The 204,943-nt window shown below is 47.3% G+C and overlaps 7 protein-coding genes across 7 annotated transcripts; 3 read left to right on the plus strand and 4 right to left on the minus strand.

The window, feature by feature from the left end:
* Window positions 1-13,031: 13,031 nt before the first annotated feature.
* LOC137312347 (immunoglobulin gamma-1 heavy chain-like) lies at window positions 13,032-34,206 on the minus strand. The gene is made up of 9 exons (XM_067978918.1): window positions 34,085-34,206; window positions 33,660-33,961; window positions 31,568-31,619; window positions 22,826-23,152; window positions 21,681-21,986; window positions 18,297-18,599; window positions 17,888-18,205; window positions 16,577-16,897; window positions 13,032-13,773 (listed from the first exon to the last, which is right to left on the minus strand). Exons 1-9 carry the CDS (start codon window positions 34,128-34,130, stop codon window positions 13,388-13,390), a joined length of 2,361 nt encoding a protein of 786 aa, XP_067835019.1. The 5' UTR covers window positions 34,131-34,206; the 3' UTR covers window positions 13,032-13,387.
* Window positions 34,207-38,827: 4,621 nt separating this feature from the next.
* On the minus strand, window positions 38,828-146,120 carry LOC137312351 (uncharacterized). The gene is made up of 5 exons (XM_067978923.1): window positions 145,838-146,120; window positions 123,005-123,127; window positions 45,790-45,912; window positions 40,368-40,505; window positions 38,828-38,913 (listed from the first exon to the last, which is right to left on the minus strand). Exons 1-5 carry the CDS (start codon window positions 146,118-146,120, stop codon window positions 38,828-38,830), a joined length of 753 nt encoding a protein of 250 aa, XP_067835024.1.
* On the plus strand, window positions 54,715-68,259 carry LOC137312349 (probable G-protein coupled receptor 139). The gene is made up of 2 exons (XM_067978921.1): window positions 54,715-54,766; window positions 67,125-68,259. The coding sequence occupies exons 1-2, from the start codon at window positions 54,715-54,717 to the stop codon at window positions 68,021-68,023; spliced, it is 951 nt and encodes a 316-aa protein (XP_067835022.1). The 3' UTR covers window positions 68,024-68,259.
* LOC137312346 (immunoglobulin gamma-1 heavy chain-like) lies at window positions 83,779-104,235 on the minus strand. Its single transcript, XM_067978917.1, has 9 exons — window positions 104,121-104,235; window positions 103,696-103,997; window positions 101,604-101,655; window positions 92,544-92,870; window positions 91,399-91,704; window positions 88,055-88,357; window positions 87,647-87,964; window positions 86,336-86,656; window positions 83,779-84,521 (listed from the first exon to the last, which is right to left on the minus strand). Exons 1-9 carry the CDS (start codon window positions 104,176-104,178, stop codon window positions 84,136-84,138), a joined length of 2,373 nt encoding a protein of 790 aa, XP_067835018.1. The 5' UTR covers window positions 104,179-104,235; the 3' UTR covers window positions 83,779-84,135.
* On the plus strand, window positions 139,161-141,877 carry LOC137312350 (probable G-protein coupled receptor 139). Its single transcript, XM_067978922.1, has 2 exons — window positions 139,161-139,212; window positions 140,743-141,877. The coding sequence occupies exons 1-2, from the start codon at window positions 139,161-139,163 to the stop codon at window positions 141,639-141,641; spliced, it is 951 nt and encodes a 316-aa protein (XP_067835023.1). The 3' UTR covers window positions 141,642-141,877.
* A 10,112-nt stretch (window positions 146,121-156,232) lies between the features above and the next one.
* Window positions 156,233-175,600, minus strand: LOC137312348 (immunoglobulin gamma-1 heavy chain-like). The gene is made up of 9 exons (XM_067978919.1): window positions 175,477-175,600; window positions 175,052-175,353; window positions 172,964-173,015; window positions 164,692-165,018; window positions 163,547-163,852; window positions 160,163-160,465; window positions 159,755-160,072; window positions 158,445-158,765; window positions 156,233-156,974 (listed from the first exon to the last, which is right to left on the minus strand). Exons 1-9 carry the CDS (start codon window positions 175,520-175,522, stop codon window positions 156,589-156,591), a joined length of 2,361 nt encoding a protein of 786 aa, XP_067835020.1. The 5' UTR covers window positions 175,523-175,600; the 3' UTR covers window positions 156,233-156,588.
* A 9,161-nt stretch (window positions 175,601-184,761) lies between these two features.
* LOC137312352 (probable G-protein coupled receptor 139) lies at window positions 184,762-202,038 on the plus strand. Its single transcript, XM_067978924.1, has 2 exons — window positions 184,762-184,906; window positions 201,070-202,038. The coding sequence occupies exons 1-2, from the start codon at window positions 184,762-184,764 to the stop codon at window positions 201,966-201,968; spliced, it is 1,044 nt and encodes a 347-aa protein (XP_067835025.1). The 3' UTR covers window positions 201,969-202,038.
* Window positions 202,039-204,943: the final 2,905 nt, after the last annotated feature.

The following is a 204,943-nucleotide window of genomic DNA, read 5'->3' on the forward strand; positions in this document are numbered from 1 at the left end:
TGGCGGTCCTCCGACATACCCCGCCCCGCTGATTGGCTGGAGGAACAGGCCAAACGGTGTGATTGACTGGAGGACCAGGAGGTCCTCCGGGCTACCCCTCGCCCTAATTGGCTGGTGGACCAGGCCCCACTCTCCCACACGCAGCCTGATTGGCTGGACGACCAGGCGCCACCCCATGATTGGTTGGAGGATCAGGCAGTACTCCAGTCCCCTCCGCCCCCTGATTGGCTGGAGGACCAGGCGATATTCTGGACCACCCCGCCTCCTGATTGGTTGGAGGACCAGGCGGTCCTCCGGGCCACCCCACCCTCTGATTGGCTGGAGGACCAGACCCCTCCCTCCGTGATTGATTGGAGGACCGGACGGTCCTCCGGCCAACCCCGCCACCTGATTGGTTGGAGAACCATGCGGTCATCCGGCCTACCCCGCCCCCCTGATTGGCTGGAGGACCAGGCCACACCGTGTGATTGGCTGGAGGACCAGTCCCCGCTGCCCTACACACACCCTGATTGCCTGGAGGACCAGGCCCCTCCCTCCGTGATTGGTTGGAGGTCCAGCCGGTCTTCCGGCCAACCCCACCACCTGATTGGTTGGAGGACCAGGCGGTCCTCCGGCCTACCCCGCCCCCCTGATTGGCTGGAGGACAAGGCAACACCGTCTGATTGGCTGGAGGACCAGGCGGTCCTCCGGCCCCCCCCTTCGCGCTTGCGATTGGCCGGCTGCCACGTCAATTAGGGCGGGGCCTCAGGTTAAAGTTCGAGCGAGAAAAAAAAATCCCGCTCAGTGAAAAGGGAGGAAATTAATCATCAATTGAATAAAACAGCGAAAAAAAAAACAACTGAATTCCAGGTTCCCCGGGAGACGGAGCTGAGGAGAAAAGGGTGCGGGTTCGGTTTGGAATCTTTGGTAAAAAAAATTCTTAAAAAGTGGGCGGGGTTTGAGGCCGCCCCGGAACTGTCGGTGTGTCCGCCCTGCGACTTCCGTTGATTTGCCGCTTGTCATTAACCCGCGATTTTATTCTTCGCCGATCAGCGCGCCGCTCTTTACATTAAAAACCGGATAATCCTTGGGGGGGTTTAATTTTTTTATTTTTTGTTATGGAGGCGGGTCTCGTTACCCAGGCGACGCTGCGCCCCCGAATGTGCCCTGGAGCTGCATGTGGCGGGTCGCATGCGCTCGACATCTTCGTAAAGGTGGACGTCTTGCGCATTAAGACGCATGCGCACGCCATCTTTGTAGAGGATTGGGACCTATTGAGGTACAAGGCGCATGCGCATGCCATCTTGGTAGAGTTGGGGCGGTTCAGCAACAAGACGCATGCGCTCGCCATCTTGGTACAGGTGAGGCACGTTTCGAAACAAGACGCATCCGCTCGCCATCTTCGTACAGGTGCAGTGCATTGAGCGACGAAGCGCATGCGCCCGCCATCTTCGTATAGGAGTGTGGCCCATTGAGCAATAAGGCGCATGCGCTAGCCATCTTTGTAGACATGATGTGGAGATGCCGGTGATGGACTGGGGTTGACAATTGTAAACAATTTTACAACACCAAGTTATAGTCCAGCAATTTTATTTTAAATTCCACAAGCTTTCGGAGGCTTCCTCCTTCCTCAGGTGAACGGTGAACCTGCGAAGGATTCGAAAATTTCATTTCCACACCGTTCACCTGAGGAAGGAGGAAGCCTCCGAAAGCTTGTGGAATTTAAAATAAAATTGTTGGACTGTAACTTGGTGTTGTAAAATTGTTTACAATCATCTTTGCAGAGGAGTGGGACCTATTGAGGTACAGGGCGCATGCGCATGCCATCTTGGTACAGTTGGGGCGCTTCAGCAACAAGGCGCATGCGCTCGCCATCTTGGTACAGGTGCAGTGCATTGAGCGACGACGCGCATGCGCCCGCCATCTTCGTAGAGGTGTGTGTCCCATTGATCAATAAGGCGCATGGGCATGCCATTTTCGTAGAGGATTGTGGCCCATTGAGCAATAAGGCGCATGCGCCCGCCATCTTCGTAGAGGAGTGTGGCCCATTGAGCAAAAGGGCGCATGCGCCATCTTCGCAGAGGAGTGTCGCACGTTGAGCAATAAGGCGCATGCGCATGCGCCCGCAATCCTTCGTAGAGGTGTTGCCCCTCGACCGACGAGGCGCATGCGCACGACATCTTTGTAAAGGTGGCCCCTTGGGCAACAAGACGCATGCGCACGCCATCCTTGTCGAGGAGCTGGACCCGTTGAACCACGAAGCGCATGCGCTCGCCATCTTGGTAGAGGGTGGGGCACTTTGAGCAATAAGGCGCATGCGCTCGCCATCTTAGTAAAGTTGAGTCACGTTTAGGAAGACGCATGCGCCCGCCATCTTGGTACAGGTGGAGGGTATTGCAACGAGGCTCATGCGCCCGCCATCTTGGTAGAGGTAAAGCACCGCTTCGGCACAAGGCGCGTGAGCCGGCCATCTTGGTAAAGGAGTGGGCGGCATTTGTCCATCTGGGCGCCGCCTCTCCAAAATGGGGTTTGGGTCAGGGAATCCGCCATTGGATCCGACATCCGTGGCTCGATCCTAATCAACGGGTGGGAACCGGCCTCAGGCGGGGCCGTCCCCTCTCCGCGGCCTCGCTCGTGCGTCGGGTCGAACCGTCGGGAAGGTCGGGGGTTATCGGGGGGTCGGGGGGGGGGGGTGACGGTGACGACCCCGGGCAGCGCGATGCTCTCGGGTTCAGGCCTCCCTGTACGTGGGCGACGTCACCGCCTTCTGCTTCGATCAGCGGCCGGTCCGCGCACCGATGGACATCAGCGACCGTCCCGAGCTGGCCACGGCGCCCAGAGTGACCCCGAGGGAGAGTGGGGCCGTGTTCCTTTGGCGGGTGGGAGTCCCAATCGCTGATGCCCTTCGCTATCCGGTCCGACTACCCCGAAGGTGCTGGGGGTCTGGTTCGGGGTCGGGGGGAGGTGGGGGTCACCAGGACTGCACCAAGAATTGAGAGGAGCGGGTCGCCAAGGCCAAACAGAAGCTCGGTATGTGGGTTGGGGGTGAGACCTCTCCTTAACCGGCCATAAGACGTGAGGCACTCGCGGGGTTGCTCCACGCGGCCAGGGTCTGGTCTGTTCCCCGCCCCCCCTCCGTCGTCACAGTCACCCGAGCTACCTTCCACTTTGGAGGTCCGAGGTGGAACGCGTCCGCGGGGCCACCATGTACGAGCCCCCAGGCGAAGCGGGGAGGAGCGTTCCCAATGCCGTTCTGATCCCGATGGCCACCTTTGCGTGTGGCTGCCTCAGGATGTGTGTAGAGACCCAGTACGCAAACATCAAAGTGTTGAGTTTCTACCTGTCAACCGCACCGAGAAGGCTGGCCAAGCAGACGCAGGACGTCCCGCCCATCTGGACTGTCCTCCCCCCCACAACCTGTCCCAGGTGGAGAAGTTCCTGAAGAGGAACCCCTTCGACCACAAGGCAGTCAGACAGAGGTCAGCACGGAACGTTCTCAGGATCCTGCAGGGAAAGGACAGGATGGATCCAATCAGGCAGTTTCCTGACCAGACGGGCGATTCCATTTGGCAGAACGTCTCATCGCCAGAACTGACCAACAGACACCAGGATGGAGCCTGGATGGTGGTGAGAAGGACCCTCCCAGTGCGGTCCTTCCAACACGCACAGAATCTCAGCACCACCCCGAGCTCCCTCGAGGCTCCGGCGGGGAGGAGACCGTCGTCCACCTCCTGATGGACTGCCCCTTCGCACAGAGGGTGTGGGAGAGATGTGTTGGTATCTGTCCCGGTTCATCCCCAACAGTTCGGGAACACAGGACGCCGTGCTCTACGGGCTGTTCCCAGGACGCACACCGAGACAGATATCACCTGCGGCTGGAAGACCATTAACTGGGTGAAGGAGGCCCTTTGGCCCGTCCGAGACCTGCTGGTCTTCCAGCTGAAGGAGCTGTCCACGACCGAGTGTTGCCGACTGGCACACTCCAAGGTCCAGGAGTACGTGCTGCGAGACGCACTGAGGCGAGGTGCGGCCGACGCAAAGGCTGCATGGAGAGAGGTCACCGTGTGAGGCCACCCCACCCTGTATCGTACAGAATGTATTCGGAGATATGCTCTGTGTTTTAAATTGTGTCCGATCTGTGTTATATTGTTTGAATTGTAATTGTGTATCTACATTGAACTGTGGGTATCATTAAATTTTATGAATTGAAGTATATTTTGAGATAAAAAAAACAAACCTCATTCAATCTACACCTTGAGGACTGGGTCCAGTTCTGGTCAGACTGCAAATTTAGGGCTGGAGAGACAGCGGGGCAGTGGGATTGGTGTGAGATTGATACAGGACTATGCGGAGAGAGTGGGGCAGTGGGATTAGTTTGAGATTGATACAGGATTGTGGGGAGAGAGTGGGGCAGTGGGATTAGTGTGAGATTGATACAGGACTATGCGGAGAGAGTGGGGCAGTGGGATTAGTTTGAGATTGATACAGGATTGTGGGGAGAGAGTGGGGCAGTGGGATTAGTGTGAGATTGATACAGGACTATGGGGAGAGAGTGGGGCAGTGGGATTAGTGTGAGATTGATACAGGACTATGGGGAGAGAGTGGGGCAGTGGGATTAGTGTGAGATTGATACAGGACTATGGGAAGAGAGTGGGGCAGTGGGATTAGTTTGAGATTGATACAGGACTTTGGGGCGAGAGAGTGGGGCAGTGGGATTAGTGTGAGATTGATACAGGACTATGGGGAGAGAGTGGGGCAGTGGGTTTTGTGTGAGATTGATACAGGACAATGGGGAGAGAGAGTTCAGCAGAAGCTGGTTCCTTGTGATAATAACCGTGGGCCACTGGGTGTCGGTGTAACAGCACCAGATGTCGAGGGGCTGCTGGGGGTGTCAGTGAAATGACAGCACAGGAGGAGCCCACTGGGACAGAGGGGCCTGAGCCAGTGGGAGCTCTTCAACTGGGTCTGTCTGCCTCAAAAAGGGACGGACAGAGAAAGGGCAGGGAATGGGTGAAACAGTTAGTAACTCATTGACAGTGAGGAGCTTTCTGACATCGAGAGGATGTGAAGGGGATTTTATAAATGTCTGACTGTCTCTCTCTCTGTCTCTCTCGCTCTCTCTGTCTGTTTCTGGTTAGACTGCACCTTGAGGACCAGGTCCAGTTCTGGTCAGACTCCAAATGTGTTCATGCACAGTTCCCTCACTCTGTGATAGAAGGAGAGACACCGACAGAGGGAGATTGATAAAGGTGAGACTGTGCACAGTGATTGAGAGAGAGAGAGAGACACCAACAGAGGGAGATTGATAAAGGTGAGACTGAGTGCAGAGAGAGAGAGAGAGAGACACCAACAGAGGGAGATTGATAAAGGTGAGACTGAGTACAGTGACAGAGAGAGAGAGACACCAACAGAGGGAGATTGATAAAGGTGAGACTGAGTACAGTGACAGAGAGAGAGAGACACCAACAGAGGGAGATTGATAAAGGTGAGACTCAGGACAGTGAAAGAGACAGAGAGACACCAACAGAGGGAGATTGATAAAGGTGAGACTGGGTACAGTGATAGAGAGAGAGAGAGACACCAACAGAGGGAGATTGATAAAGGTGAGACTGTGCACAGTGATAGAGAGAGAGAGAGAGAGACACCAACAGAGGGAGATTGACAAAGGTGAGACTGGGTACAGTGATAGAGAGAGAGAGAAACCAACAGAGGGAGACTGATAAAGCTGAGACTGAGTGCAGTGAAAGAGAGAGAGAGAAACACCAACAGAGGGAGATTGATAAAGGTGAGACGAAATACAGTGATAGAGAGAGAGAGACACCAACAGAGGGAGATTGATAAAGGTGAGACTGAATACAGTGATAGAGAGAGAGAGAGAGAGAGACACCAACAGAGGGAGATTGATAAAGGTGAGACTGAGTACAGTGAGAGAGAGAGAGACACCAACAGAGGGAGATTGATAAAGGTGAGACTGAGTACAGTGAGAGAGAGAGAGACACCAACAGAGGGAGATTGATAAAGGTGAGACGAAATACAGTGATAGAGAGAGAGACCAACAGAGGGAGACTGATAAAGGTGAGACTGAGTGCAGTGACAGAGAGAGAGAGAGACACCAACAGAGGGAGATTGATAAAGGTGAGACTGAGTACAGTGATAGAGAGAGAGAGAGACACCAACAGAGGGAGATTGATAAAGGTGAGACTGAGTACAGTGATAGAGGGAGAGAGAGACACCAACAGAGGGAGATTGATAAAGGTGAGACTGAGTACAGTTACAGAGAGAGAGAGAGGGAGACACCAACAGAGGGAGATTGATAAAGGTGAGACTGTGCACAGTGACAGAGAGAGAGACACTCCAACAGAGGGAGATTGATAAAGGTGAGACTGGGTACAGTGATAGAGAGAGAGAGACACCAACAGAGGGAGATTGATAAAGGTGAGACTGAGTACAGTGACAGAGAGAGAGAGACACCAACAGAGGGAGATTGATAAAGGTGAGACTGAGTACAGTGACAGAGAGAGAGAGACACCAACAGAGGGAGATTGATAAAGGTGAGACTCAGGACAGTGAAAGAGACAGAGAGACACCAACAGAGGGAGATTGATAAAGGTGAGACTGGGTACAGTGATAGAGAGAGAGAGAGACACCAACAGAGGGAGATTGATAAAGGTGAGACTGTGCACAGTGATAGAGAGAGAGAGAGAGACACCAACAGAGGGAGATTGACAAAGGTGAGACTGGGTACAGTGATAGAGAGAGAGAGAAACCAACAGAGGGAGACTGATAAAGCTGAGACTGAGTGCAGTGAAAGAGAGAGAGAGAAACACCAACAGAGGGAGATTGATAAAGGTGAGACTGAACACAGTGATAGAGAGAGAGAGAGAGACACCAACAGAGGGAGATTGATAAAGGTGAGACGAAATACAGTGATAGAGAGAGAGACCAACAGAGGGAGATTGATGAAGGTGAGACTGAATACAGTGATAGAGAGAGAGAGAGAGACACCAACAGAGGGAGATTGATAAAGGTGAGACTGTGCACAGTGATAGAGAGAGAGAGACACCAACAGAGGGAGATTGATAAAGGTGAGACTGAATACAGTGATAGAGAGAGAGAGAGAGAGAGACACCAACAGAGGGAGATTGATAAAGGTGAGACTGAGTACAGTGAGAGAGAGAGAGAGAGACACCAACAGAGGGAGATTGATAAAGGTGAGACGAAATACAGTGATAGAGAGAGAGACCAACAGAGGGAGACTGATAAAGGTGAGACTGAGTACAGTGACAGAGAGAGAGACACCAACAGAGGGAGATTGATAAAGGTGAGACTGAGTACAGTGATAGAGAGAGAGAGAGACACCAACAGAGGGAGATTGATAAAGGTGAGACTGTGCACAGTGACAGAGAGAGAGAGACACCAACAGAGGGAGATTGATAAAGGCGAGACTGGGTACAGTGATAGAGAGAGAGAGACACCAACAGAGGGAGATTGATAAAGCTGAGACTGAGTGCAGTGAAAGAGAGAGAGAGAAACACCAACAGAGGGAGATTGATAAAGGTGAGACGAAATACAGTGATAGAGAGAGAGACCAACAGAGGGAGATTGATGAAGGTGAGACTGAATACAGTGATAGAGAGAGAGAGAGAGACACCAACAGAGGGAGATTGATAAAGGTGAGACTGTGCACAGTGATAGAGAGAGAGAGACACCAACAGAGGGAGATTGATAAAGGTGAGACTGAATACAGTGATAGAGAGAGAGAGAGAGAGAGAGAGAGACACCAACAGAGGGAGATTGATAAAGGTGAGACTGAGTACAGTGATAGAGAGAGAGACCAACAGAGGGAGATTGATAAAGGTGAGACTGAGTACAGTGACAGAGAGAGAGAGAGACACCAACAGAGGGAGATTGATAAAGGTGAGACTGAGCACAGTGACAGAGAGAGAGAGAGACACCAACAGAGGGAGATTGATAAAGGTGAGACTGAGCACAGTGGCAGAGAGAGAGAGAGACACCAACAGAGGGAGATTGATAAAGGTGAGACTCAGTACAGTGAAAGAGACAGAGAGACACCAACAGAGGGAGATTGATAAAGGTGAGACTGAGTACAGTGATAGAGAGAGAGAGAGACCAACAGAGGGAGATTGATAAAGGTGAGACTGGGTACAGTGATAGAGAGAGAGAGAGAGAGAGACACCAACAGAGGGAGATTGATAAAGGTGAGACTGAGTCCAGTGATGCAAAGAGAGACACCAACAGAGGGAGATTGATAAAGGTGAGACTGAGTACAGTGATAGAGAGAGAGAGAGACACCAACAGAGGGAGATTGATAAAGGTGAGACTGAGTACAGTGATAGAGAGAGAGAGAGAGAGAGAGAGAGACACCAACAGAGGGAGACTGATAAAGGTGAGACTGTGCACAGTGATGGAGAGAGAGAGACACCAACAGAGGTAGATTGATGAAGGTGAGACTGAGTACAGTGATAGAGAGAGACACCAACAGAGGGAGATTGATAAAGGTGAGACTGAGTACAGTGATAGAGAGAGAGAGAGAGAGAGACACCAACAGAGGGAGATTGATAAAGGTGAGACTGAATACAGTGATTGAGAGAGAGAGACACCAACAGAGGGAGATTGATAAAGGTGAGACTGAGTCCAGTGATACAGAGAGAGACACACCAACAGAGGGAGATTGATAAAGGTGAGACTAAATTCAGTGATAGAGAGACACCGTCAGAGGGAGATTGATAAAGGTGAGACTGAGCACAGTGCTGGAGAGAGGGAGACACCAACAGAGGGAGATTGATAAAGGTGAGACTGGGTACGGCCATGTCGATGCTCAGTTGGAATAGTGTGTCCAGTTCTGTTCCCCTCACATGGTCCTGGGGTTTATTCCCCAATGACTGTACTGGGGGGATTCCCTCATACACGGGACTGGGAATCTCCCCAATATCAGGTCCTGGGGTTTATTCCCCAATGACTGCACTGGGAGGATTCCCTCATACACGGGACTGGGATTCTCCCCAATATCAGGTCCTGGGGTTTATTCCCCAATGACTGTACTGGGGTGATTCCCGATTGGCCTGTCCCTATTGCTGTAGATTGGGTGTAATTCTCTCCAGTGATGCCAGGGAGTTCCTCACACGGGGAATGGACTCTCCCAGATAAGTTCTGCAGGCGAAGCCCCTGCTGTAGGGAGAGAACTAAGATGGGCCGAACGACCTCCCCCATCCTTCTCCATCCCTTCACACCTCCACTTATCTCATTTCAACTCTGAGCTTTTTTATTGAACTGATTTCAAACCAAAACTTTTACACCAGTGGAAAACGTGAAGAAAAGTGAGAGGCAGTAATTGGAACCACGTTTCTTGTTACAATATTTTCAATCACAAGATCCCGAGAAACGGCCCTCCCCTCCCCCTCCCCTCCCCCCACTCCTCCCTCTACCCTCTCAACCTTCCCCCGGTCCATTGAAAGGTTTATCTCCCGGAATGAGCAGTTGCAGTGCAGTAGCCGAGCATTCCCCAGTGTGCGATGGGGAGGCTCCATTCCCAAATATCGGCCGCCTCACGGGGACATTTCTGGACAATTGGCATCTCGGACTGGTCTGAATGTGAGGCACAGGAATCTGCTGGTCACTGCTGGACCTGGAATACAGACAGCAGAGTCATTTGCTTGTGTGTGTCAAGGTGTAACAGGTAGTGTCACCCTAAAGGACAGGCGGTCTGTCCTTACTCTCGGAGATTGACCCTAAAGGACAGGCGGTCTGTCCTTATTCTAGGAGATTGTCCCTAAAGGACAGGCGGTCTGTCCTTATTCTAGGAGATTGTCCCTAAAGGACAGGCGGTCTGTCCTTATTCTAGGAGATTGTCCCGAAAGGACAGGCGGTCTGTCCTTATTCTAGGAGATTGACCCTAAAGGACAGGCGGTCTGTCCTTACTCTAGGAGATTGACCCTAAAGGACAGGCGGTCTGTCCTTATTCTAGGAGATTGACCCCAAAGGCCAGGCGGTCTGTCCTTATTCTCGGAGATTGACCCGAAAGGACAGGCGGTCTGTCCTTACTCTCGGAGATTGAACCTAAAGGACAGGCGGTCTGTCCTTATTCTAGGAGATTGACCCAAAAGTGCAGGCGGCCTGTCCTTACTCTCGGAGATTGAACCTAAAGGACAGGCGGCCTGTCCTTATTCTCGGAGATTGACCCAAAAGGACAGGCGGTCTGTCCTTACTCTCGGAGATTGACCCTAAAGGACAGGCGGTCTGTCCTTATTCTAGGAGATTGACCGAAAAGGACAGGCGGTCTGTCCTTATTCTCGGAGATTGACCCTAAAGGTCAGGCGGTCTGTCCTTCCTCTCGGAGATTGACCCTAAAGGACAGGCGGTCTGTCCTTATTCTCGGAGATTGACCCTAAAGGACAGGCGGTCTGTCCTTACTCTCGGAGATGGGGGCCTACAGAATAAGCCCTCAGTTGGGCTCAGGCCCATGGGTACAGAGCCCAGTGTTGGTCAGGGTCACGGCTGGTGACCTGAGTCTATCTGAACCCTCTTTGATTTCCCCGTCCCAGCCCAGGAGCGTTGACCCAAATTCCCATCACCCCCAGTCACCAGCGCTGCTGAATCGAGGCCCTGGGGACAGGAGAAAAGGGGAAAGGTTCAAGGTGCCAGAGGTGGTGAAGGGTTCCACACTGCACTGTTAGTCTGGCCCTCGGGTGATGGCTGGAATCTCAGAGTCACATCATAAGATGGGGGGAGAAATTGAAGGTCAAACCGTGGGCATTATGGGATGTCTGTGCTGCTGCTCATTTGATCATCAAAGGCTGGTTACCTTGATAACGGTGACGAAGGTGCTGTAGAGGAAACTTAGAATGAAGAGGATGGCGAAGGCAGCGACTGTTAACACATTGTCGTCTCCATCCCAATCTCCTGCTTCTTCCTTCCCTTCCTCTCCTGCCTCGTCTGGAGGGAATTCTGAAAGGAATGAGAAAGGGGCTGTTAGAGTTTCCTGTGGATGTTTCATAACCATCGACAATATCTCAATAGTTTGGAGATAACACAGTGAGGGGGGAGTGGCACTGGGAGCAGAGAATCATTAGAGAGTCTCCCTCTCTCTCCCTCTCTCTCTCTCTCTCGCTCTCTGTCTCTCTCGCTCTCTCTGTCTCTTTCTCTACCTCTCTTTCTCTTTCTCACTCTCACTCTGTCTCTCTCTCTCTGTCTCTCTCCCTCTCTCTGTCTCTGTGTCTCTTTCTCTCTCTCCCTCTCTGTCTTTCTCTCTCTCACTCTTTATTTTTCTCTTTCTCTTCCTCTCTCTCTCTCTGTCTCACTCTCTCTCGCTTTGTCTCTCTCTCTGTGTTTCAGTGTGTCTGTCTGTGTCCCTTTCTCTGTCTCTCTCCCTCTCTGTCTTCTCTCTTTGTCTCCCTCTCTCTCTCTCTCTGTCTCTCTCTTTGTCTCTCTGTATCTCTCTCTCTGTCTCTCTCTCTCTCTCCCTCTGGTTCTCTCCCTGTCTCTCTCCCTCTGTCTCTCTCTTTCTCTGTCTCTCCCTCTCTCGATCTTTGTCTCTCCCTCTCTCTCTCTCTGTATCTCTCGATCACACTGCGCCTTTCAAGAGCTCAGGACATCCCAAGGTGCTTTACAGCCAATGAAGTACTTTCGAAGTGTAGTCACTGTTGTAATGTAGGAAACATGGCAGCCATTTTGTGCACAGCAAGATCCCACAAACAGCAATGTGATAATGAGCAGATAATCTGTTTTTTGGTTGAGGGATAAATATTGGCCCAGGACACCGGGGAGAACTTCCCTGCTCTTCTTCAAAATAGTGACCGTGGGATCTTTTCGGTCCACCTGAGAGGGGCAGACGGGGGCCTCGGTTTAACATCTCATGCAAAAGACGGCACCTCCGACAGTGCGGCACTCCCTCAGTACTGCACTGGAGTGTCAGCGGAACTTGTAAATCGGAAGGAGTCACCAGGTTCAGCATTGAGCAGCTCCGCTCAATGAGACAATCTCTTGTGATTGGTGATGTGAGGGAGTGAGGGGCTGAATGGGATGGGAAAGCCTGTGATTCACGGCTCACTGGGATGGAATAAGGGGGAAGTGATCCAGTGAGGGTCAGTGGGCAAATGTGAAGGGGTCTTCCAGCCTCATTGATCCAGGGCCCTCTGTCATTGTGAGACCATTAACTCTACTTTCCCACAGGATCGTTTCATTCTCAAGAGTTACGGCCCAGCTGAGATTTACTTTGGGTGCTGACAGACAGACGTTTAACTGGACCATTGGTCCAGAAAAGTCACCAATGCCCAGACACGCCTCTCCTGTTATTCAGCCTCACACATCCACACCTGGTCGAGCAGCACTGGGGTGCCTGAGCACGGGGACCCCTCAAACAGGGACCCCCACCCCACCACCTAACACGGGTGCCAGCTGTGGCTCAGTGGGTAGCACGCTCGTCTCTGAGTCCGAAGGTTGGGGGTTCCAGTCCCACTCCAGGGACTTGAGTCCATAATCCAGGCCGACACTCCCCGGTGCCAGTACCGAGGGAGTGCTGCACTGTCGGAGGTGCCGTCTTTGGGGTGAGACGTTAAACGGAGGCCCCTCAGGTGGATGTAAAATATCCCACGGCCACTATTGGAAGAAGAGCGGGGGAGTTCTCCCCGGTGTCCTGAGCCAATATTTATCCCTCAACCAACATCACTAAAATACAGATGATCTGGTCATTATCACATTGCTGTTTGTGGGAACTCGCTGGGTGCAAATTGGGATTGGTGGACCGAGAAAGACCAAGGGCCGTCTGGTTCCCCTTCTCCCACCCTGGTCGCCGTGTGATACGATGATAATGGAGTTGTTGACTAATCAGAGCAATCGATCTCCATCAATTAGTCTCCAACAGACCCAGACATGAGGTGAGGAAAACCCCCAGTGGTGGAGAGCTTTGGGGAGCCATTGGTCCAAAGTCACCTGTTCCTCCCGAGCCCTGTTCCACTTCCCGCACCTCATGTCCCCAAATTACTCGGAGACTCTCTCCCCAAACAACACCCACAATGAAGACCCGGAAATCCAAACCTTTTCCCATCTCCTTTATTGATATTGGATTGGTACATTGACATTTTACAACAGGCATTTAACCCTTCGTGAGGGTCTCACACAGGTTTCAAACTCAGTCAAACGAGGCACAAAAAAGGTTTTCAGGAGGGAGTCCAGACCTTGTGAGATTTGGAGCCAATAATGTTTGTGTCCTGATTCGATCATTTCGATATTTTTCTCAATTACTGAACAAGGTCTGATTTTGATGACGTTTTAAGTGTTCTGTTACCAAAAGGGAGATTTGATAGTGAGCACAAGACCCCCCGGGTGGGGTTAACGGTACATTTACAGGGATTATTTTCGATCTGAAGGTCACTCATTGAATCATTCGATGTTAGAAACAGGATTTCAAGCTATCGGCTAGAACAAGTGAGATGTTCACCAGGGTGGGTTTGCTGTGAGATTTATTGATGCTTCTGAACAGATTGGTTGTGAGCGACTCGTGTCCCACCACACAGGAGAAAGTGGTGCTGCTGTTCCACTCCTCTGCGGGGACCGTCAACCGGCTGCCCGCCGAGTTCCAGCCCCTTCCGCTGTCCTCGGTCACCGGCTGGTTCACGAAGCCCGACTTCAGAAGGGTGTCGTTGGCCATCCAGGCCACGTAGATCTCTGCGGGGGAGAATCGGGTGACCAGACACACCAGGGTCGCCGTCTGATCCGTCTCCATCTCGTCCGGTGAAGGGGGGAGGATGTAGACTTGAGGGCGAGTCTGCGCGTCCACTGGAAACAGAGACAACCTTGGTTAGACTGAGTCTTTCACCCATCCTGGATTTACCTGAGACGTTCTACTCTTACACAAACCCTGGGCACCTTTTACATCCCCAGAGACCCCCGTCTATCTCGGAAACTAAAGGCATTTCTCCGTTTGTTTATTGTTGGGGGGAGGGAGAGGAGGAATCTTCAATCTTGCTGATTTTATAACCTCCAGTGAGGTTAGTGTGTCCCGTTTAAACATATGGAGCCAGTGAACAACTGGAACTCTGCAGAAAGAGAGTCCGACTGGTTAAGGGGACGGGCTGCTCTTCCAATGATAGATTTAATAGCGGGGTTCGAAATCATGGGGGGTTTTGAGAGAGTAAATCAGGAGAAACTGTTTCCAGTGACAGGAGGGTCGGGAACCAGAGGACACAGATTGAAGAGAATTGGTGAAAGAACCAGAGGGGGAGATGAGGAGAATTTTTGACGCAGTGAGTTGTTCCAATCTGGAATTCACTGCCTGAAAGGGCGGTGGGAGGAGATTCAATAATAACTTTCAAAAGGGAATTGGATCAATATTTAAAAAGGAGAAAATTTGCAGGGCTCTGGGGAAAGAGCGGGGGAGTGGGATTAATTGGATAGTTCTTTCAAAGAGCTGGCACAGGCATGATGGGCCGAGTGGCCTCCTTCTGTGCCGTATGATTCTACGAGAAACACCAGACATAAATCCATTTCCCACCGTCAGACGGTAATAAATCACTCCTCTGTACGAGACAGCTTCCCCCAAGACAGTAATAAATCACTCCCCTGTACTAGACAGCTTCCCCCTAGACAGTAATAAATCACTCCCCTGTACTAGACAGATTCCCCCCAGACAGTAATAAATCACTCCCCTGTACTAGACAGCTTCCCCCTCGACAGTAATAAATCACTCCCCTGTACTGGACAGCTTCCCTCGAGACAGTAATAAATCACTCCCCTGTACTAGACAGCTTCCCTCGAGACAGTAATAAATCACTCCCCTGTACTAGACAGCTTCCCTCGAGACAGTAATAAATCACTCCCCTGTACTAGACAGCTTCCCCCTCGACAGTAATAAATCACTCCCCTGTACTGGACAGCTTCCCTCGAGACAGTAATAAATCACTCCCCTGTACTAGACAGCTTCCCTCGAGACAGTAATAAATCACTCCCCTGTACTAGACAGCTTCCCTCGAGACAGTAATAAATCACTCCCCTGTACTAGACAGCTTCCCTCGAGACAGTAATAAATCACTCCCCTGTACTAGACAGCTTCCCCCGAGACAGTAATAAATCACTCCCCTGTACTAGACAGCTTCCCCCGAGACAGTAATAAATCACTCCTCTGTACGAGACAGCTTCCCCCAAGACAGTAATAAATCACTCCCCTGTACTAGACAGCTTCCCCCTAGACAGTAATAAATCACTCCCCTGTACTCGACAGATTCCCCCCAGACAGTAATAAATCACTCCCCTGTACTAGACAGCTTCCCCCTCGACAGTAATAAATCACTCCCCTGTACTGGACAGCTTCCCTCGAGACAGTAATAAATCACTCCCCTGTACTAGACAGCTTCCCCCGAGACAGTAATAAATCACTCCCCTGTACTGGACAGCTTCCCTCGAGACAGCAATAAATCACTCCCCTGTACTAGACAGCTTCCCCCGAGACAGTAATAAATCACTCCCCTGTACTAGACAGCTTCCCCCCAGACAGCAATAAATCACTCCCCTGTACTAGACAGCTTCCCCCGAGACAGCAATAAATCACTCCCCTGTACTAGACAGCTTCCCCCGAGACAGTAATAAATCACTCCCCTGTACTAGACAGCTTCCCCCCAGACAGTAATAAATCACTCCCCTGTACTAGACAGCTTCCCCCTCGACAGTAATAAATCACTCCCCTGTACTAGACAGCTTCCCCCTCGACAGTAATAAATCACTCCCCTGTACGAGACAGCTTCCCCCCAGACAGTAATAAATCACTCCCCTGTACTAGACAGCTTCCCTCGAGACAGTAATAAATCACTCCCCTGTACTAGACAGCTTCCCCCTCGACAGTAATAAATCACTCCCCTGTACTAGACAGCTTCCCCCTAGACAGTAATAAATCACTCCCCTGTACTCGACAGCTTCCCCCTAGACAGTAATAAATCACTCCCCTGTACTAGACAGCTTCCCTCGAGACAGTAATAAATCACTCCCCTGTATTGGACAGCTTCCCCCTGGACAGTAATAAATCACTCCCCTGTACTAGACAGCTTCCCCCTAGACAGTAATAAATCACTCCCCTGTACTCGACAGCTTCCCCCTGGACAGTAATAAATCACTCCCCTGTACTAGACAGCTTCCCTCGAGACAGTAATAAATCACTCCTCTGTACTCGACAGCTTCCCCCTAGACAGTAATAAATCACTCCCCTGTACTCGACAGCTTCCCCCTAGACAGTAATAAATCACTCCCCTGTACTCGACAGCTTCCCCCTAGACAGTAATAAATCACTCCCCTGTACTCGACAGCTTCCCCCTAGACAGTAATAAATCACTCCCCTGTACTCGACAGCTTCCCCCTAGACAGTAATAAATCACTCCCCTGTACTAGACAGCTTCCCTCGAGACAGTAATAAATCACTCCCCTGTATTGGACAGCTTCCCCCTGGACAGTAATAAATCACTCCCCTGTACTAGACAGCTTCCCCCTCGACAGTAATAAATCACTCCCCTGTACTGGACAGCTTCCCCCCAGACGGTAATAAATCCCTTCATTTGCTAAGATCAGACTCACACCGAGCTCTGTCCACACCTACCTTGCATCTTCTTGATCGCCCTCTTCTCCGGCGTTGGCAAACTCTCGTCCTCCACCAAACACAAATACTCGACCCCACTCTCCCACTCTGCGGCGGGGACCGTCAGTCTGCTGGAGATCCTTTCTTTATCTCCATTCCTCTCGGGCCCCTGAGTCTTCACCCCATCTTCTCGCTCCTTTCCGTCCACCTGCCAGGTTACCCTCACCCCCTCTAAATCACCGTGAAGCACCTCACAAATAATGGTTGCCGTCCTGTTCCTCCAGATCTCTTCGAAGGAAGGTTTGCTTAAGGTGACTGAGATGCCGGTGTCCAAACATTGATCTGGGAGAAATATTATCATTATTATTTCATGATTCCCTCATGGGATGTGGGCGTCGCTGGCAAGGCCGCCATGTCTTGCTCATCTCCAGAGATACAACTGAGTGGCTTGCTGGGCCCCTTCAGAGGGCAATTCAGAGTCGACCACTTTGGTGTGAGACGGGAGTCACGTGTAGGCCAGACAGGGGAAGGACGGCAGGTTTCCTTCCCCAAAGGGACGTTAACGAACCAGTTGGGTTTTTCCTGGTTCACGCTCACTTTTACTGAGACCAACTTTTCATTTCCAGTTTTCACTTTTCAAACTGATTTCAAATTCTCCAACTGCCCTGGTGGGATTTGAACTCAGTTCTGTGGATTATTAACTGTAAGTGTCAGCCTTGGCTCAGTGGGTCGGACCCTCGCCTCTGTGGTCAGAAGGTTGTGGGCCCAGAGCCCCACTCCAGAGACTTGAGCCCATAACCCAGGCCGACAATCCCCGGTGCCAGTACTGAGGGAGTGCTGCACTGTCGGAGGTGCCGTCTCTCGGCTGAGACATTAAACCCAGGCCCCGTCCGCCCCTCTCAGGTGGATCGAAAAGATCCCATGGCACTATTTCGAAGAAGAGCTGGGGAGCTCTCCCTGGTGTTCTGGGGCCAATATTTATCCCTCAACCAACAGCACTAAAACAGATGATCTGGTCATTATCACGTTGCTGTTTGTGGGATCTTGCTGTGCGCAAATTGGCTCCCGCGTTCCCTGCATTACAACAGTGACTAAAAGAAAGGACTTCATTGGCTGCAAAGCGCTTTGGGACGTCCTGAGGTTGTGAAAGGCGCTACATAAATGCAAGTGTTTCTTTCTTTCTTCGCCCAGGCCTCTGGATTACTGGTCCCGTCACATTAACCACTCCGTTCCCATATCTATGGCGTCAGTGTTGAACTTGTCTGGCCCAAGTAGAGTTTATAGCAGTGGGGACAAAGGATGTCAATATTGGAGTCAGGCCCAGGACCTTACCTTGAACGTCCTTCACCTCCTGGCTGGTGGTGGAGTTGGTGGGTGGATGAGACACTGTACAGGTGAAGACTGAGCCTTTCTTCCACTCCTCTGTACTCACGGTCAGGTAGTGCCTGGCGCTGAAAGTCCTCGCCTGTTCCAGGGCGGTGGGTGCAGCGCTGGTGTTGGAGGAGATCGGGGAGCCGTCTTTCTCCCAGGAGACGTGTATGAGGTCCGGGTAGAATCCCGTGATCATACACTCGAGTGTGGCCGTGTTCTTACTCTTGGTCTCTTGGGCTGGTGGAGGCAGCAGTCTGACCGTGGGACTCTTGGGCTCGACTGGAACAGACGGGCAAACAAAGAAAGTGTTAAACTCCTTTCCCCTCAAGGTTATCAAAGGCAGGCCTTTAATTTCTGATCTCTTGCCCACCTTTTGCACTTCTTGTCCGTTTGGACACGGGCGAGGATGAGGAAGGACCTTGGGCAGAGCACACGTACTCTACCCCACTGGCCCACTCCATCGCGCTGGTTCGGAGTCGGCTGACGACCGTGCGTTGGGACCCTTCCTCTCTCGGCCCCTGGGTCACAATCCCTTCACTTCTCTCCTTCCCGTTCACCTCCCAGGAGATCTGGACCTGGCTCGGATCGGCACAGACCACCTCGCACACCAGGGTAGCAGTGTTGTTGATCCAAACCTCTTCAATAGAAGGATTTCGGATAAAGACAGACATTCCTGGGAATGAGAAAGGGGAAACCTTCAGAAGAATGGACAATATCTGGTGTCAAGGGGCTTCAGAATTTTAGGAGAGCCTTTTCTATTGGTGATCAGTGATGGAAGGTCAAGACAGAAGTGACTGTAAACAGTTTTAACCTGAGTCCTTTTTAACCTGTAATATCTTGGGCTGTTATTGGATCAAACTGTACTGGAGCTAAATTTGCAGCAAATCGAACATTAGCAAATCCCAGGGTTGTTTAAAATATATCTTGCATTTCTTGGTTTGCATGTTTTGACCGAGAAAACAGAATCAAAGCATCAAGAACTGTCGGGATGCGATTTTAATGCGTTTCCCGTAACCGTGCCCACTGGATCCACAATGGGGACTGCGATTGAGTTGCGGGGCTGAGCGACATTTAGTTCCAGTGATGTTAATAAAATGCAATCTCAGGTTTGTGGGATGGAGCGAGAGAGAGATGCAGACTGGTTAGCAAAAGAAACAATTGGATAAAAGCTTGTTTGCTCAGACACCTGGTGTGAGCTGTGGATTGATTTGTGACACTGAGCACACTGAGTCAATGAGGACCCCTCTTCTCCACTCGGAGTGAGCCCCGGGATTGCCTCGATTTTAAAATTCTTTCCTCCTGTTCCAATCCCCCCTCCATGGCCTCGCCCCCCGCCTCCCGATCTCTGTGACCTTCTCCAGCCCTACAACCCTCCGAGATCTCTGCCTTCCTCCAACTCTGGGCTTTTGGACATGGCCCACTCCCTCCGCCCCACTATTGGCGGCCGTGCCTTCAGCCGTCTAGGCCCCAATCTCTGGAATTCCCTCCCTGAACCTCAACGATTTGCCTCCTCTCTCTCGTCCTTTAAGACCCTCCTTAAAACCTGCCCCTTTGACCTGTCCTAATATCTCCTTCTTTGGCTCAATGTCAATTTCTGTCTGATTACGCTCCTGTGAAGCCCCTTGGGACGTTTTGCTCCATTAAAGGCGCTATATAAATGCAGGGTGTTGTTGTTCATGACTCCCTGTCAAGGAAGAACGTTAGTTTGTAACGGCAGAGCAACCCATGAATCAGAGGAGGTGACAGAAGGTCCCCCCTCTTGCTACTGGTTGGGGATCTTTTCTCCATAACCTGTACTTCCTCCCCGTTTCATGTCCCTGAGTCATTGGACGAGGAAGAGGAGGATTTATCGAATTCTTCACCCATTATCTCCATTGCCACTCGTCTCCCAAAGGACCAACCTCACGTCAGAGATCCCACAGCTCTCCGTGTGTTCAGTGCACGATTAACACACACACTCACTGTGCAAATCACAACTAAGCTGTCTGCTTTGGTCCACAGCAGCTGTTCTACCGTGATATAATGTGAAGTTAACACTTGGGGAGGGACGACGATCTTTGTGTCAGGATCAAAACCTTTAATGAACAACTCGAATCAATTGCTCCGTCTGCAGTTGGAGCCGATGTTCAGCAGACCGTGTCTGCCTGAGAGGACCGTGCCTTTTATTAAATTAAGATGTTATCTCCCCCTTCTGTTTGAACAAAATGGTCAGCAACTTCCTTCCAAAATTTGGGATTGGTCACATTAAAGCTTCTCACCGTATCTAGTCAATGATTTGTAAACTTAGGTTTAATATACACCGTTTATAGTCAATGATTTGTAAACTTAGGTTTAATATACACCGTTTATAGTCAATGATTTGTAAACTTAGGTTTAATATACACCGTTTATAGTCAATGATTTGTAAACTTAGGTTTAATATACACCGTTTATAGTCAATGATTTGTAAACTTAGGTTTAATATACACCGTTTATAGTCAATGATTTGTAAACTTAGGTTTAATATACACCGTTTATAGTCATTGATTTGTGAACTTTGGTTTAATATACACTGTTTATAGTCAATGATTTGTAAACTTAGGTTTAATATACACCGTTTATAGTCAATGATTTGTAAACTTAGTTTTAATATACACCGTTTATCGTCAATGATTTGTAAATTTACATTTAATCTACACTCTGCTGACATTAATTATTGCAGTTTTTGTAAGGTGCTCAGCCCAGCCCTACATTGGTGACCGAGTCTCGAGGTTTAACAGTCCCTGGTGATGGGTGGTCTCCCATCATAAAACCTCACAGGGTCGGGTGAATTCCCCTTATTATTGTAAAATGCTGATATTGAGTGACAGGAGGTTAATTCTGTTTACCCCGTGCCGGGGGGGGGGAATTAAAAAGAAACACTTTCCCCCCTCTCTCTGCATCTCCGACAAAGATGCTGGCTCTCCGATACACTTTCATCCCCACGGACACCCTGGGCAGGATTTGAACCCCCCAAACGGGTTTGTAATGAAATCCAACGGCCAATTCAATTCACAACCAATCATTTTATTGTGCACATTTGATGGCGACATTGATATTCGCGCTCGGTCCCATCGGCGAGCATCATATTAAGCTGAGTCTGTTGGATGAATCTCGGCATACACCCAGAACAAGAACAAGTGGAGTTCCCACCTGGAAATGGAAGAGTTGCAGATTTAAGTGTTAAACATTCTCATCTCCCCCTCCCCTGTGCTGGGAAAGTGGGAGCTCCACACGGGCCCCTGAACTCTGCTCCGTCCTGAGTTTTTCGGCTGCGAAAGTCTCTCGATCATGGAGACCACCACAAGCTGTTTCACCGTGTCCAGAACAGGAGAACCAGAGGACACGGCCTGCGCTCGAAGTGGGGGGAGCGGGAGGGCACGGGGAGGGTCAATTGGGAACCAATATTTCAGTGAGTGAGTGGTCAATCTATGGAACAGGCTCCCGAGGGAGACGGTGGGAGCGGAGAGTAAAATCGGGCAAGTGGGTAAATCGGGGAGAGGGGGGGGTCGACCCAATCCAGGCAGTTTCCCCGCCCCGTGCGTCAGGTTAAATTTACCCCCTTTTAAATGTGGGTTCAATATCAAAACACACAAGACTGAAAATCTCGCCTCTCCCAACGAGGTGGATATTAGGGCCAGTGGTTAACAGATTGAAGGCCAGGGGTCAGCGCATTCAGTTAATATAAGGTGGAATTCCCCACAGGACGTCCTTTTCCCCCTCAGACACCACTTACCCCCTCGATACCACATGCTGATCCTCCCATTGAAGTTCGAAGGTGCGTGGGTCACTTCACAAGTGTAGACATCCCTTTCGGTCCATTCCACCGTCGGCACCGTCAGGAAAGTGACCGTTTCGAAGTCACCGTCTTTTCTCGTGTTTGAAGGGAGAACAACAGCCTCTTGCTGCACTCCGGCTTTCCTCCAGGAAACCTTCACAGCGTCGGGATAGAATTCCGATATTACACAGCCCAGGACAGCAGTGGTTTGATTGTAGACAACCTCCAGGGATGGAACAAGGGAGATGAGCTTTGGAGCTTGAGCTGGAAGACATTGGAATATTTCAGATGAGGAGATTGTTTTGGCCACAGTGAAGGTGGACTCCATTCCCCAAGTTGGAACCCCGTCATCCTCTCCCCTCGATACTCAGTCCCATTGACTTTAATGGAACTGATTATCGGGCGTGTCGTATAACGGGCGGCAAATGCGATCCCGCCGATTTTGCGTTCCCCGCCCGTGTCCAATCTCACGTGATTTCTCGTTGTCCTTTATTTCATTCCCATCAGCACCGCTGGCCGACAGGGATAGAATATATGGGCACGAGAATTCAGGCAGGTTCTATTGTGCAACGACCTGTGACATTGGTTGGGGGGAAATTACGTGGAGAGACCGGAGAAACTGGGGTTGTTCTCCTTGGAGCAGAGAAGGTCAAGGGGAGATTTGAGAGAGGTGTTCAAAATCATGAAGGGTTCGGATAAAGTAAATAAAGAGAAAACTGTTCCCATCGGCGGGAGGGTCGGTAACCAGAGGACGCAGATTTAAGGTGATCGGCAAAAGAACCAAAGGGGACGTGGGGAAAATCTTTTTGAGGCAGCGAGTGGTTCTGATCTGGAATGCGCTGCCTGACGGAGAAGGTGGATTTAATCGTGGCTTTCAAAAAGGAATTGGATAAATACTTGAAGGGAAAAAATTAGCAGGGCTCCGGGGAAAGAGCGGGGGAGAGTGGGACTAACTGGATCGCTCTTACAAAGAGCTGGCACGGGCTCGACGGGCCGAATGGCCTCCTTCTGTGATGTAACCGATCTGTGATTCGAAGTTTCCTTGTCCAATTTCACCCCGACACCAGTGCAGTTTTAAATGGTAAATAATATCTTGTACTCACGTTTCGGTTCAGGTTTTTTGGGGATGATCTGAGCTTCCACCATCTCGTCCGACTTGAATCCCGCCTTGCAAGCGTAGAAGCTTTTGGTTTTCCAATCTGAGGCAGAGACTTTGAGCACAACGCTCATTGTGTACTTCATGTTTTGCCCCAAGGCTGCCGGATATTTCTTGATTCCGGTGGAGATGTCTCCACTGTCAGTGGACCATATCTGACTGATGCTCTCGGGCCGAAAGTCCTTGACCAGACACAGGAGGCTGATCTCATCTTGGTCGGAGCTCGTGCCGCAGTAAGGGTTGGCGATGTAGACGGAGGGTGCGGACTGGACATCTGAAAGGTAAATAGGTGCAGACGGATAAGTCCAGTCAACAAATACATTACAGGCGTCCGCAGCAGGAGGGATTTTGTTCTGTATAAAACCAGCCATTTCCGAAAACGATTACACTGCTACGCAAGGGGCTTATGTTTTGAAGTCTTGAGCGCATAATCTAGGCCGACACTCCATTCCACTGCTGAGGGAGTGCTGCACTGTCGGAGGTGCCGTCTTTCGGGTGAGACGTTAAACCGAGGCCCTGTCTGCCCTCCCGAAACCAATTAATGTTTCCCATATAACTGTTAGCACCAGATGACAGGAGTTTACAGAAATGGAAGGATTTGGCACCAAGTTATTCCAATAACGGAGACTTGTTTTGGGGTGACATTGATCGGGAGATTGAAATCCCAGAGAGTCTCACACAAGTGACAGGCATAACCTGGTGGGAATGGTAATCTGGGTAAGAGGGCAAATAGGACCCGTAGAGATACATTGTGGAAGAGGTTACGAGTTCAAATCCCACCACGGCAAGTTGGGAAATCGAGGCCATTAAATCTGGTGATTTCTGGGCTGGCACCAGATAAAATGACCTGGTCAAAAAAACCCAACTGGTTCATTAAAGTTCTTGAGGGAAGGGAATCTGCCGCCCCTCCCTGGTCTGGGCCTACACGTGACTCCAGTCCCACACACCACATGGCTGACTCTTAATCCCCCCTCAGGGCAACTAGAGGTGGGAAATAAATGGCGGCCACACTGGCCGAAGGAATTAGAAAGAAAATGTGAGCTGAGGTGGTGGAGGTGCAACGAGATGAGGTCAAGGACAGGAAAGCAAGAAGGCAATTAATGGCTGTTGTTACTGAACTCAGACACAAGGCGAAGATTGGAAGGGCAATAGTTTGACCGGACAGAGAGATGTGAACAATGACACAATGTTCATCACAGAACGTTCAATTCCCCAGATTTTGACCGGGGATCTTGCTGGAAAACTAAGGAGCAAGTGTGGAGATTGGGCAGGATAGAGATGGCGCGAGAGTAACAGAGGGAGACAGGGAGAGATAGAGATGGAGAGAGAGACAGGGAGAGATAAAGATGGAGAGAGAGTAACAGAGAGAGAAAGGGAGAGATAGAGATGGAGAGAGAGTAACATAGAGAGAAAGGGAGAGATAAAGATGGAGAGAGAGTAAGAGAGAGACCGGGAGAGATAGAGAGGGAGAGAGAGTAACAGAGAGAGATGGGGAGAGATAGAGATGGAGTGAGGGAACAGAGAGAGAAAGGGAGAAATAAAGATGGAGGGAGAGTAACAGAGAGAGAAAGGGAGAGATAGAGATGGAGAGAGAGTAAGAGAGAGAGACAGGGAGAGATAGAGATGGAGAGAGAGTGACAGGGAGAGATAGACATGGAGAGAGAGTAACAGAGAGAGAAAGGGAGAGATAGAGATGGAGAGAGAGTAACATAGAGAGAAAGGGAGAGATAAAGATGGAGAGAGAGTAAGAGAGAGACCGGGAGAGATAGAGAGGGAGAGAGAGTAACAGAGAGAGATGGGGAGAGATAGAGATGGAGTGAGGGAACAGAGAGAGAAAGGGAGAAATAAAGATGGAGGGAGAGTAACAGAGAGAGAAAGGGAGAGATAGAGATGGAGAGAGAGTAAGAGAGAGAGACAGGGAGAGATAGAGATGGAGAGAGAGTGACAGGGAGAGATAGACATGGAGAGAGAGTAACAGAGAGAGATGGGGAGAGATATAGATGGAGAGAGAGTAACAGAGAGAGATGGAGAGAGATGGAGATGGAGAGAGAGTAACAGAGAGAGAAAGGGAGAGATAGAGATGGAGGGAGCGTAAGAGAGAGATGGGGAGAGATAGAGATAGAGATGGAGAGAGAGCAACAGAGAGAGACAGGGAGAGATAGAAATGGAGTGAGAGTAACAGAGAGAGAAAGGGAGAGATGGAGAGGGAGAGATAGAGATGGAGAGAGAGTAAGAGAGAGAGACAGGGAGAGATAGAGATGGAGAGAGAGACAGGGAGAGATAAAGATGGAGAGAGAGTAACAGAGAAAGATGGGGAGAGATAGAGATGGAGTGAGGTAACAGAGAGAGAAAGGGAGAGATAAAGATGGAGGGAGAGTAACAGAGAGAGAAAGGGAGTGATGGAGATGGAGAGAGAGTAAGAGAGGGAGACAGGGAGAGATAGAGATGGAGAGAGAGTGACAGGGAGAGATAAAGATGGAGAGAGAGTAACAGAGAGAGATGGGGAGAGATGGAGATGGAGAGAGAGTAACAGAGAGAGATGGGGAGAGATGGAGATGGAGAGAGTAACAGAGAGAGAAAGGGAGAGATAGAGATGGAGGGAGAGTAAGAGAGAGATGGGGAGAGATAGAGATAGAGATGGAGAGAGAGCAACAGAGAGAGACAGGGAGAGATTGAGATGGAGAGAGAGTAACAGAGAGAGACAGGGAGAGATAGAGATGGAGTGAGAGTAACAGAGAGAGACAGGGAGAGATAGGGATGGAGAGAGATTTACAAGTTGTGCAGGATTGTTCAAATCTTGTTTTTCGGGATAAAACTGGAAAATACAGAAAGCTGCAAATAACAATGTGTAAAAAAAGTGACTATTTCCAGTTGCATTTTTTAGAATCCGTTTTCTCAGTGACCAATGTTCATCGTTCCATAAAAAAACTGCACTATTGGGTTAATGCGCGTGATTGACAGGGATAGAAAGGAGGGCGGGAGAGAGGAATTCTCTCTTTCTCTCTCCTTATTCTTTTCGATTACACAGGCTAAAACTGACGGTGTCGGAGCAGTAAATCACTCATCTAATTCTGGCCCTTGGCGATACAGCTTCTGTTAATCAGACACACAAACCAATCCGTACTTTAGGGAAAGTGTCACAGAACAGAAATCATAAGATACGGTGCCTGATACACAATCTGGAAACACCCAGTATCCACTGACGGCTTCTCAGGGTTTGAAGTGACTCATGAAGGGGAGATCCAGTCGGCGGTCTTGGGAATCTTGCTATTTGTCATTGATATGAGCGGCTTAGGGACATGGGAATTGGTGGACCGAGAAAGACCAAGGGCCGTCTGGTTCCCCTTCTCCCACCCTGGTCGCCGTGTGATACGATGATAATGGAGTTGTTGACTAATCAGAGCAATCGATCTCCATCAATTAGTCTCCAACAGACCCAGACATGAGGTGAGGAAAACCCCCAGTGGTGGAGAGCTTTGGGGAGCCATTGGTCCAAAGTCACCTGTTCCTCCCGAGCCCTGTTCCACTTCCCGCACCTCATGTCCCCAAATTACTCGGAGACTCTCTCCCCAAATGTTATTTTCTGGAAAAGGTTCTCCTGAGAATTCCCCTCAAGTTTGCCTGTTGTACAGGAAAAGGAGGCAGTGGAAATGGGGAAAAATATAGCTGGATACAGGAAGACTGGGAGCCTGGAAGCTATTAATGAGCTCGTTATTTTTACCAGTGGGGTATTAATGAGCTCCCCCACTGGTATCAAATCACTTTGTTCACTAATTAATGGGTTACTGCATCCACTGAAATAGGGGACAGGGAACGGTGAGGGAGTGCTGCATTGTCGGAGGTGCCGTCTTTCGGATGAGACGTTAAACCGAGGCCCCGTCTGCCCCTCTCAGGTGGATGTGAAAGGTCTCACTGCACTATTGGAAGAGGAGCAGGGGAGTTCTCCTCGGTGTCCCGCCCAATATTTATCCTTCAACCAACATCACTAAAGCACAGATTATCTGGTCATTATCACATTGCTGTTTGTGGGACCTTGCTGTGCACAAATTAGCTGCAGCGTTCCCTACATTCTAACAGTGACTGCACTTCAACAAGTCCTTCACAGGCTGTAAAGCACCCTGGGACGTCCTGAGGTCATGAAAGGCGCTATATAAATGCAAGACCTTTCTCTCACAACCACTTTTAATGCACGACAACCAATCCTGGTTAATATAATAACAAAGGAGATTTGAAATCTTAGCCAGTGGGACAATAAAGGACGACATGGAATTGGTCCCGCACTTCCTTGTCTGTTGAACTAAGAACGAGCAGCTCATTAGGAAAGTAAAGCTCGAGAACACATCAGGAACGGAAAGTAATTTGGCTCAGAATCGAAACCCGGACCAGTCACTGACTTCAAAATGAAGGAAACATTTATTCAGTCGCTGAGCGTCACCGAATATTTAAATTCAGCAAAGCTTGTATTTCTTTCAGAGATAATAACTGACGAGCAGACTCCCACAATTAGGACCCCAGACAACGCTCTTGGTTAAACTGTCGATTTGTTTTGTGTTTCTGTTTTCGAATCAAACTGCAGCAATTTGCTTTAACATCGAAAGAACGACATGTGTTCAAAGTAACTGAGCTGGGAGTGTTTGATGGGAGAGTGTAGAGGGAGCTTTACTCTGTATCTAACCCGTGCTTTACCTGCCCTGGGAGTGTTTGATGGGAGAGTGTAGAGGGAGCTTTACTCTGTATCTAACCCTGTACCTGCCCTGGGAGTGTTTGATGGGACAGTGTAGAGGGAGCTTTACTCTGTATCTAACTCGTGCTTTACCTGCCCTGGGAGCGTTTGATGGGAGAGTGTAGAGGGAGCTTTACTCTGTATCTAACCCGTGCTGTACCTGCCCTGGGAGTGTTTGATGGGACAGTGCAGAGGGAGCTTTACTCTGTATCTGACCCGTGCTGGACCTGCCCTGGGAGTGTTTGACGGGACAGTGTAGAGGGAGCTTTACTCTGTATCTAACCCGTGCTGTACCTGCCCTGGGAGTGTTTGATGGGCCATTTTACAAAACCGCCCAAAACCAATTCCCCCCCCTCCCTTACCGAATGTGTGAAATTCTCTTCTGCTTTTAATTTGCTCCCCGATACCCGACACCTGTCTTGTCAAATTCCATTTCGAATTTTAAAAACATCTTCCCCCCAAAAAAAAAACCTGAAACTTCCTTAATCCCACTAATTAATGGCGAGATATTTTAAATATCCATTCAATGCTGACCGAGGCTGGGCATTACACTGGGATGGGCCTCATACAGTACATTACAGTCCAGTACAGGCATCCTGCTCTACCCCTCTGTTAATGGAGCCCAGGACACAACCTCACACTGAACTGGTTCTTTCAACATCTCTCCAGAACTCTTCAATCTTTACCCTGATTGATAGGTTGTAGGACTGATCGATCAAACTTGTATGATTGAGAGAGGGAGAGAGAGAGAGACGGAGAGAGAGAGAGAGAGAGCGAGAGAGAGAGAGAGAGACGGAGAGAGAGAGACGGAGAGAGAGATAGAGAGAGAGAGACGGAGAGAGAGATGGAGAGACAGGGACAGAGAGAGAGAGAGAGAGAGATGCAGCGAGAGAGAGAGAGAGACGGAGAGTGAGAGAGACGGAGAGTGTGAGAGAGAGAGAGAGAAACTGAGAGACACAGAGAGGAGAGAGAGAGAGAGGGAGAGAGAGATCGAGAGAGAAACTGAGAGAGAGACAGAGAGAGAGAGAGGGAGAGACGGGGAGAGAGAGAGAGAGAGAGACGGGGAGAGAGAGAGAGACGGGGAGAGAGAGAGAGACGGAGAGAGAGAGAGAGAGAGACGGAGAGAGGGAGGGAGACGGAGAGAAGGAGATTGAGAGATGGAGGCAGAGAGAGACGGAGAGAGAGACGGCAAGAGAGAGATAGATGGAGAGAAAGAGAGAGAGACGGAATTAGAGAGAGAGACAGAGAGAGAGAGAGAGAAAGACATAGAGAGAGAGAAAGACATGGAGAGAGAGAAAGACATGGAGAGAGAGAAACGGTAAGACAGAGAGACGGGAAGAGAGAGAGACGGTGAGAGAAAGAGAGAGAAATGCAGAGAGATAGAGAGAGAGAGAGAGATGGAGAGAGGGAGAGAGACGGACTGAGGGAGGGAGACCGAGAGAGGGAGATTGAGAGATGGAGACAGAGAGAGACGGAGAGAGAGACGCCAAGAGAGAGATGGATGGAGAGAAAGAGAGAGAGATGGAATTAGAGAGAGAGACAGAGAGAGAGAAAGACATAGAGAGAGAGAAAGACATGGAGAGAGAGACAGAGAAAGAGAGACGGAAAGAGAGAGAGACGGTGAGAGAGAGAAACGCAGAGAGAGAGAGAGAAATGCAGAGAGAGAGAGAGATGGAGAGAGAGATGGAGAGAGAGAGACAGACGGAGAGAGAGAGAGAAAACAGCAAGAAAGAAAGAGAGCATGAGAGAGAGAGAGGGAGAAAGAAAAGAAATGAAAGAAGGGAAGGTAAGAAAGAGGGAAGAAAGAAAGGAGGCCACAAAGACAAGACGAAAAGAAAGGAAGAAAGAAAGAAATGAAGAAAGGAGGGAGAACCCAATCCGTGAGCAAATTCAGACAAGATACTTTACAATAACCACCGCGATAAACGAGTCTCAATCACCCGGGCACACGACATATTTGGGTGTCCAATTTTCAAAGTCTTTCTCACAAAGAAGGATGTGAATTGGAAGCTCACAGACTGAGGTGTTTCACTCCAGTTAAATTAACTTCTTGGAAGTGTTTGTGCTCTGTGATGTGTGATGTTCCCCACTGCACAGTCCGTGTTAGAACCAAACACTCCGAGTCCAGACAGATACACGAGGTGGAATCAAACTCCAATGTGTGCTATTTGTAAAGTGTTTGTCGATTTGGGTGCAATTCCTCTGGATGACATATTGAAGCCATCATTGACCTCCTTACAAAGACCGTACAACACAGAAACAGGCCATTCGGCCCAACAGGTCCATGCTGGTGTTGATGGTCCACACGGGCGTCCTCCCTCCCGACTTCATCTCACCCTATCAGCATGTCCTTCTATTCCTTTCTCCCTCATGTGTTTATCGAGCTTCCCCTTAAATCCATCTACACTATTCACCTCAACTACTCCTTGTGGGAGCGAGTTCCACATTCTCACCACTCTCTGGGGAAAGAGGTTTCTCCTGAATTCCCCGATTGGATTTATTAGTGACTATCTTATATTTATGGCCCCAAGTTCTGATCTCCCCCACAAGTGGGAAACATCTTCTCCACGTCTACCCTATCAAACCCTTTCATAATCTTAAAGACTTCGATCAGGTCACCCCTCAGCCTTCTCTTTTCTCGAGAAAAAAGCCCAAGCCCATTCAGCCTTTCCTGACAGGTAAAACCTCTCAGTTCTGGTATCATCCGAGTGAATCTTTTTTGCACCCTCACTGGTGCCTCTGCATCCTTTTTATAATGTGGAGACCAGAACTGCTCACAGTGCTCCAAATGTGGTCTAACCAAGGTTCGATACAAGTTTAACATAACTTCTCTGCTTTTCAATTCTATCCCTCGAGAAATGAACCCCAGTGTTAAACCTTGATCCACTAACACTGCAATAAGGGATCTTACTCCCACCCATTGGACTCGCACTCATGGGGAGATTTCACCATCAACCAGTTCATTCATTTGGATGGAATTGGCTCGTCCAATGTTTTAATCCAATTATTAAAACAGTGAACAGAAAAATCAGATGGCAGTAAGTTGACAATTAACAGGTCCATCGCCGTTATTGCGAGGACCAGTTTAAACTGCACAGAAACCCTTACAGTCCTCAACCCTTGAATGTGGCTTCAGTTCAAGCTGAGATTTCAGAGGGGAGATGAACTAAACACTCTGTTGGAAGTTTGTGATCATTAAACAGCTATTGTCAAGGCACAATAAAATCCTTTGTGAACAAGATCTAAGCTTATTACACATGCAATCTGTTTCCTGTTTGGATCAACAGGTGGCTGGTTTATTGCTGCGAGCTTGTTGGGCCGAGGAGTTTTTAATAAACACAATTCCCCGTTTCTCACTCTCTACAAACTACTTGCTTTCCATCAGCACTCATTTATCAAGTGAAACATGGAACTTATTTTTCAACATCTAGAAGCCGTCCCATCAATGTTTTTAACTGCAAAACATCCAACTGGAAACAAGTGTCTGTGACACCAAGTGTTAAATCACAACGCAGTTGGAGAATGTGTTTTAACTCAGATTAGAACAAAATCCGAAACCGCCTGCAATCTCCGAAACTCCAAATGACCAAAACCCAAACCAACATCGTAAGTGTCCTGAAAATTATACTCTGGATCGAGATCGTATTAAACATATCCTGGACTCCAACTAACTCCTAATTTCATAGATCTCTGCGGTAACGATTGCAAATGTGTTCGAGATCAGTGGGGTTAAATCTTAACCCTTTAGAGTCCATCCAGTTATCAGATTTCAGCTCCAGTCACTGGGGGGGGATTCTCGACTCGAAAGAAATCCTTCCGTCTCGGAGAGATTCATGAGATTGTTGTAAATATCTCACTGATTTCAGGGGAATCACACACTGCACTTCAATTATCGAATTCACTAATAATAACGCAAATTCAGAAAATAAATCTCAGATAAGGAAGGAATTGAGAAGTTTGTCTTACCTGAAGTCACTGTCAGCAAGGTTCCTTTCCCCCAGTAGTCAAGATAGTCACACTGTGCTCCCTCTCCTCATTCACCCAATGCAGTAACTTAACTTGCCCACGATATGTAATAATCTCAGGGTGGGGTCAAAATAAACCTTCTTTTAACCTGGGAGCAGCTGCTTCCTCGATTTTGATCTCAAATTCCATCCTGAACCTCTCCCAAGTGTATTAATAAATGAGGTATTTTTGGACTTTTCCTGTCTGCAGATACCAACTCCTGCACGTTCCAGATGGACAGAATCCACCCCTTTTTGCCTTCTATTTTCCCAGGAATCGACATTTTCCTCCCACAGTCCGAGTCAGTGTTTCGATATTTGACTCTGGGATGCACGAGTGGGGAATCGATGGGCACAGGCTCTGATACACACGGTCACTTGTCCCGGGGGGAGTTTCTGTCACACTCTATACTACTGTGGTCCCAGTATATCACAGTGCTTCACTCCATGTCATAAACCACCCTCATAAGATCCAGCCCCAAACAAAATGGACCAAACAACCGGCCAGTAGGTTCATTAACTCCTCCTCAGTCTGTATCCGTGTGTCCCCCACACATCCAGGTGGCAAACTCGGGGGGTTTCAGGACTTTAAAGGGAGATGATAAAATCCACAAGGAGCTTTCACTGTCCTTTGTCGCACTGCGATCTCTCAGTAACATCTTCAAAGAAAATTGCTTTGCCCTCCCAGATTATTTAATCAGGAGCTGATTTATATCCACGGGACACGAGGTGAAGGCCGGTGATTTGTCCCCAAGAGTCCAATTTAAACAGTTGTGGTGAGGCAGGTTTGTGAATGGAGAGAGTCCCCGTTCCTCACACTGTGCCACCCACTGTATAGACACTGTGATACACACCCGTACACTAACCTCCACCCCTTTCACTCTCACTGAGCCCAGTCACTTCACATTTAAACCACACTGCACTGCTCCAAGTGAACTAACCTGCTCTCTGATTCACACTGGCGATGGGTTGGGGGGCGGTGGTTTCGTGGATCTGTCACTGGACCAGTGATCCGGAGGCCTGGGTTTCATCATCTGGAAAGAAAGAGCTGGGATCAGGAAAAGTGACCCTCAAACTGTCGGATTGTCCTCAAAACCCCAACTGGTTCACTCATGTCCTTTAGGGAAGGAAACCTGGTCTGGCCTATAGGTGACTCCAGTCTCACACAGGGTTCCCATCCCTCCCGGAATGACTGGGAGTTTCCCGGAATCGGGGATACCTCCCCCTGAGCGCTGAGTCCAGCAGCCCCGTGTGATCAGCGATTTAAATTGCCCGTTGCAGTGCCCCTCCCACCACCCTTCCCCCTCCATCCCCTCCCCTTACCCCCTCACCCTCTCCCCCCTCCTCTCTCCCCTCCCTCCTCCTCTTTTTCCACCCCCTCCCCTCCATTTCGATCATTCGATGAAAACTTTCCTTTATCGAGTCCGAGCTCAGGGAGTGGTTTTGGAAATGTTGGTGCTGAGCTGAGTTTAGGCCAATGGGGCCCAGTGAGAATTGGCCCCAAACACTGAGCCCACTGCCCTATGGGCGATCTCTCGGTTTGGGTCAGCTCGGTCTGCGCCGCCCGGTTTCGAGGTGTGAATCGTCCGAGCACAGATCGGCTCTGACTGAGGTTCCCAGTTCAGGCTTTGTCAACTTCACCCGGAACTGGTGTCCAAGGAGATCGGGAGAGAGACGGGGCCGATTAAAAGTGACATCGAGCGGGGAGCCCGACCGGACCTTGTGCAGTGAGGGGGGGGATTCTGGCTCTGGTTTCAGGGGGAATATCAGTGGGTTATAGGATTACTCACAGTTACAGGTAGGTTATCATTACACCGATTACTCCCAGTGATATATAGACTAGCAGTGAGTTATTGTATTACTGTTGGTGATGAGGGGAATCAGAGTCTCACCTCTCCCATTTCCGGGGGCCACAGGTCTCTACACAGCGAGGAGGAGGATCCAGCTGTGGTGATAACTGAGGACAAGTGATCGATCCTCCCCTTTCACTGATTCCCCTGAGTGCAGAGACTCTCGCTGAGTTCTTGCAGCAGCCCAGCCCTGGTTCCTCTCACTGTGTCTCTCGCACAGTAATAGATGGCGGTGTCCTCAGCTCTCAGATTGGTCATTTGTAGATACACAGTGTTGCTGTCCTTGGAAACGGTGAATCGGTTTTCGAATCCAGGCGCGTAATACTTGCTACCTCCAGCCCATATGGCTGCGACCCACTCCAGCCCCTTCCCGGGGACCTGTTTAACCCAGTGCATGCTGTAGCTGCTGAGACTGAACCCACTCACTGCACAGGAGAGTTTGTGAGACTCCCCGGGCTTTTTCACCACTGACTCGGGCTGGGTCAGCACGATGTCGGACCGGACGCCTGTTAATAAAGAGAGAAATAAAAGAGAGCGCACTTTAATAAACCAATTGATCAAACCGCGGGTCAAAGAGACTGGGAATAATCAGCCGCACTGAGTGGGAATAAGGCGACGGGGACACTCACATGTTAGACAGGCCAGAAGGACACAGAGATAAGAAACAATCTCCATCGCCCTGTGTATTCACCGAGACTCAGACACTCCGCAAAACAGCAGCAATCGGCTGCTTCAGGGCTTTGTTTGGAGCTGAACTCAGTGCTGTTTAAATAGGGAAGTGGAGGGAGGGAGGGAGTGAGTGAGTGAGTGAGGGAGTGAGGGGCCCACGGATTGAACAGTGGCCCCACCCACAGAAACCAGGGGCACAGCTTCCTGTCCCCGCCCCCAGCAGCGAATTCAATTCTCTTAAAGGGATTTATTTATAGATCAGGCGGCAGATTGGCGGCAAAAATAAGATCTGGATTAAAGATCGAGGAATACAAAGATAATCCCCGGCTTCTCGTCCCCACCACAGACCGTCTCCTTAAAACCCCTCTCCCCTGCCCCCTCCACCCTCACCTCCAACGACAAGTCCGAGGGGCTCATGGACGACTTTGTCACTAAGATTGAGACCGTCCGTTCAGCTGCCTCTGTCACTTCCCTCCCTTCCCCTCGCCCACCGAGACAAACTTCCCCTCAGGCTCCCCCCTGCCCAAACCCTGAACTCACATCTTTCTCTAGTTTCTCTACGAACTGGTCGAGATCTGGTATTTCTAATCCTGACAGTATTACTGGTCTAGATCTGGTATTTCTAATCCTGACAGTATTGCTGGTCCAGATCTGGTATTTCTAATCCTGGCAGTGTTGCTGGTCTAGATCTGGTATTTCTAATCCTGACAGTGTTACTGGTCTAGATCTGGTATTTCTAATCCTGACAGTATTACTGGTCTAGATCTGGTATTTCTAATCCTGACAGTATTACTGGTCGAGATCTGGTATTTCTAATCCTGACAGTGTTACTGGTCTAGATCTGGTATTTCTAATCCTGACAGTGTTACTGGTCCAGATCTGGTATTTATAATCCTGACAGTATTACTGGTCGAGATCTGGTATTTCTAATCCTGACAGTGTTACTGGTCTAGATCTGGTATTTCTAATCCTGACAGTATTACTGGTCTAGATCTGGTATTTCTAATCCTGACAGTATTACTGGTCTAGATCTGGTATTTCTAATCCTGACAGTATTACTGGTCTAGATCTGGTATTTCTAATCCTGGCAGTATTACTGGTCCAGATCTGGTATTTCTAATCCTGACAGTATTACTGGTCTAGATCTGGTATTTCTAATCCTGACAGTATTACTGGTCTAGATCTGGTATTTCTAATCCTGACAGTATTACTGGTCCAGATCTGGTATTTCTAATCCTGACACTGTTACTGGTCTAGATCTGGTATTTCTAATCCTGACAGTATTACTGGTCCAGATCTGGTATTTCTAATCCTGACAGTATTACTGGTCCAGATCTGGTATTTCTAATCCTGACAGTATTACTGGTCCAGATCTGGTATTTCTAATCCTGACAGTGTTACTGGTCTAGATCTGGTATTTCTAATCCTGACAGTATTACTGGTCTAGATCTGGTATTTCTAATCCTGACAGTATTACTGGTCCAGATCTGGTATTTCTAATCCTGACAGTATTACTGGTCTAGATCTGGTATTTCTAATCCTGACAGTATTACTGGTCCAGATCTGGTATTTCTAATCCTGACAGTATTACTGGTCTTGATCTGGTATTTCTAATCCTGACAGTGTTACTGGTCTAGATCTGGTATTTCTAATCCTGACAGTATTACTGGTCTAGATCTGGTATTTCTAATCCTGACAGTATTACTGGTCCAGATCTGGTATTTCTAATCCTGACAGTATTACTGGTCTAGATCTGGTATTTCCAATCCTGACAGTATTACTGGTCCAGATCTGGTATTTCTAATCCTGACAGTGTTACTGGTCCAGATCTGGTATTTCTAATCCTGACAGTGTTACTGGTCTAGATCTGGTATTTCTAATCCTGACAGTATTACTGGTCCAGATCTGGTATTTCTAATCCTGACAGTATTACTGGTCCAGATCTGGTATTTCTAATCCTGACAGTATTACTGGTCTGGATCTGGTATTTCTAATCCTGACAGTATTACTGGTCTGGATCTGGTATTTCTAATCCTGACAGTATTACTGGTCTAGATCTGGTATTTCTAATCCTGACAGTGTTACTGGTCTGGATCTGGTATTTCTAATCCTGACAGTGTTACTGGTCTCGATCTGGTATTTCTAATCCTGACAGTGTCACTGGTCGAGATCTGGTATTTCTAATCCTGACAGTGTTACTGGTCTAGATCTGGTATCAATTCTGTGAACAGCGAGATATCTGTACACTGACTGGTGTCTCTCAGTCCCTCTCTCTCAGGGTGATATCTGTACACTGACTGGTGTCTCTCAGTCCCTCTCTCTCAGGGTGATATCTGTACACTGACTGGTGTCTCTCAGTCCCTCCCTCAGGGTGATATCTGTACACTGACTGGTGTCTCTCAGTCCCTCTCTCTCAGGGTGATATCTGTACACTGACTGGTGTCTCTCAGTCCCTCTCCCTCAGGGTGATATCTGTACACTGACTGGTGTCTCTCAGTCCCTCTCTCTCAGGGTGATATCTGTACACTGACTGGTGTCTCTCAGTCCCTCTCTCTCAGGGTGATATCTGTACACTGACTGGTGTCTCTCAGTCCCTCTCTCTCAGGGTGATATCTGGACACTGACTGGTGTCTCTCAGTCCCTCTCTCTCAGGGTGATATCTGTGCACTGACTGGTGTCTCTCAGTCCCTCTCTCTCAGGGTGATATCTGTACACTGACTGGTGTCTCTCAGTCCCTCTCTCTCAGGATGATATCTGTGCACTGACTGGTGTCTCTCAGTCCCTTCTTTGCATGGTGTTACTAATGCGGCCAACACAATGGCTGTATGGGGAGAGTCCACCGTGTGAGGCCACCCCACCCTGTATCGTACAGAATGTATTCGGAGATATGCTCTGTGTTTTAAATTGTAATATTTGGAATCGTATTGTTTACGATCCGTGTTGTATTGTTTTGAAATGTGTGGCCTTGGAATTGTGGTGTCTTTAAATTTGATGAAATAAAGTATATTTTGAAATATTAAAATAAATTCCGACATCTGATGGTGTTCCTGACGGTGTTTCACTCCTACACTAGATGCCATTATTGGGACATGTCGTCCTGCCAATGGAAACAGTCTATTGACGGTGACCTTGCCTGTTCATTTGATCATTTTGAACACCTCGATCACATATCCTGGGTTCCAATTCGAGTCTGACATCGATCCCATCTCAGGTTCAGGGTCTCCACTCCCGTTAAGCAGTCTGGGAATCTTAATATTAAGGCAGTTGATTCCCGCTGCCCTGGATCGACTCGTCCCACAGTGAGACCCGGGGATGGAACAGTGATCTCCCCCTTGTGATCCCCACCCCACACTCTTGTCTTTTCCACCTGGGCCTCTCAGCCTGGGCTCAGTGGGGATCACTCTCACCTCTGAGTCACAAGGTCGTGGGTTCAAGGCCCACTCCAGAGACTTGAGGCCCGAATCTAGGCTGACACTTCGGTGCAGTGCTGAGGGAGTGCTGCACTGCCGGAGGTGCCATCTTTCGGATGGGACGTTAAACCGAGGCCCTGTCTGCCCCTCTCCGGTGGATAGAAAAGATCCCACGGCCACTATTGGAAGAAGAGCAGGGGAGTTCTCCCCGGTGTCCTGGGCCAATATTTATCCCTGAACCAATATCATTAAAATAGATTATCTGACCATTTTATCTCATTGCTGATTGTGGGATCTTGCTGTGCACAAATTGGCGGCCGCGATTCCTACATTACAACAGTGATTACACTTCAAAAATTAATTAATTGTCTGTAAATCACTTTGTTCCTGAGGTTGTGAAAGGCATTGTATGAATGGAAGTTACTGCCAGTTACAGGAAGAGGAGGGGAACTTGGGATCGATTTGTAAACTCACGGGGAAAGGGCGGGGGAATGGGACTGACTGGATTGGTCTTACAAAGAGCCAGCACGGGCTCGATGGGCAGAATGGCCTCCTTCTGTGCTGTAACCATTCGATGATTCTATGAGGGGAGTCAGAGAGACGGTGAGGGGGATCGGAGACACTGTGAGGCGAATCAGAGAGACCGTGAGGGGAATAAGAGAGACTGTGAGGGGAATCAGAGAGACCGCGAGGGGAATCAGAGAACCCGTGAGGGGAAACGGAGAGACCGCGAGGGGAATCGGAGAGACCGTGAGGGGAATCGGAGAGACCGTGAGGGGAATCAGAAAGACCGTGAGGGGAATCAGAGAGACCGCGAAGGGAATCAGAGACACCGTGAGGGGAATCAGAGAGACCGTGAGCGGAAACAGCTTTGTTCTTGTTTTTATTTTCACACCAGGCAGCATCTTAATGAATGTTTGCTGCACCGTCTCGATTGCCTCAACACAGTGTGGATCCCCACACTGCACACAGTGCTCCGACTGTGGTCTTACTGTCGGTTTATAAAGATTCACCATTTACCCCTCGACCTTGAGATTCCAGCTCGGGACGGACAAACCAAGGAGGAGGGGCAAACTCCCAGCCCTGCCTGAGGGCTCAGAGTGAGGGAGAGCTGAATTTAAAAAGGCTCCATATTCAGAGAGGGTGTGTTCAGATCCCCAGGGGGTAACAGGGGGTTTGGGCCCTGAGGCCTGCCCCCAAAAGCATGCAGGAGGAACCAGCTTTATGTGTCTTACCTGCTCAAGGGAGAGGAGACATGGGAGCCCACATGGTGCACAGACAGACGGGGACATGTTATGTCATTCCATGGGTGCGGTTCCCTGGTCTAGACGGCCGAGGGACAGGTGGAGACGACCCCGATGGGAGAACCCGGAATAAATCTGGAAATAAAAAGTTAGGATCAGGAAAAGTGACCGTGGAGCTGTCGGATTATCGTAAAGACCCAACTGCTTCAGGAACTACCTGTGGGGAACCTGCCGTCCTTCCCCAGTCCGGCCTATACGTGACTCCAGTCCCACACCAACCTGGTTGACCCTTAGCTGCCCTCTGAAGTGGACGAGCAAGATATTCATTTGTATGAAACCACGACCAGCGGTTCAAGATGAAGGCCCACCCCCACCTTCTCAGGGCAACTCGAGACGGGCAATAAATGCCGGCCTTGCCCAGCGGTGCCCCACACCCCAAGAATTAATCAAAGAAACAGAGACTCCTCGACGGCCGGTGGGTAATTTGCTGATCGGGAGTTGTCTCTCCCAGAGACCTGACAATAAGTGTTTCATTTGTCTGGGTTTTGGGAAAGACGCCTCTCCCCACATTGTGATCGAAAACCCTTTGATCTCTGTCAGTCTGCGAGAGGGGGGTCTTTTAACACAGAGCTTTTAGGAGCGGGACGCAGACACCAAGAGAGGCAGTCAGGCTTTTGGAAACAGAAGGCTGCCCAGTCAGGCGGGCAGCCGAGTGCTGCTCGAAGGTTCAGTGAAGACGGGGAACTGCAGAGAGAGAGGTTCTGCAGAGGAGTTATTCTGTTTGGATCAAGATTCCCCTCCCAGGTGGTGGGAGGACAGTGTATTCTCGAGACCCTTTCATCACTCGAATGTGAGCTGGACTGATTGAATGAAGTGACTCTGATTGTCCCTGTTGTTCTGAACATCTCACCCGGCTTTGGAATAAAGCAGCAAACAAATCGAACCAAAGTTCACCTCCTCTCACAGTCACTCCCAGGAACTTTCCTTCATACAGAGCCTTTCACAAACCTCAGGACCTCCCAAAGAGCTTTACAGACAATTCAGGATTTTCTGAAGTGCAGTCACTGATGTAATGTAGGAAAGGCGAGAGCCAATTTGCGCACAGCAAGATCCCACAAACAGCAATGAGATAAAATGACCAGATAATTTGTCATTCAATGATGTTGGTTGAGGGATAAATATTGGCCCTGGACACCGGGGAGAACTTCCCAGCTCTTCTTCGAAATAGTCCCATGGGATCTTTTCCACCCACCTGAGAGGGCAGGCGGGGCCTCGGTTTAACGTCTCACCCGAAGGACGGCACCTCCGACAGTGCAGCTCTCCCTCAGTGAGTGTCAGCTGGGATCAAGTCTCTGGAATGGGGTTTGAACCCACGACCTTTCTGACTCCGAGGCGAGAGTGATCCCCACTGAGCCCAGGCTCAGGAGATCCAGGCGCAGAAGACATGAGTGTGGGGTGGGGATCACAAGGGGGAGATCACTGTTCCATCCCCGGGTCTCACTGTGGGACGAGTCGATCCAGGGCAGCGGGAATCAACTGCCTTAATATTAAGATTCCCAGACTGCTTAACGGGAGTGGAGACCCTGAACCTGAGATGGGATCGATGTCAGACTCGAATTGGAACCCAGGATATGTGATCGAGGTGTTCAAAATGATCAAATGAACAGGCAAGGTCACCGTCAATAGACTGTTTCCATTGGCAGGACGACATGTCCCAATAATGGCATCTAGTGTAGGAGTGAAACACCGTCAGGAACACCATCTGATGTCAGAATAACACACCCGCACTAAACACCATCGAAAGTATTAGTACTATACCTGCAGCAGTAACAGCACCAGGTGTACGTGTATCACACCCACACTAGTAACACCATGTGAAGTATTAGTACTATACCTGCAGCAGTAACAGCACCAGGTGTCCGTGTATCACACCCACACCAGTAACACCATGTGAAGTATTAGTAATATACCTGCAGCAGTAACAGCACCGGGTGTACGTGTATCACACCCACACCAGTAACACCATGTGAAGTATTAGTACTATACCTGCAGCAGTAACAGCACCGGGTGTACGTGTATCACACCCACACCAGTAACACCATGTGAAGTATTAGTACTATACCTGCAGCAGTAACAGCACCAGGTGTCCGTGTATCACACCCACACCAGTAACACTGTATAAAGGAGGGGAGTTGATCTCATTCCCTGTGACGGGCTCTGATCCGAGATCCCCTCACTTGACCTGGGCCACATTCAGCGAAATGTTATTCTAATTGAAATGGATGAAGAGAAACGATGGCCGTACTTACTGAGCCTGAGATTTGATTCCCTGCTGCTGCTGCTCCCCGATACCGGGCACCTCTCGGCCTGCACCATTGCCTCAACATGTGGAGCCAATGACTTGGGCCTGAGGCCTGTCTTGGGTAAAAACCCCAGGGCCACTTGTCACCACACAACTCTGGGCCCAAACCACTGACCTGCTTCTCATCTTTTTCTCAGCTCTTTCTTTCTTTCTCAGCCTTCCTGTTTCTGCTCCTTTTTATTTAATGAGGGGGTGGGGTGGGACGGGGGAGGGGGTGAAGAGGGGCCTCTCCCCCTCAAACACCCTCTGCTTTTCCCCTCCTCCCTTTTCCTGATGGATTGAGGTGATTTTAAAAGGTGTTCAACTGCGGGGCGGAGGAGCCCGAGTGAGTGAAGGTGAGTGAAGGATGGGCTTCGCGAGCTCGGCCTTCAAACCCCAACAGGAAAAGCACGAGGGGCCCGGGGAGAGAGGGAGAGAGAGAGAGAGAGAGGGAGAGAGAGAGAGAGAGAGAGGGAGAGGGAGAGAGGGAGAGGGAGAGAGAGAGAGAGAGGGAGAGGGAGAGAGAGGGAGTGAGAGAGGGAGAGGGGGAGAGAGAGAGAGAGAGCGAGAGGGAGAGAGAGGGAGAGGGAGAGGGCGGGTAAAAAGCCAGGCTGTGATTGGGGGATTGGCGAGCACGAGCGGGGTGGGGGGAGAGAGAGAGAGAGGGAGAGAGAGAGAGGAAGAGGAAGAGACAGGGAGAGGGAGAGGAGGGGGGAGGTTTGTCCCGAACTCAACAGTGGGCGGGGGTCTTTAGCGGGGAGTGGGAAATACCTCAGAGCCCCGGGAAAGAGTGGCTTCAGAAAGTTCCAGTGATTCAAATTCATGTGTGAAGGTTTCGGGAGTGCGGCCAGAATAATGTCCAGTATTAGTCCAATCCCAGCAGCAGTCTGTCTGTCTATCTATTTATCTCTCTATCTCGATATCTATCTAACACTCTTCTGTCTATCTCCACCTCTCTCTCTCTATGTAACACCATCAGATGTCTGAATAACACACCCACACTAGTAACACCATCTATAGTATTGGTCCTATATCTCCAGCAGTCTATCTATCCCCCACTCTGTCTATCTCCATCTCTCTCTCTATATATATTGATATATATATTTATAAAATCTCTCTCTCTGTATACTTGAATCATTTTGTGGAACGTTCCCCATTCCAGTCTCACAGTTTCTCCTCCAGTCTCTGTTCCTGATTTCCAGAGCTGTACAGGGGGCTCAGAACCAGGAGGGGCTCCGTTAGATTTTACTGACCGGCCCCCGAACACAGCTCAGTGGGTTTGCTCACAGAACCGGTCTGCTGCTCCGTTTGAGATAAACAGCAGAAGAGCCTGTTTAGACCGAGGCCTTATCAGCAACACGCAGCGACACACACCCAGAACTAAACTCACCCCGTCAGCAATGATTGATGGAAACCGCACTCAGTGTTTGCTGACTGGGCCGGGTCCACATCCAGCAAATTGTTTCTGAGCTGAAAGTGTTCCCCAGCCTTGGATGCCCCTCCCCTGTGTTTCCCATCCTGTTGCCTCCTTCACTGTTTACCCCACACCTCAGTCAGGCCGTGTTGGGAAGTCTTGCCCAGAACAACCCAAGGCTGCCCCGAGCTCGACTAACCAGCGAGTGATTCATTTTGGTCGGAAGAGTGAGGAGAGGCAACATGAACGAAATGGTCCAATTTTAAAGGGGGTGCAGGAACAGAGAGACCTGGGGGGGGGTGTACACAAATCTTTGAAGGTGGCAGGACAAGTTGAGAAGGCTGTTAAAAAGACAGACGGGATCCTGGGCTTTATAACTCGAGGCATAGAGTACAAAAGCAAGGAAGTTATGCTGAACCTTTATAAAACACTGGTTAGGGCCCCAGCTGGAGTATTGTGACCAATTCTGGGCCCCACACTTTAGGAAGGATGTCAAGGCCTTGGAGAGGGTGCAGAGGAGATTTACTAGAATGGTTCCAGGGATGAGGGGCTTCAGTGATGTGGAGAGACTGGAGAAACTGGGGTTGTTCTCCTGAGAGCAGAGAAGGTTAAGGGGAGATTTGATCGAGGTGTTCAAAATCATGAAGGGTTTTAACAGAGTAAATAAGGTAACCAGAGGACACAGATTTACGGTAATCGGTAAAAGAACCAGAGGGGGAGATGAGGAAACATTTTTTTACGCAGCGAGTTGTGATGATCTGGAATTCACGGCCTGAAAGGGCGGTGGAAGCAGATTCAATAATAACTTTCAAAAGGGAATTGGATAAATACTTGAAGGGGGAAAATTTGCAGGGCTACGGGGGAAAGAGCAGGGGGAGTGGGACTGATTGGATCGCTCGTCCAAAGAGCCAGCACAGGCACGATGGTCCGAATGGCCTCTCCCAGTGCTGTATCATTCTCTGATTCTATGATGTGGTTTAAGGAGTGTGTGTGGAACAGTTCAATGACCGTCCGTTCCCAAGTGTGTTTCCCAAGGGTTCCATTCTGATCTCTCCAGTCGTAGCCAGAGAATCACCTGCAATGGCGTCTCTTCCCACCCCCACACCGTTACCTCTGGAGTCCCCCAAGGATCTACCCTTGGCCCCCTCCCATTTCTCATCTACATGCTGCCCCTCGGTGATATCATCCGAAGACATGACATCAGGTTCCACATGTAAACTGACGATACCCAGCTCGACCTCACCACCACCTCTCGACTCCTTCTATACTCTGGATCGGACCTGTGCTGTACCTGCCCTGGGAGTGTTTGATGGGACAGTGTAGAGGGAGCTTTACTCTGTATCTAACCCGTGCTGTACCTGCCCTGGGAGTGTTTGATGGGACAGTGTAGAGGGAGCTTTACTCTGGAGCAAACCCGTGCCGTACCTGCCCTGGGAGTGTTTGATGGGACAGTGTAGAGGGAGCTTTACGCTGTATCTCACCCGTGCTGTACCTGCCCTGGGAGTGTTTGATGGGACAGTGTAGAGGGAGCTTTACGCTGTATCTCACCCGTGCCGTACCTGCCCTGGGAGTGTTTGATGGGACAGTGTAGAGGGAGCTTTACTCTGTATCTAACCCGTGCTGCATCTGACCTGGGAATGTTTAATGGGGCATTGTAGATGGAGCTTTACTCTATATCTAACACGTACTGTACCTGCCCTGGGAGTGTTTTACGGGACAATGTAGAGGGAGCTTTACTCTGTATCTAACCCGTGCTGCACCTGTCCTGGGATTGTTTGATGGGACAGTGTAGAGGGAGATGTGCTCTGTTTCTAACCCGTGCTGTACCTGCCCTGGGAATGTTTGATGGGTCAGTGCAGAGGGAGCTTTACTTTATATCTAACCCGTGCTGCAACTGCCCTGGGAGTGTATGATGGGTCAGTGTACAGGGAACTTTCCTCTGTATTTAACCCATGCTGTCACTGCCCTGGGAGTGTTTGATGGGACAGTGTTGGGGGAGCTTTACTCTGTATCTCACCCTGTACCTGCCCTGGGAGTGTTTGATGGGACAGTGTAGAGGGAGCTTTACTCCGTATCTAACTCGTGCTGTACCTGCCCTGGGAGTGTTTGATGGGACAGTGTAGAGGGAGCTTTACTCTGTATCTAACCCGTGCTGTTGCTTCCCTGGGACAATTTGATGTTTGTAAACAATTTTACAACACCAAGTTACAGTCCAACAATTTTATTTTAAAATCCACAAGCTTTCGGAGGCTTCCTCCCTCCTCAGGTGAATGTGGGACTGAAATCACATTCACCTGAGGAAGGAGGAAGCCTCCGAAAGCTTGTGGATTTTAAAATAAAATTGTAGGACTGCAACTTGGTGTTGTAAAATTGTTTACAATTTTCAACCCCAGTCCATCACCGGCATCTCCACATCACAATTTGACGGGACAGAGTCGCGGGAGCTTCTCTGTATCTGACCCGTGCTGCACCTGCCCTGGGAGTGTTTGATGGGACAGTGTAGAGGGAGCTTTACTCTGTATCTAACTCGTGCTGTACCTGCCCTGAGAGTGTTTGACGGGACAGTGTAGAGGGAGCTTTACTCTGTATCTAACTCGTGCTGTACCTGCCCTGGGAGTGTTTGATGGGACAGTGTCGAGGGAGCTTTACTCTGTATCTCACCCGTGCTGCACCTGCCCTGGGAGTGTTTGATGGGACAGTGTAGAGGGAGATTTGCTCTGTATCTAACCCGTGCTGTTCCTGCCCTGGGAGTGTTTGATGGGACAGTGTAGAGGGAGCTTTACTCTGTATCTAACCCGTGCTGTTCCTGCCCTGGGAGTGTTTGATGGGACAGTGTAGAGGGAGCTTTACTCTGTATCTAATTCGTGCTGTACCTGCCCTGGGAGTGTTTGATGGGACAGTGTAGAGGGAGCTTTACTCTGTATCTCACCCGTGCTGTACCTGCCCTGGGAGTGTTTGATGGGACAGTGTAGAGGGAGCTTTACTCTGGATCTAACCCGTGCTGGACCTGCCCTGGGAGTGTTTGATGGGACAGTGTAGAGGGAGCTTTACTCTGTATCTAACCCGTGCTGTACCTGCCCTGGGAGTGTTTGATGGGACAGTGTTGAGGGAGTGGATGAAATGTGTAATATTTGCTTGATGTGTAACAGACAACTGGCAGGTTTAGGTGTTGGAATTAACCCTGAATGAAAGCTTGAGAAGCTTCTCACTCTCCAGCCCTTGGTTTACTCGAAGCACAGTGACTATTTGTTATTACCAGTTGACAGATGTTCGAAACTCAACGATAACATCAAGTCTGGTTGCTTCTCCTTCCACTTCCTCTCAGATTTCACAGCCAGGCTTATTCTGAGCAGGGGGACCTCCCACAGGGACCTTGTTGCTAAAAAGAATAAGCAGGCGGCTTTAGATATGGAAATACAGTTGTGATTTTGTCCATTGCACCAATAAACAGGTTTATATTTACTGAAAGGAGCCAGACTCTCAGAACAAAAACTTTATTGAAATTTTAAAATATACTTTATTTTATAGAATTTAAAGATACTCAGTTCAATGCAAATATCACAATTCCAAACCAGTACAATTCAAACTAATACAATACAGATCGTACACAATACGATCCCAATGTTACAATTCAAACACAGTCCATTTCTTATGATTCATGGTGTACGATACAGGGTGGGGTGGCCTCACACGGTGGCCTCTCCCCATACAGCCGTTGCGTAGGCCGCACCTCGCCTCAGTGCATCCCGCAGCACGTACTCCTGGACCTTGGAGTGTGCCAGTCGGCAACACTCGGTCGTGGACAGCTCCTTCAGCTGGAAGGCCAGCAGGTTTCGGACGGGCCAAAGGGCCTCCTTCACCGAGTTAATGGTCTTCCAGCCGCAGGTGCGGATAAGAAATTGGGTTATTGTGCAGCAAATTTTACTCTTCACAGTGTGAGGGTGTTGGTCAGTTTATCAAAATAACGGACCGGAGAATTCAACATAAACACAGTTACAGTGTGGGAATACACAGAGTGAGGGAACTGTACATAAACACAGTTACAGTGTGGGAATACACAGAGTGAGGGAACTGTACATAAACACAGTTACAGTGTGGGAATACACAGAGTGAGGGAACTGTACATTAACACAGTTACAGTGTGGGAATACACAGAGTGAGGGAATTGTACATAAACACAGTTACAGTGTGGGAATACACAGAGTGAGGGAACTGTACATAAACACAGTTACAGTGTGGGAATACACAGAGTGAGGGAACTGTACATAAACACAGTTACAGTGTGGGAATACACAGAGTGAGGGAATTGTACATAAACACAGTTACAGTGTGGGAATAAACAGAGTGAGGGAATTGTACATAAACACAGTTACAGTGTGGGAATACACAGAGTGAGGGAATTGTACATAAACACAGTTACAGTGTGGGAATAAACAGAGTGAGGGAACTGTACATAAACACAGTTACAGTGTGGGAATACACAGAGTGAGGGAATTGTACATAAACACAGTTACAGTGTGGGAATAAACAGAGTGAGGGAATTGTACATAAACACAGTTACAGTGTGGGAATACACAGAGTGAGGGAATTGTACATAAACACAGTTACAGTGTGGGAATAAACAGAGTGAGGGAACTGTACATAAACACAGTTACAGTGTGGGAATACACAGAGTGAGGGAATTGTACATAAACACAGTTACAGTGTGGGAATAAACAGAGTGAGGGAACTGTACATAAACACAGTTACAGTGTGGGAATACACAGAGTGAGGGAACTGTACATAAACACAGTTACAGTGTGGGAATACACAGAGTGAGGGAACTGTACATAAACACAGTTACAGTGTGGGAATACACAGAGTGAGGGAACTGTTCATAAACACAGTTACAGTGTGGGAATACACAGAGTGAGGGAACTGTACATAAACACAGTTACAGTGTGGGAATACACAGAGTGAGGGAACTGTTCATAAACACAGTTACAGTGTGGGAATACACAGAGTGAGGGAACTGTACATAAACACAGTTACAGTGTGGGAATACACAGAGTGAGGGAACTGTACATAAACACAGTTGCAGTGTGGGAATACACAGAGTGAGGGAACTGTTCATAAACACAGTTACAGTGTGGGACTGTACACAGAGTGAGGGAACTGTACATAAACACAGTTACAGTGTGGGAATACACAGAGTGAGGGAACTGTACATAAACACAGTTACAGTGTGGGAATACACAGAGTGAGGGAACTGTATATAAACACAGTTACAGTGTGGGACTGTAAACAGAGTGAGGGAATTTAATACAAAGTCATTTCCTGTCCCTTTCCTATCTTGTATCCCTCTCCAAGGTCTCCTCTCAGACACTTCACATCCACTCTCAAAAGCCCAAGTCTCTCCAGTCTTTCCTCATTACTCAGACCCGCCCCTGATACTGGGGAGCTGCCTCGAGACTCTTCTCTGTGCTGCCTCCAGCAGTCGATTGTCTCCCTGGTATCTCGGTGACCAGAAATTGACCCAGTCCTCAAGGTGCAGTCTGACCAGAACTGGCCCCAGTCCTCAAGGTGCAGTCTGACCAGAACTGGACCCAGTCCTCAAGGTGCAGTCTGACCAGAACTGGACCCAGTCCTCAAGGTGCAGTCTGACCAGAACTGGACCCAGTCCTCAAGGTGCAGTCTGACCAGAACTGGACCCAGTCCTCAAGTTGTAGAATGAATGAGGTTTGATTTTTTATTCTCAAATTTTACATTATTTCTGAAAATTTACGGATACAGAGAGAGAGAGAGGGAGAGAATTCGAGTGAGAGAGAGAGGCAGCAGGAGAGAGAGAGCGAGAGTGAGTGAGAGCGAGAAGCGGACAGTGAGGACGACAGAGTGAAAAAGACTAGAGAGTGAGAAAGACAGAGGGAGTGAGAGAGAGAGAGAATGAACGAGACAGAGTGAGAGAGACAGAGAGAGTGAGAGAGACAGAGGGAGTGAGAGATTTTATTTATAAAATCCCCTTCACATCCTCGAGGTGTCGGAAATCTCCTCACTGTCAATGAGCAACTAACTGTTTCACCGAATCCCGGCCCTTTCTCTGTCTGTCCCACACTAATCCCACTGCCCCACCTGCTCCCCATAGCCCCGTATCAATCCGGAGCTAATCCCACTGCCCCACCCTCTCCCCAGAGCCCTGTGTCAATCTCACACTAATCCCACTGCCCCACTCTCTCCCCATAGTCCAGTATCAATCTCACACTAATCCCACTGCCCCACTCTCTCCCCATACTCCTGTATCAATCTCACACTAATCCCACTGCCCCACTCTCTCCCCATACTCCTGTATCAATCTCACACTAATCCCACTGCCCCACCTGCTCCCCATAGCCCCGTATCAATCCGGAGCTAATCCCACTGCCCCACCCTCTCCCCAGAGCCCTGTGTCAATCTCACACTAATCCCACTGCCCCACTCTCTCCCCATAGTCCTGTATCAATCTCACACTAATCCCACTGCCCCACTCTCTCCCCAGAGCCCTGTGTCAATCTCACACTAATCCCACTGCCCCACTCTCTCCCCATACTCCTGTATCAATCTCACACTAATCCCACTGCCCCACTCTCTCCCCATAGTCCAGTATCAATCTCACACTAATCCCACTGCCCCACTCTCTCCCCATAGTCCAGTATCAATCTCACACTAATCCCACTGCCCCACCCTCTCCCCAGAGCCCTGTGTCAATCTCACACTAATCCCACTCCCCCACTCTCTCCCCATACTCCTGTATCAATCTCACACTAATCCCACTGCCCCACCCTCTCCCCAGAGCCCTCTGTCAATATCACACTAATCCCACTGCCCCACTCTCTCCCCATACTCCTGTATCAATCTCACACTAATCCCACTGCCCCACTCTCTCCCCATAGTCCTGTATCAATATCACACTAATCCCACTGCCCCACAATCTCCCCATCGTCCTGTATCAATCTCACACTAATCCCACTGCCCCATTCTCTCCCCATACTCCTGTATCAATCCCAGACTAATCCCACTGCCCCACAATCTCCCCATCGTCCCGTATCAATATCACACTAATCCCACTGCCCCACTCTCTCTCCAGTCCTCAAGTTGCAGTCTTCCCAGTGCATGGACCCAGTCCTCAAGGTGCAGTCTTCCCAGTGCATGGACCCAGTCCTCAAGATGCAGTCTGACCAGAACTGGACCCAGTCCTCAAGGTGCAGTCTGACCAGAACTGGACCCAGTCCTCAAGGTGCATTCCCACCAAAACTGGACCAGGTCCTCAAGATGTAGTCCGACCAGAAGTGGACCCAGTCCTCAAGGTGCAGTCTGACTAGAACTGGACCCAATCCTCAAGGTGCAGTCTGACCATAACTGGACCCAGTCCTCAAGGTGCACTCCGACCAGAACTGGACCCAGTCCTCAAGGTGCAGTCTGACCAGAACTGGACCCAGTCCTCAAGGTGCAGTCTGACCAGAACTGGACCCAGTCCTCAAGGTGCAGTCTGACCAGAACTGGACCCAGTCCTCAAGGTGCAGTCCGACCAGAACTGGACCCAGTCCTCAAGGTGCAGTCTGACCAGAACTGGACCCAGTCCTCAAGGTGCAGTCTGACCAGAAGTGGACCCAGTCCTCAAGGTGCAGTCTGACCAGATATGGACCCTGTCCTCAAGGTGCAGTCTGACTCGAACTGGACCCAGTCCTCAAGGTGCAGTCTGACCAGAACTGCACCCCGTCCTCAAGGTGCAGTCCGACCAGAACTGGACCCAGTCCTCAAGGTGCAGTCTGACCAGAACTGGACCCAGTCCTCAAGGTGCAGTCTGACCAGAACTGGACCCTGTCCTCAAGGTGCAGTCTGACCATAACTGGACCCAGTCCTCAAGGTGCAGTCCGACCAGAACTGGACCCAGTCCTCAAGGTGCAGTCTGACCAGAACTGGACCCAGTCCTCAAGGTGCAGTCCGACCAGAAGTGGACCCAGTCCTCAAGGTGCAGTCTGACCAGAAGTGGATCAAGTCCTCAAGGTGCAGTCTGACCAGATATGGACCCTGTCCTCAAGGTGCAGTCTGACCAGAACTGGACCCAGTCCTCAAGGTGCAGTCTGACCAGAACTGGACCCAGTCCTCAAGGTGCAGTCCGACCAGAAGTGGACCCAGTCCTCAAGGTGCAGTCCGACCAGAACTGGACCCAGTCCTCAAGGTGCAGTCTGACCAGAACTGGACCCAGTCCTCAAGGTGCAGTCCGACCAGAAGTGGACCCAGTCCTCAAGGTGCAGTCTGACCAGAACTGGACCCAGTCCTCAAGGTGCATTCCCACCAAAACTGGACCAGGTCCTCAAGATGTAGTCCGACCAGAAGTGGACCCAGTCCTCAAGGTGCAGTCTGACTAGAACTGGACCCAATCCTCAAGGTGCAGTCTGACCATAACTGGACCCAGTCCTCAAGGTGCACTCCGACCAGAACTGGACCCAGTCCTCAAGGTGCAGTCTGACCAGAACTGGACCCAGTCCTCAAGGTGCAGTCTGACCAGAACTGGACCCAGTCCTCAAGGTGCAGTCCGACCAGAACTGGACCCAGTCCTCAAGGTGCAGTCTGACCAGAACTGGACCCAGTCCTCAAGGTGCAGTCTGACCAGAAGTGGACCCAGTCCTCAAGGTGCAGTCTGACCAGATATGGACCCTGTCCTCAAGGTGCAGTCTGACTCGAACTGGACCCAGTCCTCAAGGTGCAGTCTGACCAGAACTGCACCCCGTCCTCAAGGTGCAGTCCGACCAGAACTGGACCCAGTCCTCAAGGTGCAGTCTGACCAGAACTGGACCCAGTCCTCAAGGTGCAGTCTGACCAGAACTGGACCCTGTCCTCAAGGTGCAGTCTGACCATAACTGGACCCAGTCCTCAAGGTGCAGTCCGACCAGAACTGGACCCAGTCCTCAAGGTGCAGTCTGACCAGAACTGGACCCAGTCCTCAAGGTGCAGTCCGACCAGAAGTGGACCCAGTCCTCAAGGTGCAGTCTGACCAGAAGTGGATCAAGTCCTCAAGGTGCAGTCTGACCAGATATGGACCCTGTCCTCAAGGTGCAGTCTGACCAGAACTGGACCCAGTCCTCAAGGTGCAGTCTGACCAGAACTGGACCCAGTCCTCAAGGTGCAGTCCGACCAGAAGTGGACCCAGTCCTCAAGGTGCAGTCCGACCAGAACTGGACCCAGTCCTCAAGGTGCAGTCTGACCAGAACTGGACCCAGTCCTCAAGGTGCAGTCCGACCAGAAGTGGACCCAGTCCTCAAGGTGCAGTCTGACCAGAACTGGACCCAGTCCTCAAGGTGCAGTCTGACCAGAAGTGGACCCAGTCCTCAAGGTGCAGTCTGACCAGATATGGACCCTGTCCTCAAGGTGCAGTCTGACTCGAACTGGACCCAGTCCTCAAGGTGCAGTCTGACCAGAACTGGACCCAGTCCTCAAGGTGCAGTCTGACCAGAACTGCACCCCGTCCTCAAGGTGCAGTCCGACCAGAACTGGACCCAGTCCTCAAGGCGCAGTCTGACCAGAACTGGACCCACTGCTCAAGGTGCAGTCAGACCCGAACTGGACCCAGTCCTCAAGGTGCAGTCTGACCAGAACTGGACCCAGTCCTCAAGGTGCAGTCCGACCAGAAGTGGACCCAGTCCTCAAGGTGCAGTCTGACCAGAATTGGACCCAGTCCTCAAGGTGCAGTCAGACCCGAACTGGACCCAGTCCTCAAGGTGCAGTCTGACCAGAACTGGACCCAGTCCTCAAGGTGCAGTCTGACCAGATATGGACCCTGTCCTCAAGGTGCAGTCTGACCAGAACTGGACCCAGTCCTCAAGGTGCAGTCTGACCAGAACTGGACCCAGTCCTCAAGGTGCAGTCCGACCAGAAGTGGACCCAGTCCTCAAGGTGCAGTCTGACCAGAAGTGGATCAAGTCCTCAAGGTGCAGTCTGACCAGATATGGACCCTGTCCTCAAGGTGCAGTCTGACTCGAACTGGACCCAGTCCTCAAGGTGCAGTCTGACCAGAACTGCACCCCGTCCTCAAGGTGCAGTCCGACCAGAACTGGACCCAGTCCTCAAGGTGCAGTCTGACCAGAACTGCACCCCGTCCTCAAGGTGCAGTCCGACCAGAACTGGACCCAGTCCTCAAGGTGCAGTCTGACCAGAACTGGACCCACTGCTCAAGGTGCAGTCAGACCCGAACTGGACCCAGTCCTCAAGGTGCAGTCTGACCAGAACTGGACCCAGTCCTCAAGGTGCAGTCCGACCAGAAGTGGACCCAGTCCTCAAGGTGCAGTCTGACCAGAACTGGACCCAGTCCTCAAGGTGCAGTCAGACCCGAACTGGACCCAGTCCTCAAGGTGCAGTCTGACCAGAACTGGACCCAGTCCTCAAGGTGCAGTCTGACCAGAACTGGACCCAGTCCTCAAGGTGTAGAATGAATGAGGTTGATTTTTCTCCCAAATTTTACTTTATTTCATAAATTTTTTTGGATACCCACAGACAGAGAGAGAATTTGAGTGAGAGATGCAGCAGGAGAGAGAGCGAGAGTGAGAGAGATACAGAAGCAGACAGTGAGGGGGACAGAATGAAAATGATAGAGAGAGTGAGAGAGACAGAGGGAATGAGAGAATGAGAGAGAGTGTGAGAGACGGAGAGAGACCGAGAGACAGAGAGGGTGAGAAAGAGACTAAGAGAGATTGGGAAACAGAGAGAGTGAGACAAAGATACAAAGAGAGAGTGTGAGAGATTGTGAGAGTGAGAGAGACAGAGAGAGTGAGAGAAAGAGACAAACGTCGGCAGACAGAGGGAGAGACAGTACGATATTTATAAAATCCCCTTCACATTCTCTCGATGTCGGAAAGCTCCTCACTGTCAATGAGTTACGAACTGTTTAACCCATTCCCTGGCCTTCCTCTGTCCGCCTCTTTTCGAGGCAGACAGACCCAGTTGAAGAGCTCCCACTGGCTCAGGCCCCTCTGTCGCAGGGGGCTCCTCCTGTGCTGTCATTTCACTGACACCCCCAGCAGCCCCTCGACATCTGGTGCTATTACACCGACACCCAGTGGCCCACGGTTATTATCACAAGGAACCAGCTGCCTTTAGTGTGGCTTCTGCAGTATGTAAGAATATTTACAGGGAGATCCAGAGACTGGCCCAATATTTCCAGGAGGACCCATAGACTTGCCAATATTGACCGGGGTATCCAGAGATTGCCCCAATATTCACAGGGTGGTCTCCACACTGACTTGTAAAATGGTTCAGTTTCCATCTCTGATCGTAAACCCAACCCTTGAGAAGTGGGGAGAAACTCTCTGAAATTAAAGGATTTCACTCAGAAATAATCTGTAGCGTACCTGTTATCAATAATCTGTATTGAGTGGAATGCAATGAGGCACCCTCGAGTGTCATGAACTGTAATTATGTCCAATGTCTTCATTGAACTGTACTTGATGTAACCTGTAAATTGTATGATCTGTATTGTGTACGTTTGGAATGTGATATGACAACTGTATTGTATGCATTGCAGCAAATTTTATGAATGAAGTATTTTTTTTGAACAAAAAAATCTGCAGTCTGTAAATGAAACTGTTCTCCCTTCACATCAGTGCTGTCAGACTGAGGGTCTCATAGTTTCTGCTCTTCCAAATATTTATTAAAATAATACACTGGGCTTTGGGCTTTCAATCTGTGTAATATTTGGTTAAATATATGTTGTGATATAAAAAGTGTGGGGTTTAAAGTTGTTCAAACTGAATCTGTTTGTTCAGTGACTGTAATTAATGTCAGTCTCCATGGGCCCTAATTGTGTCACTGGAGTGTTTCTCTCTGCTAGAAATAAGCGACTCCTTTCACCGTGTTATCACAGAGTGTCAGTGGGAGCATCACCTCCGGCACTAACAGGGATCAGAGAGAGGGAAAGAATAGATCGGGATCGGCAATGGATCAGAATCTGGGAAGGATAGATTGGAATGTTACAACACTGGGTCGTAATCTGGGAAGGATAGATTGTAATGTTACAACACTGGGTCGTAATCTGGGAAGGATAGATTGTAATGTTACAACACTGGGTCGTAACCTGGGAAGGATAGTTCACCGCAGTCCATTCTGGATGATTCAATATCTGTTTGAAGATTATGATTCAATACCATTAAGCAATCGGATAAGTTATGTGCTTATGGGGATACAAGTAATTTACTATCCCCTCCTCGCTGCTGTCGGTGTCACTGGTAAGCCTCAAAACCCAGTTATTAATTCTATAAAGCATATTTCAATTGATTATTATTCTTGTCATTTAAAAGTCCCACACTTGCCTCTGTTGGAGATCCTGGTAAGTCTCTATTTCCAGTTATTAATTCTAGAAAGCATATTTCAATGGATTATTATTCTTGTCATTTAAAAGTCCCACACTTGCCTCTGTTGGAGATCCTGGGAAGTCTCAATCTCCAGTTATTAATTCTATAAACCATATTTCACTGTATTATTATTCTTGTTATTTTAAGGTCCCACACTTGCCTCTATTGGAGATCCTGGGAAGTCTCCATATCCAGTTATTAATTCTATAAACCATATTTCAGTGTATTACTGCCCTGGTCATTTCCTGACCCACACTCGCTGCTGTTCGAGTTGATTGTAAGTCTCTATATTCAGCTTAAAAATTAGAGGGGATCCCCGGGATGGGAGATAAAATTATAGGGGGACCGGGGATGGTAAAAATATGTTCATGGGAATCATCAGTTTGTGAGATTTAAGATTTAGAGGAGTTCCAGAGAAGGTACTAATGTTCACAGAGAGATCTAGAGATTGTACTCATATTTAAAAGGGATCCAGAGATTGTAATAATATTTACAGGTAATCCAGAGATTGTACTAATATTTACAGGGGATCCAGAGATTGTACTAATATTTAAAGGTGATCCAGAGACTGCACTAATATTTACAGGGGATCCAGAGATTGTACTAATATTTACAGGGGATCCAGAGATTGTCCTAATATTTACAGGTGATCCAGAGACTGCACTAATATTTACAGGAGATCCAGAGATTGTACTAATATTTACAGGTGATCCAGAGACTGCACTAATATTTACAGGGGATCCAGAGATTGTACTAATATTTACAGGGGATCCAGAAATTGTACTAATATTTACAGGTGATCCAGAGATTGTACGAATAGTTACAGGGGATCCAGAGATTGTACTAATATTTACAGGGGATCCAGAGATTGTATTAATATTTACAGAGTATCGACAGAGTGTACTAATATTTACAGGGGATCCAGAGATTGTACCAATATTTACAGGGGATCCAGAGACTGTACTAATATTTACAGGAGATCCAGAGATTACACCAATATTTACAGAGGATCCAGAGATTGTACTAATATTTACAGGGGAGCCAGAGATTGCATTAATATTTACAGGGGATGCAGTGATTGTACCAATATTTACAGTGGATCCAGAGATTGTACTAATATTTACAGGGGAGCCAGAGATAGCATTAATATTTACAGGGGATGCAGTGATTGTACCAATATTTACAGTGGATCCAGAGATTGTACTAATATTAATAGGGGTTCCAGAGAATGTAGTAATATTTACAGGGGATCCAGAGATTGTACTAATATTTACAGGGGATCCAGAGATTGTACTAATATTTACAGTGGATCCAGAGATTGTACAGATATTAACCGGTGATGTTGAGATTCTTCTAACATTTACAGGGGATTCAGAAATTGTACGAATATTTATGGGGGAGCCAGAGATTGCACGAATATTTACAGGTGATCCAGAGATTGTACTAATATTGACAGGGGTTACAGAGATTGTACTAATATTTACAGGGGTTCCAGAGATTGTACTAATATTAATAGCTGATTCAGAGATTGTACTAATATTTACAGGGGATCCAGAGATTGTACGAATATTTACAGGGGATCCAGAGATTATACTAATATTTACAGGGGATCCAGAGATTGTATTAATATTTACAGGGGTTCCAGAGATTGTACTAATATTAATAGCTGATTCAGAGATTGTACTAATATTTACAGGGGTTCCAGAGATTGTACTAATATTAATAGCTGATTCAGAGATTGTACTAATATTTACAGGGGATCCAGAGATTGTACTAATATTTACAGGGGATCCAGAGATTGTACTAATATTTACAGGAGATCCAGAGATTGTACGAATATTTATAGGGGATCCAGAGATTGTACTAATATTTACAGGGGATCCAGAGATTGTACTAATATTTACAGGTGATCCAGAGATTGTACGAATAGTTGCAGGGGATCCAGAGATTGTACTAATATTTACAGGGGATCCAAAGAATGTACTAATATTTACAGGGGATCCAGAGATTACACTAATATTTACAGAGGATCCAGAGATTGTACTAATATTTACAGGGGAGCCAGAGATTGCATTAATATTTACAGGGGATGCAGTGATTGTACTAATATTAATAGGGATCCAGAGAATGTACTAATATTTACAGGGGATCCAGAGATTGTACTAATATTTACAGTGGATCCAGAGATTGTACTAATATTAATAGGGATCCAGAGAATGTACTAATATTTACAGGGGATCCAGAGATTGTACTAATATTAATAGGGATCCAGAGATTGTACTAATATTTACAGTGGATCCAGAGATTGTACTAATATTTACAGGGGATCCAGAGAATGTACTAATATTTACAGGGGATCCAGAGATTGTACAGATATTAACCGGTGATGTTGAGATTCTTCTAACATTTACAGGGGATCCAGAGATTGTACTAATATTGACAGGGGTTACAGAGATTGTACGAATAGTAATAGCTGATTCAGAGATTGTACTAATATTTACAGGGGATCCAGAGATTGCACTAATATTTAAAGGTGACCCAGAGATTGTACTAATATTGACAGGGAATCCCGAGATTGTACTAATATTTACAGGAGATCCAGAGATTGTACGAATAAATACAGGGGATCCAGAGATTGTACTAATTTTTAGAGGTGACCCAGAGATTGTACAAATATTTACAGAGAGGTCCAGTGATTGTACTGATATTTAGAGGGGATCCAGAGATTGTACTAATATTTACAGGGGAGCCAGAGATTGTACGAATATTTACAGGGGATCCAGAGATTGTACTAATATTAACAGGTGATCCAGAGATTGTATTAATATTTACAGGGGATCTAGTGATTGTACTAATATTTACAGAGAGTTCCAGAGATTGTATTAATATTTACTGGGGTTCCAGAGATTGTACTAATATTGACAGGGGATCCAGAGATTGTACGAATATTTACAGAGGATCCAGAGATTGTACTAATATTTACAGGGGATCCAGAGATTGCATTAATATTTACAGGGGATCTAGTGATTGTACTAATATTTACCGAGAGTTCCAGAGATTGTATTAATATTTACTGGGGTTCCAGAGATTGTACTAATATTGACAGGGGATCCAGAGATTGTACAAATATTTACAGAGGATGCAGAGATTGTTCTAATATTGGCAGGGGATCCAGAGATTGTACTAATATTTAGAGGGGAGCCAGAGATTGCATAAAAATTTTCAGGCGATCCAGAGATTGTACCAATATTTACAGAGGATCCAGAGATTGTACTAATATTTACAGGAGATCCAGAGATTGCACTTATAATTACAGTGGATCCAGAGATTATACTAATATTTAAAGAGGATCCAGAGATTATACTTATTTTGACAGGGGATCCAGAGATTGTACGAATATTACAGGGGATCCAGAGATTGCACTAATATTTACAGAGGATCCAGAGATTGTACTAATATTTACAGAGGATCCAGAGATTGTACTAATATTAACAGGGGATCCAGAGATTGTATTAACGTTCACAGGGGATCCAGAGATTGTACTAATATTTACAGGGGATCCAGAGATTGTACTAATATTTACAGGGGATCCAGAGATTGCATTAATATTTTCAGGGGATCCAGAGATTGTACTAATATTTACAGGGGATCCAGAGATTGTACTAATAATTACAGGGGATCCAGAGATTCTACTAATATTGACAGGGGATCCAGAGATTGTACTAATATTTACAGAGGATCTAGAGATTGTACTAATATTGACAGGGGATCCAGAGATTATACTAATATTCACAGAGGATCTAGAGATTGTACTAATTATGACAGGGGATCCAGAGATTACACTAATATTTACAGAGGATCCAGAGATTGTACCAATATTTACAGGGAAGCCAGAGATTGCAGTAATATTTTCAGGGGATCCAGAGATTGTACTAATATTTACAGAGGATCCAGAGATTGTACCAATATTTCCAGGAGATCCAGAGATTGCACTAATATTTACAGAGGATCCACAGATTATACTAATATTTACAGAGGATCCAGAGCTTATACTAATTTTGACAGGGGATCCAGACATTGTACGAATATTACAGGGGATCCAGAGATTGGACTAATATTTACAGGGGATCCAGAGATTTTACAAATATTAACAGGGGATCCAGAGATTGTGCTAATATTTACAGGGGTTCCAGAGATTGTACTGATATTTACAGAGGATCCAGAGATTGTACTAATATTAACAGGGGATCCAGAGATTGTACTAATATTTCCAGGGGATCCAGAGATTGTACTAATATTTAAGGAGGATCCAGAGATTGCATTAATATTTTAAGAGGTCCAGTGATTGTACTGATATTTAGAGGGGATCCAGAGATTGTACTAATATTTGCAGGTAATCCAGAGATTGTACTAATATTGACAGCGGATCCAGAGATTGTACTAATATTTGCAGGGGATCCAGAGATTGTGCCAATATTTACAGGGGATCCAGAGATTGTACTAATATTTACAGGGGATCCAGCGATTGTGCCAATATTTACAGGGGATCCAGAGATTGTAATAATATTTGCAGTGGATCCAGAGATTGTACCAATATTTACATGGGAGCTAGAGATTGCATTAATATTTTAAGAGGATCCAGAGATTGTACTGATATTTACAGGGGATCCAGAGATTGTAGTAATATTTGCAGGGGAGCCAGAGATTGCATTAATATTTTCTGGGGATCCCGATATTGTACTAATATTTACAGAGGATCCAGAGATTGTACTAATATTTACAGGGGATCCAGAGATTGTACCAATATTTACAGGGGATCCGGAGATTGTACCAATACTTAAAGGGGAGCCAGAGATTGCATTAATATTTTCAGGGGATCCAGAGATTGTACTAATATTTACAGAGGATCCAGAGATTATACCAATTTTGACAGGGGATCCAGAGATTGTACTAATATTTACAGAGAGTTCCAGTGATTGTCCTAATATTTACTCAAGATCCAGAGATTGCACTAATATTTACAGTGGATCCAGAGATTGTACCAATATTTACAGTGGCTCCAGAGATTTTATTGATATTTACAGGGGATCCAGAGATTGTACCAATATTTACAGTTGATCCAGAGATTGTACAAATATTAACAGGTGATCCAGAGATTGTACTAATATTTACAGTGGATCCAGAGATTTTATTGATATTTACAGGGGATCCAGAAATTGTACTAATATTTACAGGAGATCCAGAGATTGCACTAATATTTACAGGGGATCCAGAGATTACACTAATATTTACAGTGGATCCAGAGATTATACTAATTTTGACAGGGGATCCAGAGATTGTACGAATATTACAGGGGATCCAGAGTTTGTACTAAAATTTACAGAGGATCCAGAGATTGTACTAATATTTACAGGGGATCCAGAGATTGTATTAATAATTACAGCGGATCCAGAGATTGTACTAATATTTACAGGGGAGCCAGAGATTGCATTAATATTTTCAGGGGATCCAGAGATTGTACTAATATTTCCAGGAGATCCAGAGATTGCACTAATATTTACAGAGGATCCACAGATTATACTAATATTTACAGAGGATCCAGAGCTTATACTAATTTTGACAGAGGATCCAGACATTGTACGAATATGACAGGGGATCCAGAGATTGGACTAATATTTACAGGGGATCCAGAGATTTTACTAATATTAACAGGGGATCCAGAGATTGTGCTAATATTTACAGGAGATCCAGAGATTGTACTAATATTTACAGTGGATCCAGACATTGTACTAATATTTACAGGAGATCCAGAGATTGTACGAATATTTACAGTGGATCCAGAGATTGCACTAATATTTACAGAGAGTTCCAGTGATTGTACTAATATTTACAGGTGATCCAGAGATTGTACTCATCTTTACAAGTGATCCAAAGATTGTACTAATATTTACAGGGGATCCAGTGATTGTACTAATATTTACAGGGGATCCAGAGAATGTACTAATATTTACAGGAGTTCCAGAGATTGTACTAATATTTACAGTGGATCCAGAAATTGTACTAATATTTACAGGGGATCCAGAGATTGTACTAATATTCACAGGGGATCCAGAGATTGAATTAATATTTACAGGGTATCCAGTGATTCTACTAATATTCCAGGGGATCCAGAGAATGCACTAATATTTACAGGGGATCCAGAGATTGTACTAATATTAATAGGGATCCAGAGATTGTACTAATATTTACAGTGGATCCAGAGATTGTACTAATATTTACAGGGGATCCAGAGAATGTACTAATATTTACAGGGGATCCAGAGATTGTACAGATATTAACCGGTGATGTTGAGATTCTTCTAACATTTACAGGGGATCCAGAGATTGTACTAATATTGACAGGGGTTACAGAGATTGTACGAATAGTAATAGCTGATTCAGAGATTGTACTAATATTTACAGGGGATCCAGAGATTGCACTAATATTTAAAGGTGACCCAGAGATTGTACTAATATTGACAGGGAATCCCGAGATTGTACTAATATTTACAGGAGATCCAGAGATTGTACGAATAAATACAGGGGATCCAGAGATTGTACTAATTTTTAGAGGTGACCCAGAGATTGTACAAATATTTACAGAGAGGTCCAGTGATTGTACTGATATTTAGAGGGGATCCAGAGATTGTACTAATATTTACAGGGGAGCCAGAGATTGTACGAATATTTACAGGGGATCCAGAGATTGTACTAATATTAACAGGTGATCCAGAGATTGTATTAATATTTACAGGGGATCTAGTGATTGTACTAATATTTACAGAGAGTTCCAGAGATTGTATTAATATTTACTGGGGTTCCAGAGATTGTACTAATATTGACAGGGGATCCAGAGATTGTACGAATATTTACAGAGGATCCAGAGATTGTACTAATATTTACAGGGGATCCAGAGATTGCATTAATATTTACAGGGGATCTAGTGATTGTACTAATATTTACCGAGAGTTCCAGAGATTGTATTAATATTTACTGGGGTTCCAGAGATTGTACTAATATTGACAGGGGATCCAGAGATTGTACAAATATTTACAGAGGATGCAGAGATTGTTCTAATATTGGCAGGGGATCCAGAGATTGTACTAATATTTAGAGGGGAGCCAGAGATTGCATAAAAATTTTCAGGCGATCCAGAGATTGTACCAATATTTACAGAGGATCCAGAGATTGTACTAATATTTACAGGAGATCCAGAGATTGCACTTATAATTACAGTGGATCCAGAGATTATACTAATATTTAAAGAGGATCCAGAGATTATACTTATTTTGACAGGGGATCCAGAGATTGTACGAATATTACAGGGGATCCAGAGATTGCACTAATATTTACAGAGGATCCAGAGATTGTACTAATATTTACAGAGGATCCAGAGATTGTACTAATATTAACAGGGGATCCAGAGATTGTATTAACGTTCACAGGGGATCCAGAGATTGTACTAATATTTACAGGGGATCCAGAGATTGTACTAATATTTACAGGGGATCCAGAGATTGCATTAATATTTTCAGGGGATCTAGAGATTGTACTAATATTTACAGGGGATCCAGAGATTGTACTAATAATTACAGGGGATCCAGATATTCTACTAATATTGACAGGGGATCCAGAGATTGTACTAATATTTACAGAGGATCTAGAGATTGTACTAATATTGACAGGGGATCCAGAGATTATACTAATATTCACAGAGGATCTAGAGATTGTACTAATTATGACAGGGGATCCAGAGATTACACTAATATTTACAGAGGATCCAGAGATTGTACCAATATTTACAGGGAAGCCAGAGATTGCAGTAATATTTTCAGGGGATCCAGAGATTGTACTAATATTTACAGAGGATCCAGAGATTGTACCAATATTTCCAGGAGATCCAGAGATTGCACTAATATTTACAGAGGATCCACAGATTATACTAATATTTACAGAGGATCCAGAGCTTATACTAATTTTGACAGGGGATCCAGACATTGTACGAATATTACAGGGGATCCAGAGATTGGACTAATATTTACAGGGGATCCAGAGATTTTACAAATATTAACAGGGGATCCAGAGATTGTGCTAATATTTACAGGGGTTCCAGAGATTGTACTGATATTTACAGAGGATCCAGAGATTGTACTAATATTAACAGGGGATCCAGAGATTGTACTAATATTTCCAGGGGATCCAGAGATTGTACTAATATTTAAGGAGGATCCAGAGATTGCATTAATATTTTAAGAGGTCCAGTGATTGTACTGATATTTAGAGGGGATCCAGAGATTGTACTAATATTTGCAGGTAATCCAGAGATTGTACTAATATTGACAGCGGATCCAGAGATTGTACTAATATTTGCAGGGGATCCAGAGATTGTGCCAATATTTACAGGGGATCCAGAGATTGTACTAATATTTACAGGGGATCCAGCGATTGTGCCAATATTTACAGGGGATCCAGAGATTGTAATAATATTTGCAGTGGATCCAGAGATTGTACCAATATTTACATGGGAGCTAGAGATTGCATTAATATTTTAAGAGGATCCAGAGATTGTACTGATATTTACAGGGGATCCAGAGATTGTAGTAATATTTGCAGGGGAGCCAGAGATTGCATTAATATTTTCTGGGGATCCCGATATTGTACTAATATTTACAGAGGATCCAGAGATTGTACTAATATGTACAGGGGATCCAGAGATTGTACCAATATTTACAGGGGATCCGGAGATTGTACCAATACTTAAAGGGGAGCCAGAGATTGCATTAATATTTTCAGGGGATCCAGAGATTGTGCTAATATTTACAGAGGATCCAGAGATTATACCAATTTTGACAGGGGATCCAGAGATTGTACTAATATTTACAGAGAGTTCCAGTGATTGTCCTAATATTTACTCAAGATCCAGAGATTGCACTAATATTTACAGTGGATCCAGAGATTGTACCAATATTTACAGTGGCTCCAGAGATTTTATTGATATTTACAGGGGATCCAGAGATTGTACCAATATTTACAGTTGATCCAGAGATTGTACAAATATTAACAGGTGATCCAGAGATTGTACTAATATTTACAGTGGATCCAGAGATTTTATTGATATTTACAGGGGATCCAGAAATTGTACTAATATTTACAGGAGATCCAGAGATTGCACTAATATTTACAGGGGATCCAGAGATTACACTAATATTTACATAGGATCCAGAGATTATACTAATTTTGACAGGGGATCCAGAGATTGTACGAATATTACAGGGGATCCAGAGTTTGTACTAAAATTTACAGAGGATCCAGAGATTGTACTAATATTTACAGGGGATCCAGAGATTGTATTAATAATTACAGCGGATCCAGAGATTGTACTAATATTTACAGGGGAGCCAGAGATTGCATTAATATTTTCAGGGGATCCAGAGATTGTACTAATATTTCCAGGAGATCCAGAGATTGCACTAATATTTACAGAGGATCCACAGATTATACTAATATTTACAGAGGATCCAGAGCTTATACTAATTTTGACAGAGGATCCAGACATTGTACGAATATGACAGGGGATCCAGAGATTGGACTAATATTTACAGGGGATCCAGAGATTTTACTAATATTAACAGGGGATCCAGAGATTGTGCTAATATTTACAGGAGATCCAGAGATTGTACTAATATTTACAGTGGATCCAGACATTGTACTAATATTTACAGGAGATCCAGAGATTGTACGAATATTTACAGTGGATCCAGAGATTGCACTAATATTTACAGAGAGTTCCAGTGATTGTACTAATATTTACAGGTGATCCAGAGATTGTACTCATCTTTACAAGTGATCCAAAGATTGTACTAATATTTACAGGGGATCCAGTGATTGTACTAATATTTACAGGGGATCCAGAGAATGTACTAATATTTACAGGAGTTCCAGAGATTGTACTAATATTTACAGTGGATCCAGAAATTGTACTAATATTTACAGGGGATCCAGAGATTGTACTAATATTCACAGGGGATCCAGAGATTGAATTAATATTTACAGGGTATCCAGTGATTCTACTAATATTCCAGGGGATCCAGAGAATGCACTAATATTTGCAGAGAGGTCCGGTGATTGTTGTGATATTTTCAGGGGATCCAGAGATTGTACTAATGTTTACAGCGGATCCAGAGATTGTACAAATATTTACAGGGGATCCAGAGATTGTACTAATATTTACAGGGGATCCAGAGATTGTACTAATATTTCCAGGAGATCCAGAGATTGCACTAATATTTACAGAGGATCCACAGATTATACTAATATTTACAGAGGATCCAGAGCTTATACTAATTTTGACAGGGGATCCAGACATTGTACGAATATGACAGGGGATCCAGAGATTGGACTAATATTTACAGGGGATCCAGAGATTTTTCGAATATTAACAGGGGATCCAGAGATTGTGCTAATATTTACAGGGGTTCCAGAGATTGTACTAATATTTACAGAGGATCCTGAGATTGTACTAATATTAACAGGGGATCCAGAGATTGTACTAATATTTCCAGGGGATCCAGAGATTGTACTAATATTTAAGGAGGATCCAGAGATTGTACTAATGTTTACAGAGGTCCAGTGATTGTACTGATATGTAGAGGGGATCCAGAGATTGTTCTAATATTTGCAGGTAATCCAGAGATTGTACTAATATTGACAGCGGATCCAGAGATTGTACTAATATTTACAGGGGATCCAGAGATTGTGCCAATATTTACAGGGGATCCAGAGATTGTAATAATATTTACAGTGGATCCAGAGATTGTACCAATATTTACATGGGAGCCAGAGATTGCATTAATATTTTCAGAGGATCCAGAGATTGTACTAATATTTACAGGGGAGCCAGAGATTGTACTAATATTTACAGAGAGTTCCAGTGATTGTACTAATATTTACAGGGGATCCAGAGATTATAGCAATATTTACAGTTGATCCAGAGATTGTACAAATATTAACAGGTGATCCAGAGATTGACTTCATATTTACAGGGCATCCAGTGATTGTACTGATATTTACACAGGATCCAGAGATTGTATGAATATTTACAGGGGATCCAGAGATTGTACTAATAATTACAGGGGAGCCAGAGATTGTAATAATATTAACAGGGGATCCAGAGATTTTATTAATACAATAGGGGATCCAGAGATTGTACTAATATTTACAGGGGATCCAGAGATTTTATTAATACAGCAGGGGATCCAGAGATTGTACTTATATTTACAGGGGATCCAGAGATTGTACTAATATTTACAGGGGATCCAGAGATTTTATTGATACAACAGGGGATCCAGAGATTGTACTCATATTTACAGGGGATCCAGAGATTGTACTAATATTGACAGGGGATCCAGAGATTGTACGAATATTTCCTGGGGATCCAGAGATTGTACTAATGTTTACAGGAGTTCCAGAGATTGTACAAATATTTACAGGGGATCCAGCGATTTTATTAGTATAACAGGGGATCCAGAGATTGTACAAATATTTACATGGGATCCAGAGATTGTACTGATATTTACATGGGATTCAGAGATTGTACTAATATTTACAGGGGATCCAGAGATTTTATTAATACAACAGGGGATCCAGAGATTGTACGAATATTTACAGGGGATCCAGAGATTGTACTTATATTTAGAGGGGATCCAGAGATTGTACTAATATTTAAAGGGGATCCAGAGATTGTATGAATACAACAGGGGTTCCAGAGATTTTACTAATATTTACAGGGGATCCAGAGATTGTACTAATATTTGCAGGGGATCCAGAGATTGCACTAATATTTACAGGGGATCCAGAGATTGTACTAATATTTACAGGGGACCCAGTGATTGTACTAATATTTACAGAGGATCCAGAGATTGTACTAATATTTACAGGTGATCCAGTGATTGCACTAATCTTTACAGGGGATCGAGAGATTGTACTAATATTGACAGGGGATCCAGAGATTGTACTAATCTTTACAGGGGATCGAGAGATTGTACTAATATTGACAGGGGATCCAGAGATTGTACTAATATTGAGGGATGATCCAGTGATTGTACTAATATTTGCAGGTGACCCAGAGATTGTACTAATATTTACAGGGGATCCAGCCTAATGTATAATTTTCTGCTTCTTTCCTTTCCTTCCAGTGAACTTATTGACGATTGTGATCTTGTCTCGGGGAAAGTGCGGACTCTCCAAATGTGTCACTCTCTACCTGGTTGCCATGGCAGCGGGGGATCTACTGGTCGTTATCACCGATCTGATCCTCAGGCAGATTCCGATTGTGTTTTACATTTATTTCTACTTCCTCTGGTCCATCCCCGTGTGTAATATCCACGCTGTCCTACTTTTCGCAGCCACTGACTGTTCTGTCTGGTTCACCGTCTCTTTCACCTTTGATCGATTTGTGGCCATTTGTTGCCAGAAGCTGAAAACTAAATATTGCTCCGAGAGGACGGCGTCTGTGGTTCTGGGAACAGTGACTGTGCTGAGCTGTTTGAAGAGTATTCCCTGGTATTTTATGTTTACACGTTGGTATACACTAATCAATGAGCCCTGGTTCTGTGCTGTAACACCCAGTGTTATGATTTCACCGATATGGGGAGTATTCGAACTCCTCCATAATATCCTCACCCCGTGTGTCCCATTTATTCTGGTTCTGCTGCTCAATGCTTTCACCGTCAGACACATTTTCGAGGCCAACAGAGCCCGCAGGAGACTCCGGGGCCACAGCAGTGGGGAGAGCCCCAGTGACCCAGAGATGGAAAGCCGAAGGAAATCCATCATTTTACTGTTTGTTATATCAGGGAACTTTATCCTGTTATGGGCCCTGTTTATGGTGTATTCGATGTGGAATCGGATGTTGTGGTTGGGGTTTAGGTCTGTAATTCTACCTAACGTTATACAAGAAATGGGGTTCATGCTCCAGCTCTTGAGTTGCTGCACAAACACTTGTATTTATGCCGTGACACAGACTAAATTCAGAGAGCAGTTGAAGAATGTGGTGAAATATCCTTTTACTGTCATTGTGAAATTCATTAAATAATGAGAGGATCTGAAGACTTTCTAAGAGCAGAGTCAGTTCTGTGTCGTACGGTGTCTGATTCTCTCTCCACCAGGCCGCGGTGCTGGAAACACCGTCTATTCTGCAATCACTGAAACCTTTATAAACGGAGGCTATTTATCAACTCATTTTACAGAGTTTCTCAAAGTTTATATCTCATGAAAGGACAAGTTGTAAAATAATATGTGGCTCCTGATCGCACCAAAAGTTTGACCATATTGGAGAAATAAAATGTTAATAAAATAAACTAAATACAAGCAATCGGTGATCAGTGTGTTAATGGGACGGGAGGTCGAGGAGGTCCCAGGACTGTAGGTGTCGGTGATCAGTGTGTTAATGGGACGGGAGGAAGAGGAGATCCCAGGACTGTCAGTGTCGGTGATCAGTGTGTTAATGGGACGGGAGGGAGAGGAGATCCCAGGACTGTTGGTGTCGGTGATCAGTGTGTTAATGGGGCGGGAGGTAGAGGAGATCCAGACTGTTGGTGTCGGTGATCAGTGTGTTAATGGGACGGGAGGTGGAGGAGATCAGTGTGTTAATGGGGCGGGAGGGAGAGGAGATCCCAGGACTGTCTGTGTCATTGATCTCCGACCCCCCCATGGGAGAGAGAGAGAGAGAGAGACCAACAGAGTGAGATTGATAAAGGTAAGACTGAGTGCAGTGAGAGAGAGAGAGAGAAAGACACCAACAGAGGGAGATTGATAAAGGTGAGACTGAGTGTAGTGATGGAGAGAGAGAGACACCAACAGAGGGAGGTTGATCAAGGTGAGACTGAGTGCAGTGATGGAGAGAGAGAGAGACACCAACAGAGGGAGATTGATAAAGGTTAGACTGAGTGCAGAGAGAGAGAGAGACACACACACCAACAGAGGGAGATTGATCAAGGTGAGACTGAGTGCAGTGATGGAGAGAGAGACACACACCAACAGAGGGAGATTGATAAAGGTGAGACTGAGTGCAGTGATGGAGAGAGAGAGAGACACCAACAGAGGGAGATTGATAAAGGTGAGACTGAGTGCAGTGATGGAGAGAGAGACACACCAACAGAGTGAGATTGATAAAGGTAAGACTGAGTGCAGTGAGAGAGAGAGAGAGAGAAAGACACCAGCAGAGGGAGATTGATCAAGGTGAGACTGAGTGCAGTGATGGAGAGAGAGAGAGAGACACCAACAGAGGGAGATTGATAAAGGTAAGACTGAGTGCAGAGAGAGAGACACACACCAACAGAGGGAGATTGAAAAAGGTGAGACTGAGTGCAGTGATGGAGAGAGAGAGAGAGAGAGACACCAACAGAGGGAGATTGATAAAGGTAAGACTGAGTGCAGAGAGAGAGACACACACCAACAGAGGGAGATTGAAAAAGGTGAGACTGAGTGCAGTGATGGGGAGAGAGAGAGACACCAATAGAGGGAGATTGATAAAGGTGAGACTGAGAACAGTGATAGAGAGAGAGAGACACCAACAGAGGGAGATTGATCAAGGTGAGACTGAGCACAGTGATAGAGAGAGAGAGACACCAACAGAGGGAGATTGCCATCTGGGTGAATTGAAGGAAAGAGAGACTTGCATTTCTGCAGCACCTTTCAGAACATCATGACGTCCCAAAGTGCTTGACATCCAATGAAATAGTTTTGAAGTGTCGTCGCTGTTGTTGGAAACGCAACAGCCAATATGAGCACAGCAAGATCCCACAAACAGCACTGTGATGATAATGCGATTGGGCAGTTTCCTGACCAGACGGTCGAATCCATTTGGCAGAACGTCTCATCACCAGAACTGACCAACAGACACCAGGATGGAGCCTGGATGGTGGTGAGAAGGACCCTCCCAGTGCGGTCCTTCCAACACGCACAGAATCTCAGCACCACCCCGAGCTCCCTCGAGGCTCCGGCGGGGAGGAGACTGTCGTCCACCTCCTGATGGACTGCCCCTTCGCACAGAGGGTGTGGAGAGAGATGTGTTGGTATCTGTCCCGGTTCATCCCCAACAGTTCGGTAACACAGGACGCCGTGCTCTACGGGCTGTTCCCAGGACGCACACCGAGACAGATACCACCTGTGGCTGGAAGACCATTAACTCGGTGAAGGAGGCCCTTTGGCCCGTCCGAAACCTGCTGGTCTTCCAGCTGAAGGAGCTGTCCATGACCGAGTGTTGCCGACGGGCACACTCCAAGGTCCAGGAGTCCGTGCTGCGGGACGCACTGAGGCGAGGTGCGGCCGACGCAAAGGCTGCACGGGGAGAGGTCACCGTGTGAGGCCACCCCACCCTGTATCGTACAGAATGCATTCGGAAATATGCTCTGTGTTTTAAATTGTGTCCGATCTGTATTGTCTTGTTGAATTGTAATTGTGTATTTACATTGAACTGTGGGTATCATTAAATTTTATGAAATAATGTAAATTTTGAGATTAAAAAAAACAAACCTCATTCAATCTGCACCTTGAGGACTGGGTCCCTCCATCCCCGTCTCCCCCGATCTCTCTGACGCCCTATCTCTCTCTCTCTCTCTCTATCCCCCTCTCTCTATCCCCAATCTCTATCCCCCAATCTCTCTCTCTCTCTATCCCCCAATCTCTCTCTCTCTCTCTATCCCCCAATCTCTCTCTCTCCTCTCTATCCCCAATCTCTCTCTCTCTCTCTATCCCCCAATCTCTCTCTCTCTCTCTATCCCCCTATCCCTCTCTCTCTCTATCCCCCTATCCCTCTCTCTCTCTATCCCCCTATCCCTCTCTCTCTCTATCCCCCTATCCCTCTCTCTCTCTATCCCCCTATCTCTCTCTCTCTCTCTCTATCCCCCTATCTCTCTCTCTCTATCTATCCCCCTATCTCTCTCTCTCTATCTATCCCCCTATCTCTCTCTCTCTAACCCCCTATCTCTCTCTCTCTCTCTCTCTATCCCCCTATCTCTCTCTCTCTCTCTCTCTATCCCCCTATCTCTCTCTCTCTCTCTATCCCCCTATCTCTCTCTCTCTCTCTATCCCCCTATCTCTCTCTCTCTCTCTATCCCCCTATCTCTCTCTCTCTCTCTATCCCCCTATCTCTCTCTCTCTCTCTCTATCCCCCTATCTCTCTCTCTCTCTCTCTATCCCCCTATCTCTCTCTCTCTCTCTCTATCCCCCTATCTCTCTCTCTCTCTCTCTATCCCCCTATCTCTCTCTCTCTCTCTCTATCCCCCTATCTCTCTCTCTCTATCCCCCTATCTCTCTCTCTCTATCCCCCTATCTCTCTCTCTCTCTCTCTCTCTATCCCCCTATCTCTCTCTCTCTCTCTATCCCCCTATCTCTCTCTCTCTCTCTCTATCCCCCTATCTCTCTCTCTCTCTCTATCCCCCTATCTCTGTCTCTCTATCCCTCTCTCTCTCTCTCTATCCCCCTCTCTCTCTCTCTATCCCCCTCTCTCTCTCTATCCCCCTCTCTCTCTCTATCCCCCTCTCTCTCTCTCTATCCCCCTCTCTCTCTCTCTATCCCCCTCTCTCTCTCTCTATCCCCCTCTCTCTCTCTCTATCCCCCTCTCTCTCTCTCTATCCCCCTATCTCTCTCTCTCTATCCCCCTATCTCTCTCTCTCTATCCCCCTATCTCTCTCTCTCTATCCCCCTATCTCTCTCTATCCCCCTATCTCTCTCTATCCCCCTATCTCTCTCTATCCCCCTATCTCTCTCTATCCCCCTATCTCTCTCTATCCCCCTATCTCTCTCTATCCCCCTATCTCTCTCTCTCTCTCTATCCCCCTATCTCTCTCTCTCTCTATCCCCCTATCTCTCTCTCTCTATCCCTCTCTCTCTCCCCCTATCTCTCTCTCTCCCCCTATCTCTCTCTCTCCCCCTATCTCTCTCTCTCTCTATCCCCCTATCTCTCTCTCTCTCTCTATCCCCCTATCTCTCTCTCTCTCTCTATCCCCCTATCTACTCTCTCTCTATCCCCTCTCTCTCTCTCTATCCCCCTATCTCTCACTCTCTCTATCCCCCTATCCCCCTATCTCTCTCTCTATCCCCTATCTCTCTCTATCCCCCTATCTCTCTCTCTCTCTATCCCCCCTATCTCTCTCTCTCTCTCTATCCCCCTATCTCTCTCTATCCCCCTCTCTCTCTCCCCCTATCTCTCTCTCTCCCCCTATCTCTCTCTCTCTCTATCCCCCTATCTCTCTCTCTCTCTATCCCCCCTATCTCTCTCTCTCTCTCTATCCCCCTATCTCTCTCTATCCCCCTATCTCTCTCTCTCTCTCTATCCCCCTATCTCTCTCTATCCCCTATCTCTCTCTCTCTCTCTATCCCCCTATCTCTCTCTCTCTCTATCCCCCTGTCTCTCTCTCTCTATCCCTCTCTCTCTCTCCCCTATCTCTCTCTCTCTCTATCCCCCTATCTCTCTCTCTCTCTCTATCCCCCTATCTCTCTCTCTCTCTATCCCCCTATCTCTCTCTCTCTCTATCCCCCTATCTCTCTCTCTCTCTCTCTATCCCCCTATCTCTCTCTCTATCCCCCTATCTCTCTCTCTCTCTCTCTATCCCCCTATCTCTCTCTCTCTCTATCCCCCTATCTCTCTCTCTCTCTATCCCCCTATCTCTCTCTCTCTCTATCCCCCTATCTCTCTCTCTCTCTCTATCCCCCTATCTCTCTCTCTCTCTATCCCCCTATCTCTCTCTCTCTCTATCCCCCCTATCTCTCTCTCTCTCTCTCTATCCCCCTATCTCTCTCTCTCTCTCTATCCCCCCTATCTCTCTCTCTCTCTCTATCCCCCTGTCTCTCTCTCTATCCCCCTATCTCTCTCTCTCTCTATCCCCCTATCTCTCTCTCTCTCTATCCCCCTATCTCTCTCTCTCTCTCTCTATCCCCCTCTCTCTCTCTCTCTCTATCCCCTATCTCTCTCTCTATCCCCCTCTCTCTCTCTCTCTCTCCCCCTATCTCTCTCTCTCTCTCTCTTTCACACTCTCTCTATTACCGAAGTCACTCTTTATCTGTTTTTCTCTCACGGCTCCCGGCGCCACATCGCCGATCAGTTTGTCCAATCCCTGGATCCCCATCGGGCCTCGGGCCTCGGGCTCCGCCGCTCCCGCTTCTTCCAACCGATCAATTTGGCGCGCGATGGACCCCGCTCCTCCAGTCCGCCCAATCGACCCCCCCGATCGCATCGATCCCGCTCCTCCAGTCCGCCCAATCCACGCCTCGATCGCATCGATCTCACACCTCCAGTCCCGCCCAATCGACCCCACGATCGCTTCCATCCCGCTCCGTTCCCGATGCAGCGACTCTACCGATTCGATTGCGCGGGTGTAACAGCGATCAATCGCTCCCCATCGTTCAGGCACGCCGGGATACCGGCCGCCACCTTGATCAGGGAGTCGTCCCGCAGCTGAAAAAATAAACCGGTCCCGCCATCTTGGTGAAGGAGAGGGAGGCGCTTGAGCGGCGGCCATCTTGGTAAAGGAGGAACAATGGCCGCCTGTCACATTGACCTGAACTCATGTTTACAACATTTACCTGAGGAAGGAGAAAATCTCCGAAAGCTTGTGAATTTAAAATAAAATTGCTGGACTATAACTTGGTGTTGTAAATTGTTTACAATTGTCAACCCCAGTCCATCACCGGCATCTCCACATCATGAACTCATGTCAGCAATCTTCCAACACCAGGTTCCAGTCCAAGAGTTTTATTTGAAAATCACAAGCTTTCGGAGGCTTTCTCCTTCGTTGGATTCCTTGAAAATTACCGCAAATATAGTCAGAGAACAGTGCCTGGTGATTACAGATAATCTTTCCAACTGCCCGTTGTCAAGGCGATCAGACGGAGAGACATTACATACAGGACGACTGAATATACAAATGGCCAGAACCAAAGACAGAGAGAGAGAGAAACATCCGAAAGGAAGAGAAAGACAGAGAATGACCAGTTGTATTAAAAACAGATAACTCTTTTTCCCCCTCTGGTGGGGCTACGTGCAGCGCGACATGAACCCAAGATCCCGGTTGAGGCCGTCCTCATGGGTTTCAAACAGCCACCCAACCTCAAACAGACCATCGTTCGCAGCAAATTACCCAGCTCTCAGGAGAACAGCGTCCACGACACCACACAACCCTGCCACGGCAACCTCTGCAAGACATGCCAGACCATCGACACAGATACCACCATCACACGAGAGGATACCACCCACCAGGTACATGCTCCTGTTACTCGGCCAACGTTGTCTACCTCATACATTGCAGGAAAGGATGCCCTCCGCGGAGCATGGTACATCGGCGAGACCATGTAGACGCTGCGACAACGGATGAACGGACACCGCGCAACAATCGCCAGACAGGAGGGTTCCCTCCCATTCGGGGAACACTTTAGCAGTCAACGACATTCAGCCACCGATCTTCGGGGAAGCGTTCTCCAAGGCGGCCTTCGAGACACACGACAACGCAAAATCGTCGAGCAGAAATTGATAGCCAAGTTCCGCACCCATGAGGACGGCCTCAACCGGGATCTTGGGTTCATGTCACGCTACACGTAACCCCACCAGCGGGAAAAAAAGTTATCTGTTTTTAATACAACTGGACATTCTCTCTCTCTCTCTGCCCTTCGGATCTCTTTCTCTCTCTGTCTGTGTAATCTGACCCACTGTGTGTTCAGTATACTGGGATGTAATGTTTTCCGTGGCTAATCTGTCTGAACACCAACGACACCTTTGATTGCTGTGATTGTCTCCCAGCCTAATATGTGATTGTCTCCCAGCCTAATATATGATATGCGATTTTAAAACCCTTCACTCACGAACCTGACGAAGGAGGTAAGCTCCGAAAGCTTGTGATTTTCAAATAAAACTGTTGGACTATAACCGGGTGTTGTAAGATTCCTAAAATAATGAAGCAGTCCGTGCCCGCATGCAGAAGACCTGGACAACATCCAGGCTTGGGCTCAGGAAGTGGCAAGTAACATTCGCGCCAGACAAGTGCCAGGCAATGACCATCTCCAACAAGAGAGAGTCTAACCACCTCCCCTTAACATTCAAACAGCATTACCATCGCCGATCCCCCACCATCAACATCCTGGGGGTCACCATTGACCAGAAACTTAACTGGACCAGCCATATAAATACTGTGGCTACAAGAGCAGGTCCAGAGGCTGGGTATTCTGCAGCGAGTGACTCACCTCCTGACTCCCCAAAGCCTTTCCACCACCTTGTGATAATAACCGTCGGCCACTGGGTGTCGGTTGCAACAGCACCAGATGTCTGCTTCTGTATCTCTCCCACTCTCGCTCTCCCTCCTGTTGCTTCTCTCACTCTAATTCTCTCTCTGTCTGTGGGTATCGTTAAATTTTATGAAATAAAGTAAAATTTGAGATTAAAAAAAACCGAACCTCATTCATTCTGAACCTTGAGAATTGGGTCCAGTTCTGGTCAGACTGCATCTTGAGGACTGGGTCCAGTTCCTGGTCAGACTGCACCTTGAGGACTGGTCCAGTTCTGGTCAGACTGCACCTTGAGGACTGGTCCAGTCTGGTCAGACTGTGCCTTGAGGACTGGGAGAACGAGACAGTGGGATGAGTTTGGGATTGATACAGGACGATGGGGAGAGAGTGGGGCAGTGGGATTAGTGTGAGATTGATACAGGTCTATGGAAGAGAGTGGGGCAGTGGGATTAGTGTGAGATTGATACAGGACTATGGGGAGAGAGTGGGGGAGTGGGATTAGTGTGAGATTGATACAGGGACTATGGGGAGAGGGTGGGGCAGTGATTGATGCAGGACTATCGGGAGAGAGTGGGGCAGTTGGATTAGTTTGGGATTGACACAGGACTATGGGGAGTGTGGGGCAGTGGGATTAATGTGAGATTGATGCAGGACGATGGAGAGGGAATGGGGCATTGGGATGAGTTTGGGATTGATACAGGACTATGGGGAGAGAGTGGGGCAGAGGGATTCGTGTGAGATTAATACAGGGCAATGAGGAGAGAGCGTGCAGTGGGATTAGTGTGAGATTGATACAGGACTATGGGAAGAGAGTGGGCAGTGGGATTAGTGTGAGATTGATACAGGACTATGGGGAGAGAGTGGGGCAGTGGGAATAGTGTGAGATTGATACAGGACTATGCGGAGAGAGAGTTTAGCAGAAACCACACCAAAGACAGCTGGTTCCTTGTGATAATAACCGTCGGCCACTGGGTGTCGGTGTAACAGCACCAGATGTCTGCTTCTGTATCTCTCTCACTCTCGCTCTCTCTCCTGCTACCTCTCTCACTCTAATTCACTCTCTGTCTGTGGGTATCCTTAAAGTTTATGAAATAAAGTAAAATTTCAGCTAAAAAAAACAAATCTCATTCATTCTGCACCTTGAGGACTGGGTCCAGTTCTGGTCAGACTCCAAATGTGTTTATGTTGAGTTCCCTCACTCTGTGTATTCCCACACTGTAACTGTGTTTATGTACAGTTCCCTCACTCTGTGTATTCCCACACTGTAACTGTGTTTATGTACAGTTCCCTCACTCTGTGTATTCCCACACTGTAACTGTGTTCATGTACAGTTCCCTCACTCTGTGTATTCCCACACTGTAACTGTGTTTATGTACAGTTCCCTCACTCTGTGTATTCCCACACTGTAACTGTGTTTATGTACAGTTCCCTCACTCTGTGTATTCCCACACTGTAACTGTGTTTATGTACAGTTCCCTCACTCTGTGTATTCCCACACTGTAACTGTGTTTATCTACAGTTCCCTCACTCTGTGTATTCCCACACTGTAACTGTGTTTATGTACAGTTCCCTCACTCTGTGTATTCCCACACTGTAACTGTGTTTATGTACAGTTCCCTCACTCTGTGTATTCCCACACTGTAACTGTGTTTATGTACAGTTCCCTCACTCTGTGTATTCCCACACTGTAACTGTGTTTATGTACAGTTCCCTCACTCTGTGTATTCCCACACTGTAACTGTGTTCATGTCCAGTTCCCTTACTCTGTGTATTCCCACACTGTAACGGCGTTTATTTATTTTTTTCATTCATTCATGGGATGTGGGCGTTGCTGGCGAGGCCGGCATTTATTGCCCATGCCTAATTGCCCTTGAGAAGGTGGTGATGAGCCGCCTTCTTGAACCGCTACAGTCCATGTGGTGAAGGTTCTCCCACAGTGCTGTTAGGAAGGGAGTTCCAGGATTTTGACCCAGTGACGATGAAGGAACGGCCGATATATTTCCAAGTCGGGATGGTGTGTGACTTGGAGGGGAACGTGCAGGTGGTGTTGTTCCCATGTGCCTGCTGCTCTTGTCCTTCTCGGTGGTAGAGGTCGCGGGTTTGGGAGGTGCTGTCGAAGAAGCCTTGGCGAGTTGCTGCAGTGCATCCTGTGGATGGTACACACTGCAGCCACTGTGCGCCGGTGGTGAAGGGAGTGAATGTTTAGGGTGGTGGATGGGGTGCCACTCAAGCGGGCTGATTTGTCCTGGATGGTGTCGAGCTTCTTGAGTGTTGTTGGAGCTGCACTCATCCAGGCAAATGGAGAGTATTCCATCACACTCCTGACTTGTGCCTTGTAGATGGTGGAAAGGCTTTGGGGAGTCAGGAGGTGAGTCACTCGCTGCAGAATACCCAGCCTCTGACCTGCTCTTGAAGCCACAGTATTTATATGGCTGGTCCAGTTCAGTTTCTGGTCAATGGTGACCCCCAGGATGTTGATGGTGGGGGATTCGGCGATGGTAATGCCGTTGAATGTCAAGGGGAGGTGGTTAGACTCTCTCTTGTTGGAGATGGTCATTGCCTGGCACTTGTCTGGCGCGAATGTTATTTGCCACTTGTGAGCCCAAGCCTGGATATTGTCCAGGTCTTGCTGCATGCGGGCTCGGACTGCTTCATTATCTGAGGGGTTGCGAATGGAACTGAACACTGTGCATTCATCAGCGAACATCCCCATTTCTGACCTTATCATGGAGGGAAGGTCATTGATGAAAGAGCTGAAGATGGTTGGGCCGAGGACACTGCCCTGAGGAACTCCTGCAGCAGTGTCCTGGGGCTGAGATGATTGGCCTCCAACAACTACGACCATTGATAAAGGCTGGACTGAGCACAGTGATGGAGAGAGACACCAACAGAGGGCGATCGATAAAGCTGAGACTGAGTGCAGTGATGGAGAGAGAGAGAGACACCAACAGAGGGAGATTGATAAAGGTGAGACTGAGTGCAGTGATAGAGAGAGAGACACCAACAGAGGGAGATTGATAAAGGTGAGACTGGGTGCAGTGAGAGAGAGAGAGAGAGAGAGACACCAACAGAGGGAGATTGATGAAGGTGAGACTGGGTACAGTGATGGAGAGAGAGAGAGAGAGAGACACCAACAGAGGGAGATTGATAAAGGTGAGACTGAGTACAGTGATAGAGAGAGACACCAACAGAGGGAGATTGATAAAGGTGAGACTGAGCACAGTGATACAGAGAGAGAGAGACACCAACAGAGGGAGATTGATAAAGGTGAGACTGAATACAGTGATGGAGAGAGAGAGAGAGAGACACCAACAGAGGGAGATTGATAAAGGTGAGACTGAGTACAGTGATAGAGAGAGAGAGAGAGACACCAACAGAGGGAGATTGATAAAGGTGAGACTGAGTACAGTGAGAGAGAGAGAGACACCAACAGAGGGAGATTGATAAAGGTGAGACTGAGTACAGTGAGAGAGAGAGAGACACCAACAGAGGGAGATTGATCAAGGTGAGACTGAGTACAGTGAGAGAGAGAGAGAGAGAGAGAGAGAGAGACACCAACAGAGGGAGATTGATCAAGGTGAGACTGGGTCCGGCCATGTCGATACTCAGTTGGAATCGTGTGTCCAGTTTTGTTCCCCTCACATGGTTGGTGTTATTGCAGCTTTGGAAAGTGTGCAGACGAGGCCATTGGACCAATTCCATCTTAAAGCAGCTTCGTTATCAAGACAGGGTAATATTTGTGGAACTGTAGACTTTCGAGAAGCCCAGACTCGGGGGTGATCTGATCAAGGTTTATCAGATGATGAAAGGATTGGGTTCCAGTGGACAGTTTGTTCCAATTAAACAGGTTCGGGAGGACCAGGAGTGACAATTGTCAGTTGTCCGAGGCCTGATCGAGGTCAGATGTCAGGAGGTGGTTCTTTCCCAGAGAACAGTGGGCCTCTGGGACAGGCTGCCGCCTCGTACGGTGGACCCCGATTCCCAGAATTCCTTCAAGCGAGAGCTCGGCCTGTTCCTGTCTGGGGCGGAGATCACCTCGTACAAAAGGTGTGTAATGTGTAGAATTATCAGGGCCAGACCGATCTCCTGGACCAGTTCCGATCGCCAAAGGGGTCGGAGAGGAATTGCCCAGACTTTTCCCCCCCAAATTAGCCAGGGTTTTTAACTGGTTTTTCGCCTCTCCCAGGAGATCACATGGTTTTGGGTGGGGTGGGGATTGTACATATTGTGATACACTAGGGATCACAATTATGTGGGACAGGCTGGATGGACCAAAGGGTCTTTTCCTGTCCCTCATTGTTCATATACACGGGACTGGGAATCTCCCCAATATCAGGTCCTGGGGTTTATTCCCCAATGACTGTACTGGGGGGATTCCCTCAGACACGGGACTGGGAATCTCCCCAATATCAGGTCCTGGGGTTTATTCCCCAATGACTGTACTGGGGTGATTCCCTCATACATGGGACTGGGAATCTCTCCAATATCTGGTCCTGGGGTTTATTCCCCAATGACTGTACTGGGAGGATTCCCTCATACACGGGACTGGGAATCTCCCCAATATCAGGTCCTGGGGTTTATTCCCCAATGACTGTACTGGGGGGATTCCCTCATACACGGGACTGGGAATCTCCCCAATATCAGGTCCTGGGGTTTATTCCCCAATGACTGTACTGGGAGGATTCCCTCATACACGGGACTGGGAATCTCCCCAATATCAGGTCCTGGGGTTTATTCCCCAATGACTGTACTGGGGTGATTCCCGATTGGCCTGTTCCTATTGCTGTAGATTGGGTGTAATTCTCTCCAGTGATGCCAGGGAGTTCCTCACACGGGGAATGGACTCTCCCAGATAAGTCGTGCAGGCGAAGCCCCTGCTGTGGGGAGGGAACTAAGATGGGCCGAACGACCTCCCCCATCCTTCTCCATCCCTTCACACCTCCACTTATCTCATTTCAACTCTGAGCTTTTTTATTGAACTGATTTCAAACCAAAACTTTTACACCAGTGGAAAACGTGAAGAAAAGTGAGAGGCAGTAATTGGAACCACGTTTCTTGTTACAATATTTTCAATCACAAGATCCCGAGAAACGGCCCTCGCCCCCCCCTCCCCTCCCCCCACTTCTCCCTCTACCCTCTCAACCTTCCCCCGGTCAATTGAAAGGTTTATCTCCCGGAATGAGCAGTTGCAGTGCAGTAGCCGAGCATTCCCCAGTGTGCGATGGGGAGGCTCCATTCCCAAATATCGGCCGCCTCACGGGGACATTTCTGGACAATTGGCATCTCGGACTGGTCTGAATGTGAGGCACAGGAATCTGCTGGTCACTGCTGGACCTGGAATACAGACAGCAGAGTCATTTGCTTGTGTGTGTCAAGGTGTAACAGGTAGTGTCACCCTAAAGGACAGGCGGTCTGTCCTTATTCTAGGAGATTGACCCGAAAGGACAGGCGGTCTGTCCTTACTCTCGGAGATTGACCCTAAAGGACAGGCGGTCTGTCCTTACTCTCGGAGATTGACCCTAAAGGACAGGCGGTCTGTCCTTACTCTCGGAGATTGACCCAAAAGGACAGGCGGTCTGTCCTTACTCTCGGAGATTGACCCTAAAGGACAGGCGGTCTGTCCTTACTCTCGGAGATTGACCCTAAAGGACAGGCGGTCTGTCCTTACTCTCGGAGATTGACCCTAAAGGACAGGCGGTCTGTCCTTATTCTCGGATATTGACCCTAAAGGACAGGCGGTCTGTCCTTACTCTCGGAGATTGACCCTAAAGGACAGGCGGTCTGTCCTTACTCTCGGAGATTGACCCTAAAGGACAGGCAGTCTGTCCTTACTCTCGGAGATGGGGCCGACAGAATAAGCCCTCAGTTGGGCTCAGGCCCATGGGTACAGAGCCCAGTGTTGGTCAGGGTCACGGCTGGTGACCTGAGTCTATCTGAACCCTCTTTGATTTCCCCGTCCCAGCCCAGAAGCGTTGACCCAAATTCCCATCACCCCCAGTCACCAGCGGTGCTGAATCGAGGCCCTGGGGACAGGAGAAAAGGGGAAAGGTTCAAGGTGCCAGAGGTGGTGAAGGGTTCCACACTGCACTGTTAGTCTGGCCCTCGGGTGATGGCTGGAATCTCAGAGTCACATCATAAGATGTGGGGAGAAATTGAAGGTCAAACCGTGGGCATTATGGGATGTCTGTGCTGCTGCTCATTTGATAGTCAAAGGCTGGTTACCTTGATAACGGTGACGAAGGTGCTGTAGAGGAAACTTAGAATGAAGAGGATGGCGAAGGCAGCGACTGTTAACACATTGTCGTCTCCATCCCAATCTCCTGCTTCTTCCTTCCCTTCCTCTCCTGCCTCGTCTGGAGGGAATTCTGAAAGGAATGAGAAATTGGGGCTGTTAGAGTTTCCTGTGGATGTTTCATAACCATCGACAATATCTCAATAGTTTGGAGATAACACAGTGAGGGGGGAGTGGCACTGGGAGCAGAGAATCATTAGAGAGTCTCCCTCTCTCTCTCTCTCGCTCTCTGTCTCTCTCGCTCTCTCTGTCTCTTTCTCTACCTCTCTTTCTCTTTCTCACTCTCACTCTGTCTCTCTCTCTCTCTTTCTCTGTCTCTCTCTCTCTCTATCTTTCTCTCTCTTTTCCTCTCTCTCGCTCTCTCTTTCTCTGTCTCGCTCTATCTCTCTCTCTGTGTTTCAGTGTGTCTCTCTGTATCTCTCTTTGACTCTCTCTCTCTCTTTGTCTCCCTCTCTCTGTCTCGATCTCTCTGTCTCACTCTTCATCCCTCCCTCTCTCTCTGTCTCTGACTCTCTCTCTTTCTGTCTGCTTCTTTCTCTGTGTTCCAGTGTGTCTCCCTGTGTCCCTTTCTCTGTCTGTCTCTATCTCTCTCTCTTTGACTCTCCCTCTCTGTCTCTCTCTCTTTCCCTCTCTCTCTCTCTGTCTCTCTCCCTCTCTGTCTCTCTCTTTGTCTCCCTCTGTCTCTCTCCCTCTCTCTGTCTCTCTCTTTGTCTCCCTCTGTCTCTCTCTGTCTCTGTCTCTCTCTCTCTCTCTCTGTCTCTCTCTCTCTATCTTTGTCTCTCCCTCTCTCTCTCTCTGTATCTCTCGATCACACTGCGCCTTTCAAGAGCTCAGGACATCCCAAGGTGCTTTCCAGCCAATGAAGTACTTTCGAAGTGTAGTCACTGTTGTAATGTAGGAAACATGGCAGCCATTTTGTGCACTGCAAGATCCCACAAACAGCAATGTGATAATGAGCAGATAATCTGTTTTTTGGTTGAGGGATAAATATTGGCCCAGGACACCGGGGAGAACTTCCCTGCTCTTCTTCAAAATAGTGACCGTGGGATCTTTTCGGTCCACCTGAGAGGGGCAGACGGGGGCCTCGGTTTAACATCTCATGCGAAAGACGGCACCTCCGACAGTGCGGCACTCCCTCAGTACTGCACTGGAGTGTCAGCGGAACTTGTAAATCGGAAGGAGTCACCAGGTTCAGCATTGAGCAGCTCCGCTCAATGAGACAATCTCTTGTGATTGGTGATGTGAGGGAGTGAGGGGCTGAATGGGATGGGAAAGCCTGTGATTCACGGCTCACTGGGATGGAATAAGGGGGAAGTGATCCAGTGAGGGTCAGTGGGCAAATGTGAAGGGGTCTTCCAGCCTCATTGATCCAGGGCCCTCTGTCATTGTGAGCCCATTAACTCTACTTTCCCACAGGATCGTTTCATTCTCAAGAGTTACGGCCCAGCTGAGATTTACTTTGGGTGCTGACAGACAGACGTTTAACTGGACCATTGGTCCAGAAAAGTCACCAATGCCCAGACACGCCTCTCCTGTTATTCAGCCTCACACATCCACACCTGGTCGAGCAGCACTGGGGTGCCTGAGCACGGGGACCCCTCAAACAGGGACCCCCACCCCACCACCTAACACGGGTGCCAGCTGTGGCTCAGTGGGTAGCACGCTCGTCTCTGAGTCCGAAGGTTGGGGGTTCCAGTCCCACTCCAAGGACTTGAGTCCATAATCCAGGCCGACACTCCCCGGTGCCAGTACCGAGGGAGTGCTGCACTGTCGGAGGTGCCGTCTTTGGGGTGAGACGTTAAACAGAGGCCCCTCAGGTGGATGTAAAATATCCCACGGCCACTATTGGAAGAAGAGCAGGGGAGTTCTCCCCGGTGTCCTGGGCCAATATTTATCCCTCAACCAACATCACTAAAATACAGATGATCTGGTCATTATCACATTGCTGTTTGTGGGAACTCGCTGGGTGCAAATTGGAGTTGGTGGGCCGAGAAAGACCAAAGGCCGTCTGGTTCCCCTTCTCCCACCCTGGTCGCTGTGTGATACGATGATAATGGAGTTGTTGACTAATCAGAGCAATCGATCTCCATCAATTAGTCTCCAACAGACCCAGACATGAGGTGAGGAAAACCCCCAGTGGTGGAGAGCTTTGGGGAGCCATTGGTCCAAAGTCACCTGTTCCTCCCGAGCCCTGTTCCACTTCCCGCACCTCATGTCCCCAAATTACTCGGAGACTCTCTCCCCAAACAACACCCACAATGAAGACCCGGAAATCCAAACCTTTTCCCATCTCCTTTATTGATATTGGATTGGTACATTGACATTTTACAACAGGCATTTAACCCTTCGTGAGGGTCTCACACAGGTTTCAAACTCAGTCAAACGAGGCACAAAAAAGGTTTTCAGGAGGGAGTCCAGACCTTGTGAGACTTGGAGCCAATAATGTTTGTGTCCTGATTCGATCATTTCGATATTTTTCTCAATTACTGAACAAGGTCTGATTTTGATGACGTTTTAAGTGTTCTGTTACCAAAAGGGAGATTTGATAGTGAGCACAAGACCCCCCCTGGTGGGGTTAACGGTACATTTACAGGGATTATTTTCTATCTGAAGGTCACTCATTGAATCATTCGATGTTAGAAACAGGATTTCAAGCTATCGGCTAGAACAAGTGAGATGTTCACCAGGGTGGGTTTGCTGTGAGATTTATTGATGCTTCTGAACAGATTGGTTGTGAGCGACTCGTGTCCCACCACACAGGAGAAAGTGGTGCTGCTGTTCCACTCCTCTGCGGGGACCGTCAACCGGCTGCCCGCCGAGTTCCAGCCCCTTCCGCCGTCCTCGGTCACCGGCTGGTTCACGAAGCCCGACTTCAGAAGGGTGTCGTTGGCCATCCAGGCCACGTAGATCTCTGCGGGGGAGAATCGGGTGACCAGACACACCAGGGTCGCCGTCTGATCCGTCTCCATCTCGTCCGGTGAAGGGGGGAGGATGTAGACTTGAGGGCGAGTCTGCGCGTCCACTGGAAACAGAGACAACCTTGGTTAGACTGAGTCTTTCACCCATCCTGGATTTACCTGAGACGTTCTACTCTTACACAAACCCTGGGCACCTTTTACATCCCCAGAGACCCCCGTCTATCTCGGAAACTAAAGGCATTTCTCCGTTTGTTTATTGTTGGGGGGAGGGAGAGGAGGAATCTTCAATCTTGCTGATTTTATAACCTCCAGTGAGGTTAGTGTGTCCCGTTTAAACATCTGGAGCCAGTGAACAACTGGAACTCTGCAGAAAGAGAGTCCGACTGGTTAAGGGGACGGGCTGCTCTTCCAATGATAGATTTAATAGCGGGGTTCGAAATCATGGGGGGTTTTGAGAGAGTAAATCAGGAGAAACTGTTTCCAGTGACAGGAGGGTCGGGAACCAGAGGACACAGATTGAAGAGAATTGGTGAAAGAACCAGAGGAGGAGATGAGGAGAATTTTTGACGCAGTGAGTTGTTCCAATCTGGAATTCACTGCCTGAAAGGGCGGTGGGAGGAGATTCAATAATAACTTTCAAAAGGGAATTGGATCAATATTTAAAAAGGAGAAAATTTGCAGGGCTCTGGGGAAAGAGCGGGGGAGTGGGATTAATTGGATAGTTCTTTCAAAGAGCTGGCACAGGCATGATGGGCCGAGTGGCCTCCTTCTGTGCCGTATGATTCTACGAGAAACACCAGACATAAATCCATTTCCCACCGTCAGACGGTAATAAATCACTCCCCTGTACTAGACAGCTTCCCCCTAGACAGTAATAAATCACTCCCCTGTACTAGACAGCTTCCCCCCAGACAGTAATAAATCACTCCCCTGTACTAGACAGCTTCCCCCTCGACAGTAATAAATCACTCCCCTGTACTGGACAGCTTCCCTCGAGACAGTAATAAATCACTCCCCTGTACTAGACAGCTTCCCCCCAGACAGTAATAAATCACTCCCCTGTACTAGACAGCTTCCCCCTCGACAGTAATAAATCACTCCCCTGTACTAGACAGCTTCCCCCCAGACAGTAATAAATCACTCCCCTGTACTAGACAGCTTCCCCCTCGACAGTAATAAATCACTCCCCTGTACGAGACAGCTTCCCCCTAGACAGTAATAAATCACTCCCCTGTACTAGACAGCTTCCCCCCAGACAGTAATAAATCACTCCCATATACTAGACAGCTTCCCCCTAGACAGTAATAAATCACTCCCCTGTACTGGACAGCTTCCCTCGAGACAGTAATAAATCACTCCCCTGTACTAGACAGCTTCCCCCGAGACAGTAATAAATCACTCCCCTGTACTAGACAGCTTCCCCCGAGACAGTAATAAATCACTCCCCTGTACTAGACAGCTTCCCTCGAGACAGTAATAAATCACTCCCCTGTACGAGACAGCTTCCCCCCAGACAGTAATAAATCACTCCCCTGTACTAGACAGCTTCCCCCTCGACAGTAATAAATCACTCCCCTGTACTCGACAGCTTCCCTCGAGACAGTAATAAATCACTCCCCTGTATTGGACAGCTTCCCTCGAGACAGTAATAAATCACTCCCCTGTACTAGACAGCTTCCCCCGAGACAGTAATAAATCACTCCCCTGTAATAGACAGCTTCCCTCGAGACAGTAATAAATCACTCCCCTGTACGAGACAGCTTCCCCCCAGACAGTAATAAATCACTCCCCTGTACTAGACAGCTTCCCCCTCGACAGTAATAAATCACTCCCCTGTGCTAGACAGCTTCCCCCCAGACGGTAATAAATCCCTTCATTTGCTGAGATCAGACTCACACCGAGCTCTGTCCACACCTACCTTGCATCTTCTTGATCGCCCTCTTCTCCGGCGTTGGCAAACTCTCGTCCTCCACCAAACACAAATACTCGACCCCACTCTCCCACTCTGCGGCGGGGACCGTCAGTCTGCTGGAGATCCTTTCTTTATCTCCATTCCTCTCGGGCCCCTGAGTCTTCACCCCATCTTCTCGCTCCTTTCCGTCCACCTGCCAGGTTACCCTCACCCCCTCTAAATCACCGTGAAGCACCTCACAAATAATGGTTGCCGTCCTGTTCCTCCAGATCTCTTCGAAGGAAGGTTTGCTTAAGGTGACTGAGATGCCGGTGTCCAAACATTGATCTGGGAGAAATATTATCATTATTATTTCATGATTCCCTCATGGGATGTGGGCGTCGCTGGCAAGGCCGCCATGTCTTGCTCATCTCCAGAGGTACAACTGAGTGGCTTGCTGGGCCCCTTCAGAGGGCAATTAAGAGTCGACCACTTTGGTGTGAGACGGGAGTCACGTGTAGGCCAGACAGGGGAAGGACGGCAGGTTTCCTTCCCCAAAGGGACGTTAATGAACCAGTTGGGTTTTTCCTGGTTCACGCTCACTTTTACTGAGACCAACTTTTCATTTCCAGTTTTCACTTTTCAAACTGATTTCAAATTCTCCAACTGCCCTGGTGGGAATTGAACTCAGTTCTGTGGATTATTAACTGTAAGTGTCAGCCTTGGCTCAGTGGGTCGGACCCTCGCCTCTGTGGTCAGAAGGTTGTGGGCCCAGAGCCCCACTCCAGAGACTTGAGCCCATAACCCAGGCCGACAATCCCCGGTGCCAGTACTGAGGGAGTGCTGCACTGTCGGAGGTGCCGTCTCTCGGCTGAGACATTAAACCCAGGCCCCGTCCGCCCCTCTCAGGTGGATCGAAAAGATCCCATGGCACTATTTCGAAGAAGAGCTGGGGAGTTCTCCCTGGTGTTCTGGGGCCAATATTTATCCCTCAACCAACAGCACTAAAACAGATGATCTGGTCATTATCACGTTGCTGTTTGTGGGATCTTGCTGTGCGCAAATTGGCTCCCGCGTTCCCTACATTACAACAGTGACTAAAAGAAAGGACTTCATTGGCTGCAAAGCGCTTTGGGACGTCCTGAGGTTGTGAAAGGCGCTACATAAATGCAAGTGTTTCTTTCTTTCTTAGCCCAGGCCTCTGGATTACTAGTCCCGTCACATTAACCACTACGTTCCCATATCTATGGCGTCAGTGTTGAACTTGTCTGGCCCGAGTAGAGTTTATAGCAGTGGGGACAAAGGATGTCAATATTGGAGTCAGGCCCAGGACCTTACCTTGAACGTCCTTCACCTCCTGGCTGGTGGTGGAGTTGGTGGGTGGATGAGACACTGTACAGGTGAAGACTGAGCCTTTCTTCCACTCCTCTGTACTCACGGTCAGGTAGTGCCTGGCGCTGAAAGTCCTCGCCTGTTCCAGGGCGGTGGGTGCAGCGCTGGTGTTGGAGGAGATCGGGGAGCCGTCTTTCTCCCAGGAGACGTGTATGAGGTCCGGGTAGAATCCCGTGATCATACACTCGAGTGTGGCCGTGTTCTTACTCTTGGTCTCTTGGGCTGGTGGAGGCAGCAGTCTGACCGTGGGACTCTTGGGCTCGACTGGAACAGACGGGCAAACAAAGAAAGTGTTAAACTCTTTCCCCTCAAGGTTATCAAAGGCAGGCCTTTAATTTCTGATCTCTTGCCCACCTTTTGCACTTCTTGTCCGTTTGGACACGGGCGAGGATGAGGAAGGACCTTGGGCAGAGCACACGTACTCTACCCCACTGGCCCACTCCATCGCGCTGGTTCGGAGTCGGCTGACGACCGTGCGTTGGGAACCTTCCTCTCTCGGCCCCTGGGTCACAATCCCTTCACTTCTCTCCTTCCCGTTCACCTCCCAGGAGATCTGGACCTGGCTCGGATCGGCACAGACCACCTCGCACACCAGGGTAGCAGTGTTGTTGATCCAAACCTCTTCAATAGAAGGATTTCGGATAAAGACAGACATTCCTGGGAATGAGAAAGGGGAAACCTTCAGAAGAATGGACAATATCTGGTGTCAAGGGGCTTCAGAATTTTAGGAGAGCCTTTTCTATTGGTGATCAGTGATGGAAGGTCAAGACAGAAGTGACTGTAAACAGTTTTAACCTGAGTCCTTTTTAACCTGTAATATCTTGGGCTGTTATTGGATCAAACTGGACTGGAGCTAAATTTGTAGCAAATCGAACATTAGCAAATCCCAGGGTTGTTTAAAATATATCTTGCATTTCTTGGTTTGCATGTTTTGACCGAGAAAACAGAATCAAAGCATCAAGAACTGTCGGGATGCGATTTTAATGCGTTTCCCGTAACCGTGCCCACTGGATCCACAATGGGGACTGCGATTGAGTTGCGGGGCTGAGCGACATTTAGTTCCAGTGATGTTAATAAAATGCAATCTCAGGTTTGTGGGATGGAGCGAGAGAGAGATGCAGACTGGTTAGCAAAAGAAACAATTGGATAAAAGCTTGTTTGCTCAGACACCTGGTGTGAGCTGTGGATTGATTTGTGACACTGAGCACACTGAGTCAATGAGGACCCCTCTTCTCCACTCGGAGTGAGCCCCGGGATTGCCTCGATTTTAAAATTCTTTCCTCCTGTTCCAATCCCCCCTCCATGGCCTCGCCCCCCGCCTCCCGATCTCTGTGACATTCTCCAGCCCTACAACCCTCCGAGATCTCTGCCTTCCTCCAACTCTGGGCTTTTGTACATGGCCCACTCCCTCCGCCCCACTATTGGCGGCCGTGCCTTCAGCCGTCTGGGCCCTAATCTCTGGAATTCCCTCCCTAAACCTCAATGATTTGCCTCCTCTCTCTCGTCCTTTAAGACCCTCCTTAAAACCTGCCCCTTTGACCTGTCCTAATATCTCCTTCTTTGGCTCAATGTCAATTTCTGTCTGATTACGCTCCTGTGAAGCCCCTTGGGACGTTTTGCTCCATTAAAGGCGCTATATAAATGCAGGGTGTTGTTGTTCATGACTCCCTGTCAAGGAAGAACGTTAGTTTGTAACGGCAGAGCAACCCATGAATCAGAGGAGGTGACAGAAGGTCCCCCCTCTTGCTACTGGTTGGGGATCTTTTCTCCATAACCTGTACTTCCTCCCCGTTTCATGTCCCTGAGTCATTGGACGAGGAAGAGGAGGATTTATCGAATTCTTCACCCATTATCTCCATTGTCACTCGTCTCCCAAAGGACCAACCTCACGTCAGAGATCCCACAGCTCTCCGTGTGTTCAGTGCACGATTAACACACACACTCACTGTGCAAATCACAACTAAGCTGTCTGCTTTGGTCCACAGCAGCTGTTCTACCGTGATATAATGTGAAGTTAACACTTGGGGAGGGACGACTATCTTTGTGTCAGGATCAAAACCTTTAATGAACATCTCGAATCAATTGCTCCGTCTGCAGTTGGAGCCGATGTTCAGCAGACCGTGTCTGCCTGAGAGGACCGTGTCTTTTATTAAATTAAGATGTTATCTCCCCCTTCTGTTTGAACAAAATGGTCAGCAACTTCCTTCCAAAATTTGGGATTGGTCACATTAAAGCTTCTCACCGTATCCAGTCAATGATTTGTAAACTTAGGTTTAATATACACCGTTTATAGTCAATGATTTGTGAACTTTGGTTTAATATACACCGTTTATAGTCAATGATTTGTAAACTTTGGTTTAATATACACCGTTTATAGTCAATGATTTGTAAACTTTGGTTTAATATACACCGTTTATCGTCAATGATTTGTAAACTTTGGTTTAATATACACCGTTTACAGTCAATGATTTGTGAACTTTGGTTTAATATACACCGTTTACAGTCAATGATTTGTGAACTTTGGTTTAATATACACCGTTTATAGTCAATGATTTGTAAACTTTGGTTTAATATACACCGTTTACAGTCAATGATTTGTAAATTTACATTTAATCTACACTCTGCTGACATTAATTATTGCAGTTTTTGTAAGGTGCTCAGCCCAGCCCTACATTGGTGACCGAGTCTCGAGGTTTAACAGTCCCTGGTGATGGGTGGTCTCCCATCATAAAACCTCACAGGGTCGGGTGAATTCCCCTTATTATTGTAAAATGCTGATATTGAGTGACAGGAGGTTAATTCTGTTTACCCCGTGCGGGGGGGGGGGGGAATTAAAAAGAAACACTTTCCCCCCTCTCTCCGCATCTCCGACAAAGATGCTGGCTCTCCGATGCACTTTCATCCCCACGGACACCCTGGGCAGGATTTGAACCCCCCAAACGGGTTTGTAATGAAATCCAACGGCCAATTCAATTCACAACCAATCATTTTATTGTGCACATTTGATGGCGACATTGATATTCGCGCTCGGTCCCATCGGCGAGCATCATATTAAGCTGAGTCTGTTGGATGAATCTCGGCATACACCCAGAACAAGAACAAGTGGAGTTCCCACCTGGAAATGGAAGAGTTGCAGATTTAAGTGTTAAACATTCTCATCTCCCCCTCCCCTGTGCTGGGAAAGTGGGAGCTCCACACGGGCCCCTGAACTCTGCTCCGTCCTGAGTTTTTCGGCTGCGAAAGGCTCTCGATCATGGAGACCACGACAAGCTGTTTCACCGTGTCCAGAACAGGAGAACCAGAGGACACGGCCTGCGCTCGAAGTGGGGGGAGCGGGAGGGCGCGGGGAGGGTCAATTGGGAACCAATATTTCAGTGAGTGAGTGGTCAATCTATGGAACAGGCTCCCGAGGGAGACGGTGGGAGCGGAGAGTAAAATCGGGCAAGGGGGTAAATCGGGGAGAGGGGGGGGTCGACCCAATCCAGGCAGTTTCCCCGCCCCGTGCGTCAGGTTAAATTTACCCCCTTTTAAATGTGGGTTCAATATCAAAACACACAAGACTGAAAATCTCGCCTCTCCCAACGAGGTGGATATTAGGGCCAGTGGTTAACAGATTGAAGGCCAGGGGTCAGCGCATTAAGTTAATATAAGGTGGAATTCCCCACAGGACGTCCTTTTCCCCCTCAGACACCACTTACCCCCTCGATACCACATGCTGATCCTCCCATTGAAGTTCGAAGGTGCGTGGGTCACTTCACAAGTGTAGACATCCCTTTCGGTCCATTCCACCGTCGGCACCGTCAGGAAAGTGACCGTTTCGAAGTCACCGTCTTTTCTCGTGTTTGAAGGGAGAACAACAGCCTCTTGCTGCACTCCGGCTTTCCTCCAGGAAACCTTCACAGCGTCGGGATAGAATTCCGATATTACACAGCCCAGGACAGCAGTGGTTTGATTGTAGACAACCTCCAGGGATGGAACAAGGGAGATGAGCTTTGGAGCTTGAGCTGGAAGACATTGGAATATTTCAGATGAGGAGATTGTTTTGGCCACAGTGAAGGTGGACTCCATTCCCCAAGTTCGAACCCCGTCATCCTCTCCCCTCGATACTCAGTCCCATTGACTTTAATGGAACTGATTATCGGGCGTGTCGTATAACGGGCGGCAAATGCGATCCCGCCGATTTTGCGTTCCCCGCCCGTGTCCAATCTCACGTGATTTCTCGTTGTCCTTTATTTCATTCCCATCAGCACCGCTGGCCGACAGGGATAGAATATATGGGCACGAGAATTCAGGCAGGTTCTATCGTGCAACGACCTGTGACATTGGTTGGGGGGAAATTACGTGGAGAGACCGGAGAAACTGGGGTTGTTCTCCTTGGAGCAGAGAAGGTCAAGGGGAGATTTGAGAGAGGTGTTCAAAATCATGAAGGGTTCGGATAAAGTAAATAAAGAGAAAACTGTTCCCATCGGCGGGAGGGTCGGTAACCAGAGGACGCAGATTTAAGGTGATCGGCAAAAGAACCAAAGGGGACGTGGGGAAAATCTTTTTGAGGCAGCGAGTGGTTCTGATCTGGAATGCGCTGCCTGACGGAGAAGGTGGATTTAATCGTGGCTTTCAAAAAGGAACTGGATAAATACTTGAAGGGAAAAAATTAGCAGGGCTCCGGGGAAAGAGCGGGGGAGAGTGGGACTAACTGGATCGCTCTTACAAAGAGCTGGCACGGGCTCGACGGGCCGAATGGCCTCCTTCTGTGATGTAACCGATCTGTGATTCGAAGTTTCCTTGTCCAATTTCACCCCGACACCAGTGAAGTTTTAAATGGTAAATAATATCTTGTACTCACGTTTCGGTTCAGGTTTTTTGGGGATGATCTGAGCTTCCACCATCTCGTCCGACTTGAATCCCGCCTTGCAAGCGTAGAAGCTTTTGGTTTTCCAATCTGAGGCAGAGACTTTGAGCACAACGCTCATTGTGTACTTCATGTTTTGCCCCAAGGCTGCCGGATATTTCTTGATTCCGGTGGAGATGTCTCCACTGTCAGTGGACCATATCTGACTGATGCTCTCGGGCCGAAAGTCCTTGACCAGACACAGGAGGCTGATCTCATCTTGGTCGGAGCTCGTGCCGCAGTAAGGGTTGGCGATGTAGACGGAGGGTGCGGACTGGACATCTGAAAGGTAAATAGGTGCAGACGGATAAGTCCAGTCAACAAATACATTACAGGCGTCCGCAGCAGGAGGGATTTTGTTCTGTATAAAACCAGCCATTTCCGAAAACGATTACACTGCTACGCAAGGGGCTTATGTTTTGAAGTCTTGAGCGCATAATCTAGGCCGACACTCCATTCCACCGCTGAGGGAGTGCTGCACTGTCGGAGGTGCCGTCTTTCGGGTGAGACGTTAAACCGAGGCCCTGTCTGCCCTCCCGAAACCAATTCATGTTTCCCATATAACTGTTAGCACCAGATGACAGGAGTTTACAGAAATGGAAGGATTTGGCACCAAGTTATTCGAATAACGGAGACTTGTTTTGGGGTGACATTGATCGGGAGATTGAAATCCCAGAGAGTCTCACACAAGTGACAGGCATAACCTGGTGGGAATGGTAATCTGGGTAAGAGGGCAAATAGGACCCGTAGAGATACATTGTGGAAGAGGTTACGAGTTCAAATCCCACCACGGCAAGTTGGGAAATCAAGGCCATTCAATCTGGCGATTTCTGGGCTGGCACCAGATAAAATGACCTGGTCAAAAAAACCCAACTGGTTCATTAAAGTTCTTGAGGGAAGGGAATCTGCCGCCCCTCCCTGGTCTGGGCCTACACGTGACTCCAGTCCCACACACCACATGGCTGACTCTTAATCCCCCCTCAGGGCAACTAGAGGTGGGAAATAAATGGCGGCCACACTGGCCGAAGGAATTAGAAAGAAAATGTGAGCTGAGGTGGTGGAGGTGCAACGAGATGAGGTCAAGGACAGGAAAGCAAGAAGGCAATTAATGGCTGTTGTTACTGAACTCAGACACAAGGCGAAGATTGGAAGGGCAATAGTTTGACCGGACAGAGAGATGTGAACAATGACACAATGTTCATCACAGAACGTTCAATTCCCCAGATTTTGACCGGGGATCTTGCTGGAAAACTAAGGAGCAAGTGTGGAGATTGGGCAGGATAGAGATGGCGCGAGAGTAACAGAGGGAGACAGGGAGAGATAGAGATGGAGAGAGAGTAACAGAGAGAGACAGGGAGAGATAGAGATGGAGAGAGAGACAGGGAGAGATAAAGATGGAGAGAGAGTAACAGAGAGAGAAAGGGAGAGATAGAGATGGAGAGAGAGTAACATAGAGAGAAAGGGAGAGATAAAGATGGAGAGAGAGTAAGAGAGAGACCGGGAGAGATAGAGAGGGAGAGAGAGTAACAGAGAGAGATGGGGAGAGATAGAGATGGAGTGAGGGAACAGAGAGAGAAAGGGAGAAATAAAGATGGAGGGAGAGTAACAGAGAGAGAAAGGGAGAGATAGAGATGGAGAGAGAGTAAGAGAGAGAGACAGGGAGAGATAGAGATGGAGAGAGAGTGACAGGGAGAGATAGACATGGAGAGAGAGTAACAGAGAGAGATGGGGAGAGATAGAGATGGAGAGAGAGTAACAGAGAGAGATGGAGAGAGATGGAGATGGAGAGAGAGTAACAGAGAGAGAAAGGGAGAGATAGAGATGGAGGGAGCGTAAGAGAGAGATGGGGAGAGATAGAGATAGAGATGGAGAGAGAGCAACAGAGAGAGACAGGGAGAGATAGAGATGGAGTGAGAGTAACAGAGAGAGAAAGGGAGAGATGGAGAGGGAGAGATAGAGATGGAGAGAGAGTAAGAGAGAGAGACAGGGAGAGATAGAGATGGAGAGAGAGACAGGGAGAGATAGAGATGGAAAGAGAGTAACAGAGAAAGATGGGGAGAGATAGAGATGGAGTGAGGTAACAGAGAGAGAAAGGGAGAGATAAAGATGGAGGGAGAGTAACAGAGAGAGAAAGGGAGTGATGGAGATGGAGAGAGAGTAAGAGAGAGAGACAGGGAGAGATAGAGATGGAGAGAGAGTGACAGGGAGAGATAAAGATGGAGAGAGAGTAACAGAGAGAGATGGGGAGAGATGGAGATGGAGAGAGAGTAACAGAGAGAGATGGGGAGAGATAGAGATGGAGAGAGAGTAACAGAGAGAGATGGGGAGAGATGGAGATGGAGAGAGAGTAAGAGAGAGATGGGGAGAGATAGAGATAGAGATGGAGAGAGAGCAACAGAGAGAGACAGGGAGAGATTGAGATGGAGAGAGAGTAACAGAGAGAGACAGGGAGAGATCGAGATGGAGAGAGAGTAACAGAGAGAGACAGGGAGAGATAGAGATGGAGTGAGAGTAACAGAGAGAGACAGGGAGAGATCGAGAGGGAGAGATAGAGATGGAGAGAGATTTCCAAGTTGTGCAGGATTGTTGAAATCTTGTTTTTTGGGATAAAACTGGAAAATACAGAAAGCTGCAAATAATAATGTGTAAAAAAAGTGACTATTTCCAGTTGCATTTTGAAGAATCCGTTTTCTCAGTGACCAATGTTCATCGTTCCATAAAAAAACTGCACTGTTGGGTTAATGCGCGTGATTGACAGGGATAGAAAGGAGGGCGGGAGAGAGGAATTCTCTCTTTCTCTCTCCTTATTCTTTTCGATTACACAGGCTAAAACTGACGGTGTCGGAGCAGTAAATCACTCATCTAATTCTGGCCCTTGGCGATACAGCTTCTGTTAATCAGACACACAAACCAATCCGTACTTTAGGGAAAGTGTCACAGAACAGAAACCAGAAGATACGGTGCCTGATACACAATCTGGAAACACCCAGTATCCACTGACGGCTTCTCAGGGTTTGAAGTGACTCATGAAGGGGAGATCCAGTCGGCGGTCTTGGGAATCTTGCTATTTGTCATTGATATGAGCGGCTTAGGGACATGGGAATTGGTGGACCGAGAAAGACCAAGGGCCGTCTGGTTCCCCTTCTCCCACCCTGGTCGCCGTGTGATACGATGATAATGGAGTTGTTGACTAATCAGAGCAATCGATCTCCATCAATTAGTCTCCAACAGACCCAGACATGAGGTGAGGAAAACCCCCAGTGGTGGAGAGCTTTGGGGAGCCATTGGTCCAAAGTCACCTGTTCCTCCCGAGCCCTGTTCCACTTCCCGCACCTCATGTCCCCAAATTACTCGTAGACTCTCTCCCCAAATGTTATTTTCTGGAAAAGGTTCTCCTGAGAATTCCCCTCAAGTTTGCCTGTTGTACAGGAAAAGGAGGCAGTGGAAATGGGGAAAAATATAGCTGGATACGGGAAGACTGGGAGCCTGGAAGCTATTAATGAGCTCGTTATTTTTACCAGTGGGGTATTAATGAGCTCCCCCACTGGTATCAAATCACTTTGTTCACTAATTAATGGGTGACTGCATCCACTGAAATAGGGGACAGGGAACGGTGAGGGAGTGCTGCATTGTCGGAGGTGCCGTCTTTCGGATGAGACGTTAAACCGAGGCCCCATCTGCCCCTCTCAGGTGGATGTGAAAGGTCTCACTGCACTATTGGAGGAGGAGCAGGGGAGTTCTCCTCGGTGTCCCGCCCAATATTTATCCTTCAACCAACATCACTAAAGCACAGATTATCTGGTCATTATCACATTGCTGTTTGTGGGATCTTGCTGTGCACAAATTAGCTGCAGCGTTCCCTACATTCTAACAGTGACTGCACTTCAACAAGTCCTTCACAGGCTGTAAAGCACCCTGGGACGTCCTGAGGTCATGAAAGGCGCTATATAAATGCAAGACCTTTCTCTCACAACCACTTTTAATGCACGACAACCAATCCTGGTTAATATAATAACAAAGGAGATTTGAAATCTTAGCCAGTGGGACAATAAAGGACGACATGGAATTGGTCCCGCACTTCCTTGTCTGCTGAACTAAGAACGAGCAGCTCATTAGGAAAGTAAAGCTCGAGAACACATCAGGAACGGAAAGTAATTTGGCTCAGAATCGAAACCCGGACCAGTCACTGACTTCAAAATGAAGGAAACATTTATTCAGTCGCTGAGCGTCACCGAATATTTAAATTCAGCAAAGCTTGTATTTCTTTCAGAGATAATAACTGACGAGCAGACTCCCACAATTAGGACCCCAGAGAACGCTCTCTGTCGATTTGTTTTGTGTTTCTGTTTTCGAATCAAACTGCAGCAATTTGCTTTAACATCGAAAGAACGACATGTGTTCAAAGTATCTGAGCTGGGAGTGTTTGATGGGACAGTGTAGAGGGAGCTTTACTCTGTATCTAACCCTGTACCTGCCCTGGGAGTGTTTGATGGGACAGTGTCGAGGGAGCTTTACTCTGTATCTAACCCGTGCTGTATCTGCCCTGGGAGTGTTTGATGGGACAGTGTAGAGGGAGCTTTACTCTGTATCTAACTCGTGCTGTACCTGCCCTGGGAGTGTTTGATGGGACCGTGTAGAGGGAGCTTTACTCTGTATCTAACCCTGTACCTGCCCTGGGAGTGTTTGATGGGACAGTGTAGAGGGAGCTTTACTCTGTATCTAACCCATGCTGTACCTGCCCTGGGAGTGTTTGATGGGACAGTGTAGAGGGAGCTTTACTCTGTATCTAACCCATGCTGTACCTGCCCTGGGAGTGTTTGACGGGACAGTGTAGAGGGAGCTTTACTCTGTATCTAACCCGTGCTGTACCTGTCCTGGGAGTGTTTGATGGGACAGTGTAGAGGGAGCTTTACTCTGTATCTAACCCGTGCTGTACCTGTCCTGGGAGTGTTTGATGGGTCAGTGTCGAGGGAGCTTTACTCTGTATCTAACCCGTGCTGTACCTGCCCTGGGATTGTTTGATGGGACAGTGTCGAGGGAGCTTTACTCTGTATCTAACCCGTGCTGTACCTGCCCTGGGAGTGTTTGACGGGACAGTGTAGAGGGAGCTTTACTCTGTATCTAACCCGTGCTGTACCTGCCCTGGGAGTGTTTGATGGGACAGTGTAGAGGGAGCTTTACTCTGTATCTAACCCGTGCTGTCCCTGCCCTGGGAGTGTTTGATGGGCCATTTTACAAAACCGCCCAAAACCAATTCCCTCCCCTCCCTTACCGAATGTGTGAAATTCTCTTCTGCTTTTAATTTGCTCCCTGATACCCGACACCTGTTTTGTCAAATTCCATTTCGAATTTTAAAAACATCTTCCCCCCCCCGAAAAAAAAACCTGAAACTTCCTTAATCCCACCAATTAATGGCGAGATATTTTAAATATCCATTCAATGCTGACCGAGGCTGGGCATTACACCGGGATGGGCCTCATACAGTACATTACAGTCCAGTACAGGCATCCTGCTCTACCCCTCTGTTAATGGAGCCCAGGACACAACCTCACACTGAACTGGTTCTTTCAACATCTCTCCAGAACTCTTCAATCTTTACCCTGATTGATCGGTTGTAGGACTGATCGATCAAACTTGTACGATTGAGAGAGGGAGAGAGAGAGACGGAGAGAGAGAGAGATGGAGAGAGAGAGAGACGGAGATAGAGAGACGGAGAGAGAGAGACGGAGAGAGAGAGAGACGGAGAGAGAGACGGAGAGAGAGAGACGGAGAGGGAGAGAGAGAGAGAGCGAGGGAGCGAGAGAGACGGAGAGAGAGAGAGACGGAGAGAGGGAGATAGAGAGAGAGAGACGGAGAGAGAGATGGAGAGACAGGGACAGAGAGAGAGAGAGAGAGAGATGCAGCGAGAGAGAGAGAGAGAGAGACGGAGAGTGAGAGAGACAGAGAGTGTGAGAGAGAGAGAGAAACTGAGAGACACAGAGAGGAGAGAGAGAGAGAGGGAGAGATAGATCGAGAGAGAAACTGAGAGAGAGAGACAGAGAGAGAGAGAGAGACGGGGAGAGGGAGAGAGAGACGGGGAGAGAGAGAGAGAGACGGGGAGAGAGAGAGAGAGACGGGGAGAAAGAGAGAGAGAGAGACGGGGGAGAGAGAGAGACGGAGAGAGAGAGAGAGACGGAGAGAGGGAGGGAGACGGAGAGAAGGAGATTGAGAGATGGAGGCAGAGAGAGACGGAGAGAGAGACGGCAAGAGAGAGATAGATGGAGAGAAAGAGAGAGAGACGGAATTAGAGAGACAGAGAGAGAGAGAAAGACATAGAGAGAGAGAAAGACATGGAGAGAGAGAAAGACACGGAGAGAGAGAAACGGTAAGACAGAGAGACGGGAAGAGAGAGAGACGGTGAGAGAAAGAGAGAGAAATGCAGAGAGATAGAGAGGGAGAGAGAGATGGAGAGAGGGAGAGAGACGGACTGAGGGAGGGAGACCGAGAGAGGGAGATTGAGAGATGGAGACAGAGAGAGACGGAGAGAGAGACGCCAAGAGAGAGATGGATGGAGAGAAAGAGAGAGAGACGGAATGAGAGAGAGAGACAGAGAGAGAGAGAGAAAGACATAGAGAGAGAGAAAGACATGGAGAGAGAGACAGAGAAAGAGAGACAGAAAGAGAGAGAGACGGTGAGAGAGAGAAACGCAGAGAGAGAGAGAGAAACGCAGAGAGAGAGAGAGATGGAGAGAGAGATGGAGAGAGAGAGACAGACGGAGAGAGAGAGAGAAAACAGCAAGAAAGAAAGAGAGCATGAGAGAGAGAGAGGGAGAAAGAAAAGAAATGAAAGAAGGGAAGGTAAGAAAGAGGGAAGAAAGAAAGGAGGCTATAAAGACAAGAAGAAAAGAAAGGAAGAAAGAAAGAAATGAAGAAAGGAGGGAGAACCCAATCCATGAGCAAATTCAGACAAGATACTTTACAATAACCACCGCGATAAACGAGTCTCAATCACCCGGGCACACGACATATTTGGGTGTCCAATTTTCAAAGTCTTTCTCACAAAGAAGGATGTGAATTGGAAGCTCACAGACTGAGGTGTTTCACTCCAGTTAAATTAACTTCTTGGAAGTGTTTGTGCTCTGTGATGTGTGATGTTCCCCACTGCACAGTCCGTGTTAGAACCAAACACTCCGAGTCCAGACAGATACACGAGGTGGAATCAAACTCTACTGTGTGCTATTTGGAAAGTGTTTGTCTATTTGGGTGCAATTCCTCTGGGTGACATATTGAAGCCATCATTGACCTCCTTACAAAGACCGTACAACCCAGAAACAGGCCATTCGGCCCAACAGGTCCATGCTGGTGTTGATGGTCCACACGGGCGTCCTCCCTCCCGACTTCATCTCACCCTATCAGCATCTCCTTCTATTCCTTTCTCCCTCATGTGTTTATCGAGCTTACCCTCAAATCCATCTACACTATTCACCTCAACTACTCCTTGTGGGAGCGAGTTCCACATTCTCACCACTCTCTGGGGAAAGAAGTTTCTCCTGAATTCCCGATTGGATTTATTAGTGACTATCTTATATTTATGGCCCCAAGTTCTGTTCTCCCCCACAAGTGGAAATATCTTCTCCACGTCTACCCTATCAAACCCTTTCATAATCTTAAAGACCTCGATCAGGTCACCCCTCAGCCTTCTCTTTTCTCGAGAAAAAAGCCCGAGCACATTCGGCCTTTCCTGACAGGGAGAACCTCTCAGTTCTGGTATCATCCGAGTGAATCTTTTTTGCACCCTCACTGGTGCCTCTGTATCCTTTTTATAATATGGAGACCAGAACTGTTCACAGTGCTCCAAGTGTGGTCTAACCAAGGTTCGATACAAGTTTAACATAACTTCTCTGCTTTTCAATTCTATCCCTCTAGAAATGAACCCCAGTGTTAAACCTTGATACACTAACACTGCAATAAGGGATCTTACTCCCACCCATTGGACTCGCACTCATGGGGAGATTTAGCCATCAACCAGTTCATTCATTTGGATGGAATTGGCTCGTCCAATGTTTTAATCCAATTATTAAAACAGTGAACAGAAAAATCTGATGGCAGTAAGTTGACAATTAACAGGTCCATCGCTGTTATTGCCGAGGACCAGTTTAAACTGCACAGAAACCCTTACAGTCCTCAACCCTTGAATGTGGCTTCAGTTCAAGCTGAGATTTCAGAGGGGAGATGAACTAAACACTCTGTTGGAAGTTTGTGATCATTAAACAGCTATTGTCAAGGCACAATAAAATCCTTTGTGAACAAGATCTAAGCTTATTACACATGCAATCTGTTTCCTGTTTGGATCAACAGGTGGCTGGTTTATTGCTGTGAGCTTGTTGGGCCGAGGAGTTTTTAATAAACACAATTCCCCGTTTCTCACTCTCTACAAACTACTTGCTTTCCATCAGCACTCATTTATCAAGTGAAACATGGAACTTATTTTTCAACATCTAGAAGCCGTCCCATCAATGTTTTTAACTGCAAAACATCCAACTGGAAACAAGTGTCTGTGACACCAAGTGTTAAATCACAACGCAGTTTGAGAATGTGTTTTAACTCAGATTAGAACAAAATCCGAAACCGCCTGCAATCTCCGAAACTCCAAATGACCAAAACCCAAACCAACATCGCAAGTGTCCTGAAAATTATACTCTGGATCGAGATCGTATTAAACATATCCTGGACTCCAACTAACTCCTCGTTTCATAGATCTCTGCGGTGACGATTGCAAATGTGTTCGAGATCAGTGGGGTTAAATCTTAACCCTTTAGAGTCCATCCAGTTATCAGATTTCAGCTCCAGTCACTGGGGGGGGATTCTCGACTCGAAAGAAATCCTCCCGTCTCGGAGAGATTCATGAGATTGTTGTAAATATCTCACTGATTTCAGGGGAATCACACACTGCACTTCAATTATCGAATTCACTAATAATAACGCAAATTCAGAAAATAAATCTCAGATAAGGAAGGAATTGAGAAGTTTGTCTTACCTGAAGTCACTGTCAGCAAGGTTCCTTTCCCCCAGTAGTCAAGATAGTCACACTGTGCTCCCTCTCCTCATTCACCCAATGCAGTAACTTAACTTGCCCACGATATGTAATAATCTCAGGGTGGGGTCAAAATAAACCTTCTTTTAACCTGGGAGCAGCTGCTTCCTCGATTTTGATCTCAAATTCCATCCTGAACCTCTCCCAAGTGTATTAATAAATGAGGTATTTTTGGACTTTTCCTGTCTGCAGATACCAACTCCTGCACGTTCCAGATGGACAGAATCCACCCCTTTTTGCCTTCTATTTTCCCAGGAATCGACATTTTCCTCCCACAGTCCGAGTCAGTGTTTCGATATTTGACTCTGGGATGCACGAGTGGGGAATCGATGGGCACAGGCTCTGATACACACGGTCACTTGTCCCGGGGGGAGTTTCTGTCACACTCTATACTACTGTGGTCCCAGTATATCACAGTGCTTCACTCCATGTCATAAACCACCCTCATAAGATCCAGCCCCAAACAAAATGGACCAAACAACCGGCCAGTAGGTTCATTAACTCCTCCTCAGTCTGTATCCGTGTGTCCCTCACACATCCAGGTGGCAAACTCGGGGGGTTTCAGGACTTTAAAGGGAGATGATAAAATCCACAAGGAGCTTTCACTGTCCTTTGTCGCACTGCGATCTCTCAGTAACATCTTCAAAGAAAATTGCTTTGCCCTCCCAGATTATTTAATCAGGAGCTGATTTATATCCACGGGACACGAGGTGAAGGCCGGTGATTTGTCCCCAAGAGTCCAATTTAAACAGTTGTGGTGAGGCAGGTTTGTGAATGGAGAGAGTCCCCGTTCCTCACACTGTGCCACCCACTGTATAGACACTGTGATACACACCCGTACACTAACCTCCACCCCTTTCACTCTCACTGAGCCCAGTCACTTCACATTTAAACCACACTGCACTGCTCCAAGTGAACTAACCTGCTCTCTGATTCACACTGGCGATGGGTTGGGGGGCGGTGGTTTCGTGGATCTGTCACTGGACCAGTGATCCGGAGGCCTGGGTTTCATCATCTGGAAAGAAAGAGCTGGGATCAGGAAAAGTGACCCTCAAACTGTCGGATTGTCCTCAAAACCCCAACTGGTTCACTCATGTCCTTTAGGGAAGGAAACCTGGTCTGGCCTATAGGTGACTCCAGTCTCACACAGGGTTCCCATCCCTCCCGGAATGACTGGGAGTTTCCCGGAATCGGGGATACCTCCCCCCGAGCGCTGAGTCCAGCAGCCCCGGGTGATCAGCGATTTAAATTGCCCGTTGCAGTGTCCCTCCCACCACCCTTCCCCCTCCATCCCCTCCCCTTACCCCCTCACCCACTCCCACCTCCTCTCTCCCCTCCCCCCTCCTCTCCCCCCACCCCCTCCCCTCCATTTCGATCATTCGATGAAAACTTTCCTTTATCGAGTCCGAGCTCAGGGAGTGGTTTTGGAAATGTTGGTGCTGAGCTGAGTTTCGGCCAATGGGGCCCAGTGAGAATTGGCCCCAAACACTGAGCCCACTGCCCTATGGGCGATCTCTCGGTTTGGGTCAGCTCGGTCTGCGCCGCCCGGTTTCGAGGTGTGAATCGTCCGAGCACAGATCGGCTCTGACTGAGGTTCCCAGTTCAGGCTTTGTCAACTTCACCCGGAACTGGTGTCCAAGGAGATCGGGAGAGAGACGGGGCCGATTAAAAGTGACATCGAGCGGGGAGCCCGACCGGACCTTGTGCAGTGAGGGGGGGGATTCTGGCTCTGGTTTCAGGGGGAATATCAGTGGGTTATAGGATGACTCACAGTTACAGGTAGGTTATCATTACACCGATTACTCCCAGTGATATATAGACTAGCAGTGAGTTATTGTATTACTGTTGGTGATGAGGGGAATCAGAGTCTCACCTCTCCCATTTCCGGGGGCCACAGGTCTCTACACAGCGAGGAGGAGGATCCAGCTGTGGTGATAACTGAGGACAAGTGATCGATCCTCCCCTTTCACTGATTCCCCTGAGTGCAGAGACTCTCGCTGAGTTCTTGCAGCAGCCCAGCCCTGGTTCCTCTCACTGTGTCTCTCGCACAGTAATAGATGGCGGTGTCCTCAGCTCTCAGATTGGTCATTTGTAGATACGCAGTGTTGCTGTCCTTGGAAACCGTGAATCGGTTTTCGAATCCAGGCGCGTAATACTTGATACCGTCATAGTCCATTTCTGCGACCCACTCCAGCCCCTTCCCGGGGACCTGTTTAACCCAGTCCATGCCGTAGTCGCTGATATCAAACCCACTCACTGTACAGGAGAGTTTGTGAGACTCCCCGGGCTTTTTCACCACTGACTCGGGCTGGGTCAGCACGATGTCGGACTGGACGCCTGTTAATAAAGAGAGAAATAAAAGAGAGCGCACTTTAATAAACCAATTGAACAAACCGCGGGTCAAAGAGACTGGGAATAATCAGCCGCACTGAGTGGGAATAAGGCGACGGGGACACTCACATGTTAGACAGGCCAGAAGGACACAGAGATAAGAACCAATCTCCATCGCCCTGTGCATTCACCGAGACTCAGACACTCCGCAAAACAGCAGCAATCGGCTGCTTCAGGGCTTTGTTTGGAGCTGAACTCAGTGCTGTTTAAATAGGGAAGTGGAGGGAGGGAGGGAGTGAGTGAGTGAGTGAGGGAGTGAGGGGCCCACGGATTGAACAGTGGCCCCACCCACAGAAACCAGGGGCACAGCTTCCTGTCCCCGCCCCCAGCAGCGAATTCAATTCTCTTAAAGGGATTTATTTATAGATCAGGCGGCAGATTGGCGGCAAAAATAAGATCTGGATTAAAGATCGAGGAATACAAAGATAATCCCCGGCTTCTCTTCCCCACCACAAACCGTCTCCTTAAACCCCTCTCCCCTGCCCCCTCCACCCTCACCTCCAACGACAAGTCCGAGGGGCTCATGGACGACTTTGTCACTAAGATTGAGACCGTCCGTTCAGCTGCCTCTGTCACTTCCCTCCCTTCCCCTCGCCCACCGAGACAAACTTCCCCGAAGGATCCCCCCTGCCCAAACCCTGAACTCACATCTTTCTCTAGTTTCTCTCCAAACTGGTCGAGATCTGGTATTTCTAATCCTGACAGTGTTACTGGTCCAGATCTGGTATTTCTAATCCTGACAGTATTACTGGTCTAGATCTGGTATTTCTAATCCTGACAGTGTTACTGGTCTCGATCTGGTATTTCTAATCCTGACAGTATGACTGGTCTAGATCTGGTATTTCTAATCCTGACAGTATGACTGGTCTCGATCTGGTATTTCTAATCCTGACAGTATTACTGGTCCAGATCTGGTATTTCTAATCCTGACAGTATGACTGGTCTAGATCTGGTATTTCTAATCCTGACAGTGTTACTGGTCTCGATCTGGTATTTCTAATCCTGACAGTATGACTGGTCTAGATCTGGTATTTCTAATCCTGACAGTATGACTGGTCTAGATCTGGTATTTCTAATCCTGACAGTGTTACTGGTCTCGATCTGGTATTTCTAATCCTGACAGTATTACTGGTCTAGATCTGGTATTTCTAATCCTGACAGTGTTACTGATCTAGATCTGGTATTTCTAATCCTGACAGTATTACTGGTCTAGATCTGGTATTTCTAATCCTGACAGTGTTACTGGTCTAGATCTGGTATTTCTAATCCTGACAGTGTTACTGGTCCAGATCTGGTATTTCTAATCCTGACAGTGTCACTGGTCTAGATCTGGTATTTCTAATCCTGACAGTATTACTGGTCTAGATCTGGTATTTATAATCCTGACAGTGTTACTGGTCCAGATCTGGTATTTCTAATCCTGACAGTATGACTGGTCCAGATCTGGTATTTATAATCCTGACAGTGTTACTGGTCTAGATCTGGTATTTCTAATCCTGACAGTATGACTGGTCCAGATCTGGTATTTATAATCCTGACAGTGTTACTGGTCCAGATCTGGTATTTCTAATCCTGACAGTATTACTGGTCTAGATCTGGTATTTCTAATCCTGACAGTATTACTGGTCTAGATCTGGTATTTATAATCCTGACAGTGTTACTGGTCTCGATCTGGTATTTCTAATCCTGACAATATAACTGGTCTAGATCTGGTATTTCTAATCCTGACAGTATAACTGGTCCAGATCTGGTATTTCTAATCCTGACAGTATTACTGGTCTAGATCTGGTATTTCTAATCCTGACAGTGTCGCTGGTCTAGATCTGGTATTTCTAATCCTGACAGTGTTACTGGTCTCGATCTGGTATTTCTAATCCTGACAGTATTACTGGTCCAGATCTGGTATTTCTAATCCTGACAGTGTTACTGGTCTAGATCTGGCATTTCTAATCCTGACAGTATTACTGGTCTCGATCTGGTATTTCTAATCCTGACAGTATTACTGGTCTAGATCTGGTATTTCTAATCCTGACAGTGTCACTGGTCTAGATCTGGTATTTCTAATCCTGACAGTGTTACTGGTCCAGATCTGGTATTTCTAATCCTGACAGTGTTACTGGTCCAGATCTGGTATTTCTAATCCTGACAGTATTACTGGTCTAGATCTGGTATTTATAATCCTGACAGTGTTACTGGTCCAGATCTGGTATTTCTAATCCTGACAGTGTTACTGGTCTAGATCTGGTATTTCTAATCCTGACAGTATTACTGGTCTAGATCTGGTATTTATAATCCTGACAGTGTTACTGGTCCAGATCTGGTATTTCTAATCCTGACAGTATGACTGGTCCAGATCTGGTATTTATAATCCTGACAGTGTTACTGGTCTAGATCTGGTATTTCTAATCCTGACAGTATGACTGGTCCAGATCTGGTATTTATAATCCTGACAGTGTTACTGGTCCAGATCTGGTATTTCTAATCCTGACAGTATTACTGGTCCAGATCTGGTATTTCTAATCCTGACAGTATTACTGGTCTAGATCTGGTATTTATAATCCTGACAGTGTTACTGGTCTCGATCTGGTATTTCTAATCCTGACAATATAACTGGTCTAGATCTGGTATTTCTAATCCTGACAGTATAACTGGTCCAGATCTGGTATTTCTAATCCTGACAGTATTACTGGTCTAGATCTGGTATTTCTAATCCTGACAGTGTCGCTGGTCTAGATCTGGTATTTCTAATCCTGACAGTGTTACTGGTCTCGATCTGGTATTTCTAATCCTGACAGTGTTACTGGTCTAGATCTGGCATTTCTAATCCTGACAGTATTACTGGTCTCGATCTGGTATTTCTAATCCTGACAGTATTACTGGTCTAGATCTGGTATTTCTAATCCTGACAGTGTCACTGGTCTAGATCTGGTATTTCTAATCCTGACAGTGTTACTGGTCCAGATCTGGTATTTCTAATCCTGACAGTGTTACTGGTCCAGATCTGGTATTTCTAATCCTGACAGTATTACTGGTCAAGATCTGGTATTTCTAATCCTGACAGTGTTACTGGTCGAGATCTGGTATTTCTAATCCTGACAGTATTACTGGTCTAGATCTGGTTTTTCTAATCCTGACAGTATTACTGGTCTAGATCTGGTATTTCTAATCCTGACAGTATTACTGGTCTAGATCTGGTATTTCTAATCCTGACAGTATTACTGGTCCAGATCTGGTATTTCTAATCCTGACAGTATTACTGGTCCAGATCTGGTATTTATAATCCTGACAGTGTTACTGGTCCAGATCTGGTATTTCTAATCCTGACAGTATTACTGGTCTAGATCTGGTATTTCTAATCCTGACAGTATTACTGGTCTAGATCTGGTATTTATAATCCTGACAGTGTTACTGGTCCAGATCTGGTATTTCTAATCCTGACAGTATTACTGGTCTAGATCTGGTATTTATAATCCTGACAGTGTTACTGGTCTAGATCTGGTATTTCTAATCCTGACAGTATTACTGGTCCAGATCTGGTATTTCTAATCCTGACAGTATTACTGGTCGAGATCTGGTATTTCTAATCCTGACAGTATTACTGGTCCAGATCTGGTATTTCTAATCCTGACAGTATTACTGGTCTAGATCTGGTATTTCTAATCCTGACAGTGTTACTGGTCTAGATCTGGTATTTCTAATCCTGACAGTATTACTGGTCCAGATCTGGTATTTCTAATCCTGACAGTATTACTGGTCGAGATCTGGTATTTCTAATCCTGACAGTATTACTGGTCCAGATCTGGTATTTCTAATCCTGACAGTATTACTGGTCTAGATCTGGTATTTCTAATCCTGACAGTGTTACTGGTCTAGATCTGGTATTTCTAATCCTGACAGTATTACTGGTCCAGATCTGGTATTTCTAATCCTGACAGTGTTACTGGTCTCGATCTGGTATTTCTAATCCTGACAGTATTACTGGTCTAGATCTGGTATTTCTAATCCTGACAGTATTACTAGTCCAGATCTGGTATTTCTAATCCTGACAGTATTACTGGTCCAGATCTGGTATTTCTAATCCTGACAGTGTTACTGCTCCAGATCTGGTATTTCTAATCCTGACAGTATTACTGGTCTAGATCTGGTATTTATAATCCTGACAGTGTTACTGGTCCAGATCTGGTATTTCTAATCCTGACAGTATTACTGGTCTAGATCTGGTATTTCTAATCCTGACAGTGTTACTGGTCTAGATCTGGTATTTCTAATCCTGACAGTATTACTGGTCTAGATCTGGTATTTCTAATCCTGACAGTGTCACTGGTCCAGATCTGGTATTTCTAATCCTGACAGTATTACTGGTCCAGATCTGGTATTTCTAATCCTGACAGTGTCACTGGTCTAGATCTGGTATTTCTAATCCTGACAGTATTATTGGTCTGGATCTGGTATTTCTAATCCTGACAGTATTACTGGTCTAGATCTGGTATTTATAATCCTGACAGTGTTACTGGTCCAGATCTGGTATTTCTAATCCTGACAGTATGACTGGTCCAGATCTGGTATTTATAATCCTGACAGTGTTACTGGTCTAGATCTGGTATTTCTAATCCTGACAGTATTACTGGTCCAGATCTGGTATTTCTAATCCTGACAGTATTACTGGTCTAGATCTGGTATTTCTAATCCTGACAGTGTTACTGGTCCAGATCTGGTATTTCTAATCCTGACAGTGTTACTGGTCCAGATATGGTATTTCTAATCCTGACAGTATTACTGGTCCAGATCTGGTATTTCTAATCCTGACAGTGTTGCTGGTCTAGATCTGGTATTTCTAATCCTGACAGTATTACTGGTCTAGATCTGGTATTTATAATCCTGACAGTGTCACTGGTCTAGATCTGGCATTTCTAATCCTGACAGTATTACTGGTCTCGATCTGGTATTTCTAATCCTGACAGTATTACTGGTCTAGATCTGGTATTTCTAATCCTGACAGTATTACTGGTCTAGATCTGGTATTTCTAATCCTGACAGTGTCACTGGTCTAGATCTGGTATTTCTAATCCTGACAGTGTTACTGCTCCAGATCTGGTATTTCTAATCCTGACAGTATTACTGGTCTAGATCTGGTATTTCTAATCGTGACAGTATTACTGGTCAAGATCTGGTATTTCTAATCCTGACAGTGTTACTGGTCTAGATCTGGTATTTCTAATCCTGACAGTATTACTGGTCTAGATCTGGTATTTCTAATCCTGACAGTATTACTGGTCTAGATCTGGTATTTCTAATCCTGACAGTATTACTGGTCTAGATCTGGTATTTCTAATCCTGACAGTATTACTGGTCGAGATCTGGTATTTATAATCCTGACAGTGTTACTGGTCCAGATCTGGTATTTCTAATCCTGACAGTATTACTGGTCTAGATCTGGTATTTATAATCCTGACAGTGTTACTGGTCTAGATCTGGTATTTCTAATCCTGACAGTATTACTGGTCCAGATCTGGTATTTCTAATCCTGACAGTATTACTGGTCTAGATCTGGTATTTATAATCCTGACAGTGTTACTGGTCTCGATCTGGTATTTCTAATCCTGACAGTATTACTGGTCCAGATCTGGTATTTCTAATCCTGACAGTGTTACTGGTCCAGATCTGGTATTTCTAATCCTGACAGTATTACTGGTCCAGATCTGATATTTCTAATCCTGACAGTGTTACTGGTCCAGATCTGGTATTGCTAATCCTGACAGTATTACTGGTCCAGATCTGGTATTTCTAATCCTGACAGTGTTACTGGTCTCGATCTGGTATTTCTAATCCTGACAGTATTACTGGTCCAGATCTGGTATTTCTAATCCTGACAGTATTACTGGTCTAGATCTGGTATTTCTAATCCTGACAGTATTACTGGTCCAGATCTGGTATTTATAATCCTGACAGTGTTACTGGTCTCGATCTGGTATTTCTAATCCTGACAGTATTACTGGTCCAGATCTGGTATTTCTAATCCTGACAGTGTTACTGGTCTAGATCTGGTATTTATAATCCTGACAGTGTTACTGGTCGAGATCTGGTATTTCTAATCCTGACAGTATTACTGGTCTAGATCTGGTATTTCTAATCCTGACAGTATTACTGGTCTAGATCTGGTATTTCTAATCCTGACAGTATTACTGGTCTAGATCTGGTATTTATAATCCTGACAGTGTTACTGGTCCAGATCTGGTATTTCTAATCCTGACAGTATTACTGGTCTAGATCTGGTATTTATAATCCTGACAGTATTACTGGTCTGGATCTGGTATTTCTAATCCTGACAGTATTACTGGTCTAGATCTGGTATTTCTAATCCTGACAGTATTACTGGTCTAGATCTGGTATTTATAATCCTGACAGTATTACTGGTCTAGATCTGGTATTTATAATCCTGACAGTGTTACTGGTCCAGATCTGGTATTTCTAATCCTGACAGTATTACTGGTCTAGATCTGGTATTTCTAATCCTGACAGTGTTACTGGTCTAGATCTGGTATTTCTAATCCTGACAGTATTACTGGTCTAGATCTGGTATTTCTAATCCTGACAGTATTACTGGTCTAGATTTGGTATTTCTAATCCTGACAGTATTACTGGTCTAGATCTGGTATTTCTAATCCTGACAGTATTACTGGTCTAGATCTGGTATTTCTGATCCTGACAGTATTATTGTTCTAGATCTGGTATTTCTAATCCTGACAGTATTACTGGTCTGGATCTGGTATTTCTAATCCTGACAGTATTACTGGTCTAGATCTGGTATTTATAATCCTGACAGTGTTACTGGTCCAGATCTGGTATTTCTAATCCTGACAGTATTACTGGTCTAGATCTGGTATTTATAATCCTGACAGTATTACTGGTCTGGATCTGGTATTTCTAATCCTGACAGTATTACTGGTCTAGATCTGGTATTTCTAATCCTGACAGTATTACTGGTCTAGATCTGGTATTTCTAATCCTGACAGTATTACTGGTCTAGATCTGGTATTTCTAATCCTGACAGTGTTACTGGTCCAGATCTGGTATTTATAATCCTGACAGTGTTACTGGTCCAGATCTGGTATTTTTAATCCTGACAGTATTACTGGTCTAGATCTGGTATTTCTAATCCTGACAGTGTTACTGGTCTAGATCTGGTATTTCTAATCCTGACAGTATTACTGGTCTAGATCTGGTATTTCTAATCCTGACAGTATTACTGGTCTAGATTTGGTATTTCTAATCCTGACAGTGTTACTGGTCTAGATCTGGTATTTCTAATCCTGACAGTATTACTGGTCCAGATCTGGTATTTCTAATCCTGACAGTATTACTGGTCTCGATCTGGTATTTCTAATCCTGACAGTATTACTGGTCTTGATCTGGTATTTCTAATCCTGACAGTGTTACTGGTCTAGATCTGGTATTTCTAATCCTGACAGTGTTACTGGTCTAGATCTGGTATTTCTAATCCTGACAGTATTACTGGTCTAGATCTGGTATTTCTAATCCTGACAGTGTTACTGGTCTAGATCTGGTATTTCTAATCCTGACAGTGTTACTGGTCTAGATCTGGTATTTCTAATCCTGACAGTGTTACTGGTCCAGATCTGGTATTTCTAATCCTGACAGTATTACTGGTCTAGATCTGGTATTTATAATCCTGACAGTATTACTGGTCTAGATCTGGTATTTATAATCCTGACAGTGTTACTGGTCCAGATCTGGTATTTCTAATCCTGACAGTATTACTGGTCTAGATCTGGTATTTCTAATCCTGACAGTGTTACTGGTCTAGATCTGGTATTTCTAATCCTGACAGTATTACTGGTCTAGATCTGGTATTTCTAATCCTGACAGTATTACTGGTCTAGATTTGGTATTTCTAATCCTGACAGTATTACTGGTCTAGATCTGGTATTTCTAATCCTGACAGTATTACTGGTCTAGATCTGGTATTTCTGATCCTGACAGTATTATTGTTCTAGATCTGGTATTTCTAATCCTGACAGTATTACTGGTCTGGATCTGGTATTTCTAATCCTGACAGTATTACTGGTCTAGATCTGGTATTTATAATCCTGACAGTGTTACTGGTCCAGATCTGGTATTTCTAATCCTGACAGTATTACTGGTCTAGATCTGGTATTTATAATCCTGACAGTATTACTGGTCTGGATCTGGTATTTCTAATCCTGACAGTATTACTGGTCTAGATCTGGTATTTCTAATCCTGACAGTATTACTGGTCTAGATCTGGTATTTCTAATCCTGACAGTATTACTGGTCTAGATCTGGTATTTCTAATCCTGACAGTGTTACTGGTCCAGATCTGGTATTTATAATCCTGACAGTGTTACTGGTCCAGATCTGGTATTTTTAATCCTGACAGTATTACTGGTCCAGATCTGGTATTTATAATCCTGACAGTGTTACTGGTCTAGATCTGGTATTTCTAATCCTGACAGTATTACTGGTCTCGATTTGGTATTTCTAATCCTGACAGTGTTACTGGTCTAGATCTGGTATTTCTAATCCTGACAGTATTACTGGTCCAGATCTGGTATTTCTAATCCTGACAGTATTACTGGTCTCGATCTGGTATTTCTAATCCTGACAGTATTACTGGTCTAGATCTGGTATTTCTAATCCTGACAGTGTTACTGGTCTAGATCTGGTATTTCTAATCCTGACAGTGTTACTGGTCCAGATCTGGTATTTCTAATCCTGACAGTATTACTGGTCTAGATCTGGTATTTCTAATCCTGACAGTGTTACTGGTCCAGAACTGGTATTTCTAATCCTGACAGTGTTACTGGTCTAGATCTGGTATTTCTAATCCTGACAGTGTTACTGGTCCAGATCTGGTATTTCTAATCCTGACAGTATTACTGATCTAGATCTGGTATTTCTAATCCTGACAGTTTTGCTGGTCCAGATCTGGTATTTCTAATCCTGACAGTTTTACTGGTCTAGATCTAGTATTTATAATCCTGACAGTGTCACTGGTCTAGATCTGGTATTTCTAATCCTGACATTATTACTGGTCCAGATCTGGTATTTCTAATCCTGACTGTGTTACTGGTCTAGATCTGGTATCAATTCTGTGAACAGGGAGATATCTGTGCACTGACTGGTGTCTCTCAGTCCCTCTCTCTCAGGGTGATATCTGTACACTGACTGGTGTCTCTCAGTCCCTCTCTCTCATGGTGATATCTGTACACTGACTGGTGTCTCTCAGTCCCTCTCTCTCAGGGTGATATCTGTACACTGACTGCTGTCTCTCAGTCCCTCTCTCTCAGGGTGATATCTGTGCACTGACTGCTGTCTCTCAGTCCCTCTCCCTCAGGGAGATATCTGTACACTGACTGGTGTCTCTCAGTCCCTCTCTCTCAGGGTGATATCTGTACACTGACTGGTGTCTCTCAGTCCCTCTCTCTCAGGATGATATCTGTGCACTGACTGGTGTCTCTCAGTCCCTCTCCCTCAGGGAGATATCTGTACACTGACTGGTGTCTTTCAGTCCCTCTCTCTCAGGGTGATATCTGTACACTGACTGGTGTCTCTCAGTCCCCTCTCTCTCAGGGTGATATCTGTGCACTGACTGCTGTCTCTCCGTCCCTCTCTCTCAGGGTGATATCTGTACACTGACTGGTGTCTCTCAGTCCCTTCTTTGCATGGTGTTACTAATGCGGCCAACACAATGGCTGTCTGTGGAGAGGCCACCGTGTATGGCCACCAAATCCTGTATCTTACAGAATGTATTCGGAGATATGCTCTGTGTTTTTAAATTGTAATATTTGGAATCGTATTGTTTACGATCCGTGTTGTATTGTTTTGAAATGTGTGGCCTTGGAATTGTGGTGTCTTTAAATTTGATGAAATAAAGTATATTTTGAAATATTAAAATAAATTCCGACATCTGATGGTGTTCCTGACGGTGTTTCACTCCTACACTAGATGCCATTATTGGGACATGTAGTCCTGCCAATGGAAACAGTCTATTGACGGTGACCTTGCCTGTTCATTTGATCATTTTGAACACCTCGATCACATATCCTGGGTTCCAATTCGAGTCTGACATCGATCCCATCTCAGGTTCAGGGTCTCCACTCCCGTTAAGCAGTCTGGGAATCTTAATATTAAGGCAGTTGATTCCCGCTGCCCTGGATCGACTCGTCCCACAGTGAGACCCGGGGATGGAACAGTGATCTCCCCCTTGTGATCCCCACCCCACACTCATGTCTTTTCCACCTGGGCCTCTCAGCCTGGGCTCAGTGGGGATCACTCTCACCTCTGAGTCACAAGGTCGTGGGTTCAAGGCCCACTCCAGAGACTTGAGGCCCTAATCTCGGCTGACACTTCGGTGCAGTGCTGAGGGAGTGCTGCACTGCCGGAGGTGCCGTCTTTCGGATGGGACGTTAAACCGAGGCCCTGTCTGCCCCTCTCCGGTGGATAGAAAAGATCCCACGGCCACTATTGGAAGAAGAGCAGGGGAGTTCTCCCAGGTGTCCTGGGCCAATATTTATCCCTGAACCAATATCATTAAAATAGATTATCTGACCATTTTATCTCATTGCTGTTTGTGGGATCTTGCTGTGCATAACATGGCGGCCGCGTTTCCGACATTACAACAGTGATTACACTTCAAAAAATAATTAATTGTCTGTAAATCACTTGGGTCCTGAGGTTGTGAAAGGCACTGTATGAATGGAAGTTACTGCCAGTTACAGGAAGAGGAGGGGAACTTGAGATCGATTTGTAAACTCACGGGGAAAGGGCGGGGGAATGGGACCAACTGGATTGGTCTTACAAAGAGCCAGCATGGGCTGGATGGGCAGAATGGCCTCCTTCTGTGCTGTAATCATTCGATGATTCGATGAGGGGAAACAGAGAGACCGTGAGGGGAATCGGAGAGACCGTGAGGGGAATCGGAGAGACCGTGAGGGGAATCAGAGAGACCGTGAGGGGAATCCAAGGGACCATGAGGGGAGTTAGATAGACCGTGAGGGGAATCAGAGAGACCGTGAGGGGAAACGGAGAGACCGTGAGGGGAGTCAGAGGGAACGTGAGGGGAATCAGAGAGACCGTGAGGAGAATCAGAGAGACCGTGAGGGGAATCAGAGAGACCGCGAGGGGAATCAGAGAGACCGCGAGGGGGAATCAGAGAGACCGCGAGGGGAATCAGAGAGACCGTGAGGGGAATCAGAGAGACCGCGAGGGGAATCAGAGAGACCGCGAGGGGGAATCAGAGAGACCGCGAGGGGAATCAGAGAGACCGTGAGGGGAATCGGAGAGACCGCGAGGGGAATCAGAGGGAACGTGAGGGGAATCAGAGAGACCGCGAGGGGAATCGGAGAGACCGCGAGGGGAATCAGAGAGACCGCGAGGGGAATCGGAGAGACCGTGAGGGGAATCGGAGGGAACGTGAGGGGAATCGGAGAGACCGCGAGGGGAATCGGAGAGACCGCGAGGGGAATCGGAGAGACCGCGAGGGGAATCGGAGAGACCGTGAGGGGAAACAGCTTTGTTCTTATTTTTATTTTCACACCAGGCAGCATCTTAATGAATGTTTGCTGCACCGTCTCGATTGCCTCAACACAGTGTGGATCCCCACACTGCACACAGTGCTCCGACTGTGGTCTTACTGTCGGTTTATAAAGATTCACCATTTACCCCTCGACCTTGAGATTCCAGCTCGGGACGGACAAACCAAGGAGGAGGGGCAAACTCCCAGCCCCGCCTGAGGGCTCAGAGAGAGGGAGAGCTGAATTTAAAAAGGCTCCATATTCAGAGAGGGTGTGTTCAGATCCCCAGGGGGTAACAGGGGGTTTGGGCCCTGAGGCCTGCACCCAAAAGCATGCAGGAGGAACCAGCTTTATGTGTCTTACCTGATCAAGGGAGAGGAGACATGGGAGCCCACATGGTGCACAGACAGACGGGGACATGTTATGTCATTCCATGGGTGCGGTTCCCTGGTCTAGACGGCCGAGGGACAGGTGGAGACGGCCCCGATGGGAGAACCCGGAATAAATCTGGAAATAAAAAGTTGGGATCAGGAAAAGTGACCGTGGAGCTGTCGGATCATCGTGAAGACCCAACTGCTTCAGGAACTACCTGTGGGGAACCTGCCGTCCTTCCCCAGTCCGGCCTATACGTGACTCCAGTCCCACACCAACCTGGTTGACCCTTAGCTGCCCTCTGAAGTGGACGAGCAAGATATTCATTTGTATGAAACCACATCCAGCGGTTCAAGATGAAGGCCCACCCCCACCTTCTCAGGGCAACTCGAGACGGGCAATAAATGCCGGCCTTGCCCAGCGGTGCCCCGCACCCCGAGAATTAATCAAAGAAACAGAGACTCCTAGACGGCCGGTGGGTAATTTGCTGATCGGGAGTTGTCTCTCCCAGAGACCGGACAATAAGTGTTTCATTTGTCTGGGTTTTGGGAAAGACGCCTCTCCCCACATTGTGTTCGAAAACCCTTTGATCTCTGTCAGTCTGCGAGAGGGGGTTCTTTTAACACAGAGCTTTGAGGAGCGGGACGCAGACACCAAGAGAGGCAGTCAGGCTTTTGGAAACAGAAGGCTGCCCAGTCAGGCGGGCAGCCGAGTGCTGCTCGAAGGTTCAGTGAAGACGGGGAACTGCAGAGAGAGAGGTTCTGCAGAGGAGTTATTCTGTTTGGATCAAGATTCCCCTCCCAGGTGGTGGGAGGACAGTGGATTCTCGAGACCCTTTCATCACTCGAATGTGAGCTGGACTGATTGAATGAAGTGACTCTGATTGTCCCTGTTGTTCTGAACATCTCACCCGGCTTTGGAATAAAGCAGCAAACAAATCGAACCAAAGTTCACCTCCTCTCACAGTAACTCCCGGTAACTTTCCTTCATACAGAGCCTTTCACAAACCTCAGGACCTCCCAAAGAGCTTTACAGACAATTCAGGATTTTCTGAAGTGCAGTCACTGTTGTAATGTAGGAAAGGCGGGAGCCAATTTGCGCACAGCAAGATCCCACAAACAGCAATGAGATAAAATGACCAGATAATTTGTTATTTAATGATGTTGGTTGAGGGATAAATATTGGCCCTGGACACCGGGGAGAACTTCCCAGCTCTTCTTCGAAATGGTCCCATGGGATCTTTTACACCCTCCTGAGAGGGCAGGCGGGGCCTCGGTTTAACGTCTCACCCGAAGGACGGCACCTCCGACAGTGCAGCTCTCCCTCAGTGAGTGTCAGCTGGGATTATGGGCTCAAGTCTCTGGAATGGGGTTTGAACCCACGACCTTTCTGACTCAGAGGCGAGAGTGATCCCCACTGAGCCCAGGCTCAGGAGATCCAGGCGCAGAAGACATGAGTGTGGGGTGGGGATCACAAGGGGGAGATCACTGTTCCATCCCCGGGTCTCACTGTGGGACGAGTCGATCCAGGGCAGCGGGAATCAACTGCCTTAATATTAAGATTCCCAGACTGCTTAACGGGAGTGGAGACCCTGAACCTGAGATGGGATCGATGTCAGACTCGAATTGGAACCCAGGATATGTGATCGAGGTGTTCAAAATGATCAAATGAACAGGCAAGGTCACCGTCAATAGACTGTTTCCATTGGCAGGACGACATGTCCCAATAATGGCATCTAGTGTAGGAGTGAAACACCGTCAGGAACACCATCAGATGTCGGAATAACACACCCGCACTAAACACCATCGAAAGTATTAGTACTACACCTGCAGCAGTAACAGCACCAGGTGTACGTGTATCACACCCACACTAGTAACACCATGTGAAGTATTAGTACTATACCTGCAGCAGTAACAGCACCAGGTGTCCGTGTATCACACCCACACTAGTAACACCATGTGAAGTATTAGTACTATACCTGCAGCAGTAACAGCACCAGGTGTCCGTGTATCACACCCACACTGGTAACACCATGTGAAGTATTAGTACTATACCTGCAGCAGTAACAGCACCAGGTGTCCGTGTATCACACCCACACTAGTAACACCATGTGAAGTATTAGTACTATACCTGCAGCAGTAACAGCACCAGGTGTCCGTGTATCACACCCACACCAGCAACACCATGTGAAGTATTAGTACTATACCTGCAGCAGTAACAGCACCAGGTGTCCGTGTATCACACCCACACTAGTAACACCATGTGAAGTATTAGTACTATACCTGCAGCAGTAACAGCACCAGGTGTCCGTGTATCACACCCACACTAGTAACACTGTATAAAGGAGGGGAGTTGATCTCATTCCCTGTGACGGGCTCTGATCCGAGATCCCCTCACTTGACCTGGGCCACATTCAGCGAAATGTTATTCTAATCGAAATGGATGAAGAGAAACGATGGCCGTACTCACTGAGCCTGAGATTTGATTCCCTGCTGCTGCTGCTCCCCGATACCGGGCACCTCTCGGCCTGCACCATTGCCTCAACATGTGGAGCCAATGACTTGGGCCTGAGGCCTGTCTTGGGTAAAAACCCCAGGGCCACTTGTCACCACACAACTCTGGGCCCAAACCACTGACCTGCTTCTCATCTTTTTCTCAGCTCTTTCTTTCTTTCTCAGCCTTCCTGTTTCTGCTCCTTTTTATTTAATGAGGGGGTGGGGTGGGACGGGGGAGGGGGTGAAGAGGGGCCTCTCCCCCTCAAACCCCCTCTGCTTTTCCCCTCCTCCCTTTTTCTGATGGATTGAGGTGATTTTAAAGGGTGTTTAACTGCGGGGCGGAGGAGCCCGAGTGAGTGAAGGTGAGTGAAGGACGTGCTTCGCGAGCTCGGCCTTCAAACCCCAACAGGAAAAGCACGAGGGGCCCGGGGAGGGAGGGAGAGGGAGAGAGAGGGGGAGAGAGAGAGAGGGAGAGGGAGAGAGGGAGCAGGAGAGAGAGAGAGAGGGAGAGAGAGAGAGGAAGAGGGAGAGAGGGAGAGGGAGAGAGGGAGAGAGAGAGAGAGAGGGAGAGGGAGAGAGAGGGAGTGAGAGAGAGAGGGAGAGAGGAAGAGGGAGAGACAGGGAGAGGGAGAGGAGGGGGGAGGTTTGTCCCGAACTCAACAGCGGGCGGGGCTCTTTGGTGGGGAGTGGGAAACACCTCAGAGCCCCGGGAAAGAGCGGCTTCAGAAAGTTCCAATGATTCAAATTCATGTGTGAAGGTTTCGGGAGTGCGGCCAGAATAATGTCCAGTATTAGTCCAATCCCAGCAGCAGTCTGTCTGTCTATCTATTTATCTCTCTATCTCGATATCTATCTCACACTCTTCTGTCTATCTCCATCTCTTTCTCTCGATGTAACACCATCAGATGTCTGAATAACACACCCACACTAGTAACACCATCTATAGTATTGGTCCTATATCTCCAGCAGTCTATCTATCCCCCACTCTGTCTATCTCCATCTCTCTCTCTATATATATTGATATATATATTTATAAAATCTCTCTCTCCGGATACTTGAATCATTTTGTGGAACGTTCCCCATTCCAGTCTCACAGTTTCTCCTCCAGTCTCTGTTCCTGATTTCCAGAGCTGTACAGGGGGCTCAGAACCAGGAGGGGCTCCGTTAGATTTTACTGACCGGCCCCCGAACACAGCTCAGTGGGTTTGCTCACAGAACCGGTCTGCTGCTCCGTTGGAGATAAACAGCAGAAGAGCCTGTTTGGACCGAGGCCTTATCAGCAACACGCAGCGACACACACCCAGAACTAAACTCACCCCGTCAGCAATGATTGATGGAAACCGCACTCAGTGTTTGCTGACTGGGCCGGGTCCACATCCAGCAAATTGTTTCTGAGCTGAAAGTGTTCCCCAGCCTTGGATGCCCCTCCCCTGTGTTTCCCATCCTGTTGCCTCCTTCACTGTTTACCCCACACCTCAGTCAGGCCGTGTTGGGAAGTCTTGCCCAGAACAACCCAAGGCTGCCCCGAGCTCGACTGACCAGCGAGTGATTCATTTTGGTCGGAAGAGTGAGGAGAGGCAACATTAACTAAATGGTCCAATTTTAAAGGGGGTGCAGGAACAGAGAGACCTGGGGGGGGGTGTGTACACAAATCTTTGAAGGTGGCAGGACAAGTTGAGAAGGCTGTTAAAAAGACAGACGGGATCCTGGGCTTTATAACTCAAGGCATAGAGAACAAAAGCAAGGGAGTTATGCTGAACCTTTATAAAACACTGGTTAGGGCCCCAGCTGGAGTATTGTGACCAATTCTGGGCACCGCACTTTAGGAAGGATGTCAAGGCCTTGGAGAGGGTGCAGAGGAGATTTACTAGAATGGTTCCAGGGATGAGGGGCTTCAGTGATGTGGAGAGACTGGAGAAACTGGGGTTGTTCTCCTGAGAGCAGAGAAGGTTAAGGGGAGATTTGATCGAGGTGTTCAAAATCATGAAGGGTTTTAATAGAGTAAATAAGGTAACCAGAGGACACAGATTTACGGTAATCGGTAAAAGAACCAGAGGGGGAGATGAGGAAACATTTTTTTACGCAGCGAGTTGTGATGATCTGGAATTCACGGCCTGAAAGGGCGGTGGAAGCAGATTCAATAATAACTTTCAAAAGGGAATTGGATAAATACTTGAAGGGGGAAAATTTGCAGGGCTACGGGGGAAAGAGCAGGGGGAGTGGGACTGATTGGATCGCTCGTCCAAAGAGCCAGCACAGGCACGATGGTCCGAATGGCCTCTCCCAGTGCTGTATCATTCTCTGATTCTATGATGTGGTTTAAGGAGTGTGTGTGGAACAGTTCAATGACCGTCCGTTCCCAAGTGTGTTTCCCAAGGGTTCCATTCTGATCTCTCCAGTCGTAGCCAGAGAATCACCTGCAATGGCGTCTCTTCCCACCCCCACACCGTTACCTCTGGAGTCCCCCAAGGATCTACCCTTGGCCCCCTCCCATTTCTCATCTACATGCTGCCCCTCGGTGATATCATCCGAAGACATGACATCAGGTTCCACATGTACACTGACGATACCCAGCTCCACCTCACCACCACCTCTCGACTCCTTCTATACTCTGGATCGAACCTGTGCTGTACCTGCCCTGGGAGTGTTTGATGGGACAGTGTAGAGGGAGCTTTACTCTGGAGCAAACCCGTGCCGTACCTGCCCTGGGAGTGTTTGATGGGACAGTGTAGAGGGAGCTTTACGCTGTATCTCACCCGTGCTGTACCTGCCCTGGGAGTGTTTGATGGGACAGTGTAGAGGGAGCTTTACGCTGTATCTCACCCGTGCCGTACCTGCCCTGGGAGTGTTTGATGGGACAGTGTAGAGGGAGCTTTACTCTGTATCTAACCCGTGCTGCATCTGACCTGGGAATGTTTAATGGGGCATTGTAGATGGAGCTTTACTCTATATCTAACACGTACTGTACCTGCCCTGGGAGTGTTTTACGGGACAATGTAGAGGGAGCTTTACTCTGTATCTAACCCGTGCTGCACCTGTCCTGGGATTGTTTGATGGGACAGTGTAGAGGGAGATGTGCTCTGTTTCTAACCCGTGCTGTACCTGCCCTGGGAATGTTTGATGGGTCAGTGCAGAGGGAGCTTTACTTTATATCTAACCCGTGCTGCAACTGCCCTGGGAGTGTATGATGGGTCAGTGTACAGGGAACTTTCCTCTGTATTTAACCCATGCTGTCACTGCCCTGGGAGTGTTTGATGGGACAGTGTTGGGGGAGCTTTACTCTGTATCTCACCCTGTACCTGCCCTGGGAGTGTTTGATGGGACAGTGTAGAGGGAGCTTTACTCCGTATCTAACTCGTGCTGTACCTGCCCTGGGAGTGTTTGATGGGACAGTGTAGAGGGAGCTTTACTCTGTATCTAACCCGTGCTGTTGCTTCCCTGGGACAATTTGATGTTTGTAAACAATTTTACAACACCAAGTTACAGTCCAACAATTTTATTTTAAAATCCACAAGCTTTCGGAGGCTTCCTCCCTCCTCAGGTGAATGTGGGACTGAAATCACATTCACCTGAGGAAGGAGGAAGCCTCCGAAAGCTTGTGGATTTTAAAATAAAATTGTAGGACTGTAACTTGGTGTTGTAAAATTGTTTACAATTTTCAACCCCAGTCCATCACCGGCATCTCCACATCACAATTTGACGGGACAGAGTCGCGGGAGCTTCTCTGTATCTGACCCGTGCTGCACCTGCCCTGGGAGTGTTTGATGGGACAGTGTCGAGGGAGCTTTACTCTGTATCTAACTCGTGCTGTACCTGCCCTGAGAGTGTTTGACGGGACAGTGTAGAGGGAGCTTTACTCTGTATCTAACTCGTGCTGTACCTGCCCTGGGAGTGTTTGATGGGACAGTGTCGAGGGAGCTTTACTCTGTATCTCACCCGTGCTGCACCTGCCCTGGGAGTGTTTGATGGGACAGTGTAGAGGGAGATTTGCTCTGTATCTAACCCGTGCTGTTCCTGCCCTGGGAGTGTTTGATGGGACAGTGTAGAGGGAGCTTTACTCTGTATCTAACCCGTGCTGTTCCTGCCCTGGGAGTGTTTGATGGGACAGTGCAGAGGGAGCTTTACTCTGTATCTAATTCGTGCTGCACCTGCCCTGGGAGTGTTTGATGGGACAGTGTAGAGGGAGCTTTACTCTGTATCTCACCCGTGCTGTACCTGCCCTGGGAGTGTTTGATGGGACAGTGTAGAGGGAGCTTTACTCTGTATCTAACCCGTGCTGGACCTGCCCTGGGAGTGTTTGATGGGACAGTGTAGAGGGAGCTTTACTCTGTATCTAACCCGTGCTGTACCTGCCCTGGGAGTGTTTGATGGGACAGTGTTGAGGGAGTGGATGAAATGTGTAATATTTGCTTGATGTGTAACAGACAACTGGCAGGTTTAGGTGTTGGAATTAACCCTGAATGAAAGCTTGAGAAGCTTCTCACTCTCCAGCCCTTGGTTTACTCGAAGCACAGTGACTATTTGTTATTACCAGTTGACAGATGTTCGAAACTCAACGATAACATCAAGTCTGGTTGCTTCTCCTTCCACTTCCTCTCAGATTTCACAGCCAGGCTTATTCTGAGCAGGGGGACCTCCCACAGGGACCTTGTTGCTAAAAAGAATAAGCAGGCGGCTTTAGATATGGAAATACAGTTGTGATTTTGTCCATTGCACCAATAAACAGGTTTATATTTACTGAAAGGAGCCAGACTCTCAGAACAAAAACTTTATTGAAATTTTAAAATATACTTTATTTTATAGAATTTAAAGATACTCAGTTCAATGCAAATATCACAATTCCAAACCAGTACAATTCAAACTAATACAATACAGATCGTACACAATACGATCCCAATGTTACAATTCAAACACAGTCCATTTCTTATGATTCATGGTGTACGATACAGGGTGGGGTGGCCTCACACGGTGGCCTCTCCCCTTACAGCCGTTGCGTAGGCCGCACCTCGCCTCAGTGCGTCCCGCAGCACGTACTCCTGGACCTTGGAGTGTGCCAGTCGGCAACACTCGGTCGTGGACAGCTCCTTCAGCTGGAAGGCCAGCAGGTTTCGGACGGGCCAAAGGGCCTCCTTCACCGAGTTAATGGTCTTCCAGCCGCAGGTGCGGATAAGAAATTGGGTTATTGTGCAGCAAATTTTACTCTTCACAGTGTGAGGGTGTTGGTCAGTTTATCAAAATAACGGACCGGAGAATTCAACATAAACACAGTTACAGTGTGGGAATACACAGAGTGAGGGAACTGTACATAAACACAGTTACAGTGTGGGAATACACAGAGTGAGGGAACTGTACATAAACACAGTTACAGTGTGGGAATACACAGAGTGAGGGAACTGTACATTAACACAGTTACAGTGTGGGAATACACAGAGTGAGGGAATTGTACATAAACACAGTTACAGTGTGGGAATACACAGAGTGAGGGAACTGTACATAAACACAGTTACAGTGTGGGAATACACAGAGTGAGGGAACTGTACATAAACACAGTTACAGTGTGGGAATACACAGAGTGAGGGAATTGTACATAAACACAGTTACAGTGTGGGAATAAACAGAGTGAGGGAATTGTACATAAACACAGTTACAGTGTGGGAATACACAGAGTGAGGGAATTGTACATAAACACAGTTACAGTGTGGGAATAAACAGAGTGAGGGAACTGTACATAAACACAGTTACAGTGTGGGAATACACAGAGTGAGGGAATTGTACATAAACACAGTTACAGTGTGGGAATAAACAGAGTGAGGGAATTGTACATAAACACAGTTACAGTGTGGGAATACACAGAGTGAGGGAATTGTACATAAACACAGTTACAGTGTGGGAATAAACAGAGTGAGGGAACTGTACATAAACACAGTTACAGTGTGGGAATACACAGAGTGAGGGAATTGTACATAAACACAGTTACAGTGTGGGAATAAACAGAGTGAGGGAACTGTACATAAACACAGTTACAGTGTGGGAATACACAGAGTGAGGGAACTGTACATAAACACAGTTACAGTGTGGGAATACACAGAGTGAGGGAACTGTACATAAACACAGTTACAGTGTGGGAATACACAGAGTGAGGGAACTGTTCATAAACACAGTTACAGTGTGGGAATACACAGAGTGAGGGAACTGTACATAAACACAGTTACAGTGTGGGAATACACAGAGTGAGGGAACTGTTCATAAACACAGTTACAGTGTGGGAATACACAGAGTGAGGGAACTGTACATAAACACAGTTACAGTGTGGGAATACACAGAGTGAGGGAACTGTACATAAACACAGTTGCAGTGTGGGAATACACAGAGTGAGGGAACTGTTCATAAACACAGTTACAGTGTGGGACTGTACACAGAGTGAGGGAATTTAATACAAAGTCATTTCCTGTCCCTTTCCTATCTTGTATCCCTCTCCAAGGTCTCCTCTCAGACACTTCACATCCACTCTCAGAAGCCCAAGTCTCTCCAGTCTTTCCTCATTACTCAGACCCGCCCCTGATACTGGGGAGCTGCCTCGAGACTCTTCTCTGTGCTGCCTCCAGCAGTCGATTGTCTCCCTGGTATCTCGGTGACCAGAAATTGACCCAGTCCTCAAGGTGCAGTCTGACCAGAACTGGACCCAGTCCTCAAGGTGCAGTCTGACCAGAACTGGACCCAGTCCTCAAGTTGTAGAATGAATGAGGTTTGATTTTTTATTCTCAAATTTTACATTATTTCTGAAAATTTACGGATACAGAGAGAGAGAGAGGGAGAGAATTCGAGTGAGAGAGAGAGGCAGCAGGAGAGAGAGAGCGAGAGTGAGTGAGAGCGAGAAGCAGACAGTGAGGACGACAGAGTGAAAAAGACTAGAGAGTGAGAAAGACAGAGGGAGTGAGAGAGAGAGAGAATGAACGAGACAGAGTGAGAGAGACAGAGAGAGTGAGAGAGACAGAGGGAGTGAGAGATTTTATTTATAAAATCCCCTTCACATCCTCGAGGTGTCGGAAATCTCCTCACTGTCAATGAGCAACTAACTGTTTCACCGAATCCCGGCCCTTTCTCTGTCTGTCCCACACTAATCCCACTGCCCCACCTGCTCCCCATAGCCCCGTATCAATCCGGAGCTAATCCCACTGCCCCACCCTCTCCCCAGAGCCCTGTGTCAATCTCACACTAATCCCACTGCCCCACTCTCTCCCCATACTCCTGTATCAATCTCACACTAATCCCACTGCCCCACTCTCTCCCCATACTCCTGTATCAATCTCACACTAATCCCACTGCCCCACTCTCTCCCCATACTCCTGTATCAATCTCACACTAATCCCACTGCCCCACCTGCTCCCCATAGCCCCGTATCAATCCGGAGCTAATCCCACTGCCCCACCCTCTCCCCAGAGCCCTGTGTCAATCTCACACTAATCCCACTGCCCCACTCTCTCCCCATAGTCCTGTATCAATCTCACACTAATCCCACTGCCCCACTCTCTCCCCAGAGCCCTGTGTCAATCTCACACTAATCCCACTGCCCCACTCTCTCCCCATACTCCTGTATCAATCTCACACTAATCCCACTGCCCCACTCTCTCCCCATAGTCCAGTATCAATCTCACACTAATCCCACTGCCCCACTCTCTCCCCATACTCCTGTATCAATCTCACACTAATCCCACTGCCCCACTCTCTCCCCATACTCCTGTATCAATCTCACACTAATCCCACTGCCCCACTCTCTCCCCATACTCCTGTATCAATCTCACACTAATCCCACTGCCCCACCCTCTCCCCAGAGCCCTCTGTCAATATCACACTAATCCCACTGCCCCACTCTCTCCCCAGAGCCCTGTGTCAATCTCACACTAATCCCACTGCCCCACTCTCTCCCCATACTCCTGCATCAATCTCACACTAATCCCACTGCCCCACTCTCTCCCCATAGTCCAGTATCAATCTCACACTAATCCCACTGCCCCACTCTCTCCCCATACTCCTGTATCAATCTCACACTAATCCCACTGCCCCACTCTCTCCCCATAGTCCTGTATCAATATCACACTAATCCCACTGCCCCACAATCTCCCCATCGTCCTGTATCAATCTCACACTAATCCCACTGCCCCATTCTCTCCCCATACTCCTGTATCAATCCCAGACTAATCCCACTGCCCCACAATCTCCCCATCGTCCCGTATCAATATCACACTAATCCCACTGCCCCACTCTCTCTCCAGTCCTCAAGTTGCAGTCTTCCCAGTGCATGGACCCAGTCCTCAAGGTGCAGTCTTCCCAGTGCATGGACCCAGTCCTCAAGATGCAGTCTGACCAGAACTGGACCCAGTCCTCAAGGTGCAGTCTGACCAGAACTGGACCCAGTCCTCAAGGTGCATTCCCACCAAAACTGGACCAGGTCCTCAAGATGTAGTCCGACCAGAAGTGGACCCAGTCCTCAAGGTGCAGTCTGACTAGAACTGGACCCAATCCTCAAGGTGCAGTCTGACCATAACTGGACCCAGTCCTCAAGGTGCACTCCGACCAGAACTGGACCCAGTCCTCAAGGTGCAGTCTGACCAGAACTGGACCCAGTCCTCAAGGTGCAGTCTGACCAGAACTGGACCCAGTCCTCAAGGTGCAGTCCGACCAGAACTGGACCCAGTCCTCAAGGTGCAGTCTGACCAGAACTGGACCCAGTCCTCAAGGTGCAGTCTGACCAGAAGTGGACCCAGTCCTCAAGGTGCAGTCTGACCAGATATGGACCCTGTCCTCAAGGTGCAGTCTGACTCGAACTGGACCCAGTCCTCAAGGTGCAGTCTGACCAGAACTGCACCCCGTCCTCAAGGTGCAGTCCGACCAGAACTGGACCCAGTCCTCAAGGTGCAGTCTGACCAGAACTGGACCCAGTCCTCAAGGTGCAGTCTGACCAGAACTGGACCCTGTCCTCAAGGTGCAGTCTGACCATAACTGGACCCAGTCCTCAAGGTGCAGTCTGACCAGAACTGGACCCAGTCCTCAAGGTGCAGTCCGACCAGAACTGGACCCAGTCCTCAAGGTGCAGTCTGACCAGAACTGGACCCAGTCCTCAAGGTGCAGTCCGACCAGAAGTGGACCCAGTCCTCAAGGTGCAGTCTGACCAGAAGTGGATCAAGTCCTCAAGGTGCAGTCTGACCAGATATGGACCCTGTCCTCAAGGTGCAGTCTGACCAGAACTGGACCCAGTCCTCAAGGTGCAGTCTGACCAGAACTGGACCCAGTCCTCAAGGTGCAGTCCGAACAGAAGTGGACCCAGTCCTCAAGGTGCAGTCCGACCAGAACTGGACCCAGTCCTCAAGGTGCAGTCTGACCAGAACTGGACCCAGTCCTCAAGGTGCAGTCCGACCAGAAGTGGACCCAGTCCTCAAGGTGCAGTCTGACCAGAAGTGGATCAAGTCCTCAAGGTGCAGTCTGACCAGATATGGACCCTGTCCTCAAGGTGCAGTCTGACTCGAACTGGACCCAGTCCTCAAGGTGCAGTCTGACCAGAACTGCACCCCGTCCTCAAGGTGCAGTCTGACCAGAACTGGACCCAGTCCTCAAGGTGCAGTCTGACCAGAACTGCACCCCGTCCTCAAGGTGCAGTCCGACCAGAACTGGACCCAGTCCTCAAGGCGCAGTCTGACCAGAACTGGACCCACTGCTCAAGGTGCAGTCAGACCCGAACTGGACCCAGTCCTCAAGGTGCAGTCTGACCAGAATTGGACCCAGTCCTCAAGGTGCAGTCCGACCAGAAGTGGACCCAGTCCTCAAGGTGCAGTCTGACCAGAATTGGACCCAGTCCTCAAGGTGCAGTCAGACCCGAACTGGACCCAGTCCTCAAGGTGCAGTCTGACCAGAACTGGACCCAGTCCTCAAGGTGCAGTCTGACCAGATATGGACCCTGTCCTCAAGGTGCAGTCTGACCAGAACTGGACCCAGTCCTCAAGGTGCAGTCTGACCAGAACTGGACCCAGTCCTCAAGGTGCAGTCCGACCAGAAGTGGACCCAGTCCTCTAGGTGCAGTCCGACCAGAACTGGACCCAGTCCTCAAGGTGCAGTCTGACCAGAACTGGACCCAGTCCTCAAGGTGCAGTCCGACCAGAAGTGGACCCAGTCCTCAAGGTGCAGTCTGACCAGAAGTGGATCAAGTCCTCAAGGTGCAGTCTGACCAGATATGGACCCTGTCCTCAAGGTGCAGTCTGACTCGAACTGGACCCAGTCCTCAAGGTGCAGTCTGACCAGAACTGCACCCCGTCCTCAAGGTGCAGTCCGACCAGAACTGGACCCAGTCCTCAAGGTGCAGTCTGACCAGAACTGCACCCCGTCCTCAAGGTGCAGTCCGACCAGAACTGGACCCAGTCCTCAAGGTGCAGTCTGACCAGAACTGGACCCACTGCTCAAGGTGCAGTCAGACCCGAACTGGACCCAGTCCTCAAGGTGCAGTCTGACCAGAACTGGACCCAGTCCTCAAGGTGCAGTCCGACCAGAAGTGGACCCAGTCCTCAAGGTGCAGTCTGACCAGAACTGGACCCAGTCCTCAAGGTGCAGTCAGACCCGAACTGGACCCAGTCCTCAAGGTGCAGTCTGACCAGAACTGGACCCAGTCCTCAAGGTGCAGTCTGACCAGAACTGGACCCAGTCCTCAACGTGTAGAATGAATGAGGTTGATTTTTCTCCCAAATTTTACTTTATTTCATAAATTTTTTTGGATACCCACAGACAGAGAGAGAATTAGAGTGAGAGATGCAGCAGGAGAGAGAGCGAGAGTGAGAGAGATACAGAAGCAGACAGTGAGGGGGACAGAATGAAAATGATAGAGAGAGTGAGAGAGACAGAGGGAATGAGAGAATGAGAGAGAGTGTGAGAGACGGAGAGAGACCGAGAGACAGAGAGGGTGAGAAAGAGACTAAGAGAGATTGGGAAACAGAGAGAGTGAGACAAAGATACAAAGAGAGAGTGTGAGAGATTGTGAGAGTGAGAGAGACAGAGAGAGTGAGAGAAAGAGACAAACGTCGGCAGACAGAGGGAGAGACAGTACGATATTTATAAAATCCCCTTCACATTCTCTCGATGTCGGAAAGCTCCTCACTGTCAATGAGTTACAAACTGTTTAACCCATTCCCTGGCCTTCCTCTGTCCGCCTCTTTTCGAGGCAGACAGACCCAGTTGAAGAGCTCCCACTGGCTCAGGCCCCTCTGTCGCAGGGGGCTCCTCCTGTGCTGTCATTTCACTGACACCCCCAGCAGCCCCTCGACATCTGGTGCTATTACACCGACACCCAGTGGCCCACGGTTATTATCACAAGGAACCAGCTGCCTTTAGTGTGGCTTCTGCAGTATGTAAGAATATTTACAGGGAGATCCAGAGACTGGCCCAATATTTCCAGGAGGACCCATAGACTTGCCAATATTGACCGGGGTATCCAGAGATTGCCCCAATATTCACAGGGTGGTCTCCACACTGACTTGTAAAATGGTTCAGTTTCCATCTCTGATCGTAAACCCAACCCTCGAGAAACTCTCTGAAATTAAAGGATTTCACTCAGAAATAATCTGTCGCGTACCTGTTATCAATAATCTGTATTGAGTGGAATGCAATGAGGCACCCTCGAGTGTCATGAACTGTAATTATGTCCAATGTCTTCATTGAACTGTACTTGATGTAACCTGCAAATTGTATGATCTGTATTGTGTACGTTTGGAATGTGATATGACAACTGTATTGTATGTATTGCAGCAAATTTTATGAATGAAGTATTTTTTTTGAACAAAAAAATCTGCAGTCTGTAAATGAAACTGTTCTCCCTTCACATCAGTGCTGTCAGACTGAGGGTCTCATAGTTTCTGCTCTTCCAAATATTTATTAAAATAATACACTGGGCTTTGGGCTTTCAATCTGTGTAATATTTGGTTAAATATATGTTGTGATATAAAAAGTGTGGGGTTTAAAGTTGTTCAAACTGAATCTGTTTGTTCAGTGACTGTAATTAATGTCAGTCTCCATGGGCCCTAATTGTGTCACTGGAGTGTTTCTCTCTGCTAGAAATAAGCGACTCCTTTCACCGTGTTATCACAGAGTGTCAGTGGGAGCATCACCTCCGGCACTAACAGGGATCAGAGAGAGGGAAAGAATAGATCGGGATCGGCAATGGATCAGAATCTGGGAAGGATAGATTGGAATGTTACAACACTGGGTCGTAATCTGGGAAGGATAGATTGTAATGTTACAACACTGGGTCGTAATCTGGGAAGGATAGATTGTAATGTTACAACACTGGGTCGTAACCTGGGAAGGATAGTTCACCGCAGTCCATTCTGGATGATTCAATATCTGTTTGAAGATTATGATTCAATACCATTAAGCAATCGGATAAGTTATGTGCTTATGGGGATACAAGTAATTTACTATCCCCTCCTCGCTGCTGTCGGTGTCACTGGTAAGCCTCAAAACCCAGTTATTAATTCTATAAAGCATATTTCAATTGATTATTATTCTTGTCATTTAAAAGTCCCACACTTGCCTCTGTTGGAGATCCTGGTAAGTCTCTATTTCCAGTTATTAATTCTAGAAAGCATATTTCAATGGATTATTATTCTTGTCATTTAAAAGTCCCACACTTGCCTCTGTTGGAGATCCTGGGAAGTCTCAATCTCCAGTTATTAATTCTATAAACCATATTTCACTGTATTATTATTCTTGTTATTTTAAGGTCCCACACTTGCCTCTGTTGGAGATCCTGGGAAGTCTCCATATCCAGTTATTAATTCTATAAACCATATTTCAGTGTATTACTGCCCTGGTCATTTCCTGACCCACACTCGCTGCTGTTCGAGTTGATTGTAAGTCTCTATATTCAGCTTAAAAATTAGAGGGGATCCCCGGGATGGGAGATAAAATTATAGGGGGACCGGGGATGGTAAAAATATGTTCATGGGAATCATCAGTTTGTGAGATTTAAGATTTAGAGGAGTTCCAGAGAAGGTACTAATGTTCACAGAGAGATCTAGAGATTGTACTCATATTTAAAAGGGATCCAGAGATTGTAATAATATTTACAGGTAATCCAGAGATTGTACTAATATTTACAGGGGATCCAGAGATTGTACTAATATTTAAAGGTGATCCAGAGACTGCACTAATATTTACAGGGGATCCAGAGATTGTACTAATATTTACAGGGGATCCAGAGATTGTCCTAATATTTACAGGTGATCCAGAGACTGCACTAATATTTACAGGAGATCCAGAAATTGTACTAATATTTACAGGTGATCCAGAGATTGTACGAACAGTTACAGGGGATCCAGAGATTGTACTAATATTTACAGGGGATCCAGAAATTGTACTAATATTTACAGGTGATCCAGAGATTGTACGAATAGTTACAGGGGATCCAGAGATTGTACTAATATTTACAGGGGATCCAGAGATTGTATTAATATTTACAGAGTATCGACAGAGTGTACTAATATTTACAGGGGATCCAGAGAATGTACTAATATTTACAGGGGATCCAGAGATTGTACCAATATTTACAGGGGATCCAGAGACTGTACTAATATTTACAGGAGATCCAGAGATTACACCAATATTTACAGAGGATCCAGAGATTGTACTAATATTTACAGGGGAGCCAGAGATTGCATTAATATTTACAGGGGATGCAGTGATTGTACCAATATTTACAGTGGATCCAGAGATTGTACTAATATTTACAGGGGAGCCAGAGATTGCATTAATATTTACAGGGGATGCAGTGATTGTACCAATATTTACAGTGGATCCAGAGATTGTACTAATATTAATAGGGGTTCCAGAGAATGTAGTAATATTTACAGGGGATCCAGAGATTGTACTAATATTTACAGGGGATCCAGAGATTGTACTAATATTTACAGTGGATCCAGAGATTGTACAGATATTAACCGGTGATGTTGAGATTCTTCTAACATTTACAGGGGATTCAGAAATTGTACGAATATTTGTGGGGGAGCCAGAGATTGCACGAATATTTACAGGTGATCCAGAGATTGTACTAATATTGACAGGGGTTACAGAGATTGTACTAATATTTACAGGGGTTCCAGAGATTGTACTAATATTAATAGCTGATTCAGAGATTGTACTAATATTTACAGGGGATCCAGAGATTGTATTAATATTTACAGGGGTTCCAGAGATTGTACTAATATTAATAGCTGATTCAGAGATTGTACTAATATTTACAGGGGTTCCAGAGATTGTACTAATATTAATAGCTGATTCAGAGATTGTACTAATATTTACAGGGGATCCAGAGATTGTACTAATATTTACAGGGGATCCAGAGATTGTACTAATATTTACAGGAGATCCAGAGATTGTACGAATATTTATAGGGGATCCAGAGATTGTACTAATATTTACAGGGGATCCAGAGATTGTACTAATATTTACAGGTGATCCAGAGATTGTACGAATAGTTGCAGGGGATCCAGAGATTGTACTAATATTTACAGGGGATCCAAAGAATGTACTAATATTTACAGGGGATCCAGAGATTACACTAATATTTACAGAGGATCCAGAGATTGTACTAATATTTACAGGGGAGCCAGAGATTGCATTAATATTTACAGGGGATGCAGTGATTGTACTAATATTAATAGGGATCCAGAGAATGTACTAATATTTACAGGGGATCCAGAGATTGTACTAATATTTACAGTGGATCCAGAGATTGTACTAATATTAATAGGGATCCAGAGAATGTACTAATATTTACAGGGGATCCAGAGATTGTACTAATATTAATAGGGATCCAGAGATTGTACTAATATTTACAGTGGATCCAGAGATTGTACTAATATTTACAGGGGATCCAGAGAATGTACTAATATTTACAGGGGATCCAGAGATTGTACAGATATTAACCGGTGATGTTGAGATTCTTCTAACATTTACAGGGGATCCAGAGATTGTACTAACATTGACAGGGGTTACAGAGATTGTACGAATAGTAATAGCTGATTCAGAGATTGTACTAATATTGACAGGGAATCCCGAGATTGTACTAATATTTACAGGAGATCCAGAGATTGTACGAATAAATACAGGGGATCCAGAGATTGTACTAATTTTTAGAGGTGACCCAGAGATTGTACAAATATTTACAGAGAGGTCCAGTGATTGTACTGATATTTAGAGGGGATCCAGAGATTGTACTAATATTTACAGGGGAGCCAGAGATTGTACGAATATTTACAGGGGATCCAGAGATTGTACTAATATTAACAGGTGATCCAGAGATTGTATTAATATTTACAGGGGATCTAGTGATTGTACTAATATTTACAGAGAGTTCCAGAGATTGTATTAATATTTACTGGGGTTCCAGAGATTGTACTAATATTGACAGGGGATCCAGAGATTGTACGAATATTTACAGAGGATCCAGAGATTGTACTAATATTTACAGGGGATCCAGAGATTGCATTAATATTTACAGGGGATCTAGTGATTGTACTAATATTTACCGAGAGTTCCAGAGATTGTATTAATATTTACTGGGGTTCCAGAGATTGTACTAATATTGACAGGGGATCCAGAGATTGTACAAATATTTACAGAGGATGCAGAGATTGTTCTAATATTGGCAGGGGATCCAGAGATTGTACTAATATTTAGAGGGGAGCCAGAGATTGCATAAAAATTTTCAGGCGATCCAGAGATTGTACCAATATTTACAGAGGATCCAGAGATTGTACTAATATTTACAGGAGATCCAGAGATTGCACTTATAATTACAGTGGATCCAGAGATTATACTAATATTTAAAGAGGATCCAGAGATTATACTTATTTTGACAGGGGATCCAGAGATTATACTAATATTTACAGGGGATCCAGAGATTGTATTAATATTTACAGGGGTTCCAGAGATTGTACTAATATTAATAGCTGATTCAGAGATTGTACTAATATTTACAGGGGATCCAGAGATTGTACTAATATTTACAGGGGATCCAGAGATTGTACTAATATTTACAGGTGATCCAGAGATTGTACGAATAGTTGCAGGGGATCCAGAGATTGTACTAATATTTACAGGGGATCCAAAGAATGTACTAATATTTACAGGGGATCCAGAGATTACACTAATATTTACAGAGGATCCAGAGATTGTACTAATATTTACAGGGGAGCCAGAGATTGCATTAATATTTACAGGGGATGCAGTGATTGTACTAATATTAATAGGGATCCAGAGAATGTACTAATATTTACAGGGGATCCAGAGATTGTACTAATATTTACAGTGGATCCAGAGATTGTACTAATATTAATAGGGATCCAGAGAATGTACTAATATTTACAGGGGATCCAGAGATTGTACTAATATTAATAGGGATCCAGAGATTGTACTAATATTTACAGTGGATCCAGAGATTGTACTAATATTTACAGGGGATCCAGAGGATGTACTAATATTTACAGGGGATCCAGAGATTGTACAGATATTAACCGGTGATGTTGAGATTCTTCTAACATTTACAGGGGATCCAGAGATTGTACTAATATTGACAGGGGTTACAGAGATTGTACGAATAGTAATAGCTGATTCAGAGATTGTACTAATATTTACAGGGGATCCAGAGATTGCACTAATATTTAAAGGTGACCCAGAGATTGTACTAATATTGACAGGGAATCCCGAGATTGTACTAATATTTACAGGAGATCCAGAGATTGTACGAATAAATACAGGGGATCCAGAGATTGTACTAATTTTTAGAGGTGACCCAGAGATTGTACAAATATTTACAGAGAGGTCCAGTGATTGTACTGATATTTAGAGGGGATCCAGAGATTGTACTAATATTTACAGGGGAGCCAGAGATTGTACGAATATTTACAGGGGATCCAGAGATTGTACTAATATTAACAGGTGATCCAGAGATTGTATTAATATTTACAGGGGATCTAGTGATTGTACTAATATTTACAGAGAGTTCCAGAGATTGTATTAATATTTACTGGGGTTCCAGAGATTGTACTAATATTGACAGGGGATCCAGAGATTGTACGAATATTTACAGAGGATCCAGAGATTGTACTAATATTTACAGGGGATCCAGAGATTGCATTAATATTTACAGGGGATCTAGTGATTGTACTAATATTTACCGAGAGTTCCAGAGATTGTATTAATATTTACTGGGGTTCCAGAGATTGTACTAATATTGACAGGGGATCCAGAGATTGTACAAATATTTACAGAGGATGCAGAGATTGTTCTAATATTGGCAGGGGATCCAGAGATTGTACTAATATTTAGAGGGGAGCCAGAGATTGCATAAAAATTTTCAGGCGATCCAGAGATTGTACCAATATTTACAGAGGATCCAGAGATTGTACTAATATTTACAGGAGATCCAGAGATTGCACTTATAATTACAGTGGATCCAGAGATTATACTAATATTTAAAGAGGATCCAGAGATTATACTTATTTTGACAGGGGATCCAGAGATTGTACGAATATTACAGGGGATCCAGAGATTGCACTAATATTTACAGAGGATCCAGAGATTGTACTAATATTTACAGAGGATCCAGAGATTGTACTAATATTAACAGGGGATCCAGAGATTGTATTAACATTCACAGGGGATCCAGAGATTGTACTAATATTTACAGGGGATCCAGAGATTGTACTAATATTTACAGGGGATCCAGAGATTGCATTAATATTTTCAGGGGATCCAGAGATTGTACTAATATTTACAGGGGATCCAGAGATTGTACTAATAATTACAGGGGATCCAGAGATTCTACTAATATTGACAGGGGATCCAGAGATTGTACTAATATTTACAGAGGATCTAGAGATTGTACTAATATTGACAGGGGATCCAGAGATTATACTAATATTCACAGAGGATCTAGAGATTGTACTAATTATGACAGGGGATCCAGAGATTACACTAATATTTACAGAGGATCCAGAGATTGTACCAATATTTACAGGGAAGCCAGAGATTGCAGTAATATTTTCAGGGGATCCAGAGATTGTACTAATATTTACAGAGGATCCAGAGATTGTACCAATATTTCCAGGAGATCCAGAGATTGCACTAATATTTACAGAGGATCCACAGATTATACTAATATTTACAGAGGATCCAGAGCTTATACTAATTTTGACAGGGGATCCAGACATTGTACGAATATTACAGGGGATCCAGAGATTGGACTAATATTTACAGGGGATCCAGAGATTTTACAAATATTAACAGGGGATCCAGAGATTGTGCTAATATTTACAGGGGTTCCAGAGATTGTACTGATATTTACAGAGGATCCAGAGATTGTACTAATATTAACAGGGGATCCAGAGATTGTACTAATATTTCCAGGGGATCCAGAGATTGTACTAATATTTAAGGAGGATCCAGAGATTGCATTAATATTTTAAGAGGTCCAGTGATTGTACTGATATTTAGAGGGGATCCAGAGATTGTACTAATATTTGCAGGTAATCCAGAGATTGTACTAATATTGACAGCGGATCCAGAGATTGTACTAATATTTGCAGGGGATCCAGAGATTGTGCCAATATTTACAGGGGATCCAGAGATTGTACTAATAATTACAGGGGATCCAGCGATTGTGCCAATATTTACAGGGGATCCAGAGATTGTAATAATATTTGCAGTGGATCCAGAGATTGTACCAATATTTACATGGGAGCTAGAGATTGCATTAATATTTTAAGAGGATCCAGAGATTGTACTGATATTTACAGGGGATCCAGAGATTGTAGTAATATTTGCAGGGGAGCCAGAGATTGCATTAATATTTTCTGGGGATCCCGATATTGTACTAATATTTACAGAGGATCCAGAGATTGTACTAATATTTACAGGGGATCCAGAGATTGTACCAATATTTACAGGGGATCCGGAGATTGTACCAATACTTAAAGGGGAGCCAGAGATTGCATTAATATTTTCAGGGGATCCAGAGATTGTACTAATATTTACAGAGGATCCAGAGATTATATCAATTTTGACAGGGGATCCAGAGATTGTACTAATATTTACAGAGAGTTCCAGTGATTGTCCTAATATTTACTCAAGATCCAGAGATTGCACTAATATTTACAGTGGATCCAGAGATTGTACCAATATTTACAGTGGCTCCAGAGATTTTATTGATATTTACAGGGGATCCAGAGATTGTACCAATATTTACAGTTGATCCAGAGATTGTACAAATATTAACAGGTGATCCAGAGAATGTACTAATATTTACAGTGGATCCAGAGATTTTATTGATATTTACAGGGGATCCAGAAATTGTACTAATATTTACAGGAGATCCAGAGATTGCACTAATATTTACAGGGGATCCAGAGATTACACTAATATTTACATAGGATCCAGAGATTATACTAATTTTGACAGGGGATCCAGAGATTGTACGAATATTACAGGGGATCCAGAGTTTGTACTAAAATTTACAGAGGATCCAGAGATTGTACTAGTATTTACAGGGGATCCAGAGATTGTACTAATATTTACAGCGGATCCAGAGATTGTACTAATATTTACAGGGGAGCCAGAGATTGCATTAATATTTTCAGGGGATCCAGAGATTGTACTAATATTTCCAGGAGATCCAGAGAATGCACTAATATTTACAGAGGATCCACAGATTATACTAATATTTACAGAGGATCCAGAGCTTATACTAATTTTGACAGAGGATCCAGACATTGTACGAATATGACAGGGGATCCAGAGATTGGACTAATATTTACAGGGGATCCAGAGATTTTACTAATATTAACAGGGGATCCAGAGATTGTGCTAATATTTACAGGAGATCCAGAGATTGTACTAATATTTACAGTGGATCCAGACATTGTACTAATATTTACAGGAGATCCAGAGATTGTACGAATATTTACAGTGGATCCAGAGATTGCACTAATATTTACAGAGAGTTCCAGTGATTGTACTAATATTTACAGGTGATCCAGAGATTGTACTCATCTTTACAAGTGATCCAAAGATTGTACTAATATTTACAGGGGATCCAGTGATTGTACTAATATTTACAGGGGATCCAGAGAATGTACTAATATTTACAGGAGTTCCAGAGATTGTACTAATATTTACAGTGGATCCAGAAATTGTACTAATATTTACAGGGGATCCAGAGATTGTACTAATATTCACAGGGGATCCAGAGATTGAATTAATATTTACAGGGTATCCAGTGATTCTACTAATATTCCAGGGGATCCAGAGAATGCACTAATATTTGCAGAGAGGTCCGGTGATTGTTGTGATATTTTCAGGGGATCCAGAGATTGTACTAATGTTTACAGCGGATCCAGAGATTGTACAAATATTTACAGGGGATCCAGAGATTGTACTAATATTTACAGGGGATCCAGAGATTGTACTAATATTTCCAGGAGATCCAGAGATTGCACTAATATTTACAGAGGATCCACAGATTATACTAATATTTACAGAGGATCCAGAGCTTATACTAATTTTGACAGGGGATCCAGACATTGTACGAATATGACAGGGGATCCAGAGATTGGACTAATATTTACAGGGGATCCAGAGATTTTTCGAATATGAACAGGGGATCCAGAGATTGTGCTAATATTTACAGGGGTTCCAGAGATTGTACTAATATTTACAGAGGATCCTGAGATTGTACTAATATTAACAGGGGATCCAGAGATTGTACTAATATTTCCAGGGGATCCAGAGATTGTACTAATATTTAAGGAGGATCCAGAGATTGTACTAATGTTTACAGAGGTCCAGTGATTGTACTGATATGTAGAGGGGATCCAGAGATTGTTCTAATATTTGCAGGTAATCCAGAGATTGTACTAATATTGACAGCGGATCCAGAGATTGTGCTAATATTTACAGGGGATCCAGAGATTGTAATAATATTTACAGTGGATCCAGAGATTGTACCAATATTTACATGGGAGCCAGAGATTGCATTAATATTTTCAGAGGATCCAGAGATTGTACTAATATTTACAGGGGAGCCAGAGATTGTACTAATATTTACAGAGAGTTCCAGTGATTGTACTAATATTTACAGGGGATCCAGAGATTATAGCAATATTTACAGTTGATCCAGAGATTGTACAAATATTAACAGGTGATCCAGAGATTGACTTCATATTTACAGGGCATCCAGTGATTGTACTGATATTTACACAGGATCCAGAGATTGTATGAATATTTACAGGGGATCCAGAGATTGTACTAATAATTACAGGGGAGCCAGAGATTGTAATAATATTTACAGGGGATCCAGAGATTTTATTGATACAACAGGGGATCCAGAGATTGTACTCATATTTACAGGGGATCCAGAGATTGTACTAATATTGACAGGGGATCCAGAGATTGTACGAATATTTCCTGGGGATCCAGAGATTGTACTAATGTTTACAGGAGTTCCAGAGATTGTACAAATATTTACAGGGGATCCAGCGATTTTATTAGTACAACAGGGGATGCAGAGATTGTACAAATATTTACATGGGATCCAGAGATTGTACTGATATTTACATGGGATTCAGAGATTGTACTAATATTTACAGGGGATCCAGAGATTTTATTAATACAACAGGGGATCCAGAGATTGTACTAATATTTACAGGGGATCCAGAGATTGTACTTATATTTAGAGGGGATCCAGAGATTGTACTAATATTTAAAGGGGATCCAGAGATTGTATGAATACAACAGGGGTTCCAGAGATTTTACTAATATTTACAGGGGATCCAGAGATTGTACTAATATTTGCAGGGGATCCAGAGATTGCACTAATATTTACAGGGGATCCAGAGATTGTACTAATATTTACAGGGGACCCAGTGATTGTACTAATATTTACAGAGGATCCAGAGATTGTACTAATATTTACAGGTGATCCAGTGATTGCACTAATCTTTACAGGGGATCGAGAGATTGTACTAATATTGACAGGGGATCCAGAGATTGTACTAATCTTTACAGGGGATCGAGAGATTGTACTAATATTGACAGGGGATCCAGAGATTGTACTAATATTGAGGGATGATCCAGTGATTGTACTAATATTTGCAGGTGACCCAGAGATTGTACTAATATTTACAGGGGATCCAGCCTAATGTATAATTTTCTGCTTCTTTCCTTTCCTTCCAGTGAACTTATTGACGATTGTGATCTTGTCTCGGGGAAAGTGCGGACTCTCCAAATGTGTCACTCTCTACCTGGTTGCCATGGCAGCGGGGGATCTACTGGTCGTTATCACCGATCTGATCCTCAGGCAGATTCCGATTGTGTTTTACATTTATTTCTACTTCCTCTGGTCCATCCCCGTGTGTAATATCCACGCTGTCCTACTTTTCGCAGCCACTGACTGTTCTGTCTGGTTCACCGTCTCTTTCACCTTTGATCGATTTGTGGCCATTTGTTGCCAGAAGCTGAAAACTAAATATTGCTCCGAGAGGACGGCGTCTGTGGTTCTGGGAACAGTGACTGTGCTGAGCTGTTTGAAGAGTATTCCCTGGTATTTTATGTTTACACGTTGGTATACACTAATCAATGAGCCCTGGTTCTGTGCTGTAACACCCAGTGTTATGATTTCACCGATATGGGGAGTATTCGAACTCCTCCATAATATCCTCACCCCGTGTGTCCCATTTATTCTGGTTCTGCTGCTCAATGCTTTCACCGTCAGACACATTTTCGAGGCCAACAGAGCCCGCAGGAGACTCCGGGGCCACAGCAGTGGGGAGAGCCCCAGTGACCCAGAGATGGAAAGCCGAAGGAAATCCATCATTTTACTGTTTGTTATATCAGGGAACTTTATCCTGTTATGGGCCCTGTTTATGGTGTATTCGATGTGGAATCGGATGTTGTGGTTGGGGTTTAGGTCTGTAATTCTACCTAACGTTATACAAGAAATGGGGTTCATGCTCCAGCTCTTGAGTTGCTGCACAAACACTTGTATTTATGCCGTGACACAGACTAAATTCAGAGAGCAGTTGAAGAATGTGGTGAAATATCCCTTTACTGTCATTGTGAAATTCATTAAATAATGAGAGGATCTGAAGACTTTCTAAGAGCAGAGTCAGTTCTGTGTCGTACGGTGTCTGATTCTCTCTCCACCAGGCCGCGGTGCTGGAAACACCGTCTATTCTGCAATCACTGAAACCTTTATAAACGGAGGCTATTTATCAACTCATTTTACAGAGTTTCTCAAAGTTTATATCTCATGAAAGGACAAGTTGTAAAATAATATGTGGCTCCTGATCGCACCAAAAGTTTGACCATATTGGAGAAATAAAATGTTAATAAAATAAACTAAATACAAGCAATCGGTGATCAGTGTGTTAATGGGACGGGAGGTCGAGGAGATCCCAGGACTGTAGGTGTCGGTGATCAGTGTGTTAATGGGACGGGAGGTAGAGGAGATCCCAGGACTGTCAGTGTCGGTGATCAGTGTGTTAATGGGACGGGAGGAAGAGGAGATCCCAGGACTGTCAGTGTCGGTGATCAGTGTGTTAATGGGACGGGAGGAAGAGGAGATCCCAGGACTGTCAGTGTCGGTGATCAGTGTGTTAATGGGACGGGAGGAAGAGGAGATCCCAGGACTGTCAGTGTTGGTGATCAGTGTGTTAATGGGACGGGAGGAAGAGGAGATCCCAGGACTGTCAGTGTCGGTGATCAGTGTGTTAATGGGACGGGAGGTAGAGGAGATCCAGACTGTTGGTGTCGGTGATCAGTGTGTTAATGGGACGGGAGGTGGAGGAGATCCCAGGACTGCAGGTGTCGGTGATCAGTGTGTTAATGGGACGGGAGGGAGAGGAGATCCCAGGACTGTCTGTGTCACTGATCTCCGACCCCCCCATGGGAGAGAGAGAGAGAGAGAGACCAACAGAGTGAGATTGATAAAGGTAAGACTGAGTGCAGTGAGAGAGAGAGAGAGAGAAAGACACCAACAGAGGGAGATTGATGAAGGTGAGACTGAGTGTAGTGATGGAGAGAGAGAGAGACACCAACAGAGGGAGATTGATAAAGGTGAGACTGAGTGTAGTGATGGAGAGAGAGAGACACCAACAGAGGGAGGTTGATCAAGGTGAGACTGAGTGCAGTGATGGAGAGAGAGAGAGAGACACCAACAGAGGGAGATTGATAAAGGTGAGACTGAGTGCAGTGATGGAGAGAGAGAGAGACACCAACAGAGGGAGATTGATAAAGGTTAGACTGAGTGCAGAGAGAGAGAGAGACACACACACCAACAGAGGGAGATTGATCAAGGTGAGACTGAGTGCAGTGATGGAGAGAGAGACACACACCAACAGAGGGAGATTGATAAAGGTGAGACTGAGTGCAGTGATGGAGAGAGAGAGAGACACCAACAGAGGGAGATTGATAAAGGTGAGACTGAGTGCAGTGATGGAGAGAGAGAGACACCAACAGAGTGAGATTGATAAAGGTAAGACTGAGTGCAGTGAGAGAGAGACAGAGAAAGACACCAGCAGAGGGAGATTGATCAAGGTGAGACTGAGTGCAGTGATGGAGAGAGAGAGAGAGAGAGACACCAACAGAGGGAGATTGATAAAGGTAAGACTGAGTGCAGAGAGAGAGACACACACCAACAGAGGGAGATTGAAAAAGGTGAGACTGAGTGCAGTGATGGAGAGAGAGAGAGACACCAACAGAGGGAGATTGATAAAGGTGAGACTGAGAACAGTGATAGAGAGAGAGAGACACCAACAGAGGGAGATTGATCAAGGTGAGACTGAGCACAGTGATAGAGAGAGAGAGACACCAACAGAGGGAGATTGCCGTCTGGGTGAATTGAAGGAAAGAGAGACTTGCATTTCTGCAGCACCTTTCAGAACATCATGACGTCCCAAAGTGCTTGACATCCAATGAAATAGTTTTGAAGTGTCGTCGCTGTTGTTGGAAACGCAACAGCCAATATGAGCACAGCAAGATCCCACAAACAGCACTGTGATGATGATGCGATTGGGCAGTTTCCTGACCAGACGGTCGAATCCATTTGGCAGAACGTCTCATCACCAGAACTGACCAACAGACACCAGGATGGAGCCTGGATGGTGGTGAGAAGGACCCTCCCAGTGCGGTCCTTCCAACACGCACAGAATCTCAGCACCACCCCGAGCTCCCTCGAGGCTCCGGCGGGGAGGAGACTGTCGTCCACCTCCTGATGGACTGCCCCTTCGCACAGAGGGTGTGGAGAGAGATGTGTTGGTATCTGTCCCGGTTCATCCCCAACAGTTCGGTAACACAGGACGCCGTGCTCTACGGGCTGTTCCCAGGACGCACACCGAGACAGATATCACCTGTGGCTGGAAGACCATTAACTCGGTGAAGGAGGCCCTTTGGCCCGTCCGAAACCTGCTGGTCTTCCAGCTGAAGGAGCTGTCCATGACCGAGTGTTGCCGACGGGCACACTCCAAGGTCCAGGAGTCCGTGCTGCGGGACGCACTGAGGCGAGGTGCGGCCGACGCAAAGGCTGCACGGGGAGAGGTCACCGTGTGAGGCCACCCCACCCTGTATCGTACAGAATGCATTCGGAAATATGCTCTGTGTTTTAAATTGTGTCCGATCTCTATTGTCTTGTTTGAATTGTAATTGTGTATTTACATTGAACTGTGGGTATCATTAAATTTTATGAAATAATGTAAATTTTGAGATTAAAAAAAACAAACCTCATTCAATCTGCACCTTGAGGACTGGGTCCCTCCATCCCCGTCTCCCCCGATCTCTCTGACGCCCTATCTCTCTCTCTCTCTCTCTATCCCCCTCTCTCTCCATCCCCCTCTCTCTATCCCCCTCTCTCTATCCCCCAATCTCTCTCTCTCTCTCTCTCTATCCCCCAATCTCTCTCTATCCCCCAATCTCTCTCTCTCTCTATCCCCCAATCTCTCTCTCTCTCTATCCCCCAATCTCTCTCTCTATCTCTCTCTCTCTCCCCCTATCTCTCTCTCTCTCTCTCCCCCTATCCCTCTCTCTCCTCTATCCCCCTCTCTCTCTCTCTATCCCCCTATCCCTCTCTCTCTCTATCCCCCTATCCCTCTCTCTCTCTATCCCCCTATCCCTCTCTCTCTCTATCCCCCTATCCCTCTCTCTCTCTATCCCCCTATCTCTCTCTCTCTCTCTCTATCCCCCTATCTCTCTCTCTCTCTCTCTATCCCCCTATCTCTCTCTCTCTCTATCCCCCTCTCTCTCTATCCCCCTATCTCTCTCTCTCTCTCTCTATCCCCCTCTCTCTCTCTCTCTCTATCCCCCTATCTCTCTCTCTCTCTATCCCCCTCTCTCTCTCTCTCTCTATCCCCCTATCTCTCTCTCTCTCTATCCCCCTATCTCTCTCTCTCTCTATCCCCCTATCTCTCTCTCTCTCTATCCCCCTATCTCTCTCTCTCTCTATCCCCCTATCTCTCTCTCTCTCTATCCCCCTATCTCTCTCTCTCTCTATCCCCTATCTCTCTCTCTCTATCCCCCTATCTCTCTCTCTCTATCCCCCTATCTCTCTCTCTCTCTATCCCCCTATCTCTCTCTCTCTGTCCCCCTATCTCTCTCTCTCTATCCCCCTATCTCTCTCTCTCTATCCCCCTATCTCTCTCTCTCTATCCCCCTATCTCTCTCTCTCTATCCCCCTATCTCTCTCTCTCTATCCCCCTATCTCTCTCTCTCTATCCCCCTATCTCTCTCTCTCTATCCCCCTATCTCTCTCTCTCTATCCCCCTATCTCTCTCTCTCTCTCTATCCCCCTATCTCTCTCTCTCTCTCTATCCCCCTACCTCTCTCTCTCTCTATCCCCCTATCTCTCTCTATCCCCCTATCTCTCTCTCTCTCTCTATCTCTCTCTCTCTCTCTATCCCCCTATCTCTCTCTATCCCCCTATCTCTCTCTCTCTCTCTCTATCCCCCTATCTCTCTCTCTCTCTCTCTCTATCCCCCTATCTCTCTCTCTCTCTCTATCCCCCTATCTCTCTCTCTCTCTCTATCCCCCTATCTCTCTCTCTATCCCCCTATCTCTCTCTCTCTCTCTATCCCCCTATCTCTCTCTCTCTCTCTCTATCCCCCTATCTCTCTCTCTCTCTCTCTATCCCCCTATCTCTCTCTCTCTCTCTCTATCCCCCTATCTCTCTCTCTCTCTATCCCCCTATCTCTCTCTCTCTCTCTATCTCCCTATCTCTCTCTCTCTCTCTCTATCCCCCTATCTCTCTCTCTCTCTCTCTCTTTCACACTCTCTCTATTACCGAAGTCACTCTTTATCTGTTTTTCTCTCACGGCTCCCGGCGCCACATCGCCGATCAGTTTGTCCAATCCCTGGATCCCCATCGGGCCTCGGGCCTCGGGCTCCGCCGCTCCCGCTTCTTCCAACCGATCAATTTGGCGCGCGATGGACCCCGCTCCTCCAGTGCGCCCAATCGACCCCCCCGATCGCATCGATCCCGCTCCTCCAGTCCGCCCAATCCACGCCTCGATCGCATCGATCTCACACCTCCAGTCCCGCCCAATCGACCCCACGATCGCTTCCATCCCGCTCCGTTCCCGATGCAGCGACTCTACCGATTCGATTGCGCGGGTGTAACAGCGATCAATCGCTCCCCATCGTTCAGCACGCCGGGATACCGGCCGCCACCTTGATCAGGGAGTCGTCCCGCAGCTGAAAATAACCCACCACCGCCATCTTGGTGAAGGAGAGGGAGGCGCTTGAGCGGCGGCCATCTTGGTAAAGGAGGAACAATGGCCGCCTGTCACATTGACCTGAACTCATGTCAGCAATCTTCCAACACCAGGTTACAGTCCAAGAGTTTCATTTGAAAATCACAAGCTTTCGGAGGCTTTCTCCTTCGTTGGATTCCTTGAAAATTACCGCAAATATAGTCAGAGAACAGTGCCTGGTGATTACAGATAATCTTTCCAACTGCCCGTTGTCAAGGCGATCAGACGGAGAGACATTACATACAGGACGACTGAATATACAAATGGCCAGAACCAAAGACAGAGAGAGAGAGAAACATCCGACAGGAAGAGAAAGACAGAGAATGACCAGTTGTATTAAAAACAGATAACTCTTTTTCCCCCTCTGGTGGGGTTACGTGCAGCGCGACATGAACCCAAGATCCCGGTTGAGGCCGTCCTCATGGGTTTCAAACAGCCACCCAACCTCAAACAGACCATCGTTCGCAGCAAATTACCCAGCTCTCAGGAGAACAGCGTCCACGACACCACACAACCCTGCCACGGCAACCTCTGCAAGACATGCCAGACCATCGACACAGATACCACCATCACACGAGAGGATACCACCCACCAGGTACATGCTCCTGTTACTCGGCCAACGTTGTCTACCTCATACATTGCAGGAAAGGATGCCCTCCGCGGAGCATGGTACATCGGCGAGACCATGTAGACGCTGCGACAACGGATGAACGGACACCGCGCAACAATCGCCAGACAGGAGGGTTCCCTCCCATTCGGGGAACACTTTAGCAGTCAACGACATTCAGCCACCGATCTTCGGGGAAGTGTTCTCCAAGGCGGCCTTCGAGACACACGACAACGCAAAATCGTCGAGCAGAAATTGATAGCCAAGTTCCGCACCCATGAGGACGGCCTCAACCGGGATCTTGGGTTCATGTCACGCTACACGTAACCCCACCAGCGGGAAAAAAAGTTATCTGTTTTTAATACAACTGGACATTCTCTCTCTCTCTCTGCCCTTCGGATCTCTTTCTCTCTCTGTCTGTGTAATCTGACCCACTGTGTGTTCAGTATACTGGGATGTAATGTTTTCCGTGGCTAATCTGTCTGAACACCAACGACACCTTTGATTGCTGTGATTGTCTCCCAGCCTAATATATGATATGCGATTTTAAAACCCTTCACTCACGAACCTGACGAAGGAGGTAAGCTCCGAAAGCTTGTGATTTTCAAATAAAACTGTTGGACTATAACCGGGTGTTGTAAGATTCCTAAAATAATGAAGCAGTCCGTGCCCGCATGCAGCAAGACCTGGACAACATCCAGGCTTGGGCTCAGAAGTGGCAAGTAACATTCGCGCCAGACAAGTGCCAGGCAATGACCATCTCCAACAAGAGAGAGTCTAACCACCTCCCCTTAACATTCAACAGCATTACCATCGCCGAATCCCCCACCATCAACATCCTGGGGGTCACCATTGACCAGAAACTTAACTGGACCAGCCATATAAATACTGTGGCTACAAGAGCAGGTCAGAGGCTGGGTATTCTGCAGCGAGTGACTCACCTCCTGACTCCCCAAAGCCTTTCCACCATCCTTGTGATAATAACCGTCGGCCACTGGGTGTCGGTGTAACAGCACCAGATGTCTGCTTCTGTATCTCTCCCACTCTCGCTCTCCCTCCTGTTGCTTCTCTCACTCTAATTCTCTCTCTGTCTGTGGGTATCCTTAAATTTTATGAAATAAAGTAAAATTTGAGATTAAAAAAAACCGAACCTCATTCATTCTGAACCTTGAGAATTGGGTCCAGTTCTGGTCAGACTGCATCTTGAGGACTGGGTCCAGTTCTGGTCAGACTGCACCTTGAGGACTGGGTCCAGTTCTGGTCAGACTGCACCTTGAGGACTGGGTCCAGTTCTGGTCAGACTGTGCCTTGAGGACTGGGGAGAACGAGACAGTGGGATGAGTTTGGGATTGATACAGGACGATGGGGAGAGAGTGGGGCAGTGGGATTAGTGTGAGATTGATACAGGTCTATGGGAAGAGAGTGGGGCAGTGGGATTAGTGTGAGATTGATACAGGACTATGGGGAGAGAGTGGGGGAGTGGGATTAGTGTGAGATTGATACAGGACTATGGGGAGAGGGTGGGGCAGTGATTGATGCAGGACTATCGGGAGAGAGTGGGGCAGTTGGATTAGTTTGGGATTGACACAGGACTATGGGGAGTGTGGGGCAGTGGGATTAATGTGAGATTGATGCAGGACGATGGAGAGGGAATGGGGCATTGGGATGAGTTTGGGATTGATACAGGACTATGGGGAGAGAGTGGGGCAGAGGGATTCGTGTGAGATTAATACAGGGCAATGAGGAGAGAGCGTGGCAGTGGGATTAGTGTGAGATTGATACAGGACTATGGGAAGAGAGTGGGGCAGTGGGATTAGTGTGAGATTGATACAGGACTATGGGGAGAGAGTGGGGCAGTGGGAATAGTGTGAGATTGATACAGGACTATGCGGAGAGAGAGTTTAGCAGAAACCACACCAAAGACAGCTGGTTCCTTGTGATAATAACCGTCGGCCACTGGGTGTCGGTGTAACAGCACCAGATGTCTGCTTCTGTATCTCTCTCACTCTCGCTCTCTCTCCTGCTACCTCTCTCACTCTAATTCACTCTCTGTCTGTGGGTATCCTTAAAGTTTATGAAATAAAGTAAAATTTCAGCTAAAAAAAACAAATCTCATTCATTCTGCACCTTGAGGACTGGGTCCAGTTCTGGTCAGACTCCAAATGTGTTTATGTTGAGTTCCCTCACTCTGTGTATTCCCACACTGTAACTGTGTTTATGTACAGTTCCCTCACTCTGTGTATTCCCACACTGTAACTGTGTTTATGTACAGTTCCCTCACTCTGTGTATTCCCACACTGTAACTGTGTTCATGTACAGTTCCCTCACTCTGTGTATTCCCACACTGTAACTGTGTTTATGTACAGTTCCCTCACTCTGTGTATTCCCACACTGTAACTGTGTTTATGTACAGTTCCCTCACTCTGTGTATTCCCACACTGTAACTGTGTTTATGTACAGTTCCCTCACTCTGTGTATTCCCACACTGTAACTGTGTTTATCTACAGTTCCCTCACTCTGTGTATTCCCACACTGTAACTGTGTTTATGTACAGTTCCCTCACTCTGTGTATTCCCACACTGTAACTGTGTTTATCTACAGTTCCCTCACTCTGTGTATTCCCACACTGTAACTGTGTTTATGTACAGTTCCCTCACTCTGTGTATTCCCACACTGTAACTGTGTTCATGTCCAGTTCCCTTACTCTGTGTATTCCCACACTGTAACGGCGTTTATTTATTTTTTTCATTCATTCATGGGATGTGGGCGTTGCTGGCGAGGCCGGCATTTATTGCCCATGCCTAATTGCCCTTGAGAAGGTGGTGATGAGCCGCCTTCTTGAACCGCTACAGTCCATGTGGTGAAGGTTCTCCCACAGTGCTGTTAGGAAGGGAGTTCCAGGATTTTGACCCAGTGACGATGAAGGAACGGCCGATATATTTCCAAGTCGGGATGGTGTGTGACTTGGAGGGGAACGTGCAGGTGGTGTTGTTCCCATGTGCCTGCTGCTCTTGTCCTTCTCGGTGGTAGAGGTCGCGGGTTTGGGAGGTGCTGTCGAAGAAGCCTTGGCGAGTTGCTGCAGTGCATCCTGTGGATGGTACACACTGCAGCCACAGTGCGCCGGTGGTGAAGGGAGTGAATGTTTAGGGTGGTGGATGGGGTGCCACTCAAGCGGGCTGATTTGTCCTGGATGGTGTCGAGCTTCTTGAGTGTTGTTGGAGCTGCACTCATCCAGGCAAATGGAGAGTATTCCATCACACTCCTGACTTGTGCCTTGTAGATGGTGGAAAGGCTTTGGGGAGTCAGGAGGTGAGTCACTCGCTGCAGAATACCCAGCCTCTGACCTGCTCTTGAAGCCACAGTATTTATATGGCTGGTCCAGTTCAGTTTCTGGTCAATGGTGACCCCCAGGATGTTGATGGTGGGGGATTCGGCGATGGTAATGCCGTTGAATGTCAAGGGGAGGTGGTTAGACTCTCTCTTGTTGGAGATGGTCATTGCCTGGCACTTGTCTGGCGCGAATGTTATTTGCCACTTGTGAGCCCAAGCCTGGATATTGTCCAGGTCTTGCTGCATGCGGGCTCGGACTGCTTCATTATCTGAGGGGTTGCGAATGGAACTGAACACTGTGCATTCATCAGCGAACATCCCCATTTCTGACCTTATCATGGAGCGAAGGTCATTGATGAAAGAGCTGAAGATGGTTGGGCCGAGGACACTGCCCTGAGGAACTCCTGCAGCAGTGTCCTGGGGCTGAGATGATTGGCCTCCAACAACTACGACCATTGATAAAGGCTGGACTGAGCACAGTGATGGAGAGAGACACCAACAGAGGGCGATCGATAAAGCTGAGACTGAGTGCAGTGATGGAGAGAGAGAGAGACACCAACAGAGGGAGATTGATAAAGGTGAGACTGAGTGCAGTGATAGAGAGAGAGACACCAACAGAGGGAGATTGATAAAGGTGAGACTGGGTGCAGTGAGAGAGAGAGAGAGAGAGAGAGACACCAACAGAGGGAGATTGATGAAGGTGAGACTGGGTACAGTGATGGAGAGAGAGAGAGAGAGAGACACCAACAGAGGGAGATTGATAAAGGTGAGACTGAGTACAGTGATAGAGAGAGACACCAACAGAGGGAGATTGATAAAGGTGAGACTGAGCACAGTGATACAGAGAGAGAGAGACACCAACAGAGGGAGATTGATAAAGGTGAGACTGAGTACAGTGAGAGAGAGAGAGACACCAACAGAGGGAGATTGATTAAGGTGAGACTGAGTACAGTGAGAGAGAGAGAGAGAGAGAGAGAGACACCAACAGAGGGAGATTGATCAAGGTGAGACTGGGTCCGGCCATGTCGATACTCAGTTGGAATCGTGTGTCCAGTTTTGTTCCCCTCACATGGTTGGTGTTATTGCAGCTTTGGAAAGTGTGCAGACGAGGCCATTGGACCAATTCCATCTTAAAGCAGCTTCGTTATCAAGACAGGGTAATATTTGTGGAACTGTAGACTTTCGAGAAGCCCAGACTCGGGGGTGATCTGATCAAGGTTTATCAGATGATGAAAGGATTGGGTTCCAGTGGACAGTTTGTTCCAATTAAACAGGTTCGGGAGGACCAGGAGTGACAATTGTCAGTTGTCCGAGGCCTGATCGAGGTCAGATGTCAGGAGGTGGTTCTTTCCCAGAGAACAGTGGGCCTCTGGGACAGGCTGCCGCCTCGTACGGTGGACCCCGATTCCCAGAATTCCTTCAAGCGAGAGCTCGGCCTGTTCCTGTCTGGGGCGGAGATCACCTCGTACAAAAGGTGTGTAATGTGTAGAATTATCAGGGCCAGACCGATCTCCTGGACCAGTTCCGATCGCCAAAGGGGTCGGAGAGGAATTGCCCAGACTTTTCCCCCCCCAAATTAGCCAGGGTTTTTAACTGGTTTTTCGCCTCTCCCAGGAGATCACATGGTTTTGGGTGGGGTGGGGATTGTACATATTGTGATACACTAGGGATCACAATTATGTGGGACAGGCTGGATGGACCAAAGGGTCTTTTCCTGTCCCTCATTGTTCATATACACGGGACTGGGAATCTCCCCAATATCAGGTCCTGGGGTTTATTCCCCAATGACTGTACTGGGGGGATTCCCTCAGACACGGGACTGGGAATCTCCCCAATATCAGGTCCTGGGGTTTATTCCCCAATGACTGTACTGGGGTGATTCCCTCATACATGGGACTGGGAATCTCTCCAATATCTGGTCCTGGGGTTTATTCCCCAATGACTGTACTGGGAGGATTCCCTCATACACGGGACTGGGAATCTCCCCAATATCAGGTCCTGGGGTTTATTCCCCAATGACTGTACTGGGGGGATTCCCTCATACACGGGACTGGGAATCTCCCCAATATCAGGTCCTGGGGTTTATTCCCCAATGACTGTACTGGGAGGATTCCCTCATACACGGGACTGGGAATCTCCCCAATATCAGGTCCTGGGGTTTATTCCCCAATGACTGTACTGGGGTGATTCCCGATTGGCCTGTTCCTATTGCTGTAGATTGGGTGTAATTCTCTCCAGTGATGCCAGGGAGTTCCTCACACGGGGAATGGACTCTCCCAGATAAGTCGTGCAGGCGAAGCCCCTGCTGTGGGGAGGGAACTAAGATGGGCCGAACGACCTCCCCCATCCTTCTCCATCCCTTCACACCTCCACTTATCTCATTTCAACTCTGAGCTTTTTTATTGAACTGATTTCAAACCAAAACTTTTACACCAGTGGAAAACGTGAAGAAAAGTGAGAGGCAGTAATTGGAACCACGTTTCTTGTTACAATATTTTCAATCACAAGATCCCGAGAAACGGCCCTCGCCCCCCCCTCCCCTCCCCCCACTTCTCCCTCTACCCTCTCAACCTTCCCCCGGTCAATTGAAAGGTTTATCTCCCGGAATGAGCAGTTGCAGTGCAGTAGCCGAGCATTCCCCAGTGTGCGATGGGGAGGCTCCATTCCCAAATATCGGCCGCCTCACGGGGACATTTCTGGACAATTGGCATCTCGGACTGGTCTGAATGTGAGGCACAGGAATCTGCTGGTCACTGCTGGACCTGGAATACAGACAGCAGAGTCATTTGCTTGTGTGTGTCAAGGTGTAACAGGTAGTGTCACCCTAAAGGACAGGCGGTCTGTCCTTATTCTAGGAGATTGACCCGAAAGGACAGGCGGTCTGTCCTTACTCTCGGAGATTGACCCTAAAGGACAGGCGGTCTGTCCTTACTCTCGGAGATTGACCCTAAAGGACAGGCGGTCTGTCCTTACTCTCGGAGATTGACCCAAAAGGACAGGCGGTCTGTCCTTACTCTCGGAGATTGACCCTAAAGGACAGGCGGTCTGTCCTTACTCTCGGAGATTGACCCTAAAGGACAGGCGGTCTGTCCTTACTCTCGGAGATTGACCCTAAAGGACAGGCGGTCTGTCCTTATTCTCGGATATTGACCCTAAAGGACAGGCGGTCTGTCCTTACTCTCGGAGATTGACCCTAAAGGACAGGCGGTCTGTCCTTACTCTCGGAGATTGACCCTAAAGGACAGGCAGTCTGTCCTTACTCTCGGAGATGGGGCCGACAGAATAAGCCCTCAGTTGGGCTCAGGCCCATGGGTACAGAGCCCAGTGTTGGTCAGGGTCACGGCTGGTGACCTGAGTCTATCTGAACCCTCTTTGATTTCCCCGTCCCAGCCCAGAAGCGTTGACCCAAATTCCCATCACCCCCAGTCACCAGCGGTGCTGAATCGAGGCCCTGGGGACAGGAGAAAAGGGGAAAGGTTCAAGGTGCCAGAGGTGGTGAAGGGTTCCACACTGCACTGTTAGTCTGGCCCTCGGGTGATGGCTGGAATCTCAGAGTCACATCATAAGATGTGGGGAGAAATTGAAGGTCAAACCATGGGCATTATGGGATGTCTGTGCTGCTGCTCATTTGATAGTCAAAGGCTGGTTACCTTGATAACGGTGACGAAGGTGCTGTAGAGGAAACTTAGAATGAAGAGGATGGCGAAGGCAGCGACTGTTAACACATTGTCGTCTCCATCCCAATCTCCTGCTTCTTCCTTCCCTTCCTCTCCTGCCTCGTCTGGAGGGAATTCTGAAAGGAATGAGAAATTGGGGCTGTTAGAGTTTCCTGTGGATGTTTCATAACCATCGACAATATCTCAATAGTTTGGAGATAACACAGTGAGGGGGGAGTGGCACTGGGAGCAGAGAATCATTAGAGAGTCTCCCTCTCTCTCTCTCTCGCTCTCTGTCTCTCTCGCTCTCTCTGTCTCTTTCTCTACCTCTCTTTCTCTTTCTCACTCTCACTCTGTCTCTCTCTCTCTCTTTCTCTGTCTCTCTCTCTCTCTATCTTTCTCTCTCTTTTCCTCTCTCTCGCTCTCTCTTTCTCTGTCTCGCTCTATCTCTCTCTCTGTGTTTCAGTGTGTCTCTCTGTATCTCTCTTTGACTCTCTCTCTCTCTTTGTCTCCCTCTCTCTGTCTCGATCTCTCTGTCTCACTCTTCATCCCTCCCTCTCTCTCTGTCTCTGACTCTCTCTCTTTCTGTCTGCTTCTTTCTCTGTGTTCCAGTGTGTCTCCCTGTGTCCCTTTCTCTGTCTGTCTCTATCTCTCTCTCTTTGACTCTCCCTCTCTGTCTCTCTCTCTTTCCCTCTCTCTCTCTCTGTCTCTCTCCCTCTCTCTGTCTCTCTCTTTGTCTCCCTCTGTCTCTCTCCCTCTCTCTGTCTCTCTCTTTGTCTCCCTCTGTCTCTCTCTGTCTCTCTCTCTCTGTCTCTCTCTCTCTATCTTTGTCTCTCCCTCTCTCTCTCTCTGTATCTCTCGATCACACTGCGCCTTTCAAGAGCTCAGGACATCCCAAGGTGCTTTCCAGCCAATGAAGTACTTTCGAAGTGTAGTCACTGTTGTAATGTAGGAAACATGGCAGCCATTTTGTGCACAGCAAGATCCCACAAACAGCAATGTGATAATGAGCAGATAATCTGTTTTTTGGTTGAGGGATAAATATTGGCCCAGGACACCGGGGAGAACTTCCCTGCTCTTCTTCAAAATAGTGACCGTGGGATCTTTTCGGTCCACCTGAGAGGGGCAGACGGGGGCCTCGGTTTAACATCTCATGCGAAAGACGGCACCTCCGACAGTGCGGCACTCCCTCAGTACTGCACTGGAGTGTCAGCGGAACTTGTAAATCGGAAGGAGTCACCAGGTTCAGCATTGAGCAGCTCCGCTCAATGAGACAATCTCTTGTGATTGGTGATGTGAGGGAGTGAGGGGCTGAATGGGATGGGAAAGCCTGTGATTCACGGCTCACTGGGATGGAATAAGGGGGAAGTGATCCAGTGAGGGTCAGTGGGCAAATGTGAAGGGGTCTTCCAGCCTCATTGATCCAGGGCCCTCTGTCATTGTGAGCCCATTAACTCTACTTTCCCACAGGATCGTTTCATTCTCAAGAGTTACGGCCCAGCTGAGATTTACTTTGGGTGCTGACAGACAGACGTTTAACTGGACCATTGGTCCAGAAAAGTCACCAATGCCCAGACACGCCTCTCCTGTTATTCAGCCTCACACATCCACACCTGGTCGAGCAGCACTGGGGTGCCTGAGCACGGGGACCCCTCAAACAGGGACCCCCACCCCACCACCTAACACGGGTGCCAGCTGTGGCTCAGTGGGTAGCACGCTCGTCTCTGAGTCCGAAGGTTGGGGGTTCCAGTCCCACTCCAAGGACTTGAGTCCATAATCCAGGCCGACACTCCCCGGTGCCAGTACCGAGGGAGTGCTGCACTGTCGGAGGTGCCGTCTTTGGGGTGAGACGTTAAACAGAGGCCCCTCAGGTGGATGTAAAATATCCCACGGCCACTATTGGAAGAAGAGCAGGGGAGTTCTCCCCGGTGTCCTGGGCCAATATTTATCCCTCAACCAACATCACTAAAATACAGATGATCTGGTCATTATCACATTGCTGTTTGTGGGAACTCGCTGGGTGCAAATTGGGATTGGTGGACCGAGAAAGACCAAGGGCCATCTGGTTCCCCTTCTCCCACCCTGGTCGCCGTGTGATACGATGATAATGGAGTTGTTGACTAATCAGAGCAATCGATCTCCATCAATTAGTCTCCAACAGACCCAGACATGAGGTGAGGAAAACCCCCAGTGGTGGAGAGCTTTGGGGAGCCATTGGTCCAAAGTCACCTGTTCCTCCCGAGCCCTGTTCCACTTCCCGCACCTCATGTCCCCAAATTACTCGGAGACTCTCTCCCCAAACAACACCCACAATGAAGACCCGGAAATCCAAACCTTTTCCCATCTCCTTTATTGATATTGGATTGGTACATTGACATTTTACAACAGGCATTTAACCCTTCGTGAGGGTCTCACACAGGTTTCAAACTCAGTCAAACGAGGCACAAAAAAGGTTTTCAGGAGGGAGTCCAGACCTTGTGAGATTTGGAGCCAATAATGTTTGTGTCCTGATTCGATCATTTCGATATTTTTCTCAATTACTGAACAAGGTCTGATTTTGATGACGTTTTAAGTGTTCTGTTACCAAAAGGGAGATTTGATAGTGAGCACAAGACCCCCCGGGTGGGGTTAACGGTACATTTACAGGGATTATTTTCGATCTGAAGGTCACTCATTGAATCATTCGATGTTAGAAACAGGATTTCAAGCTATCGGCTAGAACAAGTGAGATGTTCACCAGGGTGGGTTTGCTGTGAGATTTATTGATGCTTCTGAACAGATTGGTTGTGAGCGACTCGTGTCCCACCACACAGGAGAAAGTGGTGCTGCTGTTCCACTCCTCTGCGGGGACCGTCAACCGGCTGCCCGCCGAGTTCCAGCCCCTTCCGCTGTCCTCGGTCACCGGCTGGTTCACGAAGCCCGACTTCAGAAGGGTGTCGTTGGCCATCCAGGCCACGTAGATCTCTGCGGGGGAGAATCGGGTGACCAGACACACCAGGGTCGCCGTCTGATCCGTCTCCATCTCGTCCGGTGAAGGGGGGAGGATGTAGACTTGAGGGCGAGTCTGCGCGTCCACTGGAAACAGAGACAACCTTGGTTAGACTGAGTCTTTCACCCATCCTGGATTTACCTGAGACGTTCTACTCTTACACAAACCCTGGGCACCTTTTACATCCCCAGAGACCCCCGTCTATCTCGGAAACTAAAGGCATTTCTCCGTTTGTTTATTGTTGGGGGGAGGGAGAGGAGGAATCTTCAATCTTGCTGATTTTATAACCTCCAGTGAGGTTAGTGTGTCCCGTTTAAACATATGGAGCCAGTGAACAACTGGAACTCTGCAGAAAGAGAGTCCGACTGGTTAAGGGGACGGGCTGCTCTTCCAATGATAGATTTAATAGCGGGGTTCGAAATCATGGGGGGTTTTGAGAGAGTAAATCAGGAGAAACTGTTTCCAGTGACAGGAGGGTCGGGAACCAGAGGACACAGATTGAAGAGAATTGGTGAAAGAACCAGAGGGGGAGATGAGGAGAATTTTTGACGCAGTGAGTTGTTCCAATCTGGAATTCACTGCCTGAAAGGGCGGTGGGAGGAGATTCAATAATAACTTTCAAAAGGGAATTGGATCAATATTTAAAAAGGAGAAAATTTGCAGGGCTCTGGGGAAAGAGCGGGGGAGTGGGATTAATTGGATAGTTCTTTCAAAGAGCTGGCACAGGCATGATGGGCCGAGTGGCCTCCTTCTGTGCCGTATGATTCTACGAGAAACACCAGACATAAATCCATTTCCCACCGTCAGACGGTAATAAATCACTCCTCTGTACGAGACAGCTTCCCCCAAGACAGTAATAAATCACTCCTCTGTACTAGACAGCTTCCCCCCAGACAGTAATAAATCACTCCCCTGTACTAGACAGCTTCCCCCTAGACAGTAATAAATCACTCCCCTGTACTAGACAGCTTCCCCCTGGACAGTAATAAATCACTCCCCTGTACGAGACAGCTTCCCCCTCGACAGTAATAAATCACTCCCCTGTACTCGACAGCTTCCCTCGAGACAGTAATAAATCACTCCCCTGTATTGGACAGCTTCCCTCGAGACAGTAATAAATCACTCCCCTGTACTAGACAGTTTCCCCCTCGACAGTAATAAATCACTCCCCTGTACTAGACAGTTTCCCCCTCGACAGTAATAAATCACTCCCCTGTACTAGACAGCTTCCCTCGAGACAGTAATAAATCACTCCCCTGTACTAGACAGTTTCCCCCTCGACAGTAATAAATCACTCCCCTGTACTAGACAGCTTCCCCCTGGACAGTAATAAATCACTCCCCTGTACTAGACAGCTTCCCCCCAGACAGTAATAAATCACTCCCCTGTACGAGACAGCTTCCCCCCAGACAGTAATAAATCACTCCCCTGTACTAGACAGCTTCCCCCTCGACAGTAATAAATCACTCCCCTGTGCTAGACAGCTTCCCCCCAGACGGTAATAAATCCCTTCATTTGCTAAGATCAGACTCACACCGAGCTCTGTCCACACCTACCTTGCATCTTCTTGATCGCCCTCTTCTCCGGCGTTGGCAAACTCTCGTCCTCCACCAAACACAAATACTCGACCCCACTCTCCCACTCTGCGGCGGGGACCGTCAGTCTGCTGGAGATCCTTTCTTTATCTCCATTCCTCTCGGGCCCCTGAGTCTTCACCCCATCTTCTCGCTCCTTTCCGTCCACCTGCCAGGTTACCCTCACCCCCTCTAAATCACCGTGAAGCACCTCACAAATAATGGTTGCCGTCCTGTTCCTCCAGATCTCTTCGAAGGAAGGTTTGCTTAAGGTGACTGAGATGCCGGTGTCCAAACATTGATCTGGGAGAAATATTATCATTATTATTTCATGATTCCCTCATGGGATGTGGGCGTCGCTGGCAAGGCCGCCATGTCTTGCTCATCTCCAGAGATACAACTGAGTGGCTTGCTGGGCCCCTTCAGAGGGCAATTAAGAGTCGACCACTTTGGTGTGAGACGGGAGTCACGTGTAGGCCAGACAGGGGAAGGACGGCAGGTTTCCTTCCCCAAAGGGACGTTAACGAACCAGTTGGGTTTTTCCTGGTTCACGCTCACTTTTACTGAGACCAACTTTTCATTTCCAGTTTTCACTTTTCAAACTGATTTCAAATTCTCCAACTGCCCTGGTGGGATTTGAACTCAGTTCTGTGGATTATTAACTGTAAGTGTCAGCCTTGGCTCAGTGGGTCGGACCCTCGCCTCTGTGGTCAGAAGGTTGTGGGCCCAAGCCCCACTCCAGAGACTTGAGCCCATAACCCAGGCCGACAATCCCCGGTGCCAGTACTGAGGGAGTGCTGCACTGTCGGAGGTGCCGTCTCTCGGCTGAGACATTAAATCCAGGCCCCGTCCGCCCCTCTCAGGTGGATCGAAAAGATCCCATGGCACTATTTCGAAGAAGAGCTGGGGAGTTCTCCCTGGTGTTCTGGGGCCAATATTTATCCCTCAACCAACAGCACTAAAACAGATGATCTGGTCATTATCACGTTGCTGTTTGTGGGATCTTGCTGTGCGCAAATTGGCTCCCGCGTTCCCTACATTACAACAGTGACTAAAAGAAAGGACTTCATTGGCTGCAAAGCGCTTTGGGACGTCCTGAGGTTGTGAAAGGCGCTACATAAATGCAAGTGTTTCTTTCTTTCTTAGCCCAGGCCTCTGGATTACTAGTCCCGTCACATTAACCACTCCGTTCCCATATCTATGGCGTCAGTGTTGAACTTGTCTGGCCCGAGTAGAGTTTATAGCAGTGGGGACAAAGGATGTCAATATTGGAGTCAGGCCCAGGACCTTACCTTGAACGTCCTTCACCTCCTGGCTGGTGGTGGAGTTGGTGGGTGGATGAGACACTGTACAGGTGAAGACTGAGCCTTTCTTCCACTCCTCTGTACTCACGGTCAGGTAGTGCCTGGCGCTGAAAGTCCTCGCCTGTTCCAGGGCGGTGGGTGCAGCGCTGGTGTTGGAGGAGATCGGGGAGCCGTCTTTCTCCCAGGAGACGTGTATGAGGTCCGGGTAGAATCCCGTGATCATACACTCGAGTGTGGCCGTGTTCTTACTCTTGGTCTCTTGGGCTGGTGGAGGCAGCAGTCTGACCGTGGGACTCTTGGGCTCGACTGGAACAGACGGGCAAACAAAGAAAGTGTTAAACTCTTTCCCCTCAAGGTTATCAAAGGCAGGCCTTTAATTTCTGATCTCTTGCCCACCTTTTGCACTTCTTGTCCGTTTGGACACGGGCGAGGATGAGGAAGGACCTTGGGCAGAGCACACGTACTCTACCCCACTGGCCCACTCCATCGCGCTGGTTCGGAGTCGGCTGACGACCGTGCGTTGGGACCCTTCCTCTCTCGGCCCCTGGGTCACAATCCCTTCACTTCTCTCCTTCCCGTTCACCTCCCAGGAGATCTGGACCTGGCTCGGATCGGCACAGACCACCTCGCACACCAGGGTAGCAGTGTTGTTGATCCAAACCTCTTCAATAGAAGGATTTCGGATAAAGACAGACATTCCTGGGAATGAGAAAGGGGAAACCTTCAGAAGAATGGACAATATCTGGTGTCAAGGGGCTTCAGAATTTTAGGAGAGCCTTTTCTATTGGTGATCAGTGATGGAAGGTCAAGACAGAAGTGACTGTAAACAGTTTTAACCTGAGTCCTTTTTAACCTGTAATATCTTGGGCTGTTATTGGATCAAACTGTACTGGAGCTAAATTTGTAGCAAATCGAACATTAGCAAATCCCAGGGTTGTTTAAAATATATCTTGCACTTCTTGGTTTGCATGTTTTGACCGAGAAAACATCATCAAAGCATCAAGAACTGTCGGGATGCGATTTTAATGCGTTTCCCGTAACCGTGCCCACTGGATCCACAATGGGGACTGCGATTGAGTTGCGGGGCTGAGCGACATTTAGTTCCAGTGATGTTAATAAAATGCAATCTCAGGTTTGTGGGATGGAGCGAGAGAGAGATGCAGACTGGTTAGCAAAAGAAACAATTGGATAAAAGCTTGTTTGCTCAGACACCTGGTGTGAGCTGTGGATTGATTTGTGACACTGAGCACACTGAGTCAATGAGGACCCCTCTTCTCCACTCGGAGTGAGCCCCGGGATTGCCTCGATTTTAAAATTCTTTCCTCCTGTTCCAATCCCCCCTCCATGGCCTCGCCCCCCGCCTCCCGATCTCTGTGACCTTCTCCAGCCCTACAACCCTCCGAGATCTCTGCCTTCCTCCAACTCTGGGCTTTTGTACATGGCCCACTCCCTCCGCCCCACTATTGGCGGCCGTGCCTTCAGCCGTCTGGGCCCTAATCTCTGGAATTCCCTCCCTAAACCTCAATGATTTGCCTCCTCTCTCTCGTCCTTTAAGACCCTCCTTAAAACCTGCCCCTTTGACCTGTCCTAATATCTCCTTCTTTGGCTCAATGTCAATTTCTGTCTGATTACGCTCCTGTGAAGCCCCTTGGGACGTTTTGCTCCATTAAAGGCGCTATATAAATGCAGGGTGTTGTTGTTCATGACTCCCTGTCAAGGAAGAACGTTAGTTTGTAACGGCAGAGAAACCCATGAATCAGAGGAGGTGACAGAAGGTCCCCCCTCTTGCTACTGGTTGGGGATCTTTTCTCCATAACCTGTACTTCCTCCCCGTTTCATGTCCCTGAGTCATTGGACGAGGAAGAGGAGGATTTATCGAATTCTTCACCCATTATCTCCATTGTCACTCGTCTCCCAAAGGACCAACCTCACGTCAGAGATCCCACAGCTCTCCGTGTGTTCAGTGCACGATTAACACACACACTCACTGTGCAAATCACAACTAAGCTGTCTGCTTTGGTCCACAGCAGCTGTTCTACCGTGATATAATGTGAAGTTAACACTTGGGGAGGGACGACTATCTTTGTGTCAGGATCAAAACCTTTAATGAACATCTCGAATCAATTGCTCCGTCTGCAGTTGGAGCCGATGTTCAGCAGACCGTGTCTGCCTGAGAGGACCGTGTCTTTTATTAAATTAAGATGTTATCTCCCCCTTCTGTTTGAACAAAATGGTCAGCAACTTCCTTCCAAAATTTGGGATTGGTCACATTAAAGCTTCTCACCGTATCCAGTCAATGATTTGTAAACTTAGGTTTAATATACACCGTTTATAGTCAATGATTTGTGAACTTTGGTTTAATATACACCGTTTATAGTCAATGATTTGTAAACTTTGGTTTAATATACACCGTTTATAGTCAATGATTTGTAAACTTTGGTTTAATATACACCGTTTATCGTCAATGATTTGTAAACTTTGGTTTAATATACACCGTTTACAGTCAATGATTTGTGAACTTTGGTTTAATATACACCGTTTATAGTCAATGATTTGTAAACTTTGGTTTAATATACACCGTTTACAGTCAATGATTTGTGAACTTTGGTTTAATATACACCGTTTATAGTCAATGATTTGTAAACTTTGGTTTAATATACACCGTTTATAGTCAATGATTTGTAAATTTACATTTAATCTACACTCTGCTGACATTAATTATTGCAGTTTTTGTAAGGTGCTCAGCCCAGCCCTACATTGGTGACCGAGTCTCGAGGTTTAACAGTCCCTGGTGAAGGGTGGTCTCCCATCATAAAACCTCACAGGGTCGGGTGAATTCCCCTTATTATTGTAAAATGCTGATATTGAGTGACAGGGGGTTAATTCTGTTTAGCCCGTGTGGGGGGGGGGAATTAAAAAGAAACACTTTCCCCCCTCTCTCCGCATCTCCGACAAAGATGCTGGCTCTCCGATGCACTTTCATCCCCACGGACACCCTGGGCAGGATTTGAACCCCCCAAACGGGTTTGTAATGAAATCCAACGGCCAATTCAATTCACAACCAATCATTTTATTGTGCACATTTGATGGCGACATTGATATTCGCGCTCGGTCCCATCGGCGAGCATCATATTAAGCTGAGTCTGTTGGATGAATCTCGGCATACACCCAGAACAAGAACAAGTGGAGTTCCCACCTGGAAATGGAAGAGTTGCAGATTTAAGTGTTAAACATTCTCATCTCCCCCCTCCCCTGTGCTGGGAAAGTGGGAGCTCCACACGGGCCCCTGAACTCTGCTCCGTCCTGAGTTTTTCGGCTGCGAAAGTCTCTCGATCATGGAGACCACGACAAGCTGTTTCACCGTGTCCAGAACAGTAGAACCAGAGGACACGGCCTGCGCTCGAAGTGGGGGGAGCGGGAGGGCACGGGGAGGGTCAATTGGGAACCAATATTTCAGTGAGTGAGTGGTCAATCTATGGAACAGGCTCCCGAGGGAGACGGGGGGAGCGGAGAGTAAAATCGGGCAAGGGGGTAAATCGGGGAGAGGGGGGGGTCGACCCAATCCAGGCAGTTTCCCCGCCCCGTGCGTCAGGTTAAATTTACCCCCTTTTAAATGTGGGTTCAATATCAAAACACACAAGACTGAAAATCTCGCCTCTCCCAACGAGGTGGATATTAGGGACAGTGGTTAACAGATTGAAGGCCAGGGGTCAGCGCATTAAGTTAATATAAGGTGGAATTCCCCACAGGACGTCCTTTTCCCCCTCAGACACCACTTACCCCCTCGATACCACATGCTGATCCTCCCATTGAAGTTCGAAGGTGCGTGGGTCACTTCACAAGTGTAGACATCCCTTTCGGTCCATTCCACCGTCGGCACCGTCAGGAAAGTGACCGTTTCGAAGTCACCGTCTTTTCTCGTGTTTGAAGGGAGAACAACAGCCTCTTGCTGCACTCCGGCTTTCCTCCAGGAAACCTTCACAGCGTCGGGATAGAATTCCGATATTACACAGCCCAGGACAGCAGTGGTTTGATTGTAGACAACCTCCAGGGATGGAACAAGGGAGATGAGCTTTGGAGCTTGAGCTGGAAGACATTGGAATATTTCAGATGAGGAGATTGTTTTGGCCACAGTGAAGGTGGACTCCATTCCCCAAGTTCGAACCCCGTCATCCTCTCCCCTCGATACTCAGTCCCATTGACTTTAATGGAACTGATTATCGGGCGTGTCGTATAACGGGCGGCAAATGCGATCCCGCCGATTTTGCGTTCCCCGCCCGTGTCCAATCTCACGTGATTTCTCGTTGTCCTTTATTTCATTCCCATCAGCACCGCTGGCCGACAGGGATAGAATATATGGGCACGAGAATTCAGGCAGGTTCTATCGTGCAACGACCTGTGACATTGGTTGGGGGGAAATTACGTGGAGAGACCGGAGAAACTGGGGTTGTTCTCCTTGGAGCAGAGAAGGTCAAGGGGAGATTTGAGAGAGGTGTTCAAAATCATGAAGGGTTCGGATAAAGTAAATAAAGAGAAAACTGTTCCCATCGGCGGGAGGGTCGGTAACCAGAGGACGCAGATTTAAGGTGATCGGCAAAAGAACCAAAGGGGACGTGGGGAAAATCTTTTTGAGGCAGCGAGTGGTTCTGATCTGGAATGCGCTGCCTGACGGAGAAGGTGGATTTAATCGTGGCTTTCAAAAAGGAACTGGATAAATACTTGAAGGGAAAAAATTAGCAGGGCTCCGGGGAAAGAGCGGGGGAGAGTGGGACTAACTGGATCGCTCTTACAAAGAGCTGGCACGGGCTCGACGGGCCGAATGGCCTCCTTCTGTGATGTAACCGATCTGTGATTCGAAGTTTCCTTGTCCAATTTCACCCCGACACCAGTGAAGTTTTAAATGGTAAATAATATCTTGTACTCACGTTTCGGTTCAGGTTTTTTGGGGATGATCTGAGCTTCCACCATCTCGTCCGACTTGAATCCCGCCTTGCAAGCGTAGAAGCTTTTGGTTTTCCAATCTGAGGCAGAGACTTTGAGCACAACGCTCATTGTGTACTTCATGTTTTGCCCCAAGGCTGCCGGATATTTCTTGATTCCGGTGGAGATGTCTCCACTGTCAGTGGACCATATCTGACTGATGCTCTCGGGCCGAAAGTCCTTGACCAGACACAGGAGGCTGATCTCATCTTGGTCGGAGCTCGTGCCGCAGTAAGGGTTGGCGATGTAGACGGAGGGTGCGGACTGGACATCTGAAAGGTAAATAGGTGCAGACGGATAAGTCCAGTCAACAAATACATTACAGGCGTCCGCAGCAGGAGGGATTTTGTTCTGTATAAAACCAGCCATTTCCGAAAACGATTACACTGCTACGCAAGGGGCTTATGTTTTGAAGTCTTGAGCGCATAATCTAGGCCGACACTCCATTCCACCGCTGAGGGAGTGCTGCACTGTCGGAGGTGCCGTCTTTCGGGTGAGACGTTAAACCGAGGCCCTGTCTGCCCTCCCGAAACCAATTCATGTTTCCCATATAACTGTTAGCACCAGATGACAGGAGTTTACAGAAATGGAAGGATTTGGCACCAAGTTATTCGAATAACGGAGACTTGTTTTGGGGTGACATTGATCGGGAGATTGAAATCCCAGAGAGTCTCACACAAGTGACAGGCATAACCTGGTGGGAATGGTAATCTGGGTAAGAGGGCAAATAGGACCCGTAGAGATACATTGTGGAAGAGGTTACGAGTTCAAATCCCACCACGGCAAGTTGGGAAATCAAGGCCATTCAATCTGGCGATTTCTGGGCTGGCACCAGATAAAATGACCTGGTCAAAAAAACCCAACTGGTTCATTAAAGTTCTTGAGGGAAGGGAATCTGCCGCCCCTCCCTGGTCTGGGCCTACACGTGACTCCAGTCCCACACACCACATGGCTGACTCTTAATCCCCCCTCAGGGCAACTAGAGGTGGGAAATAAATGGCGGCCACACTGGCCGAAGGAATTAGAAAGAAAATGTGAGCTGAGGTGGTGGAGGTGCAACGAGATGAGGTCAAGGACAGGAAAGCAAGAAGGCAATTAATGGCTGTTGTTACTGAACTCAGACACAAGGCGAAGATTGGAAGGGCAATAGTTTGACCGGACAGAGAGATGTGAACAATGACACAATGTTCATCACAGAACGTTCAATTCCCCAGATTTTGACCGGGGATCTTGCTGGAAAACTAAGGAGCAAGTGTGGAGATTGGGCAGGATAGAGATGGCGCGAGAGTAACAGAGGGAGACAGGGAGAGATAGAGATGGAGAGAGAGTAACAGAGAGAGACAGGGAGAGATAGAGATGGAGAGAGAGACAGGGAGAGATAAAGATGGAGAGAGAGTAACAGAGAGAGAAAGGGAGAGATAGAGATGGAGAGAGAGTAACATAGAGAGAAAGGGAGAGATAAAGATGAAGAGAGAGACCGGGAGAGATAGAGAGGGAGAGAGAGTAACAGAGAGAGATGGGGAGAGATAGAGATGGAGTGAGGGAACAGAGAGAGAAAGGGAGAAATAAAGATGGAGGGAGAGTAACAGAGAGAGAAAGGGAGAGATAGAGATGGAGAGAGAGTAAGAGAGAGAGACAGGGAGAGATAGAGATGGAGAGAGAGTGACAGGGAGAGATAGACATGGAGAGAGAGTAACAGAGAGAGATGGGGAGAGATAGAGATGGAGAGAGAGTAACAGAGAGAGATGGAGAGAGATGGAGATGGAGAGAGAGTAACAGAGAGAGAAAGGGAGAGATAGAGATGGAGGGAGCGTAAGAGAGAGATGGGGAGAGATAGAGATAGAGATGGAGAGAGAGCAACAGAGAGAGACAGGGAGAGATAGAGATGGAGTGAGAGTAACAGAGAGAGAAAGGGAGAGATGGAGAGGGAGAGATAGAGATGGAGAGAGAGTAAGAGAGAGAGACAGGGAGAGATAGAGATGGAGAGAGAGACAGGGAGAGATAGAGATGGAAAGAGAGTAACAGAGAAAGATGGGGAGAGATAGAGATGGAGTGAGGTAACAGAGAGAGAAAGGGAGAGATAAAGATGGAGGGAGAGTAACAGAGAGAGAAAGGGAGTGATGGAGATGGAGAGAGAGTAAGAGAGAGAGACAGGGAGAGATAGAGATGGAGAGAGAGTGACAGGGAGAGATAAAGATGGAGAGAGAGTAACAGAGAGAGATGGGGAGAGATGGAGATGGAGAGAGAGTAACAGAGAGAGATGGGGAGAGATGGAGATGGAGAGAGTAACAGAGAGAGAAAGGGAGAGATAGAGATGGAGGGAGAGTAAGAGAGAGATGGGGAGAGATAGAGATAGAGATGGAGAGAGAGCAACAGAGAGAGACAGGGAGAGATTGAGATGGAGAGAGAGTAACAGAGAGAGACAGGGAGAGATAGAGATGGAGTGAGAGTAACAGAGAGAGACAGGGAGAGATAGGGATGGAGAGAGATTTACAAGTTGTGCAGGATTGTTCAAATCTTGTTTTTCGGGATAAAACTGGAAAATACAGAAAGCTGCAAATAACAATGTGTAAAAAAAGTGACTATTTCCAGTTGCATTTTTTAGAATCCGTTTTCTCAGTGACCAATGTTCATCGTTCCATAAAAAAACTGCACTGTTGGGTTAATGCGCGTGATTGACAGGGATAGAAAGGAGGGCGGGAGAGAGGAATTCTCTCTTTCTCTCTCCTTATTCTTTTCGATTACACAGGCTAAAACTGACGGTGTCGGAGCAGTAAATCACTCATCTAATTCTGGCCCTTGGCGATACAGCTTCTGTTAATCAGACACACAAACCAATCCGTACTTTAGGGAAAGTGTCACAGAACAGAAACCAGAAGATACAGTGCCTGATACACAATCTGGAAACACCCAGTATCCACTGACGGCTTCTCAGGGTTTGAAGTGACTCATGAAGGGGAGATCCAGTCGGCGGTCTTGGGAATCTTGCTATTTGTCATTGATATGAGCGGCTTAGGGACATGGGAATTGGTGGACCGAGAAAGACCAAGGGCCGTCTGGTTCCCCTTCTCCCACCCTGGTCGCCGTGTGATACGAGGATAATGGAGTTGTTGACTAATCAGAGCAATCGATCTCCATCAATTAGTCTCCAACAGACCCAGACATGAGGTGAGGAAAACCCCCAGTGGTGGAGAGCTTTGGGGAGCCATTGGTCCAAAGTCACCTGTTCCTCCCGAGCCCTGTTCCACTTCCCGCACCTCATGTCCCCAAATTACTCGGAGACTCTCTCCCCAAATGTTATTTTCTGGAAAAGGTTCTCCTGAGAATTCCCCTCAAGTTTGCCTGTTGTACAGGAAAAGGAGGCAGTAGAAATGGGGAAAAATATAGCTGGATACAGGAAGACTGGGAGCCTGGAAGCTATTAATGAGCTCGTTATTTTTACCAGTGGGGTATTAATGAGCTCCCCCACTGGTATCAAATCACTTTGTTCACTAATTAATGGGTGACTGCATCCACTGAAATAGGGGACAGGGAACGGTGAGGGAGTGCTGCATTGTCGGAGGTGCCGTCTTTCGGATGAGACGTTAAACCGAGGCCCCGTCTGCCCCTCTCAGGTGGATGTGAAAGGTCTCACTGCACTATTGGAAGAGGAGCAGGGGAGTTCTCCTCGGTGTCCCGCCCAATATTTATCCTTCAACCAACATCACTAAAGCACAGATTATCTGGTCATTATCACATTGCTGTTTGTGGGATCTTGCTGTGCACAAATTAGCTGCAGCGTTCCCTACATTCTAACAGTGACTGCACTTCAACAAGTCCTTCACAGGCTGTAAAGCACCCTGGGACGTCCTGAGGTCATGAAAGGCGCTATATAAATGCAAGACCTTTCTCTCACAACCACTTTTAATGCACGACAACCAATCCTGGTTAATATAATAACAAAGGAGATTTGAAATCTTAGCCAGTGGGACAATAAAGGACGACATGGAATTGGTCCCGCACTTCCTTGTCTGCTGAACTAAGAACGAGCAGCTCATTTGGAAAGTAAAGCTCGAGAACACATCAGGAACGGAAAGTAATTTGGCTCAGAATCGAAACCCGGACCAGTCACTGACTTCAAAATGAAGGAAACATTTATTCAGTCGCTGAGCGTCACCGAATATTTAAATTCAGCAAAGCTTGTATTTCTTTCAGAGATAATAACTGACGAGCAGACTCCCACAATTAGGACCCCAGAGAACGTTCTTGGTTAAACTGTCTATTTGTTTTGTGTTTCTGTTTTCGAATCAAACTGCAGCAATTTGCTTTAACATCGAAAGAACGACATGTGTTCAAAGTAACTGAGCTGGGAGTGTTTGATGGGACAGTGTAGAGGGAGCTTTACTCTGTATCTAACCCGTGCTGTTCCTGCCCTGGGAGTGTTTGATGGGACAGTGTAGAGGGAGCTTTACTCTGTATCTAACCCATGCTGTACCTGTCCTGGGAGTGTTTGATGGGACAGTGTAGATGGAGCTTTACTCTGTATCTCACCCTGTACCTGCCCTGGGAGTGTTTGATGGGACAGTGTAGAGGGAGCTTTACTCTGTATCTAACCCTGTACCTGCCCTGGGAGTGTTTGATGGGACAGTGTAGAGGGAGCTTTACTCTGTATCTAACCCTGTACCTGCCCCTGGGAGTGTTTGATGGGACAGTGTAGAGGGAGCTTTACTCTGTATCTAACCCTGTACCTGCCCTGGGAGTGTTTGATGGGACAGTGTGGAGGGAGCTTTACTCTGTATCTAACCCGTGCTGTACCTGCCCTGGGAGTGTTTGATGGGCCATTTTACAAAACCGCCCAAAACCAATTCCCCCCCCTCCCTTACCGAATGTGTGAAATTCTCTTCTGCTTTTAATTTGCTCCCCGATACCCGACACCTGTTTTGTCAAATTCCATTTCGAATTTTAAAAACATCTTCCCCCCCGAAAAAAAACCCTGAAACTTCCTTAATCTCACCAATTAATGGCGAGATATTTTAAATATCCATTCAATGCTGACCGAGGCTGGGCATTACACCGGGATGGGCCTCATACAGTACATTACAGTCCAGTACAGGCATCCTGCTCTACCCCTCTGTTAATGGAGCCCAGGACACAACCTCACACTGAACTGGTTCTTTCAACATCTCTCCAGAACTCTTCAATCTTTACCCTGATTGATCGGTTGTAGGACTGATCAATCAAACTTGTATGATTGAGAGAGGGAGAGAGAGAGAGACGGAGAGAGAGAGAGACGGAGAGAGAGACGGAGAGAGAGAGACGGAGAGGGAGAGAGAGAGAGAGCGAGGGAGCGAGAGAGAGAGAGAGACGGAGAGAGAGAGACGGAGAGAGAGAGATAGAGAGAGAGAGACGGAGAGAGAGATGGAGAGACAGGGACAGAGAGAGAGAGAGAGAGAGATGCAGCGAGAGAGAGAGAGACGGAGAGTGAGAGAGATGGAGAGTGTGAGAGAGAGAGAGAGAGAAACTGAGAGACACAGAGAGGAGAGAGAGAGAGAGGGAGAGAGAGATCGAGAGAGAAACTGAGAGAGATAGAGAGAGAGAGAGAAACAGAGAGACGGGGAGAGAGAGAGAGAGAGAGAGAGAGACGGAGAGAGGGAGAGAGACGGACCGAGGGAGAGAGACAGAGAGAGGGAGATTGAGAGATGGAGACAGAGAGAGACGGAGAGAGAGACGGCAAGAGAGATAGATGGAGAGAAAGAGAGAGAGACAGAATTAGAGAGAGAGACAGAGAGAGAGAGAGAAAGACATGGAAAGAGAGACAGAGAGAGAGAGACAGAGAGAGAGACGGTAAGAGAGAGAGACGGGAAGAGAGAGAGACGGTGAGAGAGAGAGAGAAACGCAGAGAGAGAGAGAGAAACGCAGTGAGAGCGAGATGGAGAGAGAGAGAGACGGAGAGAGAGAGAGAGATGGAGAGAGAGAGAGAAATCAGCGAGAAAGAAAGAGAGCATGAGAGAGAGAGAGGGAGAAAGAAAAGAAATGAAAGAAGGGAAGGTAAGAAAGAGGGAAGAAAGAAAGGAGGCCATAAAGACAAGAAGAAAAGAAAGGAAGAAAGAAAGAAATGAAGAAAGGAGGGAGAACCCAATCCGTGAGCAAATTCAGACAAGATACTTTACAATAACCACCGCGATAAACGAGTCTCAATCACCCGGGCACACGACATATTTGGGTGTCCAATTTTCAAAGTTTTTCTCACAAAGAAGGATGTGAATTGGAAGCTCACAGACTGAGGTGTTTCACTCCAGTTAAATTAACTTCTTGGAAGTGTTTGTGCTCTGTGATGTGTGATGTTCCCCACTGCACAGTCCGTGTTAGAACCAAACACTCCGAGTCCAGACAGATACACGAGGTGGAATCAAACTCGACTGTGTGCTATTTGGAAAGTGTTTGTCTATTTGGGTGCGATTCCTCTGGGTGACATATTGAAGCCATCATTGACCTCCTTACATAGACCATACAGCACAGAAACAGGCCATTCGGCCCAACAGGTCCATGCTGGTGTTGATGGTCCACACGGGCGTCCTCCCTCCCGACTTCATCTCACCCTATCAGCATCTCCTTCTATTCCTTTCTCCCTCATGTGTTTATCGAGCTTCCCCTTAAATCCATCTACACTATTCACCTCAACTACTCCTTGTGGGAGCGAGTTCCACATTCTCACCACTCTCTGGGGAAAGAGGTTTCTCCTGAATTCCCGATTGGATTTATTAGTGACTATCTTATATTTATGGCCCCCCTGGTTCTGATCTCCCCCACAAGTGGGAAACATCTTCTCCACGTCTACCCTATCAAACCCTTTCATAATCTTAAAGACCTCGATCAGGTCACCCCTCAGCCTTCTCTTTTCTCGAGAAAAAAGCCCGAGCACATTCGGCCTTTCCTGACAGGTAGAACCTCTCAGTTCTGGTATCATCCGAGTGAATCTTTTTTGCACCCTCACTGGTGCCTCTGTATCCTTTTTATAATATGGAGACCAGAACTGTTCACAGTGCTCCAAGTGTGGTCTAACCAAGGTTCGATACAAGTTGAACATAACTTCTCTGCTTTTCAATTCTATCCCTCTAGAAATGAACCCCAGTGTTAAACCTTGATCCACTAACACTGCAATAAGGGATCTTACTCCCACCCATTGGACTCGCAATCATGGGGAGATTTTGCCATCAACCAGTTCATTCATTTGGATGGAATTGGCTCATCCAATGTTTCAATCCAATTATTTCAAATATTAAAACAGTGAACAGAAAAATCTGATGGCAGTAAGTTGACAATTAACAGGTCCATCGCTGTTATTGCCGAGGACCAGTTTAAACTGCACAGAAACCCTTACAGTCCTCAACCCTTGAATGTGGCTTCAGTTCAAGCTGAGATTTCAGAGGGGAGATGAACTAAACACTCTGTTGGAAGTTTGTGATCATTAAACAGCTATTGTCAAGGCACAATAAAATCCTTTGTGAACAAGATCTAAGCTTATTACACATGCAATCTGTTTCCTGTTTGGATCAACAGGTGGCTGGTTTATTGCTGTGAGCTTGTTGGGCCGAGGAGTTTTTAATAAACACAATTCCCCGTTTCTCACTCTCTACAAACTACTTGCTTTCCATCAGCACTAATTTATCAAGTGAAACATGGAACTTATTTTTCAATATCGAGAAGCCGTCCCATCAATGTTTTTAACTGCAAAACATCCAACTGGAAACAAGTGTCTGTGACACCAAGTGTTAAATCACAACGCAGTTGGAGAATGTGTTTTAACTCAGATTAGAACAAAATCCGAAACCGCCTGCAATCTCCGAAACTCCAAATGACCAAAACCCAAACCAACATCGCAAGTGTCCTGAAAATTATACTCTGGATCGAGATCGTATTAAACATATCCTGGACTCCAACTAACTCCTCATTCAATAGATCTCTGCGGTAACGATTGCAAATGTGTTCGAGATCAGTGGGGTTAAATCTTAACCCTTTAGAGTCCATCCAGTTATCAGATTTCAGCTACAGTCACTGGGGGGGATTCTCGACTCGAAAGAAATCCTCCCGTCTCGGAGAGATTCATGTGATTGTTGTAAATATCTCACTGATTTCAGGGGAATCACACACTGCACTTCAATTATCGAATTCACTAATAATAACGCAAATTCAGAAAATAAATCTCAGATAAGGAAGGAATTGAGAAGTTTGTCTTACCTGAAGTCACTGTCAGCAAGGTTCCTTTCCCCCAGTAGTCAAGATAGTCACACTGTGCTCCCTCTCCTCATTCACCCAATGCAGTAACTTAACTTGCCCACGATATGTAATAATCTCAGGCTGGGGTCAAAATAAACCTTCTTTTAACCTGGGAGCAGCTGCTTCCTGGATTTTGATCTCAAATTCCATCCTGAACCTCTCCCAAGTGTATTAATAAATGAGGTATTTTTGGACTTTTCCTGTCTGCAGATACCAACTCCTGCACGTTCCAGAGGGACAGAATCCACCCCTTTTTGCCTTCTATTTTCCCAGGAATCGACATTTTCCTCCCACAGTCCGAGTCAGTGTTTCGATATTTGACTCTGGGATGCACGAGTGGGGAATCGATGGGCACAGGCTCTGATACACACGGTCACTTGTCCCGGGGGGAGTTTCTGTCACACTCTATACTACTGTGGTCCCAGTATATCACAGTGCTTCACTCCATGTCATAAACCACCCTCATAAGATCCAGCCCCAAACAAAATGGACCAAACAACCGGCCAGTAGGTTCATTGACTCCTCCTCAGTCTGTATCCGTGTGTCCCCCACACATCCAGGTGGCAAACTCGGGGGGTTTCAGGACTTTAAAGGGAGATGATAAAATCCACAAGGAGCTTTCACTGTCCTTTGTCGCACTGCGATCTCTCAGTAACATCTTCAAAGAAAATTGCTTTGCCCTCCCAGATTATTTAATCAGGAGCTGATTTATATCCACGGGACACGAGGTGAAGGCCGGTGATTTGTCCCCAAGAGTCCAATTTAAACAGTTGTGGTGAGGCAGGTTTGTGAATGGAGAGAGTCCCCGTTCCTCACACTGTGCCACCCACTGTATAGACACTGTGATACACACCCGTACACTAACCTCCACCCCTTTCACTCTCACTGAGCCCAGTCACTTCACATTTAAACCACACTGCACTGCTCCAAGTGAACTAACCTGCTCTCTGATTCACACTGGCGATGGGTTGGGGGGCGGTGGTTTCGTGGATCTGTCACTGGACCAGTGATCCGGAGGCCTGGGTTTCATCATCTGGAAAGAAAGAGCTGGGATCAGGAAAAGTGACCCTCAAACAGTCGGATTGTCCTCAAAACCCCAACTGGTTCACTCATGTCCTTTAGGGAAGGAAACCTGGTCTGGCCGATAGGTGACTCCAGTCTCACACAGGGTTCCCATCCCTCCCGGAATGACTGGGAGTTTCCCGGAATCGGGGATACCTCCCCCCGAGCGCTGAGTCCAGCAGCCCCGGGTGATCAGCAATTTCAATTGCCCGCTGCAGTGCCCCCCCGTTCTCTCTGTCCCTTCCTCCCCTCCCCCTCTCCCTCTCCTCCCCCACCTCCCATCCCCCTCCCCCCCTCCTCTTCCCCTCTCCCTCTCCTCCCCCACCTCCCCCTCCCCCTCTCCCGCTCCATGACGTCACCAGCTCCTTGTGGAGAAACCTCCTGCTCGATGACGTCACCCGCCCTCCACTGGGACCGTGTGGAGCGCAGTCAGAGGGGGGGGGTGTTGGAGAGTCAGTAATCAGGGGGGCAGGGCTGGAGGGTCAGTTATTGGGGGGCTCAGGAATCGTGGGGTTCGGGAATTGAAGGGGCGGCTGGGGAATGGGGGAGAAGGGAGGGAGACTGGGGAATTGGGGCTTGGGGAGCGAGAGACTGGGGATGGGGGTTTAGGGGATGGGAGGTGGGGGCGAGAAGGGGATTAGGGGTCAGGGATTTGCGAGTCAAGCAAGGCGGGGGGTTGGGAATGGGTTGGGAGTGGGGGGAATGTTTTGGGGTTTGGGGGATGGGTTGGGGATGGGGGGATGGTGGATGGTTTGGGGAGGGGGGGTGGATTGGGGGTGGGTGTGGGGGGTCCAGCATTTCCCACAGAGTCGGGAGCAGTGACCTGGTGAGTGGGAGAGGCACTGAGGGAGGAGCAGCCAGTAAAGGGGTGAGTGAGACCTGGGGGTCTCACTGTGGGGAAATAGTGAAAGATTATTTCCACTGGTGGGCGAATGGGGAACTGGGGAGGGGGAGTTCTTGTCGCAGCCCAGCCCTGGTTCCTCTCACTGTGTCTCTCGCACAGTAATAGATGGCGGTGTCCTCAGCTCTCAGATTGGTCATTTGGAGATAAAAGGTGCTGCTGTCCTTGGAAGCTGTGAATCGGTTTTGGACTCCAGGCGCGTAATACTTGTAACTTTCTGAATAAAACGCTACTAACCACTCCAGCCCCTTCCCGGGGACCTGTTTGACCCAGTGCATGCTGTAGCTGCTGAGACTGAACCCACTCACTGCACAGGAGAGTTTGTGAGACTCCCCGGGCTTTTTCACCACTGACTCGGGCTGGGTCAGCACGATGTCAGACCGGACGCCTGTTAATAAAGAGAGAAATAAAAGAGAGCGCACTTTAATAAACCAATTGAACAAACCGCGGGTCAAAGAGACTGGGAATAATCAGCCGCACTGAGTGGGAATAAAGCGACGGGGACACTCACATGTTAGACAGGCCAGAAGGACACAGAGATAAGAAACAATCTCCATCGCCCTGTGTATTCACCGAGACTCAGACACTCCGCAAAACAGCAGCAATCGGCTGCTTCAGGGCTTTGTTTGGAGCTGAACTCAGTGCTGTTTAAATAGGGAAGTGGAGGGAGGGAGGGAGTGAGTGAGTGAGTGAGGGAGTGAGGGGCCCACGGATTGAACAGTGGCCCCACCCACAGAAACCAGGGGCACAGCTTCCTGTCCCCGCCCCCAGCAGCGAATTCAATTCTCTGAAAGGGATTTATTTATAGATCAGGCGGCAGATTGGCGGCAAAAATAAGATCTGGATTAAAGATCGAGGAATACAAAGATAATCCCCGGCTTCTCTTCCCCACCACAAACCATCTCCTTAAACCCCTCTCCCCTGCCCCCTCCACCCTCACCTCCAACGACAAGTCCGAGGGGCTCATGGACGACTTTGTCACTAAGATTGAGACCATCCGTTCAGCTGCCTCTGTCACTTCCCTCCCTTCCCCTCGCCCACCGAGACAAACTTCCCCGAAGGATCCCCCCTGCCCAAACCCTGAACTCACATCTTTCTCTAGTTTCTCTCCAAACTGGTCGAGATCTGGTATTTCTAATCCTGACATTGTTACTGGTCTAGATCTGGTATTTCTAATCCTGACAGTATTACTGGTCTAGATCTGGTATTTCCAATCCTGACAGTGTTACTGGTCCAGATCTGGTATTTCTAATCCTGACAGTATTACTGGTCGAGATCTGGTATTTCCAATCCTGACAGTATTACTGGTCCAGATCTGGTATTTCTAATCCTGACAGTGTCACTGGTCTAGATCTGGTATTTCTAATCCTGACAGTATTACTGGTCTAGATCTGGTATTTCCAATCCTGACAGTATTACTGGTCCAGATCTGGTATTTCTAATCCTGACAGTATTACTGGTCCAGATCTGGTATTTCTAATCCTGACAGTATTACTGGTCCAGATCTGGTATTTCTAATCCTGACAGTATTACTGGTCCAGATCTGGTATTTCTAATCCTGACAGTATTACTGGTCTAGATCTGGTATTTCCAATCCTGACAGTATTACTGGTCCAGATCTGGTATTTCTAATCCTGACAGTATTACTGGTCTAGATCTGGTATTTCTAATCCTGACAGTATTACTGGTCCAGATCTGGTATTTCTAATCCTGACAGTATTACTGGTCCAGATCTGGTATTTCTAATCCTGACAGTATTACTGGTCTAGATCTGGTATTTCTAATCCTGACAGTATTACTGGTCCAGATCTGGTATTTCTAATCCTGACAGTATTACTGGTCCAGATCTGGTATTTCTAATCCTGACAGTATTACTGGTCCAGATCTGGTATTTCTAATCCTGACAGTATTACTGGTCTAGATCTGGTATTTCTAATCCTGACAGTATTACTGGTCCAGATCTGGTATTTCTAATCCTGACAGTATTACTGGTCCAGATCTGGTATTTCTAATCCTGACAGTATTACTGGTCTAGATCTGGTATTTCTAATCCTGACAGTATTACTGGTCCAGATCTGGTATTTCTAATCCTGACAGTATTACTGGTCTAGATCTGGTATTTCCAATCCTGACAGTATTACTGGTCCAGATCTGGTATTTCTAATCCTGACAGTATTACTGGTCCGGATCTGGTATTTCTAATCCTGACAGTATTACTGGTCTAGATCTGGTATTTCTAATCCTGACAGTATTACTGGTCTGGATCTGGTATTTCTAATCCTGACAGTGTTACTGGTCCAGATCTGGTATTTCTAATCCTGACAGTATTACTGGTCCAGATCTGGTATTTCTAATCCTGACAGTATTACTGGTCTAGATCTGGTATTTCTAATCCTGACAGTGTTACTGGTCTAGATCTGGTATTTCTAATCCTGACAGTATTACTGGTCTAGATCTGGTATTTCCAATCCTGACAGTGTTACTGGTCTCGATCTGGTATTTCTAATCCTGACAGTGTTACTGGTCCAGATCTGGTATTTCCAATCCTGACAGTATTACTGGTCCAGATCTGGTATTTCTAATCCTGACAGTATTACTGGTCCAGATCTGGTATTTCTAATCCTGACAGTATTACTGGTCTAGATCTGGTATTTCTAATCCTGACAGTATTACTGGTCCAGATCTGGTATTTCTAATCCTGACAGTATTACTGGTCTAAATCCGGTATTTCCAATCCTGACAGTGTTACTGGTCCAGATCTGGTATTTCTAATCCTGACAGTATTACTGGTCTCGATTTGGTATTTCTAATCCTGACAGTATTACTGGTCTAGATCTGGTATTTCTAATCCTGACAGTATTACTGATCTAGATCTGGTATTTCTAATCCTGACAGTATTACTGGTCTAGATCTGGTATTTCTAATCCTGACAGTATTACTGGTCCAGATCTGGTATTTCTAATCCTGACAGTATTACTGGTCCAGATCTGGTATTTCCAATCCTGACAGTATTACTGGTCCAGATCTGGTATTTCCAATCCTGACAGTATGACTGGTCCAGATCTGGTATTTCTAATCCTTACAGTATTACTGGTCCAGATCTGGTATTTCCAATCCTGACAGTATTACTGGTCTAGATCTGGTATTTCTAATCCTGACAGTATTACTGGTCCAGAACTGGTATTTCCAATCCTGACAGTATTACTGGTCTAGATCTGGTATTTCTAATCCTGACAGTATTACTGGTCTAGATCTGGTATTTCTAATCCTGACAGTGTTCCTGGTCTAGATCTGGTATTTCTAATCCTGACAGTATTACTGGTCTAGATCTGGTATTTCTAATCCTGACAGTATTACTGGTCCAGATCTGGTATTTCTAATCCTGACAGTATTACTGGTCCAGATCTGGTATTTCTAATCCTGACAGTATTACTGGTCCAGATCTGGTATTTCCAATCCTGACCGTGTTCCTGGTCTAGATCTGGTATTTCTAATCCTGACAGTGTCACTGGTCTAGATCTGGTATTTCTAATCCTGACAGTTTTACTGGTCTAGATCTGGTATTTCTAATCCTGACAGTATTACTGGTCAAGATCTGGTATTTCCAATCCTGACCGTGTTCCTGGTCTAGATCTGGTATTTCTAATCCTGACAGTTTTACTGGTCTAGATCTGGTATTTCTAATCCTGACAGTATTACTGGTCAAGATCTGGTATTTCCAATCCTGACCGTGTTCCTGGTCTAGATCTGGTATTTCTAATCCTGACAGTATTACTGGTCAAGATCTGGTATTTCCAATCCTGACAGTGTCACTGGTCTAGATCTGGTATTTCTAATCCTGACAGTATTACTGGTCTAGATCTGGTATTTCTAATCCTGACAGTATTACTGGTCTCGATCTGGTATTTCTAATCCTGACAGTTTTACTGGTCTAGATCTGGTATTTCTAATCCTGACAGTATTACTGGTCTAGATCTGGTATTTCTAATCCTGACAGTATTACTGGTCCAGATCTGGTATTTCTGATCCAGACAGTATTACTGGTCCAGATCTGGTATTTCCAATCCTGACAGTATGACTGGTCTAGATCTGGTATTTCTAATCCTGACAGTGTCACTGGTCTAGATCTGGTATTTCTAATCCTGACAGTATTACTGGTCCAGATCTGGTATTTCCAATCCTGACCGTGTTCCTGGTCTAGATCTGGTATTTCTAATCCTGACAGTGTCACTGGTCTAGATCTGGTATTTCTAATCCTGACAGTATTACTGGTCCAGATCTGGTATTTCTAATCCTGACAGTATTACTGGTCAAGATCTGGTATTTCCAATCCTGACCGTGTTCCTGGTCTAGATCTGGTATTTCTAATCCTGACAGTATTACTGGTCTCGATCTGGTATTTCCAATCCTGACAGTATTACTGGTCCAGATCTGGTATTTCTAATCCTGACAGTATTACTGGTCTCGATCTGGTATTTCCAATCCTGACAGTATTACTGGTCTAGATCTGGTATTTCTAATCCTGACAGTATTACTGGTCCAGATCTGGTATTTCTAATCCTGACAGTGTCACTGGTCTAGATCTGGTATTTCTAATCCTGACAGTATTACTGGTCTCGATCTGGTATTTCCAATCCTGACAGTATTACTGGTCTAGATCTGGTATTTCTAATCCTGACAGTATTACTGGTCTAGATCTGGTATTTCTAATCCTGACAGTATTACTGGTCTAGATCTGGTATTTCTAATCCTGACTGTGTTACTGGTCTAGATCTGGTATTTCTAATCCTGACAGTGTCACTGGTCTAGATCTGGTATTTCTAATCCTGACAGTATTACTGGTCCAGATCTGGTATTTCTAATCCTGACAGTATTACTGGTCTAGATCTGGTATTTCTAATCCTGACAGTATTACTGGTCCAGATCTGGTATTTCTAATCCTGACAGTATTACTGGTCTAGATCTGGTATTTCTAATCCTGACAGTATTACCGGTCTAGATCTGGTATTTCTAATCCTGACAGTGTTACTGGTCTAGATCTGGTATCAATTCTGTGAACAGGGAGATATCTGTGCACTGACTGGTGTCTCTCAGTCCCTCTCTCTCAGGGTGATATCTGTACACTGACTGGTGTCTCTCAGTCCCTCTCTCTCAGGGTGATATCTGTACACTGACTGGTGTCTCTCAGTCCCTCTCTCTCAGGATGATATCTGTGCACTGACTGCTGTCTCTCAGTCCCTCTCTCTCAGGGTGATATCTGTGCACTGACTGGTGTCTCTCAGTCCCTCTCTCTCAGGGTGATATCTGTACACTGACTGCTGTCTCTCAGTCCCTCTCTCTCAGGGTGATATCTGTGCACTGACTGGTGTCTCTCAGTCCCTCTCTCTCAGGGTGATATCTGTGCACTGACTGGTGTCTCTCAGTCCCTCTCTCTCAGGATGATATCTGTACACTGACTGGTGTCTCTCAGTCCCTCTCTCTCAGGATGATATCTGTACACTGACTGGTGTCTCTCAGTCCCTTCTTTGCATGGTGTTACTAATGCGGCCAACACAATGGCTGTATGGGGAGAGTCCACCGTGTGAGGCCACCCCACCCTGTATCGTACAGAATGTATTCGGAGATGTGCTCTGTGTTTTTAAATTGTAATATTTGGAATCGTATTGTTTAGGATCCGTGTTGTATTGTTTTGAAATGTGTGGCCTTGGAATTGTGGTGTCTTTAAATTTGATGAAATAAAGTATATTTTGAAATATTAAAATAAATTCCGACATCTGATGGTGTTCCTGACGGTGTTTCACTCCTACACTAGATGCCATTATTGGGACATGTCGTCCTGCCAATGGAAACAGTCTATTGACGGTGACCTTGCCTGTTCATTTGATCATTTTGAACACCTCGATCACATATCCTGGGTTCCAATTCGAGTCTGACATCGATCCCATCTCAGGTTCAGGGTCTCCACTCCCGTTAAGCAGTCTGGGAATCTTAATATTAAGGCAGTTGATTCCCGCTGCCCTGGATCGACTCGTCCCACAGTGAGACCCGGGGATGGAACAGTGATCTCCCCCTTGTGATCCCCACCCCACACTCATGTCTTTTCCACCTGGGCCTCTCAGCCTGGGCTCAGTGGGGATCACTCTCACCTCTGAGTCACAAGGTCGTGGGTTCAAGGCCCACTCCAGAGACTTGAGGCCCTAATGTAGGCTGACACTTCGGTGCAGTGCTGAGGGAGTGCTGCACTGCCGGAGGTGCCGTCTTTCGGATGGGACGTTAAACCGAGGCCCTGTCTGCCCCTCTCCGGTGGATCGAAAAGATCCCACGGCCACTATTGGAAGAAGAGCAGGGGAGTTCTCCCCGGTGTCCTGGGCCAATATTTATCCCTGAACCAATATCATTAAAATAGATTATCTGACCATTTTATCTCATTGCTGATTGTGGGATCTTGCTGTGCACAAATTGGCGGCCGCGATTCCTACATTACAACAGTGATTACACTTCAAAAATTAATTAATTGTCTGTAAATCACTTTGGTCCTGAGGTTGTGAAAGGCACTGTATGAATGGAAGTTACTGCCAGTTACAGGAAGAGGAGGGGAACTTGGGATCGATTTGTAAACTCACGGGGAAAGGGCGGGGGAATGGGACTGACTGGATTGGTCTTACAAAGAGCCAGCACAGGCTCGATGGGCAGAATGGCCTCCTTCTGTGCTGTAACCATTCGATGATTCTATGAGGGGAGTCAGAGAGACGGTGAGGGGGAATCGGAGAGACCGTGAGGGGAATCGGAGAGACCGTGAGGGGGATCGGAGACACTGTGAGGGGAATCAGAGAGACCGTGAGGGGAATCAGAGAGACTGTGAGCGGAATCAGAGAGACCGCGAGGGGAATCAGAGAACCCGTGAGGGGAAACGGAGAGACCGCGAGGGGAATCGGAGAGACCGTGAGGGGAATCGGAGAGACCGTGAGGGGAATCAGAAAGACCGTGAGGGGAATCAGAAAGACCGTGAGGGGAATCAGAGAGACCGCGAGGGGAATCAGAGAGACCGTGAGGGGAAACAGCTTTGTTCTTGTTTTTATTTTCACACCAGGCAGCATCTTAATGAATGTTTGCTGCACCGTCTCGATTGCCTCAACACAGTGTGGATCCCCACACTGCACACAGTGCTCCGACTGTGGTCTTACTGTCGGTTTATAAAGATTCACCATTTACCCCTCGACCTTGAGATTCCAGCTCGGGACGGACAAACCAAGGAGGAGGGGCAAACTCCCAGCCCCGCCTGAGGGCTCAGAGAGAGGGAGAGCTGAATTTAAAAAGGCTCCATATTCAGAGAGGGTGTGTTCAGATCCCCAGGGGGTAACAGGGGGTTTGGGCCCTGAGGCCTGCACCCAAAAGCATGCAGGAGGAACCAGCTTTATGTGTCTTACCTGCTCAAGGGAGAGGAGACATGGGAGCCCACATGGTGCACAGACAGACGGGGACATGTTATGTCATTCCATGGGTGCGGTTCCCTGGTCTAGACGGCCGAGGGACAGGTGGAGACGGCCCCGATGGTAGAACCCGGAATAAATCTGGAAATAAAAAGTTGGGATCAGGAAAAGTGACCGTGGAGCTGTCGGATTATCGTAAAGACCCAACTGCTTCAGGAACTACCTGTGGGGAACCTGCCGTCCTTCCCCAGTCCGGCCTATACGTGACTCCAGTCCCACACCAACCTGGTTGACTCTTAGCTGCCCTCTGAAGTGGACGAGCAAGATATTCATTTGTATGAAACCACATCCAGCGGTTCAAGATGAAGGCCCACCCCCACCTTCTCAGGGCAACTCGAGACGGGCAATAAATGCCGGCCTTGCCCAGCGGTGCCCCACACCCCGAGAATTAATCAAAGAAACAGAGACTCCTAGACGGCCGGTGGGTAATTTGCTCATCGGGAGTTGTCTCTCCCAGAGACCGGACAACAAGTGTTTCATTTGTCTGGGTTTTGGGAAAGACGCCTCTCCCCACATTGTGTTTGAAAACCCTTTGATCTCTGTCAGTCTGCGAGAGGGGGGTCTTTTAACACAGAGCTTTTAGGAGCGGAACGCAGACACCAAGAGAGGCAGTCAGGCTTTTGGAAACAGAAGGCTGCCCAGTCAGGCGGGCAGCCGAGTGCTGCTCGAAGGTTCAGTGAATACGGGGAACTGCAGAGAGAGAGGTTCTGCAGAGGAGTTGTTCTGTTTGGATCAAGATTCCCCTCCCAGGTGGTGGGAGGACAGTGGATTCTCGAGACCCTTTCATCACTCGAATGTGAGCTGGACTGATTGAATGAAGTGACTCTGATTGTCCCTGTTGTTCTGAACATCTCACCCGGCTTTGGAATAAAGCAGCAAACAAATCGAACCAAAGTTCACCTCCTCTCACAGTAACTCCCGGGAACTTTCCTTCATACAGAGCCTTTCACAAACCTCAGGACCTCCCAAAGAGCTTTGCAGACAATTCAGGATTTTCTGAAGTGCAGTCACTGTTGTAATGTAGGAAAGGCGGGAGCCAATTTGCGCACAGCAAGATCCCACAAACAGCAATGAGATAAAATGACCAGATAATTTGTTATTTAATGATGTTGGTTGAGGGATAAATATTGGCCCTGGACACCGGGGAGAACTTCCAGGCTCTTCTTCGAAATGGTCCCATGGGATCTTTTCCACCCACCTGAGAGGGCAGGTGGGGCCTCGGTTTAACGTCTCACCCGAAGGACGGCACCTCCGACAGTGCAGCTCTCCCTCAGTGAGTGTCAGCTGGGATTATGGGCTGAAGTCTCTGGAATGGGGTTTGAACCCATGACCTTTCTGACTCAGAGGCGAGAGTGATCCCCACTGAGCCCAGGCTCAGGAGATCCAGGCGCAGAAGACATGAGTGTGGGGTGGGGATCACAAGGGGGAGATCACTGTTCCATCCCCGGGTCTCACTGTGGGACGAGTCGATCCAGGGCAGCGGGAATCAACTGCCTCAATATTAAGATTCCCAGACTGCTTAACGGGAGTGGAGACCCTGAACCTGAGATGGGATCGATGTCAGACTCGAATTGGAACCCAGGATATGTGATCGAGGTGTTCAAAATGATCAAATGAACAGGCAAGGTCACCGTCAATAGACTGTTTCCATTGGCAGGACGACATGTCCCAATAATGGCATCCAGTGTAGGAGTGAAACACCGTCAGGAACACCATCAGATGTCAGAATAACACACCCGCACTAAACACCATCGAAAGTATTAGTACTACACCTGCAGCAGTAACAGCACCAGGTGTACGTGTATCACACCCGCACTAAACACCATCGAAAGTATTAGTACTATACCTGCAGCAGTAACAGCACCAGGTGTACGTGTATCACACCCACACCAGTAACACCATGTGAAGTATTAGTACTATACCTGCAGCAGTAACAGCACCAGGTGTCCGTGTATCACACCCACACTAGTAACACCATGTGAAGTATTAGTACTATACCTGCAGCAGTAACAGCACCAGGTGTACGTGTATCACACCCACACTAGTAACACCATGTGAAGTATTAGTACTATACCTGCAGCAGTAACAGCACCGGGTGTACGTGTATCACACCCACACCAGTAACACCATCGAAAGTATTAGTACTATACCTGCAGCAGTAACAGCACCAGGTGTCCGTGTATCACACCCACACTCGTAACACTGTATAAAGGAGGGGAGTTGATCTCATTCCCTGTGACGGGCTCTGATCCGAGATCCCCTCACTTGACCTGGGCCACATTCAGCGAAATGTTATTCTAATTGAAATGGATGAAGAGAAACGATGGCCGTACTTACTGAGCCTGAGATTTGATTCCCTGCTGCTGCTGCTCCCCGATACCGGGCACCTCTCGGCCTGCACCATTGCCTCAACATGTGGAGCCAATGACTTGGGCCTGAGGCCTGTCTTGGGTAAAAACCCCAGGGCCACTTGTCACCACACAACTCTGGGCCCAAACCACTGACCTGCTTCTCATCTTTTTCTCAGCTCTTTCTTTCTTTCTCAGCCTTCCTGTTTCTGCTCCTTTTTATTTAATGAGGGGGTGGGGTGGGACGGGGGAGGGGGTGAAGGGGGGCCTCTCTCCCTCAAACCCCCTCTGCTTTTCCCCACCCCCCTTTTCCTGATGGATTGAGGTGATTTTAAAAGGTGTTTAACTGCGGGGCGGAGGAGCCCGAGTGAGTGAAGGTGAGTGAAGGATGGGCTTCGCGAGCTCGGCCTTCAAACCCCAACAGGAAAAGCACGAGGGTCCCGGGGAGAGAGAGGGAGAGGGGGAGAGAGAGAGAGAGAGAGGGAGAGGGAGAGAATGAGTGAAAGAGGGAGAGGGAGAGAGGGGGAGTGGGAGAGAGAGAGAGAGAGAGGGAGAGAGAGAGAGGGATGGGGAGAGAGAGCGAGGGAGAGGTGGAGGGAGAGAGAGAGGGGGAGAGTGAGAAAGGGAGAGGGAGAGAGAGAGAGAGGGGGAGGGGGAGAGGGAGAGAGAGAGAGAGGGAGAGAGGAAGAGGGAGAGGCAGGGAGAGGGAGAGGAGGGGGGAGGTTTGTACCAAACTCAACAGCGGGCGGGGGTCTTTGGTGGGGAGTGGGAAACACCTCAGAGCCCCGGGAAAGAGCGGCTTCAGAAAGTTCCAGTGATTCAAATTCATGTGTGAAGGTTTCAGGAGTGCGGCCAGAATAATGTCCAGTATTAGTCCAATCCCAGCAGCTGTCTGTCTGTCTATCTATCTATTTATCTCTCTATCTCATAGAATCATAGAATCATAGAAGTTACAACATGGAAACAGGCCCTTCGGCCCAACATGTCCATGTCGCCCAGTTTATTGCACTAAGCTAGTCCCAATTGCCTGCACTTGGCCCATATCCCTCGATACCCATCTTCCCCATGTAACTGTCCAAATGCTTTTTAAAAGACAAAATTGTACCCGCCTCTACTACTGCCTCTGGCAGCTCGTTCCAGACACTCACCACCCTTTGAGTGAAAAAATTGCCCCTCTGGATCCTTTTGTATCTCTCCCCTCTCACCTTAAATCTGTGCCCCCTCGTTATAGACTCCCCTACCTTTGGGAAAAGATTTTGACTATCGACCTTATCTATGCCCCTCATTATTTTATAGACTTCTATAAGATCACCCCTTAACCTCCTACTCTCCAGGGAATAAAGTCCCAGTCTGTCTAACCTCTCCCTGTAAGTCAAACCATCAAGTCCCGGTAGCATCCTAGTAAATCTTTTCTGCACTCTTTCTAGTTTAATAATATCCTTTCTATAATAGGGTGACCAGAACTGTACACAGTACTCCAAGAGTGGCCTCACCAATGCCCTGTACAACTTCAACAAGACATCCCAACTCCTGCATTCAATGTTCTGACCAATGAAACCAAGCATGCTGAATGCCTTCTTCACCACCCTATCCACCTGTGACTCCACTTTCAAGGAGCTATGAATCTGTACTCCTCGATCTCGATATCTATCTCACACTCTTCTGTCTATCTCCATCTCTCTCTCTCTATGTAACACCATCAGATGTCTGAATAACACACCCACACTAGTAACACCATCTATAGTATTGGTCCTATATCTCCAGCAGTCTATCTATCCCCCACTCTGTCTATCTCCATCTCTCTCTCTATATATATTGATATATATATTTATAAAATCTCTCTCTCTGTATACTTGAATCATTTTGTGGAACGTTCCCCATTCCAGTCTCACAGTTTCTCCTCCAGTCTCTGTTCCTGATTTCCAGAGCTGTACAGGGGGCTCAGAACCAGGAGGGGCTCCGTTCGATTTTACTGACCGGCCCCCGAACACAGCTCAGTGGGTTTGCTCACAGAACCGGTCTGCTGCTCCGTTTGAGATAAACAGCAGAAGAGCCTGTTTAGACCGAGGCCTTATCAGCAACACGCAGCGACACACACCCAGAACTAAACTCACCCCGTCAGCAATGATTGATGGAAACCGCACTCAGTGTTTGCTGACTGGGCCGGGTCCACATCCAGCAAATTGTTTCTGAGCTGAAAGTGTTCCCCAGCCTTGGATGCCCCTCCCTCCCTCCCCCCTCCCCTGTGTTTCCCATCCTGTTACCTCCTTCACTGTTTACCCCACACCTCAGTCAGGCCGTGTTGGGAAGTCTTGCCCAGAACAACCCAAGGCTGCCCCGAGCTCGACTGACCAGCGAGTGATTCATTTTGGTCGGAAGAGTGAGGAGAGGCAACATTAACTAAATGGTCCAATTTTAAAGGGGGTGCAGGAACAGAGAGACCTGGGGGGGTGGTGTACACAAATCTTTGAAGGTGGCAGGACAAGTTGAGAAGGCTGTTAAAAAGACAGACGGGATCCTGGGCTTTATAACTCGAGGCATAGAGAACAAAAGCAAGGAAGTTATGCTGAACCTTTATAAAACACTGGTTAGGGCCCCAGCTGGAGTATTGTGGCCAATTCTGGGCCCCACACTTTAGGAAGGATGTCAAGGCCTTGGAGAGGGTGCAGAGGAGATTTACTAGAATGGTTCCAGGGATGAGGGACTTCAGTGATGTGGAGAGACTGGAGAAACTGGGGTTGTTCTCCTCAGAGCAGAGAAGGTTAAGGGGAGATTTGATCGAGGTGTTCAAAATCATGAAGGGTTTTAACAGAGTAAATAAGGTAACCAGAGGACACAGATTTACGGTAATCGGTGAAAGAACCAGAGGGGGAGATGAGGAAACATTTTTTTACGCAGCGAGTTGTGATGATCTGGAATTCACTGCCTGAAAGGGCGGTGGAAGCAGATTCAATAATAACTTTCAAAAGGGAATTGGATAATTAATTGAAGGGGGAAAATTTGCAGGGCTACGGGGGAAAGAGCAGGGGGAGTGGGACTGATTGGATCGCTCGTCCAAAGAGCCAGCACAGGCACGATGGTCCGAATGGCCTCTCCCAGTGCTGTATCATTCTCTGATTCTATGATGTGGTTTAAGGAGTGTGTGTGGAACAGTTCAATGACCGTCCGTTCCCAAGTGTGTTTCCCAAGGGTTCCATTCTTATCGCTCCAGTCGTAGCCAGAGAATCACCTGCAATGGCGTCTCTTCCCACCCCCGCACCGTTACCTCTGGAGTCCCCCAAGGATCTACCCTTGGCCCCCTCCCATTTCTCATCTACATGCTGCCCCTCGGTGATATCATCCGAAGACATGACATCACGTTCCACATGTACACTGACGATACCCAGCTCCACCTCACCACCACCTCTCGACTCCTTCTATACTCTGGATCGGACCCGTGCTGCACCTGCCCTGGGAGTGTTTGATGGGACAGTGTAGAGGGAGCTTTACTCTGTATCAAACCCTGTACCTGCTCTGGGAGTGTTTGATGGGACAGTGTAGAGGGAGCTTTACTCTGTATCTAACCCTGTACCTGCCCTGGGAGTGTTTGATGGGACAGTGTAGAGGGAGCTTTACTCTGTATCTAACCCTGTACCTGCCCCTGGGAGTGTTTGATGGGACGGTGTAGAGGGAGCTTTACTCTGTATCTAACCCTGTACCTGCCCCTGGGAGTGTTTGATGGGACAGTGTAGAGGGAGCTTTACTCTGTATCTAACCCTGTACCTGCCCTGGGAGTGTTTGATGGGACAGTGCAGAGGGAGCTTTACTCTGTATCTAACCCGTGCTGTACCTGCCCTGGGAGTGTTTGATGGGACAGTGTAGAGGGAGCTTTACTCTGTATCTAACCCGTGCTGTACCTGCCCTGGGAGTGTTTGATGGGACAGTGTAGAGGGAGCTTTACTCTGTATCTAACCCTGTACCTGCCCTGGGAGTGTTTGATGGGACAGTGTAGAGGGAGCTTTACTCTGTATCTAACCCTGTACCTGCCCCTGGGAGTGTTTGATGGGACGGTGTAGAGGGAGCTTTACTCTGTATCTAACCCTGTACCTGCCCCTGGGAGTGTTTGATGGGACAGTGTAGAGGGAGCTTTACTCTGTATCTAACCCTGTACCTGCCCTGGGAGTGTTTGATGGGACAGTGCAGAGGGAGCTTTACTCTGTATCTAACCCGTGCTGTACCTGCCCTGGGAGTGTTTGATGGGACAGTGTAGAGGGAGCTTTACTCTGTATCTAACCCGTGCTGTACCTGCCCTGGGAGTGTTTGATGGGACAGTGTAGAGGGAGCTTTACTCTGTATCTAACCCTGTACCTGCTCTGGGAGTGTTTGATGGGACTGTGTCGAGGGAGCTTTACTCTGTATCTAATCCATGCTGCACCTGCCCTGGGAGTGTTTGATGGGACAGTGTAGAGGGAGCTTTACTCTGTATCTAACCCTGTACCTGCTCTGGGAGTGTTTGATGGGACTGTGTCGAGGGAGCTTTACTCTGCATCTAACCCGTGCTGTACCTGTCCTGGGAGTGTTTGATGGGACAGTGTGGAGGGAGCTTTACTCTGTATCTAACCCGTGCTGTACCTGTACTGGGATTGTTTGATGGGACTGTGAAGAGGGAGCTTTACTCTGTATCTAACTCGTGCGGAACATGTCCTGGGAATGTTTGATGGGTCAGTGTAGAGGGAACTTTCCTCTGTATCTAACCCGTGCTGGACCTGCCCTGGGAATGGTTGATGGGACAGTGCAGAGGGAGCTTTACTCTGTATCCAACCCATGCTGTACTTGCCCTGGGAGTGTTTGATGGGACAGTGTAGAGGAAGATTTGCTCTGTATCTAACCCGTGCTGTACCTGCTCTGGGAGTGTTTGATGGGACACTGCAGAGGGAGCTTTACTCTATATCGAACCTGTGCTGTCCCTGTCCTGGGATTGTTTGAAGGGACAGTGTAGAGGGAGATTTACTCTGTATCTAACCCGTGCTGTTCCTGCCCTGGGAGTGTTTGATGGGACAGAGTGGAGGGAGCTTTACTCTGTTCATAGCCCGTGCTGTTCCTGCCCTGGGAGTGTTTGATGGGACAGTGCAGAGGGAGCTTTAGTCTGTATCTAACCCATGCTGTACCTGCCCTGGGAGTGTTTGATGGGATAGTGTCGAGGGAGCTTTACTCTGTATCTAACTCGTGCTGTACCTGCCCTGGGAATGATTGATGGGACAATGTAGAGGGAGATTTACTCTGTATCTAACTCGTGCGGAACATGTCCTGGGAATGTTTGATGGGTCAGTGTAGAGGGAACTTTCCTCTGTATCTAACCCGTGCTGGACCTGCCCTGGGAATGGTTGATGGGACAGTGTAGAGGGAGCTTTACTCTGTATCCAACCCATGCTGTACTTGCCCTGGGAGTGTTTGATGGGACAGTGCAGAGGGAGCTTTACTCTATATCGAACCTGTGCTGTCCCTGTCCTGGGATTGTTTGAAGGGACAGTGCAGAGGGAGATTTACTCTGTATCTAACCCGTGCTGTTCCTGCCCTGGGAGTGTTTGATGGGACAGAGTGGAGGGAGCTTTACTCTGTTCATAGCCCGTGCTGTTCCTGCCCTGGGAGTGTTTGATGGGACAGTGTAGAGGGAGCTTTACTCTGTTTCGAACCCGTGCTGTACCTGCATGGGAGTGTTTGATGGGACAGTGTCGAGGGAGCTTTAGTCTGTATCTAACCCGTGCTGTACCTGCCCTGGGAGTGTTTGATGGGATAGTGTCGAGGGAGCTTTACTCTGTATCTAACTCGTGCTGTACCTGTGCTGGGAATGTTTGATGGGTCAGTGCAGAGGGAACTTTCCTCTGCATCTAACCCGTGCTGGACCTGCCCTGGGAGTGTTTGATGGGACAGTGCAGAGGGAGCTTTACTCTATATCTAACCCGTGCTGTTCCTGCCCTGGGAGTGTTTGATGGGACAGTGTAGAGGCAGCTTTACTCAGTTTATAACCCGTTCTGTTCCTGCCCTGGGAGTATTTGATGGGACAGTGTAGAGGAAGATTTACTCTGTATCTAACCTGTGCTGCACCTGCCCTGGGAGTGTTTGATGGGACAGTGCAGAGGGAGCTTTACTCTGTATCTAACCCGTGCTGCACCTGCCCTGGGAATGTTTGATGGGACGGTGTTGAGGGAGCTTTACTCTGTATCTAACCCGTGCTGTACCTGCCCTGGGAGTGTTTGATGGGACAGTGTCGAGGCAGCTTTACTCTATATCTAACCCGTGCTGTTCCTGCCCTGGGAGTGTTTGATGGGACAGTGCAGAGGCAGCTTTACTCAGTTTATAACCCGTTCTGTTCCTGCCCTGGGAGTATTTGATGGGACAGTGTAGAGGGCGATTTACTCTGTATCTAACCTGTGCTGCACCTGCCCTGGGAGTGTTTGATGGGACAGTGCAGAGGGAGCTTTACTCTGTATCTAACCCGTGCTGCACCTGCCCTGGGAATGTTTGATGGGACGGTGTTGAGGGAGCTTTACTCTGTATCTAACCCGTGCTGTACCTGCCCTGGGAGTGTTTGATGGGACAGTGTCGAGGGAGCTTTACTCTGTATCTAACCCGTGCTGTACCTGCCCTGGGAATGTTTGATGGGACAGTGTTGAGGGAGTGGATGAAATGTGGAATATTTGCTTGATGTGTAACAGACAACTGGCAGGTTTTGGTGTTGGAATTCACCCTGAAAGAAAGCTTGAGAAGCTTCTCACTCTCCAGCCCTTGGTTTACTCGAAGCACAGTGACTATTTGTTATTACCAGTTGACAGATGTTCGAAACTCAACGATAACATCAAGTCTGGTTGCTTCTCCTTCCACTTCCTCTCAGATTTCACAGCCAGGCTTATTCTGAGCAGGGGGACCTCCCACAGGGACCTTGTTACTAAAAAGAATAAGCAGGCGGCTTTAGATATGGAAATACAGTTGTGATTTTCTCCATTGCACCAATAAACAGGTTTATATTTACTGAAAGGAGACAGACTCTCAGAACAAAAACCTTTTTGAAATTTTAAAATACACTTTATTTTATAGAATTTAAAGATACTCAGTTCAATGTAAATATCACAATTCCAAACCAGTACAATTCAAACTAATACAATACAGATCGTACACAATACGATCCCAATGTTACAATTCAAACACAGTCCATTTCTTATGATTCATGGTGTACGATACAGGGTGGGGTGGCCTCACACGGTGGCCTCTCCCCATACAGCCGTTGCGTAGGCCGCACCTCGCCTCAGTGCGTCCCGCAGCACGTACTCCTGGACCTTGGAGTGTGCCAGTCGGCAACACTCGGTCGAGGACAGCTCCTTCAGCTGGAAGACCAGCAGGTTTCGGACGGGCCAAAGGGCCTCCTTCACCGAGTTAATGGTCTTCCAGCCGCAGGTGCGGATAAGAAATTGGGTTATTGTGCAGCAAATTTTACTCTTCACAGTGTGAGGGTGTTGGTCAGTTTATCAAAATAACGGACCGGAGAATTCAACATAAACACAGTTACAGTGTGGGAATACACAGAGTGAGGGAACTGTACATAAACACAGTTACAGTGTGGGAATACACAGAGTGAGGGAACTGTACATAAACACAGTTACAGTGTGGGAATACACAGAGTGAGGGAACTGTACATAAACACAGTTACAGTGTGGGAATACAGAGTGAGGGAACTGTACATAAACACAGTTACAGTGTGGGAATACACAGAGTGAGGGAACTGTACATAAACACAGTTACAGTGTGGGAATACACAGAGTGAGGGAACTGTACATAAACACAGTTACAGTGTGGGAATACACAGAGTGAGGGAACTGTACATAAACACAGTTACAGTGTGGGAATACACAGAGTGAGGGAACTGTACATAAACACAGTTACAGTGTGGGAATACACAGAGTGAGGGAACTGTACATAAACACAGTTACAGTGTGGGAATACAGAGTGAGGGAACTGTACATAAACACAGTTACAGTGTGGGAATACACAGAGTGAGGGAACTGTACATAAACACAGTTACAGTGTGGGAATACACAGAGTGAGGGAACTGTACATAAACACAGTTACAGTGTGGGAATACACAGAGTGAGGGAACTGTACATAAACACAGTTACAGTGTGGGAATACACAGAGTGAGGGAACTGTACATAAACACAGTTACAGTGTGGGACTGTACACAGTGTGAGGGAATTTAATATAAAGTCATTTCCTGTCCCTTTCCTATCTTGTATCCCTCTCCAAGGTCTCCTCTCAGACACTTCACATCCACTCTCAGAAGCCCAAGTCTCTCCAGTCTTTCCTCATTACTCAGACCCGCCCCTGATACTGGGGAGCTGCCTCGAGACTCTTCTCTGTGCTTCCTCCAGCAGTCGATTGTCTCCCTGGTATCTCGGTGACAAGAAATTGACCCAGTCCTCAAGATGCAGTCTGACCAGAACTGGACCCAGTCCTCAAGGTGCAGTCTGACCAGAACTGGACCCAGTCCTCAAGGTGCAGTCTGACCAGAACTGGCCCCAGTCCTCAAGGTGCAGTCTGACTTGAACTGGACCCAGTCCTCAAGGTGCAGTCTGACCAGAACTGGACCCAGTCCTCAAGGTGCAGTCTGACCAGAACTGGACCCAGTCCTCAAGTTGTAGAATGAATGAGGTTTGATTTTTTATTCTCAAATTTTACATTATATCTGAAAATTTACGGATACAGAGAGAGAGAGAGAGGGAGAGAATTCGAGTGAGAGAGAGAGGCAGCAGGAGAGAGAGCGAGAGTGAGTGAGAGCGCGAAGCGGACAGTGAGGACGACAGAGTAAAAAAGACTGGAGAGTGAGAAAGACAGAGGGAGTGAGAGAAAGAGAGAATGAACGAGACAGAGTGAGAGAGACAGAGAGAGTGAGAGAGACAGAGGGAGTGAGAGATTTTATTTATAAAATCCCCTTCACATCCTCGAGGTGTCGGAAAGCTCCTCACTGTCAATGAGCAACTAACTGTTTCACCGAATCCCGGCCCTTTCTCTGTCTGTCCCACACTAATCCCACTGCCCCACCTGCTCCCGATAGCCCCGTATCAATCTGGAGCTAATCCCACTGCCCCACTCCCTCCCCATAATACTGTATCAATCTCACACTAATCCCACTGCCCCGCTCTCACCCCATCGTCCTGTATCAATTTCACACTAATCCCACTGCCCCACTCTCTCCCCATCGTCCTGTATCAATCTCACACTAATCCCACTGCCCCGCTCTCTCCCCATAGTCCTGTATCAATCTCACACTATTCCCACTGCCCCACTCTCTCCCCATAGCCCTGTATCAATCTCACACTAATCCCACTGCCCCACTCTCTCCCCATAGTCCTGTATCAATCTCACAATAATCCCACTGCCCCACTCTCTCCCCATAGTCCAGAATCAATCTCACCTTAATCCCACTGCCCCACTCTCTCCCCATAGTCCTGTATCAATCTCACAATAATCCCACTGCCCCACTCTCTCCCCATAGTCCAGAATCAATCTCACCTTAATCCCACTGCCCCACTCTCTCCCCATAATCCTGTATCAATCTCACTCTGATCCCACTGACCCACTCTCTCCCCATAGTCCTGTGTCAATCTCAAACTGATCCCAATTCCCCACAGTCCTGTATCAATCTCACACTAATCCCACTGCCCCATTATATCCCCACAGTCCTGTATCAATCTCACACTAATCCCACTGCCCCACTCTTTGCTCATAGTCCTGTATCAATCTCACACTAATCCCACTGCCCCACTCTCTCCACATAGCCCTTCATCAATGCAAAACTAATCCCACTGCCCCACTCTCTCCCCATAGTCCTGTATCAATCTCACACTAATCCCACTGCTCCACTCTCTCCAGTCCTCAAGTTGCAGTCTTCCCAGTACATGGACCCAGTCCTCAAGGTGCAGTCTGACCAGAACTGGACCCAGTCCTCAAGGTGCAGTCTGACCAGAACTGGACCCAGTCCTCAAGGTGCAGTCCCACCAGAACTGGACCCAGTCCTCAAGGTGCAGTCTGACCAGAACTGGACCCAGTCCTCAAGATGTAGTCCGACCAGAACTGGACCCAGTCCTCAAGGTGCAGTCCCACCAGAACTGGACCCAGTCCTCAAGGTGCAGTCTGACCAGAACTGGACCCAGTCCTCAAGATGTAGTCTGACCAGAACTGGACCCAGTCCTCAAGGTGCAGTCCCACCAGAACTGGACCCAGTCCTCAAGGTGCAGTCCCACCAGAACTGGACCCAGTCCTCAAGGTGCAGTCTGACCAGAACTGGACCCAGTCCTCAAGATGTAGTCCGACCAGAACTGGACCCAGTCCTCAAGGTGCAGTCTGACCAGAACTGGACCCAGTCCTCAAGATGTAGTCCGACCAGAACTGGACCCAGTCCTCAAGGTGCAGTCCCACCAGAACTGGACCCAGTCCTCAAGATGTAGTCCAACCAGAACTGGACCCAGTCCTCAAGGTGCAGTCCCACCAGAACTGGACCCAGTCCTCAAGGTGCAGTCTGACCAGAACTGGACCCAGTCCTCAAGATGTAGTCCAACCAGAACTGGACCCAGTCCTCAAGGTGCAGTCTGACCAGAACTGGACCCAGTCCTCAAGGTGCAGTCCCACCAGAACTGGACCCAGTCCTCAAGGTGCAGTCCCACCAGAACTGGACCCAGTTCTCAAGGTGCAGTCTGACCAGAACTGGACCCAGTCCTCAAGGTGCAGTCTGACCAGAACTGGACCCAGTCCTCAAGGTGCAGTCTGACCAGAACTGGACCCAGTCCTCAAGGTGCAGTCTGACCAGAACTGGACCCAGTCCTCAAGGTGCAGTCTGACCAGAACTGGACCCAGTCCTCAAGGTGCAGTCTGACCAGAACTGGACCCAGTCCTCAAGGTGCAGTCTGACCAGAACTGGGCCCAGTCCTCAAGGTGCAGTCTGACCAGAACTGGACCCAGTCCTCAAGGTGCAGTCTGACCAGAACTGGACCCAGTCCTCAAGGTGCAGTCTGACCAGAACTGGACCCAGTCCTCAAGGTGCAGTCTGACCAGAACTGGACCCAGTCCTCAACGTGTAGAATGAATGAGGTTGATTTTTCTCCCAAATTTTACTTTATTTCATAAATTTTTTTGGATACCCACAGACAGAGAGAGAATTAGAGTGAGAGATGCAGCAGGAGAGAGAGCGAGAGTGTGAGAGAGACAGAAGCAGACAGTGAGGGGGACAGAATGAAAATGATGGAGAGAGTGAGAGAGACAGAGGGAGTGAGAGAATGAGAGAGAGATGGAGAGAGACCAAGAGAGTGAGGGAGACAGAGAGTGTGAGAAAGAGACTAAGAGAGATTGGGAAACAGAGAGAGTGAGACAAAGATACAAAGAGAGAGTGTGAGAGATTGTGAGAGTGAGAGAGACAGAGAGAGTGAGAGAAAGAGACAAACATCGGCAGACAGAGGGAGAGACAGTACGATATTTATAAAATCCCCTTCACATTCTCTCGATGTCGGAAAGCTCCTCACTGTCAATGAGTTACGAACTGTTTAACCCATTCCCTGGCCTTCCTCTGTCCGCCTCTTTTCGAGGCAGACAGACCCAGTTGAAGAGCTCCCACTGGCTCAGGCCCCTCTGTCGCAGGGGGCTCCTCCTGTGCTGTCATTTCACTGACACCCCCAGCAGCCCCTCGACATCTGGTGCTGTTACACCGACACCCAGTGGCCCACGGTTGTTATCACAAGGAACCAGCTGCCTTTAGTGTGGCTTCTGCAGTATGTAAGAATATTTACAGGGAGATCCAGAGACTGCCCCAATATTTCCAGGAGGACCCATAGACTTGCCAATATTGACCGGGGTATCCAGAGATTGCCCCAATATTCACAGGGTGGTCTCCACACTGACTTGTAAAATGGTTCAGTTTCCATCTCTGATTGGAAACCCAACCCTCGAGAAGTGGGGAGAAACTCTCTGAAATTAAAGGATTTCACTCAGAAATAATCTGTAGCGTACCTGTTATCAATAATCTGTATTGAGTGGAATGCAATGAGGCACCCTCGAGTGTCATGAACTGTAATTATGTCCAATGTCTTCATTGAACTGTACTTGATGTAACCTGCAAATTGTATGATCTGTATTGTGTACGTTTGGAATGTGATATGACAACTGTATTGTATGTATTGCAGCAAATTTTATGAATAAAGTATACTTTTTGAACAAAAAAATCTGCAGTCTGTAAATGAAACTGTTCTCCCCTCACATCAGTGCTGTCAGACTGAGGGTCTCATCGTTTCTGCTCTTCCAAATATTTATTAAAATAATACACTGGGCTTTGGGCTTTCAATCTGTGTAATATTTGGTTAAATATATGTTGTGATATAAAAAGTGTGGGGTTTAAAGTTGTTCGAACTGAATCTGTTTGTTCAGTGACTGTAATTAATGTCAGTCTCCATGGGCCCTAATTGTGTCACTGGAGTGTTTCTCTCTGCTAGAAATAAGCGACTCCTTTCACCGTGTTATCACAGAGTGTCAGTGGGAGCATCACCTCCGGCACTAACAGGGATCAGAGAGAGGGAAAGAATAGATCGGGATCGGCAATGGATCAGAATCTGGGAATAATAGATTGTAATGTTACAACACTGGGTCGTAATCTGGGAAGGATAGATTGGAATGTCACAACACTGGGTCGTAATCTGGGAAGGATAGATTGGAATGTCACAACACTGGGTCGTAATCTGGGAAGGACAGATTGTAATGTTACAACACTGGGTCGTAATCTGGGAAGGATAGATTACAGCAGTCCATTCTGGATGATTCAATATCTGTTTGAGGATTATGATTCAATATCAGTAAGCAATCGGATAAGATATGTGCTTACGGGGATACAAGTAATTTACTATCCCCTCCTCGCTGCTGTCGGTGTCACTGGTAAGCCTCAAAACCCAGTTATTAATTCTATAAAGCATATTTCAATGGATTATTATTCTTGTCATTTCAAGGTCCCACACTTGCCTCTGTTGGAGATCCTGGGAAGTCTTTGTCCAGTGATTAATTCTATAAACCAAATTTCACAGTATTATTATTCTTGTCATTTAAAGGTCCCACACTTGCCTCTGTTGGAGATCCTGGTAAGTCTCTATCTCCAGTTATTAATTCTATAAACCATATTTCAGTGTATTACTGCCCTGGTCATTTCCTGACCCACACTCGCTGCTGTTCGAGTTGATTGTCAGTCTCGATATCCAGCTAAAAAATTAGAGGGGATCCCCGGGATTGGAGATATAATTATAGGGGGAACGGGGATGGTAAAAATATGTTCATGGGAATCTTCAGGGTGTGAGATTTAATATTTGGAGTTCCAGATATGGAACTAATGTTCACAGAGAGATCCAGAGATTGTATTAATATTTAGAGGGGATCCAGAGATTGCACTAATATTTACAGGGGATCCAGAGATTGTATTAATATTTAGAGGGGATCCAGAGATTGTATTAATATTTACAGGGGATCCAGAGATTGTACTAATATTTACAGGGGATCCAGAGATTGCATTAATATTTAGAGGGGATCCAGAGATTGTATTAATATTTAGAGGGGATCAAGAGATTTTACAAATATTGACAGGGGATCCAGAGATTGCACTAATATTTACAGGGGATCCAGAGATTGTATTAATATTTAGAGGGGATCCAGAGATTGTATTAATATTTACAGGGGATCCAGAGATTGTATTAATATTTACAGGGGATCCAGAGATTGTGTTAATATTTAGAGGGGATCCAGAGATTGTATTAATATTTAGAGGGGATCAAGAGATTTTACTAATATTTACAGGGGATCCAGAGATTGTGTTAATATTTAGAGGGGATCCAGAGATTGCATTAATATTTACAGGGGATCGAGAATTGGAATAATATTTACAGGGGATCCAGATATTGTACTAATATTTACAGGGAATCCAGATATTGTACTAATATTTACAGGGGATCGAGAATTGGAATAATATTTACAGGGGATCCAGATATTGTACTAATATTTACAGGGGATCCAGAGATTGTTCCAATATTTACAGGTGATCCAGAGTTTGTACTCATATTTACAGGGGATCCAGATATTGTAGTAATATTTACAGGCGATCCAGATATTATACTAATATTTGCAGGTGATCCAGGGATTGTACTAATATTTACAGGGCATCCAGTGATTGTACTAATATTTACAGGTGATCCAGAGTTTGTACTAATATTTACAGGGGATCCAGAGATTGTACCAATATTTTGAGGTGATCCAGTGATTGTGCAAATATTTCCAGAAGATCCAGATATTGTACTAATATTTACAGGTGATCCAGAGATTGTCGTAATATTTATTATGTTTCGAGATATGGTGCTAATATTTTCCGGTGATCCAGTAATTGACTCATAGGTACAGGAGATCCATAGATTGTACTAATATTTATAGGGGATCCAGAGATTGTACAAATATTTAAAGGGGATTCAGAGATTGTACTAATATTTACAGAAGATCCAGAGATTGTACCAATATTTATCGGGGATCCAGAGATTGTACTAATATTTACAGGGGATCCAGAGATTGTACAAATATTTACAGGGGATCCGGAGATTGTACAAATATTTAAAGGGGATTCAGAGATTGTACTAATATTTAAAGGGGATTCAGAGATTGTACTAATATTTACAGAAGATCCAGAGATTGTACCAATATTTATCGGGGATCCAGAGATTGTACTAATATTTACAGGGGATCCAGAGATTGTACAAATATTTAGAGGGGATCCAGATGTTGTACTAATATTTACAGGGGATCCAGATATTGTGCTAATATTTACAGGGGATCCAGATATTGTGCTAATATTGAGAGGGGATCCAGATATTGTGCTAATATTTTGAGGTGATCCAGAGATTGTACTAATATTTGCAGGTGATCCAGAGATTGTACTAATATTTACAGGTGATCCAGAGATTGTACTAATATTTGCAGGTGATCCAGAGATTGTACTAATATTTACAGGGCATCCAGTGATTGCATTAATATTTACAGGTGATCCAGAGGTTGTGCTAATATTCACAATGGATCCAGAGATTGTACTAATATTTACAGGGGATCCAGAGATTATACTAATATTTACAGGGGATCCAGAGATTGTACTAATATTTACAGGGGATCCAGAGATTGTACGAATATTTACAGGGGATCCAGAGATTGTGATAACATTTACAGGTGATCCAGATATTGTACTAATATTTACAGGGGATCCAGCGATTTAACTAATATTTAGAGGGGATCCAGAGATTGTACTAATATTTACAGAAGAACCAGAGATTGTAGTTATATTTATTACGTTTCTAGATATGGTGCTAATATTTTCCGGTGATCCACTCATTGTACTCATAGGCACAGAAGATCCATAGATTGTACTAATATTTACAGAAGATCCAGATATTGTACTAATATTTATTGGGGATTCAGAGATTGTACGAATATTTACAGGTGATCCAGAGATTGTGCTAATATTTACAGGTGATCCAGAGGTTGTACTAATATTCACAATGGATCCAGAGATTGTACTAATATTTACAGGGGATCCAGAGATTGTACTAATATTTACAGGGGATAAAGAGATTGTAGGAATATTTACAGGCGATCCGTTGATTTTACTCATATATACAGGGATCCAGAGATTGTACTAATATTTACAAGTGATCTAGAGATTGTACTAATATTTACAGGTGATCCAGAGATTGAATTAATATTTACAGGGGATCCAGAGGTTGTACTAATTTTCACAATGGATCCAGAGATTGTACTAATATTTACAGGGGATCCAGAGATTGTACTAATATTTACAGGGGATCCAGAGATTGTCCTAATATTTACAGGAGATCCAGAGATTCTACTAATATTTAAAGGAGCGCCAGTGATTGTACTCATATTTATAAGGGATCCAGAGATTGTACAAATATTTACAGAGGATCCAGAGATTGTCACAATATTTTCAGGGGATCCAGTGATTCTATTAATATATAGAGCGGATCCAGAGGTTGTACTAATATTCACAATGGATCCAGAGATTGTACTAATATTTACAGGTGATCCAGAGATTGTATTAATATTTACAGGTGATCCAGTGATTGTACTAATATTTACAGGTGACCCAGAGATTGTACTAATATTTACAGGCGATCCAGCCTAATGTATAATTTTCCTGCCTCTTTCCTTTCCTTCCAGTGAACTTATTGACGATTGTGATCTTGTCTCGGGGAAAGTGCGGACTCTCCAAATGCGTCACTCTCTACCTGGTTGCCATGGCAGCGGGGGATCTACTGGTCGTCATCACCGATCTGATCCTCAGGCAGATTCCGATTGTGTTTTACATTTATTTCTACTTCCTCTGGTCCAACCCCGTGTGTAATATCCACGCTGTCCTGCTTTTCGCAGCCACTGACTGTTCTGTCTGGTTCACCGTCTCTTTCACCTTTGATCGATTTGTGGCCATTTGTTGCCAGAAGCTGAAAACTAAATATTGCTCCGAGAGGACGGCGTCTGTGGTTCTGGGAACAGTGACTGTGCTGAGCTGTTTGAAGAATATTCCCTGGTATTTTATGTTTACACGTTGGTATACACTTATCAATCAGCCCTGGTTCTGTGCTGTAACACCCAGTGTTATGATTTCACCGACATGGGGAGTATTCGAATTCCTCCATAATATCCTCACCCCGTGTGTCCCATTTATTCTGGTTCTGCTGCTCAATGTTTTCACCGTCAGACACATTTTCGAGGCCAACAGAGCCCGCAGGAGACTCCGGGGCCACAGCAGTGGGGAGAGCCCCAGTGACCCAGAGATGGAAAGCCGAAGGAAATCCATCATTTTACTGTTTGTTATATCAGGGAACTTTATCCTGTTATGGGCCCTGTTTATGGTGTATTCTGTGTGGAATCGGATGTTGTGGTTGGGGTTCAGGTCTGTAATTCTACCTAACGTTATACAAGAAATGGGGTTCATGCTCCAGCTCTTGAGTTGCTGCACAAACACTTGTATTTATGCCGTGACACAGACTAAATTCAGAGAGCAGTTGAAGAATGTGGTGAAATATCCTTTTACTGTCATTGTGAAATTCATTAAATAATGAGAGGATCTGAAGACTTTCTAAGAGCAGAGTCAGTTCTGTGTCGTACGGTGTCTGATTCTCTCTCCACCAGGCCGCGGTGCTGGAAACACCGTCTATTCTGCAATCACTGAAACCTTTATAAACAGAGGCTATTTATCAACTCATTTTACAGAGTTTCTCAAAGTTTATATCTCATGAAAGGACAAGTTGTAAAATAATATGTGGCTCCTGATCGCACCAAAAGTTTGACCATATTGGAGAAATAAAATGTTAATAAAATAAACTAAATACAAGCAATCGGTGATCAGTGTGTTAATGGGACGGGAGGTCGAGGAGATCCCAGGACTGTAGGTGTCGGTGATCAGTGTGTTAATGGGACGGGAGGTAGAGGAGATCCCAGGACTGTCAGTGTTGGTGATCAGTGTGTTAATGGGACGGGAGGAAGAGGAGATCCCAGGACTGTCAGTGTCGGTGATCAGTGTGTTAATGGGACGGGAGGGAGAGGAGATCCCAGGACTGTTGGTGTCGGTGATCAGTGTGTTAATGGGGCGGGAGGTAGAGGAGATCCAGACTGTTGGTGTCGGTGATCAGTGTGTTAATGGGACGGGAGGTGGAGGAGATCCCAGGACTGCAGGTGTCGGTGATCAGTGTGTTAATGGGGCGGGAGGGAGAGGAGATCCCAGGACTGTCAGTGTTGGTGATCAGTGTGTTAATGGGACGGGAGGGAGAGGAGATCCCAGGACTGTCAGTGTCGGTGATCAGTGTGTTAATGGGACGGGAGGGAGAGGAGATCCCAGGACTGTTGGTGTCGGTGATCAGTGAGTTAATGGGGCGGGAGGTAGAGGAGATCCAGACTGTTGGTGTCGGTGATCAGTGTGTTAATGGGACGGGAGGTGGAGGAGATCCCAGGACTGCAGGTGTCGGTGATCAGTGTGTTAATGGGACGGGAGGGAGAGGAGATCCCAGGACTGTCTGTGTCATTGATCTCCGACCCCCCCATGGGAGAGAGAGAGAGAGAGACACCAACAGAGTGAGATTGATAAAGGTAAGACTGAGTGCAGTGAGAGAGAGAGAGAGAGAAAGACACCAACAGAGGGAGATTGATAAAGGTGAGACTGAGTGTCGTGATGGAGAGAGAGAGACACCAACAGAGGGAGGTTGATCAAGGGTGAGACTGAGTGCAGTGATGGAGAGAGAGAGAGAGAGAGAGAGACACCAACAGAGGGAGATTGATAAAGGTTAGACTGAGTGCAGAGAGAGAGAGAGAGAGAGAGAGAGACACACACCAACAGAGGGAGATTGATAAAGGTGAGACTGAGTGCAGTGATGGAGAGAGAGACACACACCAACAGAGGGAGATTGATAAAGGTGAGACTGAGTGCAGTGATAGAGAGAGAGAGAGAGAGAGACACCAACAGAGGGAGATTGATAAAGGTGAGACTGAGTGCAGTGATGGAGAGAGAGAGAGACACCAACAGAGGGAGATTGATAAAGGTGAGACTGAGTGCAGTGATGGAGAGAGAGAGAGAGAAAGACACCAGCAGAGGGAGATTGATCAAGGTGAGACTGAGTGCAGTGATGGAGAGAGAGAGAGAGAGAGACACCAACAGAGGGAGATTGATAAAGGTAAGACTGAGTGCAGAGAGAGAGACACACACCAACAGAGGGAGATTGAAAAAGGTGAGACTGAGTGCAGTGATGGAGAGAGAGAGAGACACCAACAGAGGGAGATTGATAAAGGTGAGACTGAGAACAGTGATAGAGAGAGAGAGAGAGAGACACCAACAGAGGGAGATTGATAAAGGTGAGACTGAGCACAGTGACAGAGAGAGAGAGACACCAACAGAGGGAGATTGATCAAAGTGAGACTGAGCACAGTGATAGAGAGAGAGAGACACCAACAGAGGGAGATTGCCGTCTGGGTGAATTGAAGGAAAGAGAGACTTGCATTTCTGCAGCACCTTTCAGAACATCATGACGTCCCAAAGTGCTTGACATCCAATGAAATAGTTTTGAAGTGTCGTCGCTGTTGTTGGAAACGCAACAGCCAATATGAGCACAGCAAGATCCCACAAACAGCACTGTGATGATGATGCGATTGGGCAGTTTCCTGACCAGACGGTCGAATCCATTTGGCAGAACGTCTCATCACCAGAACTGACCAACAGACACCAGGATGGAGCCTGGATGGTGGTGAGAAGGACCCTCCCAGTGCGGTCCTTCCAACACGCACAGAATCTCAGCACCACCCCGAGCTCCCTCGAGGCTCCGGCGGGGAGGAGACCGTCGTCCACCTCCTGATGGACTGCCCCTTCGCACAGAGGGTGTGGAGAGAGATGTGTTGGTATCTGTCCCGGTTCATCCCCAACAGTTCGGTAACACAGGACGTCGTGCTCTACGGGCTGTTCCCAGGACGCACACCGAGACAGATATCACCTGTGGCTGGAAGACCATTAACTCGGTGAAGGAGGCCCTTTGGCACGTCCGAAACCTGCGGGTCTTCCAGCTGAAGGAGCTGTCCACGACCGAGTGTTGCCGACTGGCACACTCCAAGGTCCAGGAGTCCGTGCTGCGAGACGCACTGAGGCGAGGTGCGACCGACGCAAAGGCTGCACGGGGAGAGGTCACCGTGTGAGGACACCCCACCCTGTATCGTACAGAATGTATTCGGAGATATGCTCTGTGTTTTAAATTGTGTCCGATCTGTATTGTCTTGTTTGAATTGTAATTGTGTATTTACATTGAACTGTGGGTATCATTAAATTTTATGAAATAATGAACATTTTGACATTAAAAAAAACAAACCTCATTCAATCTGCACCTTGAGGACTGGGTCCCTCCATCCCCGTCTCCCCTGATCTCTCTAACCCCCTATCTCTCTCTCTCTCTCTCTCTATCCCCTCTCTCTCTCAGTCCCCCGATCCCACTATCTCTCTCTCTATCCCTCTCTCTCTCTCCCTATCCCCCTCTCTCTCTCCATCCCCCCCTCTCTA

The sequence above is a fragment of the Heptranchias perlo genome, unplaced genomic scaffold (assembly GCF_035084215.1).
Source record: "Heptranchias perlo isolate sHepPer1 unplaced genomic scaffold, sHepPer1.hap1 HAP1_SCAFFOLD_424, whole genome shotgun sequence".
Taxonomy (NCBI): Eukaryota; Metazoa; Chordata; class Chondrichthyes; order Hexanchiformes; family Hexanchidae; genus Heptranchias; species Heptranchias perlo.

Coding starts and splice junctions, on each gene's coding strand:
- LOC137312348 (XM_067978919.1), bottom strand. CDS start 175,522: ATGGAGATTGTTTCTTATCTCTGTGTCCTTCTGGCCTGTCTAACAT. Junction 165,019..172,963: donor CTTGCTGACAGTGACTTCAG/GTAAGACAAACT, acceptor TTTACCTTTCAG/ATGTCCAGTCCGCACCCTCC. Junction 160,466..163,546: donor CAGCATGTGGTATCGAGGGG/GTAAGTGGTGTC, acceptor TCTCATTCCCAG/GAATGTCTGTCTTTATCCGA.
- LOC137312349 (XM_067978921.1), top strand. CDS start 54,715: ATGGGGATACAAGTAATTTACTATCCCCTCCTCGCTGCTGTCGGTGTC. Junction 54,767..67,124: donor CGCTGCTGTCGGTGTCACTG/GTAAGCCTCAAA, acceptor CTTTCCTTCCAG/TGAACTTATTGACGATTGTG.
- LOC137312350 (XM_067978922.1), top strand. CDS start 139,161: ATGAACAGGGGATCCAGAGATTGTGCTAATATTTACAGGGGTTCCAGA. Junction 139,213..140,742: donor TTACAGGGGTTCCAGAGATT/GTACTAATATTT, acceptor CTTTCCTTCCAG/TGAACTTATTGACGATTGTG.
- LOC137312351 (XM_067978923.1), bottom strand. CDS start 146,120: ATGGAAGCGATCGTGGGGTCGATTGGGCGGGACTGGAGGTGTGAGATC. Junction 45,913..123,004: donor TTTCGAACATCTGTCAACTG/GTAATAACAAAT, acceptor TATTCTTTTTAG/CAACAAGGTCCCTGTGGGAG. Junction 40,506..45,789: donor TTTCGAACATCTGTCAACTG/GTAATAACAAAT, acceptor CTCCTACACTAG/ATGCCATTATTGGGACATGT.
- LOC137312347 (XM_067978918.1), bottom strand. CDS start 34,130: ATGGAGATTGTTTCTTATCTCTGTGTCCTTCTGGCCTGTCTAACAT. Junction 21,987..22,825: donor CAAAAAACCTGAACCGAAAC/GTGAGTACAAGA, acceptor AATGTCTTCCAG/CTCAAGCTCCAAAGCTCATC. Junction 18,600..21,680: donor CAGCATGTGGTATCGAGGGG/GTAAGTGGTGTC, acceptor TCTCATTCCCAG/GAATGTCTGTCTTTATCCGA.
- LOC137312352 (XM_067978924.1), top strand. CDS start 184,762: ATGGATGAAGAGAAACGATGGCCGTACTTACTGAGCCTGAGATTTGAT. Junction 184,907..201,069: donor GGGCCTGAGGCCTGTCTTGG/GTAAAAACCCCA, acceptor CTTTCCTTCCAG/TGAACTTATTGACGATTGTG.
- LOC137312346 (XM_067978917.1), bottom strand. CDS start 104,178: ATGCACAGGGCGATGGAGATTGGTTCTTATCTCTGTGTCCTTCTGGCC. Junction 101,656..103,695: donor ATTACTGTGCGAGAGACACA/GTGAGAGGAACC, acceptor GAGGGAGCACAG/TGTGACTATCTTGACTACTG. Junction 86,657..87,646: donor GGAGGTGAAGGACGTTCAAG/GTAAGGTCCTGG, acceptor TATTTCTCCCAG/ATCAATGTTTGGACACCGGC.